The sequence below is a fragment of the Lutra lutra genome, chromosome 9, assembly GCF_902655055.1.
Source record: "Lutra lutra chromosome 9, mLutLut1.2, whole genome shotgun sequence".
Taxonomy (NCBI): Eukaryota; Metazoa; Chordata; class Mammalia; order Carnivora; family Mustelidae; genus Lutra; species Lutra lutra.
In genome coordinates, this window is record NC_062286.1 from 125384956 (window position 1) to 125655495 (window position 270540).

A 270540-nucleotide genomic window follows, 5' to 3' on the forward strand; every position below is an offset into this window, starting at 1 on the left:
GAATCAAGTCCCGCGTAGGGCTCCATGCTCAGCTGGAAGCCTGCTTCTCCCTCTCCCTCTGCTGCTCCCCGCTGCTCATGCTCATTCTCTCTCTCTCTCTCTCTCAAATAAATAAATAAAATCTAAAAAAAAAAGATAATTAGAAAAATCACAAAATGTTTAAAATAAATAAGACCACTGGCTGCCATGTGGAGGGCTAAGAATGGGGGCAGGGAAGCTGGGGAAATGGTTAATGTTGTTGTCAGGGAAAAGGAGGAGTTAGGGATGAGGTCCTGCTTTCCAGCTTGGGTGACTGGGTAGGAAGGGAGTGTAGTGTAGCTCACTGAGATAGGGAAATGAAAAAGGAAGGACGGGTTCGGGAGAAGACCACAAGCTCAGCTTCGGAGCTGCTGTTTTGAGTTCCAAGTGTCTGCTAGATGTCCAAGTAGAAATGGGAAGTGGCCCATTGAACATATGGGTCTAGAGCTCAGACCTCTTTCCTTTTCCTTACCAAACAATCCAGCCAACTGGCCTTAATTCTATTCCTGAAGAGGCCAAGTTTCCTCCAGCTTCACAACCATGGTGTTGCTGTCCCCGCTGCCTGGGACACTTCCCCTGAGATGCTCTACACTTAGCTCCTTCTTAACATCCCTATCTCAGGTCAAGGATCACCTGATCAGAGAATCCTGAGCTCAAGTCAGAGTAAGGAGTGGACTAGGGATCTACATTGTTGTAGGTTTTGCTGCAACAATGCTCTACCAAAAACAACTACCAGAGACTCCACGCTTTCTTTTTTATTTTTTTTTAAGATTTTATGTATTTATTTGACAGAGAGAGAAATCACAAGTAGGCAGAGAGGCAGGCAGAGAGAGAGGGGGAAGCAGGCTCCCCGCTGAGCAGAGAGCCCGATATGGGGCTCGATCCCAAGACCCTGAGATCATGACCTGAGCCGAAGGCAGAGGCTTAACCCACTGAGCCACCCAGGAGCCCTGAGACTCAATGCTTTCTGAGAAACATTCATTTCTCACCCAGATGTCTGTGGGTCGGCCGGGGTTCATCAGGGCTCCCCAAGCTGAGCTGGGCTGGGCTCCAGGCTCCTTCACATGTCTTCTCACTCTGAGTCTGGACTGGAGGAGACCCCACTGCCTGGGGCTCCTGTTTCTCAGGGCCAAAGACAGCTGCTCAAAATGAGTGAATGGAAATCCTCCGTGTCTCGGGGCTGGCCTCTTCCACACATACTCCGTTAGCTAAAATAAGTCATGTGGCCAAGCGCAATATCAACAGAGTGGGGAAGTATATTCTTCCCACACTGAAGAGGGCTGGAGGAAGTAAATATTTGCTGAATAATAACACAATCTATGTAGGGCCCAACTCTTTATCTCCCTAGATGGCCATGTCTACTGAGTAATCCCCTCACACTCCTAGAAAACAAGAGTGTGTATATATGAATGAATGACTGAATGGATGAATGAATGAATGAATGAATGAGGAACTGTACCTTCCAAGGCAGAAGATTCTCCTCACTCAGTGAGGAACCTGAGGCTAGAGAAGGGAAGTGATTTGCCCAAGGTCACAGAAACCACCTGTGGTAAGCCCAGCCTGGCTGGCTCCTTAGGCTCAGTTCCCCATACAGAGGGAGGTGCTATTCTTGGAGTGGGGTGGGGTCAGCCATATTACCGGTTCTGTCCTCTCGCTGAGTCTTGCTTGACAGGCACATAATGAGGGGGCAAATACACCAGAGGGCCTTGCTGATTCAATCTCAATTCTCTCTCTGAAGCCAAGGAGGACCTTGATTTGTCATTTCCGGGTCCCAGAGCCCTGAATGGTAAATGCGTGCTGAGAGAATGAGTCATTGGTACAATGGTGGCGTTAATTGCTGATTAAGTGTTCCGTGAAATTCTGTGTCCCGCCCCAACTGTGCCCGCCCCTAAGGTACAGACAGTCATCTCCATTCTGCGGGGCCCTGTAGTGTCTAACACAGAGTGGGCCCCCCAGCGGAGCTCAAAAACTAGGTGTGGCCATAGGAAAAGTCTGGAAGGCACCTCTTTTGAAGCAGGATTCCTTAGGACTTTCAGCTCTTCTGCCTTATATCTTCATGTAACATTTGGGCAGGTCACAGTGAGAATAAGTTTCTTCTGTAATCAGAGAGAGGGGAAGAAAAGAGTCTGGAAATATTTTAAGTCCACACTGGTGTGCAAAAAGCCATCACTTGGTGGTTGGTTGGGAAACTCCTGAAAACCATCTTCCTTCAGAATCCTAATCCCACACCCTGTCGGAAGCCTGTTTTCAGAAACACTGAGTCAATTCCCAATCCCTTCTCCTGTTGGCAAGCCCGTGGGTGCCTACCACACGTGGAGGGCTGAGTGAGCCCCCAGGGTCACTGGTGACAGCCTGGGGAACAGGTGACAGCCAGAGTCAGCAAGCTCTGTGGCCATGCCTACCGTAGCTGCCACAGACAGAGCTGGCCCGGGGGCCAGACACTGTGCTAAGTGTTCCACATGGATTAGCACGTTTAATCCGAGCAACAAGTCAATGTGGTAGGAGCTATTATTAACCTGTTTTACAGCTGTGGAAAGTAAAGTGCAGAGAGGCAAAGGAACTCGCCCAAGGTCATATAACAAGCAGATGGTGGAACTGACATTTGATTCCAGAGCCTGTGCTCCAAACCACTACCCCACATGGCCTCTCACTAAGAACCTGCCCAAATTCCTTGGGCAGAAGTTGGCAGTCAGAATCCAAACCAATCAGGGTTCAGTCAGCCCCCAAAACATATGCTCTCTTTTTTTATTTTTTGAAGTTTATTTATTTAATTTTGAATTTTAAAGTTTATTGTGTAATCTCTACAGCCAATGTAGGGCTCCAACTCATGACCCTAAGATTAAGAAACCATCCTCCTCCGACTGAGCCAGCCAGGTGCCCCAAAAGATACGCTCTTAATTACTAGGATGGCCTTTCTTCCTTCCACCTTTCCGCATTTCTGGATCCAACGCCAACACGCTGGTGACTTGGGTCACCTCCCTGAGCCTCAGTTTCCATGCCTGGAAATGGGATGAACATTGCTTACCCTGGGGAGCTGGAGAGGTTCGTGCAAGAGGACAGTTCCTCTTGTGGAACGTGGTAGGCACTCAGCTAAGATAAACCTGTGTCCTTCCTGCTTTCTAGGAGTTCTGTGCAGTTGGCCAAGTGAACATGGGAATAAGCCCATCCTATGAGCCCCATGACCAATGGGTGCATAGGTGCTGTGGGGCCAGAGGCTGGGCACTGGATGAAAAGTCAAGGGTTACTGTGTATCCAGAAAACTCAGCTGAGGAAAAACTGGAATAAACAAGCCCCATAAGGAGGGGGAGTTTTTTTCGTCATCCTTCCTGTTTTCCCAGCCTGGCCCAGTCCCAAAGCCTCTTCTTAATCTTGTCAGGATTTTGGCCCTTTGCCCCAGGAAGGAGCTGCCAGGAGGCCCACAGCGAGCCAAGTCTTCAAGGAAGTGATATCTTCTGTGGGTCAAGAGAAGGAAAGAGGCTTTCTGGGAGCAAGAAGGCAGGGACAGAACCAGGGGAGGGTTCAGCTGACAGGCCTCTCCTTGAACACATGAAGAGACTGAGGCTTAGCACAGAGCAAGATTTATTGGTTTGCTGGGCAGGGCCGGGGTCAGGAGGCAGACAGTCTTCATTTCACACTACTGACTGCTCACTCCCTTTCAACTCTAGGGCCACCCAGGGAGGGAGAGACACATTCACTCCCCCTGCCCACAGCTTTTTCCAGCAACATCTCTCCATTGCTGCGTGGGAAACTTCATAAACACAGGTGTGAGCCTGTGGGTACTGGAGAACTAAACAGGAGGGGTGAAGATCTTGGTGGGCTTGATCTCGTAGGAAATGGGCACAATAGACTCTCTGAAACAAAGAATCAGCTCTCTCTGACCACTTCCGGCGAGTCAGGAACGTGCAATGCCCGGCATATTCAACAGGCTACACCCTCTCTGGGAAGTGCATCCCTTCCCCACTTTGCAGATGAGAAACCTGAGGCTCACAGGGGAGATATTCCCTGTCAACCCTCCTTCACCATGGAATTCTCCTCTGAGCTCAGACCTGTATATCCACTTTGCCTTGGACATCCCAAACTTCCCAAACTCAACTGACTCACAGACTTCTGTGTTCCCATCCCAGCCTCACAACTCAGAAACTAGGGTATCATCCTTGACTCCACTCTTTCCCCCAGTCCCATCATGTACCAGCTTGGACCAGTGGTCCCCACTCTGACTCTATCTCCCAGACACTGGGTTTCTGCAATTTCACGGTTTGTGGCATAATCCAGACCCTTTTCATCTCCCTCTTAGATAACTCCAGTAGCATCAGAATCAGCCATTCTGCCTCCAATCTGTCCCTGCACCCATCTATGTCCCCTCCTAACATCAGGGGGATCTTTTTAAATGCAAATCTTCCTTGTCTCACCCAACTGAAAACCTTTCAGTGGCTTCTCAGTGTCCTCAAAAGAAACCCCTTACTACAGCTTCCCAGGCCCCCCCAAATCTTGGCCCTTGCTGCCCTCTCTGGTCTCATGTTGGATCCCTCCCTAGCCTCTGCCCCCATGCCTCAGGCATCCTGGAATACCCACAGTTCCTCTTTCACGTCAAGCTCTTGGCACATGCTATTTTTGCTGCCTTCCCTGGGCTAACTCCCTCTCATCTTTCAGGTCTCGGCTTAGTCACCACTTCCTGACCACCCCCCCCCCTCCAAGTTTCATGAGCTGCCCCTTCAATGAATTCCCACAGTTCCCCTGTACTTCCTCCATGACGCTACCAGCCCCTCCCCCACATGGGCCCCTGGGTAGGCCCAGGAAACCTTCCTGACCCAGCACTCTCCAGCAGAAATATAATCCACACTGCATGAATAACGATGCCGTTTCCAATAGTCACATTTTCAAAAGGAAAAAGAAACAGATTGAATTAATTTTAATAATACATTTCAACCTGATATTTCAAAAACAGTCTCATTCCCCCGTATACTCAATATAAAGTTGTTGATGTTTTTATTTTCTTTTTTGTACGAGGACATTGAAATCTGGTATATATTGGACACTCCCAGCACATGTCAGTTTCGGCTAGCCACACTTTAAGTGCTCAGTATCCCCACGTGCTGGATGGAGGCTGTCAGGTTGGACAGGGCAGTCTTGGAGGAGGCTTAGAGCTCCCTGGCCTGTGTCCTATTCTGGGGGACACTGATCCTCAGAAATAGTCATAGGCATTCTATAGAAAAGGGATTCTAAGTCATGTAAGTCTGAAGACACTGACAAAGTGAAATGGGGTTTTTATTCACCAGGACCTCCCAGAGTCTTATCTGAGCTAAAGTAAGACGTGATGCTAGAAACAGATCAGAGAGCATGTAGCATTTACCCAACTCATTTGAGCTCAGAGCTCCATTTTCATAAAGTATTTCTGGGGATTAGCATCCACAAGAATGTTCCTTGGTAAATGCTAGTTTAGCCACAGCCCTGACTCAGTAAATCCCAGGATCCCCACAGAAAGAACTCGGGGTGCTGGGAGCCCACCTCCTGTGCCCCTGAGCCTGGCACAGAGAAAGCACCCAAAACCTGATTACTGAATTGATTAATTCTGGGAGGCTACAGAAAGCAGAGCTAGAATCCATGACCAAAAACTGCAGTGTATTTGACCTCAAACAAGAAAGTTTTCCAGGGATGTGTGTGTGTGTGTGTGTTTAAACAATTTGAACTAACTTGTCTGATCTGCCTGGAAAATGTAATAGTTAGTCTTTTGGGATCATGATTTCTCCACCACTAGGAGTGATCAAGGCTGGAGTTCTGGAGGACAGAGTGCTTTCTAGAGTCTCTAATTTCCTTCTTTCAGAACTAAACAGAAAAAAAGAAAAAGAGCAACAGTGGGAATGAGAACTTGAACTGGAGAGGAAGTGATCAGATCTGCATGCAGACATATGCAGGGCCTTTGTGGAGAACACACTTGGAGGGGCCCCTGAGTGGCTCAGTCATTAAGCATCTGCCTATGGGTCAGATCATGATCTCCAGAGTCCTGGGATCGAGCCCCACATCAGGCTCAGTGGAGAGTCTGCCTTGGCCTCGGGCCCTCTGCCTATTCATGCTCTGTCTCTCTCTCTCAAGTAAATAAATAAAAATCTTTAAAGAAAAATAAAAAAGAACATACTGAGATTTGGACCCCCTGTAGAGGGTCAGTTTATAGCTAAAGCCCTTTGGAGTCCCTTGGTTCAATTCAGAAGATTATTTTTTTTTTTAAGATTGATTGATTTTTTTAGGCGGGGAGGGGCAGAGCGAGAGGGAGAATCCCAAGCAAACTCCCCACTAAGTGCGGAGTCCAACGTGGGGGCTCCATCTCACGATGCTGAGATCACGCTCTGAGCTGGAATCAAGAGTTGGGTGCTTAACCAACCTAGCCACCCAGGCGCTCCTCAATTCGTAACATTCTTAATCCATTTCATGTACAGTCAACATCTGGTCAGTCACTAACTGAATCCATGGGTCCTCAACCGATCAGAATGTATGCCTGGAGAGTGACCAAGAGGATGGCCCATTTCATTCATTCGTTTGTTTGTTTATTTTTATAGATTATTTATTTATTTATTTATTTGACAGTGAGAGAGAGAGAGAGAGAGAAGGAACAAAAGCAGGGGGAGTGGGAAAGGAGAAACAGGCTTCCTACTGAGCAGGGAGTACGACATGGGGCTCCATCCCAGGACCCTGAGATCATGACCTGAGCCAAAGGCAGATGCTTAACGACTGAGCCACCCAAGCGCCCCAGTCCCTTTCTTTTTTTTTTTTTTTAAGATTTTATTTATTTATTTATTTAACAGAGGGAGAGAGAGATCACAAGTAGGCAGAGAGGCCAGAGGAGAGAGGGGGAAGCAGGCTCCCCGCTGAGCAGAGAGCCCGATGCAGGGCTCGATCCCAGGATCCTGAAACTATGACCTGAGCCAAAGGCAGAGGCTTAACCCACTGAGCCACCCAGGCGCCCCTGCCAGTCCCTTTCTTTTTTAAAAGTGCTTTTGTGTGGGGCAGCTGGGTGGCTCAGTAGGTTAAGTGTCCAACTCTTGATTCTGGCTGAGGTCACGATTTCAGAGTCGTGAGCTCGAGCCCCATGTCTGGCCCAGTGTGGAGTCGGCTTGAGATTCTCTCCTTCTTCCTCTGCCCAACCCCCCAACTCGTGCACGCTCTCACTCTCGAATCAATAAATAAAATCCAAGAAATAAATAATACAATTGCTTTTGTGGACAAAACCAGGCAAGACAAATGTGTGCTGTTAGAAGTCATCAGGATAGTGGTTACCTTGGGGTAATGGCACCGGGAAGGAAGCACTAGGGGCATGTGCGGTGCTGGCCAGCCCAGCTGCTTGATTAGGTGCAGGTTACACAGAGGTTCAGTCAGTGAAATTCATCAAGCTGCATAGTTTTGGATAGTTGTGCTTTTCTGTATGTACACTGGCCTTCGATAAACAGTTTTAGAAATTGCTTTTGTGACAATATACAACTTTATCACACTAAGAACAAAAGTGGGACTATGATTAACACAACTAAAATTATCCAGCTGGTCTGAGATTTGAGCTGAGGAAGAAGATGTTCATCAACAGCCAGGTGTTTCTCGGGTTGGGTCTGAGCCGCACTTTTGCTGGCCCAGCTGGCAGCTGGATGCTAGCCACGCTGGAGAGAGATCCTTAACCGTCCAGAGGCAGGCAGCAGATGGATTGCAACCAATCATCTTAGAGCCTCCAGGTGTCCATGGTAGGATACCTGGCAGGATCTGGAAGCTGGGGCCTTTATAGGTTCAATGTCCCCATGCCAAACATGGGCCTGCTACAAAGTCGTGATCAATCCACGTCCTCTCCCTTCCTCTTACCTGGACTTCAGGTGTGGCAGTCCCAAAATTTCCAAGGCCTTCTGCCAGAGTGGCTATGGTGCCCAATTGAGGGCCAGCAAGGATCACAGAGGCTGGCACAGCTGGGTTGAGAGTGGGAGGGGAAATGAAACCTTTTTCATGGCTCACATGTGCTCAAGCAACTGCAAAGAAAGCCACCTGTGGTCAGTTGAAGCCGTGGATGGGGGAGAGAGAGGGAGCTTCAGAGGGCTAAGGGAGGTGATTAAAAAAGGCACATTTCAGGAGGTTTGAAGATGGGGAGGTTAAAAAACACACACACACAGTAGTTAGCAATAACATGCAAGGCACCATAGGGTCAGGGGTGGAGGCAGGCTTCCCATGGTAGAGATGGGAAGGTCAAGGCAAACAGCAGTTCGTAACAAACAGTCTACACGCCACGGGACAGAGAAAAGTCTGTCACGTAGCAAACCACGTGACCGGTAGTTCTCTCATCTGTAAAGATGGAACAATAATAGTTCCTCTTGGGGTTGTTGAGAGGGTGAAATCAGGTGATGCGTGAAAAATGTTCAAATCTTGTAGCCGCTGTTAATAACAATAACGGCATTGGTAATAATATGGTAGGGAGAAGTTTCTGCTTCCGAAAAGAGGCTAGTTAGATTGATTCGGAAGCCAATGACAACCAGAAATCTAGAGTGGTGGGGACAAGGACAAGAGAGACCGTCTAGAGGAGCTGTTCTCAATTGGGGTGCACTTGGACACCTATACAAAATGCTGCATTTAGGAGTGTATGTATTTTTTTGGAGGGAGAGGGCCCATAGCCCACATCAGGTTCTTAAAGGGGTCTATGACCCCTCCCCCACAGTCGTTTAAGAATTACTGATCTAGAGAAGGTGAAACAGGTGGGGGAAGAGGCCCACAGTCCTCCATGGATAAACAACCCATTTCCGTGAAGCTAAGCCATGGGTCTGGGCAATGGAGAAGAATCTAGAAAGAAGCAAAGGAGAGACTCAGAGAACCTATTGAACTCACAGTGGGGTGGGAGTGGGGTAGGCAGTTGGCTCAGCTATCCACATGGCCTGGAGAAGATTTGCAGAGGCTACTGGCTGAAGGCTAGCTGAGTGGGTGAAGGGGCAGGTAGCCCAACCCAGCAGCTGAAGTTGGGGGAAATAGTGGGGTAGGAGGTGGAACCAAGAGACCCTGACTGTGCATGTGGGGAACTGCAGAGGGATTGAGTGGAGAAATACTTTCTATTTGCTTGGTGTGATGGGGAAAAATGATCAGCCCATGTACAGTGTTCTCCACCTGAAATATTTCCGGTTCTATGGTTTAGGATGTACAAGGCTGGCACTCTGCCACGGGAAAGGAACTTAGCTGTTCTGTAGCTCTCTTAGGGACAATCCAGGGTAGAGTCAGGGTAAACAGAGACCTTGCCATCTAACAGTTGGTGGTTTGTGTCCTGATTTCATTCATGCGTGCAACAAATATTTCTTGAACATCTACTATGTGCCCAGCGCTCTACTAGGTGCTAGAGATGCTAAAATCATTAAGAGATGGTCTTTGACCTCAAAAGTCTTACATCTGCCTGGGGAAATGGCCCATGACAATGCAGAGTGAGAGGTACTGGGGACAAGCACGGGTTGCTATGGGAACAGAGAGGCAGGACACTCATACTTCTCCAAGCTTCTGTCTTCTTATCTGCAAAATGACAATGGTGTTGCTCACTACAAGGAATTTCGTGGCACATTCCAGGCCCCTGTTTGACACACGCCAGGAACTCATTGCAGCCAGGATTAATTAATTGATTCAACAAATATTAATTGGGTACGCTATGTATGCCAGGCACTGCTGTGGATGCTAGAGATTGAGCACTAACCTGAGCAAACAAAAATCCCTGCCTTCGTCAAGATTATATTCTAGAAGGAAGAAAATAAACAATAAAAAAACACAAAATATTTGGTAGGTTAAAGGGTGACGAGTGTCTTGGTGGCAAATAAAGTAGAGATTAAAGGTCAGAAGTGATGAGGGGAGGGGGTTGCAATTCTAAACAGTAGTCAGAAAAAGTCTCACTGGAAAGGAGATTTTTATTAAGGATCTGAAAGAGATGTCTGAGGGAAGGATGTTGCAAACAGATCCTCAAATGCAAAGGTACTGAGATGGGAGGGTGAGCTGTAAGTGATAGGCACTGTAAACAGGCCAGTGTGGCTGGAGAGAGGCGGTCAAGGCGAAGGGCACTACGGGATGACATCAAGGGGTCAGGGAAAAGGGCATGGGGGAGGGTGGATCCTCAGGGGCCAACCTAAGTTTCTCTGGCGTCTACCTAGAGTAAGATGGGAGCCACTGGAGAGGTTTGAGGTGTGCAGAGACAGGCTCTCACATTTTAAGAGGATCACTTGTGCTGAGGATGTCCCATGGAAAGACGATATGGAGACAAGGATATCAGTTAGAAGGCTCCTGACCTAAACCGGTGGAGATGGTGAAGGCTTGGCAGAAGGAACGAGGAGAGATGTGGAGCATCTGGATATTTGAAGGCGGTATCCACTCAATTGGCTAACAGATCGGAGATGGGGGTAGGCGGGCAAGAGGAAGTCGAGGATGACTCTGAAGGCTTGGCCTCAACCATTAACTGTGATGGGGGAGACCCAGGGATGGGCAGGTTTGAGAAGAAAGACAGAAGTTTGGTTTGAGGTATGTGTTTACAAAGCCCATTGGAAATCCAAACAGCGGGGCTGTGTATGTTGCGGGATATACAAGTCCAAGGTGGCCAGGGTGGGGTGGGATCCTACGGGGGAGGTCCTGATTACGGATACTTCTCTGTATATAATTGCTATTTAAAGCCCCATCAATGGGTGAGGAAGTGAATGAAGGGAATGAAGATGTGTGAGGATTGAGCTCAGGGGCCTTCCAACTACCAGCAAGGGTGGCCTCACCTGCTCTTAATGTGGGGGTTCCAAGGCTAGACTTGGACATTCTGAAAGGTTTTGTGCAAATATTTTCCCAATGTTCTGTCTCCCAGGTCTGAAGACACAATGCTCACCAAAAATGAAAAAGTGTGCAGAGGAAAAAAAAATCAATTTGGAAATAGATTGTGTTGCCATTTCTCCCAAAATAGTAGGCGAGGTCAGGGTCAGGGATGGTAGAGGCATTTCAAGTTTTCCCCTTTCTGCCATCAAACCTTTGAGGCTAGGCTCGCGCACAACAGTTTGCCAGGCTTCCCAGCCCCAAGGGCCATCTCATAAAGCTCTCAGAGCACTGTCTTGTGATTGATGCTTTACTTACACATCTTGTCTTCTGGACTGTGGTTCCTACAGTCCATCACAGCACCACCAGGGCCCAGCACCAAACAGGCATTAGGAAATGTTAGTAGAACTTGACAGCATCGGGGTGCCTGGGTAGCTCAGTGGGTTGGGGCTTCTGCTTTTGGCTGAGGTCATGATCCCGGGGTCCTGGGATCCAGCCCCGCATCGGGCTCCCTGCTGAGCGGGGAGCTTGCTTACCCCTCTCTCGCTCTACCTGCCTCTCTGCCTACTTGTGATCTCTGTCTGTCAAATAAATAAATAAAATCTTAAAAAAAAAAAAAAAAAAGAACTTGACAGCATCATCAGAGAATCCGAGGAGGAATGTCCATCCCGTGAACTGTGGGTATATTTCTCTAGCTCATCACCAGAGCAGCTATCTGGCAGACCACTTCCTTAGCACCTGCAGTGGAGTCCTGGAAAGATAGAGACAGAGCCTGCACAACTGGACTTTGGGAGGAGATGATCCCCAGGGGCCTGGGTGAGCCATCCTGAGAAACAAGTTTTCTGAGTCAATCCTCAAGTGAGTTCTGGTAGGAAAGTCTCCAGAATATTGGAGGTGAGGTTTGAAGCAGGTCCCTCCAAAAGGACCTGCCTCCTTATCTCACCCGGAAAGGTAAGGAGGACTATTGGTTCAGTTGTGCTAGTATTTTATCAAAGGGGTTGGGATGATTCAAAAGACCCTGAACTAGAAATCAACAGACTCTTTTGTTAGATATGAGTGTGTCTTGCCCATCGTAAAACAGACAGACAGGGACGCCTGGGTGGCTCATTCAGTTAAGCGTCCAACTCTTGGTTTCAGCTCAGGTCACAATCTCAGGAGCCTGAGATCAGCCCCATGTCAGGCTCTGGCTCCATGCGAAGTTGTCTTGAGATTTCTCTGTTTCTCTGGTCCCCCCACCACCCTCACCCCAATCCCCCCCCGACCCCGTGCTCTCTCAAACAAACAAATAAACAAACAAATAAAAAAACAAACAAAACCCCTCTTAACTCCAGGTTATTCTAATTCCTGCATTATGTTCCTCCTTCTGTTTATAGCTAAATGTCTTGAACAACTTGTCTAAACTTGCTAAGCTCTACTTCCTCACCGGCTATTCATTTCCTAATTCAGGCCCGTCTCTAAAATAAGGCTTTTCTTCCAGGCCCTTCCAGATGATCTCATCTAGTCTGATGACCTCAGGTACCACCCCTATGCTGACATTCCCCTGAACTCCAAACCCATATATCCAAATATATATACATATATATTTATATCTTCAAGATATCTACTAGACATCTTGACTTGGCTAACCTCAGAGTTAATGTACAAAGCTGAACTCATCATCTTTCCCCCGCACCAGGTCACCACCCCCAAGTGCTCCTTGCCTTTGTGAATGACATCTTCATCCCTATCCTTGATCTGCCCTTCTCCCTTTCTCTTACAAGTATAGTCAATTGTTGATACATCAGCCATCTGTCCTGAATATCCCTCAAATGCATACACCTCTCTTTGTCCTCATGGTTTTTCGGATCAGAACCATTCTCACTATCATTTTTGCCTGGATGGCAATATCAACCTTCTTCCTCATGGCTTAATAAGTCTCTAATCTTGACTACTTCAAATCCATTTCTTAATATTGTAGGTAATAGTTCCTAAAATGCATATCGACTATGAATCTCTATTGCCTAAAACTCATCAGTGGTGCCCTATCTCTCTCGGGATAAATTCCAAACTCCTTAACCAACACAAAACACCCTGCATTAGTTAGGCCTTGCTTAACCCTCCAGCGTCATCTCTCACCACCCTGCCTTACTCTGCCCCTCAGCCATCCTGAATTGCTGAAACCTCCCCTAGTGAACCATACTCTGCCCGATGTCCAAGTCTTTGCTCATCTGATGTTCCTCAACCTTCAGTGCTCATTTCCACTTGCCTTCTTTATCCTCCCTAACCTTCACCTGGCCAACTTCTGGTCCCACCTTCAGGCCTCCCTTTAGATGTCATCTCCACTGAGAAGCCTTGCCTGTCTCCTCAATTCTGGGATGACAGCTCTTCTAAAGGGCTCCCACAGCAAACATACTATTTTATCCCCAGTGCATTTGTCACAGTAGATGGCAATTACTTGTCCTCTTGTCTGTCCCACTTACCAGGCCCTTGAGGGCCGAGACCACATCGGTCTAGTTCATGGCTAAATCCCTAGCACTAGACAGAGTACCTGGCTTGTAGTTGGAGTGTGTGTCTGTGGTGTCTGTGAGAGAGAGAGAGAGAGAGAGAAATGCAGTGAAGGGGTAGATGCCAAGAGAATCCTAGGGAGTGAGAAACAAATAATTACAGGTCTTATCCACTCTCAGAGGTTGTGGGATTAATAGGACGTGGAGGACAGGATCAACTCAAGAGGTTCCCAGGCTTTGAGCCTATACAACTGGAAGCAGGTGGAGCTATTTCACCAAGCAGAGACCATTGAAGGGAAAGGTGAGTTCAGGGAAGAGTTGACTGGGGGGGCCATCAAGCAGACATATACAATAGGCAGATGGGTAGATTTTTCTGTAGCTCCAAACAGAAATCAAGATGAGAGACTCCCATTTGAGAGGTTATCTACAGAAGTCAATATGGAATCTGTAAAACTTCTAGGAGGAGGGTAGAGAGAGAGAGAAGAGATTGATGGCAGAAGCCTTGAGGGATGTTTGCAAAGTGCTGGGAGATGAGGAAGAGGGCAGAGAATGGCATTTGCAGAGGTAGGAGGAAAACCAAGAGAGTTCGTGGTCATTGGAGCCAAATGGAATGGGCCCAGAGAATGTGCCCATCCACATCACTGAGTGCTGCAAGGAGGTAGAGGAGAATAAGGGTATTCTATTTTGAAAGTAGGAAGTCTCTGATTAGAATGGAAGTCAGATCAACAGTATTTAAAGGATGGGAAATAAGACAGAAAGCAAATTTGATTTGGGGGCACGCTTGGGTGGCTCAGTCGGTTAAGCATCCCACTCTTGATTTCAGCTCAGGTCATGATCTCAGGGTCGGTCATGGGATTGAACCTTGCATTGGGCTCTGTGCTCAGTGGGGAGTCCGCTCAAGACTCTCTTTCTCTGCCTCTCCCTCTGCCCCTCCCCCCCCACGCACACTCACTCACTCTCTCGCTCATAAATAAATAAATCTTTAAAAAACAAACAAACAAACCATGGGGCACCTGGGTGGCTCAGTTATTAAGCATCTGCCTCTGGCTCAGGTCATGATTCCAGGGTCCTGGGATCGAGCCCCACTCCTGCTCCCTGCTCAGGGAGAAGCCTACTTCTCCCTCTCTCACTCCCTCTGCTTGGGTTCCCTCTCTCGCTGTGTCTCTGTCAAATAAATAAATAAAATCTTAAAAAAAAAAAAGCAAATAAAAAAAACCTGATTTGGGCTAATTATTAAGCCAGCCCACCACTTTTGTTTCTTTTTTTTTTTAGAGAGTCATGCTCTCTAAAAAAGTCAGCTTGGGGTTTCTCTCACTCCCAGAATTTTCCAGTATCTCCTGGAGCCCTGGTTTCTGCCTCTTTGCCTCTCCACACCTGCTATCCTCGGGTTGGAGGCAGCTGAACCTGAGCAGGCACAGGACATCCCAACAGGCACACCCTGTGAGAGGGAACGTCGGATAGAGCCACTGACACAACTTCTCCTTGGGCTGTCCCCTTGTGACAGTCTGCATCTTGACAGTCTTTTCCAGTCACCCGCCATGGTAAATGATGCTTCTGAAACACTTGTTATGGGCTCCACGGGCCTCCTGACTAACTTGCTTGTCTCTAGGGCCAGCTCTGCCAGATGGTCCCCACTCTGCTGCCCCTGGTCATTCTCACATCCACTCACCCTGAAATGGCTCCACAGTCACTGGGAGAGGCCTTGCCACCTTCCCAGCCTCCTCCCCATGTGTGTTTCACCTGTTCCCTTTGCTTCCTTCTGACCACAGCTACTCTCATGCCTATCACTCTCTACCTCCTCATGGCTCATTCTTGCCGCAACACCTTCCCTTCTCTTCCACAGGCCAATCCCTTCTTGTCTTTCAGGAATGGTGTCCAACTGGAGACCTTTCCTCATATTGTCCCCGTGACAGCAACTGGCGGCTGGCCCGTTCTTCCCTGTTCTTTCCTGTATCTTATGGTAACAGTTGGGGAATATGTCTGTCTCATTATCAGACTAGGAAGTCCTCCAAAATGAGGATTAGGTCTTACTCATATCTATACTCTCAAGGTGTAGCGAGTTCCTATCTACCACCTAGTCCCCCCCACTCCTTCATTCCTCATTCCTCAATATTGGTTGAATGCATAAATGTCCTCATCACAGAATGGATGTCTTCTGGCAGGAAGATAAAAGGAAGTACATGAAAGTGAGCTCTCCCCTTCGCCCTGAGCCACACGGCCAGGCTCCTACATTCTTGTTGCTGTCCTATCATTCCATGGCTCAAGGGTTGCCACTTTTCCTGTTCTTTTCTTTTTATTCCACAAATGTCAACTTTGCTGTTTAATTACAGTGGCCAGAGGATGTTTCCGGTTGTTACTGGAATCACTAATCTGCGTCTCCTTTCTGGGGTGTCCAAACCTCAAAAGGGCAGCAGGTCCTTAGACAAGGTGCTACAGGCAGGGAGGACTTCCAGAAGCTACTGCTGCTCCAGAACTGGCAGAATTGAGACTGTGCCAGCATCCAGGGTCAAAATGCTGGGAAGGGCATCCAGGTGCCCTAATATCAGGGGCCCAGAGCTAGGGCCAAAGGGTGACAGGCCTTGAAGAGTACCTAGAAGTCAGGTGTAGATTAGGACTAAGTATTACCCAGAGCTCCTGGTCTCAAGCAACCCATTGGAGTTTAATTGAGTAAAAAGGGGAATTCACTTAAAGGTACAGGAACAGGAGTGAAATAAGGCCTGGGTACATAGTAGGAACCAAAGCCCTGAACTCCATCAAGCCCTTCTCTTCTCCTCCTCCTCCTTCTCTCCCCCTTCCCCAGTTTTCTCTGGCCCACTAGGGCAGCTCCCCAGTGTACATACTGTAGATCCATCCACAGAACTGAAACCAAACCACTCTCTCCTTCCCAGCTCCAAAGTCTCAAGGAAGTTGATCTGAGTGACTCATCTTGAGTCGGCCTGGACCAAATGACTGTAGCCGGAGGGACAGCAGCATATTTGTACATATGTGTACAATGTGCAGAAGGGACAGTTCCCTGAAAAGCAGAGCTTGTTTAGACAACCTTCTCGGTGTTCAGCTCTGGAAGCCAAGAGTTGGGCCAAGGTAATAAGAACAATCCTAACAGACTCAGAAGCAAATGAATGCCAGCTGGCTCTTGGGTGACAACCTAGAGCAGGTGGCATGAGGTCTGGTCCTTCCAAAGAGCCCCATCTCAAAAGGTAGTGTGGAAACAAGGGCTTCTGAGCACACGTACGTTTTGGAGATGTTGCATGCCATGTCCTTCTCTTTAAGATTCATATATGTATTAGCGCGTTCACAAATCTGAGAAGTCCTATGGGAAAAGAACTGTTTTGCTTTAAATCATAACAATATGTGTGTGTATGGAGCCCTTCTTTTACTGGAATATCTATAAATCATCCACCTTTCAGAGTGCATACCTTGGAAACAGGCCTATAACATCAGTTGTCATCTGCTAGTTATTTTTATAGGGGCTGGGACAGTCAATGAGTGAGGCGCCTTGATTTAAAGAGAGTTTTCCCAAGCCTCATTTATTTGCCTATGACCTTCCTGGAGTTTGTCTTATACGTTCCCTCTGTGATATTATTTGATATATTTTTTTTAAAGATTTTATTTATTTATTTGACAGACAGAAATCACAAGTAGGCAGAGAGGCAGGCAGAGAGAGAGAGGGAGAAGCAGGATTCCCGCTGAGCAGAGAGCCCGATGCGGGGCTCGATCCCAGGACCCTGGGATCATGACCTGAGCCAAAGGCAGAGGCTTTAACCCACTGAGCCACCCAGGCGCCCCTTATTTGATATTTTTATTTAAATCAATCAACCAACTTTTAATTTTTTTATTTTTAAAAGATTTTATTTATTTTTTTATTTGAGAGACAGAGCAAGAGCGAGCGAGAGAGAGTGCACAAATGGGGTGAGAGGCAGAAGAAGAAGCAGACTTTCCACTGAGCAGGGAGCCTGATGTAGGGCTTGATGTGGGGCTTGATCCCCGGGCTCCGGGATCATGACCCAAGCTGAAGGCAGATGCTTAGTCAAATGAACCACCCAGGCACCCCTCAATAAACCAATTTTTAAAAAAGATTTTATTTATTTGCCAGAGAGAGAGCGAGCACACACAAAGCAGGGGGAACAGTAGACAGAGGCAGAGGGAGAAGCAGGCTCCCTGCTAAGCGAGGAGCCTGATTCAGGACTTGATCCCAGGACCCTAGGACCATGATCTGAGCTGAAGGCAGATGCTTAACCAACTGAGCCACCCAAGTGTCCCAATTAACCAACTTTTTAAAAGCCTCGTTCTTAACAGTTATATCCTTAAAATCATGGATCTGATGTGGTGGCTAAATATTTTTATCTCATACACATGGAAATATACATATAACAATTAAAGTAAAAGTATTTGTCTATGTACTATTTGTAATTTTCTCAAGTGCTAGGGGACACTGGTATGAGGTGTTAAGGATCAGAGTGGCCACGTGAGCTTGGGTAAGCCAATCAACCTCTGTGTACTGCCAGCCATGCATGCTGGCAGAGAAATTCAACCTATGATAAAATGCCTGTACACCTCCAGGTTTGGGCATGGGACCACACTTGCTATGCCATTTTGGAGTCTGTGATCTGTTTCTATGCCTACCCAGATATTCCTTGGAAGTGACCTGGAAATTAAATGCAGATTCTCCCTGGGCTTTGGGGACTGGCAGTAAAGCAGTCCTAGGAGGCCCTGTTATTCCCTAAGGCACTCCTTGAATTCTCTTGGCTTAACTGCAACAAACAGATAGAATCAAAATGCCCCACCTGTCGGCCTAGGATTGATCCTGAGGTGGGAAGTCTACCTAAAGACACCATTAGCAAGGTGAAACTGGTTCTGGCAGATTGCTTGAGAGAAAGAACAAAGCTTTGGAGTCAGGGAAACCTGAGTTTAAATCCAAAATTCAGTATCTACTAGCTGTGTGTTCTCGAGAAACTTTTTTTTTTTTGATAGTCAAATAAAATTCCACCATTTTCATCATTGTCCAGAAAAGGAAACTGGGGCTCAGAGAAGTTAACCAACCAACCAGAAGCTAATGAACGGCAGAGCAGAATTCACAATCAGACTGGCTTGACTTCCATGTGTGTGCTCCTGACCACTGTATTACCCTGCTTTCATTCATGACTGATGGCCTGTCTCTTCTGTAGAATCTGTTGCTGGACGCCAGAGATGGAGCCTCAACCAAGAGAAACCTTGGTTCAGTAGGGGAGATAGACACAAAATCACTCATCACCCCCTTGAGTAACTAATTAACAATTGTGATAAGTATTACAAAGAAAAAGACACCCTAGGAGGGGCACTTGATGTGGGTGAGGAAAGACCGAGTCAGAGAATGTGGGGGGGGGATCACTTTGAGAAAGTGATATGAAAGTTGAACTTTGAAGCATTCACAAGAATTAACCCCAAAGTGCTCACCACTAGATGTGATAAGAGACGATTTCAATGGTCCATGGATGGACACTTTTTGTATTTATCTGTGAACAATTTCATAGACATTATTAGTTCATAGATATTATTTAGGAGGAAGCTAAGTAGAGAGGGGGATCAATTAAAATAGTAAGTATAACAGTGGAAGTGGTTAATAGATTTGGCAAAATTCACAAAGGTCACACTTGAATGAAGCAGGTTATATAGTAGGCCCCTGGTGGCTACTTTAAGAATTCTGAGCTTTATACCAGCGTGATGGGAAGTATTGTGGGAATGGGATAAGTTAGATCTGCAAGGTGAAAAGTTCACTATTAAAAAAAAAAGAAAGAAAGAAAAAGAAAAGTTCACTTTGGCTACTGTTGCCTAGCAGCTTGTGAGAAGGTCACAGCAGAAGCAGGGACCCTTGTTAGGAGTATATATTATGATAATCCAAGCAAGAGATAATGCAGATTTTGACAGATGTGTGGGCAGAAGAGGTAGATGGGTTTAAGAGATGCAATCAGCTGGACTAATGAGAAAGGAAGGAGGAAGATGTCCAGGGTGGAGCTTTTCTAGCTAGGTGGAAGAAGATGGGGAATTCAGCCCTGGAGAAGCTTGTGAGGTATCCACTTGTAGATGTCAGACAGGAGGTTGTAGGTCACTTACCCCTGACACAGTGTAATAAAATAGCCCCACAGAGCTACCCTGTAGATTCAGAGCAGAGAACACAGTAGGAGCTCTATAAAGGACGGTTCTTTGTCCTATTCATCTCACTTCTGCCCCATAGCGTGCTAAGGATACAGCCATGGGCCGTGTCAGGTTCCGTTTACCCTGAGGTCCTATTCCATTTGGCCTTCTGTATCACCCCCTTTTTCAGCACAATTCCTGGCTCACAGTAGATGCTCAATGTGTGTGGAATGAACGACTGAGGTCAGCACTCCCGTGACCCAGGACTACATGGACCCGGCTGAAAACTGGAGCTAAACCAGACCTTTGGTTGGTTAAAAAATTAAAATAAATTTTAAGAAGTGGAGAGAAACCAGAATGTTGGAAGGCCTGGACAAAGACTAGCAGGGAGCTCCTGCCTCCAGGCGGCCCAAGGGTCCGTTTAGCGAGCGAAAAGGAGCTGGTGAAAGGTCTGGGGTTTCTGCGGCCAAGGTATTTTCAGCTGCAAAGACGTGCAAAAGCGGGACAGCAGCTCAGCCCGGGGCTGCCGCAGTCCCGCCGCGGCCTTTAAAGGCCCACCACGTGGCCGCGCGGCCGGCCAGGGTCCGGGGGCGGTGTCCCGGATGCGCCTGCGCACTGCCTGGCAGAGGAGTACGAGTTCCGAGAAAAGGCGCCGGGAGAGGAAGGCAAGGTTGCTCTGGGTGGGCGGACGTGGGAGGAGTCGGCTCCTTATGCAAATCACAGCGGCTCGCAAGGACTGGGGGGCGGGGCTTGCGATGCAAAGTCGGTCCCCCTTTGGAAGCGCGAGGTGGGCGGGCCCCGCAACCCTCGGCCTCTTTTCCGCGAGTCCCTGACGTCGCCGACGTCTCGTTTAAAGGCGGCCGCGCAGGCGCAGTGAGCCGAAATGCGAACTTAGGCTGTTACACAACTGCTGGGGTCCGCTCTCGCCGCTCGCCCGGCAGTCAGTCAGCGTCGCCGCCGCTGTCGCCGTCTCAGCGGTTCCGGGAGTCTCAGGCCCGCAGCCGCCACCGCTTACCCGCGCCTCCGGAAGCTTCCGGGAGCCTCTGGGAGCCCCCGTCCGCCCGCACAGGCCGGTCCCGACCGTCTGCGCCTCCTCGGGGCCCCTCGCCGCTTGCCGCGCTCGCAGCTCCGGCCGACATGAGTGGGGACCATCTCCACAACGATTCCCAGGTACGGCTCGGCCGAGTCCTCCCGGCGCCCCAGCCCCGCCCCGGCCCTCCGCGACCCCCGGCGCAGGCCCCAGCCCCGGCCCGGCCGCTTTGACAGGCCGGAGCTCCCAGCCAGAGGCGGCCGGCCAGCGGAGCTGAGCGCCCTAGGCCTCGGGCGAAAGCCGCGAAGTTACACACTGGGTGGATGGTTGCCCCTTACGGCCGTTCCAGGGGCCCCCTTATCCCCGGGGTTCAGGGTGGGCTAGGCCCCCGGCCCCGCGCGCTCGCCTCCCGCGGGGTGAAAGGAGCCTGTTTGTTCATAGTCCCTCGTTTTCTCTCTCCAGATTGAAGCGGATTTCCGATTGAATGGTGAGTGTGCCCCCCGCCCCGACCCCGGGTCCCTCAGCTGCCGGCCGCCTACCCCGCACCCGGCCGGAGCCGGGCAGAGGACAGACATGGCGTCCCAGAGACTAAGTCCCGGCTCCTCGCTCACCGGCCCCATTGTTCCCATCGGGCCGCCTCTGGACCCCCTTTCCGGGCACCCCAGCCCCCCCAGATCGCGGCCATCCCAAGAGGGGGCAACGGAGACCCGGCGTCGCCCGCCGCCGGGCTTCGGGCAGCCTTTCCCGGCCCGGATTCCTCCTGGGAAAGTCGCCTTGTCGACAGTCGGGACTTAGTCTCTGCGCCATTTTCTTTTTCTCTCTCCTCTCCTTTCTGTGCCTGTGTCTCTTTCTCTCCCTCCCTCGGCTCCTTCCTTGAGCTGCCCAGAAAGAGCTTTCTGCAGAGCAAAGCCGTATAAATCACAGACCTCACCAGAGAGGGAAGGGTGGGAGACGGGATTGTTACTATTTTTTCCGAGGAGAACTTTATTTGGGGGGTTATTCCCTTTCTGCTTCTTGTTTGTTTCCTTTTCTGTTTTCCAGAATGAAAGATACCCTTCGGCAACTGTTGATTTGTGGGGGGGCGGGGGGGTGGGGAGTGGGGGTGTAAGATGTTTATGAGGGGAATTACGGCTCTGAAACTAAAGCCACCCTTTGTGGAGTTTATCATATTTTGAGGTTGTTTTTCCCAACTTGTGTTCTTTGCAAAGGTGGTAGTAGTACCTCCCTTCAGAAAGTTTGCGAGTTCTCTGGGCCTCCAATGTAAGTGTTTGACTCGGGCATATGGATTTAAAAAAAAAAAAAATTAAAAGTATTCCTGACTAGAACTTTTCATGGGGGCTGAGGTTCCTAATGCACTGTTTTGTTTTTGTTTTTTGGTTTTTTTGTTTGTTTGTTTGTTTGTTTGTTTTTTTAAACCGCGGCTTAGTGTACTTGTCAGGAGGAAAGGTTATTGAGCCTCTCATCTGGACTGGTGTATTGGCCCTTTCTTTTGGGCTGTGGGGAAGAAAAAAAAAAGATTTTATTTATTGAAACAGTAGCCAGCACCCACCCCTGTTTCCTGTTCTTTTTTAGAAGCCGCTGTTTTTCAGGAATCAAGAGCTAGCTTGCTTTTCCCAGATCTCTACGTTTTTGACCCCTTTTCGGCCAAATTAAGGCATTCTTTGAGTATTTCCACTTCAGTTATTCAGTGAAGATTCCCCCAATAAAAAGCCCACCCTGTGGGCTTTTCAGCAGTCTTTTTGAAGGAGAAGGTATCCTCTGTAGTGTGCTGGGAATTCCCACTGATTCTGATGGTACATAATCCTGCTCAATTGAATTCGGTTCCGGGAACCTCTCCAATGGGAGAAGCTGATGAGTAGGTTTTCTGATGTTGTAATCAGCAGTCCATCGCGTTAGCCTCCTCTACTGAGAGCACCCCTGTGTTCAGATTTGTAGTGGGGCATCTAACAAGAGATGTGACTCTGCTAGGAAGAATTGTGGTTAAATTGTAACATTTGTTGAGCACCTAATATGTGCCAAACTGTGATAGTGCTAGAGCTGAACCTTTGGTCACAATGCTTCTCACCCTCAATCTAGTCTATTGGGAGAGACATAAATTAGTTAATTATAAGGTAGGTGCTGAGGTGTATGTACACCCAAAAAGCTTTGAGAAACTAGGGGACTTAATTTTGTCTGCGGGTGGGGAAATTTCTCAGAGGAGGTGACTTCTGAGGTGAGTGTTGTGCAAGGCTAGGTGCTGAGTGTCAGGAGTTGGAGTATTTCTTAACTATGTTTAGCTAACCTGTCAGGATTTTAAAAGGGTGATGAGTCCCCTGCAGTTGAGAAAACTGCAAAAAGTAATAGATGTTTCTTTGGGACGTGGGAGCAAAGAAAGGATGTGGCAGATGAGGATGTAAAGAGTCTTTTTGATCTCTCTTGGAGAAAGGTAGGAGCTTAACCCAGGAAAAGTGTTCTTTTGACTTTAAGATTCAGCTGAGTCGGTCGTGTATTTAGTAAGGAAAAAAGTTTAGTCCTTTCTCTTCAGAAAGTTAATCTCCATGGTTTTCACTTAAATTATACAAAGGAATTATGAATATGTGATGGGCAGATTATTGATCTTTGATGCCATTTTTATAGAAACTGAAGTAAACTGAGTATTTTGACTTTTAGAATGTGATCATTTGTAATTGCAGTAATTGTTAATATTTATTGAATACTTAGTGTCTGCCTGGCCCAATCTCCCAGTCTTTCCATGGGTCGCCTAATTTGATTTAATCCTCGAAGGACCCTATGAGTTAAGTACTGTTAACTCTATTTTATAGATGAGGAAACTGAGGTTTAGGTATGTTTATTAGCTTGCTCACAGGCAGGTGAGTCTGGCATTCCAAAGCTCCCAAGCTTAGCCAGTATGTCATGTCATTCATTCATATATATATATATATATATATATATATATATGATTGCAGTATGAGAAAATTAAAAGCTGCACATCTCTCTACTTTCTTACAAAGCTAATATGAGAAGGAAGGATTTGTTTATTTGCTTACTTTTTAACTAAAGCTACTCCTTCAAGAGGAAAAGCACTTTTAACTGCCTCCCCACCATCCTAAGTGTCTGGAGTAATGATCTTTGCAAATATTGTCTAGAAGAAAGATGTAGTGTTAGTAACTATGTGCTTGCTCTATTAACTAATACCCTGGTAACCAGTGATTAATATATGTAACTATGAAAGACAGTTTTTAAAAAATAAAAATCAGTGTTTAATGATACTCAGACATGTCATTATTGATCTTTGTATTAAGAAGAGTTTGCTTAAGCATGATCTTAAGTGGACTTAACCAAACTTAAAGATTAACTGTGCAAGTTCATATATACATATATATACATATATCCCTCATTCTGCCTGCCCTCATCCCTTAAGATCTAAAAGACTTTTTGCGCTTTGGAGCTCATTCTTTACAGCAATTAAAACTGTTGCTCTTCGTTTGGAATTTAGAACATTCTGACCCCATATTCAACTGCTAGGAAAAATCTGTAACTTGTGAAGCGCGTTTGTATTTAAAGTATTGATGGTGAGCTTGGAGTTTCAGGAGCAGAAACTGTACATAATCTTTTACCTGCCTCTTTCCTTTCTAAATGTTGGTAGCACTAACCATAGTGGGGCTGAGTCATTATTACAGTACTGTGCAGACTGCCGAGCTATCTGTGGAGTTGATATTGGTAACGTCATGTTGGGGTTTAGTGATCCTTCTGCTGTTTCAAGGACTTAAAGTTTTTGCCTCTCTACTGTGGATTTGTGGGGTTCCTCCCTCCCAGGGATGAGCAAAGTATCAGGCTTAAATTAGTGACTAGTTAGTCTAAGTAATGTTATATGGGATCATAGTTTGACATCCTGTTGTTTTGATTCTGGTTAGCTTAATGGATTCAGATTGTGTGAGGAATTAAATATAAATTGTTTCTGATGGTAACAAATAGTTGTATTTCTGTGCGTTAGTTGCAGATTGAGGTGGGAAGATTGATGATGTGGCTATCTAGAAATTCCCATCACATTTTTAAAACTGCAAACTGATGGTACCTTCAAATGAAATCTGGCACATCTTCCTGCCCAATCCAGAAACACTTAAAACATTGGGCTCTGGTGTTTTCTTTCCTTCTACAAACTCCTTGGGGCACCTTTTCAGAACTAGTGACTGCTGTGGACTCTTTATACTACACTTAGACATGAAATAAAATTGCTTGTCAACATGTGCTTTTTAGATTACTAGCATATCAGAGCTCTCAAACAAATTTTAGATTCTGATGTTTCTGGTAAAACTAGAATATCCAGGAGTTATTAAAGAAACAGAAATACTTCATAGTTTGAAAGGTGAAAACTAGGTGATATTGATGTCTCCAGCTCATACTTTTCTTTGGTAAGTAGATAAAATGGAAAGTAGAAATCCAGAGTCAGTCCCCAAATCTCATTTTAACCAATAGCAGCAAAAAAAAAAAAAGAATTGTCTGGCTTTTTTCTTTAACAAACATCAGCATAAAAATGAGGAATTGTGAGAGTTTGAAAGAGTGATTCATTAATTTGTTCTGGATCTTAGTAAATTGGCATCCATTCATACAGTATACAAGAGCCAGGGATTCTTAACATGTCTTAAATCTTATATTCCAAAATTAGGCCATTGGGATTTTTTGATTGTTTCTTTTCAGCATGGGGGACGGATGCAAAAACTGTCAGCCTTTTAAATCTAAATGTTTGAGAAAGGTTTGTGTGTATATTAATTATTAACAGTTATTCTCTACTGGTAAGGGTATGGGAAGCGATTCTTTTGTACTTTATGGATAGGTTTCATTTTAGGAGCCTTTGGATTATAATGAAATTGTGTGTGTTATTTCATATTAGTTGGGTATGAATGCATATATATGGTATGGGTCTTTAACAAAACTTTGCTGTACTTGCAGTGCAAAATAAAACTAATTTTCCTGAAACCCAAAGTTCTTACCACAGAAGTATGTTTTTGTGAGGGGTTTCATACTTACCATGTGAAACTATGTTGAACTCCAGTAAAGTTCTGGCTTTATTTGGAAAAATGGATTAAAATGTAATTGTTGAGTTTTGAATGAGGCTATGGAAATGCTTTAAATGAATATTTGATGTGGGACCCTGAGATTAAAAAAAAAAAGCCCTTTTGAAAGAATGTTAAAATATAGTCAATTCATTGCATTTGTATGGGGGAGAGTCAGTTGAGTGACTTTTCTGTGTCCTGTGGTTTAGGTAATCTCCTTAATTATTTTGAACATTAACTTTGCATATTAAGGGATTTGAGCAAACTATTGAGAATATGGCTTCTTAAGGTAAAAAGGTTGGGATGGGAGAAGTTCCTAACTGGCCTTTAACAAGTGAATGAGGTATTGTGTTTAAAAGGAAGTTTTCAGATTGTGTTTGAACTTTGAGTAGTAAGGGTTAGAACAAGTCTTTTCTCTGTATTTCCATGCCTTTTAAATGAATTTTGAGATACAGCCTTCCTTTCTGTGGCTCCAGGCCAGTTACTGATGTCGGAAATCTAACGACGCAAGGAATAATTAGCATTTCACCAGCCCCTGCCCCCCCCCCCCCCACAACCTGCCTATCTTCGTGTGTGTTGTATGCTCTGAGTTGATAGCACCAATGCCTGGGTACTGTAGAGGGGGATAAAGATTGGGGGGAGGGAGGGCGAGTATCTTGGTAGCCTAGGCTTTATTATTAAGTGGGAAAAAGCTTGTAAAATATGTTAGATATTAATGGTATTTTTGGTAGGGCTATAGGAAATGATAGTTTGCTGAAATTGTTGCAAATGGATATTGTTTAACATGATTTTTATTCTGTATGTTCAAGAAAGAGTTAAGTATTTTTCATACTGGGAGAGAAGTGATTTTACTGATTATCTCAAGTATATCTTTATAGTTTGTAATACCATCAAGCTAGAACCCTATTTATCTACCTTTATCTGTCATTTATTTAGTCTCTAAATTTTAGTAGAGAAAGAAACTAAGGGAGAAAGACAACTTAAGTTTTAAATTTCTTTTTTGGATGGTATTCATTTTCTTTTCTTTCTTTCTTTTTTTTTTTTTAAAGATTTATTTATTTATTTATTTGACGGGGGGGGTGGGGGAGAGAGAGAGAGATCACAAGTAGGCAGAGAGGCAGGCAGAGAGAGAGGGGGATGCAGGCTCCCCGCTGAGCAGAGAGCCCGATATGGGGCTCTATCCCAGGATCCTGAGATCATGACCTGAGCCTAAGGCAGTGGCTTAACCCACTGAGCCACCCAGGTGCCCCCTTGGATGGTATTCATTTTCAATTTGTTGGCTTAAATTTTTATATCTATTCAGTTATCTCCCTGCTGCCTTTACCTTTGTGTACTGTTATTGAGAATTTTCCTGAAATTTATAGTAGATATTTTTATTTACATCTCCCTCATGCCATCTCCTTTAGATTTAGGGTAAAGATGTATCTCTACCAGGCTGTCAATTCCCCCCCTGAGTCTTTGAAGTTAACTTTGTTTCTGTAGACTTAAGGACCCAGAGAACTCCCATTCATTAGCATTCCTGAGATACACCTAGACAGGCTCCAACAAAAGATGTTAAAGCAGTCAGCATTACGGGGGTCTTTAATTCTCTTGGTCTTTCTTTGTTGAGAACAAGTTTCATAGATCCCTGGGTATTCTGACATTTACCTATGTTTTAAGAACAAAAATCTGCCAACTCTTGGACTCAGTATTCTTTGTATTTTTTCTTAGCACAGTCTAGCAAAGATAGATGCCTGGGATCTTTTCTTGGAGGAGATATCCTTGGCTCTTTGGAGTTTATCCACCCCCCCCCACCCCAGATGTTTTAAGTGAAGGTTAGTCCTACCATAGAGTGCACTAGAAAGGTACTCTTTTGCCACTTCCTAAAAGTCCATATTTTAATCTTGCTGCTGTATATGAATGCCCAGATTGATAAAGGTTTATAAGCAGAATACTGGTACATACATACAGAATACAGAATACAGAATACATACATACAGAATAGCAGGTTTCAGGATCAGTGAATTAGGGGATCTCATTGGCTAAGACCTCTTATTTTATCCAGCTCCTATAAGGTAGCCTCTTCATTTGTACTCTGTTACCTGATCTCTTGCTACAGAGTAGAAGGGGAAGTGGGAGGAAAGGAACAAATTTTGAGAGCTTAGTAGACATCACATTTGTGTATTCATTAAATCTAAATTTAATGGGAATAGTACAGATTGCATAGGTTTATGGGCGAACCTGAGACCAAGAAAGGAAAACTTTCCCATTTACACCTTCTCAGCTCCCCTTTTTGGTAGCATCCTGCCTGGTCTAGATTCCAGAAATCCCAGACTATAATTGGTAAGCTTCTAGTGAGAGATGTCACAGCCTGCCCTTAATTATGTGCTGGTAGAGATAGTTAAGACCCCTGGCATCTGGGGAGCTAGGTCTTAAAAGAGATGCTTTGGAGTTAAGGCTGGAACCAGATTGATATTAAAGGGTAAAAGTGATGAAGAGGGAGGCTGTGGGAAGATAATGATCTTGAGCAGCTGTGGTGAGTAGAAAAATCTAAATAAGTCCCTATTCTTAGTATGAAACTTAACCCTGGCTGCTAAAGCTTGTCTTGTCATGTATAGATGGGGATATTTCTATGCTTCACAAACTATTGAAATTTAATTAAGTATATAGAGAGCCTCTTTTTTTTTTTTTTTTTTTTAAAGATTGTATTTATTTGACATCACAAGTAGGCAGAGAGGCAGGCAGAGAGAGAGGAGGAAGCAGGCTCCCCAAAGAGCAGAGAGCCCGATGCAGGCTCCATCCCAGGACCCTGTGACCATGGCCCGAGCCAAAGGCAGAGGCTTAACCCACTGAGCCACCCAGGTGCCTCTATAGAGAGCCTCTTTGCCCACATTTTAAAATTTAAACTTCGGTCAGACAGCTTCTATTCTGAAATGGATCTTTATTTTGAATGTTAGGATTCAGGTATGATGTTGGTGGCTCCTTCCTTCACTAGTATTCCCTGATAACGTTTTAAATCTTCTGACAGTTACGTAGTGAACAGTAGCATATAACTAGGGTTGGTTGAGTCTTTACCTCCATAAACTTCACAACCATACACTGATCTCTTCTGATTATTAAACAACCACTATAAGGGGCGCCTGGGTGGCTCAGTGGGTTAAGCCGCTGCCTTCGGCTCAGGTCATGATCCCAGGTCCTGGGATCGAGCCCCGCATCGGGCTTTCTGCTCAGCGGGGAGCCTGCTTCCTCCTCTCTCTCTGCCTGCCTCTCTGCCTACTTGTGATTTCTCTCTGTCAAATAAATAAATAAAAATCTTAAAAAAAATAATAAAAAAAAAAAAGAGCAATCAGGAGTCTTTAAAAAAAAAAAAATAAAATAAACAACCACTATAAAAGGAAAGGTGGTGTTATCTGTATCTAGGTTGAGGCTAAGGAGGAGCCAAACGTGTACCTGGTTCCTACTTTTCTAAGAATAAGAATAAGACAAGATTGTCATTGCTGAAAGAGCTTTTTCAGAGGGGACGGGCTTAGAAATGGAGAAACTATATTGCTGTGGCTAATTTCTCAGCCTTTTAATAGAACTATGGATTTTCTCTTAAAGATACCCAGAACTTATATGTGAATTATATCTCAATTTTTAAAAAGGTATCCAGAACTTTGTCTTTATTAGATACATTTAGTATGGGAAATGCCAGGTTCATTATTTGTAATTTTTTATTTAAACGACAGAACTCAGTGTGTCACCATGTTTTTTTAAAGGCCACTATTTTCTTCTCCCCCTAAAACATGTTTATTTTTTCCCTCCAAAACATTTTTTTTTCTTTTCAAAGATTTTATTTATTTATTTGACAGAGAGAGATTACAAGTAGGCAGAGAGGCAGGCAGAGAGAGAGGAGAAAGCAGGTCCCCCACGGAGCAGAGGGCCTGACTCGGGGCTCAATCCCAGGACCCCGGGACCACGACCCGAGCCGAAGGCAGAGGCTTTAACCCACTGAGCCACCCAGGCACCCCATCCTCCAAAACATTTTTAAACTGTGAAGACTCAAAGCATCTGAGAGTTACCTTAATTTTTCATTTATTTTTATATTGCTTAAAGGGACCAACTCAATTTCCTGTGAAATAGTAATTCTTGGCAACAAGAATGCCTTAAATAATAAAGCTTAGAAATAAGAACTTAAATGGGAAACTCCATGTTAGTAGTTACGCATGAGTATAGGCATTTGGGAGATTTCTTTCTTTTTTTTTTTTTTTTTTTTTTTAAAGATTTTATTTATTTACTCGACAGAGAGAAATCACAAGTAAGCAGAGAGGCAGGCAGAGAGAGAGGAGGAAGCAGGCTCCCTGGTGAGCAGAAAGCCCGATGTGGGGCTCGAACCCAGGACCTGGGATCATGACCTGAGCCGAAGGCAGTGGCTTAACCCACTGAGCCACCCAGGCGCCCCGGCATTTGGGAGATTTCATGAAAAAATTTGGTAAGCAGAAATTCCAGTAATGGCTCATAAGTCTAGCTAATGGTGAGTGCTGCTTAAAAGAAAAATAAGCCAAAATCATTTGTGGGGTATGTTTACTAATGTCCATTAGATTAAGCGGGTGGATCTTAGTAGATACACCATTGATCAAAAGGATTATCATAGCAGCATCACAACAGGAGCAAACTTCAAACACAGTATTCACTTAAAGGTGGGCTAGTGAAAATAATTTCATAGGAGAGAAATTACAAAATTGGGTCTAATTTTAAAGAGTCTTCAAAGGTAAAGTTTTCAAAAGATAAACATCTCAGGAATAATATGGTTTGTAAAGTATACGGAGAAAAATATCTTGCAGGAAAGTGATGATTTAATACTGCATGGCTATATTGCCCTTATTTTGTGAGAATGTCCAAAATTGAATTTAAAGTCTTCAGAACTTAGGCCTCTTTCTCATCTTTTTTCTCTGATTCAGAATGTGAATGGTCGCATGCGTGTGCGTTTTTGTGTCACTGTATGTGTGTGTCCCTGTCTGTGTGTGTGTCCCAGCCAAATCTACCATGATATAGAGTGGAAGAGACAGATACTGAGTCAAGGGGATTTGAATTGGAGTTCTTGTGCTTCTGCTCAGTATCGAGAAGTTAATCTCCAGGCCTTAGTTCTTTACCTGTAAACTAGGTCTAATACTTAACTCACAAGATTGAGGATTAAAGAGCATGTGAGGATCACTGTCGGAAAGGTGGAGTTTAGTACAGAATTTTGAGTTCCTTGCCAATCCTTAAAAAAAATAAAACAACACCAAAAACCTTTTTCAGAGATTGTTTTTTTTAGCTTTTTTTTTTTTTTTTAATTTATTCATTTGATAGCACATGCAGGGGGAGCAGAGGGAGAGGGAGAAACAGGCTCCCTGCTCAGCAAGGAACCCAACACAGGCTCGATCCCAGGACCCTGGGATCATACCTGAGCTGAAGGCAGATGCTTAACTGACTGAGCCATCCAGGTGCTCTGCTATTTTAGACTTGTACAGAGGGAACAGCTTTAATTTTTGAATTTGTGTATTGTCAGATTTTACCCAAGGGAGAGGGTCACTAGGGAGCTTTGAATGTGATAACTGTTGCTGCGGATTCAGACAGGGGGGAGGCTCAAGAAAGGTAAGACTTTGTGACTGTGTACAAACCACTTTGTTTCTCACAGTTAAATTACAGTTTAAGAGTCTTTGGCAGCCAGTAACTTTTCCCCATTTGCTCTTGGGATGGTGTAATATTTATAGATCTGCTCAGGAAAGTAAAAAATTTCATGTTTAATTGCAAATGGAAAATTTAAGCTGCCATATTTATTCATTCAAACATTGAGAAAGTAAATACCAGTAACGACTAGATATAGATCAACAAGACAACTCCATATGGCTCCCAGAACGAACATTTTGAAGTTAGTACTCGTAGGTCTATAACTCACTTCCTCTGTTGATATTCCATATTTTTCATTGGGCCTCAGTAGAGAGGCTCCTGACAAACCAGGTTTAATAGAGGTGGAAGGTTCTTTCTGGCAGTTAATACTTTAAATCAGTGAAAGAGTGATGTCTCCATTCATTGCCAGTCTAAAAGATTTTTGGCTTGTTTGTTTTTTTTTTTTTTTTCCCCCCTCTCCTTACAAAACTTGGAAGCCCTAGGACCTTATTTTAATTCCAAAGATGTCCAAATTCTTAACTGTTCAAGGAAAAAAAAATTCTTTTAGGATACCTTTAAGCTCATTAAGTTATTTCACCTGGAATAGAATTCAAAGTACTGTGTATTTCCCATATCTTTCTGTATCAGCAGTATTACATAAGATTTAGAAAAGTAGTTTTCAGGTTTTCCTGAATAGGTAGATTTGTCAGTGACTAGAAATGTTCACATTCTGTTTGAGAAATCATGTGACAATAGCTAATTCAAATATTTGCTTGAAATGGTTTTTTTTTTTTTTAAGATTTTATTTATTTATTTGACAGATCACAAGTAGGCAGAGAGGCAGGCAGAAAGAGAGGAGGAAGCAGGCTCCCTGCTGAGCAGAGAGCCGGATGCACTCTACCCCAGGACCCTGAGACCATGACTTGAGCCGAAAGCAGAGGCTTTAACCCACTGAGCCACCCAGGCGCCCCCGCTTGAAATGGTTTAAATCCTTGAACTGAATTGCCTGAAATAGAGTATAAAATCACCATCTTCATAAATTTAAAGAACTAAAATCTTAGAGATTAGACTCAGTACTTAAAGTCCTGGGAAACTAATTTTGTGGAGCAGTTTAAGTATATTAGTATTGTTACTGCTTCCAGTCCATGAAAGTGTCTTGATATGAAAGCTGTTAAACTCCTCAGAGGAAGGTTCAGAGTATGTAGTGTTATTACTTAAAATGATTTGAATATGGAAAAGTAATCGAGACTAATGTTAGACTGAACATGCCTTATTATAATCAGTGCGTTTTCATAAGAATGAATGCAGTGTCGCTAGTTCTTGCTGTTTAACATCAGAAATAAGGAAACAAGAATCAGGGAATTGATCCTACCTCAGGGTCTATTTCATCATTTTTCATGGTTCCAATTAACCAGGAAAGAAAACAAAAGCAGGGACGAAGAACATGTGCTGTCTAGTCTTTGTAACTGCTGGCTTGTTACACGACTTCCAGGCAGAAAGCTCTCTAAGGCCAGACGCCCCCACTCACCCTCCCCCAGCCCTGAGAGGTCTCTGGGTTAGTGCCCTCTGTGCATGTTCAGCTGGTGGTGGTTTGACCATAATTACTACTTTTTTCCCCCCTTAAAAATCAGATCACCTCCCTTCTCCCTTGAATGCAGTGTGATATAAAAATAGGAACTTCAGCAGAACTTTATAGTCCTTTACAAATGTTTACATCTTCCTAATCTCAGAATGTCGGGAATGTTGTCTATTAGCAGAAGTACGCTTGTTTGCTCTGTAGAAAATTGGATTCTAGTTGGGCAAACAAGAAGCCAAACTCTTTCCTCTTTCCTGAAAATACTATAGGACTTCTTTAGGACGGGAGCTAATCTGTGGAATTTATGTCAGATAGTGTTTGTATTGAGCTCAAGTTTTTAGGGCAATAGTTTAAAGTTACAGTTCAATATGATTCATTTGGATCCATAAGTGACTGAAAACAGTAGAAATGTTGGTATAAGACTACCAGAATATTGGGGTGCCTGGGGGGCTCAGTGGGTTAAGCCTCTGCCTTGGGCTCAGGTCATGATCTCAGGGTCCTGGGATCAAGCCCCGAATGGGGCTCTATGCTCAGCGGGGAGCCTGCTTCCCCCTCTCTCTCTGCCTGCCTCTCTGCCTACTTGTGATCTCTCTCTCTCTGTCAAATAAATAAATAAAAATCTTAAAAAAAAATTTTTTTTAACTAAAAAAAAAAAAAAGACTACCAGAATATTAAGCAGGATCCATACTGATGGCACATATGTAAATATGCATGTCAGTAGGTACTATTGTACAAAAGAGAAGATAATTTTGTTAAGTACACATACTGAAAACTTGATTAAGATTTAAAAAAAAGGTCCTGGGGGCGCCTGGGTGGCTCAGTTGTTAAGTGTCTGCATTCAGCTTGGGTCATGATCCCTGGGAGGGCCCCCTCTCGCAATGGGGCTCCCTGCTCAGTGTGAAGCCTGCTTCTCCCTTTCCTCCTCCCCCGCTTGTATTCCCTCTGTTTCTCACTGTGTCTCTCTCTCTGTCAAATAAATAAGTAAAAATCTAAAAAAAAAAAGGTCCTTCTGCAGCAGCTCTATCTTCCAGGAATAAAGTTCAGTGTGTAATTTTCTCCCACAAGTCTGCAGTCCTGTTTTGTTCTGTTCAAGTATCCCTTTTTACTCTGGAGTATCTCTTAGTCTTTAGAATTTGGTACAGTTTGCTTAAGTATGCCTGGCCCTTCTCCATTTTACGATTTATTTAGGAAGGCACTAAGTATTGTAAACTCCTTTAGGATTAGCAACAGCTCAGAGCCTGTTTCCACATTGAAGGCATAGTTATGGATATTCCCCTTCCATTTTCCTGAAATCTGTCTGCAATGACCATTTAATCCCAAGTCAGAAGCAACCACTTTTCTCTGGCTTTGAGCTTCTCTTGTCTCTTCTTCCAATTTTTCATTCTGGACTGGAGAAATTTACATGTTTTGCTTATTTACTGTGTATGAAGTGTACAATAACACTATCTCATCCTGTATGGATAGTACAGATGCTTTCAACAAAATTTTTTTTTTTTTTTAAGATTTTATTTATTTATCAGAGAGAGAGAGACAGGGCATATATGCAGAGGGAGAGGGAGAAGCAGACTCCCTGCCAAGCAGGGAACCTGATATGGGGCTCGATCCCAGGACACTGGGATCGTGACCTGGGCCAAAGGCAGATGCTTAACAACTGAGCCACCCAGGTGCCCCAACAAATGTTTTAATTATGAGGTGGGAACCCCTCTCTCTTCTAGCTCATTAGCTGCTTGAAAATCAAGTGAGAAAAAGTGAGAGCTCTATCCTAAGTTTTCTTTCTTTCTTTTTAAGATTTTATTTTTAAGTAATCGTCAACACCCAGTGTGGGGCTCGAACTCACAACCCTGAGATCAAGAGTCACACACTCCACCGACAGCCAGTCAGGAGTCCCTACACTTTTGTTTGCAAGCTAATATGCTTAAGAATCACCTGGGAGCACTTGATAAAAAGACCTATTCCTAGGACTCTTTTAAGTTGATTCCTTAGTGGCACAGGCTGAGATTTTTTTTTTTTTTTTTTTTTTTTTTAATTAAAAGAGTGAGAGCACTCAGGGATGGGGATGGCCAGAGCCGGACAGAATCTTAAGCAGGTTCCATGCTAGGTGTGGAAGAGCTTGATCTCATACCATGACCCAAAGCCAAAGTCAGAGTCAGACACTCAACTGAGTGAGCCACCCAGCTACCCCAGAAATCTGCGTTTTTAAATACTTATTTAACAATCCTGGCTGATTCTGATTAATACAGCTGACCACAAATTATCTTTTGAGAAATGGAGCCATCTGGACTTCACTATCTTACTTGACAAAGATGTGTGTTTTGCTTTGTTTGGTTAAGGTACTCTGTTGGTTAAGCTTTTCAGTTTATGGTTGGTTTTGTTTTTGTTTTTGAAGGACCAGAACAGTGTTTTTCAGTATATGTTTATAGAAGCTTGATATTCTCAGTATCTTCTGCCTTTCAGTGAGTATTTACCTACATAGTAGAGATAGTTAACTGCTTTTGCCGCTGTTTTACTAGGTATCTCATCAGAATCCTAATCCTTTCTCCTCCTTCATGTTTAACAAGCCATTATTTGATCCTGATGTCATCTTTTAGGATTGGGTGACTAAGCAGAGCACAAAGAGCAAGAGGTTGTTTTCGTACTGATATCCCTAGAATGGCTAAGGCAGAGCATTTACAGGTAAGTGGAGTTATTGGCACAGTTTAGTGGCAGGCTGAAGATCTTATATATGGCGGTCAATACCTTTAGAGATTAAATTAGGGGTCTTTGGCTACTGATGGCACTGATTGACATGGGAGGATTTGAATGGAACAGTAGTTTTTATGTGTTTTCCTGATTAGCATTGTCTGAGAACTTGTTGAAAATGCAAATTCTTGGCCTCGTTCAGACTTACAGGCCCAGACTCTGAATGGGGTCTTAGTGATGTTTTAACAAGTCAGCCAGGTGATGTGATGCACACTAACGTTTCAGAACCAGTGGAATAAAGTAAGTTTTGAAGTTCACCTAATCCTGTTGAGCGTCACATTTTTATTTTATTTTTTTAGTTTTAATTTTTTTTTGAGCCTCACATTTTTAGTAGGAATGAAAGAACGTGGACAAAAAGTCTACTTGCTTACCATTGAAATAGAGACTTCAGAGCTAGATAAACTTGGTTCGCTGGTGGCCCTAAGCAAGTTACAACTCTGATCCTAGTTTCTCATCTATAAAAGTAGAGGGATAATAGCTATCTCGGAGTCCTATAAAAGAGCACCTAATAGTATCTGGTACTACTATATCCCCAACATCAAATAATTGACAAAAATAAGATAAATTTATCAAAATAAGCTTCTGGTCAATTATTTAGTCCTGACATACATATGAAACTTAGAACTAGTTTTGTAGTAATTCAACATCTCAAGCAGTTATTGCTTGTTTTGTTGTGTTTTTTGTTGTTGTTGTTGTTTTATTTTTTAATTTTTTACAAGGCCCATGGCTAGACCTCAGTTCTTGTTCAATTACTTATTCTTCCTTACAGTTTTGAAGTTGGAGTAATTCATAGTTGGAGCATAAAAAGGAGCCTGTTACATGAATAAGATGAGAAAGGCTTCTGAAGAACATATATGTGTTCAGGCTTACTCTTTCTCCACCTAGTTGCCCAGAATATGCCCTGTGGATTTCAAGTACCATCAGTAGTGATAACTCTAGGCAAAGAGGGCCCTTTAGTTGAATTAGTAATAGGATGCATGAGACAGTGCATCAACACCCTTGACTCCTATCTAGCCAAACAAGGTGTAGACTTGGGGGCATTTTGAGGCCCAGGCTCTGTTGAAAACAAAGGCGGCTTAGGTTGAGCTGTGGATGTCTATGTAGCATAGACCGGAGGTTTGTAGTCACTTTCACTATGTCCCAGGTATTAAGGGCTCCCTTAATAGAAGCAAAGGAGGACAAGCCTGCAGGAATGGGCCTGTCCTAATTGAGCTGGCCTGAGAAGGTACATTTTCAGGTTAGACAAGTCTTTTTTTCCTTTTAAGTTCTGCCTCCTGGGAAAGAAGTAGCATTTTCGCTCAGGGTTGTCCTTCTGAAAACATGACTCACTGCTGAAGAGTATACAAATGTAAATGTCCATTTTAAGGGTCTTGTAACAGATTAATTACTCTGAGAGGCAGGAGTAAAACATTCTAACTTTGTTTTGTATTTAGAGAACAAATTGAGTTCGTTGAATAGGATTTGTTTGCCATACTTGTTTTTTTCTTTTTTAAGATTTTATTTGAGAGAGAGCGAGAGACATAGAGAGAATGCATGAGCAACTGGGGAGGAGAGAGAGAAGCGTGCTCCCTGCTGAGCAGGGAGCCCGATTCGGGGCTTGATCCCAGGACCCTGAGATCATGACCTGAGCAGAAAACAGTTGCTTAACTGACTGAGCCACCCAGGCGCCCCTGTTTGCCATACTTTGGATGCTTAAAATAATTGTACTATCTAGGTTTGACTTCTGCCTCAGTGGACTAATACCTTAGTTGAAATGTTCTCTGGGAAGCACTCATTGAGGCTCTGATTCTCCAGGGACTCTGTGCAAAAGTGGCCTGCTTTTGAGATTGCCATTTTAGCCAGGAAAACTTTTGGCCGGCCTTAAGGAATTACACAGCATAGTGCCTTGCCATGTAGGGAAAAGGTCCTTGACTGGCCTCCAGCAGGGGAGTTGGTGGTGGGGTGGAGAGTCAAGACAAGGGAAGTCTTACTCCTCGGTTTGCCAGTTGTGACCAGAATGAATCATATAACATAGTGTCTCATGCCCTCCCTACCAGTGAAAGGAAGATGTTGACTTGGATCCAAGCTTTTCAGTCAGTGCTGTCCTGGTAGAACCTTCTCTCATGAGGAAAATGTTCTGTATCTGTGCTGTCCTATGTGGTAGCTACCAGCCAGATGAGAGTATTGAGCCCTTGAAATGTGGCTAGTGTGACCAAAGAATTTAAAATTTTTATTTTACTTAAAGTAGCTACATGTATAATTGGACAGCATAGCTCTAGATTAAATTTAGATAAGAGCAGAGAGATTTAGGTTTAGATTTTGCTTGGAATATGTGTGGTTGGGGTACTCGGAACTTAAAAAAAAAAATCCAAAAGAGGTGTGAATTTGGTGAGTCTGAATAATAGTCTTCCTTCTGTATAGTCCTATATATTCTACATTGCCTTATCCTGCTAAGAGGACTTAAAACTGGTAGGCATAGTGGTGTTTTTAAGAGCAGGTGGAAGTTTTGACAGTTTTCCATTTTACTTGACCACTTTAGTATTGCACAGAGGTGAGCATTTAAGGTCCTTGGGCTTGAATAAATTCTGATTTCATCTCAGCAGCTCTATGAGATAAATCATGTCTATTTTGTAGTTGACAAAACAGATTAGCTTATATTTATATACACCCTTATGGATTTTTATCCTTTAAAATGGTTGGAATTTGTCTTAATTTGAAATTGCAAATTTTTAGCATGTTGCCATAACAAGATATTAATTTGTATTTGTTAAATAGTAGTCAATAATAAGTGAATATCTGACCGTAAGTGGTAGAAAATCTGAAATTGTATAGGAAGCAGCACCTGGCTGGCGCAGTCAGTAGAGAATGACTCTTGATACTGGGGTTGTAAGTTTGAACCCCACGTTGAGGGTAGAGTTTACTTAAAAAAAAAAAAATTGTGGGGCGCCTGGGTGGCTCAGTGGGTTAGGCCTCTGCCTTCAGCTCAGGTCATGACCTCAGGGTCATGGGATCGAGCCCCGAATCGGGCTCTCTGCTCAGCGGGAAGCCTGCTTCTCCCTATCTCTCAGCCTCCCTCTCTTCCTACTTGTGATCTCTCTCTCTCTCTGTCAAATAAATAAAATCTTTAAAAAAAATTTGTATAGGCAGACAAATAACACCCGAGAGGTTAACTCATCTCAAAGTGTTGCTTACAGTAAAAGCAGATCAGAACTCAATTTCTACAACTTACGTGGGGTTCTCTCATTTGCATATGTGCATGCTCATAGTGAATGTCGACTGCATCTCACTTATAATTACTGTGGTCCACAGTTAGCTAGACAGTATTCGTCTAATGGCCTAAAATGGGACTGTAGCCTTGGCTACTATGAGGACCACTGACATAGTGGACATGTGAAGTTTCAGAGAACAACTTGGGTGAATTGTTTAAAGGCCAGGAACAGATCCATTTTTCTCCAGCTTTAGCTTCAAATTATGGTCATTTATTTTAGAGGTGGTAAGAGGCAGTGGACCAGGGATAAGATAAGGGGCGCCTGGGTAGCTCGGTGGGTTAAGCCTCTGCCTTCGGCTTGGGTCATGGTCTCAGGGTCCTGGGGTCAAGCCCTGCATCGGGCTCTCTGCTCACTGGGGAGCCTGCTTCCCCTCTCTGTCTGCTTGCCTCTCTGCCTGCTTGTGATCTCTCTGTCAAAAAAATAAAATCTTAAAAACGATTTAGGAATAAACAAATAGCAGATATTTGAACATTTACTATTTCCACTTTACTTTTGAAGTAACTGAGACTGAAGGCTGTGTAGTTTGTATGAAAACCACACAGCTGGAAGACTAATCTAGGCCTATCTGATGCAACATCCTAAGTTCTTAAAGGTGACACAGGACAAGGTAAAGGCAAACCTGGGTAACTCAGTTGCCACCTGGGAATTGTGGGCTATAGCAGAGCCACCCATATAGTATCAGAAGAAAGGATGTCAGAGCACTCACCTTCATTTACAGTGGATCTTTACCAGACAAATATCACTGACTAGTAGGCTCCGCTGAAATTTATTTATTTATTTATTCTGAAAGATTTTATTTGTCAGAGAGAGAAGATACAAGCAGGGGGAGCAGCAGGCAGAGGGAGAAGCAGACTCCCTGAAAGAGTAGGCAGCCTGGAGGCGCCTGGGTGGCTCAGTGGGTTAAGCCACTGCCTTCGGCTCAGGTCATGATCTCAGGGTCCTGGGATCGAGTCCCTCATCGGACTCTGCTCAGCGGGGAGCCTGTTTCCCTCTCTCTCTCTCTCTCTCTGCCTGCCTCTCAATCTACTTGTGATCTCTCTCTGTCAAATAAATAAATAAATTCTTTAAAAAAAAAAAAAAAAAAAAAAAAAAAAGAGTAGGCAGCCTGATGGTGGGACTCAGTTCCGGGACTCTGGGATCATGACCTGAGCCAAAGGCAGGCGCTTAACTGACTGAGCCACCCAGGTGTCCCTCTGTTGAAATTTAAACTAGTGTGTAGGGGCGCCTGGGTGGCTCAGTGGGTTAAAGCCTCTGCCTTCGGCTCGGGTCATGGTCCCAGGGTCCTGGGATCGAGCCCCACGTCGGGCTCTCTGCTCAGCAGGGAGCCTGCTTCCTCCTCTCTCTCTCTCTGCCTGCCTCTCTGCCTACTTGTGATCTCTGTCTGTAAAATGAATAAATAAAATCTTAAAAAAAAAATGTTTAAACTAGTGTGTAATCATTTCCCTATTAAGGAAAGTCTGACTGCCTGTGTAAAAAAGACCCCAGAGTAATTTATTTTTTTAGCAGTTCAACTTGTACTTGGAGCCAGTTATTCCTGAAATCAGTAAAACCTCCTTTTATCTGAGTACTCAAGAAAAAGGATCTTCTTATTAACCAGGGATTAACTAGACCCTCCCACCCTCTTGTTTTAGAAGGATCTCTGAAGTCTGCTTGTTTATGAAGGAATTTCATCAGCGTTGTTTAGCAGTATGTGAACAAGTACAATGTTGTTCCCACCTCAAGGGGGATAAATAACAAATTTAGCTAGCTTACTAATTAAAAAACTGAAATAACAGTGCGCTCTGCATTGGCCTCCCCTTCAAAGTTATCATTCATGTGATTTACTTTATCTAGTTAGACAGATTAGGAGTAAATTTTAACTACTTTTAAATTATGTTGATTAATGACCATTCCTGGGCTCTTGAAGGAAGGAAAATGGTGCGAGTTGGACTTAGTGTGAATATCATTTAGGAGAAAGCTATGGAATGAGAGAGGAGCCATAGGAACAGGTAAAGCAGGGGGAATATTCTTCACTAACACACTGAGCTTGAGAACGGCACCTGTCTTCACAGGGTATATTGGGGATAGTTTCAAAAAGAATGTAAGGGGACGCCTGGGTGGCTCAGTTCATTAAGCGGCTGCCTTCGGCTCAGGTCAAGATCCCAGCGTCCTGGGATTGAGTCCCACATCAGGCTCCTTGTTCCGTAGGGAGCCTGCTTCTCCCTCGGGGGCGCCTGGGTGGCTCAGTGGTTAAAGCCTCTGCCTTCAGCTCAGGTCATGATCTCAGGGTCCTGGGATCGAGTCCCGCATCGGGCTCTCTGCTCAGCGGGGAGCCTGCCTCCTCCTCCTCTTTCTCTCTGCCTGCCTCTCTGCCTACTTGTGATCTGTCTGTCAAATTAAAAAAAAAAAAAATCTTTAGAAAAAGAATATTATTGGGGCGCCTGGGTGGCTCAGTGGGTTAAGCCGCTGCCTTCGGCTCAGGTCATGATCTCAGAGTCCTGGGATCGAGCCCCGCATCGGGCTCTCTGCTCAGCAGGGAGCCTGCTTCCTCCTCTCTCTGCCTGCCTCTCTGCCTGCTTGTGATCTCTCTGTCAAATAAATAAATACAATCTTTAAAAAAAAAAAAAAAAAGAATGTTATTAAATATACCAGAAACTAATGTTATATGTCAGTTACACCTTGGTTTTAAAAGGAGGTTATTTCGGGGTTCCTGGGTGGCTCAGTGGGTTAAAGCCTCTGCCTTTGGCTCAGGTCATGATCTCGGGGTCTTGGGATCAAGCCCCTCATCCAGCTCTCTGCTCATTGGGGAGCCTGCCTCCCCCCCGCCTGCCTCTCTACTTGTGATCTCTGTCAAATAAATAAATAAAATCTTAAAAAAAAAAAAAGTTATTTCATGACTAGGGAAAATTGCATGAAATTCAAATTTCAGTGTCCATAATTAAAATTTTATTGTAGTGTAGCCATGCTCATTCCTTTAAATATAATCTGTGGCTGCTTTTCTGCTACAGTGGCCGTTGAGTACCTGCTACAGAAATCGAATGGGCTGTAAAGCCTGAACTACTTAACTACCTGTCCCTTTACAGAAAAATGTTGTTAACCCTTGGATTGGTGAGTAGTGCCGGGTGCTTACTGACTGAGTGGCGCTTGTATCTGTCACAGAAAGCTCAACAAGATTCTCTTCATATTACTTGGTAGCCTGTAGCTCCCAAAGGAATCTGTATAAGAAAAATGCCAAAAGTTTACTCTAAATTTGCAGTTTCATTGAGTCTTTAATCCATTTTTTCTTATTCATTTTCCCAACAGAGTCCTACTGGCTGGACTCAAGTAACCTGTCTCCAAGCATGGCTCTGCCCACTGGATGTGCAAACAACAAAGAAAGTTTATGTTCGAAAGAACTTGACTACCCTACTCCTTACTTAAACTATGTTACCTCTTACGTATGTTACCTCTTAACCTCTTACTTACCTCTTAATATGTTACCTCTTCCTTCTTCCTCTCAAACAGGCTGTGAGAGAGCAGGTGAAAACAACCTCTTTACTTCCTCAATTGTAGAGACTCAGCATTCTCAGCTGTACGAAATAAATAAATATATAAAGTCACCAGGGAACGACTCAGCACCTTGTGCCTGCCTTTTAAAAGAATGGAGACCCAATTGAAATAGAAACTGGAAATAAAATCAGTAGCATGTCCATTATTGCAGGTGGCTGGTATTTGGTATTAATTATTGCTCATAGGATCAAGAAACAACAAGGTGGGGTTTTTCAAAATACGATTCTGGACAATGTAGATTATGGTCACCTGGAGAGTTAAAATACACATATCTAGGGATGATCTAAACCCCAGGTGTCAGGGAAGTTTAAGAACCACTAGTATCAAGGATTTAAATTTTTTCTTTTTACCTTAATCTGTTTTAACTTTGAATTAAAACAAGTTGGTTTTTTTTTTTCCTATAGATTTTATTTGGTTGGGGGGAGGGAAGGGAGAGGAAGACTCCCCACTGAGCCCAGAACCTGAGGCAGGGCTCAAAGCAGGGCTTGATCTCAGGACCCCAAGATCATAACCCTATCTGAAATCAATAATTGTTTGATTTGGGGTTGATTGATGATTGATTAGGGGTGCCTGATTGGTTGATTAGGGGCACCCGAGCCACCCCGGTGCCCCTAAAACAAAATTTTTAAAAAGACTTTATTTAATTATTTGTAAGAATGAAAGCAAGATTGTGAGCAGGGAGAGGGGCCGAGGGGGGAAGGAGAAGGCGAGAGAAGCTGAAGCTATCTCTGTGCTGAGGGTGGAGCCTGATGGAGGGCTGGATCCCACGATGTTGAGATCATGACCTGAGCTGAAACCAAGAGCCAGATGCTTAACCAGCTGAGCCACCCAGGTGTCTCTGAGTAAACAATTTCTTTTTTTTTTTTTTAAGATTTTATTTATTTATTTGATGGAGAGAGAGAGAGAGAGATCACAAGTAGACAGAGTGGCAGACAGAGGGAGAGGGAGAAGCAGGCTCTCCACTGAGCAGGGAACCGGACACAGGGCTCGATCCCAGGACTCTGGGATCACGACCCGAGCTGAAGGCAGAGGCTTAACCCACTGAGCCACCCAGGTGCCCCTGAGTAAACAATTTCTAAGGTCAGAGGATTCTTTTGACTAGAAGTGTAGGTGTCAATAGAGGTCATCTTACAGATTGGAAAAAAACAGACTAGATCAGAGAAATAAATTTTCTGAAATTTAGTTTCCCATCAGGACTCTGCATAAAAGACTTAGTTGCTTTAAGGAATTGACTTAAAATATGTTGTTTAGTTCTGGGATGATAATATAATAGTGAACAGACTGTTCTGGACCCTAATTGTGTCTACAAACTACAGCTCAAAAGACCTTATACTTATATTTAATTAGGTAACATATTTTTTTGAAGACCATTTGGTGGTCCCATCACTGCAATCTGTGTTCTTTTTAAAAATTTCAATGTAATTAATTAGTCCCTGGGAATGAGAACCAGAAGAAGATGAACTTGAGTTTAAGGAGCATAGTGGAAGGAGCAGGATGGGAGAGAAGGTTGTAAAGTAGGTTAACATAGGGTGCATAGACAGGAAGAGACTGAAAAGACAGATTAAGGTAATTGTAGTGTTGTAAAGGCATAAAAGAAGTCCAAGAAATTTAAATGTGGAAGTAGACTGACTGGAAGAGAAAACCCTCTGACCATTTAACCCTTTTTTTGTGTGTGGGACTAAGACCTAAAGCAAACCAGCTGGCTGCTTCATTTGTGTCTTTCATGAAAGGTCCTTAAAGAAAATGTCTGTTCACTCCTTTCATAGAGTTGCTGATGTTTAAGAACCACAGTAAGTTCTTGTAAGGGTTTTTAAGTCAGTTTGTACTCTCTCCTGAACTTGTAGACACTTTGGAAAAATGTGACTGTTTTTAGAAATTTGAAGTTGTGTTGCAAAGTTGATAAAAAAAAAATTTGAAAATCTCGGGCTTCTGTCTTTGAGCAACTCTGTGTTTTTCTAATGCAGCATACTAAAAGTTTCTGATGATGAAGTTTTTACCAAGTATTGAATTGAGGAGAAAGACTCAAGCAATTTGCAGAATAATTGGCAAGTTTCATTTGATTAAAGTTGACCCTTTGTTTTCCTTGGCCTCAATAACTTATTGTGAAGGTCTTCTCCAGCTGCAACACTAAAGTCTGACACTGGAACTTCACAGAGCCGAGTCCAGGGAAACTTGGGCTGTTAGGGAGACCCTTTTACCTCCTCCCTTTCCACAGTTACTCATTTAACAGCTACTGGTGTTGGGTGGAGTTAGGGTGGTTATTATGCCCTTTATGGAACTTTATGAGGGCAGAGACTTGGTATTGTTTGCTGCTCTATTTCCACACCTAGAACAATGTCTGACACAGAGTTGACATTGGATATATATGCAAATGAATGAATACTGTGAACCCCAACTGCCTTAAGGAGGGAAGAAGAGATATACTTCATCTGCCATCTTCTCAGCTGGAGTTGGTTTTTGTTTTATCAGCTTGAGAATACTAGGTTCCTAATGGGAGAACCCCATTAGTTACAGTAATAAATGAGTCTTATTTACATATAGCACACATCTGGGGAGAACAAATGCTAATATTGACTTCAAAAATTAGAAATGTTATTGGTCCCTTCCCTCATTCTGGATTTTCTTTAGAGCTGAATCCGCCCAGCAGTTTTCTTTTAAATTCCAGAGCTCTTTGAGCTTTTAGCCAGAATACCATCTGTCCTGCTTGCTTTGAAAGGCTATTAACTATGACCTGGAATTTTGGAAATACGGTTATTGAGAATCGCTGTAAAATATTGATAAGGACTGTTCTATGGGCTGCAGATTGAAATTGGCCGCCATTAGGATGGATCACAGTTTCTTAGATTGAAACCAGTCACATTTGGTAAAGTCCAAATTTAGACACCTGTGGTAGGGGAGAGGGAAGGGTAGAATTCTTGCATCCCTCAATCAATTTCTCTTCCATTTCCGGGCTTTGAGCCTTCCTAACTACTTTTAGTTTGGCATTGAGTTCCTGGGGAGATTCACACAGCCCTGATACCTACCATACTCCCAGATGCTAGTCTTTATCACCAAAACCAGCTTGTTATCTGTCCTAGACAAAAACAGTCTTAAAGTGTTAGAACCTACGGAGTATAGAGTTTTTTTTTTTGGTTTTTTTTTTTTTTTTTTTTTTTAAGATTTTATTTACTTGACAGAGACAGACACTGCAAGAGAGGGAACAGCAGCCCTCCCACTGAGCAGGGAGCCTGGGCTCGAACCCAGGACCCAGGGATCACGACCTGAGTCGCCCAACGATTGAGCCACGCAGGTGTCCCGGGTATAGAGTATTAAGTGTTGATTCTGTTCAGATTCTAGCTTCTGGGGATTTGGTATCCATGGGTTTGAAAGGGAGCAAGGAGAAGATGCAAGGATTTATCCCAGTAAACTTGATTTAATAAATGAGCAGCAGGTGGTGAATATCTTCTTCAGAAAATTAATTTCTTCACCCAGGGCTTTTACCCAAATGATTCCCATGCCCACCTTCCTAATGCAGTGGTTGTATATTGATGTGTCAGAGATGAGCAGAGGTTATCTTTGACAAAGTTGCCTCCTTGGGCAAGACAGGCAGCTTTTAATGGATAACTGTTCCTCACCCCCATCCTTCATAAACTTGATTATCTTTCGAGGAGGAACCCATCATATCATACAGCTGTTATAAGTCTTAAAACTTGTCATCAGAGGTCACTGTAAATGAGGTCTGGCTCAAAACATGGCACAGAGCTCTTTTATATCAGAAAAATCTCTACTTTTGTTTACACAGAAGCAGAGGATTCTTCTCTTCTGCCCTGATCTGATTAGTCGAATAGTTTAGGAGAGTGATGGAGTGCCAAAATGCTTTAAGATCATGGAATAGTTGATAAAATGATCAGTAATCTTTGCCAGTTCCATAGCCTATTCTCAAAGTGTAAATGTTCATGCCGGGGTTAAATAGCAGTTGCATTAGAGACCCTGAGTAGAATAAGCTTGGCAGTACTGTTAGCCAGCCACCTTGATTGCAGCTAACCTTATGCAAATATTTCTATGGGGATGGTGTTAACTGGTGTTATCAGTGCATCCCTTAAAACTTGTAGGTAGGTTTTTTAGGCTTCTGGGTATAGGATTGTAGAGCAAGCCAGTTTCACTTACTCGTAAGTGCTTTTCTTTCCTGTATCTGTGGACAGGTAAGAAAATCAGATAGCCTTTTATCCATCATTGGCTTGTTGGGCAAGGTGAATTGGCTTGGTTGCGGTCTTAAGTGCATGTATAGAACCTGAACTCTGAGTTATTTGGAGTTATTGGGTAGGCTTGATATAGTTTTATGTAAATTAATCATGAAGAGGGCTCAATAATAGTTGTACTTCATTGACAATTTGTAATTTTGTGGAGATTAGCCAGGAATTCCATTACAATCATACACAAGGATTTTGACTGCGTTTTGAAAGAAAATTCTTTAAGGTCACTTAAATATTCTGAGGCCAGGTTTCTTCATCTGTAAGAGAGGTGAGCTTACTGAGGTCACAGGTATCTAAGATGATGAACAGAGATTTGAAGCTCTGAATCACTGACCTGCACTGCTGCCTTAGAGATCCAGTAGTCAAGTGACTTCTAACCCAGTATCATACAGTAAGTGAACAAGGATTCGAGTCCGGTATTTTTTGCTCTGTTGAGCCAGAGTGAAACTTCCTCCCGCGTCCTTCAGAAGTCTTTTTCAGCATTCTCTGTTACTTTGTAATGTCTGTAATTGGCATTAGGGTTTAGCCATGATATTTTGTGCTAACTGCATCATTCTTTTTTTTTTTTTTAAGATTTTATTTATTTATTTGACAGAGAGAGATCATAAGTAGGCAGAGAGGCAGGCAGAGAGAGAGAGAGATAGAGAAGGAAGCAGGCTCCCTGCCGAGCAGAGAGCCGGATGCGGGACTCAATCCCAGGACCCTGAGATCATGACCTGAGCTGAAGGCAGAGGCTTAACCCACTGAGCCACCCAGGCACCCCTAACTGCGTCATTCTTGAACATAATTTTTTATTTCTGGTTTTTAAAGATTTTATTTATTAGAGCATCCATGCGAGAGAGCGTGAGCAGGGGAGAGGGAAAAGCAGAAGCAGACTCCCAGTTGAGCAGGGAATCCAGTGTGGGGCTCGATCCCAGGACCCCAGGATCACAATCCGAGCCCAAAGGAGCCACATAACTGACTGAGCCACCTAGGCACCCCCATTCTTGAGCATATTTAATAAAGTGTTTGGGTTTCTTTTTCATATCGTGTGTGTGTGTGTGTGTGTGTGTGTGTGTGTATCTGGTTTCTGTAGTGGGGAGTGAATTCTTCATCTTATGCCTGGTTTGCACTGATTTGGCTACTTGGAGCTGACTCTGTAGGTGGTTACCAAACCTGCAGCTTCATTGTGAGCCTGGGATTAGGCCAGCTTTCAGGGACTTGGTAACAGTTGGATTCAGTTTTGTTGGATTTATTTGATACTGGAGTTTCTTATTCCTAGGTGTTTTGTTTCCCTTCTATCTAAGTTGAGATTAAGACTCTAAAACCACAAGAAGTAGGAGTCTCATCTATATCTTTTTAAGAAACTGCTTTTGGGACGCATGGTTTTAGAGAGGCAAATTAAATATAATGCTGGATTTTTTTTTTCTTCTTCTTAGATTTATTTATTTGAGAAAAAGAGAGAGCACAAGCAGGGGAGGCAACAAGGAGAGGGAGAATCAGGCTCCCCGCCCAGCAGGGAGCCTGACATGGGGCTCCATCCCAGGACCCTGAGATCATGATCTGAGCCAAAGGCAGACATTTCAGTTGACTGAGCCACCCACGTGTGCCGGGATCTTATTTTTTAATATGTCCCTTGCAAGAATCAAGTCCACCATTTCCTACCTGGCAGAAAGTGTATCTCAATTCTGCTCAATCATGAGAAGATGAATTTTTCAGCAAAAAAAAAAAAAAAAAAAAAAAAAACAATAAATAATAAGAGTTGACTTTAATTGCTCATCTGCCAGGAACGCCCTCTCCTACTTTGCTAACTCTTTTGCCTTCGGTAAGTCTTAGTTTAAACACTAACTCCTTCAGGGAGCCTGTGTTCACTCCTCACTGCCCTCTTGGACCCAGGCTCTTTATTTCTTCCTGTTCTCTGGTGGAATCGGGCTGTTTCCCCTCATCGTTTTACATTTTACTTTACAAAAGAACTATTAAGCTTAGATTCAGTTATTTTTACTCTTAAGACTCTTTTAAAAAGTAACTGCTTTACTATCCTTTCAGAAAAATAGCAGGAGGGCCGAAAAATAGAAAAGAAAATTCTGCCCCTGTGTAAGAAATGGAAGTCCTAGCACCCGTATGTTTTTTGTGAAGACAGTGGGGGAATATCTGTTACCATTATAAAAAGTGTGTGTAGGGGCGCCTGGGTGGCTCAGTGGGTTAAGCCGCTGCCTTCGGCTCAGGTCATGATCCCAGGTCCTGGGTTCAAGCCCCACATCGGGCTTTCTGCTCAGCAGGGAGCCTGCTTCCTCCTCTCTCTCTGCCTGCCTGCCTACTTGTGATTTCTGTCAAATAAAAAAATAAAATCTTTAAAAAAAAAAAGTGTGTGTAGTTTTCTGAATATAGGAGCATTGTAATGCAATGAAAACCATTACTTTAATGTTAATCATTTGACATTTGAGATTTTGGGGTTAGGAAAGGAATTTTAATACATTTTCAGCAAGTCTCAAATTTAGAAAGGTTTCTTCTCTATTGACTTAATTTTTCTCTGCCTTCACATATGCATGGAGCAGCATAAATTTTCTGCCTTGGAAGTGTATCTTCACACTGAATTCCTACATATGGATTGGTGGGTCATGAAAAGAGATTGTGTTTGTTAGTTTTGTTAGACACTGCTAAAGTCCCTCTCCACAGGGGTTATATGAATTATATGAACTTTTTCAAGGTGTTAAAAGAGGCAGAAATGTGTCTCAGATTTGAAATTGGCACCACCCAGAGTTTTGGAAACCAGAGATGACCCATGAAACATTACTACCTCAGACAGAGTACACACTTAGTAGGAGATAGCTATTACTGTTGTCTTTTGTGAAATGGTGATATTTCCTCATCATAAGAGTAGTAAGAATGTTGACTAAAACAGCATTTCTAGGTACTCTAGCATGGTTCTAGCACATAAATTAGTGCCCCATTTCTCTTGAGTGCCTTGGGCCACGGCTCTTCGCCTTCATATCTTAATTACCTTATTGGATTGTCAGCTCTGTGAGGGTTGAGTTGACATCTGATGAGTCTTTAGCAGGGCAGTTTGGATTTAAGAAGATACTAAAAGTAGTTGTAAACTGAATTAACCCTAAGAATATAATTCTGAATCCCAGTAATAAGAGATTTCCTTTTATTTTGCACGTTAACCATGAAGTCCTCATGTTAAGCTAGCCAGCAGTTTTTCCTGAGAATATGTCCTGAGAGAACACAGATACTTTCCTCTCTTGTCATTTGGAAGTCTCTTTAATTAGAATCTTTATTAACCTAAAAGAATGCCTTGACAATAATAACAAAAGATGTTGATTCCATATATCCTTATGGAGTAACTTCTGTTAAGTTAGAGTGAAAGGAAATTAGTTGTTACATGTCTTCTGTTTTCTCAGGGCTGCCTCATTTCAGGGGTGTTCTCCCATGTCTCCATCTCAGATTCTTTAATGCATACATTTGGAACAGTTGTTGTCGGGTTATTAGGTGACCTGAATTCACAACGAATGAAGTTTTCTGGTGATTTTATATGCAGTGGTTTGCACCTTCCATTTCTAATCTACCTGTCAAGTTCAACACAGTTCTTTTTGCATTAACAGATGCTTGAAATGGCAAGATCCTTTGTCCAAAACATTTTAACAGTCTATTCTTAGATGAATTCCAGTTCAGGGGAAAAGGTACATACTTACTTGAAGTAATCTTTAAGGCCGTTAGTCTACTGTCTATAAATATTTCTACCATGAGGGATATAGATAAGTTTGCTCTTATTGGCTTCCCTCTCTCACTTACTGGCTTCTTTTCTGACCAATATCTTTAGTCAGATATTCTGCTGTTGCCTGAAGTACAATATATGACTTCGGTTAGCTTCATCATTTCTTTAGTCCCTTCCTCCTCCCCTCCCCATCTTTGTTCTGCACAGCTTTCCTGTGTTTGCGAAAGCACCTTTTTCTGCTAATCACTTGGACCCAAAGATTTTGAAACTCTTTGATTCTTCCTCTGAATTTATTTATTATACACAGCCAGTTTATGGAGTTCCTGGTAGACTGCTTAAAAAACCGCTAGCTCATTATTTTGCTTTTACCTTTCTACCCACATTGCCCTTCAATTAATTTTCCTTAAGTATGGGTTTTATTTTGTTCCTTTTCTGCTTGTGTAGTGGCTCCCTGTCATCTTTAGAGTAGGAAACCCTTGCTCTTGGGTTAATGTTATCTGTCCAACTTTACCTTTCTCTTACTGCTCCTTAACACAAATGCTCTCTTGGGCTAAGCTAGTCGTCATCTTGTTGAATCCTTATGTAATAAGAAAAAATAGGCACTGGAAGGGAAGAAGCTTAAAGATCGTGTTTAGCTTTTTGTTATTAAAAGTTTCAAACGTGAACAGCAGTAGAGAGAGAGTAGTATATAATAAACTCCCCGTGTGTCTTGTACCCCCAGTTCTGTAACTGTCAACTTTTTGCCATCTTGTTTTATCTTTCCTCATACCCCCAGAATTTTTTTTTTGGCCTGAGAGTATTTTATTTTATTTTAAATTTTTTATTTTTCTAATTTCTTTTCAGTGTACCAGAATTCATTGTTTATACACCACACCCAGTGTACCATGCAATACGTGCCCTCCATAATACCCATCAACAGGCTCACCCAACTTCCCACCCCCCACCCCCACCCCTTCAAAACCCTCAGATTGTTTCTCAGAGTCCATAGTCTCTCATATCCTCCATGTTATTTCTTATGCTCCACAAATAAGTGAAACCATATGATAATTGACTCTCTCTGCTTGACTTATTTCACTCAGCATAATCTCTTCCAGTCCCGTCCATGTTGCTACAAAAGTTGGGTATTCATCCTTTCTGATGGAGGCATAATACTCCATAGTGTATATGGACCACATCTTCCTTATCCATTCATCTGTTGAAGGGCGTCTTGGTTCATTCCACAGTTTGGCGACTATATTTTAAAGATTTTATTTATTTATTTTGACAGAGAAAGAGAGAGTGCAAGAGTGAGCAACAACAGCAGTGGGAGCAGCAGGCAGAGGGAGGGAGAGGCTGAGGGAGAAGCAGGCTCACCGAGCAGGGAGGTTGCGGGGCTCAGTCCCAGGACTGGGATCATGACCTGAGCGGGAGACAAGGCAGAGTATTCACACAAAATCTCAGGTTACTCATAAATTTACCACCCACAGATAACTACTTTTAACATTTGGGTATCTGTCTTCTAGTCTTTTTCATATTGTTTGTTTATGTGTTTGTTGAATTATGCACAAAGCAATTTTTTTTTAAAGATTTTATTTATTTATTTGTTAGAGAGAGAGAGAGCGCGCGCGAGCACAGGCAGACAGAGTAGTAGGCAGAGGCAGAGGGAGAAGCAGGCTCCCCGCCAAGCAAGGAGCCCGATGTGGGATTCGATCCCAGAACGCTGGGATCATGACCTGAGCCGAAGGCAGCCGCTTAACCAATTGAGCCGCCCAGGCGTCCCACGAAGCAATTTTTAAAAAAAGATATTATGTCCCTGCCATACTCAAGGGCCATAATAGTAGATCCTGATGTTCTCTTTCTTATTTGTTAAATCTAACCTATAAACAAATTCAAATAACACATATTTCATTCCAGGTTGTAGAGCGGGTGGCATGTTTTGTTGTTGTTATGGTTAAGTCCTTAGTTTGGGGTCAGTTGTCATGTGGGTTTTTTTTTTTAGTGTTTTTATATTAATTATTTTTATTAACATATAATGTATTATTTGCCCCACGGGTACAGGTCTGTGAATCATCAGGCTTACACACTTCACAGCACTCACCATAGCACATACTGTCTCTAGTGTCTATAACCCACCCTCTCCACACACCCCCCCCTCCCCTCAGCAACCCTCAGGTTTTTTGGTAAGATTAAGAGTCTCTTATGGTTTGTCTCCCTCCCAATCCCATCTTGTTTCATTTTTTCCTTCCCTACCCCTCAATTCCCCCCAGTCTGCCTCTCAAATTCCTCATATCAGGGAGATCATATGAAAATTGTTTTTCTCTGATTGACTTATTTTCGCTCAGTATAATACCCTCTAGTTCCATCCAAGTCGTTGCAAATGGCAAGATTTCATTTCTTTTGATGGCTGCATAGTATTCCTGTGTGTGTGTGTGTGTGTGTGTGTGTGTGTACACATACGTACACACCACATCTTCTTTATCCATTCATCTGTTGATGGACATCTAGGTTCTTTCCATAGTTTGGCTATTGTGGACACTGCTGCTATAAACATTCGGATGCACATGCCCCTTCAGATCACTACATTTGTATCTTTTTTGTTGTTGTTGTTGTTGTTAAAGATTTTATTTATTTGACAGACAGAGATCACAAGCAGGCAGAGAGGCAGGCAGAGAGAGAGGAAGGGAGGGAAGGAGGCTCCCTGCTGAGCAGAGAGCCCATGTGAGGCTGTATCCCAGGACCCTGGGATCATGACCTGAGCTGAAGGCAGAGGCTTTAACCCACTGAGCCACCCAGGCGCCCCACTACATTTGTATCTTTAGGGTAAATATCCAGTAGTGCGATTGCTGGGTTGTAGGGTAGCTCTATTTTCCACCTTTTTTTTTTTTAAAGATTTTATTTTTATTTATTTGACAGATAGAGATCACAAGTAGGTAGAGAGACAGGCAGAGAGAGAGGAGGAAACAGGCTCCCTGCTGAGCAGAGAGCTTGATGTGGGGCTCGATCCCAGGACCCTGAGACCATGACCTGAGCCGAAGGCAGAGGCTTAACCCACTGAGCCACCCAGGTGCCCCCCCACTTTTTAAAGATTTTATTATTTTCCACTTTTTGAGGAACCTCCATGCTGTTTTCCAGAGTGGCTGCACCAGCTTGCATTTGTGTGGTTTTTACTACTGTCAAGTGAATAGGGGTCACCACCTTTGTGTATTGGATTGACTCAGCATTTTAGAATTGTAGACTTAAGACAAGTTAGAGGGTTCTGTATGCTACATGGAAGATTGGGTTTAAGTCCTGCTTTTTTTTTTGACACCATATGATTTTATTTTTCCCATTTCTGTGGGATGAGAATTTATTATACCTAGGGACATGGTCATCAAATTTTTGTTTCCTTATGGCCTGGCACAGAATAAATGCTTAGTGAATTATATCAAATGTGACTTTTTTGCTGTGAGCCAGGAATTGGATGAGCATTAGTTACCTATTTTTATACAAAACATGTTACTTCAAAGTTTACAGCTTAAAACAACAAACACTTGTTTTCTCATATAGTTTCTGTGAGCCAGGGATCCAGGAGCAGCTTTGCTGGATGATTTTGGCTTAGGGTCTGTCATGAGATTGCAGTTGTCTGAAGACTTACCTGAAACTGGAGGACCTACTTCCAAGACCGTTTACTCATGTGGCAGTTTCTCGCCACATGGGCCTCTCCCTAGGGCTGCTTGAGTGTCCTAACAATATAGCACCTGGCTTCCCCCAGACCAAGGAGAAAGATCCAGTGCCTTTATGACCTGGTGGCAGAAGTCACCTACTGACATTTCCGTCTTACCCTGTTTTTTTTAGGAATGAGTTTCTAAGTCTAGCCTGTACTCAAGGAGCAGGAAATTAGGCCATACCCCTTAAACAGAGAAATACCAAAGAATCTGTTGGACTATTAGTTTTTAAAACCATCACACATGTGTTGGGTACATAAACTTCCAATTGATGCATATTCAACATTGGGGTGACCTGACCTCAGTGAGCCACATTTTTTTTTTTTTTAAAGATTTATGTATTTGACAGACAGAGATCACAAGTAGGCAGAGAGGCAGGCAGAGAGAGAGAGGAGGAAGCAGGCTCCCCGCCCAGCAGAGAGCCAGATATGGGGCTCGATTCCAGGACCCTGGGATCACGACCTGAGCTGAAGGCAGAGGCTTTAACCCACTGAGCCACCCAGGTGCCCCAGGGAGCCAATTTTAAATAGACTCTTGGGATGATTCTTAAACACAATAAAATTTGAGAGTCACTAACATAAATACATGGAGAGAGATACCATGTTCATGGATCAAAAGACACAAAAATGTTTTGATGTCATTTTTCTCCAAATTGTTCTATGAACACAAACTTCCCAGCTGGCTTTTCTTCTTCTTCTCCCTTTTGGAAATTGGCAAACTGAAACTAAAACTTCTATGAAATGCAGAAGACATAGAATAGCCACAACAGTTTTGAAAAAGAATAAGACTTAAGTGCTTTTATAACCTGATTTCAAAACTTGCTGTGAAAAAAAAAAAAAAAAATTACTGTGAAGCTATAGGAATCAAAATAGTGTGTGTTTGTGTAAGGATAGAATAGAGTCCAGAAATAGACTTGGATTATATGGCCACTTCATTTTCAGTAAATAGGCCAAAGCAATTCACTGGGGGAAAAGGGTCATCTTTTCAAAAAATGGTGCTACAACTGGACATCTTTGTAAATTAAAAAATGAACCCTTTTTTTTTTTTAAGATTTTATTTTTATTTATTTGACAGAGAGCACAAGTAGGCAGAGAGGCAGGCAGAGAGAGAGAGGGAAGCAGGCTCCCTGCTGAGCAAAGAGCCCAATGCAGGACTCGATCCCAGGACCCTGAGATCATGACCTGAGCCGAAGGCAGTGGCTTAACCCACTGAGCCACCCAGGCGCCCAGAACCCTGTCTTTTACTTCTGTAAAACTCACAATGTTTTCTGTGAAAAAAAATTCACAATACATATATCTAACAAAAAAATTGTAATCTATAGTGTATAAAGAACTTTTTTTGTATAAAGAACTCTTACGCAACTCAGTCATAAGGCAGATATTTTTAAAATGAGTGAAAGATTCGTGTATCAAAAAATTCATGTATCAAAGAAGATACTTGAGTGGCCAGTAAACAAATGAAAAGGTGCCCATTATTAGGAAACTGGATTAAAACAACATTGAGATACCACTACATACCTGCTAGAATGGCTAAAATTGAAGATTGGTAATACTGAGTGTTAAGAGAATTTATAGCAGTTGGAACTTTTTGGTTGGAATGTATAATAGTACAACCACTTTCGAAAACAGTTTGGCAGTTTTGTATAAAGTTAAAATTACACTTACCAAATGACCCAGTGATTTCATTATTAAGTATATACCCAAAAGAAATGAAAACATGTCTACACAAAGACTTGTATATGAATGTTTATAGCAGATTTATTCGTAATAACTATGCCCGGAAACGACTCAGTTGTATTTCAGCAAGTGAATGGATAAGTATAAATTGCAGGGTATTCATAACAGTGGGATTCCACTTAGCTGTAAAATCTTAACCAACTACTGTTATATCCAGCAACATGGATGAATGTCAAAAAGAACATGTTGGGGCGCCTGGGTGGCTCAGTGGGTTAAAGCCTCTGCCTTCAGCTCAGGTCATGATCCCAGGGTCCTGGGATCGAGCCCCACATCGGGCTCTCTGCTCAACAGGGAGCCTGCTTCCTCCTCTCTCTGACAGTCTCTCTGCCTGCTTGTAATCTCTGTCTGTCAAATAAATAAATAAAATCTTTAAAAAAAAAAAAAAACATGTTAGGAAGGCAGACGTAAGAGTAAATCCTGTATGATTTCATTTATATAAAACTTTAGATATCATCTAATTCATAGTGCTAGCAAATTATTGGTTTGCTTTGGGTGGGGATGAAAGATTGGGATTGACTGGGGATGGGCATAAGGGAAACTTTCTTGGATGATGTATTTTTGAAATGTATATATTTTACTGCATAGAAATAATACTTTATCGTAGTTGGTTTTAAAACATCTCTCTTAGGGCGCCTGGGTGGCTCAGTGGGTTAAGCCGCTGCCTTCGGCTCAGGTCATGATCTCAGGGTCCTGGGATCGAGTTCCGCATCGGGCTCTCTGCTCAGCAGGAAGCCTGCTTCCCTCTCTCTCTCTCTCTGCCTGCCTCTCCGTCTACTTGTGTTCTTTCTCTGTCAAATAAATAAATAAAATCTTTAAAAACAAAAAACAAAAAACATCTCTCTTAAAAAAATATCTCAAGGCTTGGATTTTTTAGAACTTACATAGATAACCATTTGATCTGAGAGTCAGTGTTCAAGATTTATCCTTTTGTATCATTTATTATTTAGTCTCAATAGTACCACATCTGGGAGAAGAATGCCAAACAGTTGCTTCCTTTTACAGTAGAATTAATTCCCTTTTCCCCTTCGTGTTCGTTAACACTTGTCTTGGTTTTAGAGGCAGGGCAATGGGATGTCTTGTCTGTGTGGCTTTGTGAAATCTTTCCTTCCAGTGGAATGTGCTGTTATGACTACCTTGTCATTTGAATCCTGTCATTGTGCTTCTTGACCAGCTTGTCAAGGTAGGTGAGAAGGAGATAGCTTATGACTCTTCTTAACTGACTCATCTTTTATGGTTGCAGATTCTCATAAACACAAAGATAAACACAAAGATCGAGAACACCGGCACAAAGAGCACAAGAAAGATAAGGAGAAGGACCGAGAAAAGTCCAAACATAGCAACAGGTAAGGGTTAACCCAGCAAGTCCCTCATCATTTGGCAGTGGGGTGGCTGGCTTGGCTCACCTGGAATAGGCCTTAACTTGAGCCACAGGTAGGTCACATGAATAGCAGAGTAAACAGAGACTGTATTTGATTCCAGAGTTGCTGAAGAGTATAACCTTGATAATTCATGACTTACTGGGGATGCTATTGTTCGGATCAAGATGTACCATTTTCTTTCAATATATAGCTCATTAAAAATAAAATTGGAGGGGGAGGCACCTGAGTGGCTCAGTTGGTTAAGCATCTACCTTTGGCTCATGATCTTGGGGTCCTGGGATCAAGCCCAGAGTCAGGCTCCTTGCCCAGAAGGGAGTCTGCTTTTCCCTCTCCCTCTCCTCCTCTCCCCACTCATGCTCACTCACTCTCTTGCTCTCTGTCTCTCAAATAAATAACATTTTTAAGAAAGATAAAATTTGGGGGGCACCTGGGTGGCTCATTTGGTTGATGGTCTGACATTTGATTTTGGCTCAGGTCATGATCTCAGGATTGTGTGTTCAAGCCATGCATTGGGCTCTGTGCTGGGCATGGAGCCTGCTTAAGATTCTCACTCTCCTTCTCTCTCTGCCCCTCCCCGTCACCAAAAAATAAATAAGCTATGAGTTGATTGTAACGCATGATATCCAGAGAACCTGCCTTGATAAAAGGTGATTGGATCGGCATTATGTATATATATTTTTATTCTTTCTGTACTTTAACGGGTATAAATCAAAAATTCTTTCCTTGGCTTCTGTGGTATGTGAGCCCTTAAAATCATATGCAAAAGGTTGGGTATGTGAGATTTTCCTGAAGAGAGCATTCTTAGTTTCATCAGATTATCAAGCATTTAGTTCTCACACAAACCAATGACCACCAATATAAATGTAACTCAGTAATGGTGCCTTTGGATTCAAGCCTCAGAAAGATGTTTTCTTTTTGTTTTGCTCCCGTTTTGGGGTATAGGAAACAAGTGGTTAAACCCAAAGACTTGGGGTATCTTTGCATATGTGACCCCTTGTTGAAAATAAGGACTTAACGCTTCCATTTTGAGTTAAAGGCATTTGGGGAGAATGCTATCTGATATTCCCAGAGTAGCCTAAGTTTTGTTAAAAGGGAATGTAGGGGCACCTGGGTGGCTCAGTGGGTTAAGCCTCTGCCTTTGGCTTAGGTCATGATCTCAGGGTCCTGGGATTGAGTCCCGCATTGGGTTCTCTGCCCAGCAGGGAACCTGCTTCCCCTTCTCTGCCTGCCTGTCTACCTACTTGTGATCTCTGTTAGTCAAATAAATAAATAAAATCTTTTAAAAAAGTGGGGGGTGATATAAAGACCACTTGTGCATTGGAATAAGTGCGTCCAGCCTTGAGTCTTTTGGAACTGCTTTAATAGCTCGACTTATTGTCTCCAGACAAGTTAAAAGTGAGAATTGCTTTCTAAGTCTGTTTTTTTTAATGGACCATTACAAACTTTAAGATATTTCTAGTGAATTCTTTTTATGAATAAGTCTTTGTGAATCATTAAAATAACTAGATTTTCTCTAGTGGGGACATTATGTATCATCTACCACTCCTGTGGTCTTTTTTCCTTCACTGCTCACTCATTTCTTACCACTTGATCATTTAGTTTCCATTTTTGTTACTCTGGTGAATTTAACGCCAGTAGTTGATGAATTCAGTCTCAGTTCCCATGTATCTTCTCCATTTTATAGTTGTTTAGCCCATATTGGTATCGACCAAAGTAGATTTGAGAGCAAAGAATATTGCCAAGAATAAAGAAGTTCATTTCATAAAGATAAAAAAGAACCAGTTGGAAGGACATAATAATTATGCAGGTTTATATACTAATATCAGAGCCTTAAAATATATGAAGTAAAAACTGACAGAACTACAAAGAGAAATAGACCATTTATATTTATAGTCAAATATTACTGCCTCTTTCTCAGTTGATAGTATAAGCAGAGAGAAAACCATTACGAGGTAGAAGATTTGAACATCACCAACTAACTTGATTGGATTGAAATTCATAGAGTATTCATGCAACAATAGCAGAATACAGATCTTTGGCACATGGCACATTTGCCTACATACTCCATATTCTGAGTCCAGCCCTCCTTTAAGACCACTTCCCTTGCCTTTCATGCCTCTGTCCTTTTCCACCTTTCTGGCCACCTTTCTCATCTCCTCCTTCCAGTGCATATAGCAATTCTCTGTTTTTGGCTGTCTCTGCTGCCTCTCTTGCCATTTGCCCCTTCTTTCATATTCCATATCCAGTCTGGTGGAACTTCTCAGTTCCTCAAACACAACATGTTTTCTGACACCCGTAGGCCTTTAAATATGCTGGTTCTGGAGTACTCTGTTGCCTACTTACTATCCTTTTTGTTGAAGCTTAGACTTAACTTCTTTCAGGCATCCTTTCAGCCCACCCCTTCATATGGAGTGCCACTTCTGTGTGTTCTCTGGTACCTTGAATATGTTCTTATCATAGTAATTGCCAAGTTGCATTGATGTTGTGATTGTCTCTACTTCTCTGTGTTCCTCATTAGACTTTTAAGGTCTCTGAGAGCAGAGTTGATGTCTGTTTCATTTGTTTTACATTCTCAAGGCTTAATATAGTATCTGGCAGATAGCTGGCACTTAACTCATCTATATGTATTAAATCAGTGAGTGGATGACCGATGGGTACATCAGTTGCCATCTTCTCTCTTCTTTTCACATAGTCTTAATCTTCTACAGGATTGTTCCCCTTGGCCATCCCATTTTTCAAACAAGTTTTTACTTTTTGGTAAAATATGTATAACATGTTTTGCCAGGGGTTTTGTTGTTTTGTTTTGCCGTTTTGAAATGACTTTAAGTATATTCACAATATTGTACAACCATCACCAGTGTCCATTTCCAGAAATTTTTCATCATTCCAAATAGTCTCCAAACCCATTAAATGATCCCGTTCTCCTCTCACGCCCCCATCCCTTGGCACCTTCTAGTCTATTTTCTGTCTCTATGAATTTACCTATCCTAGTACCTCATATAAGTGGAATCACAAAATATTTATCCTTTTTGTGTCTGGCTTATTTCCCTTAATCTAAAATTTTCAAGGTTTATCCATAATTGTCTCATATCTGGATTCCATTCCTCTTTTATGGCTGAATAATACTCCCATTGTGTGTCTACACCACAGTTAAAAATCTCTTCCTGTGTTGATGGATGCTTAGGTCGTTTCCATCTTTCGACTATCATGAATAACGCTGCTGTGAACATGGGTGTGCAAGTATTTGAGTCCCTGCTTTCGATTCTTTGGATAAATACTTTGGAGTGGAATTGTTGGATCATGTCAAACAAGTATTTTTATTCTGTCTGCCATGTTTATGCTGTGCTGGCTGATGTGAAGTACCAAAAAAATGAGGCAGTCTTTGACAATGAAGAACTTCATCACCCGAGGAAAATGCTAATATAAAGAAATGCTGATTTCTGTGTTACCATGAATCCATCCCAAAAAAACTTTTAAAAAATACAGGTTAATATTTAAAACATCAACATTTAAAGATTGATCCCTTTTTTTCTGCCACATCTGATTTCACCATCCAGAATTTATTGTTGGGGGAGAAAAGATTAAGTAGAATAGTGGCATAAAAGACTTTGGTACATCCGTTTGGCCCTCTCTGCTTTACCCAAATCTCCTTTTTTAAAAAATAAAGACTATATGGGATGCCTGGGTGGCTCAGTCAGTTAAGCTGCTGCCTTTGGCTCAAGTCATGATCCCAGAGTTCTGGGATCGAGTCCCGCGTCGGGCTCCTTGCTCGGCGGGGAGCCTGCTTCTTTTCTCCGTCTCTGCCGGCCTCTCTGCCTGCTTGTGCGCGTGCGCGCGCGCGCTCTCTGACAAATACGTAAAATCTTTAAAAAGAAAAAAAAGAATATGGTTTTGGTGTCATTTTTCTTGGAAAGTCCATTGTAGTTTAATCAACTTTGTCTAGAAGAAAGCCTCATGCTGGTGCTTCAGCTTAGGGTCCACGTGACTTTGCTTAGGTTACCTTTCTCAACTTAACTTTTCAGGTCCCGCATATTAATACATGCTTCAGGGGGGATCTAGGGGAGTCAAGAAATACAAACGCTTTTTAACCTTGAGCTGTTTGACAAATATGAGGAGGTGGTATTTTGTACCTCTCTATCAAACATACTTCCCTAAAATGATGGCATAGGCAAATTCAGGAATTTGTTCTAACACAATTTTGTGCCTTTTAATATTTTCTTCATTTCTAATCAAAATACTTAAGAAATAATAGTCTGTTTGCCAAGAGGCATTGGAAAAACCTGGCCTGGGTTGCTGTTTACACATGACTGAGTCTAGCCCTGAATCTTAATTCACATGTAAGTTTAAGACAGTTTAACCAGATGATGTGTTGTAAACAGACTTTTAAATACTTCCTGTTTTGATCTCTGCTGACACACTACCTCTTTGCAACAAAGCTAGTGTATTGGTTACATATCTATATTTCAGTACAATCCTGTACACTGTGTTCCTTTTTTACATGACTTCTGATCTTTCTAGTAGTTTTGGGCTTCTTCATTTTCCTTCTGTAACAGATTAAAGAAACTTGGACGATTGTTTAGATCACCTCTGAGGAGCCCAGGATATTTAAGGTTTAATGTGTTCTCTTCAAAAATGCCTAATTTTAGGGGCACCTGGTTAGCTCAGTCAGTTAAGCATCTGCCATTGACTCAGGGCGTGATGCCAGAGTACCAGAATCAAGCACTGTGCCCGGCTGCCTGCTCAGAGGGAGTCTGCTTCTGCATCTCCCTCTGCTTCTCCCCACACTCATGACACTCTCCCTCTCTCTCAAATAAAATCTTAAAAAAAAAAAAAAAAGCTTCATTTTATTCCAGTATTTGCTAGTAAATTTGGCATGATTTTGTTGCTGTTACAAGAAAACAGGTTTTATACTAATGTGTTTCTGTGTCTTTCCTCTTCTGCTAGATATTAGCATCAATCATTTCTCATTTAGGACCCAGATCTCTCAAGAGATCCCCATCTTATTCATATACTTTCTCCTGTATTGTTCTTACTTAAGGTACAAAATAAGGGAGAGGTTATTAAAAGATCATCCCATCTTATCTCTTTGTGTGGTCAGGAGTCTGAGGTGACATGCCCAAAGTCACATGATGATGTATTAGCAGAGCAAGGATGAGCGACCAGGGCCTCTGTGTTTGTTTTTTTTTTTCTCCACTGCATTATTCCTTTCAGTAAAAGAAAAAGATCTTTCCTAAGGAGGGTTTGTTGTGTAGCTAAACTATGTAAATACAAGCACCTCCTTCTCATATGCATGTAGTTGGCATCTCAGATTTTAAAATGCCAGAACCTTTCAGGCACTGCCTCTTTCTCTTTGGGCCCCAAGTCCCTGAAGATTTTGTCAATAAAGGTATTAATCTCATTAAGTTATGACCCTATGAAAACCCCATCTCCCAGCTATTGCCTTTTTGGCCTATAATATTGCAGGAAGAGTTTATGCTAAAGTTAAATAAAAATAATTTCTTGTATTATTTGTCTCTGACGTTGCTTCTTTCTGGTAGCATTAACATTTAGCACTTCAGGTCCTTTTAAAAAATATATAAATCCTACCAAAAGAAACAAAAGGAATATTCTTTCTAGATGCTTAAGAACCATTGCTTGTAGGATCGCACCAGATACTTTTGTTGAAAGTTGCATCTTTAGTCATAAATTATCTTCAATACTAGACCTTATATAAACAATATTATTAAAAGCAGTTATGGGGGGGTGGTTTTAGAAATAAAGGACTTCATATGTGAAAAGGTTCTTCCTGCTAGGTCCCCCCACCCCCACCCCTCCTGCTAGTTTTTGACTCTGTGTCTCTTGCCAATTGTAAGCCTGGCACTCAGGCTAGAGTGACAAATGTGTGGAAAGCCAGGGAAGACAGAAAAGCACTGCTGTGAAATAGTAAGGGAAGTGCTTTTCCAGCCATGTTGGCACTGCTAATCTGTACAGTAAATGCGGGAAACATCTGAGGATAAGGATGCTTTTGGTTTCTGCTTTCCCTGAGCTCCACATTCTACTTGAATTAGAATTGAGAGAATGTAAGATCCTAGGCACTGGAATTAAGCAACCAGTTCTCAGGGGAAGTTTTTCTTAACAGAATCAAATTTAAAAGACATTTTTGCTCCCTAATCTGTGAACTGTTTGCCAAAGCCCTTCATTTATCTGCACATCCCTATATCAACGTGTCTCGGGGGAGAAGTGGACAGTTAACCTGAGTAGGTAGAGAAGTTTGGTGGTTTAGAAAGAAGGAAACTGAAGTACCATCACCATTCACGGGGGACCCAGTATGATATAGTGAAAAGCACACAAAAATAGAAGTCGAGAGGCCAGGTTCTATCATTTACTAATGGCGTCCTACATTTTACTAGTTGTGTGTCCTAATTGAAGCTGTTTTAACTTCTGGGTCTTGTTTTCCATTTTTGGTCAAGGGTTGATAGCAGTATTGGTCTGGTCAAGCTTTTAAGTTTATTGGGGAGAATTCAGTGGAATTCTGCAGATGAAAGCTCTTTGGAAAGAGTAACATACTAAATAATTGACATGATGGTGTGGTGGTGATTACCATAAATCCTGGTAGAGTATCATCCAGATAATTTTGGTAATCTTGGAATCTAATTTAGTAGTTAACTATTGATAACATCCAGTTTGGAGCTCTAGTTTTCCATTATATCTAGCTGTATTATAATGAACTATAAACTTTTTTTTTTTTTTTTTTTTAAGTTCATGGTAGAAAGGGTATTTGAGCTAGCCACTGAAAAATAGTTAAGATCTTGACAAGGGGGGGCGCCTGGGTGGCTCAGTGGGTTGAGCCTCTGCCTTCAGCTCAGGTCATGAGATGGAGGGTCCTGGGATAGAGCCCCACACCGGGCTCTCTGCTCAGTGGTAAGCCTGCTTCCCCCTCTCTCTGCCTGCCTCTCTGCCTACTTGTGATCTCTCCCTGTCAAAAAAATATATATCTATTTTAAAAAGATCTTGACAAGGGAAGGTGATGGCTAGAAAGATGGCATCCAGACAGTGGGAAACCATTACAAAAACATGGACACTCCGTAATGTACTTTGTTCTGGGAAGAATCCAGTTAGGTGGAACCCGGGTTAACAGAAGGTGGGATAGAAAATAGGGCCCAAAAAAGCAGCTTGAGGCAAAACTATTAAGTGTTATTTCACAAAGTTGGGACTTGAATCTGAAGGGAGCAAGAAGCCATTGAAAATAATTGAGAAAGGGAGGGCGCCTAGATGGCTCAGTTGTTTAAGCCACTGCCTTCGGCTCAGGTTATGATCCTGGAGTCCCGGGATCGAGTCCCACATCGAGCTCCCAGTTCCGCGGGGAGTCTGCTTCTCCCTCAGACCTCTTCTCTCATGCTCTCTCTCACTCTCTTTCTCTCAAATAAATAAAATCTTTAAAAAAATAATTGAGAAGGGGAGATAGAGGACTTAGCCACCAAATGCATGAGGGGTCTATAAATAATTTCTAAAATTCTATAAATAATTTCTAAAAGTCCATTTCACTCAAAGTTTTCATAATTCTTGTGATTTTTTTTTTTTTAAAGATTTTATTTATTTGGGCGCCTGGGTGGCTCAGTGGGTTAAGCCGCTGCCTTCGGCTCAGGTCATGATCTCAGGGTCCTGGGATCGAGTCCCACGTCGGGCTCTCTGCTCAGCGAGAAGCCTGCTTCCCTCTCTCTCTCTCTCTCTCTCTGCCTTCCTCTCCGTCTACTTGTGATCTCTCTCTGTCAAATAAATAAATAAAATCTTTAAAAAAAAAAAAAAAAAAAGATTTTATTTATTTACTTGACAGAGAGATCACAAGCAGGCAGAGAGGCAGGCAGAGAGAGAGGAGGAAGCAGGCTCCCTGCTGAGCAGAGAGCCCGATGCGGGGCTCGATCCCAGGACTCTGAGATCATGACCTGAGCCGAAGGCAGCGGCTTAACCCACTGAGCCACCCAGGCGCCCCAATTCTTGTGATTTTGTTTAGTAACTTGTAATTGATGATGTGCATTAGGAAATCTTCATTTCTTAGAGCCTTTCAGGAGCTGACCGCTGCTTCCCAGAGACAACTTTAGAATTTACCTAGAATTTTTTAATTTAGCAAATGTTACTTAAGCCGTAACTGCCTGGTTTCCTTGAAAGGGCTGTGAATATCTCCTCCCTCCATAGCCTGGAAGCTCTTGAGGCTCTTCCATAGGAATTCCCTATGATTCCACGGGTTTGCACTCCGCTGGGCTCTGCTGCCCTTAGGAGTGGGCCTGTAGCAGGATGTATTTATTCTCTTAGCAATTAGTGGCTAAGTCTTTTTCTCAGAAGATAGGAAGCCATCTCTTATCTCTCTGGCAGTGTTTCATTTTTGTTTTGTTGAGAAGTCATGTAACAGAATGGTCAAGTGCATGATTCTGGAACTGGGTTGCCTGAGTTTAAATCCTTGTTACCTCTCATTAGAGGTGTTTCCTTGGGTGAGTTACTTAACCTTTCTGTCTCAGTTTCCACATCTGTAAAATTGAGTACCAATACTTACCTCAGAGTTTTGTCATGGGGATTTAAACTGTTTAGAAGAGTGTGTGGCCCTTTATCCTCTTCAGATATCTGTTAAATATTTTAATTGGTGATAGAGGACAGACTTTTTTTGTTTTCTTAAATAGATTTAAGTGGCTTCCCACAGCCAAAATCCTAGCTTCCCAGAATGAAACACAGGTATGATGTTGTTGTTGTTGTTGTTGTTGTTCCCCTAGCGGGGTAGCAGGTGCCTTCCTGAGCCAAAAGGAAAATACTTTTTCCTCTTAGCTTCCTACTGCCATCTCCCTACTTCTACACTTCTGTCTCAGTATTACAGGAACCCTGATCAGTCTTCTTTGTTTGCTCAACCTCAGCAGAAGTCACAGACCAGAGGTTTCACTAAACCTATCATTTTAAAATAGGTTACATTTTTCCTTAGTGGAATTTAGCTAATTGAAACATAAGACAAGCATGAACACTCTGAAGATGTGGCTTTGAATCTTTCCATTTGTTCTCTTTGGCATTGACTTTTGTTTGTCCAGGTTTTGCTAGTGTGGTGGATCTTATTCCCAGAGAGACGTGAGTCCTGAGCCAAGGAGTCCGCTTCTGAACCTGGCCAATAATTGGTGTTTTCTCTCCCTGAGTTCTACCAGTGAAATTCATATTTCATCCAAAAATGTGACCATTACAGAGGTTCTAGAATGCTAGCTACTATGTGTATTTTGACCTTCATTGTATCCCAGACTACACTCATTCTTAAAATGTATTTCTTCTTTTTTCTTTTTTTATTTTAAGATTTTATTTGAGCATGAGTGAGAGAGTGGAGGAGGGGAGAGGGAGAAGCCAATTCCCTGCAGAGCCCAGGGAGCGTGATGCAAGGCTTGATCCCAGGACTCTGAGATTATAACCTGAGCTGAAGGCAGATGCTTAACCCACTGAGCCATCCAGGCACCCCAAAATGTATTTTTTCTTCAGATATTTGGGTTTCTTACTGTGGTCAGTAGTAGCCTTTCTTTTGGTTTATTGTCTCCTGTCGCCCCACTGAAGTTTTTCTAGTGCTTCAGTGATCGTGCACTGCCTCTGAACTGGCCGGTATTGTAGCCTTCAGTTGTACTGAAGCTTAGTTTATGACTTTGACATATTGTGTCTATTATGTATGGAAAAGTAGCAGGATCAATATAAGGAAGAGAGTACCATCTCTTAAAACAGTCAGCATGTGAACTCCTCTTCTACATTGGTCAGACCTTCTGTCAACTCATTATCAGTGGAAAAGATAAGGTGTTCTTTAAGTCACCATGAAAGTCAAAACTAGTTTTAAGCCTTTTGGAAAAAGAGATACGTGTTAGGAAATCCTGAATGATGATTAGTCAGTTTAACTGATCCTAGGTTGGCTTTATTTTCTACCACTGGCCAAATCCTGCCTCTAACCTTCCAATGGTGCACAGCCTTAGACATGCTTCGCTATCACAGGACTTGTCCCCCAAATGCATTTGCTACTTACTTCAAGTAGATTTCTTAGGAAAGACTGACACTGGTTCTTGCTCTTTGCCAGCCCTCCTGCCGCAATGGGAATTATGGATGAGGGGGTAGGACTCTCAGTACTCTGTGATCTGTTTCTGGAGGCAGGGACAGGAATACATTTGACAAGTAGACGTGTTAGTACCATGTTCAGGACTCCATAAACCCAAATTTTTAAGTCTATAATGGGATGCCTTGTACCGCAAGATGTCCTCAGTCTTGAATTGTCTGAGCTCACTTAGTATATAGAAATTCATACCTGCTCTCTTATATCTAAACAGTTAGGAATAGAGGAGAGTGGTTTCCTTTGGAAAGACAAATTGATAGTTCCATCTCATTCTGGTTTTTGATTAATTATGACCTATAAAAAGGTTACTACTCTAGCAGGAACTTTGAATTTCCTGAATAGATTTCTCTCTGGTTAGTAGGCAGAGGAAGTATCATTGACTTTTTGCATTTTCCTGGGGGTGGCCTGGGTACCGTCTCATAGGTTTGTCGTTTGCTGACTTCTCCTGATCTCTGTTCCGTGTAATAATGAACTGCAAAACTGAGAACTGGAGAGCTGTGTATACACTTACAGGTGGGTGCCCCGGAAGGCCAGAAAGCCAGTTGCTAGTGAAGCAGACTAATGTTCTGTCTATGAATTGTCCCTAAGAATTGCTTTCATTGAGAAAGAGAGTGGGGGAAGGTAGAACATAGAGGAAGAGCAGGCATTCCTAAACTTAGATTCCTGAATCAACTATGTATAGTTTCATGGGAAGACAAAATAAGGAGCAGCTATCCCAAAGGTTTTATCACTTCAGATATCCGAGATCTCTGTTCTAAAAAGTTTCTAGATGGTAAAATAAAGTTTTGACCTTATATATCAAGTCTCACACTGGCCATGCATTTGTCTCTAACACCAGTCTACTTTAAGTGGTAGGTATCAATTTCACAGACATGTGATGATACTGATTTAGCAGAAAGTACTCTGAACTTAGAGGTGGAAATACCGAGTTAAATCCAAGTTTCAGCTAACCTTCTTTCTAACATTATAACTTTGAATTAGACCTTGAACCATAGTTGTTGTTGTTTTTTTTTTAATTTTTTAAAAAGATTTTATTTATTTATTTGACAGAGATCATAAGTAGGCAGAGAGGCAGGCGGCGGGGGTGGGGGAAGCAGGCCCCCCGCCGAGCAGAGAGCCCAGTGCGGGGGGGCGGGGGGGCAATCCCAGGACCCCGGGATCATAACCTGAGCCAAAGGCAGAGGCCCTAACCCACTGAGCCACCCAGGCGCCCCTGAGCCACTGTTTCTAAATCAGTCTAAGGGGAGAATAAGTCATCCTCACAGGAGTGTTGTGAAGATTGAATTGAATAATGTATGTGAAAGCTCCAAGCAAGGAGGACAGGGGGACTAGAAGAAACAGGACTACAAGTTTAGGAAGATCCAGGAACTTGTCAGATGGAAAGAAAACAATGACCACTTTCTCTTCTTTATGTACTCCTCCCTCTGTGTTGCTGTCATCAGGTTGTTATTTAGATGTGCCACACAGTGAAGCAACAAGTTTCTCCATGAGCAGACTTTGAACTCATGAGGGCTACGCCTAGTTCCAGTGTACATGGAGGCAACATGGTCACCAAGTTTCCCACCAGGCTTCTTGTTCTCAGCACAGTTACGATGTCACTCTCCACTCTGTGTGTTCTTGTAGTCTATTTTTAACCGAAATGCAGTGTTTTACCAAAAAATCCTGTACTTTGTACAAAAATGGCTCCCAACTTGTTAGCACTCTACTTCCAGTTCTCCTTAAGCTCTCCAGCTTCAGAATGGCTGGTGAAACCGCAGAGTTGCCAAGATTGCAATGGATTCTTCAGGAGTTTATATATATGAGGTCATAGCTTACATGTATGAAATCCTATTGCCAGCAAAGTGTGGGAGCTTCCTATTCCATTATATAAGCACTGTAGTTTTAGAGCTTTTAAAACATTAATTATAAGAGGAATTCATGTTCATCTACACAATTTGGAACAATTATATCCACAGTACTTATGGATGCACACCTCCCCCCACGAAAAGTCAGAAAAACTCCCACTTTAATAAGAAAGTATTGTGCTTGGTGTTTTCACATACGTTATTATTATTATACATTATTGTTAGCCCATTCGAAGGCATGTCTTCCTGCTTCTGGTTATTTATTACCCAAATGCCGATCTTGAGTTGAGGCTCTTTGCATGCAAAGATGTGTGTCACAAGATGCTTTTCTGATCTAGGTTCTGTGGCTCTCACCTAACTGGTTGCCATCATTTTATTCTCCCTTTTTGGTCTTCGATGTACCCAAGTGTTCTGGCAAAATCTCTTTAGAACAAACTCCATGGGATAGACATGGTCTTAGGAGCTCATTGCTGGTAATACCTACTTTTTCTGGGCTGAAGGCTAAATGTGACAGATGGGAAATGCAGTCTCTGGTGGCGGGAAAGGCAGGAACCAATGCTTACTATAGGCCTATCTCTGTCAGCTGGGGTTGCTGCCAGCTGTCCTGCGTCTGGGGTGGGCTCCCCAGTTCATAGTACTTGAATTCAAGTCCCTTTTGTTAACTTCTGGATTATATCGGTTGGTGCAGTTAACAGGGTTCCTAAACTGCCTGCCCAGTGCACGGAAGAAAACAGTCCTCCAGTGTGCTGCCACCCTAAACCATAGTTTGTTAAGTGTTGCTCATTGCCTCATGCGGTGTTTTTATATAGTTGCAGTCCCTTTAGATATTCCTGTTCTCCGGGTGTGGCCATAAACGTTGTCTGCATATATTCATAGAGCTCACAAACTGCAGTGTAAGAGCTGTGTAATTTGATACATCACAGGTTCCCCCTTTTGTTCCTTACCACAGTTGTATCTTCTTTCTTGTTGGTTTTCATTGGTTGGTTCTTACTTGGTTTTTGTTATGGAAAATGTCGAACATCATTTATAATGTTATTTTCCAAAGAGAAATTTCCAGGAGCTAGATTCTAGGGTATGAACCCTTTCAATGGCTCTTGCTCTCTGTGTCATATTTCGTTCTCCAGAGGAGCAGTCTCTTTACAGTGTTTACCAGTGTGTCCACAAACCCCTTTAAAAGAGAGGCTTTTAAATGTTTAGTGCAGGACATGTCTTTATTTTTAGGTAGATCTTTTCTTATTGTGAAGGAAGGACCAAGCAGGGTTTTTAAGCCCCATCTAGAAGTGACTAGCTTTTCCTAGTTAAAGCTAGCAGGAAGTATCTACTGTGTTTTGGGGCTGTTCACTGCACAGAGCCACCAAATGCTTTTCTTTCCTTTTCTTTTCTTTTTTTTTTTCTTTTTTTTGGTGAATTGTTTTTACCTTCTCACATCAGATTTGAATGCTCAGTTTGGAGCACTCATCTGTCGTAGTTTTTGCTCGTAGAGTGTAGAAACAGCAGGCTTGCTGTACATTCTTAGTCACTTAAAAAAAAAGTCCTGGTATGTTTAGAATGACTACATTTCTCTATTTGGTTCCTTTGCTCCTTCGAAAAAATAAAAACATCAAACAAGAGAAAGTCCAGTTGCCAAGAGCATCTATTTGAACTTTCTGTCAGAACTGTTGATTTAAGGCATCATAAGTTTCCATGGTTTCATGTTATCTCAGGCTATCTTGTGAGTTGATCTTGTGAAATAAACCCTTGTGATCCCTACTCTGGGCTAACTCTGTGTGTCTTTTTTTTCCTTTCTTTTCTTTCTTTCCTTTTTTTTTTTTTTTTTTTACAGTGAACATAAAGATTCTGAAAAGAAACACAAAGAGAAGGAGAAAACCAAACACAAAGATGGAAGTTCAGAAAAGCATAAAGACAAACACAAAGACAGAGACAAGGAAAAACGAAAGGAGGAAAAGGTACAGAACTTTCCAGTGGGGAAGGAAGAGCTGGGGGTTGTACTTTTCATTTTCTTTATCTTTAAAAGCAGGTAATGAAAGTACCTTCATTGCACAGTAAGATCCCATGGCCTTTGAGTGAAAAGTCTCTTGTCAGGAAACTTAAGCATCAGTCTGAGTCTTAATGAAAACCAAAGCCCTTTACCACTGAATTTCACAGGACCAGATCAATCCACATCATTATCTTACTTTAAATGGCAAATGGATAAATTAAGAATGTAGAGTTTCTGGAAATGCCTGTGTTCTTTCACGGGGAAAATTCTGGTTTTGGGAGAAGGTCTAGGGCCATGTTGTCTTCTGTTGAATGTGGTCCTTCCTGAGTGAAAACAGTGATGCTTTTGTGGCTTTTGGTTCCAGCATAACTAGCATAAGCTTCTCAGAATCTCTAGGCTCATCTGGCTGCAAATAAGGGTTATGGTGTATAGACTTTTATTGCTTTGGGGCACCTGGTTGGCTCAGTCAGAAGAACCTGTGTGATTCTTTTTTTTTTTTTTTTAAGATTTTATTTATTTGTCAGAGAGAGCACAAGCAGGCAAAGTGGCAGGCAGAGGCAGAGAGAGAAGCAGGCTCCCCACTGAGCAAGGAGTCTGATACAGGACTCGATCCCGGGACCCTGAGATCATGACCCGAGCTGAAGGCAGCAGCTTAACTGACTGAGCCACCCAGGCGTCCCAGGCCTGTGTGATTCTTGATCTAAGGTCATGTGTTTGAGCCCCCTGTTGGGTATGGAGATTGCTTACATAAATTAAAAAAAAAAAAAACTTTTTTTTTTTTTTTAAGATTTTATTTTTATTTATTTGACAGAGAGCAAGCAATCATAAGTAGGTAGAGAGGTAGGCTCTGCTGAGCAGAGAACCCGATACCGGGCTCAGTCCCAGGACCCTGAGATCTTGATCTGAGCCAAAGACAGAGGCTTAACCCACTGAGCCACCCAGGTGCCCCAATAAAAAAAAAACTTAAAAAAATTTTTTTCTTTTAAGTAAAAAAAAAATTTAAAAAAATGTTTTTATTTTAGTTTCTGTTTGGAAAAAAGTAATTTTGGTACTTGGTAAATTCAGGCAATATGAAATAGGGAATGTAATGAAAATGACACCTTCCTTGGGGCACCTGGGTGGCTCAGGTTAAGTATCTGACTCTTGATCTCAGCGCAGGTCTTGATCTCAGGGTTGTGAGTTAAAAAAAAGAAAAGAAAAAAAAAATTACACCTTTCTTTCACCCCTTGCTCATTGTCCTTTATCTTTCTCTTTCTGGAGGCAGCTACTATACTGTTTTTTTTTTTAAATTCTTCCAGAGATACCATATTTGTGTGTGCGCGTGTGTACATACATATGTGTGTGTATCCTTTTGTATGTCTGAAGATTTTTGAAAGACCAAGTGTGTCTGGAAAAGGACGGGGAATGTGAATATACTTTGCCTAAATCAGAGAAGGCAGGAAACAGACTGTTGCATTTTGTTTTGTTCTGTTTTTTATTTTCTCTGCACTGCCAAGGACAAATCCTTGAGAGAGTATATTTATTGAGGAAGGGGTACTTGCGATCATTTAAAAGTTAAAAAGCTGCCATTTTGAGGGGAAACATTTCTCAGTAAATTGGGTAATTCACCCTGAACTATTAAAAAAACAGTCTTAGGAAAATGTCAAGACCTTTGCTTCACCTGTTCAGTTTTGCTAATAATAAGAGTGAATCTGCAATCAAAGATGCTTCAAGAATTGAGGCCAAATGTTTTCAAATAAGAAAGAGGCTTTTTCAAATTTAGTCTCTTTAAGGTACTAATCAGTTACTATTATTTTCAGGTTAGAGCCTCTGGGGATGCGAAAATAAAAAAGGAGAAAGAAAATGGCTTCTCTAGGTAAGACTTTTCTGGTTCCTTGGCTGCTCTTTTGGCCAGCTCTTCATGTTGTAGTGTTGTCTGAACTTACCTAAAATGTACTGACCTGGCCACCTCTAGGTTTCCAAGGAGATTGACAGTGAGAGGACCTGGTGTAAGCTAATTTGAGTTCTCTGAAGTGTCATTTAGTGAAATTGACCCCATTTTCCGGAAGGCTGTTTTGAGTGGAGAAGATTAACAGAAAGAAATTTCTAAAAATTTAGATACAATTTACATACCAGAAATTTCACGCTTTAAAAGTATACAGTTTATTGGTTTTTAGTGAATTCACAAGGTTGTACAACCTCCCCCTACCCCACTATCTTAATTTCAGAACATTTTCATCTCCCCCAAATGAAACATCATATTCGGTCAGTAGTAATTATGGAGTTTCCTGAAAAACCCTACTCTGAATTCTTCCTTAGTAATACAGTAGTCCTCCTCCCATCTGCCCTCTGCCCCGGACCTTAATCCACAGTTTTGCTTTCTTTGGTTTCATTTAGCGATGGTCAGCCATGGTCAGGAAGTAGGTGATCCTCATTCTGACATCGTCAGAAGGTCACTAGTACCCTAATCCTATGCCACATTGCCTGTGTCATTCACCTCACTTCATCTTACGACATAGGCATTTATTATATATCATCACAAGAAGAAGGATTAGTACAGTACAATAAGATACTTCGAGTGAGAAAGAGATCATGTTCTCATACATTTTATTATAGTGTATTATAATTGTTCTGTTTTTATTATTAATCTCTTGCTGTGCCTAATTTGTAAATTAAACTTTACCATAAGCATGTATGTATAGGAGTAATTGTGGTGTGTATATATAGGGTTTAGTACTTACCATAGTTTCAGACCTCCACTGGAGTTCTTGGAATATATTCCCTGCGAAAGGAAGTGGACTGCTGTATTCTAAGGCTCATCTCTAGTTTATAGAACTATGCCTACTTGGTCTCCATTTTAAGGATAGGTGTAGAGTTGAGTAGGAATATATTATCTCTTTTCAAGAAGAGGAAAATGCATACAATCTGAGGTTGGTTTTTCTGTACTATTTTTGCCATTTTGATTGTTTTTCCTCATCTGCCTCAACTCCCTAAAAAAAAAAATCTCCAGCTTATAAAAATAAGTTTATAGTCATATATTCTTACTTGCTCCATTGAATGACAGAATGGATTTTCTAGGAGTTGTTGGAAGGGTTTGCATATTGACTCGAACAAAGTGTTGGGGAGTTTTGCTTCCTCGAAACTCTGACCTTTCAGTTTCATCTGGGAACAATATTGAAAATTCTGCCATCTACTCTGAGTTCCTTGACTGGGAGAAGTAGGTGCCCTCTTCAGGCATGTTTTGTAACCGTTCTAGGAATGTGGAATAATACAATTCAAGAAGCATTAGAGCTGAAAACTACCCTAGGTGTTCTGATTTCTGATAAAGTGAGTACAGGGTGGCTATTTTCTGCCAAAAGACCACCTAGGACTTTTATAAACTAACACTAAGGTGTGACTAGACTCTCTGGACTTGGTGTGTAGTCCAGGATTCAGTTTCATACTTCCCATGTTAGATGATCAGGAACACCGTCTTCCAGGCCGTGGTCTCTGTGTTCACCTTGCTGGACTGCTTGCTAGCTTGCATGTTTGTCTTTGTTAGACAGTCCAGATGCTTTACTGGGTGGAGCATAGTTTTCTGATAAATTGTTTTAGAAGTTCTTGCTTTAGGCCTAGTAACCCTTCCCACATGTTGTTAACTTCACCCATGACAGTACTAGGATCTAGCGTTTACTTAACTGGCCGGGTCAGTAGCAGTTTTCTTTCCTTCTGGTGCAAAGCGTTTGGAAATGACTCTTGACTATGTGTGTGATTTCCATGGTGAGGGAAGCAGCTGTAGAGATTGGCATTTGAGGAATGTGCAGAAATAAGGAAGAAAAGCTAATCTCTTTAAACATTCAGATTCTGTCAAGCAGAGGGATCCGGTATGCTTGGGGAGTTTGCTTGGGGAGTTTGCGGGGTGGTAGCACCGAAACCCCATGAATATCTTGACCTTGGCAGCTGAATCTGGATGTTTATCCCTTGGACCCCTTAGAGATGGATGGTTTGTTGGGTGGTGGTCTCTGTACTGAGTTATTTAGCTTCATATATGCTTCTGGCCATCAACAGTGAGGTCTGCCTAGGTGTGTTGGGCCAGGGAACATCTCAAGGCTGTGGTGATTGCTGGCCCCATGGGTTTTTGTTTTTGTCCTTCTCCCTCCTCCAAATTGTTCCTTCCTCTTTCTGGTTCAAAATAGTTGTGTAACAGAATCATCTTTTTACATTCAGAAGGCAAAAAGTCTTTACAAAAATAGGACAAGGCACTCTGCTGTGTATAAAGTAAGTAAACCAAGGGAGGAAGTTGAACAATGACTAGATTTGGTTTGGAATGGCTTCAGTTTGTTCACAGCCTCTTCTCTCATTGAGCACATGCCCTTCTTTTGTTGTAATGTCAGCTTAGTTATTTTCCCATGTAACTAAGATTAGTTTTCATTAGAACTTTAAGGTTCAAGTTTGGGAAATAAATTTTTATTCCCTTCCTTGTAAAAGCTATATTCAGCTTTTGGAGTACTAGAATAATCAGTTTGGATCATTGCAGGATTTAGATACATAGTAGATCCCTCCTGCAAGGTGAGGGAACAATTTAATAACTTTGTTCCTGTTGTGGTTTGGGTCATGCTGGCAAAGGCAGCTAAGATGCAATAGAAAAGAATACTGACTTAGATTCTGATCCCAGAACTTGATATTGCCTGTTCATCTGTAAAGTGAGGACAGTGCTTTCTACTTCACAGGGTTGTAGTGAGATACTAAATGAAAAGAAGTGCTTACAGGAAACCTTTACAACATATACAAATGCATGTTGTTAATCCTTATATTAGCTACTTCTCAGTGAGGTGATTTGTTCCTACTGATTATTTAACATAATGTAGACATTCTCAGACTTACTAGGTTGTTTTTTTTTCTTTAGTCCACCACGAATTAAAGATGAACCTGAAGATGATGGCTATTTTGCTCCTCCTAAAGAGGATATAAAGCCATTAAAGAGACCTCGAGAAGAGGATGAGTGAGTATTTTTTTATTATTTATTTTTTGAAAACAAAAAGAATTTATTTAAAGGAGAAATGTGATATAGGTCTCTCCAGTCACAGAAAAACTATTAATTGACTTTAGTCATTTGGCATTTGTGATTAATGGACTGGGCAACTTATTTATCTTTGAATTATGAGATGCAGGATTTGCTAAGCAAATAAGTAGTGTATCTATGGAAAATACATATTTTTATTATTTTTTCATATTAAAAAGTAATGCTTGTTTAGTATATGAATTTCAAATAATACAGAATTGGGGAAGAATATTTAAATTAAGTTGCCCTTAATTTATTATTACCTGCCATAGATAATTTTTCACTGTTAAAGCAATTTTCCTTAGTATCTGTACCTGTCAGTGAATTCTGAGTGATGTTTCAGTGTATAGAGTTAATAAAATTCCTCTTAAAACAGTTATTTGAGGCTTACGTGTACCTCTTTCTTAGATTCCGTGAGGTTAAGTTCTATTCCTTTTTCCTCTATTTTCCTGTTCTATTTCCTATCCTATTTCCTATTTTCCTCTATTCTGTTCAGTCTTTTACTGCTTATTATGCTTCAGGAATCTACAGAGGATTTGTGGTACAAAGTGGACAGAAAGGGAGGAGAGAAATACTTGGTGAACTCATTTGTATTCATTTAGAATGTATATAGTATTTCTTTCCTCCCCTTTCCAGCCAGATACTGCCTTGTGGTAGCCATTGTTGCCCTGGGCATTTGGTGTCTGTTTCCATAGGTAGCCCTCCACTCCCTTCTCTTTCAGGCCTATGTGTATGTAGTATAAATTGTTTTGTTCTGTGTAGGACCGTAACTCTTGGTCCTTGGTCAGGCCTTCTTTCTTCATTCCTGTTCTGACTGTAGAATGTCCAGCTAAGAATAGTTACACCTGCATTGAAAGCCTCCAAGAGGAGTTTGGAGGTCCTGATGCTGTTGGTGAGAACTACCATGTCAAAGTTGTGTTAATTGCATATTCATGTTCCCCTTTGTAGTGCTGATTATAAACCTAAGAAAATTAAAACAGAAGATATCAAGAAGGAGAAGAAACGAAAACTGGAGGAAGAAGAGGTTAGTAAAAGAGACTGTGGCCCTTGGAGGCTTGGGTTTGGAGTAGGGAGTTTTCCATAAAACAACTTTTGAAGGCAGATGAATTTTAGGGAGTGTATTGGTCTGTGGTAGAGGAAACACTGAGAAAAACTCATATATGTGTAATGGTGGCCGTGGTACTGTGAGTTTTAAGATCTCTCTTAGCCTTTCAAGGTGTCTACCTGTAGTGCTGCTGCCAGCTGATGTTTTTGGAGAAACTGCACTATCTTCATACATGCAGAGGGAGTGTTAACAAATCATACTTGGGCTTTCGATCTCAAAGAGTTTTCCTTAAGATTGTTTTTTAGCACTCTCATATCTAACCTTGCTCATCACTCACTTCGGGTAACTGTGTGTTTAAAGGCCTTTAATTGGGTGCCCCTTGGACATATGATGAAACCCAAGCTCTTTACCACAGCTTCTCCCAATCTGACCCCTGCATCTGGTGCCTGCTTTCATCTTTTTTTGCCTCTTCTCTAATTTAGCTGGTTCCAGCCACACTGGCCTCCTTTGTTTCTTTTCCACACTGGATTCTTTTGTGCTTCAGAGCTTGATGGAGCACATGCTGTTCCCTGTCTGGAACACACATGCTCTTCCTCCCTCCTTCTCCTGCCTTATCACCTTCCTTAAAATCTCAGCTCAACTTAATTACTTTGGCTTGTGGCCAATTTAAAAATACTTTAATATGGTTCCTTTTGACACTTCTTGTTTCTTGTACTGCAGAGTTGTTAGCAAGTAATTCAAGAGAGGGATGTCAGAAGTTCATAGGAGTCTTAATTTTATACTCTCTTAAGAGAAGGGGTTGAGTGAGTTCTTAGCTCTTACACTGCATTTGTGGTTAGCCACGGTCATGGGCAGAATGGGTTCACAAGTATTAAGTCAGTAGCTTATGGAAGTATGAGCAGTAAAGATAGTGATAGTAGGGAGCAGTGAGTTTTAAGAATGTAATCTATATTGTAGTAGTAAGAATGATAATAAAAATAAAAATAAAATGTAATAGATGCTTACCATGAGCCAAACACTATTAATGTTTTATATGAATCATTTCAATTTAATCTTTACAATAGCCATTACGAGGTAAATATTGCTACTATGTATTCTCTGCATTTTACAGATGCAGAAACTGAGGTATAGAGGCTGAGATCATTTGCCTGAAGTCACACAACTACTACGTAGTTAAGTCAGGATTTGATCCCATGCAGTCTGATTCCAGAACCAGTGCACTAACCACCATGTTATTCTGATTCCTGTGTAACTTTGCTGATTCTTTAAAGCCACAGGAATTAAGAAGGGCCTTTAATGAAATCACATTAAGAATATTAACAAAGGGGCACCTGGGTGGCTCAGTCAGTTGAGTGTCTGCCTTCAGCTCAGGTTATGACCCCAGGGTCCTGCGATCAAGCCCCATGTTGGCCTCCCTGCTCAGCAGGGAGCCTGCTTCTCCTCCTCTCTCTGCTGCTCCCACTGCTTGTGCTTTCTCACTCTACTAAATAAATAAAATCTTTAAAAAAATATCAATGAGTAAGTGAGCCATAGAGAGATGATCAGGTGCTAGGTTTAGAGAACTGTGGTTTTTCTAACAACAGGTCTGTTTTGGACGTCAGGTTTATGAGCACCAACTCAAGGAGTGAAGAGTAAAATGTTGAGGGATTATGGTAGTCACTCCACTTTTATGTAGATGATCAGTATAGACTAGTTGTTGAAGAAGTGTAAAACTTTAGCTTTCCATGCTTTCTATATTGCCTTTGGGCCTTCGTTGAGTTGTTGAAGAATAATCTTTCTGTGAATTTGGAAGGAGTTAGTAATAACTATTTTAAACCATTTGGAAAAAAGGACACTTGACCTTTTTTTTTTTTTTTTTTAAATCTTCAGTAGCCTTCTCCCTGCAGGGGGAAAAATACAGGCTGAAAGACTTAGAATTAATACACAGTCTTCTTATGGCTGGGACCCCAGATGGCAGGAACAGTCCTGAAACCTCACTCACTGGCTGTGGTTTTTTTCATTTCTGGGAATTGTTCTGAAGTTTCTCAGTGACTGATTATCCCATTTTGAGGCTTGAAAACATACAATATAGCCAGTAGTTTCCTGATGGGACCATCTGTATGCCTGTTCAGAAGCTGTTCAGAGAATGTCTTTAACTGAAAATCATTTCCCTTTCCTGTGCTGTGTTTCAGGCAAAATAGTAAACATTATCTGAATTAATATGATCCTCTAGTACTTCTCCCCAAAATACTTACATATTGTAATTCTCTATTCCTATTTTAAAATATGTCTAGTGTTTGTAGTCTTTCCCTTCCTTCTGTCCCAAAGATCCATTTGCTTTAAAATCCGGAGTTTATCTTGATTGCTATCCTATCATGTAGTCCTAGAATGTTTTTATATTCCAGTCATTCCCATGAGGCACGATGTGATTTTTCTGGTAAATCTGGGCTCTCATCATGGTCAGTAGCAACTATATGACCTTGAACAGGTGAACAAACTTCCATTCCAGAGTTTTCCTTGATTATAACTGGGTATCAAATCAAATGGTCTATAAAGGTCTTTCAAGTTCTGCCATTCTGTAATTGATTTTAAGGTGACTCAAAACCGCTTTTCATAGCTATATAAAACTTGCTGAATAAAGATCTTAGATAGTTAAGACAAAGGAAAATATCCTTTTAAAGAATTTAGATCCTGTGGAGCAGGACCTCATTTGTCAAATTGCACTTTTTTGTCTGGATGTTTGTGTTTTGAGATTTATTTCCTGTTGTTACCAAATTATATTTTTTTATATTTGTGCTGCAGTGACAGCTCATGTGGGGTCATAGTTCAAAGAAGAGCCATAGAGAAATATTATCATAGGAATTGGTTATTATTTTAGAACCCCTCAACACTTGTTTACTGCTTCCTGACTTTGTGTATGCAAGCAACAGTGATAAGGAGGTGTTCTCTCACAGCCCCTCTCAGATTCAATCAGGAATTTCCTTTCAAATTATATATTATTTAAATACAGTGTCTCCTATTCCCATTATTGGATGGTGTTTGAAGAGGATTTTGAAGATGGTGTTTGAAGATGAGTAGAATTTGAAAACAGGTGGGGATAATACACTGGGATGACTCTCCGTAGCAGTGCTTTCCCAAACATTCCTTGGAGGGTAAAAAAAATAATTTCCCAGGCTTTTGCCATGCAAAATGAGTGTTTTTAACTACTTTCTCAGGTAATCATTTGTCAGGGAGTTTGGGGAAATACTGCCCTAGAGAAAGAGACCAATAAATTTTCACTCTATCAAATTTGAGAGCATTAGATTTTAAGAACTCCAGTTTTAATATTCTGTGATTCCAGTTTTACTTCCTAATGGTTCTTCAAAACTGCTTTTAAAATGTGGTTGGTACTTACTTAAGTGCTTTCTTACCATGTTTCTTTGTAGGATGGTAAATTGAAAAAACCCAAGAATAAAGATAAAGATAAAGATAAAAAAGTTCCTGAACCAGATAGCAAGAAAAAGAAGCCGAAGAAAGAAGAGGAGCAGAAGTGGAAATGGTAACATTGCAGCACTGGTTTACAATGTCAGCTCTCGGATTCCACAGCCTAATTAAGCAAGAGTGTTATTAAAATTTAATAGCCTGATGTTTGGAGGAGGAGGAAAGTACTTAAAAAAACTCTCCAGAATATCAACATTCTGAAATAAGTTTTCCAGATTGTAGTGAGAAGGCTAACTAGCTTTCAGCCTATTGAATCTAAAAACTAGGTTCCACCCTGTTGAACAGAATGAACTATGAAAGTAGACCGTGTATAGGGATTTGGCATATGAAGAAAGTTGCATTTAAAATGATAGGAACAATAGTAGCCAAACTATGGAAAGAACCTAGATGTCCATCAGCGGATGAATGGATAAAGAAGATTGTGGGTGTGTGTGTATGTATATCATCATCATATATATATGTGTAATATATACATATGTGTGTGTGTGTGTATATATGGTGATATATATCATATATATATACACATATATGTATATATTACATACATATGTACATATATATAGTATATACTGCATAGTATTCTATCACATATATATGTGATAGAATACTGTGCAGCCCCAAATCCTGCCATTTGCAATGATGTGGATGGAACTAGATGGTATTGTGCTAAGTGAAATAAGGCATTCAGAGAAAGACAGTTTTCATATGATTACTCTGGTATGAGGAATTTGAGAGGCAGGGAAGGGGGTCTAGGTGGGTAGGGAGGGAGAGAATGAAACAATATGGGACCAGGGAGAGAGACAAACCGTAAGAGACTCTTAATCTCAGGAAACACACTGAAGGTTGCTAGGGGGTGGGGGGTGGGCAGGTGGCGGGGTTATGGACATTGGGGAGGGCATGTGCTATGGTGAGTGCTATGAATTGTGTAAGACTGCTAATTCATCGACCCGGACCCCTGAAGCAAATAATATATTACATGTTAATAAAAAAATAAAATGGGAGGGACAAAATTTTAAAAATGATAGGGAAAAGATGGATTATTTTATAAATCATGTTCAGGAAACTACCTATTCATTAAAAAAAAAAAAAAAAACCTCCAAAGAAAATCTCGATAAATATTTTTAAATTGTAGAGTAATGAAGATCTTTCGAGGAAGGACATGCGACCAGAGCCATAAGGAAAAGGTTTACAACATTGGTAAATCAAAATTAAAATGTTGTAAAAAAAAAAAAAATTAAAATGTTGTATATAGCAAACAAACTCATGCCATTAAAAGGGGAAATATTTGCACTACAAAGGGCTAAGATTCTTAATGTGAAAAAGCTCTTTTAAAAATGAAGGGACCACGGGACGCCTGGATGGCTCAGTTGGTTGAGCGGCTGCCTTCGGCTCAGGTCATGATCCCAGCGTCCTGGGATCGAGTCCCACATCGGGCTCCTTGCTGGGCAGGGAGCCTGCTTCTCCCTCTGCCTGCCTCTCTGTCTGCCTGTGCTCGCTCGCTCTCTCTCCCTCTGTCCCTGACAAATAAATAAATAAAATCTTTAAAAAAGAAAAAAATGAAGGGAACAGTCTTAGAAAAGTGATCAGTAGGGGCGCCTGTGTGGCTCAGTGGGTTAAGCCGCTGCCTTCGGCTCAGGTCGTGATCTCGGAGTCCTGGGATCGAGTCCCGCATCGGGCTCTCTGCTCAGCAGGGAGCCTGCTTCCTCCTGTCTCTCTGCCTGCCTCTCTGCCTGCTTGTGATCTCTGTCTGTCAAATAAATAAATAAAATCTTAAAAAAAAAAAAAAAAGAAAAAGAAAAGTGATCAGTAAACATCTTAAAATATGGGCAAAGAAAAATTCCAAGAAAATGATGAATGATGAATCTTTTTGTGTAATGCCTCTCAAATTAGGAAACATTAATGAATATCAGAATATCTAGGATTGTGTCTGAGAAAATGGGTGTCCTCACTGGGAGTAAAGATTCAGTCTTTTTTAGAGGAGAATAATAATAGCAGGTTACTTTTGAGATGTGTGTTTAGGTGGGAAATTTGATTTTTTATTTAACAAATTTTGGTGTTTGGAATTGTGAGATTAAGTATTTTTAATACTGGTACTTCTTACAACTTTGTATGATTTAACTACTGTACCAATTATACATGATTTGTAGTTGTGTTGAAAAGAGTCAAATGATCCAGAGATTTGTAAGTTAGAAAAAAATAATTTCTTTCCCCAATTCCTATTTTTCCTTTTTCAGCTTTGAGGTAACCACTTTTCATAGTTTGTTATGTAGTGTTCCAGACCCATTTGTATGTGTTTACTCTATGGCTCTTATAATTTAGAATAGTAATCTCCCTAGCACAGCACGCCTAAGGAAAAGGGAGAGATAAGTGTGACCAGGGAGGTGTCTGAGAGCAGCAGAGCTATAGTGGCAGAAATGCCCAGCACAGCTGTGTAAGTGGCATTGTTGGTGTGAACACATATGGGGTTAAAATGAAAGTGTGGAAAAGGGAAATCACAGAGCAAAGGAATTCTGGGCCTTTCCAAAGCCAGAACCAGGAAACAAAAGGATATGTGTGGTTTTTTTTTTAATTCTTCTTTTTTTCCCTCTCATTTTTTCCTTTGGAACTAATCAAAGTTTTTCAGAGATAGATATTCACCTTTATTATTATTTTTTTAAAGATTTTATTTATTTATTTGTCAGAGAGACAGAGCAAGTACCGGCAGTCTGAGTGGCAAGGAGAGGCAGAGGGAGAAGCAGGCTCCCTGTGGAGCAAGGAGCCTGATGCAAGACTCGATCATAGGACGCTGGGATCATGACTGAGCCGAAGGCAGCCACTTAATCAACTGAGCCACCCAGGCATCCCAAATATTCACCTTTACTAAAAACAATTTTTAGGGTGCCTGGGTGGCTCAGTTGGTTAAGCTGCTGCCTTTGGCTCAGGTCATGATCCCGGAGTCCCGGGATCAAGTCCCACATCAGGCTTCTGGCTCCTCAGGGAATCTGCTTCTCCCTCTGACCTTCTCCTCTCTCCTGGTCTCTCTTACTCTCTCTCTCAAATAAATAAAATCTTTAAAAACATTTTTCTTTTAAAAATTTTTTTTATTTGTAGAGAGAGAGCCAGGGGCGAGGGAGGGAGAGAATCTCAAGCAGGCCCCCACTAAGGAGAGCCTGACACGAGGCCCGATCTCACAACCCTGAGATCATGGCCTAAACTGAAATCAAGAAGTCATATGCTCAACCAACTGAGCCACACAGGCACCCCTAAAACAGTTTTTGATGATAAAATGAAATATCCCCCCGACCTTTTTTTTTTTTTTTAAGATTTCATTTATTTATTTGACAGATCACAAGTAGGCAGAGAGGCAGGCAGAGAGAGAGGAGGAAGCAGGCTCCCTACTGAGCAGAGAGCCTGATGTGGGGCTCGATCCCAGGACCCTGGGATCTTGACCTGAGCCGAAGGCAGAGGCTTTAACCCACTGAGCCACCCAGGTGACCCCCTTTTTTTGAGAAATAAAGAGGGGAAGAGCAAAACCAGAAGGTGAGAGAGAATCTTAAGCAGGTTCCATGCCCAGCAAGGAGCCTGTCATGGGGCTCTATCTCATGACCCTGAGATCCTGACCTTAAGCCAAAATTAAGATGCTTAACTGACTGAGCCACCTAGCCACCCTAAGATAAAATGAAACAATTACGTAAATTAGGGGTTATTAGGAGTTACGAGAATGGTGGGTAATTCATTAGTCTTTTATAAGTCTGTCAGAGTTCTATTGTGGGTGCTCAATAAGTGTTCATTGAATGAACAAGATCATTTCCTGATCATCACTAGCTCCCTACTGTCTTCCCCCTTCCTTTGGAGCCTTGGCTCTCCTTGGATTCTGTAGCAGATACACTCTTATCCAGTTCTTGCCTTGTATGGAATTAGATACTCTCAAAGGGCCTGATAACCTAATTTTGCTTCTGTGGTTGAAATCCTTATCAGTGTTGCCACACATTGATTCTGAGAGACCTTAACCTTTGATTTTTATTTTATTTTGGTTTAAGTGGGATTGGTTAGTCTTCAACTAAAGATGATTGGTTTGGGGGTAAGCAGTCTTTTCTTCTACAGCCTCTGGTGCATGCCGTCCTTAAGGCTGATTGTTAAATTTTGTGCTTTCCTTAAGCACATTGCTTGATGGCACACTGTAAGTTTTTGTAAGTAGAAAACAAAAATTATCAGCCTCTTAGCTGATAGCTGGCCCTTTCTTCCCATCATGGCAGGCTGCCTGCTGTACTCTGAAGTCAGTGGTCCAGTTCTCAGTGACTGCCACTGAGCAGATACGGGCTTTTTTTCATCATTCCTCTTGCTCTCCCACTGAAAGACATACTTCATCAGTTTGGCAAACATGCAGACTTCTTGCTTTCTCCAAAGTCTGCAGATTTGTTAATGTTGTCAAAAAGAAACCAGCAAAACTTTGATCTTTATCTCCTCTTTGGTAATTGTGAAGAAGGGAAAATGGTTCAGATCCCCTCTGGGTTTCTTTATTGTATCACATTTTCCCCATAGAGACAATGTTACAAGTGGTGCTGGTATCCTCAGGCCTGTGGGAAAACTTAACTGGGATCCCCTTGTATTTAAGGGTTACCCATTATAGGTGTGATGGGAGGTTCAGGTCTGCCTTGAGTTAAATATACTTTTTTTATCAGGGCTGACTTGTTATAAGTCCCGTGTTTGTTCTTCACAAAAAAAGACCTAGAAATTGGGGAATTCCTTGCTGGTGTTAGGTCACTTAACTAGAGGTTTCAATTTCTTTTAGCAAAGACAAAATGCTGTAAGGAGTTAAGGTTATACTGTAAGCAATTAGTGTTCAAAGACCAGGACTCACAAATAGAGTCAGTTATAGTGACAAGATATTTATGGGATATGGATTGATCCTCTTCTCAAACCAGAGAAACTGTCCTTGATTCCACCTTCCCCTTTTCAAGTCTGTTTTACTGTCAAATGCATAACTGCCTTGAATTCATAAGCCTGTCGTAGAGGAGTCATTTTGATATCTAAGTGTTTGTTTTTCTTAATTTTGTTGGTGAGCCATTGGTACACGCCTGCTGTTTTTATTTGTGTAGTAATAATTGTTGGTCCAGTGGTATTTTCAGCCTCCTGATGGATACTTTCTGTTTAAACTGAGGTTTAGTGTTGAATGATTGACTGAATCAGTTATTTTGCTTAAATGGTAAGTTACTGTGGGTCCTTGGGATGAACATGTTGGAATGAGGAAGAATTATAAAAAGTTTGGAGTCTTAATTAAAAACCACTGAAGTTGATGAGAAGAATGGAACCACGTCCTAATATAAGGGAAATTAGGGTTCTCAGCATCTTCTCACAGTTACTCAGTGACTGCTTCATGTAGACTTCCTGGAGCGCATACATGCCTGCATACATAATATATACATACATGTGAATTTTCTCTTATTTGGAGAGTAATAAGAGATTTGGATGAGTGGGTCCCTGCACTCAGGCCTTTCTATGCCAGTGTCTAGTTGGGAGATCCTGCCAGTTTCATGTGGCAGGTTGGTTACTGAGAATAGTGCTCCTTCTAGGTTTAAGATTTTGTTAAATCTTGACTTGGAGATTTTTAAAAATTATTTCTAATTGTTGTAAAACAAAAACATAATATTTACTATATTAGCCATCTTTAAGTGTGCAAAGTGTATTAAGTACATTCGCATTGTTGTGTAACCCTTACCACTACCATCCATCTTCAGAATTCTCTTCATCTTACAAAACTGAAACTCTCCCTCATTCCCCCTTTCCCCTGGACCCTGGTCACTATCCTGCTGCTTTTTGTGTCTATGAATTTTATTACTTTATGTATCTCATGTAAGTGGAAATACACAATATGTGGCCTTTTGTGACTGGCTTATATTTCACTTAGGAAAATGTCTTCCAGGTTCATCCATGTTGTGGCATGTGTCAGAATTTCCTTCTTTTCTAAGGCTAATTAATATTTCATTGTATGGAAAGACCACATTTTGTTTATCCGTTCATCTACTGATGGACACTTGGGTTGTTTCAACCTTTTGGCAATTGTGAATAGTGCTACTGTGAACATTGGAGAACAAAGTATTTAATACTTGCTTTTAGTTGTTTGGTTGTATTCCTAGGAGTGAGATTGCTAGGTCATATGGTAGTTCTGTGTTGTACTTTCTGGCAGTCGTTCACAGTATACAATTGTGTACTGATTTCTACAGTGGCTGAATGGTTTGCATTCTCACTAGAGGTGCATAAAGGTTCTAATTCCTCCACATTGTCGTCAGCAATTTTTATTTCCTGGTTTGTTCTTATTTTTATAATAGTCATCCTAATAGGTGTGAGTGGTATCTCCTAGCTTTGATTTATATTTCCTATTTATTTATATATTTATATATTTTATATAATGTATTTTTATATATATCCTATTTCTTTATATTTCCTAATAATTGGTGATGTTGAACATTTTTTTTCAGATGCTAACTGGCCATTTGTGTATCTTTGTAGAAATTTATTTGAGTCCTTTGCCAGTTTTTCAGATTGGCTTGGTGGTGGTTTTGTGGCTGAGTTGTATTCTTTATTCTAGATGTTAATCCTTTATCAGATATATGCTTTGCAAATCTTTTCTCTCATCTGTGGGTTGCCTCATCACTCTTGTGTCCTTTGATGTTCAGTTTTTAACTTCGTAGTCCAGCTGATCTTTTTCTTTTGTTGCCTGTGCTTTTGGTGTCTTATCTAAGAAATCATTGCTGAATGCAAAGTCATGAAGCTTTTGCCTTGTGTTTTCTTTTAAGAGTTTTATAGTTTTGGGGCGCCTGGGTGGCTCAGTGGGTTAGGCCTCTGCCTTCGGCTCGGGTCGTGATCCCAGGGAGCCACATCGGGCTCTCTGCTCGGCGGGGAGCCTGCTTCCCTCTCTCTCTCTGTGCCTGCCTCTCTGCCTACTTGTGATCTCTGTCTGTCAAATAAATAAATAAATAAATAAATCTTAAAAAAAAAGAGAGTTTTATAGTTTTAACCTTTGTGTGTGGGTCTCTGATCCATTTTGAGTTTACTTTTTTATATAGTATAAGGTAAGGGGCCAACTTCATTCTTCTGCCAGTTTCTTCTTCATTCATCTGGTTTTCCCCACACCATTTGTTGAAGAGATTTCCTTGCTCCATTGAATGGTCTTGGCACCCTTGTCAAAAATCACTTGACCGTCTGTTTTGACTTTGATTTTATAGTGATGCTCTTATTATAGGAGTTTGATATGTATAATTTTTATTTAATGTTTCTAAACTTTGTTTAAAACATTGGAGTTAGAAAAAAATACTGGAGTTAAAAGATGATCAGAAGTAATAGAATATGCATAATTCTGCAGAACTTTAGGGCTTTTAATTTTAAAGTAGAAATAGTGAAGATTAAAATCTGTGAAGTTTTTTGTTTGTTTTTAAAGAATTTATTTGACAGACAGTGATCACAAGTAGGCAGAGAGAGAGGAGGAAGCAGGCTCCGTGCTAAGCAGAGACCCCGATGTAGGGCTCAATCCCAGGACCCTGGGATCATGACCTGAGCCGAAGGCAGAGGCTTTAACCCGCTGAGCCACCCAGACACCCCCAAAATCTGTGAAGTTTTAAAATATTCCATCTGTTAAGACAGCTGACTGACTCAAACAAAATGGTGGTGATGGTGAGAAGCTATGTCTAATTCCAAAAAAGGACAGACTTAGAGACATCAACCAATTGCAGTGCATGATCCTTAATTGTATCCTGGCCTATAAAACACATTTTGGGGAGGCCTGAGTGGCTCAGTCAGTTAAGCCTCCGCCTTCGGCTCAGGTCCTGATCCAGGGTCCTGGGATCGAGTCCTGGATCGGACTCCCTGCTCAGCGGGGAGCCCGCTTCTCTCTCCATCTCTGCCTGCTGCTCTGCCTGCTTGTGCGTGGGCGTGCATGTGCGCTTTCTCTCTCTCTCTCTCTGACAAATAAATCTTTTTTAAAAAAACACATTTTGAATATAATTGGGAAGTTTTTAGTATGGTCTAGGTATTAGACGCTAATTTTGTTAGATGTGATAATAGTATTATAGTTTTGTGACAGCCTTATTTTTATGGAGGTGTTTAGGGGTAAGGTGTCATGTCTGCGAAGTACATTGCTGAAAATGGTTCAGCAAAAGATAGGAAACTTAGCATAATGTTAACAGTTGTTGAGTGCAAGTGATGGGTATATCGTATTCCTTTTATATTTGTTTTTCTGTATGTCTAACCATTTTTAAAGCAAAAAGGCTTTTTATTTTTTAGTTTTTTGGTAAAAAGGTTTTTTAAAAGCTGTTTCCACTAAACTTTACATTCACTTATCAGGGTCTCCTACACAGCTCTAGCTAACCCATAAATAACCTTGACCTCAGTACACCCCAACCAAACTATTATTTCCCAGTCTTCTGTTGTATTATGTACTTTCTTACAGAGTGTTTTTCCCTCTACCTTCACCTGCCACCTCCTTCCCAGGAGGCCTTTTTCTGTGTTTCAGGAGCTAAGTAATACCTCTGCTATGGGTGCCACTGCAGTAAAACAACTGTTTGCATTTCCATATCCTCCATTTGTTGCCAAGCTCCTTGAGTGGGGATCCCTTGTACCCAGTCTTAAAACTGAACTGTTGAACTGTGTTTTCCTGTGTTCACCTGAGTATTTCACTATATTTGTTGTGAGTGTTGGCTTTTTCAAAGTGAAAATGGTTATTTTGATCCAGGCCTTGAATGTGGGGCCCAAAGTTATCCTCGAGCATCAATCAATTGAGCAGATTAATTATTTGGGCATTGATTAGGTGATAATTTCTGTATTAGGTGATCACTAAACGAGGTTATGCTCTGTCGTTTAAAGGTGGGAAGAAGAGCGCTACCCTGAAGGAATCAAGTGGAAATTCCTGGAACATAAAGGCCCTGTATTTGCTCCACCATATGAGCCTCTTCCAGAGAGTGTCAAGTTTTACTATGATGGTGAGTTTGAAGGTTGTCTAATTCTTGGCCAAGAAAAGAGTCTCCTTCTATATAGGAATAGAAAATGAGAAGGACCTTGTGCTATATAATCCTTTTTGCTTATTTCATTTTGTTTTATTGTCCTTGTGTGGTTTGGGGGAAGGGTCTTACTTAAATCCCAAAGGCCCATTTGGTGATGAAGAAGTGCCTTGAGAAAGAGGCCGTTAATGTCTCAACTACATGGTCCCCAAAATGTCCATCTACATAGGTCACGGCACTTGATCCCCAAAGTTAAATGTTTTTATCTGAACTTTATTTGTGCGGAGCTACTCTTTGTAAGACTTATTAGAAAAGCCTTACTTGTATGGTAGTATTTTACTTTAGTGATACAGTGTAAGCTGACAAGCTCTTCATGATGACAAAATAGTACTAGTATTTGGTTGAAGATTAATTAGCCATCAGCCTCTAGGTAGGGCTGGTAAGTGTCTGTCATTAACTATATATGTAGCACAACACTATGCCGTTATGTGCAGTCAAATTTTATGGGCTGCTGTGAAGAAGCGCCCTGCCTGGTTCTCTTAGAACATTCAGAATTGTCCATTAACTACCATTGGTATTTCTGTCCTTGAGTAGAAGAATTTAAGAGTCTGTTTTTGGGGGGGGGGAAGAGTCTGTCTTTGACACGCCTTCTGTTTGCAGTGTAGCACTATGCAGATGGGAATGCTCAGCTGACTTCCTTCATTCCAAGAGTTCTATCCAGAAAGGGCTAGAACATTTTCCCCTCAAACCCCTATGTGCTTAAGATTCACCAGGTAGATCTGGGCTCATTTAATAGATGTAGAATAATAGTATTGGGTGCTTTTAAACCAAGTGGTCTGCTGACCAAACTTTGAGAAATACTGGGCAGGAAAACTGCTGAGAGGCATCAGTGGTGAACAGTTGAGAGTTCTGGTGCATCTCTTTGTCCACTAGCAGGGACCTTAGGGCCACAGATACTTACAGATAAAGGTGGTAGTTTATACTGGAAGGCTGGGTGTTGCAAGGGGACATGTCAGACTTGCCAAGCTGGAATTCATTTTTTAAAACACAGTTTATTCAGTGTCCCTGTGTTAGACATTAAGACCCAGCAGTGGACAATAATGACTAATCCCTGATCATGTGTCCTCAGTGACAAATGCTTACATCAGATAAACATTCTGACTAATGTTTACCAGAACACACAGGACACAAATCTATTAGCTCTTATAGTTGGTCATTCCTGGAGATGCTCAAATATGACTCCACAGCCAAACTCCGATGAGGAAAAAGAGCCTAGAACCTTGAAGAAGACCATCCTGAAAGTCGGTGTATTCTGTAGCTCAAGTCTGGTCTTACCAAGAGCTTTAGAAAGCTCAACTAGTAAAGCCCCACTTTGAGATTCAGAGTGAGTTGAAAGAAAGCTAGATTCTGTAGTCTCTGGGTTCTCTCTGTCTCCCTTTCTCTATTTTTTTTTTTTTTAAAGATTTTTATTTGCTTTAGAGTGAGAGAAGAGGGAAGGGGCAAAGAGTCCCTGGCAAACTTCACACTGAGTGCAGAGCCTGACGCAAGGCTCAATTCTCATGACTCTGAGACCACGATCTGGGCTGAAACCAAGAGTCAGACACCTAACCAACTGAGCTACCCAGGTGTCCCCGGATTTCTCTCTTCAAGACGAGAAGCCAAGGCCTGAACCAGGCATCACTGGTCACTGTGGTCCCTTCCTCCATTCCTGCCCAGTCTTCCATTATAGGAACTCCAACTATATCATTTTCTCATTTGGATTTCTGGCTGGGATTTCTTCCCTTTGATTGTGTAAACTCCCACTCTGTAATAAGTCAGGATGTTGTATTAGAATTATTAGTCCGAATCAATACTGTAGTCCTGCCTATTCTCTAGGGAAGAGAGTTCTCAGACTCCTTTGGACCTGCCAGGGAGGTAGGGCATAGGCTGGCTGAAGCAGTGACTTGCCTTTGCTGAGAACCTCCAGTTTTCAGCTCTGACTCAGCAGTTTCTTCTTCCTGGAGCTCAGCCTTTTCCACAAAGTGCTCCCACTGCCAGGAACCTTCAAGTCATCCTCCCACCACTCTGCTGCTGGGGGAGCTGTCATTTCCTCTTTTGAAGGCTCATCTAAAACTGGCATCAAAGTTTCTTCCTCTGTCGGTACAGAATTCAGTAACATTGCCCAAAGAGTCTCCATTTTTCTTTTTTTCAGATATGTGTGGATACTAATTTATGCCAAACAGACCCAAGAACAGTTAAATTCTTTCTTGCCTTTTATTTCATTTATTTTAAGTCATTTAAATGTTTTTCTTTATATTAGAAGCATGTTACAACTTTACTGGCAACTTTAGTCCAGACCTGAGTTGGGAAGATCCAAAGAAGTGCAGGAAGCCTTTGAAAGCTAATAACCCTATCCCTCCCCAAAGTGTCTTCTTGGAAAGGCAGGAGCTTATAGGGTGGTTTGAAAGGGGAAAGTGGCGCCACCTGTTGGCCATTTGGGTTACGGATTTCAAGCAGGTTCTTGTCCTGACAATTTCAATTTTGTGCCACAGTTCCTTTCATCCCTGCAATTAGGGATGATACCTTCCCAACCATCATGAAATGAGGTGTCTTCTGAGTGTGGAAATGAGTGGATTTCTGGTTAAGTTTTAGTTTTCTATAATGAAAGTGAAAATCCTTGGTGAATTATTAGTACCTATGTAATAGGCAGTGGAATGGTGTTTAACCTCATTTTAGGAACAAATTATTGTGCCATGGATTAGTTCCATATGGTGTTGCAAAGTTGGAGAGTCAAGAAAAAAAATGGAAATTGGCCCTAAGAGTACTTGTTAAAAATACTGTATTTGAAAAGTAGATTAAACTCCCCAAGTACTTTCCTTTATTGCTTTATTACTTGTTAGGTATACACAAAACCCCTAGGCCTCCTTCAGATTTATTTTACAAGTTAGCAGTTTTTATTGTGTAACATCAGGATTCCTTTAGATCAGCTTTTACTAACACGTCCACACTACTAAGAACCCCAGTCATCCCTTATGCTCTGGATAAGTCTTACTTCCCTGAAAGAGGCAACCTCATAGTGCCTGTGTTCCAGAGCGATCATCTCAAACTCTACTATGCACCCGGGCCACCTGGAGGTCTCTTAAAATGCACTTGCTGAATCTGTAGATCTGGGGTGGGGCCTGAGAGTCTGCATTTCTTTCTTTCTTTCTTTTTTTTTTTTTTTAAGATTTATTTGTTTGTTTATTTATTTGAGAGACTGAGAGCATGGTGGGGAGGTCTTAAGCAGACTTCCCGCTGAGCTTGGAGCCCAAGGCAGGACTCCATCTCATGACCCTGAGTTCACGACCTGAGCTGAAACTGAGAGTCAAATGCAGTATTCAGGTGCTCCAGAGACTCGAATTTCTAACAGAACTCCCACGTGATGCCAGTGCTGCTGGTCTGTGAACCACACTTTGAGTACAAAAGTTTTAGAGGAAGGTCTTACTTAGATTTTCTTATGTGGGATATCTGGGCTTGCCTGCTATGGATATATATTATTTTATTCATATTCCACCCACCTAACTTTAAAGAAGAAAGATGCCTATTTCTTTTCCCCACAATTCCTTTCTTCCACTCCCTGCCCTATCCCTTCCTCCCCTTCTTGAACAGAGGCTGCTTAGCTTAGCAGTGGCAGGAGTCCCTCTGAGGATTTGATTTTTAAAAACCATTGAAGAGGTGTAAAGGACCCTGCTTGCTGAAAGGAAAAGGAAGAGTGGCTGGGCCTCCCCCAGCTCATCCCTGTCCTGAGCAGGCACCTGGGAACAGTTTACTGGCATAGTCTCCAGAGAATGACCCAGGTAAATATCTGCTAAAGAGAAGGAGAATTTATACAACTAGATATAAATCAGTGTATTGTCATTGTTGTTGTTGTTACCATGTGTCACCAGACCTTTGTATACCTTGGGAAGGTATACAGAGGTCTTCAGAGTTCAGTATTTATACACAAAACATGAATTATACATCTCAATGTTTGGAACCGCTTTTTCCTCTAGGTAAAGTCATGAAGCTGAGCCCCAAAGCAGAAGAAGTGGCTACCTTCTTTGCAAAAATGCTCGACCATGAATATACTACTAAGGAAATATTTAGGAAAAATTTCTTTAAAGACTGGAGAAAGGTATTGTAGCCCATGTATTAATATCTTAGCACTTTGTAGAAATATTAATCAAGTACTACATAAACTGTAACTTTACAGAAAATTGTGTGGTATAAAATTTGAGCTTTATGAATTTTATTGTATTTAAATATTTTCTTTTTTCCTTATTCATTCATTATATAGGGTTTCTATCCAACAAGAATACTTAATATTTCTTTCCTCTCATACTCATGGCTGTAGGAGGGAGTTTAATAGGCCAAACAAAAAAACCTCAGGAGAAAGTTTATCTCTGCAGGACTACCTGTCCTCTGTCTGCTATTGCAAAGAAAGATGTTAATGTGATGTTCCATTCCCTTTTGATTCTTTCTTACTTCCTTTTGGTACTTCCTGCTCTTGATACCACATTTCCTACATCTGTCTAGGTGATTTTAAACAATCTCATTCTCAATTTGGATTATGTGGACAGAGGCTGAGCTGAAGCTTACCTTCTGAATAGCTCTGGAAATAACATTTAATAAGTGAGTAGAGCAGGGATAATGTTTCTAAGAGAGAATGAATATGGAAATATTTCTCTCGTTACTAAAGCAAATGATATCTATTCATGTTTCTCCAACTGGGATACATATGCTTGCAGACATAGCAGGGTGTAAGGAGCCCAAGAAATTACATAAGAGTTCTGTAACCTTCTTCAAGGAAAAAATCACGTACAGCATCTTTCTGTTTAATAGAATAGATCAAAGTAATAAGGTTATGTTTCTTTTTTTCAAAACTCATGAAATTAGACTACCTCTCTAGACACCTTCAGCTGAAAAAAATGGTGCTTTGCTGTAATCACAAAGAAACCTATGGGGTAAATGGTGTATTTACCTTCTGCTTCTGTCTCCCACACCTTTTTTTTTTTTTTGACTAGGAAATGACTAATGAAGAGAAAAATATTATCACCAACCTAAGCAAATGTGATTTTACCCAGATGAGCCAGTATTTCAAAGCGCAGTCAGAAGCTCGGAAACAGATGAGCAAGGAAGAGAAACTGGTACTACAGAATTTCTTAAACCTCTGGAGAACTTTGGAATAATATTTAGTTCATCTAATTTTCTTCTTAGTTCTTAAAATACAGATATGACTTTAGTAATTTCAGATGGCTCTGTACTAAAGCTTTAGGACGCTTGGCTTAATGTTTAAATTTTCCTAAGGGTTTTACATAGACTGAAAATTGTGAATAATAGGCACTTTATTTAATGGCTCAATGTAAGAACCTGGTACTTTTGTGACCTAAAATCCACTCAGTTAACTCCAGTAATACTGTATTTAAGGATGGGCAGACCTGCACAGTGGCTCCTGAATTTTAGGGTTTTAAGACAGCTACAGTACTACTGTCTGTGTACGTTCCTGTTCTTGCTCTGTTTTACCCTGGAATCTAGCCATGCTTATCCATCTCCATCCCAGAAGGATCTTTCCACTGTCCGGTGGGATATCATTTTTTTTCTAGAATATCTGTAGGCAAACTGTATAGGCTGCCTATTTTTATTAAAAAGTTTTATTGCAACACGACCGCATCTGCTTGTTTACATATGATCTGTGGCTGCTTTGATGTGACAGTGGCAGGGTTGAGTAGTTTCAAAAAGAGACTGTGTAGCCTTCAAATTTTTCTGTTGAGAAAGATTTTCTTTTTCTGTTGAGAAAAGGTTTACCAACCCTTGATCTAGAGAAATCCAGGCTAGAGTTCCTTTGTCTTGTCTGCCGTTTCTTCCCAAGCTGGAGGTCCAGAAATTACAGATTATAAGGAATTTCAAAACTTTATGGTTTCAGTATTTTAAAGGACTTGCACATTTATACAATGTAGGCATTTATAATTTTTTAAATTTTTTTTAAAGATTTTATTTATTTATTTGACAGAGAGATCACAAGCAGGCAGAGAGGCAGGCAGAGACAGAGAGGGAAGCAGGCTCCCTGCCGAGCAGAGAGCCTGATGTGCGGCTTGATCCCAGGACCCTGAGATCATGACCTGAGTCAAAGGCAGAGGCTTAACCCACTGAGCCGCCCTGGCGCTTATAGGCATTTGTATTTATTATCTAATTCATTGTTTGATAGTGCCTATTTGACCTTTAGTTTAAAAACTAAGAATTACTGTAAGAATGATAATTGCTTCAGACTTTTCAGTCTCAGTTTAGTTTTCTCAATATTCCAGATGAGTGAAACTTGGTTTATTCTTTACTTCAGGGGTGTTTTAAAACTGCTTTCGAGCTTTGTTCTTGCACATAGCGATCCAAAGATAGGGAGGTTTCACAAGTATCACCTTGTCAGAGCCCTGGCCAAGGACACCTGCTGCCAGCAAGTTCTGAATCTTCCCACCCACAAGGCAGCAGGACTTAGTAAGTTGAATTTCTAAGTATAATATGAAGATAGAGTCAGCAGAGGGTTCGGAGGCTCCATGTTCCATTCTCACACTCCTTTTTTGGAGCAAGGATCGTAAAGTATATGATGTATGTCCCCATATACCTAGGAAAGAATCTGTGACAGGTATGTGTGAGCCTGAAAAACCTGAAATGCTGTTCAACTAAATGTGTCTGGAACCTATTAGAAAACATGGAGATGTTCTTTGTGAGGCCTGTCTATCATAGACTCTTCCCGATCTGCCATTTTGACACTGCTCAACAAAATGATGTTAGCTTTTAAAGTTATATTTAAAAATACCTAGGTAACATGTTCTCACACATAAATCCTTTAAAATAAGAAAATCAGTTTTAGGGGCGCCTGGGTAGCTCAGTTGTTAGGCATCTGCCTTCTGCTCAGGTCATGATCCCAGGGTCTTGGAATTGAACCCAGCGTTGGGGTCCCTGCCCGGTGGGGAGCCTGCTTCTCCCTCTCCCGCTGCTTGTGTTCCCTCTCTCACTGTGTCTTTCTTTGTTAAATAAATAAAATCTTGAAAAAAAAATTAAAAAAGAAATCTCTTTTGAATCTGTAGTTGGAATTAGCCCTCAAAGGTAGATATTTTGGGGAATTTTACTGTACTTAAAAGTTTGAAAACTGTATTAGAGTTTATCCTTATTTGTATTCATAACACTTTTTAAAAAATTTTTAAAAAAAAAGTTTTGTTTAATCTCTGCACCCAGTGTGGGGCTCAAACTCATGACCCTGGGATGAAGAGTCATATATGCTCTTCCTACTGAGTCAGCCAGGCAGCCATGTTTGCATTTATTTGTTAGTGATTTTTAGACTTTCTCTACCTCAAACTATTCTCGAATAAGAGATAAAATATGAATAAGGAACAGCAATTTGAGCCCATTTTGATTACTTCCTTGCTGTGTTCCAGAAAATCAAAGAGGAGAATGAAAAATTACTGAAAGAATATGGCTTCTGTATTATGGATAACCATAGAGAGAGGATTGCCAACTTCAAGATAGAACCTCCTGGGCTTTTCCGCGGCCGTGGCAACCACCCCAAGATGGGCATGCTGAAGAGACGGATCATGCCAGAAGATATCATCATCAACTGTAGCAAGTGAGTGCAGTTCATTGTTTGGGCCAGAAATCAAGGTGAGGGGGTCCTTTGTTCTTGGGATTACTTTGCTGGGATTGTTTCCCGCTGCACAGAACTGTTGGGAACAACATGATATATCCATGTACAGATCTCCAAGTACTTCACAGTTACTGACTGGTGATGCGGAGGAAACATGGAAGTAGATGCTCAGCAGAATTGTCCACTTTAGGTTACGAAAGGTCAGACTGTCCCTTCCTTCTCCTCATTTCACGTCCTTCCCGATTTGTTATTTCCACAGAGATGCCAAGGTTCCTTCTCCTCCTACAGGACATAAATGGAAAGAGGTCCGACATGATAACAAGGTTACTTGGCTGGTCTCCTGGACAGAGAACATCCAAGGTTCCATTAAATACATCATGTTAAACCCCAGTTCACGAATCAAGGTAAGGGGTAGCTAGGAGCTACACCAGTTAGTGGGGCTGATCTTTTTTGTTGAAATGTAGTATGCTTGGTCTCCAGAATCACTGTGACAAATTGCAGACTCTCCACAAAATAAGGCAAGTATCTTTGTGCTTAGCATTATCTGGTGACCTTCCTAAGAAGTATCCATTTTCTGCATCACATTATAATCTGATTCATTTATTAATTCACAAATATTTACTGAGATACCAGTATGTGCCTTGCACAGTGAATGCATGATGTTAGGAATTGTGTCGGTGAACAAAACAGATGCAGTCCCTGCCTTTATGTTGCTTACTGGCTGGTGGTTGAAATGTAATAAAGAGTACAATAAATGTGGGGCACCTGGGTGGCACAGTTGAGTGTCCAGCTCTTGGTTTCGGCTTGGTTTGTGTTCTCGGGGTCCTGGGGTGGAGCCCTGTGTCCAGTTCTGCGTGGAATCTGCTTGGGACCCTCTCCCTCTGAAATAAAATCTTTAAAAAGAAAATTTTTTTAAAATTAAATTTATTTATTGTTTTTTAAAGAAAAGAATGCAGTAAATGTAAATTGGCTTCTGTGGCTTTCTTCCTCACCTTTCTTGGCTCTGAGGAAGGGAACATGATTGCTCTGAATCCAGAAAGAAGTTGTAAAATCTACAGTCTTAACATATTTCTGGCTACCTAGGGTTTCATCTGGGTAGGTTCTACTAGGACTAAATGGGATCATGTATGTGAAAGCACATTGTAAACTATTGTATACCCATGTGTTGTTATTTGTTAATACTGTTATTGAAAGGGAAAGGCTGTCTTGCAAGGGCAGTCAAGTTCTTATTAGCCTGCTAGGCATATCCTGCTTGGGAGAGTCCCATGAACTTCTTACCTCCAATGTACTATGGAAATGTGCATAGCAACCTAAAAGAGAAATGAGTTCAAAAGAAAGCAGCCAACAAACTAGTTCTTTGTAGACTATGACTGTTAACATGCAGGGGACTGGGACTTAAAGACCTGCTTAATCATGGTTTATAGGTCATTAAACATCTCTTAAGACATGAAAGCCGTACCTCAAAAGGCTATCTTGTTGACACTACAACACTCCTAGAGTTCTTTGTTCCAGTATGAAAAAGACCATCTCTTTATTTTCTGCCATTCATTCAGAAATGTCACTTTTTCTGATTAGAGTAAGTATAGAATCAGAAAGAAAACCTTTACAAGCAGAAATCATCTAAAGAAATGTTCTCTTCTTCAGAAATAAACAAAGGTAATGAACAATGGTTTTAGCTCTCAAAGAACTTCTAGGCTAGTGGGCAAACTGGGTAAGAATTTAAGTGTATTAGAAGAAAGGTAAGCATTAAGTGTTTTTAGGTAAATAACAACAATTATTCCCAGCACTTACAGACCAGGAATAAATTTGTGAAGGGAATTAGATTACAGTTAGGTCTTAAAAAGAGAGGTATTCCAAATAGCATTGTGTCATTGTGGACAAAGAGGGAGAAGTGTGAAAAGAAGTAACAAAAAGAAGTAGCAAGTGGTGATGTTTTCACAGCATTGTGAATGTGCTATAAATGTCACTAATGGTAACTTTTACATGTATTTTACACACAAAAAACCCCAAAGTAATGGATATTAGATTACTTTTAAGTATTTTCACATAAGTTGACATTAGATTATCTTAGCAACCATATCAAATGTACTATTGCCACTGTTCTATAGAGAAATTTGGTCTCTGGGAAGTCAGAAAACTTGCCCACAATCCAGTAGTTAGTAACTCTGACTTAGAGCTCCTCCTTATGCCTTCGTGTGATACCCTATTGCCAAATTGTGGCCAGCCTTAGCGTCTTGCTAAAGAGACTGGCCCATATTCTGCATCTGGTGGCGAACTGTTGAAGGGCTTTAACAGAGGAGTGGCTTAAACATAACCCCACTTAGGCAGAATTCACAGGCTTCATATGCAGTCATACCAGTAAACATAGACTCTTGTAAATGATGCAAAGGAAAAGTGCAGGGTACCATCTGAGAGTATACCAGGGCATCTGATTTGGCCTTGGGTTCAAGGAAGGCCTTTCTGAGGAAAAAATATTTAAGATAAGACTTACAAGACGAATAGGATTTATCCATGGAAAGGAGGGGAGAATGGGTGTTCCAAAGAAAATAGCCTTTTGAAATCCCTGAGGTGAGAATGAATTTGGTGGTCTTGGACTGAAAGAAGGGCAGCCTAGTTGAGGTACAGTGAGCAAGAAAGGGACACGAGGAAGAGGTTTAGAGGGGGATGCAGGCCAGATCTTCATACTGTTCCTTAAAATTGTTTATATTATCCTAAATCCAGTAGGAAGGTACTGGGTTCTAATAAGGGGAACAATACCAGGTTTGTGTTTTAGAAACCTGTGACATAACTGACCATTCTGAGTGTTAAAACTCTGTGGAGATTGGATTGGACACATACCAGAAGTAGGGGTACCAGAGGATGCCGCTGTCATCCTCCAGGCAATGAATGGTGATGGCTTGGACAGGATGATGCCGGTGTGAGTGGAGAGAGGTGAACAGATTCCAAATACATGTATACTGCATCCTCTTAAACCTGGGATTCAGCCTGATTGTAGGACAGCTTCCAAGGGTTGACATCTTTGTTGTTGATAGACTAGTTGGAGGACCTCCAGGGCTGAGAGCCACAGTTTATTCCTGACGATATCCAGATCACCACCATATACTGTAGGGATTTGTGCAGGTTTCTGAATGATGGTTATGGTAGTGAGTCTAGAAGTCATCCACATGTAGGCCCTGCCTAGAATTTTATACCCAAGACAGAGAACCTGCTCAGTTCAGTTGGGATCTAAGAGTCAGTGAAGATGGTTCAAGGCTTGAGAAGTCATACTTCCTGTTAAGAGAAAAAGAGATGTGATTTCTTCAGCTTTTACCAGTAGTTGTTGGCTGTTTCCCACTCAAAAGAGCAGTAAGAACTTTAGAGGTCGGGATTTGACAGTGCTTTGAATAGTCTTTAAATGCACTGCCAGCAGGAGAAGCATTCTCTCGATAAAAATAGGGAGCTGCAAGCATTAGGGGTTTTATTTTTTATGAAATATTTCAAATATACAAGAATAGATAACAGTACGGTGAAAGCCCATGCCACCCGTCTGGCTGTGTCCAACTTTAACATCATGTCCTATTTGTTCAACTACTTCGTTTTGTAAGAACATTCTGATAAACAGAGCTGAAGTCCCCTGTGTACTGTTTACCTCCTTCTCTGGAGATTACTATAACCAACTTAATGTTTTCATTCTTGTATATATTTTTGTATTTTTACAATATATTTCTCTGTGGGTAAATAATACGTACCATTGTTTTTACAAGGTATAATTTCAAATTAGGTATGTTACTGAGATCGTTCTGTAACTTAGTTATTTTACTTGGCTTTGGTTTTGGTATTTTTACCTTGACATACACTTCTAATTTATCCATTTTATTTGCTAGATGATGTTCTGTTTTATAAAGAATAACTCTTTTCAAGAGACATTTAGGTTTGGGGGGGTGCCTGGGTGGCTTAGTTGTTAAGCCTCTGTCTTCAGCTCAGGTCATGATCCCAGGGTCCTGGGATGAAGTCCCACATTTGGGTTCCCCGTTCCACAGGAAGCCTCCTTCTCCCTCTCGCATTCTCTCTGCTTGTATTCCCTCTCTCACTGTCTGTCAAATAAATAAAATCTTAAAAAAAAAAAAAAAAGACAATTAGGGTTGTATATAATACTTAGAAACAGGTGCTGGAATAAATACATCCTCCTTGTATATATGGATGAAGATTTGCCTTAAGGATTCTCCATTAGATTTCTTTTTAAAGATTTTATTTATTTATTTGACAGATCACAAGCAGGCAGAGAGGCAGGCAGAGAGGTGGGGCGGGGGTGGGGAGCAGACTCCCCACTGAGCAGAGAGCCCCATGTGGGACTCATTCCCAGGACCCTGGGATCATGACCTGCGCCGAAGGCAGAGGCTTTAACCCACCGAGCCACCCAGGCGCCCCTTCATTAGATATTTTTAAATTGTTCTCTAAAGTGCCCAACCAGTTTACACCACCACCATTCCTCTAATAGCGCACACACGTTTCTGTCTTCCATATCTTTGCCAACATTCTGCTTTGCCAAAGTTCTGCTTTTTGCATTTGGATACTTGATCAACTAGAATATATTTTTGTGTATAGTATGAGGTTGAGCTCTAATATATCTTTTTCCAAATGAATAACCAGTTTTTCCAGAACTATTTAGTTATATTACCCTCCCTGTTTATATATCAAATTTCTACATGTATGTCGGTCTGTTTAGGGCCTCTCTGTCCTGTTTATTTCTTCTGTCCTAGCTGTTGTAGCTTTACCGACTGGACAGGCTTCTTTGATCTCACTCTTCGGAATTGTCTTGGCTCTTCTTGGCTCTCTACTGTTTTGCATTCATTTTGAGATAAATTTGTCATGTTCTAATGAAGACTATTGAGATTTTTATTGTATTGAACTTATAGGTTAATGGGGAAATTTTGACATCATTGAGTCTTCCACTCTGTCAATGTGTTACACTTCTCCATTAATTCATGTCTTAAGAGTACACCGTCTAGTATCGCTTTATAATTTTCTCCATAGTTTTACGTATTTTTTTTTAAGATTTTATTTATTTATTTGACAAACAGAGATCACAAGTAGGCAGAGGCAGGCAGAGAGAGAGAGAGAGAGGGAGGCAGGCTCCCTGCTGAGCAGAGAGCCCGATGTGGGCTCAATCCCAGGACCCTGGGATCATAACCTGAGCCGAAGGCAGAGGCTTTAACCCACTGAGCCACCCAGGCACCCCACTTTTACATATTCTTAAAACCTTTTTTTCTTAGAACCATTAATTGTTTTTAGGTTTATATTGAATGTGACTTTTTTTCTACTACATTTCTGTTACAACTAGAGTGGTAATGCTGTTGATTTTCTTAATATTTTGTATCTGACAACATTGCTGAACTCTTATTCTAGAAGTGTCCCTGTCTTTTGGATTTGCCACATAGACGAGTAAATTACTTATAAATCATTTCTAGTACTTATACCTCATACTTTTTTTTTTTTTAAAGGGAGGGAGAGAAATAGGTGGGAAGAGGGGCAGAGGAAGAGGGAGAGAGAAAAATCTCAAGGAGTCTCCTCACTGAGCAAAGAGCCTGACATAGGACTTAGTCTCAGGAATCTGACATCATGACCTGAGCTGAAATCAAGAATTGGATGCTCAACCAACTGAGCCACCCAGGTGTCCCTATCTCATACTTCTTTTGCTTAAAGTGTTACTTTTTATTTTAAACCCACAGTCATCCTTAAAACCCTAATCCTCTCTCCATTTAGCAGTTGTCAGAATGAGATATTGATTAATTTCTATACTCAGTACCTTCCCTCTAGGTTTGCTTTTCTTACTGAAATACACTGTTCACTGTTTAGTGAGGATCTGTAGGTGGCAAATTCCCTTTGTTTCGCTGAAAAATTCATTTTCATCCTCATAATGTATCTTTTCTCCAATAAAGAGTGTATCTTTGGGCACCTGGGTGGCTCAGTGGATTAAGTCTCTGCCTTCAGCTCAGGTCATGATCCTCAGGTCAGGGTCCTGGGATCGAGGCCCATGTTGGACTCTCTGCTCAGCAGGGAGCCTGCTTCCATCTCTCTCTGCCTGCCTCTCTACCTACTTGTGATCTCTGTCAAATCAATAAATAAAATCTTTTAAAAAAAGTATCTTTATTATTCTGTATCTCATTGTGGATGTATTTGTATAGATATTTAGACTATGAGTGAGATAACTAATGTATTTTAACCTGTAAACTTTCGACTGGGAGGTAGTCTTTGTCTATGTATCATTCTGTTTTGCTCTTTGCTCTCCACTTCTCCGCTCCTTCTCCTAGGAGTCTTCTAGCTCAGCTCAGCCCAAGCTGACACAGGCGCCCTTGCTTTAGCTCTCCCGATCTTGCTTGGAGCACTTTCATTGCTATATGTTTGGAACAACTTAAGGATTAAAGCATGATTTCACTTGCCTGATCTGACCCAGAAGTCTACAAAGATAAGTTTTTGTTATAGAGAGGAAAGGGTAGTAATTGGTGGCTTTACTTCCTGGTGAACTTTAGGTCCAAAACATGGGAGATGACCATCATGGGGCTCTGTTCTGTACCTTTCCGCTCAGCCTCCAGAGACTTCTCTTCTTTGCTTGCTTTTCTGTCTGTATTTTTACTTACTCACTTCCCCCATGTAATACTATTGTACCATTGCACCCCATCTCTCCTCCATTAAGAAATTTAACTGAAGCATGATGTGACTTAGAGATTTTTGACAACTTAAAAAAATTGGGTAGTCAAGGGTTTAAAAAAAAAAAAAAAACACAGCTGAAGTGTGTCCCTTTAATATCCCCCCTTCTGGCAACTTGGATTGGTCTACTTGCAGTTGGAGCCGGGGCTATCGTACAAATAGCCTCACAGATCATTGAAAGGATCAGGACCTTTGAGAGCCATAGGAACGTGTGCTCCAGATGAAGACTATCCTGAGCTCATTCACATTTTTCTCTGCTCATCCTGATTTGTTCTGCTTTGTTCAGACATCTTGCAGGTATTTCCATTCCCTTCCTTTTCCACTCTGTGCTGGTACCCACAGAATCTGAAATTGCAGGAAAATGGCAGAGTCAGCCTCTTGAAACCAGTAGTTTCAGCAAAGCTCTCTGATTCCAGATAAACCATAGATCTAGAGGTTACAAAGGGACTGCTTATTAAAGGTACTCAGTGCTAAGTCCAACCCACTGCCAAGGTTGGAAACATTACCTAGTCTCCTAACCTGCAAAGTAACCCTTAGTAAAAGTGAGGTTCTTCAACCAGTCTTAAATTTACAAACAAAATTTGTCATTTTTTTCTTCAAATGAAGTACAACAAACTTCAGAATCAGTTGTTGATGTTACGCTGCATTCAATCCTATTAAAATATTCTTAGGGCAAAATACCCATTTCTGCCTTTTCTCTCTTTAGAGCTTACAATTCTATGAGGTTTCCGAGATGTATGTACCTACAACTTTTTATTAACCATTGGTGTGTTGAAGGGCTAGACTGAAGGAAAATGTCCTTATAAAACCTTATATGCTTAGGAAGCTCTTGATTTTGGTGTTTTCTTAGAGAAAATAAGAGATAGGCTTTTTTTTTTTTTTAAATCCTAACTGACTCCTTTTGTAAAATTCTAAAGTATAAGAAGTAAAACACTAAAACTTCTAGATTATATCATGGGTAGAACATTTTAAGACCTTGGTGTGGATTTCCTAGGACAGAAAATAAACACTAATGATTAAAAAAAAAATTTTGACAGAGTGGACTTCATTAAAATTAAAAACTTGGGTTTAACCGAGGACACTGTTAAACACAGACTGGGATAGAATATTGGCAACATGTATATTTGACAGAAAATTTGTATCCAGCATACACAAAGAATTCTGTAACTCAGTAATAAAAGACAAACATCCCCCATAAAAAAGCGAAAGATTTTAATAGATATTAACAAGATAGAGGAATGGCCAATAAAGCACGTGAAGGAGTTCTCAATATCATTAATTATCAGTGGAATGCAGAATTAAACCACAATGAGATACTAATTCCAGTTCTAGGTATTTTTGCCCCAAATCAAATTGAAAATTTAGGCCCACAAAAAGACATGTACAAGAATGCTTATAGCAGTACTGTATTTGTGCAGGTCTCAAACTGGAACATTATAGGGGTCCATCAACAGAAAAAACACATGGTCTTGTCAGAGACATTAGGGTTAGTTACAGATTACACCGTATATACCAGCAGTTGAAAGCACTGAATATTGATAAATGCAGCAACATGGATGACTTTTTTTTTTTAAGGTTTTATTTCAGAGAGAGTGCTGGGGGAGGGGTAGTGGGTGAGGGAGAGCAAGAATCTCAAGCAGACTCTGCACTGAGTGTGGAGCCCGACATAGGGCTCAGTCTCACAACCGTGAGATCATGACCTGAGCCTAAATCAAGAGTCGGACGCCCAACTAACTGAGCCACCCAGGCACCCCAACATGAACGAATCTAAAAACGTGTTGAGAAGCCCAGACACACGAGTCTATACTGTATGATTCGATTTATATAATACTCTAAATTAGGCAAAACCAATCCATGATGGTAGAAATCAGATTAAAGGACCAGTGGTTGTTTAGTTGGTGATTAACTGGGAAGGGGCATGAGGGAACTTTCTGGAATGATAGAAAATACTCTGCCTTGATGGGGTGTGGGTTACATGGGTTATAAATTGTCAAAACTGATCAAACTATACACTTAAATCTGTATGACATAATCTTTTCTTAAAAGATTTATTCAGAATGGAATAGTGGAATAAAATGCACCGCTTATATCTGGAAAAGAATTTAAATACCTCTGTATATCAGCAATAAAAAGACAAACTTTTTTTAAATGGGCATGTATGAAAAGCTGGTTGGATTTTCTCTTTGAACATGGCATTAATATATACGGCCAGTTTGTTGAGTCTTTTGTTTAAGTGATAGATGTTTGTAGTTCAGAATGCCAGTCACCCTTCTTTGGTGTTCTACAAAATGGCAAACTCATAGGGATCACCAACTACGTGAAAAGAACCACTTTTAAGGGGTGTCTGACTGACTCAGTCAGTGGAGCTTGTGACTTGATCTCAGGGTTGTAAGTTTGAGCCCAGCATTAGGTGTAGAGATTACTTAAAAAAAAAAAAATCTTAATTAAAGAAAATAAGAGCCACCTAAAAATATTGGCAAATGTCATCATTCCCCAAGACAAATCTCTGAGAGAGGGTTAGAGAATGGGATTTAGCTCATCTCCTACTTTGTATCCTGAATCCAGATCCTCACCACATTTACCCACTGTGCTTAATGAGTAAGCAGTTACATTGGAAGCAGAAAATACGGTAAGCCCACCAGTTGAAAGAAAAAAAAAATCACCTAAAGAATGTCCTGTATAACTAAATCAAATTAGATTCTTATCCAAACAGAAGTTTGACTGGCTAGGGGAGGATGGGAGAGGCTTAAAGGCAGTCCCCCTATAGTAGTCTCCTTGTTTTACTGAGATGGTTTTGATGACAGCCTTGTCTGGAAGACCGGAATGGGTATTTTTATCTTCTAGTAGTCTAAGAAAACTTGTTCAGGTGCATTTAACTGTCTGGATTCTGTTTCGAGAAACTGAAGACAGCAGGGATAGGTATGCTTCCTGGAGGCCAGACTTCCCCTAGACCTAGATAAGGTGGCTTCTGCCCCTACCCTCTTCTCTGTATCCTTATTTGTGTCAAGAGCCCAGCCAGCCTATAAAGAAAAGTTGGTCTTGTGGTATCCTCTGTGAATGACTGACTTATTGGGTTTTCCTAAAACTCGTTCCAGTGACATGACTAAGGAATTGTGCAAATGTGAACCTACAGGACTTAGAAGACTTGGAGTCAGGTTTTGGTAGCCCTGTGTTCTTTAGAGTGATGGCCAAGAGCCCACTCCTGAGCTGGAGACTGTACTATTGAAGATTAGTTGTTGTCTAGTTGTATGTGTGTGTGTGAGAGAGAGACATGATTGTCATGGAAATTTATTATTGACTTACACATGAGGACAGCTGATATCACACCTTTTCCTTCACCCTCTTAAATGTCAGTGTGTACTTAGAAAAATCAGTGAGAAATTTTCAGCTTTCCATTGTCAGGAAATAGAAGTTAGATATTTCTTCTTAGATGTTGTATCACCAACTGCTAAATCGCCCACTCACAACAAGTAGTTACTGAACCTCTTGTTTTGTAGCCAAACAAGTACATATGACTTGGCCACACACAGTTGTAGGAGAGTGCTGATGAATCCTTAGCACACCTGGGTAAGCTTGCATTTCTGAGCGTTGTTAGAGCTAGAAGGAGAAGGTATTTCTTGCTGTCACATAGCCCACTTTTCTGCATACCCAGAAGACTAGATACCTTGACCACAGTTCTTATGCTTCAAGAACTACATGTCCCATGTCAGGTGGGAACTAGGCATTTGTCATTAGAAATCACTACCCCCTTTTCTTGTTGTGGTTAGGGCTATTAAGACCTGAGATTCTTGGGTTCTTAAATTCCATCCCTCTATTCATGTCATATAATCTGTTTCAGGCCTTAGAATACTCTCTGCCCCTCTTGGGATTTAATGTTTTGTTTTGGGTTTTTTTTGGTTTTTGAATATTGTATTTATTTATTTGACAGAGCGAGACACAGCAAGAGAGGGAACACAAGCAGGAGGAGTGGGAGAGGGAGAGGCAGGCTCCCTGCTGAGCAGGGAGCCCCATGTAGGGCTCAGTCCTAGGATGCTGGGATCATGACCCAAGCTGAAGGCAGATGCTTAACAACTGAGCCACCCAAACACCCCAAATTTTGGTTTGTTTTTTTTTTTTTTATTTTCCTTTTCTTATCTTTCACACTTGACATTATCAGTCCTTCCTTGCTTATGAATGTTTCCATTCAACATGGTAGCAGAAATAATCATCTGTCACTGTTGATTAGATTCAGTCTTTCTAAAAAAAACTTCATCGGCATTAGATTCAATTTTTAAACCTTGTACCAAAAACACTAATGTTTAAAAAAAAAAAAAACTTCCACTCAATCTAATCAAGAATACCTAAATGCAAAAGTTAGAAAATGGTGAATAATTACCACTGTTCCTGGAAGTCTTTGTGTTCCTTAGTAATTATGTGTTGTCATCTTCGGTTCAGCTTTCCTTGACAGTCCATCAGACTAAATGGTTGTGTTAGATTTAATGAAATTCAGTCGTAGCAGAAAACTGCTGTTGGGTCTTAGACTCGGCAGCAGAGTGGTGATACTGATGTGGGAATGGGGATGTTTCTATCCTTTGTTTTGACAGAAGTCCGTTTTTAGAACATGCCATGGGGGCTTTTCCCAAGAACATAAACATTTTTCAGAATGAAAGCTAGAAGCTTTCTTAGCAGTCAGGAGCCAGCTGGGCTTCACAGCAAAGTGGGACAGTCTGAGTTCTCAGCAGGCTAGATGCTCTACAGTTTCTCTTCAGTACTCTTCTTTTTCTGCCTTGCTTAAGCTCAGGTTCCTTCTCTTTGGTTCAGAGCTCTGAACTTGGATAGTCAGTCTTTTTTTCCTCTGTCATCCCTAAGCAATACACATTTGGAGTTGGGTCTTTGCAGGGTGAGAAAGACTGGCAGAAATATGAGACTGCTCGGCGACTAAAGAAGTGCGTGGACAAGATCCGGAACCAGTATCGAGAAGACTGGAAGTCCAAAGAGATGAAAGTCCGGCAGAGGGCTGTAGCTCTGTACTTCATCGACAAGGTGAGCGTCCTCCTGTCCGATTACCTAATATGTTCAGCTTGTCAAAGATGTGGGGGTTGTTCACTCCTCCAGGCCTTGTGTTAGACATTTTCAAACTCTTTTTGACTATAAACCACCAAAAAATTCTGTTTTTTACATCACGACCCAACACACATAAATATATTTGTATTTGTGTGTAACTGAAACAAAAGTTGCACAAAACAATGTTTAGCCTTTCTGTGAGTGGTGAATTCTGACATTTTAAATTATGTTTATTGTTTTTTGTTTTTTTTTTTTTAAAGATTTTATTTATTTATTTGACAGAGCTCACAAGTAGACAGAGAGGCAGGCAGGGGGGGCGGGAAGCAGGCTCCCTGCTGAGCAGAGAGCCCGACGCGGGACTCGATCCCAGGACCCTGAGATCATGACCTGAGCCGAAGGCAGCGGCTTAACCCACTGAGCCACCCAGGCGCCCCTGTTTATTGTTCTTTTATGAAGGATGGTTATAACCCTTACAATTGGTTAAACAATGCATTAATGTATCACAACTACAGTTTGAAGGACCATTCTCTAGCAGAGATCAGTTTGTCAGTACCTTTTTGAAGATTTGGGTTTTTTCCCAGTTTTGCTCTGCCGAGCACAAAGAGACTCTTGAGTTTGATTACCCAGAATAGGAATACTCTTTCATGTGCTGCTTTATTTAAAACAAAAACGAAAACAAAACAAAAAAAAAAAACCTTCCTTTCCTCCATCCCCATTGGAGAGAACAGAGTAAAGAGAAACTTGATTTTCTGAGAAAGGATAATATCACTATGATTCTCCATATTTCATCTTACAGAGGAAGAAGCAATGGTGTAGAATCCAGAATTCCCATGCCTTGCAGACTGTTGCTCTTTCTCCAAAGAGAGCTAGGAGACTTCTGATTTGGGTTTCCTAGAGACCCAAGAGATACAAGATTTTTCATTTGTTCTCATTTTTCCCTCTCACCCTGGACAGCTTGCTCTGAGAGCAGGCAATGAGAAGGAGGAAGGAGAAACAGCGGACACTGTAGGTTGCTGCTCGCTTCGTGTGGAGCATATCAATCTGCACCCAGAGTTGGATGGTCAGGAATACGTGGTAGAGTTTGACTTCCTTGGAAAGGATTCAATCAGATATTACAACAAAGTCCCTGTTGAGAAACGAGTAAGTTACTGTGGCCTGTGCTCTCTGGCCTTTTTTTCCTTTCATTCATTCATTCATTCTTTCATTCATTCAGGAAGCATTTATTGAGTGCTTTTTGTATGCTCTTCACTTCACTGGCCACTAGGAAAATGGTTTGAGAGGGGAGAGGTGTTGGTGGGTGTCTGTGGTACCTCTTTTTAGTTCCTCTCCCTCACTACCCCCCTGTGCTACACCTTCCTGGGGATGGGGATATTCTGTAGTAATATTCAACAGAGCATGCTGTAGAGAGTTGGCCCTCATGGCAAACTTCAGTTTAAGATTTAAATCACCTTATTGTAATGATGCAGCCACGTTTCAGTACCCCCGGTCAGGTTGCACATCTGTCACGTTTGTAGCTTTACTTCAACCCCTCCCCACCTCTTGACTGAGCAGAACAGTAGCCCGTTAGTCCCCAAATCTCTGAGCCTAGGGCCGAAGAGGGCGCTGCAGCTTCATGTTTTCCCCCAAGTATTGGACTTGAACCAAGACCAGCAGGGTGCTGGGCCTCCATAATCCAGCTCTTTAACAGTCTGATGTTTAATCAGTCGTTAGGCTCTGCTGGCTGTGGCAGTGGTCCATACTAAACAAGGTTAAAGAGACATGACAACTAAATGTAATACCTCACCTTAGATTGGGTTCCATCCTGGGGAGGTAGAGGACATCATTAGGTAACTGACCAAATTGGAATACGAACAGTAGATTATAGTGTATATGCATGTAAATTGATGACGCTGATACATACTGTGCACATGTAAGGGAGTATCTCTAGCCTTAGAAATTTTTAGGAAACACATGGAGCTATTGAGGGGTAAAGGGCTATATATACTATAAGTACCCATAAATGGTTTGAGAGAAATAGGTGTTTACACACACATGTAGAGAGAAGTGAGGCAAACATGTATCGTGTAAATGGTGAATGATGTGTAAAACGTTAATGGTTGGTGAATCTGGTAAAGGATGTTGGTGTGCCTTGGGCTTTTTTATTTTCCAAGTTTTTGTAAGCTTGCAGTTATTTCCAAAGTAAAAGCTTTTTAAATAACAGGTCATACTTATTTCTTTTAGGTTTTTAAGAACTTACAGCTATTTATGGAGAACAAACAACCTGAGGATGATCTTTTTGATAGACTCAATGTGAGTGGACAGAGTGCAGTGGGTTAAAGGAGGGGCCCAGCCAGAGCCTCATTACAGGAGAGGTTTGCCTGGGGGTGACATGGACTCTACCTTCAGTCTGTCCTGTGGCATCCTATACACTCTTCCTCCTGTAGGCACACAGTGAATCCATGAGTAAAGCCCTGAGACAGGTGGACAAACCTGCCTTTTATTCTCTGCTGGCTCTTATGGTCTTCTCTTGGCTGGATGCTCAGCCATCTCTGGTGGAGACTGAAGGCCTATCTCTGATATCTTATCAGGGAAAATCTTAATAGGGAAGGATAACTTTGCTTTTTTGGCCTACTTAAGATTAAAGTACTTCATAGGGAGGTATCATGCAAACCTATATTTTGGAATTCTTTTCTCTCTCTCTCGTGACCTCCCACTGGCAGGGCCATAAACTTGGCAAAATTGAGATTACACTGGCATAAATGTCCTAGAGCTTGCCAGAAGGGGCGGGGTGGTATGGCTTTTGCGTAAATCCCAATATCCTCTTCGTGCTTTGTCTCCTCCAGACTGGTATTCTAAATAAGCATCTTCAGGATCTCATGGAGGGCTTGACAGCCAAGGTATTCCGTACATACAATGCCTCCATCACGCTACAGCAGCAGCTAAAAGAACTCACAGCTCGTAAGTACTGCTTGGTCAGATGGGCCTGCACCCTTCCTGGTAGGTCTGTTGCCCTTGCTCAGCTAAGTCCTAGATCCATTCTGCTTTTTCTCCTTAACTTTATGACTAGAAACTTTTCCTTCTATAGCTCTAATAGCGAGCCAAGGCTTAGTTGTATAAACATAAAATCAGTGCAGTTTTCCCCTTCCTACCCCAACTTCAAGATTAATTTTCATGGAATGCTGACAGGAGGTTTCTGTCTGCTCTGAAAATGAGTGCATTTGATGTTTTGTATGTATGTTATTTGAAAACTCGCAGGGTGCTGTGATGTTTGATTAAATTGGAGAGAATAAGGTTATCATGGTTACTTTTTAAAATAGCACATCCGGGGCGCCTGGGTGGCTCCGTGGGTTAAAGCCTCTGCCTTTAGCTCAGGTCATGATCCCAGGGTCCTGGGATCGAGCCCCCACATTGGGCTCTCTGCTCAGCAGGGAGCCTGCTTCCCCACCCCCCCAACCCCGACTGCCTCTCTGTCTATTTGTGATCTCTGTCAAATAAATAAAATCTTAAAAATAAACAAATAAATAAGTAAAATAAAATAGCACATCCATGGGGTGCCTAGGTGGCTCACTGTGTTAATAAGCCTCTGCCTTTGGCTCAGGTCAGGGTCTTAGGGTCCTGGGATTGAGCCCCATATCGGGCTCTCTGCTTAGCAGGGAGCCTGCTTCCCCCTCTCTCTTTCTGCCTGTCTTTCTGCCTACTTGTGATCTATTTAAAAAGTAAAATAGCACATCCTTCCCCTGAGGTTACTGTCATTTTCCCCCTTAAGATAGTAGGCAGTATTCTCCTAAAAACTAAGTGCAGAAGACACAACCAAGATCCATAAGCTTTCTTTCCTAGATCCCAGTCACTGCTAAATTCCCCTGTCCTCTGTAAGTATGTCAGATGGCCTTAGAATATGAGTTGGAAGATCCAAAGATATTTTGAGGGCTGGTATTTTAGAGTGGGAGAAAGGATGCCATGTGACATTAAGTAAAATAATCCTCATGCTTTTAAGTTTTCTTTGTAAAATAGGTAACTGCTATGTGGTTTTAAAATGTAAAGTTTGTGATCCTTTTGTCTTACTCTCCTCTACAGACCTTTTCTGTCCCAATTTCTGTCCCTTTTCTGTCCATGTTTTCTTCAGGCTATATTGGGTGGTTAGGTGGGGGAGGCAGCCTTTGAGACAAATGGTAGATGACTCTTGACTCTTGGGTTTTGACTTTGTGTCTTGGGAGAACTTGATCATGAGAGCGAGATGAGGGCTGGCAAAGTCATGAGGAAGAAGAGCTGGGGAAGCATGTTGTGTGTTCTCATGTATGCATACTGACTCTTTTACCCTCCTGTTTCTTTCTTCACAGCTGATGAGAACATCCCAGCAAAGATCCTGTCGTATAACCGTGCCAACCGAGCTGTTGCAATTCTTTGTAACCATCAGAGGGCACCACCCAAAACTTTTGAGAAGTCAATGATGAACTTGCAGTCTAAGGTACTGCAGGTCTGGATGGAGGGGTAGCAAAATTACGGGAACCCCATCTGTTGTGGATGGATAGTCTGTAAACAGGAGGCCTTCTGGGCGGGGATATGAGGCCAGTTCTAGGTCTGTTCTGAAAGAGGTCCATGCTAAGGATAAACAAATGGAAATATACTAGGAGTTACCCCTGATCAAGATACTGAGTATCAGGTACCCAGTTTAGGAAGTCTCCATTCTGCAAACAGAAATCCTGCAATAGCCACTTCCTGTTTCGAAAACCTGTTTGATGTACCTTTTAAATACTGCTAATTATTGTCCTTACTATAAATGAAGGTAATGGATATACAGAGAGTCTGTACACTTCCTTGCTGTGGCCCAGAAATAAATTAGATTGTTTCAAATTGAAAAGATGATGAAACAGTGATCTTTAATTGCCCCTTTATCCTAGCACAATTATTTTTATTTTTACACATTCCACATGAATCATATTTTTATGTAGCTCATCATCAAACATCTGTTGAATACTGGCTTTGTGCCAGACTTGCTGCCCTAGAGGGAGAGACTGACATGCAAACAAGTAGATGCTGTTCCTCCTTCGTGTGCCTCTCCTCCCTATGATTCTGCCTGGTACTGTGCTTGTAAGCCACAAGGCACTAAACATTGGGTGGTTGTCATTTCTGTGTTAGCAATGGCTACATAACTAACCTGTTCTAGTGCCCTAACTCGCAAGAGAATTTGCAATATTTCACTCTAGAGCAGACACACAGGGTTACAAAGGACCAATTATCTTGAAATAAATTTACCAAATAAATTTCAATGTCTGTGATGTGCTTCCTTATTAAGATCTTAAGGTGGGTCTGATAATGACTGTAAATTTCAAGCATAGTAATGAATGTGTAAATGATACTTCAAGGTTTCTGCCGCAGTTACAGTAATAGGGAGATGACCATACATACATTGGTGGTGAAGTCCTAGGTATTACTGGTGTTACTGTGGTTTGTTGCCCGCACTGATAATTGAAGAAGAAATGGTGAATTTCAGTAGAGGTTAGTGAATTTAGAGATGCAATTCTTTTCTGTCCACGTTCACAGAATTCTTCACAAGGACAAATGGAGTTAAAAAATGGCTACTATAGTGAGGCTACATACACATTTCCAGGTCCACCATATTTTCCTTCTTCTGAAATTTCTTCTAAGAAAATACCCAGTAGTAGTACATCTGGATCAGAAAATATCCACAACCTACAGTTGATTCTACAGGAGCCATCTGGTTTTCCTGAAGGGATGCACATATGCAGAGTGAATGAATATACATCCCTAGACCTCTCAGAGCCTTCGACCATGTGGTTGGCAGGCCTGGAACCCTATAGATCATCCTTCGTAGCAGCTCCCCTTTGCCTGCCACTCTTTTAAATGATCATCTGGTATCATTTACTCTCCCTGTGTTATTATTCCAAGCCAGAAATTTAAAGCATGAATATTCAGGTGCTGTTAACCCAATTCGGGCTACCCCTCCCTAGAGCATCAGGAGTTATTTTGTCAATCTTACTCTGGAACCACTGTTTGGGCAGCCCAGGCTGCCTGCCAGACGAGCCCTCCAAGCCCAGGAACCCTCTCCTGTGTGCCCACAAAGCAAACACACGCCCCTGTTTGCCAAGTGAATCAATGGAGTCTTTGATGCTTTGAGAGAATTTGAAACAGCCTGCCAATTTAGCATCCACAGAAATGGTTAAAAGATTGTGGTTTGTTACATTTCTAGCCTGAGAAGAATCTGGCTAGTGGTGTCTGTGATGCTTTTGTGTACAGAATCCGTTCCTTAAGCTTGACTTTGGACAACATAGATGTTGGAAGTAAGCCATTTATAGTAAAATGCATTTAATGATTCTCTCACAATGGTGGCCTCTGTTTCTAGTCTTAGGCTGTCTGTGTATACCTAACAGACAGTTCTAGGCTGAGAGTAGCAGCCCAATGCGTGTTGAATCAGACAAGTATTTATTTACTCTTCAGAGGTTCCCTTGACCTCACAGGTTAGCAAGGCAATAGCACGTCTGAGGGTCTACCCCCAGCAGCATGAGCTGAGTAGTTCGGGCTCTGGTTTTGTGGTGGTGTCTACTGCTGTCCTTAAGAAGGAACCGAGAACTTGGGTTTTCCAGAGGTATTTCAAGGGTTCTATAAGCAAGAAAGACTGGAATTGTCCTTGTTTTCTTCCGTTATAGAAAGCTATATATATAGCTAAAAATGTTTTCAGACCTCTGTTTTTGAGTGATAACTACAGTTGCCTTGCCATCTCGGCTCTTTCTTTTTAAAAACAGAATGCCAAAGCCAAGCCATGCATAGGTTTGAACAGACTGGCTGAGCTATTTGCTTCCTGGGTATTTCAGTTGCCATTTTTAAGTCCCTTGGGTATTCCCTTCAGTGCATCCTTTATTGAGAAGCTCGCAGCTCCTTACCAGAATACTGGGAGAATCTGAGGAATGAACTGGGTTCAGCAGGTGCAAGGATCCTGTATCCGCTTCAAAATGAGTTATCTCCTGTAGTATTCTTAGAATGGAGGCTACATCCTAGCACAGGATGTCGACCTCCCAGGTGTCTAAAGCCGAAGTGTCCTAGGAGTGAAAGATTAGCACATGCCCAGTCCTGGCACATTCCTTAACCTGAGCTTCTGGATTAAGGAGGGCCTGGGTCACTGCCTATACTTATTTCTTCACTTACTTCTTGAAGGGTCAGTGAAGAACATAAGTGGCCAAATAGCAGTTGAATTCAGCAGTCACTGTACATGTACTCTATGCCTCAAGAAATCACCGCTGGGGGTTTTACCCGGCACACCATTGACAGCCTGCCTACCTAGGGGAGACAGCTTTCAGGTTTCGTCTCTGGTGGAACCTGTCTTTTTTCTTTTGGGGCTGATTTTCTTAAACCTTCATGTTCTTCCTTACCTAGATTGATGCCAAGAAGGAACAGTTAGCAGATGCCCGGAGAGACTTGAAAAGTGCTAAGGCTGATGCCAAGGTCCTGAAGGATGCAAAGACCAAGAAGTATGTACCTGGTACTGTGCAGAGCTGGGGCTTGGTCAACAGAAAGATGGGGACAATATCAGGCCCCCGGGGCCCCAGCCTTTCTAGGGTTTCTGAGTGCTATCTTTTGGAAATCTCTGTATTTAGGGCTTTCCTTCTTTCGCTGCCCTGAATAGCAGGGTGGGGTTGTAGTGTTCTTCTCCAGAGGCTAGGCCTGGTTGTTGAATGACTTCCATTCTTCCAGGGTGGTAGAGTCAAAGAAGAAGGCTGTGCAGAGACTGGAGGAGCAGTTAATGAAGCTTGAAGTTCAGGCCACAGACCGAGAAGAGAATAAACAAATTGCTTTGGGAACCTCCAAACTCAATTATCTGGACCCGAGGATCACAGTGGCTTGGTAAGCACTGAGCCCTTCCTGAGTTCCTGCTGCTGGCTTGAAAAGGGTAACGGGGTGGTGGAGGGAGAGCAAGGGGGGTTCAAGAGCACTGTAGGCGTTCACACACCATTCCAGCACTTCACACTTTAAGTACTTTGGGAAACCCCTGCCTTTCGACTATGCATACTACAAATGCACTAGAACATCCTAATGGCCCTAAGTGGTCAATAATATTGCTATACTGCCTTGGAATGTATTTATGTCTGTTTTTAAAAGCCAGTTGCAGCCCCTACCTTTATGGAACTTTCGGACAAGAATGGAATTCTTAGCCTTCATTAAAGGAAAACTATAAAAGAGCCAGTCTGTCTACACTTGAACAAAACTTTTCAATAAAATATATTTTTTTACAAGTGAAGGCAGAAAGGAACAAGCAGAAAAAAACAAAAATGAGAATATAGATCTCAGCAACCTACAGAAAGAGAGGAAGCTTATAACAAAGGCAGATAAATTCTCTATTATTTGTGTCCCCTCTTGTCCCACACAGTCATAAAATGACATCCAAAATAACTGGCTTTTATTTTTTTAAAGATGCTTATTGAATTGTTCTAAGCTTAGGTGGAAGAATCCAGCTCTGTGCTCCTCTGGGCCAGGGGTTCCACCCAGCTGTTGCACCCTTTTTGCTCTTTTTGCCCTTTTTGCCCTGTTGGATGCTAGAGGTTCGGTTAGCTTGAGGGACAGTATGCGCAGTGGTTAAGAGCATGGACTCAAGCCAGACAGCTTGGGTTCAGTTTTCAGCTCCATGCTCTCCAGCTGCATGAGGATATAAGCAAATTACTGAATTATCTCTCTCAGTTTTTTTCTCTTCCTTTTTCTCTTTCTCTCTTTTCTTTCTCTTTCTCTCTTTCTCTTTCTCTCTCATTCTCTCTCTCTCTTTCTTTCTTTGACAGAGAGTACAAGCAGGGGGAGCAGCAGGGAAAGGGAGAAGCAGACTCCCTGCTGAGCAAGGAGCCCGATGTGGGACTCGATCCCGGGACCCTGAGATCATGACCTGAGCCAAAGGCAGACGCTCTACCGACTGAGCCACCCAGGCGCCCTTTCTTAGTTTTTTCACATGTACCTTTTTGATTAGTACATCTGTAGTAGCAAGTAGCATCTACCTTAGAGGTCACTGTCATGATTTAAATGAGCTCATGATGCTCTTAGAACGTGTCCGGCACACTTCCTAAAATTCATTCTCACCAGATGGGCATGAAGGAGGTACATTCAAACCCCCTACCCTGGGTCTGGGCTGTTGCTCGCTGAGACACTAATCCCTCTCTTTCTCCTTTGTGTGCAGGTGCAAGAAGTGGGGGGTCCCCATTGAGAAAATTTACAACAAAACCCAGCGGGAGAAGTTTGCTTGGGCTATCGACATGGCTGATGAGGACTACGAGTTCTAGCCAGTCTTGAGGGGAGAGTTCTATGAAAAGGAACAGCGTGGTTTGGGGAAGATGGATAAACTGTGAGCCTTGCTTACCCTCACACCTGAGGGAGAGAGGCAGCAAGTCTTAACAAACCAACATCTTTGAGAAAAGATAAACCTGGAGATATTATAAGGGAGAGCTGAGCCAGTTGTCCTATGGACAACTTATTTAAAAGTATTTCAGATATCAAAATTCTAGCTGTATGATTTGTTTTGAATTTTGTTTTTATTTTCAAGAGAGCAAGTGGATGGGAATTTGTCAGAATTCTGCCAGGCAAATTCACTGTTTCACTGAAGCATTTGGATTCTCTTAGCTACTGTATACGAAGTCCGATTATATTGGTGCGTTTTTACAGTTAGGGTTTTGCAATAACTTCTATATTTTAATAGAAATGAATTCCTAAAACTCCCTCCCCTTTCCCCCATTTCAGGAATTTAAAATTAAGTAGAACAAAAACCCAGCGCACCTGTTAGTGAGAATTGTCACTATCTATTGTCATGGGAATCAATTTTCATTAAACTTGAAGCAGTCGTGACATCGGCAGTGTTTTGGTTCAGACACCTGTTCACAGAAAAGCATGATGGGAAAATATTTCCTGACTTGAGTGTTCCTTTTTAAATGTGAATTTTTATTTCTTTTTAATTATTTTAAAATATTTAAACCTTTTTCTTGATCTTAAAGATCGTGTAGATTGGGGTTGGGGAGGGATGAGGGGTTGAGTGAGTCTAAGGATAATGAAATAATCAGTGACTGAAACCATTTTCCCATCATCCTTTGTTCTGAGCATTCTCTGTACCCTTCAGATATCCATCTTTTTCATTTTAAAGCCTGTCTTTCACTTGAAAGATTTTATTGTGTAAAAAGTTCCACAAGTCAATAATTTAGAGGAAAATGAGTATTTGGTCCAAAAAAGGAAAAATAATCAAGAATTTAGGGCTTTTATTTTTTTCTTTTGTAATTGTGTAAAAAATGGAAAAAAACACATAAAAAGCAGAATTTTAATGTGAAGACATTTTTTGCTATAATCATTAGTTTTAGAGGCATTGTTAGTTTAGTGTGTGTGCAGAGTCCATTTCCCACATCTTTCCTCAAGTATCTTCTATTTTTATCATGAATTCCCTTTTAATCAACTGTAGGTTATTTAAAATAAATTCCTACAACTTAACGGAAACCTAGTGTCTGCCTCTTTGTACCCAGGTCCCTGGCCTGACTGGGGCTACAGGACTGGGACTCCATGTGGGATGTGGTCTCACTGCTCCGCTCAGAAGGGTGCCTCCCTCCTTCCCCAGGAGCTGGGGCTAGGTTGGGCCTGGAAGGGGCTGCACCTGTCCTGTGCTGTGGATGTGGGGAGGGGAGCCCAAGTCCATAGTCCTTCAATAAAAGCAAGCCCAGGAAGTGAGGGATGGTATAGAAAATCTATAAGAACAGGTGGGGTACAACAACTGGAGCCTAGGGTAGATAATATGTATTGAGCAAGATGTAATGAATGTATTTGGGAGGCAGACCTTCTGCTTTCTGTGTGTGCTGGCCACAAGCATCAGGGACCTTGTCTGGGTTTGCTTGTGTGGCTAAGCTTGCAGTCAGGATGGCAGGAATTAAGGGTACCAAGCCAATTTCAATCCAGTACTCAGTGGATCTCAGAGGCCCCAAATGTAGACTCCCTGTGTTGATCGGTTCATTACTCCCCAGAGCTCCTGTCCCTGTGTTGGTAGGGTCCCTACAAAAATGCCTCAGGAAGAAAGATGAATTAATCCTGGCCAAACAGAGCAGGGAGCAGGAAGGCCAGTGGTCAGAATTGGTCACTTGGCCCTACGCCCCCTGGCTTGCTAGCATGTACCAGGTATATTCTGGGAGGAGAGCCATCTCCTTGACAGTCTCAACTCCCTGGGACCAAGGGCTGGGCTGGTGTTGGCCCACTGAAGAGAACCCTGGAAGATCCTTCTTGGCAGTCTGCATTTCACTGGCCAGTGAGGGAGGGAGCATTCGTGCCAGGGAAAAAAGGAGGTTATGTGGCCATCAGTGCTTTGGAGCTGATTACAGCCAAGTTTTGTAAGTTCTGAGGTGTTGAGGTAGCTACACCACTGAACATAAAGAATGGCAACACAGAGGCTCTTGAAATACTCAAATCGATAGACTTCATGGTTGAGGGGTGGGCGATAAGAATTTGGACCTGGGTTTGGGACTTGAGCAGGACTGTCCAAAACCAGGGGACAAACCTTGCTCCAGAACTAGAAATTAGGGACAGGAGGCCTTGCACGCTTAAGATTTTACTGATGAGGATAAACTCGAGCCTACCTTTCCAAATAGGGATCGTCCTACAAGTCCTCTGAGGGCAGGTGCACAGCAACTAGATCTGGTCAAGAACAATTGTGAAGGGCACCCTTGGTGGTAGCAGGCTTGGGAGAGCAAACCAGAGGATGGAAGCTGACCTGGCCAGTGGGGATGAGGGTAGGGGTTGGACATGTAGGTGAGGGCCAGGTGGGACAGGCCCTGAAAAATGCTTGAGTCCAGAGTTGGGAGAAGACCCACCCCCTCGCTTATCCCTCCAGTAGTTGTGTCCCTCCTCACACTTCCAGCCTTGTCCAGAAGCAGAAGCCTGATGTGCAGAGTCTGAAAAACTCCCTTCTAACCGGCTCTTCTGTGATGCTCGAGTCCAGCTCTGGGCAAAGTGGGATGGCTTCCGCATGCCAAGTATCTGCGTGCTTGCTTGGCTTCTCTTTCCCTTACCCCCTGCATCTGCTCAGCAGCTCTTGTCCAGTCTGTCAAGTCCACCTTGGGCCTACGTCACAGTAAAAAAATGAAAAAAATAAAAAGTCTCACTACTCCCAGCTGTTTCCAGCCACCACCCCCTCTGTCTCCCACTTCACACACAAGTGCCTGGAGTGAGTCATCCACTCTGCCGGGTCATTCCTCCACCCACAGCAACCAGCTTCTGTCCCACCTTGACCCCGAATCCCCCCTCCACTCTGACCACAGTCGCCAACGAATGAGTGACCAAACCCATAAATGGGCTCTGCATTGTGTATCTTCTTTGTGGCACTGGACACTTAACCGCTCTTCCATTTAACAGCTCTACTGAAAACATTTTACATATCATAAAATCCACCCATTCCAAGTGTATTTTTAGTAACTACTGAGGGCTATTGCCATCATCATAAATCAGTTTTAGTATATCATCCTCCCAGTAAGTTCCCTCATGCCCACTTAAAGTTAATCCCCACTCCCACCTCCAGCCTCCACTAATCTGCTTTCTCTCTAAATTTGTCTTTTCCGGTGGACATGACAGACAAATGAAATGCCACAACATGTGAGCACTCGCCTCTCCAAGCACTTCTCTCTAGCTTCCACGATGGCATCCTCTCCTGGTTCTACTCCTGTCTCTCTCAGGCTGCTTCATCTTGGTCATCTCCCCTCTCAGGTCCTGGCTGCTGTGGCTCTCTCCACTGCACAGAAGAAATGGGCCTAGTGGATTTCATTTGCATGGAGGGCAACAACTCCCAGACCTCCATCTCTAGCCTAGATCCCTTTCCTGAGCTCCAGACCCATGCTGGAGCTGGAAGGGAGGTCCCCAAGCTACTCACTCTCCAATCTCTGGAACTGAGCTCAGTACCAGCTACTCACTCCATGGCCACTGGGCTGTTTCACATCTCAGAGAGAGGCACCACCATCCACTCTGCCCGTCAACCAGAGTCTAGGGTCACCCCCAGCCTTCACTCCTTTCTTTCTCTTACTTCCACATCCAGTAAATTAGCAACTCTGAAATCACCTCCTAAATGCCACATATACCAAATACAGGTATTTCTCCCACAAAAAGCTTTATAAAATCTTTTTTTTTTTTTAACTCAGAAAAGAGTTTACTTATATTTTGGTCTTTACAAAATCCCTCACATAATGGGATACTCTCTCAACTTGTTTTGAACCAAAAAGCACTTTTCGGAGAAAAGACATTACCCTGAAATGACCTCTCAAGCTAGTTTTGGACGATTATAAGTAGTCCCCTGACAAAATGTGTAAACAAGGAGGCAAAGAAATTTACCACAGACTTAGTAATTATTTCTCACAATCCCAAGTATTACATATAAACAAATCTCTTAAAGGTCACTTTAATAGCAAGACAACATTGATTTTTTTTTTAAGGCTTCGCAATGGTATGCTACATATAGATACACACGTGTGTGTGTGTGTATTTTAACGGTTTCAGAAAAACATACTACGGACTTAAGATTTGTGTCAAAATATGGAAGGGGTTGGTGGAGTCTGACATGAAGCCAGAGTGGCCATCAGCTCAAAATTGAAGCTGGCTGATGGGTACGAGGAAGTTCACTATACACTCCTGTCCACACTTACATACATTTGAAATTCTCCATAAAATTTTTAGTGCAATACAGTAAGTAGTTATTATGCAGATCATTAATATATACCTATGGGAGAAATGAAAAGAAAGCTGTTTTAACGTTACACAAAAGGTCATTCTGCTTAGATTCAAATTTGGCATCAGAAACTGACTCGGTAGGTATTTTCTCTTCAATAACACGGAGGAGTCTCAAAAACATGCTGAATGTAGGCCACGGTTACATACTCCTTGGTTCCATTTTATGTGAAATTCTAGAATAGGCAAAAACTACTCTGTAGTGATGGAAAGTATGTTAGTAATTGCTGGACGGGAGGGCAGGGGAGATTGACTATAAAGGGGCACCGAGAAACTTCAGGGTGATGGAAGTGTTTTGTACCTTGATTGCGTGGAGGTTACATGATGGTATTACATTCTTTTTTTTTTTTTAAGATTTTATTTATTTATCTGACAGAGATCACAGGTAGGCAGAGAGAGGAAGGGAAGCAGGCTCCCTGCTGAGCAGAGAGCCTGATGCGGGGCTCGATCCCAGGACCCCGGGATCATGACCTGAGCCGAAGGCAGAGGCTTTAACCCACTGAGCCACCCAGGTGCCCCGGTATTACATTCTTCAAAGCTCACCAAACCTTACACTTAAAAAGGGGTCCACTTTTTTTTTTTTTTTTGTATGTAAGTTATTCCTCAATCAAGCTGATTTTTCAAAAGTACTCTCAAAACAACTCAGAAAGCACTGAAGGTGATGTGCTTTCAGAAATTTATATTAGATGACTCAAAGTAGTTCTCCTGGGGATAACTACATAGAAATCAAAGATTTGTAGAGAGTTTGACCATAAGTTGATTACTGCAAAGGTGAGAGTGGGAAAAATACATATTCATAAATTAATATGCTGCTTTAAATATGTGATTTAGAATGTGTTCACGTAACTCAATAAGCTGTCATACTGGCCATTTGAATCATGTGTCTCTAAGAATGTTTCTATTTTAGTTGCAAAGAAGCCACAAAACATCTGGAGAGCCCTTACTGCAAAAACAAGTGATCACCTTCTACTGGGTGGGAGCTGCCATATCTCTAGGCATATACATTCTCTCTCGCTTAGCTCTACCCTCACAGCTACCAACACATGTCTCTCCTCAGTGCTCCAGGGGCCCTTATCACAGCCAGTTGTCATCTGTTGACAAATTTCTGTTGGCATTTCTTTACCCACAAGTGGAGTGAGAACTTGGTCTGATTCATCTCCGCTGTTACCACTATAGAGGAGCATCAGGAGAGTTTGTTGGAAGAAAGGAAGAGAAAGGGGTACCTGGGGTGGCTCAGTCGGTTAAGCGGCTGCCGTCAGCTCGGGTCATGATCCCAGGGTCCTGGGATCGACCCCATATTGGGCTCCCTGTTCAGCAGAAAGCCTGCTTCTCCTTCTCCCTTTCCCTCTGCCCCTCCCCATGCTCATGCTCACTCTCTCTTTCTCTCTCTCTTTCAAAAAAATAAGTGAAATCTTAAAAAAAAAAAAAAAAAAAAGGAAGAAGAACAAGAAACATGAGATCCAACAACTAACTTGGAGCCATAGGTAGATATTGGGGCCAGAGGTCAAGAATCTGAACTGCAGGTTGTGGGGTGGAGCTCAAGGTGCACTGGGGTGAGTATTAAGTACCCGCTGTATACACAGGTACAGGTTAGCAGGCTCAAACTCAGAGATGAGCTGGTCAGACACCTAAAATAAACTATCAAGCAAAAATTTTAAAGAACAGCTTTAAAGAAAAAGGATAAAGTTTTATGTGAGGAAACAAGACTGTAAGTCTATAACTCTGCCTACTTTCAATTGTGGAAGGGGCTTCATTGAGCTACACTTTTATATTATCCCTTCTATATTTATGCAAGGTCATTACAAGGAATCAATGAAAACTGCATATCTGTTGGGAATGTTCTCCATGATCTCAATCAAATAAGTGTTCATATGAGAAACTTCTTTTATAATTTCACCCCAGGAAAATGTTTCTCCCCTGGGGAATCAGTTAACAGAATAAAAAGTTTTTGCTTTGGCTACCAGGAAGCTCAGTTACATTTGATTCTCAGTGACAGCAATCGTGTTAACCCTTACTAACCATATTCTATTCCTCCTCCTTATATAGCCTATTCCAATTCTACAGTACAGTATTTTTGTTCTTTGGTTTAAATGCTCTAAACATTTCTAAAGGACTGTAAAGGGATATATTTGAGGTGGGCACAGCCATGTGCCACTGAGATTCTCCTTCAAGGAAGCACTTGTCGCCCCCATTGCTGGGAGACCCGTCAGCCCTCAAAGATCATCTCGGTTCCAGACAGCCATGTGACCGAGGCTGCACTCTTCCTGGAACTGACTGAAGTGGGACTCTGAAGGCCCAGCCATTTCGAGCCAGAACTAGACAACAGAGCTCCCTGGACGTTGGCTGAGGCTGTCACCAGGCCTGTGCCACAGCTTAACTTCTCCCTGTGCTCCCTTCCTCTTTCCTCCTCTCTCTCTCTCACAGTGTTGATCCCAAGAGCCCTCCCTATCAAAGTTTCTGCATGCTAGCCTCTGCCACCCAGAATCTGCTTCCAAAGAGCCTAATCTGTGACATTTAACCAAATACAGATGGTCCCCGATTTATGACAGTTTGACGCACGATTTTTCAGCTTAACGATCGTGCAAAAGTGATATGCACTCAGTAGAGACTGTACTTTGGATTTTGATCTTTTCCCAGCTAGCCATATGCAGCGTGAGCTTCTCTTGCGATGCTGGGCAGCGGCCATGACTCCCAGTCAGCTGTGTAATCAAGAAGGTAAATAACCCCTACGCTTACAACCCTGCACCCATACAACAATTCTGTTTTTCACTTTTACTACAGTATTCAGGAAATTTCATGAGACATTCAACACCTTATTATAGAACAGGCTTTATGTTAGGTGATTTTTATCCAACCAGAGGCTAATGTTAGTGTTCTGAGTACATTTAAGGTAGGCTAGGCACAGTAAGTGCTTTTCAACTTACCATATTTTCAAATTATGACGGGTTTATTGGGATGTAACCCCATCATAAGGCAAGGAAGAGCTATAACTAAAAATAGAAAACACATCAGGTAGGGATATTATGGAAGGGGGTGAGAACACACAGCAAAATAGTTCATACCTACATGGGAGGCAACGTTAGCATTGACACTGGAGCCAGGCTGCCTAGGTTTGAACCCCATCTCTGCCAACTCTCAGCTATGTGTCCATAAACACGTCTCTCAATCTCTCTGTGCCTCAGTTTTTTCATCTATAGGTTGGAAATAGTAAGAGAACTTAGAATGCTGTCATAAGTAAGTGAGCCAACGTGGGTAAAGCAGTTATATAGGACTTACTATATGCCAAGTGCTGTTCTAAGTGTTCGATAAATAAACACCTAAGAGGTCAGGCCCTATGAGGCCAAAGGGGCATCTGAGCTGGGACCCTTACCCAGAACACAGGCACACCCAGGTACGGTGTGGGCTGGGGCATGTTGAAGCACGAGTGCTGACAGAAATAGGCCCAAGTAGGGCTAGCCTGGGTGATGTCAGGGCGTGTATCTTGTGTGGGTTCTGGGCTGCTCCCTCCAAGCCAGCGCAGCTGCACGCATTGCCAGGAACACCCACGTACCCATATATATGCTGAGCTGGGGGAAGCCCAAACCAGCCACACCCCTCTGCATGGCCTGCTTTTCCTGAATCTCTTTTGGTGGAGGGAGGCACCTGAGACCTGAGAAGCTGGCTCAGAAATCCCAGAAGGAAACGGGGCCTTTTTTCTGATGAAGGGCCTGGCAGCAGACTGAAAACATGAGCTCCTGTTGACAGGGCTTTCTGGAGCCCCTGGGGGCCTGTTTGGCCCTGGAGGCAAAAGCAAAGCAAGAAAGCATGGTCTGAGTGCTAGGAAGCTCTCAGAAAATGGAGAAAGAGATTTTAAAAGTGTATCACAGCTACCCAGGTCAACACAAGAAGCTCGACGAGGACTATAACACTTAGGAGGGAATGTCAAGGACAAATGGACGAGAACAGATAAGCCGAGAGAGGCCCCATTCTGTCCCTGGCTTCATCACCTGCGATGCTCCCCCTCACTTAGTATAACTCTAGCCTTTTCATTCCTACACTCATTAAGCTCTCTCTGGCCTTTGTACATGTTGTTACCTCTGCCCGGAAAGTACCTTCGTCCAGCCCACCTCTAATAATTCACCTGACCAGCTACTCACTGGTACCTGTAGACCTCTGCTGAGTTCTAGAGAGGCCTTCTTTTCTACTGAGAGAGAGCTAAAATAGGTGTCCCTCATGTTTTATCTCGTAGCCCTCTGTGTTCTTCCTCCCTACCTGCCATCACAACCGACCCTACATAACACTGTTAATCTGTTTAATGCCTGAATTCCTGGACAGTTAGTGCTGGATTTCTCTTTTTCTTCCAACCCAGGACACCATGGCCCAGCACAGGGCAGCTCAGGGACAGTCCAAGCCATACTCTACGAGCATTCCCTGTGCCTAGAGCCAGCCATGCGCGGGGCCTCCCCTCACTGGTACTGACTAGCGAGCTAGCCTCCTGTGCCTGATGACTGCTGACCACCAGGACCTATTTAAGGCTCTCTTGTGAAGCAAAAAAAATGCATGGACTCAAGACAGATTGGGTTCAAATTCCTACTTGTTACTTATGTGGTCTTGGGGCAAGCTGCAGAAATGATCTGAATCTCAGGTTCCTCATCAGTAAACTGGGGACAATAATCCCTGATTAGATGGTAATTATGAGGATCAGGTGTGACCACACCTGTAAGCCTTGTAGTGCTAGGCCAGGCACTGGGCCGACTTTAGTGCCCTCCCTCCCACTTTAAAGGGTGGGCACTAGGTGGCAGTCCATCTCAGATCACTCCACCATCCAGCTTCGTGCTGGATTCTCAGCTTCCTAGGGGCCACACTAGAGGGACTCCAAATACAACCCCACACGTTACCACTGCAGCAAGACAAAGTCAGAGGCAGCCCTGGACAGGAGTCACCACCCAGCTGGGCAGGGGGTCTAAGCACACACGCGTATACTCACGGATTGCTGAAACCTGGATCTTTCTCTGGCATCAGCTGGGTGCTCTGCCGGGCCTCTGGGCTCTCAAGTTGTTCTGCTTTGCCTGACTCAACATCTGTCAGACCAGCTCCCCTGACCCAGGGTGTCTTCAGTTTGTCTGTGATGGGGGCGGCTACACTTCAGGTGCAAGTCTAGGGAATGGCTTCAGGAAGACAGATTATGAATTATTCAAATAACCACTAAAAGGCCTTGTGGCTGCAGCATGGAGAGTAAAGGGGAGATGGTGAGAGATAAAGTGGGAGAGAGAGAAAGGGGCCCGAGCATACAGGACCAGCTGGGACAGGAGGGCCTGTGGATTTTAAGTGTGGTGGGAAGTCATGGAGGGTTTGAGGCCGAAGTTTGGGGATCACGATTTAATTTCTTTTTAAAGATTAAAGCATGAAGAATAGATGCAGTTCAAATCAGGGAGAATAAATAGTCTGGATGAGAAAAGATGGACGTCAGGCTTGTGGGTGGAGGGGAGGTAGCCAACGGTAGAGCTAAAGGGCCTTGCTAGATTGCTGGGCGGTGGAGGCCGTCAGGGGAATCAAGGATACCTCCAAGGGTCTTGGCCCAGGCGCCTTAGAAGACTTAATGCCACGTTCCGAGAAAGGGAGGACTGTGGGAAGAGCGGTTTGAGGAGGGAGGGGAGAGGCTCGTGTTAAATGGGGGCGTGGAGCAGCGGGATGCAGGGAATACAGATTTGGTGCTACGGCTGAAGCCATGGGAGAGGTCGACTTAGGAACTGACTCAGGACCCAGCCCAGAGGAAGAGAAACTTCTGGGACCCAGAGGCAGAGGCCTGAGACGCAGGAGAAAAGCACGGGGACTTAGGCCACGAAAACCAAAGCTCCGGAAAGCGTTTGCAAGAGGGGCGCGTGGAGGCGGAGCGTGAGGTGGGGCGGGCAGTGGCTGATGAGAAGCAGAGATGGAGGCCACCGGGGGCCACAGGTCTAAAGGCCCTCCAGGGGAGGCTCAGGTCTGGGGCTTCTCCGAATGACGGGTCCGTCGAAGGTCACACTGGCCACGGGGACAGGAGAGACGTGGGTCCGGCCGTCGCAGGAGCGGCCTGAGGGCCAGCTCTGCGCGACCAAAAGGGAGGGGCGGGACAGGCCTGCTGTCCATCAGAGCCCGTCGGCCAATCCGCAGGCTGCTCCGCCCCCGCCCCTCCCGAGGAGGGCGCGCAGAGGACCCGCCGCTGCCGCCGCCGCCGCCGCCGCTGCCGCCGCCGCGGGTGTGAGGCGGACCGGCCTGGCCTGGCTGGCTCGCTGGCTCCCTCCGCCGGGCAGCCCGCCCAGGTAACCGGGTTTGGCCGGCGGGCCTGGGGGCGCTCTGAACCCTCGGCTCTTTTCCCGGACGCCGCGCGGGGAGCGGGGTTGAGGAAACGGCTGCGGCGGGGCCTGTGCGGGACAGTGGGCTGAGCGGCCGCCTGTGCGTGTGCGACTGACTGACGGGCCGGCGCGGGGCTGCCGCGCGTGACGGGGCCAGCCGGGGCAGCGTGAGCTTGAAGCTCTGCGGGACGGAGGGACGGGCTCGTTGACCGCGAGCGGCGCGCGCGCTCCCGCCGCCATTGCGCCCCGCGCCCCCGCCCGGGGCCTGTCCGGGGGTCGCGGGGCGCAGGCGCGGCGGGCGGGGGTCCTCTCCACGGGCGCGCGGGCGCCTTTGTTCCCGGCGCGCGGGCCGGGGCGGGGCCTGCAGAGCCGCCCCGCCCCCCGCTCAGGCCCCGCCCCGTCTCCGCCCGCAGGAGCCGCCGCCGGGCCCGCTCGCCGGCCGCCTCTGCCGCCGCCGCTTGCTCCCGCCGGCCGGGCCTGCGCCGCGGCGCCGCCGCCTGCTGCCACCCTCTCTTCCACCTCCACCCCCAGTGCAGAAGCCATGGCGGGCGCCGCGTCCCCCTGCGCCAATGGCTGCGGGCCCGGCGCGCCCTCGGACGCCGAGGTGCTGCACCTCTGCCGCAGCCTCGAGGTGGGCACCGTCATGACTTTGTTCTACTCCAAGAAGTCGCAGCGGCCGGAGCGGAAGACCTTCCAGGTCAAGCTGGAAACGCGGCAGATCACGTGGAGCCGTGGCGCCGACAAGATCGAGGGGGCCAGTAAGTGCGCCCCCTTCCCCGGGCCCGCTGCGCGCGGGGGCCGCGGGAGTCCGCGCCGGCCTCCCGTGCGCCCCGGCCGCTGCTGGAGTGACTTGGGTAAACTTTCGGGCCCTCCCGCACAGCCTCCGGCCCCGCCCCCGCCTCTGCCCGGGTGGTCACCGGGGGCGGGGGGCATCCGGGTCCTCAGTCACCTGACAGGACACCCCCTCCCCCAGCCTGGGAAGGGGGGAGCGTTCCAGGCGCTTTGCCCAGAGGCCTAAAAATCCTAGCCGGTTGGAGACCGGCGGGGCGGGCATCGGGTCTCCCCTGCCCCGGGAGTGGTGTTGACGGAGGCCAGGGAAGCCCGGGCAGGTCAACCCATCCCGCCCCAGAAGCAGGGGCCGGCCCAGACGGTCACCGCCCGTGATCACCTTTTCTCCCGTGGTGAAACTTTCTGGGCCCCCCGGGTTGGTTTCCATTTGTAAAGGAACCTTTGCGTTCCCTGAGTAGAACTTAGATGTTGGGGTAGGGTTGGTTTTGGATCAAAGCCAGGCCTACTCATCTGTCTCTTGGGGAGTGAGTGAAAGGTGGTCCTGTTTGGTTTGGAAAAGCCGGAGAAAAGGCAGTGGCTTTTTCCCCGCTGCTTTTGTCTTGAAGCTGAATTTTAGAGGTCTGCGTGGGTGGGCAGACACTCAGAGCCAGGACAGGGACTCTTGGTAAAGGGGCCAGGCTCGCCTTGCCCTTGGAAGCACATTCCCAAGAGCTTGGCCCAGAAGAGCCAGCTTCAGTGCCTTAGAGTCAGGTACTTTTTTCAAGAGTGTGCAGCCAGTTTGGGGTCCCAGTCTAGCCCTTTATGTCTTGTGTTCTGTGTTCCATGGCTGCAGGGAGCCGGGAGTAGCTACTTTTGGTTTCCTGCCTCTTTGCCTTCTCAGGCCTGAACTTGGCTGCTTTGGGACAGGTCTCAGTTGGGAGGAGGGAGTTGGGGTATTTTGAAAAATCCCAGATCTTTCAGTGTTATGCCACTTAGTGCAAGCTTGTGCTGTGGCCGGATGGGTACCCAGCTCTGCCCTCCATTCCTCCACATTAGGTGTGAGAGGTAGTGTGTCTGCAACCCTAAGTTGTGGGTTGCTTCCTGCAAGGACTCCCATAGAGACAGGTGTTAGAGCCAGGGTCAGAACCAGGTCCTTGTGGAGGAGGGGCATCAGGAAGTGACACCCCCCCCCTCCAAGGGAGGGTCCAACAGACCTCCTTGGGTATGGTGTACATGTGTGTAGATGGGTTGAGGAGATTGGGAGGAAGGAAAGTCTTGTGGTGAGGCAGCCATCCTTAACTATAAACTCCAGATCTGATACTGCTGCTGAACTTAGAAATGGCAGCTGCCTTCCTCTGTGCCTCCAACAGCCCTGTCAGCTATGGAGAGAAAATTTTAGTGATTTGAAAGCCTGGATTCCAAAGCTGTGGAAGGACAGACACCACAGGGAACCGGATAGTCCTGGGGACATCACCCAGGCATCTAGACTCCAGGCACATCTAGACTCCAGGCACTCGGTTTTGTGGTGCTCCCTGTGCTCTGCTCAGTTGGTGGCACTGGCCAGAGGTTCCCTGCTAGAGATTTCCTGGGTAACTAACAGGTTGCACTTCAAACCATGCATGGGATCAGCAGGCAGTAAGGGCAGCACTGTGTTTGAAGGCAAGCCTGGATTTGAAGCCCATATAGTAGTTGTGGGCCAGTTACGTATCTAGCCAGTTACTTATTTTTTTCTGAGCTTAGTTTCTTTATCTGTAAAGCAGGAGTAGTAATACATACGCTATATATGGTTGCTCTGGAGACTAAATGAGAATTGTTGTAAAACCTCTAGCACAGTGCCTGATACGTTGTAAGCGTTTAATAAACCTAAGCTGTTTTTAATAACAATAGAAATAATAGACTATGACTGCCCTCCATCCTGGACTGTGAATGTTGAGAGAGAGAGAATGTGTGTGTGGCTCTCGGAGAGCCTGAGGGTATAGGAAGGGAGGAGGATGGGAACCAAGTTCACATTTCACTTAGGTCACTACCCAGAAAAAGGGAGGAAATGGTTTTGTTTTGCTTCAACCCATCTCCTCACCCACCCACCTATCATATATGGAACAGCACATGACAGAGTAAAATTTATGGAGTAAATCTATGGAGATTTGCACATCTGACTCCTGGGTGTGGCTATCTTATTTGTAAGTTGGGGCCTGAACAGAAGGGAGGGGTGTGGAGAGGGAAGAGTCTAGTCCATGGTGTGTCACATCTTCAGGAGTTGGTGACAGGAATGCAGAGGTCTCAGCCCCCAGCGGTAGGTCAGCTAGAGAAGTACAGATTCAGGGATCTCATCAGCTGGGAGTATAGGCAAAGAATGTCAGAGTCTTGGCCCTTTGATTTCGGAGGCCCAGATTGAAGGAGTCTGAGTAATGATGCTTGGGTAGAGTTCACACCTTGTAAATGGAGCCTCCCGCTGAAGCTGCCCGACTTCTGCCTGTTTTTGGTCTACCTTGCTGATGATTGCTGGTCCCTGCAGCCCCCTCTGCAGGCTCTGAGGAAGATGGGCAGCCAGCTGTGTCCCCTGCCATCTGGCCTTTTCCTGCTGACTCTGCCAGGGTTCCATGTAGTGCTCGTAGCCTGGCCAAGGAGAGCAGCACTTCTGCTACCCCCAAGGTGTCTGGACCTGAAGGAGGGATACTGTGGTTCAATGAAAATGCATAGCACCCATGCAACAGACCTCATTCGGACCTAACTCCGTGCCTTCTCACTTTGCCGCTTGTGAAATGGGGCTGCCACGTGCTCATTTCTAGGGTGGTAGTTCGGCTCAAAAGAGGGGTGGGAAAGTGCTTTGGTACTAGTTGTCATGGCGATGCGACAGGAACCAGGTTGATGTTTGGCTTTTTTTGTAGCAGATACTGACATAAATGAATACGAAGCCATTACAGACTTCCTGCTGAGTGCTACAAAGACTTTTCATCATATTTTCTTGGGGGTGGGGCTGTGCCTGGGGTCCCACCCCATTTTACAGATGAGGAAATGGAAAATACGGGGAGTGAGTTGTTCCATGGGGTGATAGTGCTACTATGAGACAGTCTCACCTGGACCCAGCTCTCCAGGCACTGACTGCCTGGCCATCCCGAAAGGACTCTCAGCCCCAGGGCTGTGCTGCCAGTGGGCCTGCCCCAGGCCCCATACCCACTGGTCTCTGCTGCTCCTCTAAGGAGAAATTTTTGTGTGTAGCCCTGCATTACAGATCCTCAGCCCCTCTAGGTTCTGGCTCCACATTTGTCTTTCTGATACCTTTCTGGGGTTCAGTCAAGGGTCATCGTGGGCATCGTGGCCTGGGTGGAGGCTCCACGGAGGGCTCTGAATGACAGCCATGCTCATCTGTGGGGACTTTTGGAGCCTAACGCTTTCCACTTGGATTCTTCCCCACTCTTCTAGATGCCAGGCCTTCTTAGGCGGTGAATGAAAACAGGTCCTTGCCCTCAGGGAAACAGTGATAATTCCTGGTTGTACCTTTGATGGGGTGGGGAAGGAGTGGTGCCAGAAGAGAGCAAACCGCTCAGACAAGGCAGTCAGGCTCATAGAGGAGGTATTGGGACCAGTTGTCTGGGGCTTGACCTCTGTGGGTGTCCGGCTGGTGAGGAGACAGTCCATGAGGCTTGCTCTGCCGACTGGGCCCGAGATGTCTGGGGTAGACAGGCCGGGTGTCATGGGGGTTTTCTTCGTACTGGTTGATTACTCCCAGTGGGAGAGGAGCAAGAACACGTGTCCGGATCTCCAGAGCTAGCCGTCCCTGCCTATGTGTTTCCTGTCTGACTATAGTTTTTCCAGGGGAAGTCAGACCTCTTAGTGTTTCCTCAACACCCGACACTTGCCCTGATGTGTAGGTTTCCAAACCAGCTCTGCCAGGCGCCCCTGTCCAGCTGGGGCTCTATTTCCTGTGAACCTAGGAAAGGAGCCTGTTTCACAGATGACTGACGAAGCTGAGCACTCCCAACATTGCCCTCCCTCCCTACATACCTACAGCTGAGGAGAGTCCTAGGAGAAGGAGGGGGGTACCGTTGGAGGAGGGCTGTGTTCTTGTGCACCTTGTGGACTGCTTTGTTCAGGGAAGCATGTCTCCTTGTTTGGGGCGGGGGGTGTCTTTGAGAACAGTGTAGTAACAGGTGACAAAGATTCTAGGCAGAGCCGGGGATAAGGAATGGCCGTGAGCAGCGGTTGATAATTGACCACAGTAACTGGAGATTTGTGGCTTTAGACTTAGTCCGATTTGGGTTCAAGACACTGTGTGTGTGTGTGTGTGTGTGTGTGTGTGTGTGTGTGTGTGTGTGTGTATACATGTGTCTGTGTGTACACACACATAGATGCATAGTCTTGAGTCAGTGGCCAGAGATCTTGGCCACTAACCTTGTTTTGTGTAGCCTTGTGGAATGAGGGGCATTTATTCAATAAATACTGTTTGAACACTTCCTGTTTGCCCAGTGCTAGGCACTAAGGGTGACTAAGACATGGACTGTGCCACTGAGGAACTCCCACATTCTTGGAAGAGACAGAATTGGGAGCGTGTGATTATAACCATGTGTGCTGTGTACCATAATCGAGGTCTATCCCAAGGTCTCTGTGAGTGCAGACTAGCAAGCTCTGCTTAGTGAGCTGGGCTTGATGGGAGAGAGCCAGGGTAGGCTTTTGGGCAGGGGCAGGGGGGTGACCTGTGAGCAGTGCTTCACTGACTGAAGAAGTTACCTGTGCCCAGGTTGAGCACGGGAGATCCCTGTGCAGGGCTCAGGTGTGTATTTAGTGTGGTAGAGATAAGGCTGGGGCTGGTTGGGAGCAGTTTAGGGAGGGCCTCAGGGTGCCATGCTCTTGGGTTTTGCTCCGTGGCTGAAGCAGGGCTGTCTTGCATTTTATCTCAGAGAGGTTGAGGGAAACCAGTAAAGCTACTGCAGTTTGCAGGAGAGAGCTGATGAGCAGGGGCAAGACTTCCTCTAGAGGCCGGCGGGACACAGCCACTGTGGAGAGTCGGGGCTGGGTCTGGAGGGGTGAGCCGGTGGAGCACAGTAGGTTAGCATTTGGGTTGGGAACTCAGACTGCCTCAGTGGTGCCACTTACTTGCTCTGTGACCTTGAGTGTGTGCCTTTCTCTCTGGGCTCTTTGTTTACAGAAGGGGGATAGAGTAACAAACTGCATTTGTCTCACAAGGGTTTTGTGAAGGTTTGAAGATCTTCATAGAGTGGTTCACAGGGAGTGTGGTGAGGCAGGGTCTCTGATGAGGAGGAGGAGGATTAAGTACCTCGGGAGGACCCAGTAGCAGAAGGGAGCCCAGGGACCTGTCATATTGAGGGGCTGGAGCCTGGCCACCAAGCCCTTTGACTGGGAGATGAGGAGGCCCACCCATTCTCTTGCTCCAGGCTCTCAGCAGCCCCGCTGTTGTCGGTGCTCTTTCCTGCCACCGACTTTTACAAGGTGACAGAGCAGCTGGCTGAAAGCAGCTGCTGTGGTATCATACTGGCCTATTTCTGTGAGTCTTGCCCCAGTGAATGCTGCCTGAGCACATTGATTGGAGACCCCTCTCTTCTAAGAAGTGCTTTAATGCTACCCCCTCAGTATGATAGGGCCTGTTTCTGCATCTTCTGTCACCATTCCTATCAGTCTTCATTAACTCATGGCATCTCTTCCCATTCTATACCCTTTCCTCTGATACGGCTTCAAAGAGGTCAGAGATGGATAAGTGAGAGGGGGGAAGTGAGGACTAATATTACAAAGGCCTGATACTAGGGGATAGGAGACTTTTCCCCCCTCTCTATTCCCGTAGAGCTGGAGAAGTCGGGGGGCTTTGAGGAGAGTTGTGGGGGAAATGGAGGTGGGGGTAGGAGGAGGGGACTGTGCTGGTGCTCCGTGCAGAGTGCTTTGTTCAGAGAGGCACGGGGCTGTGCTCCCCTGAGGGAGCTCTCTGAGAGCAACATGGTAACAGATGACCAGACTAGGCAGAGCCAAGGTAACGATGAATGGCTTCGAGCGGCCGTTGATAATTGGGCTCCATATGACTGAAAATTTGTGGTGAGAATCAGATTTGGGTTTGAGTCTCAGCTCTTCCCATGACTTTGGACAAGTAACCTTAACTTACCTGAAACTGATTTTCAGCTATAAGAGGAATTTCTTCCTTACAGAGCTGTATATTAAAATGGTCAACTGAGGTTGTGTATGAGAGTAAGAGATTTTATGTGAACGTGCTCTGCACAGCATTTGGCACTTGTGGGCACTTAATAAGTATTCGTTTCCTTTGCTTTCACCTTAGCTAACTACAGAGCTCTAGCTCTTTCCCCCACCAAGTGTGGCCACTGGTGGCTGCTCTGACAGCCTGGGCTAGAAGTCTGTTTCCTGCTTCGCTTCTTTGTTCCCTCCCTGAGTCTGTACACAGAGGACTGGGGCGTGAGGAGAATCGGTATTTGTCCTAGTGCAGTAGAGTTCGTGGAGCATATTCTCATCCGTGGTATTGTTTGAGAACCGCCACAGCTCCGTGAACTGAGGGAAGGTGAGAATGGTTAGCCCTCTCTTAGAGATGAGAAACCAAGGCCCCAAGGGTAAGGTCACACAGCAAGTTCATGGCAATGCCAGGATCAGAGCCTAGGATCTCTGATTCCCACTACAACATTCAGTTATTTTTCTACACTTGAGAAAATGACAAGAAGATAGATTGTTCTGTAGGACCAGTGTGATTTGTTTTTGTTTTTGTTTTTATATGGACAGAGTGATCTGATCTCCACTCTGCCCTCTGGCCAGATGTGCTCTTTGACCAGCCCAGGCTTCTGTCTGTGGACAAATTGGACCTAGTCCCTCCATCTAGATTATCTGCTGCCTTCATCTTCCTGTGGCAACCCCATCAAGATGCTTTCCCACACTTTTGCTGGGGATGAAGATAGCAGGTGATCTGAGATAGGGGGACCGAAGAGCCCTGCTCTGACCTGTTGTGACGGGCTTATGATGACAACAGCACCTGAGCCTCTGCAGGGAGGTGGGAACCTGGCTCTGTGCTCTAGGTGCTCCATGAAGGGCCTCTCCAGGACCCCTGATGACAAGCTCAGGTGCATGCATTCATCCAGAGTGTTCCTGCATTTGTCCGTGTGTACTGTGGGCAGGCTGCTGTGTGTTATGTCTGCTAAGCTGGATGTGAGAACTGCAAGCTCTGGCTTGTTCCATGGTAGTCGGTTTCTGCCCTGGTGTGCTTTATCACTATAGCTACTTTTTTTCTCCTTAAAACAACAAGGAAAAGCCCCCAAGCCCCAACCTTCTTGGACCTTTTGTGGCACACTGAACAAGCAGGACCCCACTGTGCTACCCTGGCTTTGGACTCCGGCATTTGCTGACGTGCCAAGCACCATGGAATCTGGTAAAAATGTAAAGGTTAAGATAGGTATAGCCAGAAAGGACACCAGCAACCAGACAGAAAAAATAATTACAGGGCCTGGAGTGTGCTGTGGAGGAAACAAACCGGAGGCTGTTCTGGCAGTCGGGAGAGGTGAGGGTGCTCTGACAATGAACGATCCAGATCTCTCCGTTGCAGACAACTGAGGCTCATTTTTCACTTCTGCTACACGTGTGCAGCATGACAAGCCACTCCACTTGTTTCTGGAGAATGGCCTCAGTGGCTCTGGGTCAGCCTCCTGGTGCAGGGCCCAAACGCTGGGCAAACTAGGCTGGAGAGGGCTTTGGATGACAGAGGTTGGGGGGCGGGATTCGTTTCCGCAGCTTGGTGTGGGCAGTGGTGTGGCTGGCTCTGCTGTGGTGGCACATGGACTGCTGCCCGCGTAGCTGGGCTCTGCAACAGGTACCCTTGTGTTCACACTTGAAGTATCCTGTCTGTGCCCCTGCTTCATTGTCCTCTCCTGCTGTGTCCCTTCTTGAGCTGCCCCTGAGCCTCGTCTGTTGCTGCAGTGGCTTTCCTGCTGTCACCCCCAAGGTAAAGCCTCATTGCCTCCTCATGGCTGCTCCCAGAGCTCTTTGGCTGGATATGCTGGTGCCTCCACAGGGAGCCCTTGGGGAGAGAAGGAGGAGCAGTAGAGAAGTGTGGGAGAGGGGTCTTCTGTGCTTCTGTGAATACTTGGTTTGGGGGAAGAGGCACTGGGGACAAAGAGTTTGCTGCTTTCAGGGAGTCTGTGGTCCCAGGAGATGGGGCTTGAGAGGCTCTGCTTGCTGTCCTCACTCAGCTCTTAACATTCTCCCTCCTCTCCTTGTAACACTGGTTCCTTTTGAGGTGGCGCTTGGCTAGCCTTGGAGAGGCTACGGTGGCTGTGTGCCCAGGCACAAGTACTAGCTCTCTCTCCCCCACTCATCACCTCCTAGGAACCGGGCCCATCCTGGGGGAAGCAGGGAGGGCTCCTTTTTATAGCCACATGTAGGCTTTGTGTATAGGCTCTGCTGCTTCCTTCCGGGCCCTTGCCGGTGTTGGCGGGTGGCCCTGGCTTCAGCAGGACTCAGGATGCAGAATAAATGGGCGGGACTTTCTCCTGCAGAAGACTGGCATCTCCTTTTCTGTGCCCATGCCTGGCACAGGGGGGGCTGGGTTAGCAAGCAAGAAAAGAAGGTGGCTTGATCTTCGATCCCGGGAAGCTTGCAATCTAGAACATGCAGAAGAGCATGAAAGCCCAGAGCCAGCAGGAGACAGTTGTGCCTGAAGTACTGTAGGCTGAACCCAAGGGTCCAGACACAACTCTGTTGCAGCCCATCCTGCCCTTGTGGAGTTTCTCCCCCTGCTGGCTGGCAAGCCAGCATTGGTTAGAGAATCTTTACAAAGGCTGTGAGGTGCCTGGGAGCAAGGCGTGGGCACAGTCAGGAGTGGGTGGTCTGACGGAAGCTCCAAGCCCTGGCAGTGAACACTGACTAGACTGGTGAGGGGCTGGGCCACAGCAAGTCTGACCACTTGTTTGTGTGAGATCTAATTCTAACTCAGTAAGGGTGGGCCGTTCACTTTGGGGTTGGCTTCCTGTTTTCTTGGACACCTGGGGATATGGCTGAGCTGAAATGTCCTGAGGGAAGTAGTCGTTTAAGGGGTGCCCCCAGGTCACAGTGTCCTTGGCTTGGCCTTATCCGTGGGGGGAGTAGGGCACTGACCACACTGGACCTCTGGCTGTGAAGCTGTGGGTGTGTGGTGGGTGAATTCTAACCCTGCGGGACTGAATGACATCAGTTTCAGGCCCCAAGAGTACGGGCTGAGTTCATAGAGTGACTAACCCTGGGAAGGAGAGGAGTGGGCCACAGGTCCCAAAGGCCTTCAGCCTACTTGGGTGCAGAAGGTCAGCTGGGAGGTTGGGCAGTGACGGGTGCAGGGGCTCTGCAGACCCCTCTCCCCACCACTCCATTCCACCTGATGGCCCTCCCCTGTCGGGAGGTAGCTCTCCTCTTCTACCCTAGTCACTCTCCCTGAAGTAGGAATTGAGTATAATGTGCCTGTGGCCTTTCTTGGGAACTCTTAGTATATCCACCGAGGAGGTTAAAAAGGGTAGCATATGTCACTTTGTCAAGGATTTTACCCAGGGCCTCTTGAGGCTAGCAGTGAAATACAAAGAACATCCCTTCTAGTGACCATGAATGCTTGGTGCCTGGACCATTTCCACAAGGATGTCCTGGTCCCTGGCCTGAGAATTGGCCCACACTGGAAGGCTGGAGTGGGAGGCAGCAAGAAGCTTTTTAGGGGAGGTGAGGCCAGAAGTTGTCTTAGTATAGAACTAGGAAATGGGGCATCTGGGTGGCTCAGTGGGTTAAAGCCTCTGCGTTCGGCCCAGGTCATAATCCCAGGGTCCTGGGATCGAGCCCCGCATCAGGCTCTCTGCTCAGCAGGGAGCCTGCTTCCCCCCCCCCCCACCTCTGCCTGCCTCTCTGCCTACTTGTGATCTCTCTCTCTCTCTCTCTCTCTGTCAAATAAATAAATAAATAAAATCTAAAAAAAAAAAAAAAAGAGTATAGAACTAGGAAATGAAAATCAGGAGTGGGAAGTCCCAAGGTTGGCATTCCTGTTGACAGGGGAGGCACCCTCTAAGAATCCTAGATGGGCTTCCTGGGGAGTCAGTGAGTTCCCCATGATCTTGGAGTGGGGTCAGGGGCTAGATCTTGCATCAGGGCCTTGCCTCCCCAGGAAGCAAAAGGAGGACAAGGAAAGTGTCTTGGCATGGGTTGGTGTGACCCAGAGGGAGTATGGCCAGATGCTGAGGAGTGGCTGAGCTCTGCAGTTCTAGAACGTGAGAGGCCTAGTGTGGTGCACAGAAGAGGATGTGTGGGCCAACAGACCTTGCCTTCATGACTTCTTCATTGCTTAGCATGTCTCCAACCTCCTGGTCAGGGTTGACTCTGCTGGTGGTTTAAGGGCTGACCCTACACCTTCTTCCCACTCCATGCCTCCAAGAATGAGTAGGATGTGTGGTGGTGGTAACGTGGAAACCAAAGAGGTGGGGAGCCAGGTCAGGCATGGGGCTCCATAAGGAGCTCTGTATAGGAGGCCTCTGCTGTCTCTCTCCACCTGTCTTCCCACTTCAGCCCATCCCTTAGATCTCTAGCCAGAGGTTCCTACTGTTTGCTTGGAGGGGGGCAGATTTTCCTGTCTTCTAATGCATTCCATTTCCTGCTAGTCCTGGGGCCTTAAAACTGACAGGTATGGTCCATGGCCTCAAGGAGCTCGTATTCCATTGAGAAGATTGTCAGTCAGATAGCCTTAAAATGCTCATAGGGTTCCCACTCATTTAAGTGCTCAGTAAATATGGTTGTGACAAATAAAGCCAGTATTAGGGCTTGTCCAAGGATTAGATTAGGGATGGTGAGAGAAAGGTGTTAAGGATGGTTTTAAAGTTTCTAGTTTTTGTACCTGTTGGGAGGTGATGCTGTTAGCTGACCCAAGAGGTGTGGCAAGAGACCTGGGTTTTGGTGAAAGACATGTTGAAGGGAAGAGTGTGTTTGAGGTAATGTGTTTGGTTTGAGGGGTTGACTTTGAGGTGTTTTTGAGGCAAGCAGGTGGAGGTGGCAAGTAGGCAATTGCACCGAAGGACCTGAAGCTTAGAGGTGGGGACTGCATTGTCTGTAAGAGGAGGCCATGGAATCTGTGGGCATTGATGACTGACTGAGAGGAGGTAGAGCATTAGGGGAAGAGAGGACCTTGGCCTTGGCCTTGACAAAGGCCAATGTGTAATGTGGCTAGGCCTGAAGCCCAAGAAGGAGGAAACCAGAAGTCATGAGGGAGAAGCCAAGGGCAGAGCTTCAAGCGGGAGGGAGGGCATGGTGAACCATGTTTATTGCTCTGAAGGTTGGGAAAGAGGAGGATGGAAAAGTGACTTATACTCCGTGTTCTTGTTCTCCAGGGAGCCTGAATATACTGGGGAGGTGGGTGGCGGAGGGGCAGACACAAGACATCTAGAAAAAACTTGGACAGCATCAGCCTTCAGTGGAGGCAGAGTGCAGAGAACCTGTGCCCTGGGGGCTGACCCATGAACTACCTGGGGAGTTATTTCGGCCTGGGCAACAAAGTTGGGGCAAGTCCTTGTCCATACTGCACTATTGTGGGAAAGGCCCGCTGTGGGCCCAGAGTCCTTACCCCTCTACCATGAAACTGAATGCCTCCCCCACCAGCAATAAAACTGCTCCATTGGTGCCTTGGCTTCCACGATCCCCTGTGCCTGACATGACCCTCCAGACCTGCCTTCTGCAGAGCAATCTGAGAAATCCCAAGGAGCACTGCTCACTTTCTCTGTGCTCCCAGCACCACAGACATCTCCCTGTTGTTCCATCTTTGCACGACCTCATGGTTATCTACTTCCCCATCTGTTTCCTCCACCAGCCCGGGGCTTTTCTGAAGGGCAGGCACTCAAGTGCCTTATTGATCTCTGTTTACCCAGGACTCAACCCAGGGCCCGACACTGAGGAGATAGGTGTCCAATACATGTTTGATTAGATGATGGAATGAATGACCTAGCGGTAAGGGTCAACTGCTCAGCTCTCTCCCAGCTTTGAGTTCTGTGGGTGGGGCCTCTTTCCCTTCCTTCCTTTGCGGCCTGAGCATGCTGATCCCACCTCTGAAATGGGTGGGATTGGTCTAGTGTCCTAGGCAGGAGGACTGCCTGCCTGGGTGGTGGGAAGGCTCTGGGGCCATGCAGAGGGGTCCCAGTTCTGCCACGAACCACTGTGTGATCCTGACAAAACCCTCTGGAGCCTCCATTTTCTTTTTCTTTTTTTTTTTTTTTTAAGATTTTATTTATTTATTTGACAGAGAGAAATCACAAGTAGGCAGAGAGGCAGGCAGAGAGAGAGGAGGAAGCAGGCTCCCTGCTGAGCAGAAAGCCCGACGTGGGGCTCGAACCCAGGACCTGGGATCATGACCTGAGCCGAAGGCAGCGGCTTAACCCACTGAGCCACCCAGGCGCCCCTGGAGCCTCCATTTTCTCATTGCTCCGAAGAGGAGAGTCATCTAGAATCTAGATGATTCATGTGCTGGCAACAATCCTTTACAGCTGTAACCTGAAGCAGTTAGTACACACGGGTTCCAGGTCCTGTGTAGGAGGACCCTGCAGACCTCCGTGCAGCTGTCTGAATGGCCTTTTCCTGTTTATCAAGGTGGGAGAGGGCCAGATGCCCAGTCAGGCCTGGCTGCTCTTCTCGGTCAAGGTGTTTAGGGAGCAGTGACTGATGAAACCCCAGCCAGAAGCAGATGCTGAGCTCTGCCCTGGTACACCCCGGACTCCCAGGATTCAGCCAGGACCCTGAGAAGGGGCTGTGGTCTCTCTCCCCTGCCACTACACTGGCATGGGAAGGAGAAAAGCCCCATTCTCACCTTTTCTGTGTTGCATGGCCCTCTGACCCCAGGTCTCCCAGGCTCCAAGCTTGTCTATAAAATGGAGGTAGATAGCTCCCCACCCCTCTGCTTTTGACTTCCTCTCTGGTGAGATCTGGGAGCTGCTTTTGACGGCTTCTGTTGGAAGATAGGAAGGGGGAGTTCATAGTCTCAGAATAGAGAGGGGAATGGAAGGCGGGGGAGGAGAGATCTCTTACTCCTTCCAGAGGTCTTGCACAGCATGGAAACCGCTGGCCGGTCCAGTGCCCCTCATTCCAGCTGCGTTAGGTTCTTTTCCCACCTATGCCCAGGTTCTGTCCTTTCTTCTCCTTGGGTCACCTCCATCTTTCCCTTCAGAGGTCTGACGACTCTTTAAAAGCTCTATCTTCTAGTTGGTACAGCTACTCTGGGGGCAGAGGCCCTTTGTCTTTGGCTCCCTCTGAAGGGGGCTCTGGGGTGCAGTGCCTACCCTACCCTTGGGGCATCGTGCAGGAACCTGTGTGTAAGGGTGGCAGGGGGAGAGGGCCAGGAATTGGCCACAGAGCGTTTCCCTTGTGGCTTCCTTTCTCCGTGTTGGCATCCTTTGAGGGAGAAGGCTCAGCTCCATTCTTGCTCCCTTGCCCTGGGTGTGTAGTCTTTGGAGGGTGATGAAAGGTGGCTGACTTGAGGGGTGGGGGCAGCCGGGAATGGCCCATTTGTTTATTCCCCGCTGTGTTTGGAGCGGGTTATAATGAGAGAGCATTTAGGGGGAAGTTTGTGGGGGGGTTTTTGTTTTTGTTTTTGTTTTTAGTAAGATTTTATTTTTAAGTAATCCCTATACCCAACATGGGGCTCAAACTCATAACCCCCAAATCAGGAGTCACATGATCTACCAGATGAGCCAAGTGCCCCATTTGGGGGAAGATTTGCACACCTCTCTTGATCCCTGGGCCTCGCTTTCTGAATCTCCTGGTGGCCTTGGCTTAGAGCCAAGCAGGGCAGGGTGCTCAGGGAACCCTGCCTTTTCTATTCCTCAAAGTTCCATTAACTTCCCATGGTTCCCACCAGTTGCAGGAACCTTTGTGCAGGGACTTCCCAGTGTTCCCAGATTACCCCGACCCCCAGAGGCCATGCCCCCACCCCCATGCTGCAGCGGTAACTGGTCCTTCTTTTTTCTGTCCCCTTAGTAAACCTCACCAACTTCTGTATTTGCATATTTGTTGTAGCTCCTCAGCCTTTGTCGACTGCAGCACCTTTTCCAGGAAGCCATCCCTGATACCATCTTTGAGCATCTGTGCTTTGTTAGATAATGAACTCTGGAATCTAACTTGTGTGTTCATTCCTGCTCTTTAGCACTCTGTATACATTTTGAGGCCTAACTAGGACCTGAATTTGGGGAATGGATAGAAGAGTTGAATGTAGCTTCTTCCTTCAGGAGCTAGCTCACAGGCCAGTGACCTAGATCCCTGGAAGCACTAGAATGTGACAACAGTGTGGAGCACTGGCTATGCCACCAACCTGGCACGTGCAGAGGCTTGGAGGGAGGGGCATGGCCTGAGAGCTGATGTCCTGGGGTCCTTGCAGCTCATAGCCTTGATTGGACTTGGCCTTCTGGGGAGGGCTGGGCTTTCCCCACCTTCCCCCAGTGCCTTTGCAGGGCTGGACAGCCAGTCCTGGAGGGGATCTGGGGGTTCACATCCCGTGAGTTTGGGGTAATGAAAACCCCCAGAGGGGAAAGACCTGTGCAGGCCAGGTAACATTCACTTACCTCTTTCAAGCTCTCTAGATTAAAAAACACCTTCATGTTTACCATGAGTTGAAATTTTTTTAAGTTGCAAAATGTAGGTGCATGTATTTCTCTTTGGGTAATTTCTACAGTTTACATCAAGTTAGTTTATGTACTTTGTAAAAGGAAGAATGCTCTTTTTTTTTTTTTTAAAGATTTTATTTATTCATTTGACAGATCACAAGTAGGCAGAGAGGCAGAGGGGGAAGCAGGCTCCCTGCTGAGTAGAGAGCCCAATGTGGGGTTTGATCCCAGGACTCCAAGATCATGACCCGAGCTAAAGGCAAAGGCCCAACCCACTGAGCCACCCAGGTGCCCCAGGAAGAATGCTCTTCTTAAGAAAAATAGTTCAGGGGCGCCTGGGTGGCTCAGTGGGTTAAAGCCTCTGCCTTTGGCTCAGGTCATGATCTCAGGGTCCTGGGATTGAGCCCTGCATCGGGCTCTCTGCTCAGCAGAGAGCATCTCTCTTTGCCTGCCTCTCTGCCTACTTGTGATCTCTCTCTGTGTGTCAAATAAATAAATAAAATCTTCTTTAAAAATTTTTTAAAAAGAAAAGAAAAATAGTTCAGTGAAAGCATGTTTCATGTCCAGAAATTTGTGATATATGCCACTTCTGGTTTTTTGTTGTGCTGGTGGTGGTATTCTTGGCTCTGTGTTCATCATTTGCGGGGAGTTTAATTTTCAGTATGTCCTCCTGTCTCTTTCTGATGAGATCACTTCAGTGTCTCTTGACATCTCACAGTCGCTCAATGAAGAAGGGCCAGGAATGGTGATCCTCTTTTGCAGATAAGGGAGATGAGGCTCAGAGGTGGGGCTGTGCCTCCCACCCGCCTTGCTGGTACTTGGTGCTCCTGATTCCTCTCTGTACATCCCCCTTGTCTGATGGGTAGGTAATTGGCCAGTAGGTTTGCAGGACCTCTGTCTGTGTAGGGCTGTTTGGAAGGTGACCTCACTGGCAGCAGGGGATGCTAGGACACTGGTTCCTGACTGAGAAGCTTGGGTCTAATTTAGAATCTTAGATTTGATGGTGGGCTCCCTTCTCTCCCTTCCATGGCCTGCCATGGTCAAAGTGAAGTCTGCTCTGGGGCAGGATTGGCTAGCTCTCATGAGCTGTACTCATCAAGATCCCCTGGAAAAGGCTTGGTGCCCTGCCCCCGCTCCCCCCCTTTCTCTTCCCTGGGGACTCTGCCTGGTGTCCAGGAATGCTGCCTCTCTGCACCTCCCTGCCGTGGCTGTCCTGATGCACTGGGCAGGGGGATGACTGGTGGGGCACTTGTGGCTCAGCTTGATGTCTGGGAGTGGGTAGGGGACAGGATTCTAAGACCAGAAACAGCCCTACCCTCAGAAGGACCTTGCACAGACAAGTCCTCTAGGGTCATTGTCTTCAGTCCCTTCCCAGACTGTAGGCTGGCTGCCTGCTATTGAGCTTGTCCCCTTCGTGGCACCCTCTCCTCACCCAGGGGAGTAGGCGTTGTCCCTGGCTTGGGGACCTACTTTCCTGCAAAGGCAAGTTCTGATCTGGCCCTGCGAGCAGCAGCACTACTTTTTGCTGCTATCTAGCTGCCGGCCTCCCAAAGTGCTTGGGATGAGTTGTGTGACTCAGATAAGGAAACTGAGGCTCTTAAAGGGAAAGCAGCCACCACTGCTCTTACACCCTGAAGGCAGTTGCTTTCCAGGCCTGACTGACCCAGGCACTGTGCTTTAAGTAAGTGCTGATCTCTAGTCTCATGCTCTCTGGCAAGGCATCTGTCCCTGGGCCAAGACAGGAGACAAGGGAGGGTTTCCTTGCCTGGCCCTGCAGGCTCTGGTTTTGCAGACTCGGTCTTGTGGCATTCTGCCTCAGTGCTTAGGGCCGGCCCCTGCCACCAGGCAACGCGCATGTTTTCTTCTGCATAAAAGTCAAAACAGAAACCAATCCAGGTTTGGGGGTGGTCAAGGCAGGCCAGGCTTGACTCTCGCATGTGAATGTTTTTATGTAGTTGGCTATTCACATGTGAACGGTTAATGGTTGTCCCACCCCTAATGAAAACCTTTGCTTTATCCCTAACCTGCCAGCAAGGCCCATCTGTATGCTTGGAAACAGGATTTGAGAATTGATCTTGGTGACTTCAGTCTGTTGGTCTCCCGTTCTGATATGCATCCTGTGTGAGGTGGTGGGGGGCACATGCCACCAGCTCCTGGTGAGTGTGCAGGTTGGGTGCTGTAGGCTCAGGAAGCCGCCTCTGGCTTAGAGCACAGCTGCAGGCACTGATCTGAGCTCTGGCCTCAGGAGCCCCACGCCTCCATGGTGCCCCATCCCTGCAGGACCCCTTTTTGAGCCAGGGCAATGGCTGCTTGGATTCTTTCCCTTGGGCCAAGGCAGCTGCGGCCTAGCTTTACCTCTCCTAGGTTTGGGCCCGACCCCGGCAAAGCCCTGGCAGCTGGCTGCAGTTCCCTCCCCTGCTGCTGGCTTCTCTGGGCCTCGAGCTGGTGCCCTAGGCACACAGGCCAGGCGTCAGTCTACTTCAGATATCAGTGGGATCACTGGTTCCTGACAAGGACCTTACTGTACTAACGGGGAAACAGAGGCCAAAAGAGTGAGGACCTGCCTAGGGCTGCACAGCTAGGATTTAAGACCTGCATGGTTCTCCTCTGCTAGGCATGGGCAGCCTTTAGGAAGGGGGATGGTCAGGGCAGGCTTTCTGAAGGAGCAAGAGGGGGCAGGGTGCCACCAGAACCCCCAGGCTTCTGCCCAGGGCACCAGGCAGTCTGGCCATCAGAAAGTCCTCAGCTCTCAGAGCTGGCCTGTGATGCCAGTCCCTGACCCAGCATGGGTAGTCCCTCATTACCCCAAAGCCCCTCGAGGAAGACTGGTGGTTTCTGTATCTCCATGAGAGTATGTGGGTGATTAAATGCCCAGGCAGTTTATCTTGCCGCTGTCTGCTACAGCCATGTTTGGTGTGGTGGTACACATGCCATTCCTCAAGCATGGGCCTTGGGGACCTGGTCCTTGGAGGAATGAACATACCATACTTGCTGATGGAACCCCAGGCCCTCTCAGGTTGGAGCGAGCTTGAAGACGGACCTTTGTCATTGGTGAAGGCCTGCACTCTTCTGCTACACAGGAGGCTGGCCTGGCCCCCTGGCTATGGGATCCTGGCCTTTCCCTCAGTTCCCCTGTCTCACTTGTGTGTCTTGAACCTAGCAAGGAACTCCCAGTACCCTGGCTTTTCTTTTCCCCAGTGTTCCTTGAATGTTGTTTTCCCATGGTCTGAGTGGGGGATGAGTGCTGGGTCATGGGTCTCTGGGAACAGGGTGCTAGTCTCCTGCTCTTCTAAGCAGTTCTCCTCTCCTTCCAAAGCTCCCAGGTCCTGGGAGGGTGTCTGTCCCTGCCCTTCCTGTCCCACTGCAGTTCTGACCCAGACAGCTGGGGTGGCTCGGCCTCCCCCTTCCCCCAGCTAGGGCAGAGGCCATGCCTGTCCCAGGGAGTCTCCTCCCCTGATGGCAGTCCCTGGGGGACCAGCCCTGGCTCTCTCAGAAAAAAGGACCCTTCTGTGTTTGCCTGCCGGACAAGGAGGATGGGAAGTGGTGTTGGGAGGTGGCACGGAAATGATTTTCAAGACCGTGGGAGGGCGTCTCACGCTGGCGTCCTGTCCTTCAGCCTGATGCGCTTGGAGGGCATCAGCACCAGGCTGGCCCTTCCTTGTGGCGGCGTGGGGTGCAAGGGACCCAGCGTGGCCAAGCCAGAGCTTGGGAAGCTCGGACGCCTGGCCTGGAGCTGCTCCGTGCCTGTGTGGTTCCTGTGTTGGGCAGGAGCCCAGTCAGCCTCCAGCCTGGTCTCCGTGGGAACGCGCCCAGGAGCACAGGGCAGGCCGGAGGTTCTCCTGGGTCCTGGCGGTGGGGAGTGTGGCGGTGGGGGGTGTGCGCGGGGCTACACGTATCGGCCTCAGGCTTTGAACAGACCCTCCAGCTGCCTGCCGAGCAGTAGCCACGTCACGGGCTGCTTCTCAGGGTGGGCGGGCACGGAGCACTCAGACCCTGGCCTACATGCATGTGTGTTTGTGAGGTGGTGTGCCTGCGCGAGGGGTGTGGGAGGGCATGACAGCAGCTCTGCACCGGAAAAGCCTACAGGTTTCTGTTTTCACGGGCAGGGTTTGTGGTTATTCTGCAGTTTCTGATCTGGGCATTTCCCCTGTTCGGCTCCTCCTTCCATCCTTGGAAACTATCTTCTCAGGCTAGGTTTTTGTGAGTCAGTTCCCCCGACCCTCCCTGTTTCTACCTGAGTGTAACTCATTTTTAAAACGCCACTGCCATTTTGTGGCCCCTCCCCCCACCTGTGTGCCTCCTTTTCTCGTTTGCTCCTTCAGTCCTCCAGCAAGTATTGCATAGGCTCTGCCTGGCCTGGGCGGAGATGACGAGTCTCACGAGTCTCACGTGGTGTCATGAGGAGTCACGGGCATGATTACCGCAGGAGGCCGCTTCTGAGTTGGGTCTTTCGTGGGAGAGAATGGAGCCTGGGGGTCAGACAGTCCACCCTAGGGGCCGGGATGAAATGGGGGGGACAGGAAGCACTGACTGTTCTTGCTCTTGGTCCGGCCTATTTTTTTTAAAAGGTTTTATTTATTTATTTGACACAGAGAGATCACAGGTAGGCAGAGAGGCAGGCAGAGAGAGAGAGGGGGAAAGCAGGCTCCCTGCTGAGCAGAGAGCCCGATGTGGGGCTCGATCCCAGGACCCTGGGATCATGACCTGAGCCAAAAGCAGAGGCTCAAAAAAAAAAAAAAAAAAAAAGCAGAGGCTCAACCCACTGAGCCACCCAGGCACCTCTCCAGCTTAGTTTAGATGGGGCAGAGAAGATGTGAGGGAAGAAGCTGGGAATATAGATCACTGAGCCTCATCAGGAAGGGCCTTGAAAAGGCCACAGAAGGAACATGTTCTCCATAGTGAGCAACCACAAGAGGAATCAGAACGGTATTAGAAGGATTCTGAAAACTTAAGAAGAGTGGCTCATTGGTGAGGAGGGTGGGGGCAGGGCTGCTGGCAGGGAAGGCAGGGCTTTTTCAGTGAGAGGCCCAGGCCTGAGGGTTTGATGAAGGCGCAGGGTGCAGGGAGAACAGGGTCCAGTTAAAACCAGTAATGCTGTGGGTGGAGAGCTGGGGTTGGCTAGAAGCAGTGCCTCTCTTTGAGGTGGGACAGATGGGGCACAGCTGTGGCTTGGAAGGGGTAGGAAGAGAGCCTAGGGATTTGGGCCCTTTGGGACAATGTGGCCTGGGTGGTGCACAGTTTGGACTGGGAGGTCTCTGGGACAGACACTAGCTGGCAACATGCTGGGGCTGCTCCTGGCTCCAGATCTTCCGGGCCAGTCTGGGTTGAGAGCATTAGAAGGGGCTCTGGTGCCAAGGGAGTGCTCAGGGAGAGTCCTCTCTGGTTATTCAGCCCGGCTTCTGTTTGAACAGCTCCTCCTAAATCTGTCTCATTATCTGACTTGGAAAGTCCCCCCCCCCCCCCCAGTCAAGGATCCCACCCAGCACGGGGGGATCGTGTGGACGTGTGGCTGGGGTAGCCCTTCCCTGTGCTGTGCACTGCTGGTGCTCTCTCCTAACCTGGGGTCAGAACCTGTGCCCTTAGCGGACTTTGGTGAGGGAGCAGAGGGAGGGAACCTGCATCAAATGAGCTTCCATGTGCCATATATGGGGCTGGGTACTTTTGGCTTTTAGGACTTTGGATCTTACTAGCACCCTCACTGTTACTGTTACCCGCATTCACACATGAAGGAGTGGAATCAGAGCAGTCACTGTGCTGAGGTCACACAGCTAACGGAAGGTAGAGCTGGGATTCTGCTTCAGGCAGTCTGGTCCCAGAGTCCACACGTGTTTTTTTCTACCACCCTGCCTTCTAGAGAAATTCAGTCAAGCCCTTGACTTTATATTTGGTAAAAGTGAGACTAGAAGTTAAATGAGTCACTCAGTGTCATCTCCCATGTTAGAGACCAAGGCAGGTCGTCTGCCTTGGACAGTCAGGGTGGGAAACATCCCTTTGGATAGCCGCTGCCTTGGGAGACCAGGCCTCTTGCTGAGACTTGCTTGGGGATGTCTTTGGGGTGGTGGGCCATTCAGGGATGTGTCAGTTCTCCGAGCTTGACCCCACATTCTTCCCACGGATCCTGAGACACACTTGGGTCTGCCTCACCCTACCCTGGGACTTTACAATTTGGTTTGTGTACTTTGTGTCAGGAAATGGTCCTCACAGAAGAGCCTTCAGCCCTCCCCAGTTCTCTCTCTAGACTCCAGCTTTTCTCCAGGTCAGAGTGACCTGCCTACATTCTCAGCAAGGAAAGGTACAGAGGCTGGGGTTCCCTGCTCCCCCAGACAGCTCCGCTTCTAGCAGAGGTCTGTCCTCAGACTTAGACTCACTCTCTTCTGTCACCCAGTAGGCCTGTGAGTACTCTTGGCTCTGCCCCTTGATGAGGTGTCTCTCTCTGTGGTCCCTCCCTAAGGGGGAGTGAGGAAACCAGGCTGCCTTCATTTCAACACTGACTCAGAGACCCCAGCCTGACCTTGGTCTCTTTACCTTCCTAGTTGACATTCGGGAAATCAAGGAGATCCGCCCAGGGAAGACGTCACGGGATTTTGATCGCTACCAAGAGGACCCTGCTTTCCGACCAGACCAGTCACACTGCTTTGTCATCCTGTACGGGATGGAGTTCCGCCTGAAGACCCTGAGCCTGCAAGGTAGGCATCACGGGGCTGCAGGGGGCTGGGGCTAGCTCTGGGCAGATAGGCACTGGCTCCAGGCTCAGCACGGAGTGCGTGTCTCCAGCTCACCTCCCTGCCCCTTGATCACAGCTACATCTGAGGATGAAGTGAACATGTGGATCAAGGGTTTAACGTGGCTGATGGAGGACACACTGCAGGCGGCCACGCCTCTGCAGATCGAGAGGTAAGGACCCTGCACCCCCACCCCCAGCATAGCTCCCCATGAGCTAGCCAGGGGAAGGAGCAGCTTGTGAGGTAAGAGAAAAGTTTCTAGGGAGCAGCGGCAAGGACACAGGCCTTTGTGTGCACAGACACCGCCTGCTGACCTCCCTGGACCTCGTCTGGCTGGAGAAGTGGCTCTCACTTTAGGCTTCTCTCCCTCCAGGTGGCTGCGGAAGCAGTTCTACTCAGTGGATCGGAACCGTGAGGATCGGTAGGTACCAGGGTGGAGCTCTAGCCCAGCGGGTGGGTTGTGGCAGCCAGAACAGTAGCCACGCCCTGAGCAGCTGTCCGGAGAACCTGAGGACTCAGGGGTCTATGTCTAGGAGGGCTGAGGGGCAGGCAAGCAGTTCTGGCACGGGTAACTTCTGCAGAAAGTCCTCTGAGGGCCTTGGTGCAGACTGGTTCCGGGTGTCCTGCAGAGCAGGCGATGGTGGCCTTAAGTGTGTGAGGGAATGCCTTGAAGCTCACAGCTTTGAGGCCACTGTATGACAGCCGGGGGGCCGGGGAGAGATGGGGGACAAAGATCAGTTCATGGCGAGGCCTTCTGACTGTTGCCATGAAAGAGCTAGAAAACCATGGAGGGTTTTGAAAGGAAGCGTCTCGTGACCTGACTTCAGTTGCACCAGACTGCCAATGCGGCTGGAGAGTCCAGGGCGGGCGGAGCCGGCCAGCTTGGGCAGGGAGCTGCTTCAGCATTCTGGATGCGGGATGAGAGGTCGTGGCTCGGGGTGGAGGGCGGTAGCACATGGTCAGATTTGGACTCTACTTGTTTTGAAGGTAAGAGTCCAGTAAAACTTCCGAACGTTGATTTTAGTGTGCAAGAGAAAGAGAGGAGTCCAAGGTAACAGTTAAGCTTTTTGGCTGGAGAATCTGGAAAGGTGGAGTTGCCATTGACTAAGATGGGGAAGGCCATGGGAAAAGCATATTTAGGGGAGCTTAGGGATACATTTGGGCCATATTCAGTTTTATGATACCCTTAGACGTCCAGGTAGAGATGTTGCATTGGCAGGTGGGTAGAATGAGTTTAAGGGAGAAGTTGGGGCAGATGTTACCGCGGGAGCATGGAGATGTTCCTTCCGTAAGCCATGAGGCTGGAGATCACCTGATAAACGTAGCAAGGAAAGGGAAGAGGGCCATGACCCCAGGCCACTCGGACACTGGGGATCAGGGAGGTGAGGAGGAGCTAGCCAGGGGAAGGAGCAGCTTGTGAGGTAAGAGAAAAACTTGGAGGGTGGAGTTTTGGAAGCTTGGGGAGGAGGAGGTGGTGAGCTGTGCCAGGCCTCGCCAGGTATGGACTTGACAGCACAGAGGTTGTTGGTGACCTTGAGGAGCAGAGAGCGGTGTTCAGGGAAGGAAAGGGAGCACGGATGGTTCCTTCAGGGTGCTGCGCAGGAGAGCAGAGAAGGGAGTGGTGGCTGGAGAGGTCAGCAGGGTCAAGACAGGTGTTTTGGTGGAACGGATAATAGCTTGCTTGTAATGCTGATGGCAGAGAGTTGAGAGAGAGTTTGGTGATGCAGCGTTTCCTAACCTGCAGAGCAAGGACCCTGAGCACCTTGTTTCTGGGCACCTGGGGGTCGGATGAGCTGGCACGGGCAGGAGCAGGCACCTGCTGAAGCATACTTGCCAGTAGCGGCCAGGGCCATGCGGTACGAGACTGAATTCTGGAAGGGAGTGTTGGTGCTGTCTGCCAGGCTCTTGGGCAGGAGGAAGAGGGATGCCAACCCTCCCCTCCCTGACACCAGCCTCCAGGAGAGAAGCTTCCCTTTCCCCCATCTTTTCCATTCTTTTGCCTGACAGTGTCCCCTAGTCCCACATCCTGGGCAGGGCACCCCTCGAGGGCAGGGACACTTCCGTGTCCGATCCCGGGGGAGTTCCCAGTAGCCAGCAGTGATACTGTGTCAAGCAGGACCCCCTCTGGCCACCCCCCCTCCAACCCCCACGCCGGGCTGGGCGCTGAGACACGAACTCCCAGCATTCTAGGGTAGTGGGTCAGGACTCCTCGTGGAGTTGCCCCCAGGGAGTATGTGAGTGAGCTGTGCGGGGCCTGGAGGCTCACAGGGGAAGGCTGCCTCCTGTGTCTGGGTGAGCCAACAGCCCCTAGGATTGCTGGGGGGGCCAGAGGTACAGGCTTGACCACTGAGACCTAAAGATTGGCTCCCCTCCCCCACACCTGACCCACTTCACTGAGCCTGTTCACTCCTTTCTGCCAGAATCATGGCCTTTTTCTTTGCCCACATGAGGAAACTGAGCCCTAGAGAAAGGAGGGGACTTCCTTCGGTCACCCCAAGGGTTCTGATTTAGCCCCCTCAGGACTCCAGGTGCCAGGAGTAGTGTTTATCTGTCTAGCCCTGAGGGACTGAGTCCCAGATGGACTCAGCGGACAAGTCAGAGGTCATGAGAGGTTGGGTGAGGCCACTGGGAATGTCCCTGTTTCCTCAGTATATCAGCCAAGGACCTGAAGAACATGCTGTCCCAGGTCAACTACCGGGTCCCCAACATGCGCTTCCTCCGAGAGCGTCTGACGGTAAGCACATCCTGGGCCATCCGCTGGCAGTCAGGGAGCCTGGCAGCCCCTGGCCGTAGGCCTGACCGGAGTCCCTCCCTGTGCCACGTAGGACCTGGAGCAGCGCAGCAGTGACATCACCTACGGGCAGTTTGCTCAGCTGTACCGCAGCCTCATGTACAGCGCCCAGAAGACGGTGCATGAGCCACCTGCCCTCCGTGGCCCCTGCCCCTGCTCTCCTGCCCCAGCCCTGCTTGCCTCAGCCCTGCTGCCCCGCTGGAGGGCCTTCGGGTGCCATTTCTCCAGCTCTCCTCTTGAGGCCCGCCCACCCCTGTCTGTTGTCCAGCCTTTCTTCCCGAAAGCCCTTTTCCCATGTGGCCTCCCGGGGGCTCTCGCTCTGACCAGCTTCTGTCTCCTGCAGATGGACCTCCCCTTCTTGGAAGCCAGCGCCCTGAGGTTTGGTTTGAAGTGGGGTGGTGGGGTTCTCCCCGGGGCCTCCTTCCTCTCTCCCCTGGCGACTCCTGGTACAGGTGGGAGGCAGTGGGAGGGGGTAAGCCATGCTGGACCCTTTTGGTCATCTGTGATGGCTGGGAGCTGGGCTCTGCCTTCCAGGGGGCCCTCGTTGTCTGGGGGCTGCACCAGCCACCTGGCTGCCAGGTGCTTCCCTTCTCTCCCACAGGGCGGGGGAGCGGCCGGAGCTCTGTCGAGTATCCCTTCCCGAGTTCCAGCAATTCCTCCTCGAGTACCAGGGGGTACGGCTGGGTTGGGCTGGGCCAGGGTTCCTGGCTGCGGGGGGCTGGGCTCGTCGCTGGTAGCCTCTCATGCGCCCCCCCCACCCCACCAGGAGCTGTGGGCTGTTGACCGGCTGCAGGTGCAGGAGTTCATGCTCAGCTTCCTTCGAGACCCCTTGCGGGAAGTTGAAGAGCCATACTTCTTCCTGGATGAGGTGAGCCCTGCCTCTCACACCCCATACATCAGAATGGGGGGCACTGACCAGAACCCCACCTGGGTCCCAGGAGCCAGATTCTCCTTAGGGCTGCCACCTTGTTCCTCCCCGCCGTCCACCTTGTCCACCACCTTGTTCACCTCAGTGACAGACACTGAGCGTCCTCTCCTTCCCACCACAGCCAAGCCAGTGGTCTGGGGTAGTGGCTCACTCTTGTCTTTCCTTCCTGTTCCTGGACAGTTTGTCACCTTCCTGTTCTCCAAAGAGAACAGTGTGTGGAACTCGCAGCTGGATGCCGTGTGCCCGGACACCATGAACAACCCTCTCTCCCACTACTGGATCTCCTCCTCCCACAACACGTGAGTGGCTCCGTTGGCACCCCCCGCCCCGCTGGCCCGGACTTCGGAGGGAGGCACTCACCCAACCACCCCTGCCTTTCCTTCCCTGTGCAGGTACCTGACCGGGGACCAATTCTCCAGCGAGTCCTCCCTAGAAGCCTACGCCCGCTGCCTGCGAATGGGCTGTCGCTGCATTGAGTGTGAGTGGGGGCTGGGGTGGGAGAGTAGGTTGGCGGGACCTGCCCTCTTGACTGTGGTTGTGTTCCTGCCCAGTGGACTGCTGGGATGGCCCAGATGGGATGCCAGTCATTTACCATGGACACACCCTTACCACCAAGATTAAGTTCTCAGATGTTCTGCACACCATCAAGGAGCATGCCTTCGTGGCCTCAGAGTGAGTGGGGGTGGGGGTCAGCTTGGCTACAGCTCTCTCCTATGACAAAGGGTCCCTTCCAGTGCTCTGTCCCCACTCCCCGTTTTTTATCTTTGTCCTTCTTGGCCTCCCCTCCTTTTTTGCCGCTTGCTTGAGCCATCCTTCCTAAGCCCCTCCCTGTTTCCTGCCTCCTCGGCTCGCCCTTCATGGGTTCTTCTCTAGCCTGTGGAACAAACTAAAGCTCCACCCGTACTCACCACGTGCTTCCTTCCAGGGGCTAGGGAGGAGCGCCAGTTCTTCTCTGGCTAGCTGCCCTCTAGACGCGGCCCCCGGGCCCTTGCTTCCCGACACCTCTTCTGAGCAGCTCTTTGGACTGGGTGTTGACCCCTCAGAATTGGAAGGTCTCCGTCACCGCACTGGTCCCCTGCCCTGCAGGTACCCGGTCATCCTATCCATCGAGGACCACTGCAGCATTGCCCAGCAGAGAAACATGGCACAGTACTTCAAGAAGGTGCTTGGGGACACACTCCTTACCAAGCCCGTGGACATCGCTGCAGACGGGCTTCCCTCACCCAACCAGCTCAAGAGGAAGATCCTCATCAAGGTAGCAGTGGGGGCGCCCCACCCTTCCGCGCGCCTCTGCCAGGCCGTGGCTCTAGCTGGCGGTCTCAGCCTGGGTGAGGAGGCGGGGGCTCGGACTGGGCTGGCGCTGCATGTCCTGCCTGCTCCCGCAGCACAAGAAGCTGGCAGAGGGCAGTGCCTATGAAGAGGTGCCTACGTCGGTGATGTACTCCGAGAACGACATCAGCAACTCCATCAAGAACGGCATCCTCTACCTGGAGGACCCTGTGAACCATGTGAGTGCCAGGCCGGGCTGAGCGTGGGGGCCTGCTGGGAGGAGGCCTCCGTTCATGGGCCCCACTTTGCTCTCTCCCAGGAGTGGTACCCGCACTACTTCGTTCTGACCAGCAGCAAGATCTACTACTCCGAGGAGACCAGCAGTGACCAGGGCAATGAGGATGAGGAGGAGCCCAAGGAGGTGAGGGGCCAGCCCAGGGCTAGGGGCCGGGCTGGGGTCAGAGTCACCGAGTGTCTTTGCCCTTGCCCTCCCCCTGCAGGCCAGTGGCAGCACGGAGCTGCACTCCAGTGAGAAGTGGTTCCATGGGAAGCTCGGCGCGGGACGGGATGGACGGCACATTGCCGAGCGCCTGCTCACTGAGTACTGCATCGAGACCGGGGCCCCCGACGGCTCCTTCCTTGTGCGGGAGAGCGAGACCTTCGTGGGCGACTATACCCTCTCCTTCTGGTAACCCAGTCCCAGCACGTGTGCTGCACTCTGTTGTGCCCCCCTGCCGAGACCACCTCTGTCTGGTGTTGGTCTCTGTTACAGGCTCTCACGTGGAGCGTGATCTCCTCACATGCATGCACACGCATACTTTTCTGGGTGCTTTGAAGCCCCTCTGCGGGTCTGCCCAGCCACTGAGCAACCCGGGCGCCTCGCTTGGGCTGGAGCACAGCGTTCTGGGCCACACCTGCTTCTCGCCGCCTCCCTGTCTTCCCGCAGGAGGAACGGGAAAGTCCAGCACTGCCGGATCCACTCCCGCCAGGACGCTGGGGCCCCCAAGTTCTTCTTGACAGACAACTTGGTCTTTGACTCACTCTATGACCTCATCACGCACTACCAGCAGGTGCCCCTGCGCTGCAATGAATTTGAGATGCGCCTCTCAGAGCCTGTCCCGCAGACCAATGCCCACGAGAGCAAAGAGTGAGGGAGGGCCTGGCGGCTGAGGGCTGGTGGGGGACCGAAGTCAGGGAGGCCAGTGATTGACTTGGGCCTGTCCTCAGGTGGTACCATGCCAGCCTGACCAGAGCTCAGGCCGAACACATGCTGATGCGTGTCCCCCGGGACGGGGCCTTCCTGGTGAGAAAACGGAATGAACCCAACTCCTACGCCATCTCCTTCCGGTGAGGGCCGTGGCCTGGGGTGCTCTAGGTGGTGTGGGGCCATGCCCAGATCTGGGCTTCCCTGACCCCATGTGACCGTTCTGTTCAGGGCCGAGGGCAAGATCAAGCATTGCCGTGTCCAGCAGGAGGGCCAGACGGTGATGCTGGGCAACTCGGAGTTTGACAGCCTTGTGGACCTGATCAGCTACTATGAGAAGCACCCACTGTACCGCAAAATGAAGCTGCGCTACCCCATCAATGAGGAGGCGCTGGAGAAGATTGGCACTGCTGTGAGGGCCTGGGGCTGGGGGCATCGTGGCAGGCAGGGACCCTGGGCTAGCTTCTGGGCACTCGTGGGACAGTCTGGGTGTGGGAGCTCCTGGACAGGTCACTCTGCCCAGCTGGGGGCCATAGCATAGGTGCCAGGACAGTGTCCTGGGGCATGTGTCATCTGCGAGGGTGTGTCTGCAAGGAAGGGCATGCGTTAGGGGAAGAGGTTAGGGGCTGTGAGCTGAGTTCTGGGGTGAGGAGGTCCTGGAACTCACACAGGGAGCAGTAGGCCCAAGGCCTGAGGCTTCGCCAGCCGGGCCTGGACTAGACTGTCGCTGGGGCAGAGGGGAGAGGAGGCTACAGAAGGGCGGCTGTGGCGCGAAGAGTCAGGTGGGTAAGACGAGTGAGGTAGAAGCCTGCGCAGATGGCATAGGGGCCGGGAAGGGCTCAGTACTGGGACTGTGGCGCTGGACAGAAGGTCTAGGACGGGAGGTCTCCTTGAGGTTTGTCATCAGTGGGCACAGGTGTCCAGGGAAGGGGCTGCGCCCACTGGGGCCCAGGGCTGGACTGGTGGATTGGCGGGACTGGGGCGGGGACACCCGGAGGGAGGGAGGGAGCCACTGGGCTAGAAAGTTGAGTGCACGGCACCTGCGGGAGCCCGCTGCGGACAACGCCCCAACAGTTTGGGCCTTCAGGAACAGAGACGTCTCAGAATCATGGGGAGGGTTTCAAGGGTAAGAAGGTGGAGAGTAGGGAGGGCCAGGCCACCACCCATTGAGGTCTGAGATGCTGGTGGACCCGACACCAGGGAAGGGGCAGACTTGGCCTTGTGTAGCAGGACACGTGGGCCTGTTGCACTGATCGAGGGGCCTGGAGCAGCCTGTAACCACTGTTCTCTCTGGGTGTTAACCTATCCCATTTGGTCCCGTTTGCAGGAGCCTGACTACGGAGCCCTGTACGAGGGACGTAACCCTGGCTTCTACGTGGAGGCGAATCCTATGCCAACTTTCAAGGTACAGCATCAGGCCTCTGGTACAGGAAGCGTGGAGGTGGGGGGTCCCCAGCGGCTGAGGGCTTGCATTTCTGTGCTCAGGGGCCCATCTGTGGTCGTTGTGGAGAAGTGGTGCTTGTGGTTTTCCGAGGCCTGAGAGGTTGTGAGATGTGTGGTTTGTGTATGACCACAGCTCTCCCTGGGCTGACCCCCTCCCAGACCTTGTCCCTGGGGGTCCACACTGACCCTTCCAGATTGTTCCCCAGGGTAACTCCTGTTTCCTCCTGGGTGGCAGCAGGGCAGGGGCAGGCCACACTGGCCAGAAAACTTTTTTCTTTGCTCCTCAGTCCCTCACCTCATGAAGATCTGTCAGAGAGCATCTTCCTCTTTCTGCTCTTTTCTCTAAGGGGTAAAGGAGTTGTTCCCTATTTCTCAGCCCCTTCCCTCAGCAGCCAGGGAGCCTGGGAAGGAAGTTCTTTTCTTCTATTTCCCAGATGAGGACTGATGGGGTCCTAGCCATGCCCATAGGCTTTCAGGTCCCAGGGGAGGCACTCGAGGCGCCCACACACCCTCTCCCCCTAGACTGCCAGCCCTGATTCCCGGGGACAGATGGAAGGTTCTCCCTGGGGTCCAGGTTGTGGGGCTTGCAGGGGTTCACCTGGACTTCAGGAGTCTCTGTGGCAGAGGCCCTGGGACTGTCCTCTGTCACATCTGTCCTGGAGTCTCCTATAGGTCCAGTGGTGAGGACTGGAGCTGGGCAGGTGGCTCCAGGTCAGGAGGTGGGTGAGGATAGCTTGCTCTCACCGCTGCCCCCCTGCAGTGCGCTGTCAAGGCCCTCTTTGACTACAAGGCCCAGAGGGAGGACGAGCTGACGTTCACGAAGAATGCCATCATCCAGAATGTGGAGAAGCAGGACGGTGGCTGGTGAGCCTGGTGCCCGGAGCCACAGCCGTGGGTTCCGGGGGTGGGAGGGCGGGGCGCACACGCCGGTGGGCTGGCTGTAGCTGGCTCCCGTGGGGGGCCTTGGCAAGGGCTCCCCTCCTGTGGAAGTTGGGGGTGGTTGCTAAGGTCCGTGCCATGTTGCTCCCACAGGTGGCGAGGGGACTACGGGGGGAAGAAGCAGCTGTGGTTCCCGTCGAACTATGTGGAGGAGATGGTCAGCCCCGCAGCCCTGGAGCCCGAGAGGGAGGTGAGTGCAGAGCCATGCGGGGGGAACATATCAGTCACACACAGTGACACAGCCACTGTCACTTGCAGTCCACTCACACCCCTGAGGGGCTGCAGTTGCCAGGACACACGTGCTGTTTGTGTTGTCATGTGTGTGCTGGTGGGGTGTGCTTGTTGTGTGCACACAGGACCCCCCCATCCATGCATGTGTACAGCGGATGTACTGACGCACCTGTGGGCTTTGCTTTCCACAGCACTTGGACGAGAACAGCCCCCTGGGGGACTTGCTCCGGGGGGTCTTGGATGTGCCGGCTTGTCAGATTGGTGAGCCCCTATCCCGTTTTCCAGCCCACCGTTCCTTAGGGTCAGGCTCTCCTTTGTGGCTGTCGTCACATGCCGAGGGAAGAAGCCAGAGGCCGCCCTCCCTCGGAGCTCTCCCTGTGCTTGGAGTCTCCCTTGATGCCCTGGGCTCCTGTCTTCACCTCCAGCTTTGAGCCCTGCGTGTTCACTGGAGCCAGGCACTCTGGGAGACGCAGACGGCTCGTGGACCTCCACTCTCCTCCCGGGCGAGGTCCCGGGGTGGGGCAGGGGACCCAGGGGGAACAGACTGGGGTTTGAGCCCCAGCCCGCCTCTCCCGGCAGGGACTTTGCTCGGAGCCCTGAGGTCCTCTGCTGGCACATGGGCCTGGCCCAGCAGCCTTGTCCGCCTCATGGTGTGTGGGGAGGAGGACAGGTGGTGAGGGCGCTCGGAGCCTAGGGAGCCCAGTGCCTGGGCTGTGGTGCGGGGGACGCAGAACCATCTTGCCGGCTCTGTTCTCTCGCTCTCGCAGCCGTCCGTCCTGAAGGCAAGAACAACCGGCTCTTCGTCTTCTCCATCAGCATGGCTTCCGTGGCGCACTGGTCCCTGGATGTCGCTGCCGACTCGCAGGAGGAGCTGCAGGACTGGGTGAAGAAGATCCGAGAAGTGGCCCAGACGGCAGACGCCAGGGTGAGGCGCGTCTGGGGCGATGCAGGGGTGCGTTGGCAGCCTGCGAGCCTCTTGGGGGGTGAGGCCTGCGGCATCGGGCCCCGCTCTAGGCCAGGAGCCGTGGGAGACACACGGAGCCAGCCCTGCGGCTGTCAGAGCTGGAGATGGCCGTAGGACGCCCCTTGGCTCTGCCTGGCGGGCACTTGCACAAGCTAGCACGGAGGCCAGAGAGGTCCTGGGCTGGAGGCAGGAAGAACGGGCGGTCGGGTATGGGAAAAGGGCTTCGCTGGCACGGGGTGCAGCTAGATGCGGCCGCCGGGGTGGGCGGAGTCCGATGTCTTGGGGGCTGTGGAGGTACCAACAGGCATGATAAGGACCTGAGAGTGCCCCTTGGTTTTGGCAGCAGCAGACGGCCCTAGTGCCACGACAAGGAACCACGGCAGTGTGGTGGCCAGGGTTGGGGGGCCGTGGGCAGTGGGGTGTGGCAAAGGGAGTGCGTCTCCACGGGGCCGGAGCCAGGGCAGGCTCGTGTGCCGACTGCTGGAGGAGCCAGCGGGGAAGAGGAGGCCTCTTCTGAGTCTGGGGCGATGGAGAGGAAAGTGTTGGTCAGGGTTAAGGGGATGGCCGTTCCCCCACTGGTTGGTGTGGGAGAGAAGGCTAGAAGGCCACAGGTCTGTGGCTGCTTTGGAGAATGGGGACCTTTGAGTCCCACAGTGAATGGAAGGTGCTGAGATTTTACTGGCAGACATGCTGGTTGGGGGATGGATTCTGGGGTCTGGGCCAAAAGAGGGAGTAAGACTATGAAAGTAGGAGCCCCTGATGGAAGGAAGTGGGCCTCTGCCGGGGGGTGAGGACAGGATAGGGCGCATTTGCGAGTGGCTCTGTTGTGTAGGTGGCTGCACTGGGGTCGGGGGAGCTGAGGTGGTGAGGTTCTTACGACTGGGAGGTAGGGGGAGTTATCCTCTGGGCACCAGAGACTGAGCCAGAGGCCTGCATCCCCATGGGAGTCAGAGGAGGCTACCTTTTTGCCTAAGGGAGGCAGGGTACCCAAGGCTTACGCAGCATTGCTGGAGTGCACAGCCTGCCCCAGGACCCTGAGCTGTCCCAGAGGCATGGGTGGTGGTGAGGATCCCACCCTCTGAGAGTGTTGGAGGGCAGGTGTGCCCTTTAAGGCAGAGAAGAGGAAGGATGGTTCTGAGGTGGGGCTTGAGGACAGAGGGCCCTTGTTTACTGTCCAGTGGGGTCTGGAAGAGGCAGGGGACAGGGAAGGGCTCGGAGAACACCTGTGCTGTGGGTGCACCCTTATGCCGGGCGGGGGCTACAGGCTGTGTGTGTCACCAGCTCACAGAGGGGAAGATGATGGAGCGCAGGAAGAAGATCGCCCTGGAGCTCTCCGAGCTGGTTGTCTACTGTCGGCCTGTTCCCTTCGATGAAGAGAGTAAGGGCCGCGGCCCCAGCGGGGTGGGTTTGTGTGCCCTCGCTGGCAGGAGGAAGAGGGAGGAGCATTCCATTCCTTTATATGGGGTTTGGGGAGCTGCTTGGGTGGGTGGGCTCTGTCAGCATTCTCCCTGTTTGGCCCAGAGATTGGCACAGAACGTGCCTGCTACCGGGACATGTCGTCCTTTCCGGAAACCAAGGCTGAGAAATACGTGAACAAGGCCAAAGGCAAGAAATTCCTCCAGTACAACCGGCTGCAGCTCTCCCGCATCTACCCCAAGGGCCAGCGGCTGGACTCCTCCAATTACGACCCCTTGCCCATGTGGATCTGCGGCAGTCAGCTCGTGGCCCTCAACTTCCAGACCCCAGGTGAGGCGCTGCTCTGTGGGGCGGGGAGGGGCCCTGTGGGCTGTTGGGCGGGAGTCCGCTGTAACCCGGCTCTTCCAGACAAGCCGATGCAGATGAACCAGGCCCTGTTCATGGCCGGCGGCCGCTGTGGCTACGTGCTGCAGCCGAGCACCATGCGGGATGAAGCCTTCGATCCCTTCGACAAGAGCAGCCTCCGGGGCCTGGAGCCGTATGCCGTCTGCATTGAGGTGCGTGCTGCTCGCCGAGGGGCTTCAGGGTGGCGGGGGTCGCTCTGCTGGGGCTCTTGTCCAGGGTCAAGGTTAGGGGGTCTGCGTGACTGGGGTGGGGAGGGGGGCACAGGATGGTTTTCTGAGCTTGAGGAAGGCTTGACCACCCTCTGAGGTGGGAGGCAACTAGCAGCCTCCACTGTGGGGCTGGGCCCAGAGTGGTAAAGGCCCAAGGCAGGTGGGCTCACTGGGGCCTGTTCTCAGCCCTGAAGAGCCACACTGTCCGGTGAGGCCCAGCCGTGGGTAGCCGCCGCCTGGCAGGACAGGGAGCTAGTGCCAGTGGTGAGCCACCCGCAGGGGCCAGCGAGAATGAGGCTGGGGCGAGAGTGACCCCTGCCCCCAGCTCTGTTGGAGACCCGGCCCTGAGCCACCGAGCTGGTGCCACCTGCCCACTTCACGGTGGGTGGGGCTGAGCCGTCTGGAAGGAGGGCTGGGGAGAGCTTAGGGAGGATGTGCTCCACCCCCAAGAAGAGATTTCTGTTTTCTTTCCCTGTGGCGGAGTCCTTTAAGAGATGTCCGTGTTAGAACAGACATGGATTTAATGAGGTAGATGCAGCAACTCCATTGAACGCTGCGGCTAAAGCGAAGATTTCCGCTCTTTTGGCCTTGACGCTGGGAGCCCTTTAGCGGGCCGCCTCCTTGGGGCCCAGCAGAGGGCGCACTGCCTCCACTGCAGAGTGAGGCCTGGGAAGGAGCAGAAAGGACAGTCCTCGGCCCATCTTGGCCTGCCTTCCAGGTACTGGGGGCCCGGCACCTGCCAAAGAATGGCCGAGGCATCGTGTGTCCTTTTGTGGAGATTGAGGTGGCTGGAGCGGAGTATGACAGCGTCAAGCAGAAGACAGAGTTCGTGGGTAGGTCTGCCTTCCCCATTCGCCTTGCCCTGGAGGCCCCTCCACACTAGCAGCTCTGTCCTCTCGAGCCGGTGGCCTGAGGCCTTTTGCCCTGACTTCTGCAGTGGACAATGGACTGAACCCTGTGTGGCCTGCCAAGCCCTTCCACTTCCAGATCAGTAACCCGGAATTCGCCTTTCTGCGCTTTGTGGTGTATGAGGAAGACATGTTCAGTGATCAGAACTTCCTGGCTCAGGCTACCTTCCCGGTGAAAGGCCTGAAGACAGGTGAGGACCCTTCCTAGGACAGCGCCTGGACCTACGTGGGGGTGCAAGGAGTGCGGGGGGCGGGCCCACTGCCCGGCTCCCTCCCAGGCTGAGAGCCAGGCCTTCTCCTCCAGGGTACAGAGCCGTGCCTTTGAAGAACAACTACAGCGAGGACCTGGAGCTGGCCTCCCTGCTCGTCAAGATCGAGGTTTTCCCTGCCAAGGTAACCGCAGCGTGGCTGGGGGGCTGGCGGGCTGCATCCTCACGAGGCCCCAGGGAGCCACTGACCCCACGTGCACTCCCTGTTGAAGCAGGAGAACGGGGACCTCAGTCCATTCGGGATGTCTCTGCGGGAGCGGGGCTCTGATGCCTCAGGCCAGCTGTTCCATGGCCGGGCCCGGGAAGGTTTCTTTGAAGCCCGCTATCAGCAGCCATTTGAGGACTTTCGTATCTCCCAGGAGCATCTGGCAGACCATTTTGACAGTCGGGAACGGAGGTGAGGGGATGAAGGGTGGGTAGCATACCGCAGAGATGGGAAGGACAACTTGCGGCCCCTTCTGGTCCTTCTCTTGCTCCCGGGTAGAGGTTTTCCATGTCTGGCTTTCTTTGGCTTGGGCTGTTCCATGGGGCTACGAGGCCCCACTGTTGGTAAGGACACTCCCTCCTTCTGTCCAGGGCCCCACGAAGGACTCGGGTCAACGGAGACAACCGCCTCTAGTTGTGCACCAGCCTTGTTGAGAGCAGCAGGTGCCGCGTGCCTCATGGAGTGCTGTGAGCTGGGTTCTTGGGAAGTGGCCTGTCGTGGTGGCCATCCTGGCCCCAAGGCCCGGAGCCTGGATTCCAGCAGTGACTGCTAGACGAAACCAAGCCATTAACGAGATGTATTACTGTTTGGGGCCTCCATGCCCCCGGCTCTGGGTGAAGGCAAAAACTGTCCTGTGTCTCGAATTAATTAAGCACACACATCTGGTCCTGACTTCTGGAGATGGAGCCTTCCATCTGTGGGGCCAGGACCATGGCTGTAGCCCCTTGGAGAGAGGCTGCCTCAGCCCACAGCACGGGAGGCTCTGAGGAACCCCGGACCTTCTCGAGAGAGCAGCAGCCTCGCCAGGCCAGGGAAACAAACCCAAGTTTACATTGTCCTGGAGCTTTAAAAGCGCAGCTGGGCAGGGGTGGGGGTGGTTGGCCCCGAGCCAGGGCGGAGGAGCACAGGACCTGCCTGCAGAGGGGCTCTGCCTGCTTGAGGAAGAGGACACAGCACAAGGGCGCGCTGCCCACGGCCGGGGACACTACCCAGCCTGCAAGATACAGGGGATCGTGTTAGAAATAGCAGCGAGGGGCCCGAGGAGGCAGAGCCCCAGGGCGCCGCCTGGAGGAGGAATAGCAGCACCTCGACCTCAGGAGGAGGAGGAGGACCTGGTCGCCCTGCGTCACCATGGGCCACACTGTCTGCCTGCTGCCGGAAGCCAGGGGCTGCCCAAGGCGGGTGGTCTGAAGGTGAACCTGGAGTACGCAGACCTGCTCCCTGGGGGCCAGAATTTGTGGATGTGCTGGCTGAGCCGTGCAGCCACTCCTGCCACGTGGTGGGCGAGGGTGTGCCACACGCAGAGGCCACGGACAGGTGCCACCAACAAGCAGAAGGTCTAATGGTAAGACTGACTAGAGGCCTTGGTTGGACACGGGTGCCAGGATGGAGGAGGAGGTGGCGGGGATCTTCCCCAGTACATTCAGGAAACTCCTGCACACACGGACCTGCCTCCTTCAGGGCGCCCTTCAGCGGGGGCCCCCCCATCCTGGTTCAGACTGAAGACCACTCTCCCCGTTGCAGCAGCAGACTTGGGATCGGAGCCTGCAGCCAGCACAGCACGAGGATGCTGAGACGGTCCTGGGTGTTCACTAAACCAGTTGAAAGTCCTGTTACTGGGCATCTGTGATGTTGGAGATGGAATTTTAAAGGTTATTTTTTGCACACCCGTTTCTCACTATCTTCATTATTTCACGTAGGTCTATGATTTTCTAGGTCTTCCACTTCTAACCGGAAAGCTGCTTGGAGGGTGGGGGAGCCAAATGAACGAACATGTCTGTGCACTGTGGCAGAACTGTTATTTTTATGGATTTTACAGCTCAACTAACAGTGTTATCTTTTCAAGATTTATATATTTATATACTCTTAAGAAAAACCACTGAGCCGTTAAAGCCTTGTTATTATTCGATCCTAATAGTGATTCCATTTTCTATAGCTTACTTTTAGGGTAGAAGGTAAATTATTTAACATTCTATTAAATTTTCCATATCATGGATTGTAAACCGAAGGAAATTATACTAATTTCTGAGAAAACGTATTGGTTTATTTAAACTAATTCCGAAGTTGTCTCTGCAAGTATGATATCCCAGTCTTGTCCATAGCAAACATCTATATATGGTTGCCAGCATTTGGTTTACAATTTAAATATTAACAAAAATCTTGTTTTACTGGAAAAGCTTTAAAAGGACCTAAAAAACAACAGTATTTTTCTTCTCAGTAGGCTAGTTGCTAAATTCCTTACTCCTGCTCCTCACCTGTGGAGGTATCCTTGGGGCAGAGCCCAGGGGAGGGGAGGAGACAGGCTGGCTATGACCTGCCATGTCCTGTGGGGCCAACTGGATTGCAGATGGTAAGGCTGTTAGGAATGGGGTAGGTAGGGATGGGAGGAGAAGAAATAGCAAAGACCATCCAGAGGGCCAGGTGGTTGGTTGGTTTGAAGGCAAAGAAACCGAGTGTGCTTTCCCTTAGGAATGAAAGAGGGTTAAGGCGTTGTCTGCTCTGTGGGTAGGTGTGGGGGCAGCTGCTATGCCCCTGGCTGCTTCTGTCTAGCTGGTGCAAAGGTCCCAGAAAGGAGATGGAAAAGGTTGGGAAAGCAGCCCCACTGAAGGGCAGAGAGAGGCTGGGGTCCTGACCTGTGGGCACAGAGGCGCCCCACGGCACAGCCGGCAGATGCAAGCCCACCGCCTACCTCTGGGCTCAGGCTCAGCCGCTTGCTGGCCATGTTGGCGCCTTGAGATCTGACTGCCAGCTAAGCCATCCCTGGGTGCCTGTGTGGGCTCCTCTGGGGGAGCTCAGGAGAGCCACTTGTCCGGAGACTGCTTACCTGTGGACCATTTGCTGGGTGGTTATTCGGCAGTGGAGGCGGGGGGAGGTTTTCGGCAACTTCCAGGTCAAGCAGATCTCCCCTCCTCTGGGCTAGGAGGTGGGGTGAGGCCACCCTCTCCTCCTGCTTGACTGCAGACGGTATGTTGGGGTCAAGTGTGGCCACTAGCCCACCTGTGAGCTAGCTCAGCTTTCTGGGGCCTGCCAGCTGTGGTGGTGAGTGGGAAGCAACCCAAGTCCCCTCCCAGCCCGCAGAAGCCTCTCCTTTCAAAACAACGCAGCGCTCAGACATCGGGTGAGAAACCTCATTGGCTTGCAATCCAGTCTCTGTGCCCAGACCTGGTTGAAAAGGCCATGGCCTTACCTTCCCCGTGGTCTGTGCCGGTGTAGATCAGAAATGACGCACATACACAGTTGCCTGCCTGGTGGACGGTGGTGACAGGTCTAAAAAGTCAGCCCAGGGAGCCTGAACAGATATGTCACTGAAAAGATGCAGGTAAGTATAATTAGTTATTTCTTAAAATGGAAATTGGTATACCCCCGTGTGGTAATTCACAAACCACACAAAGTGTGGAGATACCAAGGTTTTTAAGCCAAGTCCAAGGCTGATGAAGAGTTAGAGATTCCAAGCATCCCTTTGCTGTCTGACAAGTCAGACCACAAAGACCTAATAGTTCCCAAGCTCACAGATTGGGGGCCAGTCCTGGTTCACTGTAGGTCCTTCCGAGAACCACCCACTTGGAGAACTGGGATCAGTTTAGAATATTTCTTGCCCACTGAGAAGGTTCGACAATCAGTATCAGGGCTCCTACTGCTCAGGTTCTTGGTGGCCCCCTGGCTTTCTTCTAGAGCTGCTCTGGCCTACTCAGGATGGTCCTTTTCTCATAGACAAGGTGGTGGGTGGGAGTTAACCTGGACTTCCCCGAGCCATGTTTTCCCACTCCGGGTTCTTGTGGCCAGGAGAGAGCTTTAATCTATGAAGAAAGGTTCCGTGCTGGTCTTTCGTTAGGGAAGTCTGTCGTCACAGGACAGGCTTGGCTTGTTGGTACTGACCACTTTTATTTTAATCAGAACATGTTCATTTACTGAACAAGTATCTTTCTAGAGTGTGACTTGGGGAGGAACAGCTCTGAAGTCCTTGCAGTGGCTTCACAGACCTGAGGCATGCCTGTCCCCTGCCACCCACCCACCTTCCCCTGCGACACTGCCTTTGCCTTTCATGGCCAATGTCTTGATCTTTCATCCTGGCAGAAAACATGACAACCCTGTCATGCAGAGACACAGATCAGTTTCACCTCCGTTTCCTCCAGGCAGACCTAACCTCACTGATTGCCCCGGGAGGCCCCCCAAGCAGGTGGGGTGAAGGGAGACACTTGGTGAAACCTGAAGGTCTGGGCCTGTGGTGGGCAGCTGCCTCACCGTGCGTGCAGGCCCTATCCCTGCAGTGGGAAGCTTGGGCTGGCACTGCCTCCCCCGCACTGGGTGAGGCATCACCTGGGAAGCTTCTGAAAATGCCGGTGCCCAGAGCTCAAAGAGCTATTTTCCAAAAGCTGCCCAGGTAAACCAAATGAGCAGAGTTGAGACTCACCAGTTTGTTTTTTGGGGGGTGTCGTCTGCCAAACAAACACACGGCCAGGAGGAGGAAGGCCATGGTACCAGGGGCAAAGACAAGCAGTGGATGGTTCCCTGCAGGGTCCCCTCTCACAGTCTGCAGCAGGAACTACTCCTGGCTGGCTGGCACAGCAGGGACGAAGGGAGGGACTCCGAGTGGCAGGCCTTGACTTCCGGCCGGCAGACATGCGCACACAGCACCACCCAGCTGAGGCCAGGGCCATTCACAAGGATCTGGGGCCATGAGCAGAGGACAAACCCCCCCACCACCACCACCACCACCCGGCACATCCTGAACAACATCTGAAGGCCGGGGCTGGTTCGAAACTCACTCATCTTTCCGTTTGAGCCCGTCATCTCTCACCACTGCTGTTCTTTTGAGGGGAGGAACCAGTTCAAGCAGTATCAGGTTATCCCACCGAACTAGTTCATGGAACAAAATAAGGTCCTGCCTCACATTTCAGTTCAAGAGCTCAAGCTCTGTCTCAGCCTGACAATCCTTGGGTGTTCCTGTGAGAACTCCCAGGGGACTCGTGCCGGGGAGTCAGGAAGGGCTTCGATTTCCTGCCCGGAGCCCACTGCACGGAGGCCCCGCGGAAGCTCACGGCACACAACCCCCCCCCCCGCCCCCGCAGCTCCCCGCAGACTTCTGCTGCCAACTCTGTCCACAGCTGTGTCCCAAGAAGCCACCGCCTGAGCCTGCACGCACCCGGGGGCTTCGGTTGACTGGCTTCAGGACTTCACACCAGGTTGGGTCCGGCTCCCACAGACTTGCTTTACATTCGGCACAAAGCTGCTTTTCAAGGCTTAAGTTGGCCTCCACAGGGCCAAGCCAGGGACAGACCCTCGTGTCCACCTGGGATGGGAACTACCTTTCTATGTCTCTGCTCCCGGGGATATTACTTGTGGACTCCCTTTCTCCTGTCACAGGCCCTCAGAGTCACCCCAAACAAGATGCAATCGCTGACTCCAGGAATGAGGCTTCTAACTTTCCTTCTAGGCCCCTGAGTCCTTACACACGTTCGCCAGCGCCTCCCTAGCAAACACAACGAGCTCTGCTTCTGACTGTTCTCATGGGAAAAGGGGAAAGAAAAGGACTTGCCAGCATCCTCTCACCAGACACCTGAGGACTCCAGGTCTGATTCATCTGCCTTTGTCTATGTGGTGTAATTTCTAAAAACATCACGGTTCCGTCATGGTAGAAGCCCGTCGCGTGGACACAGCAACGTGGGAGACGGCGAGCGGGACTTCTCTGAAGTGGGCCAAGGCGAACGGCCCTGCTCATCCAGCCACGTTTAAGATCAGGCTTGCCTACTAAATAAATCAGCAGATGTCAAGTGTTCTTAGTTTTCCGGGCTCCGCCGCAAAATAAACTCAGCAGATGTGAAATGTATTTAGGTTTTTATTTAGGAACAATCAAAAGATTTGAAGTACCATTTCGGCCCATATCAAATTGTCTAAGCAGTTTGGCCCTGCTCCCTTCATCCAAATCCACAGATACAAAATCTAGGAAATGTGCAATTTGCATCTTAGAAATAGCAGCATCCCCACGGGGGACCTCATGAGGCCTGGAGATTCAGCCCCGAGAGGGCAGCCCACCCCGCCGCCCCGGCACAGCCACGGTCCAAAGGCAAGTTTCGTCTTTCTGTTAAAACGCTTACCCCTGGGTACAGAAGCCCCACTCCACCCAGGCCTGACCCGCAGAGTGTGCCCCTCGGTTTGGTGTCACACCTGGGGCCGCAGGGGGGAGGGACCCTCTTGTACAGTTCGGTGAAGTTTCCATTTGTCTCTGGACAAACAGGGCAGTTGCCTCTTGGCACCAAGATGATCCCGCCTTTCAGGCGTCTCTGGGCGACGGGAGGCGCGCCAGGGCAAACTGCCCACCAGCCACTCCTGGCCTTCCCGTGGCCCCGGACACCAGAGGGAAGTGGGTGGCAGGAGGCCGGCAGGACTCGGGCCGTCGGGAAGGAACTGCAGCCGCGCAACCTCCTGACAAGCCCCAGACTGTGCTCAGCAAACTTCCAATCAACGACGGCCGGCAGGGGACAGGAAGGCTGTGTGTTTTCTTCGTTTGCTGACGAAGAATGACGGCCCGGTCGGCCCTCCTGACAGCCGAGCGGTAAGCATGCCCAGAAGTGCCGCAGGAACGCTTCTGCTCGGGGCACCCCGACCCTGGCGCTCACCCGGGCTCCCTGGGGCTCCCGCCCAGCCAGCATCTCAAGCGAACGGCCAGAAGGAGACCACTGTGTGGGCAGGAACCAAGGACCAGTGACAGTCTTTCTCCTTAAACACAAATAACACAACAGCTACCACGAGGGGCGATTCCCACTCTCCACCAGCAGGTCTACTCCGGGGTCTGACCCTCGGGAACGACCACACGCTTGCAGCCTTCTACGTCCAGTGACTCGGAACAGCCTCTACCTTGGACGATTCCCCTAAGGCTCCACCCGGATACTTGAAATACTTCTAAGTCCCCCACTTAGCGTGGGAACGAAGAGCAGTCCTAGGGCACAGCAGTCCTAGAAACGCCACTAACACGCAAGCGCTCTGGTGCGCGCAGGCGACCGCGGCAGAGCGGGGCTCCGGAGGAAGAGGCGCTAATGGCAGGTCGACTGGCAGACTCTCGTGCGCCCCGGTTTGCCCCCTGCCCCCCGCGGGCCGCGGGCCGAGGGAAGGACACCCAGCAGAAGGGAAGATGACCACCTCTGAAAAGCCCTGCGCGCTGGGCTCGCCCCTCCCTCCGGCTCCAGCCTGAGCAGCCACAAGGGCCAGGCTCTGTGTTTTTGGTGGATCTTGGCAGTCCTGCCAACCAAAAGACAGTGTTTTTACAAATCAAGGTGGCAGGTGCTTGCTGTCACCCATATCCGTGTGATGACCGGGGCCTGCTGGTCCTGCCAGGCCTGGGGGTTTCCGCCCCTGCTCGGGACCTCTGCAGACAGAATGGCTGCTTCCTGCCGGAACCAGGCTGTCCAGTCTCCCGTCTGGGGAAGGCCTGCGGGGGCCCCGTTCAGAGGAGTGGCCAGGTTCGTGGCCAGTCTTGACAAGTCACTCAGGACTGAGAAACAGAAAAGCAGGCTGTGGATCACCCCTAGGACCAAATGCTCTGAGTGCTCTACCTGCCCCGCTGCGCGCCCTTGCTGGGTCCGCTCAGAGAAGCCCCTGCCCGGGGCGACCCGGTGCCAGGAACAGCACACAGGCTGGGACAGAAACCAACTCCCACCGAGGCCTCTCTGTCCCTTCTGGACGCAGAGCTGGCCTGCCTAGCCAGCCAAGGCGCACCTGCAGTCGTCCCTCCTGTGGTCACTTGGCCTAAATCAAAACCCGTCACTTTACCTCCCCGGCCCTGGCGCCGCACCACCTGGCTGTTGTAAACGACCAGAGAAGGAGCGCTGGTTCCCTCAGACCGAAGCCAGGCTGGGAGCGGGGCCCGCTTGGAAGAAGGCTTGGGCTCCCCAGCCACGCAGAGATGGCCCCCCCAGGTCTGGGCAGGAAGGCTGGGTGGGCCTGTGCTCCTCAGGAAAGAGAACAAAGGAAGCACAGTCGGGAGACCTGGACATGGGACTCCAGACGGGAGTGAGGCGAGCCCAGCCTGTCAACGCCCTGGGCCAGCGGCTGCTGGCTCCGGCCTAGAAGCTGGTCCTATAGACACTCAGCCATCTACAGGGTCTTCCCCGGCATTCGACTGAGCCTCGCGTGTCAGTGGGATAAGGGAAAATTAAGGATAATTAAACTTAATACGAAAGGTGGGTCAAACCAATAACCTGCTCCAGATAAACTCTGAGCAAGGAAAGGGGGAGAAAAATTAGAAAAAGCCCAAATTCCAGGTTTGGTTAAAAAAAAAATAAAAATAAAATTCCAGGTTTGGTTGGTTTCACGCTTTCTTGTTGGCCGGTTCTCCTCTCCTACAAAGCACCTTTCTGCACTGGGCCGTGGTGTTTACACGGATGAGGATGCTCCAGTGCAAGGGCTGCAGTTGGGGAAGGGAACAGGAAGACACGAGGCAACGCGGCCGGGGACCAGCAGCCCAGCAGGGAGCGTGTGGAGGAGGTGGGGAGAGCCCGAGCACCCGGCCTCCATGGAAAGCAGCCTGGCACAGATGTCCCAGGGCCAGAGCGGGGAGGAAGGGGACATAGGACCTGTCACTGAGCCAACGACTGAGCAGGATGAAGAGCCACATCTTAGCCTGGAAAACACGCTGGAACTTCCTGGTGGGACAGCCCCCATGGCCAGCTGGAACGCCACCGTCCATGCACAGGGGAGCAGACAAGCTACCAGCCCACACTGCCCGGCTCCCACACCCATGCTTCTGGAGAACAGGGAGCAGGGCCTCTGCTCGGGTGCTTGCTCGGGGCACTGTGGTCCAGCGGGACAGCCGCCAGTCACCCGGCAAGGCCAGGAGCTCCAAGTCACGTGGCGCTACCAAACCCCAAATGCCAACAGGGCCATCTGAGCAGGGCGCTCTGTTTCAGGAACGCGAGACTCCTGAACAGGAGAACTCTCCTCTCAAATCAAAAAGCTCCCTCATAGTCAAGAGTTAAAGTAAGTAACAAAATATGCAAGATCTATGTATCATAAATCCAGATTTCCTTGATCAGATGATGATCCGGTTTCACCTACTACAACTGCATCTACAACCCCAGGTAAAAAATAAAACAAACCAAACATGTGCCAGACACAGGAGACGAGAAACACTGAAATGTTTACTATCTGTGACGAGGCCACGTGCATACAGAGGAGAAAGATGAGTCATCTTATACAACAGGCTTTCTTCAGGGGGGACTAACCCCACGTCTCAACTCTGCAGCCCACAGACCGCCTTCTGCCAGAGGTGACATCACAGACACGCTTTGACGGCGTGCAAAACCACGGTGACCTGTCCTGTGACAGGACACAGGGCTGTCTGCTGCGGCCCACACTCCCCGCAAGCCCCCGCCACTGCCCTCCAGGCCTGTGTGGGTCTCCGTGTCGGGTGAGCAGTATTCCCCGAGCACCCAGAGCCCTGGGCACTGGCTCGCTGACCCAGCCATCTTGCTCGCCATCACCGTGACCGTGATTTTTTGTGACCGTGAGGCTCCAACCCACTATTCGCTCGGGTCCAAGCCCACAGCAAGGGGGTGGGCCTCTCTAGGCTGCTGGGGGCCTTCCCTGGGCCGTCTTGCCATTCGTGGCAGGGCTAAGAGCTGTGAGGAAAACACGCCCAGGCAGGCAAGCCTGCAGCTTCTCCACTGTCTAGAGACAGGCTGGTTCTGAGGCTGGGTCGCTGTGTCCTATGTGAACTTGTCCACCATGAAATTTATTTTTTGTGTTGCTGTTTGGGTTGTAAATGAAATATGAACACAAGCTAAATAACCGAGAAAATTCTCTTTAAAACCCTCTGGCCAATGCGGGGCTCAGAGGGAGGCCGGCAGGCCGGTGTCGCCAACACTCAGATGGTTTCCGGCCAGGCCGCCGCAGTGGCACCTTGGGCCTGGCATTCCCTCTGACGCAGGCTCCTTTCCCCAGCAGCCACGTGCCGGGAGCTTCCTCAAGTGTATACCTCAGGTGGACATTTTACAAGTATCGAATGAGCATCTGTACTATATCTATGCGTATATATAAATTAATCTGCATGTACATAAACCCTAAATGAAAAATTCCAGGTGTCTGTTCTCTGCAGGAAGGCAATCACTCACCATGGGCAATTCTGCCACGAGGTCTTTGGGGCTAAAGGCTTCACACTCAAATGAAAAGGACACAAACACAGGGTGCGGAACTTGCCAAGTACTTGTACATCATGTTTGAAACAACTCAGAGGTGGTCCCTACTGGGCCTGGGAGAGCGGGAGAAGACACTCTAGAAGAGCAGGGGCTCAAGGGCTTCTGCTGTCCGGAGAAAGCCGTCTCCTGGAAGGCAAACCGTGCCACCACCATCTTCGTCCTTGGAGCCAAGACAGCAAGGGGCCGCACCCAGTTCAGTTCTGGGTAGGGTCAGGGAGACAGCGCCTACCCTCCCGCCAGCCTGTCGAGCCTGAAGCCCCCGCCCTCTCTCTCTGGGGCCGCTTTGTGCTGCCCCCCCAGCCCGGGCCCAGGAGGAGCATGTTCACAGGGCCTTGGGGAAGCTCACAGGCTTAGGGAAGCAGGTGGTCTCTGGCAGGCGAGTGGAGCTGCCGGGGACATGACTTCCGCCTGCCCCACCTTCGCCCGCTGCTCTCAGAACAGCCAGTTTTGGGGAAACAGCGATTTACCAAGTCGTACAGCTTTGTAAGCAAGTTGCCCAGTGTTTCAAAAGCACCTTTTCCTGTGATTTTTCTCAATAAAAAAAATGGTATGAGGATTAGGCTAAAGAAGATCTTGTTTCCAAATCTGGGAATATAAAATCCTCACAAGGGCCTGTCCAGTGATGCCCAGCACCCAGCCAGGCCCTCGGCGCGGGGGGGCCACGAGCACCCTGGGTGTCCGGCCAGGACCCCCCATCTGCAGGTGTCCGTGCCGAGGACCACCCCCGCTCTGACAGCTCCTGGCTCCCCAGATCCCAGAGCGTTCGCTCTTACTCCCAGCGGAGCGCGGGTCTTCCTTCCCAGACTGCTGGCGGCCGTGAAGGGAGTGGGGGTCAAGGGCTGCGACAACCACAGCGGCCAGAGCCGCACGCTGGGGCCGTGCACTTCTGCGTTCGGCCCCGCCTGCTCCTTTCCTCAGTTTTCCTCTCACTCTCAGAACATCTAGACTGAAAAACAACAACAAAAACGTGGGCACGGCGGTCAGTACATCGGGCTTGACAACAAATGCCTCAAGAACTTGATCTGATAACTGAAAAGTTCTGGTCCATGATTCAAACTCCCACGAACAAGCAGTGTGGCTGCGACGGCTTCCGAGCCCGGGGAGCGAGCACTAGCAGGTGGCCGGCGCCCGCCGCGGCGCCCCCAGGGCAGGGCCGGGCAAGGCCCCCTCGGGCAGCGGCCTGGGCAGACGCCGCCTTACTGAGGAGCGCGGGGGCGCCCAGGGCTTCGCGAGCTGCAGAGAACAGACACAGGGCGTCTGCAGAGAGGACGCGAGACCCCGCGCTGCTGGCTAACCCAGCTTTCTACGTGACGAAAGCGTTCGTAATCGGATGTTTTATTAAATGTGGATAGGCGGATTTATAGGTTAAAAACTTGATTCCGTGTCTATGAATATGAACTCCGAACTATTTTATCCACTGGAAGGCAAAGGAAAGGTCCTACGTGGTGGGAGGAAGGACTGACAAGCACTCTGCTCTCCCCGGGCGCACTGGGCGGCGGCGGCAGGCTCTGGGCGGGCGGCGAGGCCTCCAGAAGCTCCGGGCGAGCCCGGCGGCGGCGGGCATGGGAGCGGCGTGTGGCCGCGGAGGCGGGGTGAGCCCTTCCCCATGGCAGGCGGCGTCCCAGACGGGCCAGTCCTTCAAAGTGAGCAGTTCCCATTCAGTCTGTTTCTGAGGAGAAAACACAGGCCTGTCACCTCCTCAGCGGCCGCCACCTGGACCGCCCCACCTCCCAGCAGCCGGGACAAGGGCCGCGCCCTCCCGCCCGCCGCCCGCCAGCCCCGCAGCGCCCCCGACCGACCAGCGCCCCCGAAGCCGGGCCGCCACTGGGTGCCTCAGAGGCCCACGGTCCGGGACGCTCGCCGTCGCGGCTCGCGCACAGAGGCCGGCGGTGGAGAAACCAAGCACAGACACACGGACAAGCCCTTCCTGAAGCCAAGGGTTTCGTGCTTCAGACAGAAGAGGAGGCGGCCACAGTGCCACACCTGCTCTGTCCCAACAGGGGACACCACACTTGGCCCAGCGGTGGATTCAGGAGCGGGGGCGGGGGCGGGCAGTCCTTGTGACTCAAACCCACTCATCCCACCTCCCGGTTAGCTTTTCTTTCTAATTGTGATAAAACATACATGACATAAAAGCTACCATTTGAACCATTTTTGGTTTTAGATACATTCACAGGGTTTGTAACCACCACCCTATTTCCAGCTACCCCCAAAATATACTTCAGTGAAATTTTAATTTAAAGAATCTAGATTGTTCTAGTTGCCAGCAATCCCCAAGGGCATGCCCAGTGCTGGAGAAGGTGCCCCAGGCAACCAGCCCCGAAAAGCCAGTCCTGTTTCCTGGAGCCCACCACCGCCTGTGAGGGCCTCATTGACTCATGGGGGCCTGAGGAAGACAAGGCCAAGTCTGGAAATATTGGACCCAGAACCAACTTCTAAAGGTCCCCAAATCGGAGAATCTGAGAATCCAGACACTTGCTCAGTTTCCACGGGCTGCTGGCCATCCTGTGATGAGGCTTCTACGGAGACAAACCCCCAACAATAGGGAGGGGAAGGGGAGGCTGGGACCCCGGGGGGTCAGGACCTGATACTGCCAAAGTGACTTGTCTGGGGCTTTAAAACTATCTTTGGTAACTTATCTTCTAAAGTTTTCTTTCAAGCTAATACCAGGGATACGATCCAGAGAAACGGAGGAACAAAACTCAAGCTTTTGATTCCACAGATGTCTAAGAGGGAAGATGATTTCCCATTTCTCCAAATCAGAAAGAGCAACAAATGCAAATTACAGGGCTTTCACCATTTACATAAAAGCACTTCCCACATCTAAGGGCAATCTGAGCCCCTTTCCTTCTGCTCGCCATCCTGAGTTGAATTTCCTCAACAGTCCTGTTGCTCTCTCCTTACAACCGGGAGCTGTGGTTCCCTCTGACTCTGAGGGTGCTTTGACCTACTCTCCCACTGCTAGGAAATGTCTAGAAAAGCTTGCACACTTACAGGCCCACTGTGTTCCTTTCCCTAACGACACAGGAAACACATCACACTGTAGGTCATATTCCATGGCGCTCTAATGGCTTCTGCTGCCGGCTGCCCCCTGAAGCAGCCGGCCACTTGATCCCACTGCCAGGGAGCTTAGGAACAGCAGTCACCCCCGTGGCCTGTCAGGGGCCCCGCCCTCCCCACAGCGGATGGCCCTGGACCCCGAGGGCTCCTTACCCAGCTGAAGTCCAGCCTGGGGACTCCGGGTGTCAAAGGGCTCCAAGCTGGCCTCAGGGGCGCCGGGCTCCCACGACTCACTGTTTTCCGACACCTCTGCATAGGCGTCCCCAGTCCCTTTGTGCACGGCTGCAGGCTCACGGGCGCCCTGGTCCTCGCCGCCCGTGTCCGCCACAGCCCGGGTGTCCTCGCCCATCTTCTCCGCAAACCACTGCTTGACCTGCTGGGAGCTCATCTGGGTCTGGTCGCAGAGGCTCTGCAGGTCCTCCTCCCGCAGCGTCTTGTGCGTCCCGTAGTAGTCCTGCAGCAGCTCCCGGTTGCCAGGGGCGATGACCAGCAGCCCCGGAGGGAAGTTGCCCCGCTTATAGTCTTCGTACCACTTGAGCTGGCCGTTCTTCAGGGCGTACCTGCTGTCCCCGAACCAGCGCACCACCTCGGGCCGCGGCAGGCCGGTCTGGGCCGTGATGGCGTCATAGTCCTGGGTGCTGGGCCACCGTGTCTGCACGAAGAGCCGGCGCAGCAGGTGCCGCTGCGGGGCCGTCTTCTTGCAGCTTGCCTTGCCTGGGGGCTGCTCCGCAGGCTTGCCGGGCCCCTCCTCTTCGGGCTCGCAGGCGCCCGGCCCCGGGAGCTCGCTCCTGCCGTTGGCCTCGGTGACCCGCAGGTTCTTGAGGTTGATTTTGATGGGGCTGACCTTGCGCTCTGCCAGGGCGTGGCTGCCGAGCCCTTCCAGGGAGCCGTCTTCGCCGGGGACCCTCAGGTCCCCCACCAGCTCCCCTTCTCCCGCCTCGTCCTCGGCAGCCGCCACGGCCTCCTCATCCGGGCCGGGGCCCTCGTCGGCCCTCCTGGGGTCCTCGGCACTCACTCTCTTCCGCCTCTCCGAGAACCAGCTGTCGATCTCTCTCCGGGTCATCTTGGTTTCAGTCCTCAGGCGGTCCAGCTCCTCGTCGGGAGGAAGGGGGTTTTGTGCAAAACTGCTCTCCAGGGCTCTGAGCTGCTCTGGGGCTCGCTCCTTGTACTTGGTTGGGGTGAAATCGGGGGTCTGGTGCCAGGCCTGGCGTCTGGCGGAAGGGGGGGCTGCCAGGGTGGCGGCTGGCGGGACGCAGGGCACCTCGGGGGCCTTGGCCACCGCCGGAGAGCAGGGCGCCTCGGGCCCGGGGTCAATGACGACGGCACCAGGGTCGCCGGGCAGCACGGCCCTGGAGCCCTTCAGGTTCCGGCAGTGGTACCTGCGGTCGCTGAACCACTTGCGCACCTCCCTGGTGCTGAGGCCGGTCACCTTGGTCAGGTGCTCCACCTCGCTCTGCCCTGGGAACTGGTTCCGACAGAAACTTCCCTTCAGGGCGGACAGCTGCTCGTGAGACTTCTTGTTCTTGTAGATGCTGGCGTCCAGGAAGGCTTGCGAGGTGATGCTGGGGCACGCCGTGAGCAGCGACTGGGCCGCGTTGACCACCTTCACCGCCGACGCCGTGTTGGAGCACACCGTGTTAATGGGCGCCGCGGGGGGCTGCTTGGGCACCGACGTGACGGCGGGCGGCAGGGACGAGCCGGGCGCCTGCAGCCCATTGGCCATCAGCGGCTGCGTGACCAGCAAGCCGCCCGCCGTGCCCTCCGGCTGCCCCACCACGTGACCCGGGAGGGCGGCCTGGATGAGGTGCTGGACGCCGCCGGCATTGGCCACCAGGGGCGTGTTGAGGACGGTGATCGTGGGCTGGGGAACGGACTGAATGACCGTGTTGAACATCTTCTTCCGGGCATCCTCAATCTCCTCGGGGGACCAGCTGATGCCCTGCTTCAGCCTCTGGGCTGTGAACCAGATCTTGAGCTGCTCTTCCGGGTACTTGGTGACCACGGTCAGATAGCAGAGCTCCGCTTTGGTTGGGTAGGGGAACTTATGGAACGAGTTCTTCAGAAAGCTGTTGGAGTCCATGGCCGCATTGTAGGTGGGGATGCTGCTCAGGGGGATCATCACCTTGGGGAGGGACTTGGACGTGGGCAGCGGCTGGTGCCCATGGTGCTGGGCGTGCACGGGGGGCGGCTGCTGCAGGGGGAGGAACTGCGCTATGCCGGCCGGCAGGACCGGCACCGCTCCCAGCAGGGGCCCGTTGGCTGCGTGTGGCCCTTTGGCCGAGCTGGCGGCCGGCTGACTGACCGGGACCGCCCCATTGACAAAGGGGTGGTCCCCCTCCTTCGCCTCGGTCTCCCCAGATGGTGGGTTTGGTAAGGCCGTGTCACCCACAGGCTGACTGGGCATGTTCTCCTTGAGCGTATGAATTTTTTTGGCTTCAGCTTTGCCTTTCATTATCTTCATGATTGGAGTTTTGGTAATGATGATTTCGGCCTGTCCGTCAGTCCCTTCAGCATTGGGCTCACTCGGTGTGTCGGGAGCACAGGTGCTCTCGGGGACGCTCTGCTCCACGACCACATGATTGTCTGGCTTGGCCACATTCCATACAAAGCTGGCTTCTCCCGAGTGACACTTGGCATTGTGCAGAGAAAGGCCCTCAGGAGTTTTTGCCAGAAAACTGCATTCAGTGCATACAAAAGTTGGATCCTTATTAAAGTCTGGGTGCTCTGAGTTCATATGTCCCACAAACTGAGTTATGTCCTGGGATCTGAAATCACAGTATTTGCAGGAATACGAATAGCCGTCCAACGTGCCCCGGTGCCCGTTGGCCAGGGCGGGGCCATCAGTACTGCTGGGTGTCGGGGCAGCCTCGCTGCTGCTGGCAGGCGCTTCGGGGGGCAGCTCCTGCTGGGGTCCTTCTGGTAAAGCCTCGGCGGGCTGGGCCTCCGCACTGGCGTCCTGTAGCACCATGGTCTTCACAGGGATCATGCACGGGGTGGTGGACTTCCTCTTGCTAGCCATGGCGACAATCACACTGGCTGACGGGGGGTGAGCGCCTGTCCCGTCAAGGGCCTCACAGTGTAAGTTCCAGCTGCTCCATGTGGACCAAAGAAACAGTTTCCAAGGGCAGTTTTCTCAGTTGTTTGCAGAAAGCAAGTTTTTCCTATTAAACCTAAGGAGGAAGAAAAAAATGCTCATGATCTCTTAGGCTCTGGCCGTGTACTTCCAGACACCCAGACGAACCCTGCAGCTTGCCTTGTATGACAGGGACCTTTTCTCGAGAGGTTCCCCAGCAGCCTGAATGTGGAGCCCCCACACACCAACAAAGTAGGGCCCTGAAGTATGACCTGGGGAGGTTCCAATACCATTTAATAGACTTAAGACATATGTTTTGTTTTGTATTTCCCTCTGTATTCTTGTATTAAGTAACTCAGATTCAAAAACCAAGCAACAATAACAATAAAATAATCCTTTTTTCGATCTCCAAGTTAATTCTGACCATGTCAGAGCGAGAACAAAACATCTAGTGTAATTCTTGTTTAAATGTTTGGGCCAACAAGGGTTTTTCTTTTCATAGCCTTCCCACACATGAGAACAAGACGCCGCCTCTGCCTCTCCCAAGTCAGGCCCAGAGGCCAAAGTCAGCTGCAGTGTGTTAAGTGGCAAGGGGGGGGGGGGTGTCTGGCGGCCCACAGGAGCGGGGCCTCCCTCTGTGGCCTTTCCCTGCCCGGCCACACCCACCAGGATGGCTTTCATCACGATGACAGATAACAATGCGCACAGGCGAGGCCGGGGTGAAATGAGAGCCTTCCTCTGTGGCCGGTGAGATGCCTGTGAATTGGCAGAGCCTCTCTGTAAATCAGCTTGGCAGTTCTTCGAGAAGTGAAATGAAGAGTTACCGTAAGACTCAGTAAGTCCAGTGCTACGTATACACACAGAAGAAGTAACAATAGATTCACACAAACACTGCGCACAGATACGCATGACTTCATAATAATGGCTAAGAGGTAGAAACCACCTCAGTGCGCACCGGCGGGCGGATGCACGGACCAAACCGGGCACGTCTATCTGGCGGAGGACTGAGGTGCCATCGCGTGCTGCAACACGGATGGAAACATGCGAACTGCAAGTAGGTGGCCCCAAACGCCACATGTCATATCACTGCATTTGTAGGAAAGGCCCGGGAGCTGTCCATCCCCAGGGATGGAAAACAGACCAGTGGTTGCCAAGGGCTGAGGGAGGGCGAGCATGGGAGCCACCGCTAATGGTATGAGGTTTCTTCTGGGGTGATGAAATGCTCTGAGTTGTGATGACCAAAAAAACCCGTGAATACGCTGGAAACCATTAAAAGGTCAAACCCGAAAGGGGAGGAGGACAGAGCGCTAAAGCTCTCTGTTTTGTACAAGAGGACTTCCTTCCCCCCTTCTGAGGTCCCTGCACAGGGGACATCATTTATTTCTGCTACTGCCTGACGTAACCTGGTAGGATTTATTTCTGCTCTGGGTGCAGGGGAACGGCTGGTTGTGAACAGGAGGGCGCAGAGGAGAGAGGGAAGAGAGCGCGGAGCTGCCAGCTAACGGCAGCACCAGCACAGACTGAAGAGACCTGAGCTCTCGGGGGTGGGGGTGGGGGAAGTGTAGAACTCAGGAGCAGGAGAGCACAGGGCCCCGCAGACAGGGCACCAATGCCACAGTGCCACCACTGAAGTCTGCGATGGGGTTGGGCTTCACCGAGGAAGCGTTAAATCACGTTCCTTGTATTTTACTCGCGAAGGCTGGGAAAGTGCGCAACACAAAGATGGACTTGATTTGGGGGATAATTCCCACGTCATTCAAAGTCAAGTCTCAAAGGAGCCTCACACTGTTGTTCAAAGCGATGATGAAGGACAGCAGCATTCCCAGTGATTCTCTGAGCAGGTCAGTGGTTGATATGGAAGGCAAGTGAAAGGAGCAGTCACGGGGACAGTGGCCACTCCGCCACCATGCGGCGTTCAGCGCTAGAGGAGGCTCCGCACACACACGGGCTCAGGTCACTCCCACCACGACCGCTGCAGCAGGCGCTATTATCACTCCCACTTTCCAGACAAGAAGGGCAAGGCCCAGAGAAGCAGAGTGTTTGCCTGAAGGGCACACAGCTAGGCCGCCCCCGCCCCCGCTGCTGCACAGGAACTCAGGCGGTCGGGCTCCGGGGCCTGCAGCCTCAGCGGCTCCACCCGCTGAGCTGAGTAACCGCAAGGCTGTTGGAATAAGGGCCACAGGACTTTCCAAAGTGATCTTTCCCCCCTCAATATTTATTAGGAAAATTTTCAAACATTCGACAAAGTTGAAAAAATTCTTCAGGGAACACCCATCTACTTACCACCTGGATGCTTACCATGGGACTGTTTTTAACAACATTACCCATTTCGTTATTTGTCATACACCTTAATTTAGTTTTATTTTATTTAAGATTTTATTTATTTATTTGACAGACAGAGATCACAAGTAGGCAGAGAGGCAGGCAGAGAGAGAGGGGGAAGCAGGCTCCGGCCGAGCAGAGAGCCCGATGTGGGGCTCAATCCCAGGACCCAGGGATCATGACCTGACCTGAAGGCAGAGGCTTTAACCCACTGAGCCACCCAGGCGCCCCTGTCATACACTTTTAAAAGGGTATCCAATAGAATAGGTACTTAAAGGGTTAAGCCCCAATTATCCAGAAAACCATTCATCCAGAAGACATTCGTGGGTCAGCTCTGACTAATGAGATCTTAATGACCATGTGGAAACACAGTTTCCTAAATCAAGCCCTGAGTGACGGGGGCTGATATACATGCAAGGTTTTATGCTGCTGAAGATTTACGGAGAAGGTCCAGATGACAACTGCATGTTCATCATTTTTTTTAAACGGGTTTTTTTTTTTTTTTAAAGATTTTATCTATTTGTCAGAGAGCGAGCACACAAGCAGGGGGAGCAGCAGGCAGAGGGAGAAGCAGGCTCCCCACTGAGCATGGAGCCCGATGTGGGGCTCGATCCCAGACTCTGGGATCATGATCTCAGCTGAAGGCAGACGCTTAACCGACTGAGCCATCCAGGCGTCCGTCATCATTCTTTATACAATCTCTTCTACACACTCATAAAAATTCCTGTCTAGTAATTTTAACGAAATGAGAACAAAAGCATATAACTTTAAAAAAAAAATGTGGGGGCGCCTGGGTGGCTCAGTGGGTTAAAGCCCCTGCCTTCGGCGCAGGTCATGATCCCAGGGTCCTGGGATCGAGCCCCACATCGGGCTCTCTGCTCTGCGGGGAGCCTGCTTCCTCCTCTCTCTGTCTCTGCCTGCCTCTCTGCCTACTTGTCTGTCAAATAAGTAAATTAAAAAAAAATCTTAAAAAAAAAAAAGTGTCTTTGGGAATTGAGAGGCAGTCGATCAATTCACTAACTTACGTGGGGCTTGACAAAGTATGAGTTTATATGTCAAATTCTTAAAGATAAGAACTTTTTTTTTCTTTTTTTAATTCTGAGGAAGGAACTGGGAGGACAGTAAGCTGGACAGGATGACTGAAATATTTAGAGACTCGAGTCTCGGCAGACTCTCACCAGGTCCGGCTGCAGTGCTCCCAAACAGCCCACGACTCATCAGTAAGAACAGGAATCATGGGGGCAGCTGACAGAGTCACAGAAACCTAACCGCAGTGAGAGACTGTGACATGCTGCTGTGGTTTTGAAACAATGGAGGCAGAGAATGTGACTCCTACCGGAGGCTAGTTTGACAGATACAGGAAGAGTTGAATATTCTACGATAATCAACTTCCTATTCTGGGGGTACAGTATAGTTTACTGATGGTGCATGACTGTGGGGGCCCCTAAGGTTTCCTGGGCTACACTGAGGACTGGACTGTCTCCTGCGACTTTAATAGTGACTCTCACAGTCCTCCAACTTCATATTCTTTTTTTTTTTTTAATTTATTTGACAGACAGAGATTACAAGTAGGCAGAGAGGCAGGCAGAGGGAGAGAGAGGAGAAAGCAGGCTCCCCGCTGAGCAGAGAGCCTGATGCGGGGCTAGATCCCAGGACTCTGGGATCATGACCTGAGCCGAAGGCAGAGGCTTTAACCCACTGAGCCACCCAGGCGCCCCACTTCATATTCTTTTAAAAAGCCATGGAACATATTTAGAAGTTGGTCACGCGATGTAATAAACCATATGCAAATCTCAACTCATTCCAACACAAAAACTTGCAGGTAGCATTCCCTTAAAAAAAAAAATGTTAGTAATATAAACTTACATTGAAATTTATCCTTTTTACTTCCTCTTTCAAATTATGCTCTTCCTGTAGAAATTTCTTTCTCTCTCAGAAACAATGAAGAAAAGTGAAATTCTGCCCTACTCACCCCAAAGATAGCTAGTGTCCATTACTTCAAATAATTTCTAGGCACAGATTACTATAACCACTTTTGTGTATGTGTATGTGTACACATTTAGTTTTATTGTAACAAAGCAAGTTGTACACTTTAATGTTTAAACTGAGCATCATCTTTCCAGTGAAACAAAAAGAAAATTTAAAAATAAACAGGAACAAAATTACAATAGAGAATGTCAATTCCAAATAAGATCCTATAGGTTCTGCTGATTCTCCCATCGAGTGGCAGGGCTCAAGTCATCATTAGGAGAGAGTATAACCACTTTTTTAAGACACGAAAAATAGAGTTGTATTTTTACCCTTCATTCTGCTGATTTTCCTCCCACGACAACGGGAAGAGTGATAGAGTCTACAGTATATCTCACTCTTTTAAACAATATTCTAATTTATGGGTGTGTCCTAATTTACTTCACCAAATCTAGCTGTTAATAGACATTTGCATTTCTCTAGTTTTTAAACTATTACAAGCAATGGCTCACTAACTTTCCCTGTATATATTTTTGTGCCTTTGAGAATTTCTAAAATTCTGAATTTCTTATAAGAATTTGTGACCAGGGGGTGCCTGGGTGGTTCAGTTGTTAAAGCATCCAACACTTGATCTCAGCTCAGGTCTTTTTTTTTTTTAATATTTTATTTATTTACTTGACAGACCGAGATCACAAGTAGGCAGAGAGGCAGGCAGAGAGAGAGGAGGAAGCAGGCTCCCTGCTGAGCAGAAAGCCCAATGTGGGGCTCGATCCCAGGACACTGGGATCATGACCTGAGCTGACAGCAGAGGCTTTAACCCACTGAGCCACCCAGGCACCCCAGCTCAGGTCTTAATAGTATCACAAGTCCAGGCCCCGCATTGGGCTTCCGTGGAGCCCACTTAAACAAAAGCAAGACAAAACAAGAATTTCTGACTAGTAAAATATTGTTAGGAAAATACAAATTTCTCTGGGGTTCCTGGGAGGCTTGTCAGTTAAGCATTTGCCTTTCATTTGGGTCATGATCTCAGGGTCCTGTGATGGAGCCCCACACTGGGCTCTCTGCTCAGCCCGGAGTCTGCTTCTCCCTCTCCCTCTGCTGCTCCCCCTGCTTGTATGCGAGCTCACGTGCTCTCGCGCGCTCTTTCTCTGTCTCCCTCCAAACAGATGATGATTTTCACTCTCACCACCGCAGAACAAGAGTGCCCTCACTGCCACTGCGTATTATTACTATTTCTAGTCTTTGCTAATTTGGTACATAAAGAACTGGTCACTATGGTTATAACTTGCATTTCTTTATAGGCATGGTTGAAAATCTTTTCACTTATCACTGACATTTTGTAATAAATTATTTTTTTGTCTACTTTTCTATGGGGTTTTGCAAGTCCACCGTCTATTTTTTTTAGTTCCACTATGGTTAGCATACAGTGCCCTTGATATTAGTTTCAGGTTACAATACAATGATTCAACAATTCCATATGGGACCCAGAGCTCGTCACAAGCGCGCTCCCCATCATTTTCCCCCACCCACCTCCCCTCTGGTAGCCATCACTTTGTTCTCTATAGGTTAAGAGTCCGTTTTTTGGTTTGCCTTTTTTCCCCCCTTTGTTTTGTACCTTACATTCCACATATGAGTGAAATCATATGGCATTTGTCTTTCTCTGATTTATTTTGCTTAGCACTGTAGGGAGTCCTCTCTGTATTAAGGAAAATGGCTCATCTGTCACAGATGAAGTTGTGGTTTATAGTGAGATTGCAAGAGTGTTTTAAATATTAGGAAATTTCTCTCTCCTCCTTTTTTTTTTTTAACTATTTAAAAAGATTTAATTATTTATTTGACAGAAAGAGAGCGCACACACACAAGCAGGATGGGGCGGGGAGAGGGAGAAGCAGGCTCTGGGCCGAGCAGGGAGCCCGACGTGGGGCTCCATTACAGGACCCTGAGATCATGACCCAAGCGAAAGGCAGACACTTAACCAACTAAGCCACCCAGGTGCCCCAATATTAGGAAATTTCTGAAAAAAAAAAAAAAAAATCTTCATTAATAAAGGAGAAAAGCTAAAACAGCATTTATTTATTTTTTTAAAGATTTTATTTATTTATTTGACAGACAGAGATCACAAGTAGGCAGAGAGGCAGGCAGAGAGAGAGGAAGGGAAGCAGGCTCCCTGCTGAGTAGAGAGCCCGATGCGGGCCTCGATCCCAGGACCCTGAGATCATGACCTGAGCCGAAGGCAGCGGCTTAACCCACTGAGCCACCCAGGCGCCCCTAAAACAGCATTTAATAAAATGATACCCTCAATTTTTTCTTGTGGTGAAACCATGTAATATAAAACTTACCATCTCAACTACTTTTAAGTGTATAATACAGTAGAGTTAACTTTATGCACTTTCTTGTGCAACCGATCTCAAAAATTCATCTGCAGAACTGAAACTGTACACCCACGGAACAACAACGGGCGCCCTTTTCGCTCTCCCGGACTCCTGGCAACCACCATTCTACTTTCTGTTTCTGTGAGTCCAACAACTTAGAAGCACGCAGTATCTGTGGTGACTGGCTTATTTCACTTGGTGTAATGTCCTCCACGTTCATCCATGGCATACTAACTGACAGGATTTCCTTCCTTTTTAAGGCTGAGTAACATTCCATCGCACATGTATACCACATTCTCTTTATCCGTTCATCTGCTGAAGATTATTTAGGTCGCTTCCATATTTTGCCTGTTGTGAATAACGCTGCTGTGAACATGGTTATACAAATACCTCTTCAAGCCCATAAATTTGTTACTTTGCAATACATACCCTGAAGGAGGTTTGCTGGACATGCAGTAATTCTGTTTTTGATTTTCTAAGAAGCCTTCATGATACTTTTCATAGCAGTTACACCATTTTACATTCTCACTGCCATGAATTTCTCCACACCTTGACCGACATGTGTTATTTTCTGTTTGTTTGGGAGTTTTTTGATGGTGACCATTTTAACGGGTATGAGGTGATGCCTCACACGGTTTGATCTGCGTCTCCCTACGGATCAGTGATGCTGAGCATCTTTTCATATACTTGGCCATATGTACAGCTTCTTTGAAGAAATACCTATTCAAGTTCTTTGTTCATTTTTCAATCAGTGAACACAATCAAAACCACAATTTTTCAATTGTGTTGTAGGAATTCTTCAGATATTCTAGATACTACTCCTCCTCGGATACATGGTTTACAAATTTTCCTCCTATTGCATAGGTCACTTTATCATTCTGTTGATTGTTTCCTTTGAGGTACAGAAGTTTTTAAGTTTGATGTAGTCCCCTTCGCCTTTTGCTTTTGTTGCCTGTGCTTTTCATGTCATATCCAAGAAATCATCACCAAACCAATGCCATGAAGCTTTTCCCTTGTGTTTTCTTCTTGAAGTTTTATAGTTCCAGCTTGTACATTTAGGTCTTTATATTGAATTAAAATTTTTTTTAAAGATTTTATTTATTTGACAGACAGAGATCACAAGTAGGCAGAGAGGCAGGCAGAGAGAGAGAGAGAGAGAGAAGATGAAGCAGGCTCCCTGCGGAGCAGACAGCCCGATGTGGGGCTTGATCCCAGGACCCTGGGATCATGACCTGGGCTGAAGGCAGAGGCTTTAACCCACTGAGCCACCGAGGCGCCCCATTGAATTAAAATTTTTTTAATTAATTTTTGAATGTGGTGTGACATAATGGTCCAACTTCATTCTTTTGCATATGGAGATCCAGTTTCTCCTATACCATTTGTTGAAGGGACTATTCTTTCTCCATTGTGTAGCCTTGGCACACTTGTTGGGACTCACTCGCCCATATACGCAAGAGTTTACTTCTGGGATCTCTATTCTGTTGCATAGGTCTACGGCCATCTTTATGCCAGTACCATACCATTTTGCTCACTGCAGCTTTCTAATATATTTTAAAGCCAGGAAGCATTAGGCCTCTAGCTTTGCTTTCCTTTCTCAAGATTGTCCTGGCTATTTAGGGTCTTTTGAGATTCCATATGAATTTTAGGATTTTTTTTCCCCCTATTTCTGGAAAAAAAAAAAAACATTAGGATTTTTAACAGAAATTGCGTTGAATCTATAGATGGCTTTGAGTAGTATGGGCATTTTAACAATATTAATTCTTCTAATCCATAAACACGAGATGTGTTCCTTTTCATTGTGTCTTTTTTTTTTTTTTTAAGATTTTATTTATTTATTTGACAGAGAGAGATTACAAGTAGACAGAGAGGCAGGCAGAGAGAGAGAGAGGGAAGCAGGCTCCCCGCTGAGCAGAGCGCCCGATGCGGGCCTCGATCCCAGGACCCTGAGATCATGACCTGAGCCGAAGGCAGCGGCTTAACCCACTGAGCCACCCAGGCGCCCTCATTGTCTCTTTAATCTTGTCAGGCACTGTTTTATAGTTTTTAGTGTACAAGTCTTTTGACTCCTTAATTAAGTTAATTCTATTCTTTTGATGCTGTTGTGAGTGAGACTGTTTTCCTATTTGGATTTTTCGCTGTTAGTACACAGAAAGACAACTGATTTTTGCTTGTTGATTTCATGTCCTGCAACTTTGCTGAATTCTTTTGTTCTGACATTTATTTTTGTGGAATCTTTACATGGTTTTCTACATATATGATCCTGTCATCTGTGAACAGAGATAATGTGACTTCTTCCTTGGATGACTTTTATTTTTTTGACTAATTGCTTTGCTAAGATTTCCAGTAGTATGTTGAAATGGAAGTGGTGAGATGGGCAGCCTTGACTTGCTCCTCATTTTAAAGGAAAAGCTTTCAGTTTTTCATCATTAAGCATGTTAGCTGTGGGCTTTTCATACACAGCCTTTATTCTGTTGAGGTAATTACCTTCCTAATTTGTTGAGTGTTATCATGAAATTATGTCTAATCTTTTTTTAAAAAGATTTTATTTATTTATTTGACAAAGAGAGAGAGCCAGAGAGCACAAGCAGGGGGAATGGCAGAGAGAGGAGGAGAAGCAGGCTCCCCACTGAGCAAACTCAGTCCCAGGACCCTGGGACCATGACCTGAGTCAAAGGTAGATACTTAACCAAGTGAGCCACCCAGGCGCCCCAAAAGGATGTCTAATCTTATCAAGTGCTTTTTCTGCATCGGTTGAAATGACCATATGGTTCTGATCCCTCAATCTGTTAATGTGATGTATTACACTGATTTTCATACGCAGAACCATCCTTGCATTCCAGGAATAATCCCACTTGGTTATGGTACATCATAATCCTTTTAATGTGCTATTGAATTTGATTTACTAATATTTTGTTCAGCACTTTCATATCAATAGTAATCAGGAAGATGATCGGTAGCTTTCATGTAGTATTTTTGGTGTTAGGATCAGGGTAATGCTGACCTCATAAAATGAGTATGAAGTGTTCCCTTCTCTTCAATTTTCGGAAGAGTTTGAAAAGGTTTGGTGTTAATTATTTTTTAAATCTTTGATAGAAATCTCCATTGAAGCTGTCCGATACTGGGCTTTTCTTTGTTGGGAGGTTTTTGTTTTTTTGTTTTTGTTTTTTAAGATTTTATTTATTTATTTGACAGAGAGCGATCACAAGCAGGCAAAGCAGCAGGCAGAGAGAGAGGAGGAAGCAGGCCCCCCGCCGAGCAGAGAGCCCGATGTGGGCCTCGATCCCAGGACCCCGAGATCATGACCCGAGCCAAAGGCAGAGGCCCTAACCCACTGAGCCACCCAGGCGTCCCAAGTTGGGAGGTTTTTTTGTTTTTGTTTTTTGGATTTTATTTATTTAGGGACAGATCACAAGTAGGCAGAGAGGCAGGCAGAGAGAGAGAGAGAGGGAAGCAGGCTCCCCGCTGAGCAGAGTGCCCGATGTGGGACTCGATCCCAGGACCCTGAGATCATGACCTGAGCCGAAGGCAGCGGCTTAACCCACTGAGCCACCCAGGTGTCCCAAGTTGGGAGTTTTTTGATTACTGATTCAATCTCTTTACTAGTTATAAGTCTGACCAGATTTTTAATTTCTTCATGATTTAATCTTGATAGGTCATATGTTTCCTGGAATGTATCCATTTCTTCTAGCCTATCGAATGTGTTGGCATATGATTGTTCACAATGGTCTCCTATGGTCCTTTTTATTTTTGTGGCATCAGTTGTACTCTCTTCTCTTTATTTCTGATTTTTGCTATTGGGTCTCATCACTTTTTTTCTTAGTCTGGCTAAGAGTGTGCCGATTTTTTTAAGGATGTGTGAATTTTGTTGATCTTTTAAAAAAACGAACTCTGTTTCATTGAATTTTTTCTATTGTGTTTCTATTCTGTATTTTATTTTTGCTTTAATCTTTGTTACTCTCTTCCTGCTAACTTTGGGTTTAGTTTGTTCTTCTTTTTCTAGTTCCTTGAAGTGTATGGTTAGGTTGTCAATTTGAGATCTTCCTTTTTTTTTAATGTAGGCATTTATGACTGTAAATGACTCTCTTAATACTGCCTTTGCTGCATCCATAAGCTTGGGTATGTTTTTTTTTTTTCCATTTATTTCAAGATATTTTCTAATTTCCCTTGTGATTTCTTCTTTGATCCATTGGTCATTCAAGAGTGTATTGTTTCATTTCTAACTATTTGTGGAATTCCCAGTTTCTGCTATTGATTTCTTGCTTCATCTCATTGTGTTTGGAAAAGACACTTGGTAAAATCTCAAATCTTCTTGAATTTGCTAAGGCTTTGTTTTGTGTCCTACTATGTGATCTATCCTAGAGAATCTCCCAGGTACTCTTGAGAAGAAGGTGCATATTCTGTTGCTATTGAGTGTTCTGTGTATGCCTCTCAGGTCCAACTGGTCTAAAGTGTCATTGCAGTCTAAACTTGCCTTCTTGAAAAGATTTAGCCAATAAAGGAAATGAGGGAAAAAAGAAGGAAATGTTCCCACATAAAGAATTTCTACCAGAAACCCCCAAAACATTATACCTAATAATGAAATATTCAAGTCAGGAACAAGATAAGAATTCCCAGTACCATTACTTAATTAATATTGTAATGGGATCCTAAACAGTAAAATATGATTTTTTTAAATGTGAGGGACATGCAGTAAAACAAAAGAGAGAGAGAAGACAAATTGGTTTTATTTGCATATGAGGAGACTATCTAGCGAGAAAATCTGAAAAACCATTGTAACTAGTAAAGGATGGGGTAATATGATAAGACACATCTGTAACACAGTTATCACAAAGTTTTCCATATGCCGAAAATAATCAATTAGGGAAGGAAATGGGGGGTAGGGGTGGGGAGAAGAGTCCACTCACGTTAGCAACCATATGTGGAAAAGATGTTAGAATAAACTTTTGTAAGATGTGCAAAATCTATATGTTAATAACTACAAAACTTCAGTAAGAACAAAAAAAGAAGAGCTAAGGGACGCCTGGGTGGCTCAGTTGGTTAAGCGGCTGCCTTGGCTCAGGTCATGACCCAGTGTCCTGGGATCGAGTCCCGCATCGGGCTCCTTGCTTGGCGGGGAGCCTGCTTCTCCCTCTGCCTCTGCCTGCCACTCTGTCTGCCTGTGCTCATGCTCGCTCCCTCTCTCTCTCTGACAAATAAATAAATAAAATCTTTAAAAAAAAAAAAAAGAAGAGCTAAATAAAGGGAGAAGAACAGCATATTCCTAGAGGCAAAGATTAAGAATTATGTAGCTATCAGTCCTCTCTAGGTTAATCTCTAAACTCAGTACAATTACAATCACAATCACAATCAAAATGCTACCAGGTAAAGCAAGCATTGTAAAAAGTTAATGGTAAAATCTAAGTGATGAGGGGCGCCTGGGTGGCTCAGTGGGTTAAGCCGCTGCCTTCGGCTCAGGTCATGATCCCAGGTCCTGGGTTCGAGCCCCGCATCGGGCTTTCTGCTCAGCAGGGAGCCTGCTTCCTCCTCTCTCTCTGCCTGCCTCTCTGCTTACTTGTGATTTCTCTCTGTCAAATAAATAAATAAAATCTTTAAAAAAAAAAATCTAAGTGATGAGTAAATGGATGTTCACTAAAAATTATTTCAGTTTTTCTATATGTTTGAAAAATTTTTTAAAAATGTTTGGGGTGCCTGGGTGGCTCAGTGGGTTAAAGCCTCTGCTTTCGGCTCAGGTCATGATCCCAGGGTCCTGGGATTGAGCCCTGCACTGGGCTCTCTGCTCAGTAGGAGGCCTGCTTCTCTTCCTCCTCTTTCTGCCTGCCTCTGTGCCTACTTGTGATCTCTGTCTGTCAAATAAATAAATAAAATCTTTAAAAAAAAAACTTTTAAAAATGTTTGAGGAATTGCCAATAAAATTTAAAATTTTATTTAAAAATGTGTGAGGATTTTTTAATGCAATTTGACAAGCTAAATCTGAAATTCCTCTGGAAGGGGAAAAAGCAGCTTACAAGTTCTAAAACAGCTATTTAGAAGAACGTGCTTTACCTGACAGGAAAACATATGTTAAAGCTTGAGTAATTAAAATAATGTGTTATCAGCATAAGAAACTAAATGGATGGAAAAAAAAAAAAGAAATTAAATGGATGGATGGCTCATCTAGCTGCACTTTGCATATATGGGATTTTCAGAGTATGAAAGCAGTGCTATTTTTAAAGACGTTGGAAAAGAAAGACAAATTAATAAGTATGACAACTAGCTTCAAGCCTAACTCATGTTTTAAAGAACAATAATTTCCAGGTGAATTTAACAGAGAAATATAACAAGCAAAATTGCAAATATACTTGAAAAAAGGTAGTAAAAAAACTTAAGTTTTGCTGAAAAATTCTTCCTGCGCAAGACTTAAAACCTAAAAAACTGCAAAAGAAAAGGTTGATTGATTTGACTTCATAAATGCTACAGATTTTCAAATACTAAAGGAAACCATCAACAAGGCTTATGCACAAGTCATTGGACTCTTGATTTCAGCTCAGGTCATGATCCCAGGGTTGTGAGATCGAGCCCCTTGTCAGCTCAGCAGAGAGTCTGCTTGGGATTCTCTCTCTCCCCATCCCTCTACCCCTCCCCCTGCCCACACGTTTGCTCGCTCACTCTCTCTCTAAATAAATGAATCTTTTTTTAAAATATGAGGCTCTTCTCCCTTCCTCACAGATTGACAAAAATCAGAAAAACAGACCTTGCCATACTCGTGCACCACTGGTGAGAGTATAAATTGGTGAAATTTTTATGGAGGGCAACTTATTTATTATTATTTTTTTAAAGAGTTTATTTACTTATTTGACAGAGAGAGTGAGAGAGGACAAGCAGGGGAAGCAGCAGAGCGAGAGGAAGACGCAGGCCCCCTGCCAAGCAGGGAGCCCGACGCCGGGCTCGATCCCAGGACCCTGGGATCATGACCTGAGCCGAAGGCAGACACTTAATAGACTGAGCCACCCAGGTACCCTTAGAAAGTCAATTTAGCAACAGATGAAAAGGGCTCTCCTTTCATCTAGCCATTTCCCTTTGAAGAACCCACATTATCTGGTGAAGTACAAAAAAAGAGGCACATGACTACAAAGATGCCAGTCAGGTCACTCACTCCATCAGTTCACAGCACGAACAACATCTGTTAGTTGGGTAGCTGGGTCGTGATAAGACAATGCAACCAGCGCTAGGAAATGAACTGCAGCCGTTCAAAAGGATCAAGACCTATGGGTACTGATGTAAATACATTTCTAAGACTTTTTTAAAAAGATTTTATTTATTTGATTTATTTGAGAGAGACAGTGCACATGCATGCATGAGCTGGGAGAGGGGCAGAGGGAGAAAGGGACTTCCCACTAAGCGGGGAGCCTGACATGGTGGGGGTGGGGAGGAGAGTTCGGGGTGGGGGTCTCAATCCCATGACCCTGGGATCATGACCTCAGCCAAAGGCAGACACTTAAGCAACTATGCCACTCAGGTGCCTTTCCAAGACTTATTTAATAAACTATGTAGTGTCGTGCGTAATAAAATATATTTCATTGTATAAAGAACAATCTGTGTAGACCTAATTTGCTTGAATAGAAACAGCATTTACAAGAATGAAGAACAGGGACGCCTGGATGGCTCACTCAGTTAAGTGACCATCTCGGTTTTGGCTGGGGTCATGATCTCGGGGTCATGAGATTGAGCCCCACATCGGGCTCTGTGCTGAGCACGGAGCCTGCTTAGGATTCTCACTCTTCCTCTCCTCTGCCCTCCCCTTCAGGTGTGCATTCTCTCTCAAATAAACAATAAATAAAAGAACAAAGAATAAATACTGATCCATTAAATCGTGAGTGACTTTATTAGGAAGGAATCTTTTTAAATTTTTTTTAAATTTATGCTTCCTATATCATTTGGATTTGTTATAATCGTGTGTTGATTATCAATAATTAAAGATTATCAGTAGGAATTAAAGAGTATCAATAAGAATTAAAATATATTAAAAGTAACAGTGCCTGTGAGGAGGACGCCCTGCCAAGGCAGTGGCTGTGAGCTGCTCTCATTTAGAGCTGGGAGTTTCACTGTGACGTGAACCACCTTGTGCGCGCAGGACAGGTGCCCAGGCTTTTTCCAAACGGAGCTCCCACCTGGTAGCCTTAGCTTATCATTTGCTTGGCAACCTGGCCTTGTGGAAGTCATTCAACTGGAACAACAAACGACAATCGCCATGGGTTTATCTATACCAGGGAGGTGGAGGGGATGTGACCATTCACTCTTTTCAAATATTAGTTTCAATCCATCAACAGACTTGACCACTTTGTAGAACCACTGACACCCTGAAATCCATAAAGGCACAAAAGGAGGCAGAGTCCTTGAAATGCAGACTTTTGACACTTAAAAATGCCCTACTTACAAGCATCCTAAATATCACACACTTGTGTGAAGTTACACACGGTAGCTGAAAAACATCTGTGAACCACTGCCCTCCCAGCTCCAGCACCCCTTGACCCAATGCACCGGAAGTGTCAAAAAGTGGTTCCGGGCCAGATGTGCAAACAAAACAGAACACCCAGCAGGCTCTCATATGTATGCAGCCGGGGCTGGGAGCATGGAGTGTGGGAACACCTGTCCGAATCATTGTTTGGCACGACTCAAGCAATCCCAGTAGTGGGGACCGGCGGCTGGCACCGGGAACCACTGCCAGAAGTGCCGAATTCAATCAGTGGGTTCAATCTCAAGAGACTTCTGCAGGAGAAGATAACACCACACACAAGAGGACTGACTTGAACCGATGGCGCCATGACTATGCCAGAAAGAAAGGCTGAGAAATTTCCAAGACCAACTAGGAAACCGGATTTACTATAATTTTATCACTCAAAGTGCTTCATAGCCCGCCAAGTGCTTTCGTTTCTTTTGATCCATCCCCACAGCCTTCTGAATTGGTTATTATCACCCCTTCCCCATCTTAGCACCAAGGAGCAGTGAGCAAGGACGGGAGGTGATGTGACCAACATCACACAGCAGGTTTACGGATGAGCCCGATGTCCTGACGCTAGATCCTATGCTGCTTTTTAAGCCACATTCATTCTGAATACGAACTGAATAATAAACCCACTACCTATAATTAGTTTTACATTATTAATTATATTAATTTGAGACTTCTTTTTTTTTTAAGATTTTTTTGTTTATTTGACAGATCACAAGTAGGCAGAGAGACAGGCAGAGGGCTGTGGTGGGGAAGCAGGCTCCCTGCTGAGCAGAGAGCCCGATGCGGGGCTCGATCCGAGGACCCTGAGATCATGACCTGAGCCGAAGGCAGAGGCTTTAACCCACTGAGCCACCCAGACGCCCCTAATTTGAGCCTTCTTACAGAGGGTTCAAAGGTTTTACGAGCTGATTTATTCCAATGTTATTATTGTTGTTTTAAATTAGAATGACTTGACATTGTGAAGGCTACTGTGATCTTTACTATGTGTGACAATCTCTACTGTCAGAAGAGGGGATACTCGGGTATTTACTCATACCTGAGTAAATAGTTCTGTTACTGCAGAGCCAAGTGATTAGACCAAGTCAGTCATCAAGAATCTATAACAAAAAGAGCACAAGGAAACCGTCCATCCTCAGGAATGTGTGTGGGCAGGACCTTGGCAGGCCAGTAGATCTGCTGGCTATAATTACCAGGTTTTGCTGAAACAAAGAAAGGAGTTACAAAGAATTCCAGCCTGTTTCTAAGCCAGAATCCTCAAGTGTCAAAGCCACGCCAAGCCCAGAGCCGGCCTCGTTTTACTCTCTGGATATGTAAGGGTCACAATACTTTCTGCATTTAGTAATCACCCTTCAGCTGAGGGCTTGCGGCCAGAGCTCTCTACTTGTTTTTTCCCCCTCGAACAATTGTTTCTGTCAAGTCACCAACAGAAATAGCCTGCTCCAGTCAGATGTTATCACCTCTTTGGTGAACAATAATTTATTCCTTCTCAAACTCAGAAAGATGATCATAATATAAATACAGAGTAATCAGAATTAGAGGGATTTTTAGAGACCACATATTTCAACCTCTCATCTTTGCTTGAATCATCTCGAAAATATCTCTATGTTAGAATACTTCCAGTTGACAGGAGGGTCAGCCTCTACTGAGGTTGAAATGATGTGGGAATGGATCCTTGTAGTAAGCAGAGAGAGACATCCTACTTGTAGATTTCGCTCTCTAAATTTTTCACTCAAAAATCGTTGAGGACTTACTGTGTACTAAGTACCATGTGCTAGATACTGGGTATACAAAGATTTTTAGAAAGATGTGATCCCTGCCCTCAAGAAGAGAATTGTTTGCTGTGGCCTTGAGGCTCTCTACCAGTATCCTGGGGCTTGCTCTCCTTCTGGACACGCTGGAGTTCCCTGCTCACCTGAAGACAGACATAACCAATGACACGCAGGCAAGTGGGCCATCTCGAGGGGAAAGCTTGACAAGAAAGGACATGCTTTGCTTCACTGTTTACTCTCTGGCCCTCAACTGGCCATGTTGCAGACTTCAAACGCTGACCCACAACGTAAGCAGAGTGTGAGGCAGGAATAACCTTGCTGTTGGAAGCTGCTGCGGTTTTTGGAGTTGCTTGTTACTACAGCGAAATCCAGCCCGTCCTGACTGATACACAGTATAAGCGAAGCCTGACAAGCAATCAAGCAAAAGCAAACAATAAGCCAAGCGCCGCAGTAGAAGCAGGTACAAGATTCAGTGAGGGCAGAGGAAAAGCCGTACCATCAATCTCAGTTATCTGGAGGACTTGGCTAAGGCCTCATGGAAGAGTCAGCCTCTGAATGAGAAGTTCAAGGATGAGCGGTTACTGTTGAGAAACGAGTGTTCCCAGGGAACACTCTGCAGAGCCAGAGAAGGAAAAGAAAACACAGCATGCGTGGAGGGCCACAAGGAGCTTGGTTTTGCTGGCATAGGCAGTGTGAATGGGGTGGGTTTACCACGAAACTGAGGAAGTGGAAGCTTTCAGGACCCTCCCTGGCAGGGGCACCTTCATGACCTCTATATTTTTTTATAAACTTATGCTTCTAGTCTTTATATTTATATATTCTTTATACCTATAGTCTAAGGCCTCCTTCCTAATGTTCAGGTTCTACAAAAGCTAGATGTGCTTTGGATGGGGCAGGGGGGAATACGGAAACGATTACTAGACCTGTTCATCTTGCACGTGGTACCTTGGCAACATCTGACACAAGGAATCCCGTTCCCTAGCAGGCTTTACCCCCAGGCCGACCAGCCCTGTTCCTGCCCTTTGTGTCACAGGTTGGAAAGTCTGCACCAGCCACTGCTTTTCTCTGCATATGCTCTTGTTTGTTTACAGCCTTCTCAGGAGCGGCCCCTGAATCTACATCGAATCCTCCAGACGCCGTCTGCATATATTTATCTTTCTTTAGTGGCATTTTTGTGTCATACTTAACCCTTCCATAAAAGTTGTTACCCAAATGATGCCAGAGTATTCATACTGTGAGCTTCCTCAGAAAAATATGGAGCAGTGCTCCTGGCTTTAATTCACATCACCAGTACCAAAATACACTTGTTTGATTCCGTTCAGGGTTGACAGACTCTGAGGAACAAGTCTGGTGAGGAAAAAGGAGCTAATTCGTTTAACAGAAAAGAGGGGATAGTAAATCCTTTTAACAACTGTTTACTAAGCACCTACCCTGTGTCAGGCACTGTTCTATACATTATAATATGGGTGAGATTAAAAAATATATATATATATGTATATATATATGCATATATATATATAAATTTCTGCCTCCCCAGAGTTCACATTCTAGGGGGAAGAGGGACGACAATAAACCAAATAAATAAATAAAATTGTGTGTTAAAGAGTAACAAGTGCAGGGGTGCCTGGGTGGCTCATTGGGTTAAAACCTCTGCCTTCAGCTCAAGTCATGATCCCAGGGTCCTGGGATCGAGCCCCGCATGGGGCTCTCTGCTCAGTGGGGAGCCTGCTTCCCTCTCTCTCTCTGCCTGCATCTCTGCCTACTTGTGATCTCTGTCAAATAAACAAATAAAATCTTAAAAAAAAAAAAAAGAGTAATCAGTGCAATGGAGAAAAATAAAGCAGGGAAGGGGAGGAGTCTACACTGGGTGGGGAGGGGATGGGGTCGCAATGTTAAACTGGGTGTTTGGGGGCACCTGGGTGGCTCAGTGGGTTAAAGCCTCTGCCTTCGGCTCAGGTCATGATCCCAGGGTCCTGGGATCAAGCCCCGCATTGGGCTCTCTGCTCAGCGGGGAGCCTGCTTCCCCTCCTCTCTCTCTGCCTGCCTCTCTGCCTACTTGTGAGCTCTTTCTCTGTCAAATAAATAAAATCTTAAAAATAAATAAATAAATAAACTGGGTGTTTGGACTGGCCTCCCTGAGAATGTGACATTGGAGCAGGACCTGGAGGTGAGGAAGTGAGCCATCTGGATGTGGGGGAGAGCGTTCTAGGCACACGGACTTGAAGTGGGAATGTGCCCAGCCGGTTAAAGGACAGCAAGGAGGCCAGTTAAGCAGGGTGTGAGCAGTGAAGAAAGCAGGAGGAGGGTCGGAGAGGTGAGGAGGCCCACTGCGCAGGGCCCTGTGACGACCTGGTCTTTCCGGGGCTGCAGAGCCCGGGGGAGTGCCTGGAACAGAGAGGGCGGACGGGGTCCAGCGTGCGTGCTGCGGGTGCCTCTGCTGGCTGCGCTGAGAACAGCCGGCAGCACGAGCAAGTGGAGGAGGAGGAAACCGGTCATGGGGTTACGCCAGCAAACCGGGCAGAAGAGGACAGCAGTAGGGACTGAGATGGCCCAGATGGAGGCAAAGAAACGGGGCTGGATTCTAAATGCACTCGGAAAGTAGCACTGCCAGGACTTCCTAAAGGACTGGATGGCGCTGCCACCAACCACCAAGGTCGGTCTGAACCCGCAAAAACGGGAAGCAAGTGTGCGCTGCTAGGACTGGAAGGTCCCCGTCCGGGCGAAAGCAGATGGAGCTGGTTTGGTCCGAAGCGGTTTAGAGGAGTAATGGGTCCGGCTGCTAAGGAGCGGAGAGGCTGTGCCAGGCCGACGCTCCCAGTGAAAAGATTTTGCTCTGTGCTCAAACCTGCTCTCACACAGAGAAACTACAGAAAGTAGGGGAAGGCGGAAGAAGCGGGGTGGGGCCAGGGGCAAGGTGTTGGGGACAGGAGGTGGCTGGGAACGAACCTAGGATACCTTGAGAGGCGGCTATTCAGAGCCTGCGCCCTTGGAAGTGCGGGACAGCGCCTTCCAAAATTCGACATTATGTTATTTGCGTCCTAAATTTTGTTTCAAGTACAAAAGTAAATTACTTTATTAAATTTAAAACTAAAATTTTTAAAAAACAATATAAATGGTTTGTTCTGGATGTGGTTATACTTCTGAATTACATTTGTTTTGTTTTCATTGAATTTTTCCAGTATGGGCCAGAGAGTTTACAGGCAAAATAGCTTGCAGGGGAGTGAGCCTCTCAAGAACACTGATTGAAAAAAGAACTCTCTGGCTCTCCCCTGTGGATATGATGCTCCCTCCCCTACTGCCAGGCTGGGCCTGCACTGCACTGATAACAACGGCTTACAGCAAGGAAGCCCAGCAAGATGGCACATGGGGAGAGGAGGCCAATCTCACTCACAGTAAAAGAAATACTAATTAAAATCACTTAGGTTCTCTTTTTTTCGTTTACTTTGGAAAAGCTCAGAATGTTGGACAACATACTGAGTGGACAGGGGTTTGAGGAAGTAAGGTACTCACACACTGCCTGCAGGAGTGAAAACTGGTAAATTCTCTACTGAGAAGTACATAACAGTAGCTAATGAAATTACCAGCGCTCATTCCCTTTGATTCAACCAGTCTGCCTCCGGAACGTAGCCTCTGGATACGCCGGTCCGCATGTGCAGTACTGCATGTACAAAGTAACCTGCTGTCAACACTGTAACAGCACAAGTGGAAATAACCTGATTGTCCATGAAAAAGGGAACAGAATAATATGTACCTGTGAAAAAGAATGCGGGAACACTTTTTATACCAGGGCTTAATCTTCAAGATATCTTGATCATGTTGTTTTTTTTAAAAAGCCAAGTGAGGGGGCGCCTGGGTGGCTCAGTGGGTTGAGCCGCTGCCTTCGACTCAGGTCATGATCCCAGGTCCTGGGTTCGAGCCCCATATCGGGCTTTCTGCTCAGCGGGGAGCCTGCTTCCTCCTCTCTCTCTGCCTGCCTCTCTGCTTACTTGTGATTTCTCTCTGTCAAATAAATAAATAAAATCTTTAAAAAAAAAAAAAAAGCCAAGTGAGGAAGAAAAAATAGATGTGCTTATGTGTATGTATACATATGTATGTGTATATGTGTACATATGTATACAGTGTGTGTGTATGTGCACACACTATATACACACATAACCATACATGTGTACACACACACATTATATATATACATACATATACGCATATACAGATAGACACACTTAAAATATCTCTAGACAATACATGAGAAACTAGTACCCCTGGTTGCCTCTGGAAAGGGGAATGAGGAGTCAGTGAAGCTCTTCCTTGTGAAACCTTTCAAATGTTCCACGATGTGCAGGGCACCTGGGTGGCTCAGCTGGTTAAGCGTCTGCCTTCGGCTCAGGTCACAGTCCCAAGGTTCTGGTATGGAGCACAACGTTGGGCTCCCTGATCAGTGTGTGTGTGGGGGGGGGCGTTTGCTTCTCCCCACCCCTGCTTGCTCACTCTCTCAAATAAAATCTTTTTAAAAATGCTCAACAATGTGAATGTGCTATGTACTCAAAACAAAAAAATTAGAATTTGAATTAATATTTAAATGGACAAAATGTTAGCACATTTCCCAAAGCGCGTGTTGTTACAAACAGCAATGAGTGAAAAAGCGAGATGCTAATGGGGTTGGGGCAGAGGATGAGAATCCGTGATGAAGGTCAATGCCGTGCAGAGCTCCTTTACATTTCAAACTTCTAGTAAACACAGATGGGCTTTTGGCCAAACTTCTGTAGCGGGGTATATGGCCGGTTCATCTACAACCAAATATAATACTTCCATTGAAATATATTCTATTGCCTCCAGCTTAAAGCCATAGTTCTAAAGTAACTTAGAAACGGGAATGGAACAATAGATAGGGACACTATATGCCGAGCAACTGCTTTCCTAATTAAAAACTCCTATAGCAACGTGTTATCCAGTCTCCATTTGAGTTTGCCCATGGTGCGGGAGCCCATGACCACTGATAACCATTTATCACAAAGTTCCTTTCTTAATTGGGTCTGATTCCCAGGTTTTTAGATCTGCCTTTTGAAGAAACACAGAACAAGTGAGCACTCTCCACGGTGTGAACAGTCAAACTCTTGGTCCACGCATCAGCCTTCACACCCTGGAGATGGTCATTCCCCACTCTGGCCCTCGCCTCGCAGTGTTGAGCCTCCCAAACTCATTCCACACTTTCTCTAGGGACCTGCTCTTCGGAAGCATTCTAATCCGTCCATAGCGCTCTCAAAATGTGGCAGTCAGAGCTGAACAAGCATTCAAGATGCAGCCCAATCAGAAGAGAAATAAACAGAAGCAGTTTTGTAATTATTCCACTACCACTACTAACTAGTACCACCAGAAATCTATCTAACTAGAGGTTCTTGGTCTTTTTCTCCCCATATAGATGAGGAATTTGAGGACCTGAGAGGTGAAGTGGGCTGGTGGGACAAGGGAACACTGCTGGAATTTGGCAGGACTGGGATTCTTTCATCATAGGCCATTCTACAATCCTGAGATTGTAGGCTTTCTGGGCTTTCTTCCCCTTTGCTTCTTTTAATTTTACTTTCTTTTCCTTTATTTCAGCCATGTTTTCTGGGATCATAGATTTGTGGCCCTTGCAGATTCCAGAGGGCCTTGGTGGTAGTGGCATGCCTCTCTTTCTTCTCTGAGAATCACAGCCCTTGTAAGACCTTCTCTGAACACCCTTTTAAATGTCTAAAACGGTCCGCAACCTCCATGCTGAAGTGTGTCCATAACAGTCCTCTATTTCTTTCGTACCATTTATCAGCATTTGTCACTTTGACAATCTTGGACAACAAAATTTCATCGGACTTTACTTAAAATACCACTTAACAGCATTTGTCACTGCGTCTTTGTTCCCATCGTTTCCTGCTTTACTGTCTCTCACCCCAGCTAGGCTCTGAGTTCTGTGAGGTCAGGGCCTATCTCCACGGCATCCTTAGCATGCAGCACAGGGCCTGGCACACAGTAACCATTTTTGCTGAATGAATGGATGAAGAAACGGGAGATGAGAATGTGGTTAAGAGTCTAATATCAGATAGAACTGGGCTTGCCCCAAACCCCTACCATCAAGACCTGCATATTCCCGGGCAAATGATTTCATTCCTCATGATCTGACTCCTCCCTGGAAAATGGAGACAGTGATGCCTACCTCCCAGGGCTGCTGTGCTGCTCGGTGAACTGACTCGGAGGGTAAGAAAGGTTAGAGCGTGCCTCCTGGTACACAGTGGGCACTCAGCAAGTCACAGAGACTGCGGTGGCAGCTGCTGCTCTAACCCCGCCACCTCCCACACAGAAGCTGGCCACGGGAGGGCGACAATTAAGCGTAATGGCAAAAGGTACATCAGTTGTTTTAGCTGGCTCGGGTTTTTTTTTTTTTTTTTTTTAATTTTGGTAAAAAACATAGCGTAAAATTTACCATCTTAATCATTTTTAAGTGCACTGTATGGTAGTGTCAACTTTATGGACACTGTTGCATGACAGATCTCCAGAATTCTTTTCATCTTGCAAAATTGAAACTCTATAACCACTGAACAACTTCCTTTCCCCCACTCCGCCAGCCCCTGGCAACCACCATTCTACTTTCTGTTTCCAAGAGTCTGACTACTTTAATACCTCTTATAGGTGGAACTATGCAGTATTTGCGTTTCTGTGACTGGCTTATTTAATTTATAATAATGTCCTCAAGGTTTATCATCTTTGTTGTACCATGTGACAGGATGGCCTTCCTTTTTTTGTTGTTGTTTTTTGCTTTTTCTAAAGATTTTATTTACTTATCTGGGGGAAGGGGAATCTCCTTCCTCTTTAAGGCTGAATAATATTCCACTGTATGTAGAGACCACATTTTCTGTATCCAGTCACCTGTCGATGGGCTATTCAGGTGCCTTCTACCTTTTGGGACCCTGCTTTCAATTCTCTTGAATATACACATCATTTTTTTTTTTAAAGCTCTCCACATTCCAATGATGCCAGCAGCACAGCCACCAGTCATAGCAGTCATAGCTGCCTTCACCCAGCAGCTTCTGTCACCAAACTATCTTCTGTTTAAGCTCGTCCCCTAGCCCTTTCTGATGTCCTCCAGATTCCCCTATTTTTTAAGTGAATTTGACAGTCAAACCTCAAATCAATTTCCTTGCCAAAAAGGGAGGGAAGCTAAGTAAACTTTTCCTTCACCCTCTCTGTTGGAAAATCTCCAGGGCCCTTGTCCAGAGTAGGGCAGCCCCCCAAGGCCTGAGCAGAGCAGAGCTGCAGGAGCCTGGGGCCTGGCCCCTGGAATGGGATGGGGCTGTGATGCTGCCTCAGCAGGCCCAGGACGGTTTTAATATGCTCACGTGATGAGTAATGATTTGAAGGTAGTATTTCATCTCGAAGTTACCAGTTTCCTTTGACACATAAGACTGAATAACATTCACTGGGTTTATCAGTCCTGTGACCTAGAACCCAGGGAGTTCCACGTAGATCCACCTCCAATCTTACAATATCCAGCCAGAAGAACCAATAGGATTTGATCAATAAGTTCCACATTTTCCTGGAACTCCTCAGGGTCACAGTCACTTTCAAGCTATTGTCCTGAGGGCTGGCAGCACACTGGTGCTGAAAGTCAGATTGAACACACATTCGGGGCCTTCTGTGGGCTCTTGGAGCTATCTTGAGAAACCTTAGGGTGCTAAGGTCACACAGGAGTAAAGGGGAGAGGTAGGTCCCAGCACTTGAGCCTTCTCTAGTCTATAAAGCAGTAAAGCCCACGACAAATCATGAAAATAAGAGAGGCCGTCACTGTGCAAACTGAAAACTCCAATAATTACTTATTCATGACTATTTTCAGACCAGGAATAACGTACACACATCTCCCTATTCCCACCTCAACCCTCTTCCTATGGTACCTGAGCATACACATAGGCACACTCAACACTGACACACTCAGGAGAGTGTGTGAGGACATGTAACTTCTGATGCAAACTAGTAAGCATATTTATGTTCTTTCCATGAGCTTTCCAGAGCCTAAATCAAAAGTTTCTAAGAACTTCTCTTGGTGGCATATATGAGAACTGATGTGATGTGCCTACCATTATAAATTTGGTAAAAATGATATTCGTTTATCCATTGTTTAAAGGCTATTTTAATATTATATGTTGGTTTGGTGGTGGTGGTGTTTCTATGACAATCTTGGACAACAAAATTTCATCTGACTTTACTTAAAATACCACTTAACTCTCATAAGAATAGAAATCATCCCTTTAATTGGCCCTTTCCCATCCTCCCCTACAGAGCCAGCCTCCACCATCCCGCTTATTCAGCTTCCTTGCTCGGTCAGTCCTTGGCTCACTGCAGGCACCATTCCCTCCTCCCACTCTGCCCAAACTACTTGCACCAGGGTCATCGGTTAAGTGGCTCTTTCCAACTTCTCAGTCTCAGAGTCATTCGGGACCCAAAGGAGGTTACGACCCACGCCTCTACAAGCCCTTCATGAGGCAACGGACCCCCTACCCAGGAATTTGCAATCTCCTGGACCCAAGTGACATCCAGGTCACCCTGCCAGCTCTAAACTACCTGCCAAGCTCCAAATCCATCACTTACAAATGCTACTGGTCCCTGTAGGTCTTTATTTTTTTATTTAAAAAAAAAATTTTTTTTTAATTTTTTTAAAAGATTTTATTTATTTATTTGAGAGAGAGACAGTGAGAGAGAGCATGAGCGAGGAGAAGGTCAGAGGGAGAAGCAGACTCCCCATGGAGCTGGGAGCCCGATGTGGGACTCGATCCCGGGACTCCGGGATCATGACCTGAACCGAAGGCAGTCGTACAACCAACTGAGCCACCCAGGCGTCCCTATTTAAAAAAATTTTTAGGGGCGCCTGGGTGGCTCAGTGGGTTAAAGCCTCTGCCTTCGGCTCAGGTCATGATCCCAGGGTCCTGGGATCAAGCCCCGCATCGGGCTTTCTGCTCGGCGGGGAGCCTGCTTCCTCCTCTCTCTCTCTGCCTGCCTCTCTGCCTACCTGTGATCTATGTCTGTCAAATAAATAAATAAAATCTTAAAAAAAAAATTTTTTTTTAAAGTAGGTCCACGCCCAGCATGGAGCACCGACACAGGGCTTAAACTCACAAGCCTGAGATCAAGACCTCAGCTGGGATCAAGAGTCAGGAGGCTCAGCTGAGCGAGCCACCCAGGAGTCCTGGTCCCTCTGGGTCTTTAAAAACTATACACTTAGTCTCTGCCTCCCCTTACCTTGACATTAATCCCCTCAAAAGAAACAAAACAAAATAAAAAAAAATCAGCCATCATGTTTTACTGCCTAGATCTTCACCTTACTTCTCACCATCTGTCTAGATTTCCAGGCAAGAGACCTGCATCCAAATCCCTCCTGCATCCTTTATGCAGCCCTCTGGCATCTTCCACTCTCCCATCTTCCACTGCTGTCAAATGCTCTACATCTGGGAATGTTTCAGATCAGACCTCTTGTCTACATCCTTGCAAGAAACAGCCCAGTGCTTAAGGGCTTAAGCTCTTGAGCCAGATGGGCCTGGTTTACGTCCTGGTTCTGCTACCTATGAGTTTTGGTAACCTAAGCAAGGTGTTTTGTCTTCTGCGTTTCCATTTTCTTTTCTGTTACTGGAAGCGATAGCCTCAATCTCTTCAAGTTGATGCAGTAATTAAGACAGAGGTGTAAGGGGTGCACATTATGCCTTACACCCAGTGAGAGCACAATGAACAGTGGCTACTGGCATCATCCTTGTGTCTTTTACTATAATTCAGTCCCCTGTCTGCACTGGCTGGGAGTCCAAAACAACCTTCCTAGCTTCTAGCCCTTAGTTGTCCCTCCCCTTCTGTCCAACATCCTTAAAAACAAGTCTATTCAGGTCACTTCTTGGTTTTAAGAATGTCTGCTGGCTTCTTGTGTCCAGTCAGAAGATTCTACACATCTCTGCTGCTTGGTACCATAGTCACTAGCCACATGTGGCTAGTCAGCACATCAGCTGTGGGCTGTCCACATTGAGATGGATTACACATGTAAGACACGCTGGACTTGAAGACTTAGTAAGAAAAGGAATGTAAACTATCTCACTGATAGTTTTTTAAATACAACAGGGTTCTATATTTAAAGCAGTGACAGAACAAATTTAAAGCAGCTGATCTAGTATCTTTTAAATCACCTTTAAACTATCTTTTTGAATCATTATACTTACAGTTTTTGATAGCTTCTTATTTTCCTTAGTCCCTTTACTCATGGCTCTTTTCTTCATCTCTTTTCCCATTTGAAATGTTCATGGATGGTCTCAGAAGTAATTACGTCTTTTTTTGGAAGGCAAGGGAATTTTTAAAAATACTGTGGTAAAGTACACATAATGTGAAATTTACCATCTTAATGATTTTTTAAAAAATTTTATTTATTTATTTGACAGACAGAGATCACAAGTAGGCAGAGAGGCAGGCAGAGAGAGAGGAGGAAGCAGGCTCCCCACCAAGCAGAGAGCCCGACGTGAGGCTCGATCCCAGGACCCTGGGACCATGACCTGAGCTGAAGGCAGAGGCTTTAACCCACTGGGCCACCCAGGCGCCCCCCATCTTAATGATTTTTAAGTGTACAGTGGCATTAATCACATTCCCATCGTGATGTAACCATCACCACCATCCACCTCCAGAACTCTTTTCATCTTACAAAACAGAAATTCTGTTTCCAGTAAAGACTAACTCTCATTCCCCTCCCTGTAACCCCTGGAAGCTGCCTCCTGTTATCTCTAAGAATCTGACTACTGTAGGGACCTCATATAAGTGGAATCACAAAGTATTCGTCCTTTTGTTATTGGCTTATTTTACTTAGCATAACATCTTTGAGATTCATCCATCTGTCAGAATTCCCTTGTAAGGTTGAATAATATTCCCTTGTATATATATTTATCCATTCCATTTATCCATTCATCCGCCCATGGACATTTGAGTTGCTTCCATCTTCTGACTATTGTGACTAGTGCTGCTATGAACATGGGTATACAAAGAGCTCTTTGAGTCCTGGCTTTCAATTCTTTTGGGCATATACCCAGAAGTGGAATTGCTGGGTCATAAGGTAATTCTACGTTCAACTTTTTTAGTAACTACCATACTGTTTTCCACAGCAGCTGCGTGCGTGTGCTCGCGCGCTCTCTCTTCTCTTTCTCTCCATATATAGAGTAGCCATCCTAGTGGGTATAAAGTAGTATCTTGCGTTTTTGATTCGCATTCCTCCAATGATCAGTGATGCTGGGCATCTTTTCATGTGCTTTCTGGCCATGTACATAACTTCTTTGGAGAAATGTCTATTCAAGTCCTTTGCCCATTCTTAACAGGTTTTTGTTGTTGTTGTTGAGTTGTAGGAATTCTTTCTATATTCTGGATATTAACCCCTTGTCAGGGGTTATAATTCGCAAATATTTTCTTCCACTCCAAGGGTTGACTTCCACTCTGTTGAACGTGTCCTTTGAACCGGAGAAGTTTTTCTTTTTCTTTTTTTTTTTTAATTAACATATAATGTATTATTAGCCCCAGAGATACAGGTCTGTGAATCACCAGGAAGTTTTTCATTTTGATGTAGCACAACTTACCTATTTCTTCTTTTATTCTTTGTGCTTTTGGTAATATATCCAAGAAATCACTGCCAAATCCATGTCATAAAGCTTTTCCTCTATGGTTTCTTCTAAGACTTTTACAGTTTCAGCTCTTACCTTTAGGCTTCTGACCCATTTTAAATTAATTTTTGTGTATGCTGTAAGGCAAGGGTCCACCATCATTCTTTTACATGTGGATATTCAATCTTCCCAGCACCGTTTGTTGAAAACACTGTCCCTTTTCCTATTAAATGGCCTTGACATTCTTGTAAAAAATTGTTTGACTGTGCATGAGGGTTTATTTCTGGGCTTTCTATTCTATTCCGTTGGTCTATATGTCATCATCAATAATTTTTAATATTAAGCACATGTTGAAACAATATTTTGGATACACTGGGTTCAATACATTCTTAAAATTAATTTTTATTTCTTTTTTACTTTTCCAATGAGGTTCCTAAAACATTTTAAACCACACACGCTTGTATTATATTTCTATTAGACAGTGCTAATCTCAATGCTCTGAACTTGGGCCACCAGGCAGTGTGGAGAGCAAGAGGTGACACTGTAGGATTAAATGATAGTCTGTGGGGCACCTGGGTGGCTCAGTGGGTTAAAGCCTCTGCCTTCGGCTCAGGTCATGATCTCAGGGTCCTGGGATCGAGCCCCGCATCGGGCTCTCTGCTCAGTGGAGAGCCTGCTTCCTCCTCTCTCTCTCTCTCTCTGCCTGCCTCTCTGCCTACATGTGATCTCTGTCTGTCGAATAAATAAATAAAAAATTAAAAAAAAAAATAAATGATAGCCTGTGAGCTCCCTTCCTTTTGTGTTTATTACTACAGCACTTAGGGAGCAGGAAAGCAGTGTGGTTGAAAATTGAGGTATTTTTTTAATCAGGCAAGCTCAAGTTTCAATCTTCAAGACCCGCTGCTCTGTCCAATACAGCAGCCACTAGCTACATATGCCTATTAAGTACTTGAAATGTGACCAGTGCAAATTAAGATGCACTATTAAGTGTCAAACTCAGACTAGATTTCAAAGGCTTAGTACCAAAAAAAGTGATGTGAAGTATCTCGTTAGTAACCTTTATATTAATTATGTGTTGAACCACTAACATTTTTTAAAAGATTTTATTTGAGAGCGAGCGAGCACAAGTGGGGAGGTGGGGCAGAGAGAGAAGGAGAAGCAGACTCCCTTCTGAGCAGGGACCCTGACAGGGCTTGGTCCCAGGACTCTGAGATCACCACCAGAGCCAAAGGCAGAGGCTTAATCAACTGAGCCACCCAGATACCCCAAACTATTATAGTATTTATTTTAAAAATTGAGTTAAATAAAAATATGCTAAAATTAATTTGACTTGTTTATTTTTTGAGAAAGTTCACACATGTTCAAGTGCACACAAGTGGGGTGCAGGGAGCAGAGGGAGAGGGGGAAGCAGAGCAGCCTCCCTGCTGAGCACAAAGCCTCACGCGGGACTCGATCTCACGACCCTAACATCATGACCTGAGCCAAAAAAGAGCTGGATGTTTACCAACTGAGCCACTCAGACCCCTGTTTTTTATTTTTAAAAGATTTTTTGAGGGGCGCCTGGGTGACTCAGTGGGTTAAAGCCTCTGCCTTTGGCTCAGGTCATGATCTTAGGGTCCTGGGATCGAGCTCTGCATTGGGCTCTCTGCTCGGCAGGGAGCCTGCTTCCCTTCCTCTCTCTCTGCCTGCCTCTCTGCCTACTTGTGATATCTCTGTCAAATAAATAAATAAAAATCTTTATTAAAAAAAAAGATTTTTTGAGAGAAGAGCTTTAGTTGCACAGCAAGATTCAGCAGATTTTTCCAAATCACTCCTACTCTCACGCATGCATAGCCTTTCCCATTAACAACATCCCCCACCAAAGTGGTGTATCTCTTACAACGGATGAACCTGCACAGACCCGTTGCCACCCAGAGTCCAGAGTTCACATTACAATTCCTCCCTGACGCCGGATATTCTACGGGTTTGGACACCCGTATAGTGGCATGTATCTATCTACCATTATAGCATCGCACAATCGTTTTATTGTCCTAAAAACCCTCTGTGCTCCACCTATCTATCTTTCCCTCCCCCTAACTGCTGACAACCACTAACCTTGTTATTGTCTCTGCAGTTTTGCCTTCTTCAGAATATCATATGGTTGGACTAATATAATATTAGCCTTTTTGGAACGGCTTTCACTTAGTAACATGCATTTAAGGTTCCTTCGTGTCTTTTCAAGGCTTGATAGCTCATTTCTTATTTTATTTTTTAATTTTTAATTTTATTTATTTATTTATTTTTTTAAAGATTTTATTTATTTATTTGACAGACAGAGATCACAAGTAGACAGAGAGGCAGGCAGAGAGAGAGAGAGAGAGGGAAGCAGGCTCCCCGCTGAGCAGAGAGCCCGATGTGGGACTCGATCCCAGGACCCTGAGATCATGACCTGAGCCGAAGGCAGCGGCTTAACCCACTGAGCCACCCAGGCGCCCCTATTTTTTAATTTTTTAAAAAAGATTTTATTTATTTACTTGTCAGAGAGAGAGAGCGTGCACAAGCAGGGGGAGCTGCAGGCAGAGGGAAGCAGTCTCCCCGCTGAGCAAGGAGCCCTATAGAGGACTCAATCCCAGGACCCTGGGATCATGACTTGAACCAAAGGCAAATGCTTAACCGACTGAGCCACCTAGGCGTCCCTTACTTTTATTTTAGAATTTTAAAATGACATATGCAGCTCAGATTGTATTTCTGCTGGATACTTGTGGGCTTGGTATGGGCAGTTTTTCAGTTTGGCATCTGCCTGCCTCTTCAGCCACTCAAGTTCATGCATGGGTACCCCTAGGTTCACTGCACCCTGACACTCCAGCCTCCTTGCCTTCACATATACTAAAGCCCCCTCCCTTGAGACTTCTCTGAAGACTAATACATGCTCAGACCCATTTCAAATAGGACATCTTTAGTGAAGCTTTTCTAAATTTTCTAAATTTCTACTGCACTTAAGTGTACTTTTTACTTTATATTCTCTCTTTCTCTTTTTTTAGCATGTGTCTGATATTTCCTCTAGAAAAATCTTTGAGCTATCCTTGAACTTAGGGAAGAGATTTTGTTCATCTTTGGGTCTTCGATCCGTAGCGCAAGGCCTGACACTCTGTGGACATTCACAGATGTTGAGTGAATACATGAATGACACACAACAAAATTCAGATTGTCCTCCAACAAGAGATAACATACCCACTTAATAATCAGACAGCTCAGAAACTATCTTAAATGCAATAAACTAGGCTGGGGGGGACGAAAAGCTAGAATTAGTCACAAGCTGTGTTTTAAGTTAAATCAGCACCTTAATAATATTTATAAAGTGTGTCACAATTAAGAGGTAGTAAACCAGCCCCCTGAGGGTTAGCAGATCCTGAATGGCTTGGAAATGTGGGGACTAGCTACAGAAACTGGATGGTTAAAACCACACATTCTGTATCCATTAGCTGACAGCCCAGATCCCACCAGAACAGAGGCACTGAAACTGAACCTTTGATGTCGTTTCCACAGAAAGCCACCAAAATGATTAAAGGGTTGGAAAATGAGATTTATGGGGAATGGCTACAGGAACAGAGACAATGCTGCCTAGACAAGAGAGAAGGCCGGAGGGTGACTTAAAAGCCATCTTCAATCATTGTTATTACACAGATGATGGTGACCAGATGGTCTCCATTTCCACCAAAAAAAACCCCCCAAAAAACCAAAAAACCAAAACAAAAAAAACCCCCAAAACAACAACAAAAACCCAAAAAAACACCCAACGCTGAAAATGGACTTTAAGCTGCAGCAGAAGAAAAGTCTAATTTTAAAGAAAGAACTTAGCAGCTAAGAACTAGCAGTATACAGCAAAGCCGACCCAGAATGTCTGTGGTGTGGCTACTTCCAACCAAATGCCTTTAATTATCCTAAGAAAGTGGCAAATGGGTGGGGTATGTTTAGGTCTCCAACAATCTTTGGTTGAGGGTAAATCCTCAACTGGTTAATCTTCAAACATACAACCTTAGAATTGAAACACAGCACCCTCTGGTGTACATAACTGTCTCTCTGTCAAGGGGGATTCTTGACATATAACAGTACTTCTCAAAATACAAGGTCCAAACCAGGAAAGAGCCAAGAGAAACTGACACCAGGCGAGAGCTCGTGTTCGTTTCATTGCCACCTCCATTTTTCTCCTGCGCCTACTGTGGAACTGTCCCACTTGGAACCAAGAAGGCTCTGATACAAGCAGCCTCAGCTTCTATGAACATTAATCACGGTTATCTCCCAATCAACTTTTGAACTAATTCAGAATTTTATTTTATTTTATTTTATTTTATTTTATTTTATTTATTTATTTGACAGACAGAGATCATAAGCAGGCAGAGAGAGAGAGAGGAGGAAGCAGGCTCCCTGCGGAGCAGAGAGCCCGACGTAGGGCTCGATCCCAGGACCCCGGGACCACGACCTGAGCCGAAGGCAGAGGCCTTAACCCACTGAGCCACCCAGGTGCCCTGAACTAATTCAGAATTTGATACATCAGCTGGCACATAAGCATTTCGTTATGAGGCACGGCAATGCTTTCTACCAGATCATGTGAACCTTGCCCTGCACTCAAGACGACATGAAATAAAGAAGTTAGGGAACGCTCTTCCAGCATGTGCCCCTGAGTTGTCATGGTGTCCAGGGTCCTGCCTTGCCAATCTCTCTCCGTCTCATGAATGCCAACAGACCACTTTTTACGTCCTCCTATGCTATATGCTCCCAGACTTTCTGCATATCCCTTCCTTAATTTTTAAGTACAAAGCATATTGTACGAGCTCAAAAAGTCTGGAAATCACTCAAGAACGTTTTGAGGTCCTCTACCTAGCTTCAGTCTCCTTGGTGCTGGGTAGGAACTTCATTTACATGACACGCACACTTTATTCATGTGACTCATTTCTGCAAAGCAGCCGGTATATCCTAGATGAAGAAAACACAGGCCTTGTGTCCAAGATTCACAGCCCAGTGGGGGAGACAGAGACACACAGGTGTAAGTAGATACAGGTGTAAAGCAAACCCTCAAAGCTGTAAGTGCTAAGGGAGGTCAGGAGAAAGGCAGTGGAAACACCAGAGAACTATCTGAGTGTTCCTCAGGACATGAGAGTAGAACTTATACCTGTGGGAGCAGGTCTTAAAGGGTGAGAAGACATCTCCCAGGCAAGTCACCACTGGGAGGACAGAGCCATGTAACATGCTCTTCCTCCTATTGCAAAGGTCTCCTAGAGGAGAAATGCTGGAGTGAGAAACACGCCTGAACAAGCTGACCTCTACGAATTATACAAAGCCCACGCCTAAGCAGCAACAAACAAACAAAAATGATGCAGACTGGGCACTGGCCTGATGGAGATGCAAGCGGGCCAGGGTGGAGAGGCCTGGGAGGTGAGGGGCCTGCCTGGCTGGGAAGCTCCTGCCCAACAAGCCAGCAGCCTTGCCCAAGCCCATCTCCCTTGCATCTCCCTTGTGGTACTGGGGACGCTGTGCTATAACTGCGGAACTGGCTCCCTCCCCCATGAGCCTGGGGGCTGAGGCAAGGGCCATATCTTTTTTTTTTAAAGATTTATTTTTTTTTAATTTTATATTTTAAGATTTATTTTTTTAAGATTAAAATAAATAAATTTATTTATTTATTTGACAGAGAGAGCACAAGCAGGGGGAGAGGCAGGCAGAGGGAGCAGCAGGCTCCCTGCTGAGCAAGGACCCCCCCCCCCCGCAATGCGGGACTCCATCCCAGGACTCTGGGACCACGACCCGAGCCGAAGAGAGACGCTCAACCAACTGAGCCACCCACGTGCCCCGCAAGGGCCGTATCTTATCAATGTGCCTCCATCACTCAGCACAGAAGGAGCTGAAGCCAAACTTGATGAGTAAAGTCATTTGTCCATACGCACGATTAGGAGGTAAAGAGCAGAGCCCTGGTCCTATGATCCCAAATACCTTCCCCTATCACTCACCTTGTTCCGTTCTTCCTCATAAGCTACATGGTTTCTATCATTCCACCCTCACAGAGCAACCCCTACCTCCCAGCTAAAAGTGACCTAGTCAAACCGAAAAACAACCAAGGCAAAGAAGTACCAGAGAACTGGCTTTTCGAGCTCTCAAAAGAATGAGCAAGTACTGCGTCACGAGGGAAGAGAGAAACCCAAACCGATTACAGTGTAAAAATAGGTCAGTGCTTGAATACAGCCCTTCAGGTTACTGGCAGCAAGCCCCGTTTGGTTCTGACTCCAGTGTCACAAGAAAGTGGCAGCACAGTCTTAGAATAAGGGCTCCACAGCCAGCTGGTGGTCTCAGCCTGGCCTTCTAGAAGTAGCACACCGGGCGAGGCCAATACTGGGGAGTTCAGCAAGTCTACGTCACTCCTGACATGAAAAACCAGAGTTGGTCAGTTTTGTTTTAAAAATTTTGAACAAATTAAGAGACAGTTCAAGGTTGTCCTTATGTTGTGTCTCTCTCCCTTGCATTCAGCTGTACTTTATTTAATAGGAAAGAAATTAATAGTGTTCAGCTAGCTCACTTCCACCCATGCCGGGCCAATAGCAGCCTCTTTTCCATGAAAGAGTTGTAGTTAGGAATATAACAATGTTCTACTTGCAACAAATTCTCTGTGTGTACCTGTGTGCGCATGGCTGGGAAGGGCGTCAAAATTTTGGTTCCATGTCAAAAAACCATGTTATATTGCTCAAAAAGAAAAAAAAAAAGCTAAGAATTACTGGTCAAGAATCCGTGGCAAAATAAAGAAGGCAAAGAAAAGCACATCTGAGCAAGAGCAAAAAAGGTATTTCATAATAGCAGTGACTGACAGTTACCAAATGCGAGGTTCTGGAGTGCTCTTCTGGTGCGGTGATTCTAAGGAGGATCCAGAATGATTCACTGATATTTTCTTCTATAAAAATAGCCCTGGCTCCTATAGCGTCCAGTGTATATTTGTCTTTTCAAAGAACTGCAAGATCTGAGGTAAGGGCTTTGCACAGGACCACTCAGCCTCAGCAATGGTACGTACACAGTGGGCATCTTTATTAAACACACTGGTTACAGGACTTAACCTGCAGTGTATTGCTTTACTAGCAAAAAAAGGGTGGGGGACATAATTATAAGCATTCCCATCCAAGACCCAATTTGTTGCCTGAGACTGAACTTCAGCTCAGTTCCCTTGATACTAAAGCAGTCCAGTACCCAGCATTTGTTCGCCTGTGTGTAGAGCAGACAGGTGCAGGGCCTGGAAAGCTGAGCTGAAACTTAGTGTAGAAATCTAAATTGGATTAATTAGAATTTATATCTCAACTACTTCTAAGAAAGGTTGAGATAGCAAGACTAGATAGAAGGAGATAAAGGGCGATAAAGGATTCAGAGAAGGAACTGGAGAAAGGAAGGAGGGAAACAGTTAAGCAATGCCTGCTCCGCCAACAAACATTTTTGCAGAAATTTACATGATGCTTAACCTCTGCCCAGTGTGAAAACACGATAGAAACCTAAACATTCAGTAGTTTTCCTAACTTTGTATTTCATTATTCAAAATCTTCAGATAAACTTGAAAAATATTAATATATATGCAAGACATTTTCTTAATTTGCAGAAACACATAAGCAATTCATGCTTTCCCAAAATGGAGCACTCTAACCCTTGCTCCCCTTCCTCCAAGGTAGTGTCTTGGTCCACAGGTTAGAGTCACTAATATATACAAAATTAAAGGAAATTTATCTACCAAGTGCCACTTGGATTAAGATACAAGTAGTGAAATCCACCAACTCAAACAGCTTATATCATGAAGGGGTTTTAATGGCACATGTACTGGAAAGTCTAGAGGTTGGGTTTGGTTCCATTGTTCTCCAATGAAAACAAAGCCCTGTTTTCTTTCTCTCTACTGTGTTAGCTGCGTCCTAGGAGTAGCTTCCCTAATGAGGGCAAGACGGCTATGGCAGTCCCAGGCTTCATGTCCCACACCATCCAGAAGGACACAGAGAGGACTGGCTTTGGGAAGTCCTCTCCAAACACTGAGGAGCCTTTTTACCAAATCCTCAGCAGACATTTTGATGACCTGAACTCGGTCACTTGCCTAGCACTGAGCCTTGGCACTGACTGCCACTGGGCTAATCACTATAGCAACATAGAAGGGGCTACCTGACTGGGTTTACGTGGTCAAAACCTACTCCTGGAGCTAAAAGCGGGACTGACCCCTCTCTGCTGGAAGACAAAAACAAATATTGTCTCTTTGCCACAGAAGGGAGTGGGGAAGTAAAAGAGGTGCTGGGGTGGGGGGGGGAGGACGGGGACGATTACAATGTTCTCCACATCTCACCTGTCACTGTATTTGACCTGGAGATCCCTAGTACCAAGGGCAACACAGAAATGCATTTTGAGCACTTTGTTATTTAACAAAGATGGACATTCACTCTGACACAGACACAAAGTCTCTTGGGGGTAAACTCAAGGAGAAACAGGTTTCAGAATTCTTTGTAAGGGGAAACAGGTAATGGTGAGGAGGCAGGCTACATTTGGAAAGATAACACAAAACACACTCAAACGGCCATTTTTAACATTGGTCCTCTAAAAGGCAGAGGGCATGCCAGTAAATCCTCACCAGGCTAAGGGCCGAGAGGAAATGGTCTAGATGATTTCCATTCAAATGATCTAACTTACTGCAAAGACTAGGGACCAACTTACCTTAGACTCCTCCTCATGTATCAGATTTTTTTAAAATGAGCTAAAAACATTTTAAAACATGACTGCTAGAGCTTTTTTTTAAAAGTTATTGTCATTATCAGATGTCCCCCTTAAGCATGTATTTGTATACAGGTGCATGTTCTGTCACTTTTTTAAAATAAAAAATATTTGAGTGCTATGAGATGTTCAGTTCCATGCTAAGAAATACGGTAAAGATGGGAGAACTCAAATCTTCAATGTCGCTGCCCTCAGGGAGAACCACCACCACCACCACCATCACTACCACCAATGACCAAATAAAATTACTGTCAGGCACTGTGCCAACTGCTTTACGTTTATTTCCTCATTTAACTTAATCCTCACAACAACTATGAGCTGAGTATCATCAATCAGTTTACCAAGTTGAGAAATCAAAGATAGCTAAGTAACTTCGCTCAGGTCACACAAGCAACAGGCAACAGCTGGGATTCCAATCTAGGTCTTCCTGATTCCAAAGCTATGCTCTTACCCACGGCACATCTGGTTGGCAAGAACACAGACACCAACATCCTGTAAGAGTGAACAGTACAAGACAGTATTTTAAAGTGAAGAGCTAAGTTCTGGGATGTAGAGTTAAGTGTCCCAGGATTTGGAGGAAACCAAAGAAAGCATGTTGTGCAAGGATGAGCCATCATGAGCCATCTTAGCTGCATGAGCCCTGCTGATGTTGCTCAGCAGATCACATACCATCCATCCCCCAGCCTCTGACTCGTGACCCACTCAGGTAATATTTCTAGATCATTTAACCACTGATAAATGGCCTCTGGCATTTCTGCAGACCTTACGACATTCATAGCCATTGTTGAGGATGGAATCAGTTCTTTCTTTGACATGCACTGGCTTCTTTCTCTGTTCTAGAGATAAGGCCATACATAAAAGAAGGAAGTTTGAAATCCTCTGGGCAACTACTAGATGGTATTTCTACTGTTTGGGTATTTAGATGGTTTTTACAACCCTAGCCCTAGATTATGAAAACTGCCTTTGCACGTGGGAGCAATTGTCACTAATCTCTTAGTACTGTGGAAAAAGGTAAAAGTAATACAATGTCTGAACAAAATGTACTGCTACTTCCTCTGTGCTGGTCTCCATGTACCAGAAAGCCGTGGGAGTGAATGGATGGATGCAGTGTCCCTCTCATGCCTCAGGAGCCTCCTTACAGGCAGCTGACCTGCTTACCTCAGGTCTGGGTGATCTCCTAACCTTCAGGGTATGGTTCTAGGACCCCAGTGTTCCAAGAGAGAGAAATATTTCCTTATCAAACAGTAGGGAGTCAGAAGCCAGTGACTCAGTGGAAATAGGTAAAAATTTCAACACTTCGATACTTCTATAATGAAAAGGCTGGGCTACTGGCCCAGAGCCAGTAGGGCTTCTCATTCTCATCGGTGTAATGGCAAGGTACCACCTGGAGTTAAGACTGGTGCTATCAGGGCAATGGGAAACAATTCTGTTTTCAGGGTCACACCGGGGACCCTGGATTCATTTTTCAGTTTCAACCCACATTTGACTGACTACTGTGTACCAGGCTCTATACTAACATCTCCTCACAGCCTCAAAAAACCTTAGGAAATGGGCGTTACCTTGATCTTGCCTGTGTGGAAGCTGAAGCTCAGGAAAGTTATGTCCACTGTCGCAGAGCTGGAAGGTTATAGTTGGGTATAAGACTGAATCTCCTAGTGCCAAGTCCAGTGTTCATTCCAGGTTGTGTCATGGACTCTTCTAGGGCAAAGGATTTGGGGCCTTGAAATACTATCATTTTATAAACTGGAGTTTGGATGTTCACCGTCATTATGACCAAGCTCTTACGGCCCTCGAAAGAGAAAGAGTAAGCAACACTGTGGGGGCCTTTCAGAAAAGGGTGGTCACGTGCCGCAATGAACGGACTTAGGTAGTCTGGAAACGTCTAGGCGAGGACCAATTCTGACTGGGGCGGGGATGAAGAAAAACTTCAGAGAGGTAAGGCCACCTACCGGGAAGAAGGGCTCTTGAGGTTAACAGCTGATGCCAGGCACAGACATAGAGGCAGACAAGCACAAGGACTCGTATGGTGGGACACCTGGGTGGCTCAGTCAGTTAAGCATCTGCCTTCGGCTCAAGTCAGGATCCCAGGAGTCCTGGGATGGAGCCCCGCCTCAGGCTCGCTGCTCAGCTCGGAGCCTGCTTCTCCCTCTTGCTCTGCCCTTCCCTCTGCTCATGCTCCTAGGCATGTACACTCTCTCTCTCTCAAATAAATAAATGAATAAATAAATAAATCTATCTTAAAAAAAAAGAAAAGAAACTCGCTGGGAGATCCCTTAGATCAGGGTTTCTCACCTTGGTATTGACATCTTAGACCAGGTCATTGTTTCAGGGGGCTGTCCTGTAAATTGTAGGATAGTTAGCAACGTCTCTGACCTTTACCCACTAGATGCCTACAGCACCTCCCACCTGCCCCCTCACTGTGACAATCACAAAGGTCTGCAGACATTGCCAGCTGTGCCCTGCCGAGAACCTCTGCCTTCGATGAAGCTGGGCAGCCACTAGGGCCTGGATGCACGTGGGGGCTGGAGAGTAGGAAGGGGAGCAGATGTCCCCAGTGTCCTCTCATCAATTCCCCCAGGTACGGACTCTGACAACATTTGGACCAATGGAGCCAAATGTGATCCCATGATGGGGTCCCTTTGAAGAATGCCTAGTAGGACCCTGGCTGGGAGTAGAATGTCTGCAGGAGGAGAGAAAGGATTCTAGATGGAGGCAACTTCGTAAGGGCAAATCCTCACTCTTCTCTCCTTTCAGGAGCCTGGAGCAAGAGGTGAAGACCCACGGAAGAGGACGTGAGAGCACCTGGATGAGGAGAAACGCTGGTGTGTGATGTGGCTACGACCGCAATGTCAGCTGCGCCCTCACCGGCCACCCGCCTCCCACCCCTCGCACTCTCCCCCTTGAGCTGCTGCTGCCCAGACAAGGCAAAAGCAACTGGGCTACCCACTCCTGGGAGACAGGGAGAGGAAGAGGAGAAGGGAGCAGTGCAGATGGGAGAACCTGGAGGAGAGAGGGGGAGAGAGAGAGGTAAAGAGAGACTGACAGAGTTCACGAAGGGGGCAGTGAAGTCGTCGAACTGGTCTGGGGGTCTGTGGAAAGGAAAGAGCCAGAGGAAGGAATGTTCACAAAAGGCCCACAGGGTGCCAGTTCTGGGTCAGGCGTCACATAGGTCAGCACATTCGCTTTTCCCGGCGCCATGGGACACCTGCGAACAGTGTGGGTGTTCTCTTTTCACGGTGGAGGGAAGTGAGATGGCCGGAGGCAATCGATGTGTCTTTGTTCATACACCGTGGGCCTTGCCGTCTGACCAGAGGCCCCAGCCACCGTCGGCGGCTTCCTCCGCCTTGTGCGCGCTCCTGTCTGCTCCAGGGCCCACAGCCTCTCGCTCCGCGTGAGCAGGAGCCGCCCGGCTGTCTGCTGCACAGGCTAGACTGTCAGGGGCTGTGTTTTGGGCTCTGCGTCTCCAGCACTTCCTTACGTGCCGGCCACAGGTCCTAGACGTGTGGAGGAAGCCGGGAGAGCTAACGCGCGGAGACGAAGGAAGCGCCGCCGCCCAGCGGTGTGAATTCACAGCCGGGCCGCGAGCACACCCGCTTACGTAAGCGTCTCTCCCGCTAGGCTCCGCGCCGCAGCCGCTGGAGGAAAGGAGGCTGCTTTTCCTGTGCCGCGTATAAGCCGTTCTGGCAGGGGAGCACGCTACACTGCGACAGCTCCGTCACATTAGATATTGATTTTTTCTTTAAAAAGCCAGCAATTTTCGGGGCACCTGGGTGGCTCAGTGGGTTAAAGCCTCTGCCTTCGGCTCAGGTCATGATCCCGGAGTCCTGGAATCGAGCCCCGCATCGGGCTCTCTGCTCCGCGGGGAGCCTGCTTCCCCCCTCTCTCTCTGCCTGCCTCTCTGCCGGCTTGTGATCTGTCAAATAAATAAATAAAATCTTTAAAAAAAAAAAAAGCCAGCAATTTTCTTTTGCTAGTGATGCCACAAATGCAAGATACAGACGTAGCGTCACATTTAGATACTTTTCCCCACATCTTGAGCGTTTTTCTACCTCAACAGCATTCTTTATTTCTGGTTCCACTTTGAGAAGCAAAAAAAAAAAAAAAAAAAAAAGGGTGAAATGAGATGCTGAAGAGACAGCTTGCGACACTCCGTAATTATCGTCTATGATGTTGGGCTGAGGCTCCAGCCCCAAATGGCACAGTGTTTCCCTCTGGTAACTAACTAGGGGCTGATCCATTAACCAAGAACACTGTTCTGACACGGACTAGGCTAGGTTTGTTTTTTGGTTCTTTCCCATCTGCCTCCCGGGTCTTAACCCTTAGAGCCAGGCCTCATGATTGTAGAATCAGTATCTCACAGCCAGAATCATTCAATCTCCCTGGGACTTGACTGAGGATGGTTTTTACTTAGTAAACCTGTCCTTCAGCTAGAGTGCGGTTCCCTGAAAAAATGTTTTCTGAAACCTTTAAAAGTATACATTTACTAAAAATTACCATATTGGCTTTATGTTAGTCCTAAAAATTTCTCTAATTACTGAAAGCCATAGTTTATTATTCTAATATGAGTTGTTATATATACACACTCAGTTGAACATTATAAAATTACATTTCTTTTAGGATATTCAGTTATTCCTACTTTTTGCCAATTTGGCTGGGCCTTCCCCCATACCAATTCTTCCAAAATGGTGAGATTTTAAGGAATAAAATCATGTATCTGATATTTTCATGGGAGGACAGGTTAAGAAGAAAAAGAAAAGTGGGCTTTCAAAATATGAATTGTATCATTACTACTAAAGTCTGAGTAGAGCTATTATTTCTAGGTATAGCTCTTACAGAGAGGATGTAAGCATTCTGAGACTTAGCTAACATTGGGGGCTCAGTTAGAGCAAAGCTGGCAGGGCAGTATGGTCAGAGTCAGATAAACCAGAATTCCAACCCAGACTCGGCAACTTCCTAGAGCAGGTGACTTGGGTCTTAGTGAAGTATTTAAACTCTTGAACCTCAGTTTTCTCTTTCATAAAATGGGGGTATCAGTGTATACAGGGCAAAGTTCACTAGGGAAACGAGACAAGGTAGTATATGTGAAGGTGTCCTTGCCAGGCATGTAGAGAGTTCAGCAGAAGTCTCGGGGTTCCTGCTTTCTTCTGTGCTCCCCGCACTCCCCAGCCCCCAATGTGGCTCCTCCGCATGGTTTCTAAGCACTGTCCCTCTCCTCTAACACATGGACTATTGCGGTGACAAACATGACCTGTGCATACACACCTCATCCCATATGGGCTGCTGCATCACAACCACACTGGTCTTTCATTTCTTTTCTTTCTTTCGATTTTACTGTTTGTCAGAGAAAGAGCACACAAGCAGGGGTAGTGGTAGGCAGCGGGAGAAGCAGGCACCCTGCCAAGCAAGGAGCCCAGTGTGGGACTCCATCCCAGAACCTCGGGATCATGACCTGAGCTGCAGACAAACACTTCACTGACTGAGCCACCCAGGTGCCCTCACATTTGCCTTTCCAAAACACAGTTCTCATCACCTTCTGTGATGCCCCACAGGCCAGAGTCCACCCACTCAGCCTGGGTCCTGGTCCTTTCTCAGTCTGGTCCAACCCGCTCTTCCTGAGCTCATGCTTCCTTGCAAACACCCAGTTTCCCATTCCAACTCTGCCAGGACCACCCCCGCTTCAAGCCCTGACACGGCCCCCACGGCTTATAGTATAAACCTCCAAGGTGTGTCCGTGGCATTTGAGACACACACTATCTGGTCCCTGTCCCTCTCCAGTTCCACGGTCCACCACTCCTTTCCCTCCTCATACTTTGTATCCAAGCAATTCTACTCACAGTACGTGGACACCCAGGCTGTCTTGTCACTGTTCAACCTCACACGTACTCTCTCTCGTTGCCCACCGTACCCTTCTCCTCTTGTCTACGTGGCAAACTTCTAGACAACCTACAAATGGCACTCAAACGAGGCAAAGTCTGTCAGGTAATGACTTCGTGTCTTGTACAGTTTTGTTACCGCAGCTGCCACGCTGTCTCTGTTTTTCACATTTTCGTGTAACTCGCTAGCTCACTATAAAATGTCTTCCTTGGGCAATGGATTCAGGACGCAGACTGACAAAGCAGTCACTCAGGAAGTGTTTGTGTGGTTAGAAGCAGCTTTCAACCTAGACCTAGTGGAAGATCAACTCAAGTGCAGGGCTTACGTGCTCCAAAGGCAGTCTGCGACTCAGAGAGCAGCCAAAGGGAGAATCCGACATTCCCACTGAAAATGTTCGAATGCTGGTGACTGCCAGAGCTCAGAAAAAGAAGCCCCCCCCCAAAGTTACAACTCTAACATGCCCATGACATTTACCTAGATGTCGTGCAACTCAGAACTACATTTTTCTCCCCAAAGCCTCATTCTTTTACAAAGTTCCCTGCTCTGTGGAATGATCGTGGGCAATCGCTTTTGCAGTTTTTGGCGATGCCAGTTTATAGCTATGTTTTTCTGCTCACTGAACTGGCTCATTTCTTCAGGAGAACAAACTGTTCTAACTGAACCAGGAATTGGCTGGGTTCTAACAAAAAGATTTTTTCCCCCCTGACAGTGTTTTTGCAAAAGACCCAAGTCAATTTATAGCCAAGTAACAAAAGGTCAGCAAAGGTTAGTCAAGCAATGGGCGTAATTCCTGTGTGTCACAGCCAATAAAGGAAATGGGTGGGAATAAATAGTATGCAATTTTAACCTGAAATTATTTGTGCAAAACTATTATGGTAAACTATACAAAGGGACCCATGGCTTGTAATATAAAGGACTTCCCACTCTGATTTTTTTTTTTAAGGCACATTTTGCTGTAAAGAACTGAGATGACCTCAAATTCCACATTCACAAGTGGGAAATGTCAAAAAAATTCTCACACTAATTTATGAAAAAACTTGGCCATTGTTTTGAAGCTCTGAAACAGAAATGTTCACACAAAAATTAAGTATCTCATAGTTAGATCACAATTAGATACAACTGCATGGCTGAATTTAATACAAAATCTTTGCCAAAAGAGAGACAAAAATCAACCAAAATGAGAGGCTAAGGAAAGGCTCCACAAAGGCAATAGTTTATCTGTTTTAATCATGCTAGAAGTGTGACAAACTATTGCATTATTCAGTGAGCATAAGAACAACAACAATAAGAAATGTCTGCTTTTAAAGCAGACAAAAAGAACTGACATCACCAGCCAAGCAAGCGGAAGACAGATGAGTAACAGCCTGTGCTGGGCAGCCAACCAGGCCCAGGCCTGTGGGGCTGTGTGGTAAGGAAGCCTTTCAGATTTCCAGGCTGTTGGAAGCCACCCCCCTCTGTCATGATGTCTGCAGAATTCACTCTTTAAAACCACTGAACAATCCAAAAACAAATGGTTAAATAGAACACCATCACAGTTAAGACAAGACGAAGTAAATGGTTTCTCCCCCAAACTCCTTGCTAAGTACAACTAAAAACCCTGGAAATAACATGAGGGGCAACCAAAGGAGAAGTCTGAAAGATGGGAAAAGGAAGGCCAACAGTGACCCCAGGACCGGAGGATCAAGACAGCAACAAAGCACCTTATGACCGCCGTCCTCCCCCAGTCCAACCAAAGAAGGTAGCCAAGACCCACTGTTTCCCAAGCCCCAGACTAGGAACAGAAGGCAATCCAGGTCAGCTCATCCTGTCCCATTAGAGAATGGGAGTCCTGCTGGCAGCACCAACAAAGATAAATCAGGAGCCCACTGACAATAAAACAGTCTGGGGAGTCACCCTCCCAGCAGGGCCCCAGGAGTTACTGTTCAACCCAGCAGGCTAGAGACTCCCTACCCCCACCTAGAGGCACCAGACAGCATGGCCTGGGGAAACTCCCTCCATCAGCACCAGCAGGGACCAGTGAGATAAACCAAGCAAACCAAAATAGTAAAAAAAAAGAAAAAAGGCTCTAAAAAGAAACTGTCAGTGGGACCAAAACCCACAAAAGTAGATCCCAACCTGTGTGCTAATAAACCTTAACAGCATGACTGGTGAACGAAAAGATTAAATCACATTATATATATATATATATATATATATATATATATATATATATATATATATATCACTTATAAGATCACTTAAAATCACCCATTATACCAAGAATAATATAAATCACAACTTGAATGAGAAAAGATAACCAACTGACACCAATACCAAGATGAATCTGATGTTGGAATTAGCTTACAGAGGACTTTAAAGCAGCCATCATAAAAATGCTTCAATAAGCAAACATAAATTCTCCTGAGACAAATTAAAAAATAGAAAACCTCATCAAAGAAACAGAAGTTATTAAGAATCAAATGAAAATGACAGAACAGCCCAGAAGAGGAAATTCTTCTACTTTAAATTGCCAAGTTGGTCTCAATTTAACACCCCCATTTCCCTGTCTTTTTCAAAGTCTTTTCCTAACTTTATCCAGAAGCCCTTTGATAACCTTCCTACCATAACAGGCCCAATCCTTTCTCTGGTATTTTAAGTAAGAAACCCTCAAAGTAATCTTCAATTCTTCCTTACCCTTTACTTCTACATTCAATCTATTATCATAAAGGAGATTCAACACAGAATGCAGACGGTAGCAGGTATAATGATAAATTATAATTTGTACTATTCAAAATTCTTTTAACAAATCATACCTTTGCTCTTTTGTAGCACAACTAACGAATGAAATTTGTTAAAGTCGAAGTTGAAATCTCTGACCAAGACTCTTTCATGTAGAAGACACCTGCTTGCATCCTAAATCCCAACTCAACCACTTTGTTGCTTTGGTCAAAATTCTTAAGATTTTGTGCCCCAGTTTCCTCATTTGTTAAAAAAAAAAAAAAAGTGGGGGCATCTAGTATCTCTCTCAAAATAATGTCATAGGAAGATCAAAGGTGGCTTCATGGTGAGGGGGGGCAGGAACTGGATGATCTGGGACTTGAAGGCAGAAAAGGGCAGAGAAAGCTTGTGTACGAGGTACACATAGCTTACCAGGGCATAATAGAAGTTATGTAGCGGTGGGTTGGAAAATTTATGGCTGGAAAGGGATCAGGATCAGATGGTAGAAAGCTCTGCTGATGAATGTAGACTTTGTTCTGCAAAAAGTACTTTGAAAAAAAAAATGACCATTTATGTACTCTACCAGGTTAGTGGAGGTGAGCCTTCCAAATTAATTGTCAACCAATAGCTTATCCTTGATTTCTCTGGTAAGTGAGAAATGCTATTTATCACTTATCTACTGCACTTTTTAAATAGAATAACTAAAAATTCATAATTAAAAAAAATAAAAAAAATAAAAATAAAAATTCATAATCATTAGTATTTTACCAACTCAGATAATGAGGACAAGTCTCTACTCAATAAGAAAGCCCAGAGCCTCTGGAAGGAGCACCAGGCAAGACATTACTAATAGTGTTGTGGAATCAAGTTAGTTAGCATCACTCTAGCTGGTTCATTGCTTTGAGGTTCAACTTGGAATCTGATCTGAGCAATTAAATTCAGGAAGGGAGAAATGTCTATGCTGCAGAGAAGAGCTGGCTCCCTCTGGACACTGCCAGGTGGCCAAGCTGCCCCTCTCCGAGCTCATGATGCCTTGGTAAACATATTTCTGACTGCCATAAGCACTGAGCAAACCCACAAAGCCTTCCCAAAGCGTCTTCAACATCAGAACCTGGGAGGAGTGGTCCAGAGAAGGGAAATGGTGTTTTCTGATTAAAGTCACCAAATACTAATTCAAAGTTATATAAGTGAAATGTTGAAGTATACATGAAAACACCTTTTAAGCACTGTTGGAAGGAAATTAAAATAATAAAGTATGCATAAAGAGGTTTTTAAATTCTAGGATTATATAAGGGCAAGCGTTTGTCTTGGTATAAACCAAGCCACGTGAATGAGGGAGGTGGGTGGGTTGGTTCAGACTCAGAGGTGCAGTCTCCTGGTCTGTGAGCTCCATGGGGGCAGGAACCATGACTCTCTCGATCATCACTATATTCTCAGGGCCGAACTCAGTGCCTGGTACACAATGGCATGCTCACAAAATACTTGCTGACTGAAAATGGTCTAGTCTCCAACTTTCTAAGTTCAGAAATACAATGTTTTTTGTTTTGGGGGGTTTTTTTTAGTTCATTGAGATTATGAGATTCTTAATCAGGTAGGCCAGAACTGGTTTAATAGCAACCAACCCCAATGGAGACACACTAGATCTTCCCCCTCATTTTTAGAGGGGGCACAGCTTTTCAGGAGCCTTTCTGTTCTGTCACTTACGGGAAGCTGTCCTTCCACTACATCTGGGCATCTGGGAAACAGAATCCCTAAATCAGGCTATCCCTAATCAGGTAAAAATGTAGAGCTTCTAAAGAAGGTTTTCAACCCGCATAGGTATAGCAAGCCCAGCTCTGCAACAACCAAAATGTCTGTGCCAGGCCAGCGGGGCATCTTCCATCCTGTGGATGGACCAATCTGGACTCTGACAGAGTCCAAATCCTCCTAGACTCCATGCAGACTCCCAGTCTGCTACCGTTTGCAACATTCTTCATTTGAACACGTTATAAACCTCTAGCTTTTATGACTTTTCTATTTACAAGCTATTTACAAGCTTTAAAGCTTGGCTGCTTCCTCATGACCGAAGAGAGACTTTCATCTACATATGCCTCCAGGGGACCCCGTGGGTCTGGTCACCAATTTTCAAGCCCATTTTGATCTTAACAAACAGTGAGGCAATACCCTCAGAGAATGCCAGGGTAATGATTGATAGCTTTGGGCCCATTAATCTGTGTAAGTCTGGTTTGGATTTTTGTTTTTCCTTAAATGCAGTATCTTGCACTAATTTTCTGCCCACCTGGTCTCATAAAAATTTCAGAAAAATCTCTGATCAGCATAGCTTTAGAAAGGTCTGGGAAATTCAACACGTCACAAAATGACCCCAAGGCAACATTGTGGCAAGCCACCATTCTCATTTTCCCAGAAAGGGGGGCTGAACTCCAAGCTTGCTGCCTATTCTTAACCCAGTTTCTACCCAGGACCAAATTGTTTCTCTAACCTGCGATGGCTTTTTACTGAAAAGAAAATGAGATAGGGAGGACATAGAAAAATTTGGTGGCGAATCTTGTCAAAGTTTTCTTTTTTGAGTTTCAGCTAATTTTAGACTTATAGAAAAGTTGCAAGAAGAGTTGTTTCTATATGCCCTCACCCAGCTTCCCCTGACGTTAACATCTTATATCAGCCTAGTACACTGGACGGAACCAGGACACTAACACTGGGTACGATACTATAAACCAAAAATCTCTTTCAAATTGAACAAGTTTTTTTCTACTAATGTCCTTTTTTTGCCCCAGGATCCTATCCAGAATGCCTACTGTATGTAGTCATTTCTTAGTCTACTGCAGCCTGTGACAGAACCTTGATCTTTCCTTGTCATTTGTGTCCCTGACACTTCTTCAGAATATTTACCAGTTATTTTAGGGACGACTGGGTGGCTCAGTCAGTTAGGCATCTGACTTTGGCTCAGGTCATGATCTCAGGATCCTGGGATCCCTCCCGCATCTGACTCCGAGCTTACTGGGGAGTCTGCTTCTCCCTCTCCTTCTGGCCCTCCCCCAGCTTGTGTGTGCTCTCCCCCCGCCCCCGGCCAAATGAATAAAATCTTTAAAAAAGAATATTTATCAGTTATTTTGTTGAACGTTTCTTGATTTGGTCTTGCCTGATGTTTTCTCCTGATTACACTGAAAAGTTATGCATTTTTTTAGAAGTTTTTATTTTAATTCCCATGAGTTAACACAATGTTATATTAGTGTCAGGTGTACAAGATGTAATCTGACACTTCCACACACCACCCTGTGCTCATCATGACAAGTGTACTGCTTAATTCCCCTCACCTATTTCACGCCCCCCCAGGTTATGCATTTCTGACAATAATACCACAGAAAATCATATCATAGGGTTCATGATATCAATATGTCTTATTACTGGTGATTGTTGACCTTGATCATTTGGTTAAGGTGGTTTCTCTGCTACAAAGTTACTACCTTTTCTTTCTTTTAAAGTTAATAAACATTTTTAGAGTTTGAGAAGATGCAAATTCTGTCTTAAGGGACTGTCTCCCTCACTTTCCCTAAAAACTCTAAGAAATTAGTTGATACGATTTCACTTTATTATTTCTGTCATACGAACACTTAGCTATTACTCTTTTGTTTAAGGAGTTATAATTTTCTTCTGCTTATAAAAATAGCATACTGTCGGGGTGCCTGGGTGGCTCAGTGGGTTGAGCCTCTGCCTTCGGCTCAGGTCGTGATCTCAGGGTCCTGGGATCGAGCCCCGCATCGGGCTCTCTGCTCAGTGGGGAACCTGCTTCCCCCTTTCTCTCTGCCTGCCTCTCTGCCTATTTGTGATCTCTGTCAAATAAATAATTTTTAAAAATCTAAAAAAAAATAGCATAATGTCATTGTAAACAAATAATCATCGTGGACAGCTCACAACCGTACTTTTAGAGATTAGCATTTGCTATGGACTAAATATTTGTGTCCACCACAAAATTCATGCTGAAATTCTGAGAACTCCTGATATAAGAGTATCAGGAGGCAGGGCCTTGGGAGATGATTAGGTCAAGATGGTGGAGCTCTCCTGAGGAGGATTAGTGTCCTCACAGAGGGGACCTCTAAGAGCTCTCTCTCCTCCCCACCATATGAGGATACAACAAGAAAAAGGCCACCTGCAACCCAAGAGGGCTCGCACCAGAACTTGACCATGCTGGTACCTGATCTCAACTTCTGCCCACGAGAACTGTGAGGAATAAATTCCTATTGTTTATAAGCCACCAAGTCTGTGGTATTTTGTTATAGCAGCCTGAACTAAGACAGCATTACAGTCTGATATATATATATACACACATATATATATGTGTGTGTGTGTGTGTATATTGTGTGTGTATATATATACACACACACACATATATCAAAGTGAAATTTTTCCATTTTAATACCACTGAAGTCAGATAGCATGGACTAAAATCCCAACCCCACCAGGGACTTCAGGCAAGTCACTCGCTCTTAGGCGCTGGTTGGCCAGCATCTGTTATTTGCAGCTGGGGTAAGGAAAATTAAATAACAATTTGTTTGGAAGAACTCTTCAGTAAGGTAGAAATAAAAATTTTATAGCCTGTATTTAAGTGAGAGCAATCCAACACTGCCATGGGGAGGGTGAGGTCACACAGTGGACATCTGCAACTCCAGGACCAAGGTTAAAGTTGTTCATTGCTGAATTCCTTAAAAACTTGGGGAAACGCTACCTAGCTCCCAGAATTTACCTCTTTCTAGTTTTTCAAGTAAGGCTCCAATAGTGTATAAATTTATCATTTATTTGTGTGGTCCAAATGACAATCAGGAAAAGGTCATCTGTCCTGTCCTCCCCAAGGACAGCAGCAGCAGTAATGAGAGCAGCTAACAAGCAGAGAACACACGACCTGCTGCGGACACTGTCCATCCGGGCACTGCAGACGCTCTAGCTCATTTACTCCTCCTCACGACCCGTGGCAGAAGCTATTATTATTGCCTCCAGTTATGGGGAAGAAACTAAGGCACAAAAAGTCTAAGTAACTCCCAAGGGCACTCAGCTAGCTAGTAGCTGGTAGAGCCTAGTTCCGGAGCACATGCTCTTAGCACTAGGTGCTCCTGTCGTCAAAGAGTACAAGAACAAATGATCACCCAGGAGAGAGGCACAGGCCATGAATTAGAGTTCGGGACAAAGATGAATTGAACAAAAGATTCAAATGACAGGAGGAAGCCACTTCCAGACTGGAGAGACCTCAGAGAAGAAACAAGGAGGAATTCCCAGGATCTCACATAATTAGTGATCAAAGAGGGTCACTAAGACACAGCCTGGAAATATCTGAGAGCAATGTGCAGAAGGAAAGAGGAAAAAAAGAACTCCAAGAAAATGACAAGCAGATTATATGACAGGGAATCTAGCAGAGTCTTGATTTTTTTTTTTTTTTTTTGGTAGCAGAAGCCCAGAAACAAGGCGATGTAAGATATAACACCTCAAAGGCGGCGGGGGGGGGGGGGGGGGGGGAGATGAGCAAATCAAAATACTTCAAGCTGTCACCCGTAAACAAACAAAATGGTGCCACCCTGCAGACCAGGTGTCCTGTCAATCCTGTGCCACTGAGCCATCTCCAAAAACTGTAGTCAACAGCCACCTGCATCTCCTCAGCCCCTCCTGACTCCAGTGTGAGCTGACTTAGGAACTCTGTGGGAACTGGGCCGGCTCACATTGCTACCAGTTTTCTAATTGAGAAAACCAGTGGCGTGGCTTCTTCTTCTCCTGCTGGACCTCTGGGTGGCCATTGCTGGCCACTGCCTTTGTAGAAAATCATCTCTTCCTCATGGCTCTTTTCTACTTCTCCTCTACCTCTTCCTCTAGCATAAATTTGGCATTCTGGTCTATCTGCAATCCCATTTACTAGCTTAGTAATGATGCCATGGAGTCTTAGTTTTCTGGCCAAGTAGAGTAGCAACAATTTCCATATACAAGCTATAGAGAAGATAAAGGAAGTCACCTGAAAAAGCTCTTGGCACCCTGTGTGGGACATGTACTAGAGTGCTTAGTACGTCTCAATGTCCTGCACCTAAAGAACCAGTCTTTGCCCAGAGACCATGTTAAGCCCTTCTACTTTCCGTTTACATGTTCTACCTGTGGCTTTATGTCTATTCTCATGACTCTGACATCCTTGGAGCAAGCATGTCCCACCCCTTTATCTCTAGCCCTCACAACCTACCCCTGACTTTCTGACCCATGTTTCCAACTGCCCCTAGATATGTTTCCCTAGATCTCTTCAGGGTTTCTTGAGTTCAACAAATCCCAAAACAGACTCTTTTTTGTCTGTTTCCAAATGAGTCTCTGCAATCCCCTCGGCGCCCTTTACCCGCTCCAGAAGTTGGTCAATATTTCCACCATCTGCTATCACCTTCCCTAAAACAAACCAAAAAACCCCTCTCGGTCAGCCTCTCATTCCCAGTCTCACCTGAGCGAGACACTAGCATTTTTAGACACTGCTTCAAAACACGTCATGTTCTCTTCTCCATCACCACTGCAACCACCTTGCTCGAGTTCCCGCCACCGCTTACCTGGACGGCTGCCAGAGCAGCTTCACTGACTTCCTGCCGTCCGCACTTCACACCACAGCCAGTTATCTTCCTGAACACAAACCTGAGCATGGCGCTCCCCTGCTTTAAAGCCTCTGGGACACGGCCCACAGGATCCAAATGGAAACTTGTTGGTCAAACACTTGAGGCGCTTCACAATGTGGCCCGACATCCCTTTTTTTAGTCTCATCTCCAGCCAGGCTTTGACGAACTTGGGCAACAAACGTGGGCACCTTCAGGCCCAAGCCCTTTTGCTTTATCCTCTATCTCACAAAGCTCTACTGGTACAGTAACAGCAGCTCCCAGGATGCCTTTGCTGATTCACCAAACATGACTCCCTCCATCCATGTCTCCCTCCCTCCCTCCCTCCCTCTGTGTCTCCAGGACACCTGACACATCACATCTTTTGCCATTGTTAGTCTGCGTGCGTGCTACGTCCTCAACCAGAATGGGGACCCTGATGGCAGGGTCAGAACCACCTTTATCTTCGTATCTCCTGCACCTACCTCAGCAACCATCCAGCTCCGAGTGACACCTCAGTGGTCATTAACTAAATGAATGCGGGAATAGCAAAATACTTCTGAGTACCAGGCTGAAGCCCAGAAGAATGAGTACACCTCACAGAACAAATGCAAAGTGTGCAAGAAAAAAACAAGGGGGTAGATAAGGAATAGGGAGAGGGGATGCCAAAACAGGGAGAAACTGAGTTCCCTTATATGGAAAGAAAGGAAAGTTCCTGCTTTTGCTTTGATCATAGTAAATAAATATAGAAACAAATGTTATTTCTGGCACTAAGAAAACTCGAAAGATTGTTCACCTTTAAAATTTGTTCAAAAGTTGAAAGGAAAGAAAAACATTTCCCCAAAACTGAAGGTGTAACAGAAAAGAGACAACTAAGAAATATAAAAATCAAGAAACAAGTTACATACAGAAAATAGAACAAATGCAACAGCAACCATGAATTAAAGAGGATGAATTTAGATGCAAGTCATAGAATCTTCAAGATTGGTTGAACAGAAGACAAAATCCAACAATATTCTGCTTGGAAGAGATAAGCTCTGAAATGACAATAAAGAAGTTAGAAATAGTTACAAAATCACCACATAAAGTATCCATGGATAATGAAAAGAACAGAAGACAAACATTGCTTTGAGTTTTGTCAAGAAAAAAAAGTAAAAACTAAGCACACAACTAGTAACATTGAGAAACAAACAAAAAAACCAAGAGAAACTTTTTTTTTTTTTTTTAAAGAAAGGAGTTAGTTATTTTGAAAGCAAAAAACAAATACTTTGGAAGGAACCTCAAGAAACAGATAGGAGTTGCTGCTTAGGAGAGGTAAGTGCCTGCTTGTGGAACAGGAGCAGGAAACTTATTTTTCACTGCCTCTTCCTCTTTAAAAGTTTTATGTTTCTATTACAAGTTTCTGTGAAGAGACTAAAAGTGATACTATGGTAAATTTAATTAAAAAAAAAAAAAAAGAAATGCATGAAGTTGGAACAACTGAAAATAAAGAAAGGCAGTAAAATTGTAGGGGAGGTAGCTTGTGTTAATTAAATTTGGACGGGCACCTGGGTGGCTCAGTCAGTTAAGCATCTGACCCTTGATATCAGAGTCGTGGGTTCAAGCCCCATGTTGGGCTCCACATAGCGCATAGTGCCAACTTTAAAAAAAACACCTAAATAAATGGATTTTCTATTTAAAATGTAAAATTCTAGAGGTGCCATTTGCAACAACATGGACAGATCGAGAGGGTATGATGCTAAGTGAAGTAAGTCAGAGAAAGGCCAATACCATATGATTTCACCCATATATGCAATTTAAGAAAGAAAACAAATGGACAAAATAAAAGAGAGACAAAAAACAGACTCTTAACTATAAAAGAACAGATGGTTACCAGAGGGGAGGCGGGGAGGGGGATGGGTGAGGGGGATTAAGAGCACTTATCATGATCGTCACTGAGTAATGTACAGAAATGCTGAATCACTGTAGCATACACCGGAAACTAATACTGCAAGTTAATTATACCAGAATTTTAAAAAATTATTAAAAAAATAAAAAACAAATAAAATCCTAATGCTGTGCCTCACCCTAGACAAACTGTCTCAGAATCTCTGGGGGTGTGACCAGGCATTATTATTTTATAAAGCTTCTGAGATTATTCTAGTGTGCAGCCAAGTAGAGTTACCACCAGCACATGTGTATATGTTTAGTTATCTAAATATCTAAAAAATACAATGCAAAAGTGTAACCGTTTGAGATATTCGCGAATGGGAAGACAAAGACTGGTGTAAGGGAACAGGAGTTCAAAGGAAGAAACCTGCAGGGGGATATAATTAGCTATTGTGCAAATGTCTCCAATACACTGCAATTTAGGCAAAGAAGCGGGCAGTTGCCTAAGTTTTATTGGAAAGGGACATGACCCCTGGCAACAGTGAAATAATGGCAGTAAGAGGTAGTCAGTCTCTGCTCAAGGGCTACTGAGGACAGGAAGCATGTATGGGGATTCAAGAGAGGCTGAGGCGGAACAGCGTTACCGGCGTAACTGTATGAGGTTAGATGTGAGATAAATTCCTAGAAATGCAATTGCGGAGTCAAATGTATGTGCCTTTAAAAGTGAAAGGTCAATTTTAAAAGATCTTTTTTTTTTTTTAAAGATTTTATTTATTTATTTGACAGAGAGAAATCACAAGTAAGCAGAGAGGCAGGCAGAGAGAGAGGAGGAAGCAGGCTCTCTGCTGAGCAGAAAGCCCGATGTGGGGCTCGAACCCAGGACCTGGGATCATGACCTGAGCCGAAGGCAGCGGCTTAACCCACTGAGCCACCCAGGCGCCCCAAAAGATCTTAAAGGTGAACTAGAAAAAGCATGATGTGTAGAATAAAGAAAATATTGTACTTGATAGGTAGGAGAGGAGTGGGACAGATGAGCTCAGCTGGAGCGAGACAAGATGGCTCAGTGTTACCAGGTAGTAAGCGCAGAGACTAACAGAGAATTCTGGTGATTCCAATTTGGCTTTGCCCTTCCTATTAACTTTGTCCCCTCAGCAGAAACCTAAAGGAGAAAGAGGGCAGGAGCCATGCAGCTATCTGAGAGGAAAAGATTTTTTTTTTTTTAAGATTTTATGTATTTATTTGGCAGAGAGAGAAAAAGAGAGGGAGAGTGCGCGCAAGCATGCGCAGGGGGAGCAGGTGAAGGAGAAGCAGGCTCCCCACTGAGCAGAGAGCCTATGCAGGCCTTGATCCCAGGACCCTGAGATCATGACCCGAGCCGAAGCCAGATATTTAACTGAGTGAGCCACCCAGGCTCCAGAAAAGATTTTTTTAAAGATTTTATTTATTATTTTAGAGAGAGAGCAAGTGCAAAGAGCGGGGAGAGGCAGAAGGAGAGGGAGAGAGAGAATGTCAAGCAGACTCCACATGGAGCCCAACGCGGGGCCTGATCCCACAACCCCAAGATCATGACCTGAGCTGAAATCAAGAGTGAGACACTTAAACGACTGAGCCACCCAGGTGCCCCCCTGAGAAGAGAAGATTTGGGGCAGGAGCACTTCTGGACTGACTGGGAGAGCAAGGCGACCGGTGTGACGAGAACAGCTGGCGTGAAGGTGAGCACTAGAAAATGTGCATAAAGTTCACTTGTGAATAAGCTTGTGTTATGCCACTTCTAGTTTAGAGGACTCAGATACAAGGCCACTCAACGGTTTTTATTCCGTCTACAACTCAAAGTTAAAGAATGAGCATACTGGAAGGTATATATCTAACAGTAGCCCTGAGGCAATTCACCATAAGGTAGGAAGTTCCAGAAGCTATAACAGTAGAAACATATCTGCGGACTGCATGGCCCCAGACTTGTGGAGGAGTGGTTGCTGCCACGGAGTTGTCTAAGTCAGGGTGACGCGCACAGAACTTCCAGCATGATGCACTGTCAACGGCTCTGACTCCATTTCTTCCCCCTCTCTTTCCAAAAATTTCTAGCCAGCACATTGAAGAAAAACTTTTAACTTTATATGAAAAATAATGCAATAGATTTCCTTTACTTAAAAAGCTTTAACAGCAGCAGCAACAACAACAAAACCCCGAAGTCTGAGCACAAGCTGAGTGGCTTAATAACAGAACGTATTCTAAACTCAGTGTACTGAGTTCACAACTCAAATAAATAAATGACCCCCAAAACCCTTAAGTAGGGCACATGTACTTCAGCAAGTGAAGGCCAGGTCTACTTACACTGATTATTTGCCGGTCTGCTTTGTCTTTAGTTATTACATTAGCATTGAAAAATGTTTCCTATTCCAGAGGGCGGCCTGAGTGCATGGCTTGGATAACTGGTATTCAAAGTAGTGTTCTAGTTTTTCAAGTCAGTCATTTAATGAAATGGAAGTTTAAGTCTCGCACCCAGACTAAAAGCTGGCCTCGGACTAAACCGCACATTACAAAGACACGATACACAACTCAACTTTTGTATAGCCAGCAGTCAGCCTAAGATATAAGAAGTTCCTATCAAGTGATCTAAGAAATCACCTAAATTGTATATTCAATGCAGATTTTTGGATTCATCAATAAAGAGAAGAATCATTTGACCAAAGAGCTCAGCAATGAAAATGGAGGGAGGAGAAAATAAAGAATGTTTAACAACTATGCAAAGACTAAATATAGCTCCAGAGACTTAGGTCTTGCAAAGTCTGGTAACCGATATGGCAAGAAACTTGTTAAAATCCAGAAGCATACTATTTACCCAGGAAACATGCTTCTTCCTCCCTTCGTTGGTCTCTCCAGTGTCTACCTTCATTTCTCGCAGCCCTGTATGCATCTTGAAAGGTCCACTTGTTGCTTCTGTAGCCGCAGTTCAGTCCTGAGAAAGCAGCAGCAAACCATTACTTTATGAGAAGAGATAAAGCACCTTCTAGGAAGTGAAGTTATCCATGCTCATCAATCTCCTTTCCTAATTCATTTCCACCACAACTACACACAAACAGGGAAACCAAGGCCGGGGGCGGAGAGGAAGGAGAGTAAAAAGGGACTGCACAAACACAAACTAGCAATGAAACTATAAAAACGCTAGTAGAAACTGAAAAAATAATGAGTGGAAATAAGACAAACTCAATTCTCTCTGATAATAGATCAGAACAAGATGACTCGTAAAATGAGTAATTTTAACACTCTTTACACCAGTGAGTTTCCCTGTCCCTCTTTCTAGCTGCATATGAGATGGCTTAACAGAGATGAGAAAAGTGACCTATGTGTGGCCTTACAACTCCAAGAAGCACACCATTAAAAATGGGTTGCTTTCTGATATTCTTCCATTCAAAGCCCTGGGGCTTTCTTGGCATGGATTCTAGTGGTACAAAAAATGGTCTGGACTGTGAGTTCCAGGCCGAGGACCCATGTTATCACCATCTTTGTCTCTCTTACCCTGATGTCGTCCCACTCTTCCCAGCGTCAACGATGGGTAAACAGTAATTCTCGGCAAATGCATGAGAAAATGACTATGTGTTTTCAACAAACCACGAGAGACGCTGCATGCAATGTTAAAATTTCTTGGGAAACAGTTGAAAAACCACTGCTTTTGAGTTACTTCTTTTTTTCCCCAAAGCATTCTCTTTGGTTGCGATGCCCATTAGCAGGAAGGTGGCCCTAAAGTGAGTGTACCAGAGGCTCTCAGAACTTCGGACAGAGCAGTCCACTGGCACACAAGAAAGGGTCAGAACTAGAAGTGTCTGTGCATGTAAACAAGTCCGCCCTCACCAAAGCAGCTCCCGTTCATCCTTCACCATTATTCTTCCGTCTTTAACGTTCACATCTCAAGCTTCTACTCTGTGTCAGGTACTGTTCTAAGAGCTCTGACTATATTAACTCATTCATTCTTTATAACATCCATATGCAATAGATTCCATTATTCTAATCCCCAAGGTAAGGAAACTAAGGCACGGAAAGGTTAAGTAAATTTGCAAGGAAATGCACTAGGCTGCTGCTCAAAGGCGGGGTCCCTGGGCAAACAGAAACCCACAGTAAGCATAAGAAAACTAAGCATAACTCGTTTTCTTCTACTGCTGTCATGGGAGAACAACACCATGTCCAGTTAAATTCACTCTTGTGGGAAAATTTTCCTAATTAATAACTGACTGAAAAACTTAACTTTGAATTCTACACAACTAAAAAACTGATCTTTTATTTTAAAACATTATCCATGGCACCTGGGTGGCTAGGTTGGTTAAGCGACTGCCTTTGGCTCAGGTTATGATCCTGGAGTCCCGGGATCGAGTCTCGCATCAGGCTCCCAGCTCCACAGGGAGTCTGCTTCTTCCTCTGACCTTCTCCCCTCTCGTGCTCTCACTTACTCTCTCCCTCAAATAAATAAACAAAATCTTTTTTTTAAAAATTAAGCATTATCCAGTGACCATAACAAAAAGGAGATCTTCCTAATTTTGTGGAAGTCAAAAGCAATAATTATTATAAGCCGAACACTCACATTTACCCACACCTTCAGCATATTATATTTACTCCAGGTACTTTGCTGTGCTTACCAGATCCCTTTCTCATTTTGAAATTGTGAAGCCTTGGCTCAGCCAAAGCATTTTTTCTCTCACACTCTAGTTCAGCTGAGTGGGACACGATGCTAATGATGCCAAAAGCCCTGGATTCAATCTACTACAAATCAGTTCGCTTTGTTTGCTTCATGTCTACAAACTCTTAGCTGGACGGCACACTCTGGATCTTATAAGGAATCAGGTGCGAGTGTGCAAGACAACGAGCATAAATACATCTGTCGGAGAAACAACCCACAGACAACACTGGGGCAGAAGCAGAACTATGGGACAGAAGCACCGATTTCATTATAAAGAAAAACATCACGATCATTGACAAAGCACTTCTATGTTTCTGAGAACTCTTCTCAATGCCGGATATTTCGCCAAAATCTAACCTAAATTCCTTCATTCAAAAAACAAAGAAGTTACAAAATAAGAAACTCAGATTTTTAGTTTTTGCACAAGCTCCGCTTGATCTGAAAACAGAACTTTCTTATGCCCGACACCAATTCCACTGACAATAAAGCATTATGTGATGGTTGATGGTTTCAGAAATTGTCACAAAAATCTCTAGCAGTGCAGTGTGGCAAACCACTAGAAAAATCTTATTGCAATTGCATGTATATAGCTTAGATTCTTTTTTTTTATTATTATTCATTTGAGAGGGAAGAGAGATTAAGCAAGCGCAGGAGCAGGGGAGAGGATCAAAGAGAGAGGGCGAAGCAGAATCCCCCCCGAGCAGGGAGCCAGAGCAGAGCTCAGGACCCTGGGATCATGACCCAAGCTGGAAGGAGACAACCGACTGAGCTGCCCAGGTGCTCCTCTTTTAAAATTGCTCTTGGGGCGCCTGGGTGGCTCAGTGGGTTAAGCCGCTGCCTTCGGCTCAGGTCATGATCTCGGGGTCCTGGGATCGAGTCCCGCATCGGGCTCTCTGCTCAGCAGGGAGCCTGCTTCCCTCTCTCTCTCTCTCTCTCTGCCTGCCTCTCCATCTACTTGTGATCTCTCTCTGTCAAATAAATAAATAAAATCTTAAAATTGCTCTTAATCTTCATAAAACCAAAAGCTGTTCCATATCCAAATAGCTATTTTAAACACAATTTTTCAAGTTAAATGAAGAAACTAACCAACATTAGTCCATATCACATTTTAAAACCACCCAGGGCCCATTCTAGGAGTTTTACCAGCTTCCACAAATAAAAATGGAAAAGCAAAACTGTATTTCTTAATTGTTATTTTAGAAAGAAACCCACTTGGGATCATCCATCTTCAAGTTTTCCTGCTCACAGCTGGAAAGAACTTCCCTAGTGGACAAACGCCATAAAGCACATGGGTTCCAACAGTCACCAGGTAACTATGACAGCAAAGCCACCGTTATTTATGAGATCATAAAAATGATATGACGTCATTTAAAAAATTCACATAACATAAAATCAACGATTTTAAAGTGAGCAATTCACTGGTATTTAGTATATTCACAATATTGTGCAACTATCACCTCTACCTAGTTCCAAAACATTTCAGTCACCCTAAATGAAACCTCGTACTCATTAAGTAGCCACTGCCACCCCCTGCTCCAGCCCCGGCAACCACTACTATGCTTTATGTCCCTATGGATTTACCTATAATGGGTATTTCAGAAAAACATAAATCATATGAAAGGTGACCTTTTATATCCATCTTTTACTTAGCATGATTAAAAAAATTTTTTTTAAGATTTTATTTGTCAGAGAAAGAGAGAGAGGGAGAGAGAGAGAGAGTACAAGCAGGGGGAGCAGCAAAGGCAGAGGGAGAAGCAGGCTCCCTGCCAAGCAGGGAGCCCAAAAGGGGACTCGATCCCTGGACTCTGGGATGGTGACCTGAGCCAAAGGCAGATACTTAACCAAATGAGCCACCCAGGTGTCCCTAGCATGATATTTTGAGGTTCTTCTGTATTGTAGCATGTATCAGTACTTCATTCCTTTTTAAGACTGAAAAATATCCCATTGTATGGATATATCACATTTTGTTCATTCATCCACTGATGGACATTTGGGTTGTTTTCACCTTTCCCTTCTGTGGATAGTGCGACTATGAACATTTGTGTACAAGTATTTGTTTGAATATAGATCTTCAACTACTTGGTATCTATACCTAGAAGCAGAATTGCTGGGTCACATAGTAATTCTATGTTGAACTTTTTGAGGAATTGCCAAACTGTTTTTCATAGTGACTACATCATTTTCCCTTCTCACCAACAAAGCCTGAGGGTTCCAATTCTTTCACACCCTCACCAACACTTATTTTCTGTTTATCACAGCCATCCTTGTAGGCATGGAGTGGTACCACACTGTAGTTTTTTATTTGCATTTCTCTACTGTCCAATGATTTTGAACATCTTTTCATAGGTATGTTGGCCATTTTTCTATCTTCTTTGGAGAACTGTCCAATCAAGTCTTTGTCCATATTTTAATTGGGTTGTTTTTATTGCTGAATTGTAAGAGTTTTTAATATATTAAGAATACTAGAGCCCTCATCGATTTGCAAATGTCCTCTCCAATTCTTTAGATTTTCTTGCCACTTTCTTAATAGTGTCCTTTGATGCACAAAAGTTTTAAATTTTGGTGGAGTCCAATTTAGCTATTTTTTTTCCCTTTTGCTGCTTGTGCTTTTCGTGCCTTTCTAAGAATCCATTACCAAATCCAAAGTCATGAAGACTTACCCTTATGTCTTCTTCTAAGAGTTTTGGCCGTTACAATTGGGTCTTTGATCCATTTTCAGTTACTTGTAGTATACAGTGTGAGGCTGGGATCCAATTTCATTATTTAGCATGTCAATGTCCAAGTGTCCCAGCACTATTAGTTGAAGAGATTGTCCCTTCCCCCATTGATGGTCTTAGTACCCTCATCAAAATGCAATTGATGATAGATGTATGGGTTCATTTATAGTTCAATGCCATTAATCGATAGGTCTATCCCTATGCCAGCACACCCCCATTTTGATTACTGTAGCTTTTTAAAAATTTAACATTTGAAGTTTATTCCTCGATCATCTTTCTTTTTTAAGACTATTTTGACTATTCAGAGTCCCTTGAAATTTCATCTGAATTTTAGGATCAACTTCTCCATTTCTGTAAAAAAGGCTATCAGGATTTTGGCAGAGATTGCACTGAATCTGTAGATCACTTTGGGTAGTACCACCATCTTTATACTATCAAGTCTTCCAATCCATGAACATGGACTATCTTTCTGTTCTATGATGTAATTTTAACTTGTCTTAAAATGTCCCTGATAAAGTAATGCAGTAATTTTCTTTAGTTGTATCTTAATGGTAATCTACAAACACCCTGGAGTAATTAAAAAATATGAAGTTTATACTTGCCATGGAGAGCCCAATATTCGTATCCCAGAGAAGGAGTGTCAATTACTCAGGGTCTTACTGCTTACTTTTGCCTACAGAAAAGGCAAGAACTCAAGGATTTTCATTTCCCTCATTTAAAATTAATTTTCATCATTTTCAGTTCCCAGTAGAGGAATTTATACACAGGAATCTTGTATGTTCACTGATAAGCCCCATGTGGGGCTCAATCCCAGGACCCTGGGATCATGACCTGAGCCGAAGGCAGAGGCTTTAACCCACTGAGCCACCCAAGTGCCCCAAGAATAAGTTGTTTAATAGGCTTCATTAGAATGGTATCATTAACTTTCTTCCATATAGATCATATCCCCCAAAAAAATGATTATGAAATATTAACTACTTTGTCAAAGAATGTGTTCAAACATAGTTGGTTTCTTAGAGCTTAAAGACTGGCAGGGAGAGAAGAAAGATTCTGAAGGTCTTTTCTCTAAATTTTTTTTTTTTTGCTAAAGTCTGTGAGAATACAGTTTTTGAAGTTATAAATGTAACGTGGCATGGACACAATCTGTTCTTTCCTTTTTTTTTTTTAAGATTTTATTTATTTGAGAGAGAGAATGAGCCAGGGGAGGGGCAAACAGAGAGGGAGAAGCAGACTCCCCACTGAGCAGGGAGCCTGATGTGGGGCTTGATCCCAGAATCCCAAGATCAAGACCTGAGCCAAAGGCAGATGCTTAACCAACTGAGGTGCCCCTGTTCTTTGCTCTTACTTCAAAATTGTAGCCGAAGATAACAAAGTAACCCATGAAAAATTACAGTGGCTTTTTCTAAGACTACTAAATTCAAGTAAATGATATATACCCCACAAGTAAAAGTCATCTTAAGACCAGATTATTAGTCTGACCAGCATTGGCTGCTTCAATTCCCACGTTTAATGTCAACTTTTCAAAGCTTCAATTTACACCTCCTCTCAACATATGGGTCACACAGGGCGCATGGTCCATGGTGATCTCAGTAATATCAAAAAGAGTCTTGGGGCGCCTGGGTGGCTCAGTGGGTTAAAGCCTCTGCCTTAAGCTCGGGTCATGATTCCGGGATTCTGGGATCGAGCCCCGCATTGGGCTCTCTGCTCAGTGGAGAGCCTGCTTCATCCTCTCTCTCTGCCTGCCTCTCTGCCTACTTGTGATCTTTGTCTGTCAAATAAATAAATAAAATCTTTAAAAAAAAGAGTCTTAAGAATCAAATTGCTTATAAATAACTTCAATCAGAAAATTCTGTTTTTTTTTTTTTTTAAGATTTTATTTATTTATTTGAGAGAGAGACAGTGAGAGAGAGCATGAGCGAGGAGAAGGTCAGAGGGAGAAGCAGACTCCCCATGGAGCTGGGAGCCCGATGTGGGACTCGATCCCGGGACTCTGGGATCATGACCTGAGCCAAAGGCAGTCGTCCAACCAACTGAGCCACCCAGGCGTCCCAGAAAATTCTGGTTTTTTTAAAAAATATTTTACTTATTCATTTGAGAGACTGAGCAGCAGACTGAGCACTGAACCAGCAGGAGAGCACAAGTGGCAGAGGGAGAAGCTCCCTGCCAAGCAGGGAGCCCAAATGCAGGGCTCAATCCCAGGACCCTGGGATCATGACCTGGGCTGAAGGCAGATGCTTAACTACGTGAGCCAGATAGAAGGTGTTCCTTCTATCTGGTTTTTATGATTTTTTTTTTTTAAATTTGACAGAGAGAGATCACAAGCAGGCAGAGAGGCAGGCAGAGAGAGAGGAGGAGGCAGGCTCCCTGCTGAGCAGAAAGCCCGATGTGGGGCTCGATCCCAGGACTCCGAGATCATGACCTGAGCCGAAGGCAGCGGCTTAACCCACTGAGCCACCCAGGCGCCCCTGGTTTTTAAATAAACAACTAGAAACCAAATTCTGGGGGAAAAGACACCCAATTCCATGCACTTTGAGATCTATAATGAAACCAAAGGCAATAAAATTATCTTCTGGCAGGTGCTCAGGGTCAGTGCCTTGGCAGGGAATGTTAGCTAATGCAAAGTTAGAAAGTCTGATATTTGTTATGTTTTGCTTTTTAACCAGAAAGTTTAAGTTGAAGAGGGCAAGGAAAAAGGAGGCAAGGAAAAAAAAAAAAATAGACCAGAACAAGAAGTGAGGGCCAGAAGATAATCAGGTTAAGAACCTGACACAGTGAAATAGCAGACAGACAACAGCCCAGGGAGGCGGAAAGCCGGCCCAGGGTGTACAGGGAGTGGACTCCTTGCTGGCTGAGTCCACTGCCAAGTATCAGAGGACCCTTTCAGCTCAGTTACCAACAAAGTTGGTCAGTATAACATCTGTGATCAACTTACTCTTCATGGCAAGAGTTTTGCCATAAATTCTTCTATAACATGGCAGGTGAAGGGTACCCTCTCCTTTGGTCTTGCCACTGCCTAATGAGGGCTGCCATAATATCCCATCCTCTAAGAGTGTCTCAACAAGCTAACTGAATAACTGTACTTCTCCCCCCACATTTCCTTAGCTCTGTTTGCACTCTGTTAACCTGAACTCTGTGTCAAGATTCAGGAGACAGATGGGATAAAAGGGCAGTGCCTGAGGAAATGGGGCAAAGGCCATATTCCCCTTGGTTGGTGATGGCACAGATGGAAATGAACTCTACAAGGAATGAGATTAGGGGAGGAGGTGCTGTGCCCTATTCTGTCACAGCGATGTATCGATGTATTGATGTATCCTGGATCTCTCAAACCTAGAACTCACAATCCTTGCTCTTGGGTAACACTGAATATCTGCATGTGTGATGGCCACTTGAGTCGGGGGGCGGGGAGGTTCTTCTAGTTATCAGACCATGTGCCCCCAAGGTCGTGGGTTTCTTACACAGCTCACACTGGAAGAGCAGTCACAGGCTGCACAGCAAGTGCTTCATGCCCTGCAGGAGCTCCTTACCCCAGAAGCCCCAGAAGAAGGGAGGCTAGGTGGGCACTCAGGCGGGCAACACTTGCTGCGGGGCCAGCTGGGGTGAGGAAGCACCCCACCCCACTCTCACGGTCAATGGTCAGCATTCTGAGTAACCTCAAACAGCTGCTCCAATTTGGTCTCCATGTGGTAGGGGCTCTCTTGGTCCCTGATTGGATGCCCTGAGCTCGTTCACTGCTTAGATTTCTCTTTTTGCTCCCTCCCTTTCTTCTTTCCTTCCTTCCTTCCCTCCCTCCCTCCTTCCCTCCTTCCTCCCTTCCTCTCTTTCTTCCTTCCTTCCTTTTTCCCTCCCTCCCTTGCTTCTTTCTCTAAAAGGAGCTTTCAGTTAATCTTCAGCCTTGCCATTCTGTGCCCAGGAGCTGAACTCCTGAGGCATCTGCCCTGGACCTGTCTGGCCAGTTTAGTTTTGTTCTCTGCTCTCTCTGTGGTGGTCTTAGTTACAAGCTCCTAGAAACAAGCCCTTAACTTCAGGGCAAGCATGGCCAGACAGAAAAAGAGAAGCAGGGTGGCATGCTGGCGTTTATAAGACAGCTACAAACTAACCATCCCTGATTTTAAACTAACCCAGGCCTGGACACATCCTACATGCCTGTCAACATGAGCATGGATAAACAAATTGTGGGATTTATACAACAGAATACTGCTCAGCAATTAAAAAGAAAAAAAGCCATTGCACAATATGGATGAATCTCAAAATCATGTTAAGCAAAAGCAGCCAGAGATTAAAAAAAATATATGATTTTATTTATATGGAGTTCTAGAAAAAGTGAAATTAATCTATGATGGTAAAAATCAGAATAAAGATTACCTTTGGATGGTGAAGACTGACAACAAGGGAGCATGACAGAACTTTTCTGTAGTGACAAAAAGGATCTACATATTGATTGGGTGGTATTTATATGGGTATAAACATTTGTCAAAATTGGACTATACACTTAAAATCTGCACATTTTGCTGTATGTCAATGATATCTCAGTTTTTAGAAATAAAAAAGCTAAAAGTCTTCACAAAAAATGCCAAGGGCGCCTGGGTGGCTCAGTGGGTTAAAGCCTCTGCCTTCGGCTCAGGTCATGATCTCAGGGTCCTGGGATCCAGCCCTGCATCAGGCTCTCTGCTCGGCAGCGAGTCTGCTTCCCCATCTCTCTTTGCCTGCCTCTCTGCCTACTTGTGATCTCTGTCAAATAAATAAATAAAAATCTTCAAAAAAATGCAAAAAGACAGTTTTTCATTATGTTGCACCTATGTGACTAACCGTATAAGAAAATATTTGAAGGACTCAAATATACTTTAGACAAAACAAAGACAAATCTCTTTAAAGTAGTACAGAGGGACCCCTGGGTGACTTAGTTGATTAAGCATCTATCTACAGCTCAGGTCATGATCCCAGAGCCCCACACTGGGCTCTTTCCAGGGAGCCTGCTTGTGCATGTTCTCTCTCTCTGACAAATGAATAAAATCTTTTTTAAAAATTTAAAAAAGTAGGGGCATCTGTGTGGCTCAGTGTATTAAAGCCTCTGCTTTCTGCTCAGGTCATGAGCCCACCATAACTACCCCCCCAAACATACCTTGCTAATGTGATATGTGAAAATGATATCTTATGACTTTAAATGCATTTTTCACTAATGGAATGAAGTCATTTTTCATTTGGATAAACCATTATAGCTCCCCATCTCTGAAGAGTCTGCTTAATCCTTTGTATATGTGACACTTTTCAGAGGTAACCAAAAAGTGTTTGGGGATTTCTGGTTCATGACAAATAATGTAGCATTAGAATGTAATTCTCCCCTTCCTTAAAATGACAAATACAAAAGTCTATGTAATTATTTATTTTAACAGTAAGAATATACATTATAGAAATATAAGAGGAAGAGTAAGTCCACAGCAGCACAGGATAAACTGGAAACATGCCACCAGGAGGACAGTGCAGAATTCTGCTCCCCACTCCCCAAGCCATCAGAACTAAATGGTGACAAGTGCTAACCACTAAAGGAGCCTTCAACTTGAACCAAGCAAAAGACTTCCCAAAATGTCAGTGTGCCCAAGAGAATCGTGGAGGGAAAACAAACCCAAATTCAGAAACAGTGGAAGCTGGATGTAGAGAAGTTGAAGTGGACCAGGGATTGTCAGGGAAGTAATTAAAGATCTGTAGAACAGCTTCAGCCCCCAACGTTCTCAGGAATGTTGAGCTATGCTATGAGAACAGCTCTGCTATGAGAATGCTATGAGAACTGCTATGAGAACGTTCTATGAGAACGCTAAGCTATGAGAACAGCTCTCTACAGTAAAGATGGGATCAGCAGTAGGGGACCACCCACCTAAAGCCTAGGACTGGAGACTGAAGAGATAGCACCACAAATGACAAGACATACATGCACCCGGAACAATGCACCCGGGGCAATACCCCAGCCACTGAGCAGTACCAGGGTTCCTGTACTCCGAGTTTACTCCTGGAAGAACAACTCCCACCTACAGTGAGGGAAGCTGTGACAGGCGCCACTCTGATCACACAGCCAGGGTTCCCAACAAAGCTGCACATCAGAATCATCTGGGGGAGCTTTTAAAAAATACCAGTTGAGGTGCACCTGGGTGCACCTTAAGTCAGTTAAGCATCTGACTTTGGCTCAGGTCACGGTCTCAGGGTCCTGAGATGGAGCCACGCATCACATTGGCCTTCCAGGTCAGCAGGCAGTCTGCTGGTCTCTCTTCCTCTGCCCCTTCCTCTGCTTTGGTGCACACACACTCTCTCTCTCTCTCTCTCTCTCAAATAAATAAATAAACTCTTTTAAAAAATGCTAATTGACATGCACATGGCCAATAGGTTTGTGAAAAGATACTCAGTACCAATCATTATTGGGAAAAGGCAAACCAAAGCGACAATGAGGTACCACCTTACATCTGTTATAATGGTTATTATCAAAAAGGCAAAAAAGAATGAGTGTTTGTGATGTGAAGAAAGGGAACCCTGTGTACCACAGGTGGAAATGTAATTTGGTGTAGCCACTATGGAAATTGTATGGAGGCTCCTCAAAAAATTAAAAATGAACTATCATATAATCCAGCAATTGGAGTTCATATTATTTGAAGAAAAAGAAAACACTAATTCAGAAAGGTATCTGCCCAGCCATGTTCACTGCAGCATTATTCACAATAGCCAACATATGAGAACAACCTCAGTATTCACCAATGGCTGAAAGGATAAAGAAAATTTAGTATATATATACACAATGGAATATTTTTCAACCATACAAAAGAATGAAATCCTGCCATTTGAGAAAACATAAATGGACTTTGAAGGACTTTGCTAAGTGAAATAACTCAGAGAGGAAAAGACACTTAGATGTGACAGGAATCCCATTTGTATGTGGAATCTTAAAAAAAAAAATGCACTCATAGATACAGAGAACATATTGGTGGTTGCCAGAGACAGGGGGGTGGTGAGTAGGAGGGGTAGAGGATGGGAGAAATGGGTGTAAAATGAAATTGGAGAGAAGCTGAAAGAGAAGGCACAAAGTGACTGCAGAAGTCTTGGGTGACAGCGGCCTGTATTTGGGTACTGGCACTGGAGACGGGTTTTATATGTTGGAGGTAGGATCAGCAGGCCTTCCGGTAGAGTGGGCATGAAGAACAGAGTTGTAAGGATGACTCCCAGGTTTAGGACTTTAATAGCTAAGTTCTTCAAGGTACCATTTTACCAAGATGAGGAAGACTAGAGATCAGCAAGTTGCCCAAAAATACGAAGTGCCCTTTTGGTGCTTTTCCTCTGGAGTAATTTTTCATTTAAATTCTGGATTCTGTGATATGCTGCAAACACCAAGGGCAATTACACAATTTCTCTCACCTTCTCTGCCAAGTAACAGTCTTCCTCAAGTACACATTTTTATGCATTATTTAACACTGTAGGATCAATGCCTCAGAGGTCAGTAGACACAAGTAGGTAGGTTCTCCATGCTTCTAATGCGGTCCACCTCTAAATGACAGCCAAACATCAACTCTAGAAACCTAGGTCCATTACACTCAGCAAAACCAGGGAAACAAGAAACCTAATAAAATGTATAGTGTCTTGTGACTACTTTTCACAATTATTTTGACGAACCCCTGAATAGTACAGGTAATAACACTCAAAATTCAGGGCCTCACCAAAGATAATTCACAACTCTTTAAGTGTCCCATCTTTGTGTGTATGTGATTTTCTAATATCCTGGAAATGAGATCTTCCCCCAACCTGCATCTGTCCAGCTGTTCTTCCCAAAGTCCGTAATGCAGAGCTTCAGCTATCCACTACCTATGCCGTTGAAGGACTTCCTATAAAAGTCTGCCCACCACTAAGGGCAAAGGCAAATACATCCCCTGGGGAGGCCATCATGGAATATTACTTTATCTTATCTATGGTCTCCATGAATCAAAAACATAAGTAATTGCATGCTTCAATCTCCAAGATAAACTCTGTTCAGAACATAGCTTCTCTAAGAACAGTATACAGAAAGTCATAAAAAAAGGTCTTAGGTGAGAAAAGGGTAAGGAGAGAGGGAGAAGGACAAACTTTACCCTCTGTACTTGTAAATATTTTGGCTGTTACAAGTGTGTATGTGTGTATGCTTGTGTATTACATAATTCTAAAAAGAAAAAAGGAGAAAGATTACCTAAAACCTCTACTTCTCAAACCTTCGTAATAAAAGAGTTTCTCCAGGGGTGCCTGCGTGGCTCAGTCGGTTGAGCGTCAGCCTTCGGCTCTGGTCATGGTCCTGGGGTCCTGGGATTGAGGCCCGAGTTGGGCTCCCTGCTTGGCGGGGGGCCTGCTTCTCCCTCTCCCCTGGCTTGTGTTCCCTCTCTCACTGTCTCTCTCTCTCTCTCAAATAAATGAATGACATCTTTAAGAAAAATAAAAATAAAAATAAAGACTTTATATTAAAAAGAGAGTTTCTCCAAAGTAATGAGAAATCTGTACTTGCTTCATGTTACAATTACCGAATAAGTAATGCTTATTACATAATTACTTTAAAAGGATTACAGTTGTTGATCAAATAAGTGACTTCTAAAACATTTGGTACTTACAAGGCACCAAGGACAGTATCACCCTAGACTATCTCTTGCTCTCAGACCACTCACTTCCCTTGCCCTCTTCCTGTGCTCCAAGTGCTTCAAATCCCACCCTGCCAGCAATCCCCAAAGCGAGCTTTCTCTCAAGCACAGAGTGGGTTGCCTACCAGGTATCTGCTCTTGAATGGCCCACGGCCTCCCAAGCTCAACATGTCCCAAACCTGAATCATCATCTCCTTCAGACCTGATCCATTTCCTTTATTTCATGTTTGACAGCAACTTTTGAGCTACTTATTCATGAACTTAAAATCTCCATAATGGTAGTGACTTTTTGCTCAATGCTATCATCCCTTTTGCCTAGAACAGTGACTGGCACACAAAAGACAATAACTATTCACTGCACAAATAAATACTTAAAAATTTATGCTATAATGTTAATCATAAACTCAGAAAACTAAAAAGATCTTGGGATGTTTCCCTAGCCAATACCAAAGTTTACCAAAAAGGTGATACCTGGAGGTCCATAGGCAGAAACTGGAGTGCAGAAGTTACAGCTGACCAGAATGTTACCTGGAAAAAAATAAAACCAGCCAACCAACCTGTACTTACAGAGAGGGCCCAAAAGTTTCCCATAGGCAACTACCACTCCTATCTTATAACAGACAAATTCCTACTTTATATTATATCCCTTTGACCCGAGTCTATATCCATCATCAGAGGTGTTGGGCATAGGCTAAGGGCATTTTTGCACTGTAAGAGTGACTATCCCAAATTATCCTTAAAGTCCCTTTTAAATTTCAGGACTCTATAATTGTATTTAACTATATGTGCTTAGTAATTACTTAATATTAAGGCATTAAATTGAATAAATACAAATATTTGGAAAGTTATAAGAAGAAATCAAGGCATTTTTTAGACATACTAAATAATGGAACCTAACCAATATTCCTGAATATATAACCATTTTCAATTACCCAGTCACTGGTGAATAACTTAGTTTCAATTGTGTTGTTTAATGTAACTGTGCTTCCTATTTCAAGTTCATGAGTGAGTGGCTCCAAAGTCACAGTCAAACAGAGAGGAAATAAAGGAGCTCCTTGTTTTATTTCAAATTTGAATTTAAAGGGCTGCTTATATCATTGCACTGTTACAGATCAGAGTGTCTCAGTACGTATCGTTTTATTCATGAAGAAGACAACATCTGTCTTCCTTTGGGTAACATATCAAGGATAAGATTTTGTTGTACCGGGCGCCTGGGTGGCTCAGTGGGTTGGGCTGCTGCCTTCGGCTCAGGTCATGATCTCAGGGTCCTGGGATCGAGTCCCGCATCCGGCTCTCTGCTCGGCAGGGAGCCTGCTTCCCTCTCTCTCTGCCTGCCTCTCTGCCTACTTGTGATCTCTCTCTGTCAAATAAATAAATAAAATCTTTAAAAAAAAAAAAGAATATTTAAAGATTTTGTTGTACCAATAAAAGTATTGGATATATCTACAAAACATCCAAAGTTTTGCATTCTCCTTTCAGCAGTTTTTAAAAACGTTACTTAGTAGTCACATTGTTGACATGATCCAAGGTACTGGTGAAAGCATTTTGCCCCCTAAACTGCAAATCCCATAGAGAAATGACCCTGTCTTACTTGTTCACTGCTATTTTTCTGGTGCCTCGCAGTATGTCTAACAAATGCTAGGTGGTCAGTAAAAGTTTGGTGAACTAATAATGAAATTTCATTATGTAAATATTCACCTCTGTCCTCTACTTGTAATGGTAGCAAAAACAAACACCTATAGACTAAAAACTAGTAACAAGAAGTCCAAACACATTTTGAGCAAAGGCAACATCTGAACAAAGAAAAGGGTTTCAAGATGACCCAATTGAAAGAAGAGTACTCATGTGTTTGACAAAGTTCTGTTACGGTTATTGGAAAATCTGCGAAATCCGTAGTCACAACTTTGAATGCTACAAAGCTACTAAAACTCCACAGCCTGCCTTTAAAAAGACTGTAAGCCTAAAAAGAAGCAGGGGATGAAAACAGTTTGCTTGGCTGAGTGCTGAGTACGTGCCAGGTACCGCACTCCACAGCTTACAGACTTACTCCAGCTAATCCTCACGAGTCCCAGACCAAGCAGACGTCGTTATCTCCGTGTTACTGATAAAAAATCAGATACAAAGAGGCAAAGGGACCTGCCTTAGGTCACACAGTGGCAAGGCAGAGGTTTCAACCAAGAGTATTGTTGTTTTGGGTTTTTGTTGTTTTGTTTTGTTTTTTAAGATCTATTTATATGAGAACGAGTGTGTGCAGGCCTGGGGGCATGTACACGAACAGCGAGAAGGGCTGAGGGAGAGGGGAGAGAGAATCTCAAGCAGACTCCCCACTGTGCACAGGGCCAGATACGGGGCTGATCCCATGACCTTGAGATCATGACCTGAGCTGAAATCAAGAGTTAACCGCTTAACCCACGGAGCCGCCCAGGCGCCCCCAACCCAGAGTATGCTCTTAACCAGTTGGCTATGCTGACAAAGCCTAAGCTTCTCCTCTAATCATAAAATTGCCAGGGCAGCTGTGAGGTCCAAATGAGCACGTGGAAAAGTGGTTACAGACACTCAGTAAATATTAATTACCACCTCCTTCCCTATGTCTCCTCTCTCCCTTTTTTCATCTAGAGGCCTCCCAACCTGACTCCTTAGGCAATGCTCCCTAAGTTGTAATAAAGATAAGCCATGACACAATAATTTGCCTCCTCCCTGCCTACAAGTTTGGGGAACTTTAGGATAATTTAAAGAATTTATGGTATTGTTTGATGGAAGCCACTGAAGAGAAATTAAACGTATTACTCATAAGTGGGGATGTTAAATACACTGCCTCAGATCATACAGTTAGTAAGAGGTAGAACTGAGATTTGAACCCAGGCTTTTCCCGCCCCCCCATGTAGTACTCCTTCCACTACCAAAAGGGGAGTCACATAACCACAAGGTGGGTTACCACAAGAAAAAAGGGAAGATCAGAGAATAAAATTCACATTAAAATTTAATAATATGTGGAAATGGATAAGAAATTCTGCCAAAGAAAGGCAAAACTAGAATACAAATGACTTTGCAGAAGGAGGGTTATGGCAGAATCTGTAAGTAGGTATTATACTAAACCAAGTTAGTATAGGTTTGGAAAGGCTGGATGAATCAATTTTTAAAATATTTTCTCTTCTGGGATGCCTGGGTGGCTCAGTCAGCTAAGCGTCTGCTTTCAGCTCAGTTCATGATCCCAGGATCCTGGGATTGAGTCCTGCGTTGGGCTCCTTGCACTGCAGGGAGCCTGCTTCTCCCTCTGCCTTCTTCTCCCTCTGCCTGTCGCTCCCCCTGCTTGTGTTCTCCCTCTCCAACAAATAAATAAATATTTTTTAAAAGATCTTCTCTTCTAACCAAAGATACAATAATTATGATAGAAAGGACTACATTTTTCTTTTTTAATAACTTCACAAGCACAGAGCCTAAGTACCACATAAAACTGTGGTTATATAAAAACAATAAGAGATTTAAAATACATGTTCTGGGACACCTGGGTGGCTCAGTTGGTTAAGCGGCTGCCTTTGGCTCAGGTCATGATCCCAGCGTCCTGGGATGGAGTCCCACATCGGGCTCCTTGCTTGGCAGGGAGCCTGCTTCTCCCTCTGCCTCTGGCTGCCACTCTGCCTGTGCTTGCTCACTCTCTCTCCCTCTCTCTTTGACAAATAAATAAAATCTTAAAAAAAAATTTTTTTTTAATAAAATATATGTTCTGAACAATTTTTATATGGACCATCAATTAAAAGTAAAGCATGAGTCTTAAAAGACATTTTTGAGCAATCAGGAAATTTTTAATATACTGAGTATTTAGATGATATTATTGCTATTTTTAGGTTAATGGCACAATAGTTGTGGGTTTAATTTCTACTATTCAATCCTCATCATTACTTTTCAAGCTGGACTGAATATGGGCATCATTGCTTATTTTTCACTGAAAAGCCCACTTATTTTCAGTATCAAGGCTTAATTTCTGTTACTGTTGTCTTTCTCCTCTGATTGGGATTTTCCTAATTTAATGTCTAGTAACGGTACTCAACTTTCATGACATATTTGGAAGACATGGTATTTACTATTTAGGAGTCAGAATTATCTAAACATATTAACCAACAGTGGCCAAGTAGTCAACTCATTGAGACTAGCAACACTTGTTTTTTTATTTTAACAGAGCTAGAGTCAAATTGTGTTTCATATGTTTGGAATGAAAGTTTATTTATATTTGCCTAGTTAAATTGTGGGCATACCATAAAAGCTTCAATTATGCACCAGACTAGGTTCAGAATATTCAGTAATGGACAAATTGAAGATTAACATTAAATTCACCCAGACAGTCCACAGCTTAGTGCTGGTAATGTTCTGCTGCTGCTTGCTTCTGCTTCTGCTTCTTCTTCTTCTTCTTCTCCTTCTTCTTCTTCTTCTTCTTTTTTTAAAGATTTTATTTATTTACTTGACAGATAGAGATCACAAGTAGGCAGAGAGGCAGGCCCAGAGAGAGGGGGGAAGCAGGCTCCCTACTGAGCAGAGAGCCCGATGCAGGCGCCCCAATGTTCTGCTTCTTGATCTGGGTGCTGGTTATATAGGTTCATTCAGCTTGTGAAAATTCACCAGCTTCTACATTTATGTACATTTTCCCCTATGTATATTATACTTCAATAAAAAGGTGGTAAAAGGGGGCCCTGGGTGGCTCAGTGGGTTAAGCCTCTGCCTTCGTCTCAGGTCATGATCTCAGGGTCCTGGGGTGGAGCCCCGCATCATCGCATCGGGCTCTCTGCTCAGCAGGGAGCCTGCTTACCCACTCCCCCCACCCCCACTGCCTGCCTCTCTGCCTACTTGTGATCTGTCAAATAAATAAATAAAATCTTTAAAAAAAAAAGTTGTAAAAAAAATTTCTCTGTTAAGTTACATACTGAAGTGTCATAGATAAAATGATAAGATATCTGGGATTTGCTCTAAAAGACCAGGAAGACGGGGGCTGGTGTATGGTGGTGGAGAGAGAAGAGGATGAAGAAGGATGGGGAATAAGTGAAACCAGATTATAAAAATGTTGATAGTGTTGAAATTACATGATGGGTTCATAGAGGTTTATAATACATCTTTGAAAATTACCACAATGAAAAAAATTGTTAAAGGGAAGGCATGATTGCTGCTGCAACTGTGTTTGCGTGTGAGCAGGTGAAAGAACAAGGAAACTGGTTGACCTTGAAAAACCATCATCGTGGAAAGGGAGGAAATTAATGGGTGAACTACAGCAGCAATGTGACTCCTAACCTGTCCCCCATATACTCAAATGATGAACTTGGGGCTTCAGGGCTTTGAGGGTGTAGGGAGAGAGGTTTTTTTAATATTCAGTGGGCAGAATGCTTTCCAGGGTGGAGGCCACACCTACTATACTCAAAACAAAAAGAAAAGATGGTCTACACAGATAAAATTTAAGTGTGTGTGTGTGTGTTGTGATAACTGGGACAATCAAGCTCTAAAATTGCCCTGATGAGGGCACTGGGTAGAATGCACTTTGAAAGTGACTCCGATATCCTCTCTCCTCAAGAACACTGCATCCCAAAGGTCTGCTGGGGAAAGGAGGATGCTAGTCAGTTTCTAACCACAGTATCTGAGCTCAGAAGGTGCTTAACCTGCGGAATGATTCAAAGCAAAACTTTCCTTTCAAGAACTTTAGCAGAATACTTCTTTCTATTCATCCTACAGCTTTGAGGAAATAAGAGCTTATCTCACAAAGAGGCAGGGAATCTCTAACATAGAAACACACCCTACTGAGCAGATCACACTGAGCTCCACAAAATAAGCAAGTGTAAATGCCTCTGTCATTCAAATTCTGACATAATAATCATCTCTTAAAATGTCCCCCAAAAGTCTTGGACATAGTATTCTCTGCTTTTTACAAAAGGCAAAAGAAAAGCACCTGTCCCCCAAGCTAAAAGATTAAAACCTCAGCGAAAAGGGGGATCATCAGATGCTCATGACCTCCACAACCTGGGTTCTACAGAACTCATTTGCTAATCTATTACTGAAAGGCTGCCAGCTGCATGAGTACCTTTCAGTTCAGGAATTTTAGTTCAGTAATTTCAACAATGCGTCCATTTTCTCTAAATTCCAATAGAGTAAAAAAAAAAAAAAAAAAAAAAAAGAACTGGATGCTCCAAAACATTTCTTATAAAAGAATTTTATCAGTAACACTATACTTTCTAACCCATGTTTAAAAACCTATTTAGTTTCTCTTTGGGTAACTTTCTGGTATACTAAAGTATGCCAGATAAATAACTTTAAAAAGCCTTCAGTATACATGATCACTTTATCAAATGTCCAGATAGCAAGAAACCTGAAAAGATACTAAATATGTCGGATATGCTAGAACAAAGTGTCCAATTAAACATGCATGGACAGGTACACAACCACCTAGAAGCTGGTGAAATAGAACCACTTTTGTTTTCCTCACTTACCCAGTGAGGTAAGAGACAAACCTCTGGGTATGGGGTCAAGTAACTGCATCAGAGAGTATCTGTTGCGGGCTTTGGCGGGTACAGTACAGCTATCCAGACACCAGAGGATTTGTTTTCATGACCAACTTCAAAAATCTTGCCTCACTACTTAAGTATGACCTGACAGACCCACAGCATCAGCATCACCTTGGAACTTATTAGAAAAATAGAATCTCTGGTTGCACAAAGACCTACTGAATCAGAAACTGCATTTTAACCAAATTCCCAGATAATCTGTATGCACACCCCAGTTTGAAAAGCCTGGAATTAGGGGATTACTGTCAATTTGAAGGGAGTTTTCCAAAGAGCCCTTCCATGGGCCACCCGTTTCCCATTTTTACTGATGACTCACATGAGGATATTGAACAGCCCTCATCAAATCCCAAGTGACACTAATCTAGAAGGAAACACTCAACTGCACAAGCACCTCTTAGAAGAAAACAGGCTTGACAGCAGATCACATGAAAAGATATAAAAAAGCAGGGATTTGCTAGAGAGGGGAAAAAAATTAATGCCCACTTGATTGTTATTACTGCAAATCAGACCGCTTCTGGAGAAATGGCTGGCAATCTGGCCACATATTCTAACAGAATGACTGACAGCAAACTGTGACCACAGACAATGGCGAGAAACTGACAGAGGGAAAAGGCTCTGGAAAATTCTATCATGGGGAATGGCCGAACTGGACAATATTAAACCTGAAGAAGAGGTGACTAGGTGGGGACATCATGATTATATCCGTATATTCGAAAGACTGTCTTGAGACATTTCATTCTACAAATGTGTTTTTGAGCATCTGCTATGTGCCAGGAACTATGCCAGAAGTTAAGGACGCAGAGAGGAAAAACCAGAACTGATCTCTGATTTTCTCAAGTTTCCTGGCCAGTGGAAGAAATGTGACTATTGCTCGAGAAAGCAGAACTATGGTTCGGGGAAAGCAAGTAGAAGGGCAATGGCACCATACAAGGAAGCCCTTCTGGCCAGAGGGCTCCAGCTTTGCAAAGGAGTGGACATGCAGAAGTGGCTGAGCAGAATGGGTTAGGGAGGGGATGACAACCTCCCAGGAAGAGCCCAGGAGGCTGCCAGGCCAATGCTAATATTCCAAGGCTTTGGATAACTGGGGCCAATATCATTAATCAAATACAGGAGCTGTTCAGAATTACACTGCATTCAATTTAGTCACGAACAAAATTTTTTTAAAGCTTAATCACAACTTAGGGTTTCAGCTAAATTTTGTATGTAAATGTCAATGATATCTCATTTCTCCTTTAATAATAATTTTTAAAACACAGGACTTAATAAAAAATCCACATTAACATTTTACGTGACAACCTTGTTTAATGAGTCATTTTAATTATAATCTTGATTCGGTAACTCCTAAAACTACCATATTTAATGTTCTTTGACATACCTTTGGAGTTGCTCATTTCACTTCTGAGAAAGTATCCTAAAAACATAACAATTACTTTCCCTCTGCCAGAAAGAACAAAAGAAGGAGGGGCGGGAAACTAGTGCATGAAGGTGCAAATGAACATGCAATGTTTATAAAGAAAAATAATAAATAAACCAACGTTCAACAGCACTGCCAATCTGTTTCATGACATGAAGCAGGGTAAATAAATAATATCCAACAAGTAGGAGAATTTTTAAGGTAAATTGATAAACGATTACAAACAGTTAAGAAGGTTACACAGCAATATGGAAACATACTCATAATGACAAGAAAACAATGTAAACTTGTATAATTCCAGCCATATAAAATTCACGCATGCGTGCAACAAAACTAGGGGAAAAAAGAAAAATTTTAAATTGATTTTCTAGAGTGTTAGGATTCCTCTTTTATTTAAAATTTCTACTTCAGAGTTCTCCCAGGGCGCCTGAGTGGCGCAGTCTGTTAAGCATCCAACTCTTGGTTTCGGCCCAGGTCATGATCTCAGGGTCATGAGATGGAGCCCCGTGTGGGGCTCTGTGCTCATCACAGAGTACTTGAGACTTTCTCTCCCTCTGCCTCTCCTCTCCCTCCCTCTCTCTCAAATAATAAAACAAAGAGAAGAAAAATAAAATGTCTACTTCCTGTTGACTATTCAAAAAATACTTTTACAATGAATGTATTAGGAATTAAAATAATTTTACTCATAAGCGTACTAATTTATTCATCGGGGGCACCTGGGTGGCACAGTCAGTTAAGCAACGACTCCTGGTTTTGGCACAGGTCTGATCTCAGGGTCCTGAAATCGAGCCCCACATGGGTTTCCATGCTCAGAGCAGAGTCTGCTTTGGTTTCTCTCACTCCCTGCCCCTCCCCCACCGTGTTCACTCTCCCTCACTGAAATAATCTTTAAAAAAATAATTTATACATTAGCAAGAAATGAAATAATAAAGGTGACAGTTTGTTTTCAATTGGTCCTTTGCCTTTTATAAAGCTATTTAAGTTCATAAATAAACAAAAGTGAAAGATAATGAGGTTTGTGTTATGAAAAGGGCTCAACAGTTGTGACAAGTAAAAAGGACTTTGTACAGCAGACACCAATGAACTCTGGGTAAGAGCAAAACTAAATTTCTGGATTCTGTTTTGCTTTTCACCTTATTTGATCTCACTTAAAATCATTCATGCCAAGTTGAATTCTTTCCCTCCTTCTTCCCCTTCTCTTCAAGTTCACAGATGTGAAGAAAAAATATACAGCCCTTCTTTTACAGTCCTCTCCTGTTCTCCCAGCAATACCACGAACTGCAGCTTTCTGGAGTGGCTGCTGGCAGTCAGATGTGTAGGATATCTGGCTCCCATCTGTCACCACAGTGATGCCACGACTGGGCTGAATTAGGGCCAAGAGATTTGGGTTCAAATTTTCCACATCTTTAACACAGAGATAATACAACTTACCCCCAAAAGGTGATGTGTCATAAGAAAGTCCCTAGCACAGGGTGATGCTCAAGAAATGCTTACCACGTACTTTTTTTCTCCACCTTCCACTACACATTCATACAGACCAGAGACACAGACCATCAGTCTCTAAACCCCTGGGACCCTGGGAACTGGAGGAGAAGTTCTAGGCAGAGCCATACTTCAATTCCTCAGTACAAGCAATTAATGAGTCCAGTTTTATCCTAAGCTAATAATGGTGTCCAAGTCACCAATCTCTTGGGGCCTGGGAGAAAGACTAGCCTCCCAAAGTCCCATCCTTCCAACTGTGCCACTGTTTCAAGTGTGGAGTTGGGAAACAGGCCACAAGAACTGAATCTCCAATACCAAAAGAGCTATTTTAACCTCTGAAAGAGTGGGGAAAGAACGTGGATTAACAAACTCTCCCCTCACCCACCCACTCCTCATGCCTTCTCTCCCTCCCAACTCCCAGGAAATGAGGACACTGAGGTCCACTGAGGGTGTGTAAGGCAGAGCCAGGACTGCATGCAAGTATCTGCCTTCCTGCCTAATTTACACTACCACAGTCATACTCTGTCCCATTTAGTCTGTGCTAGTCAGTTGCCCAAAGGCAAATCAAGGGTTTAGTTCAAGCTCACCATGATAGCATTTGACTTTTATTGGTTTAAGATGGTCATGGGGCGCCTGGGTGGCTCAGTGGGTTAAGCCGCTGTCTTCGGCTCAGGTCATGATCTCAGGGTCCTGGGATCGAGTCCCACATCGGGCTCTCTGCTCAGCAAGAAGCCTGCTTCCCTCTCTCTCTCTCTCTGCCTGCCTCTCCGTCTACTTGTGATCTCTCTCTGTCAAATAAATAAATAAAATCTTTAAAAAAAAAAAAAAGATGGTCATATGTGTCTGGAGGGGAACCAGAGACCACTCAAGACCAAAGAATTCATAGAGGTTTAATCTCTTTTTATTGGGTCTGGAGACCTACAACTAAGGACCTCAGGTTTACTGTAAGCACCCACCAGGTAACAGAGCACTCTTCTAAGTGCCCTGAGTTGCAAAGAACAATCCAATTCTTTCTTTTCAAAATTTACACTTTAGGTAAGAAAACCAGAAAGCTAAATATGAAGCATAGGAGAAGAGCTTTACCTAGTAAAAAAAAAAAAAAAAAAAAAAACCTGCTAGAGAAGGAGTATAGTAGTGTATTAAGAGCTCAAGTTCTGGCTCACGCTGAAACATGGGACAACTGGGCAAGTCTTGACTCTTCTAAGCCCCAGTTTCTTCAACATTAAAATGAGGTCAGTAACAGCATCTAGTATCAGTGATATCTTTATCAACAGGTGTTGTTATATTAAACTAAATGATATGCATAGCAGTCCCGGGCACAGTCCTTGGCTGGCAGGCTACGAGGGCTCAGCCGGTGCTCACTTTTATTATCAGACACAAATGTAGTCGCTTGCTTCTTCTGTGGCTAGAAATCAACTTCGGTGGGTTTACTTGCATTGTAAGGGCACTCCAGGACTTAAAAGCCTTTCTTTTCTTTGGGGGAAACATATTACAATATTACCAAATGTAACAAAATGCTTTAAGGTTAAGACCTTAATCACTGAGATAAAAGGAGTCCATTAAATAGACATTTTAAAAAAACTTCCACTTAGAGGTAAGTTTTGGCTGAGAGCACATCCAACAAGAGACTGAGCCACCAGAAAAAAACTAACAAAACCCTGGGATGATCTATTAGAATCAAAGTATGTATAAGTATAATAAGGAACATCCCAAGAAATGAGCAATCACAGTCTAGAAGGCAAAGGCCTGGGGGATGAAAGTGATGATATCTGTCTTCACATACTTGAAGGGTTGTATATGTTTGCATATGGTGGGAAAAACTAAATAAATCCAATGGGTCAAAGGTCACAAAACAGATTATAGCTTCTTGTGAGGGAGAATTTTCTTGGGCTAACTAACAGAGAAGCCCCCCTCCCCCCCCCGCAACCCCGCAATGAGAAGGGGAGTTGGCATCTCACCAGTGGGCATATTGGAAAATTCTATGTCACTTCCCATCTGAGAGTCCACAATCCTAATGTCTTGTTTGGACACCAGAAGTAAACATGCCCAGAATCAATAGAGCGCAGCTCGTGCGTAAGCATTGCTTACCCTAATAACAAGAAACTCTTGAGAGAGTAAGATGGGGGCTCAAATTCAGTCCACTATTAAGTATACTTAGGCAGTCTTATTTCTTTTGAGATGTCTACAGTTAAAAACAGATGAAAACCCCGTAGTGTTCTTTCTTAAAAACTAACCCACTCCACAGCACATCAACAAGGCACGAGTACAACCTGTAGCATTAGAGTAATCAAAGAGTCGCAATCAAAGGCATCTCTGCCTTTTGCTCAAGTCAGGCTCAGAAAACTGAACACTGAAAAAAATCCAGGAAGATCCTAAAAATCAATCCACTTGGAAAAAAGTGATTCAACATTTTATTTTCTTTGTTCCACCTACCAAAGAAAAAAAAAGGATAAGGTGGGTTCGGAACCAAGAGAAAGACAAAAGAACGCAAAGGGTAGACGACATTTGGAGGAAATGAGGGTTTCAAGGCCTTAACTATCCTGCTGAACTGCAGGGCTGGGACTTGCATGCCTGAGTGTACACCACTGTCTCTGCCCATCTCTCCTTTCTCTCCCACGGTGAGCTGGTTAGCAGGAGGGAGGGGATCAAGGCAGAAGCTGGTCTTTCATTCACCCTGGCTGCTGCCTTCAAGGCTATCACAATTCAGCCAGGGAGACTTAGTGCTCATTACTGCAAGAGGCAACAGTAACATCGAACCCAGAACTGTGAAATCACAAAATATGAGGCACATAATGACAATTTCTGAAGTGGGAGCGAGGGTGTGGGGAACCAAACTGCCAGGCAGTGCAGGTTTTTAGAGGCTCTTCTGAAGCAATTCGTATTCTTAAATTCTCAGATTTCTTTTCCTTTCAGAAGATGGAGACAATTACTAATTCTTCTAAGTTAATTCCTTCTGTTCAAAGAAGATATCATACTAGAATTCACAGCCCTGGGACCCAGTGAGAAATGACAACTCTACTAAAGGACATACAATCAGGTGTAGATACCTTCATTACAAAGTGCGGCTTTCTCCTAAACTGCAGAAAGCAATCTTTGTCCTAGATCACAGGTCCTTTAGTTGTAAACCTAGCCTTCGAGCACAATTAGACTGGGGAGACAAGTAAATAAGCAGGGTGCTAAGTACTATCACATCTATTTTATGCTCCAGGAGAAATGGAAAAGGAGGAGAAGCAGCACCTAACCCAGCCTGAGGGGTCAGGGAAGGCTTCCTGGAGGAGGGGGCACCTGAGATGAAGCTGGAAAGGCAAGTAGGTATTGGTGTAATGAAAGGGGTCGGGACTCTCTCTATTCAGAAGGGCACAGAGGAAACTCAGAGGACCAAGATCAGAAGCCTAGAGAATGCTATCATTTCTGGGCTGGGCTGAGGAGTTGGGAGACAACACAGGGGCCACAGGATGAGGAACCGGAGAGACAAGGGGCTAAGGAGAAGAGCATTCCAAAGCAGGAACAGTGTGACTGGGTGCAAATCAAGCCAGGCAAGAGCTAAAGTCTTGGACCTGGCTAACCACAGAGGGCCACGCCCTTTGCCCAAGACATTTCAGGGAAGCGGCATTGACAGAGGCCAGAGCACAGAGGTTGAGTTGAGGAGGTAAGCAAGTGGACACTGTGGATAAGGCTACTGGCAGGAAACCTGGCTAAGAACAGGGAGTGAGCTAACAGGAAATACATGATCCAATTTTCTTTACTAGTCTGAACCTCTGCTTGGAGCTCCAGACTCACTTCTACTAAATTCCTCCTCTTCCCTCACCCACTATGTTCAATATGTACCATGGCCTCCCCTCCACCCATTCTCCACTACAGCCAGAGCAGTCTTTTTTAAACTCTAAATTGGACCATGCTACCCACTACGCAAAATGTACAATGGTTTCCCACTGCCCTTAGAATAAAACCTTAACTCCTTGTCATAGCCTGACATTCTTATGTGATGCGGGCCCCGCTTCCCTCTGCAGCATCTTTGTAGGCAAATCGCCCTCCTGCTCGCTATGCACCTACTTGGCCTCCTTTTAGTCCCCAAACCCTGCAAGCACAGGGCAACCTCAGGACCTTTGCTCAGGCTGCTTCCTCTGCCTGGAATGCTCCTGTCTCACCTGCCCTCCTCCAACTAAGTAGCCAGAAAGCGAATTGCTCGTAAAAGGAGTGGCCACACAGAGGTCCTCCTCTGCCCTGTGCCTAGGGCTTCACCACCAACCAGCTGCAGAGTCCAGCTTTCCCAGCTCCCCACCAGGGGCTCTGATGTCGGGGACTCGAGTCCGAGCTCTTTTCTCTGCTGCTGGTTGTGCTGCTTCCGTCACGGCGCCACCTCATCAGTTTTCTCATCTTGAAGAAGGGAAACAGTGCCTGCCTCCCCAGCTGTTAGGAAACTCATCTCAGAAGGGGTGTAAACACCAGTTCTCACCTGCCTATGTCCCCTGACCTGAGGACATCTCCCACCTTTGCAGCGCTGGCCTTCCCCAGGAAACAGTTCCAGACCCTTGGCCCTTCCCACGCTCTGTCCATCACGGCAGGAGAGGCAGCCTGTCTGTTCTGTCCTAGCACTCACAGGGCCTGCCTCTCGCTCCTCAGAGCCCCTGCCACCATTTGGCACACGTGAAAACCCACACACTCCAAATTCACCCACCGAGATTCCAGCAGGGTTTACCTTACAGGAGCTAGCATGTCTCTATGTAATAGAGGCTGAACTTACACAGCTGGACAGAACAGGGAGGGCTCTAGTGGTAAAGAACATTTATACTAAAGCCTGGAGCTAGGGTTACTCCTGGCCTCATGACGCCAGCTCTGTTTATATAGTACTTACCCTCTCCATAGTACTTTAAAATACATGTTCTCCTCTGACACAATCATCACCACCATCACTTACTACTCTTGTTATAGCGGATGGGTAAGAATGAAGAAACAGACCTAGAGAAGGTAAGCTGTGTCTAAGGCCCCATAGCTAGCAAATGGAGGCGCCGAGACTGGACCAAAGGACTCCTGACTCCAAATCCATTGGCATCTTCCCTATAGCATCCAGTCTTTCCAAGCCTCATTCAAGGGAGTGCTATGGCAGTAACACTTGGGGCGGGGTGCCTAGGTGGCTCAGTGGGTTAAGCCTCTGCCTTTAGCTCAGGTCGTGATCTCAGGGTCCTGGGATCCAGCCCTATATCGGGCTCTCTGCTGGGCGGGGAGCCTGCTTCCCCCTCCCTCTCTGCCTGCCTCTCGGCCTACTTGTGATTTCTCTCTCTGTTAAATAAATAAATAAAATCTTAAAAAAAAAAAAAAGAAAGAAAGAAAAAAAGAAACACTTGGGGCTGAAGTACAGGGGCTCTGGAATGACCCAGAAAAGACAGGCAGCCTGGCAGAAGTGGTTAAAGGCAGACTGTGGAGGTCTTCTGTACAAACATCAGACTGCGGAGCTTAACTTTCATTCAACAGTGGGGAGCCATAGTCAGCCTCTACCTCAAGCCCCACAGCAATCACGCTACACCCTTGGAGACCTCGCTGCACAGCTCATCCAGGCCATCAGTTGTTGCCAAATGTCCACGTCGCAAAGAACACAGAAGCCTTGATGAGGGCAAAACTTCTGGTCTCCTACTTTCTGTAGCCATCTCTGTATCCCCAAATAGTCTCACCTCTTTGCATACGAAGTGAAAGAGGGGCTCCCCCTCTGGCAATATTACTGACCATCCCCTATGCACACCTTCCTACCCCTGGAGGAGCATTTGAGCAAGAATATGACCTTTCTCTCCCTGGAATCTCTGCCATCTTCCTTTCTTCCAGTTCTATCTCTTTAGCCTCTGAACACGCTAGAGCCCCTCTCATCCTAAAATCATCCCTTCCCACAGCCCCTTCTAGTCCGCACGCTTCAGAAGTGATCTCCCTGAAGAAACAGGAGCAGCAAACATGCATCTCCACTTCACAGCCACGGATTCTCCGTTCCACCCACTGTCATGTCTTAGGACACTGAAAAAATCACCTCTAATGATACCTCCTCAGAGCTAAGTTCAGTGGACATATACCAACATTTCTCTTGACCTTGAGGCTCTTGATAATGCTGCACTCCCTCCTTGAAATTCTCCCCCTGCCTTGATTTCCAGAACCCCGCTCTCTCCTGGTTATCCTCCTGTTCACTCCTTCCTGGCATCCTACCCTGGTTCCTCTGCCTCTGCCTTTCCTCCAAATGCTGGTGTTTCCTGACTTCATCTTGATCCTGGTCCCCCCCTGGTCCATCCTGGTTCCATCATGACACCTCCTCTAACCTTACACACTCTGTGATTGAAATCAACAACAAACATAGCTTCAACAGACAGACCCAAGCCAGTAACTTCCAAACTCCTACATCGGCAGTCCAGATCAGTCATGTGAGCTCTTCTCGACCTCACTGCATCTGCCTGCGCATGTCTCCAGGTAGATTCCACGGGCACCTCAAACTCCACATGGCTAAAACCACACTAAGCCTTTTGTTTACCCCACGTGTTCTTCCTCTTTCTGCATCAATAATGAGAGCATTTGTCAAGTCCTGCATCAGTCCGGGGTCTCCAGGGAAACAGAACCAGTAAGATACATGTGTGTATGTGTGTTAAGTATACACACACATGCACAGATTAAGAGATTTAAGAACTGGCTCACACAACTGTAGGAACTGGCAAGTCTGAAATATGTAGGGAAGGCCCAGAGGCTGGACATTCAGACGAGAACTGATGCTGTAGACTTGGGCTCATTCCCCACTCAAACAGGCAAGAAGAAGGTTTGGCCCTCTCGCCTCTACCCAGCACCCTACACATAGCAGAAGCTCAGTAATTGTTGGTGAATGGCTAACGAGGCATAAAGTGAAATGCTATTAAGTGAGAATGGGACCAGACCAAAAGACGTGGATGGCTGTGCATTTTAATGAGAAGGAATCAGGAAACTTGAATAAGGCTGTATTATAAATCAAAATACAGTCCTTCTGAGACATTCATTTGCCAGAATTACCCGACCACTACACCTATGCCTGAATGAGAACCATCGCACAGACAGAAGCACATCTATTCCAGTCCTTTGCCTGAATGTCTCAACAACTCTGTGAAGTAGATAGGGAAAAGAAAAGGCACAATTTATGGTTAAACCGAGGTTTCAAAAGACTAAAGTCTTGTCTAGGTTACTACCAAAAATATCCACAATGAAAGGTCTTAGATCTTCAGGGATATGCAGGACGAGTGACCATAAAACAACAGAAGGTCAGACAAAAAGGAACCAGATAGTCCAAAATGGATGATTTGGGATTTAGGATGTTTATCTACCTAAATCTGTAAAAACTAAAGATATCTTCTACAATTTACAAATGACACTTTTATTCTATTTTAATTATTGTTCAGAAAAACTTTTGTCTTTCTACTCTGTAAGTCCATGTTATGTATTACAATCTTAGTATTATCACAAAGCCATTGTTGGAGCAATAAATTTCTTGTTAGATAGTAAATATCTAGGAGCACTGTTTTCTGAAATAATGCCAGTAAGTATTAAATCTATAGTTCATTAGGGATGACTAAATAGCCTATATTAACCCCAGACACCAAAAAATTGTTCGTTTTCTAATTATTTAAAAGCATTAAAAATTAATGAAATATTAATAATATTTAGTTTCAGTATTACATCTGGGGATTCTCTGAAGTACACAGTGTTCCCTGAAGCCACAGAGTAATGGAAACCCTCCATGAGCCATTCCTATTAGTCAAAGCAGGGACTGATTACCCCCACTATATTTGTATATATAGTTAACTGACCTTCTCAAAGCTCTTTTCTAGGTAGTGTCATTTATTATAAAACTCTTATAAACCTTGTTAAAAGATTATTTTACTACAGTTGACAGAAAAGAGAGTCAAATGCCTAAGGTCATGTCATTGGTGAATGGCACAAGCAGGACTACCCCCCAAGCCTTTCTGCCTCCTGGCCTACTTATGTATAAATCTATCGTGGCTTCCCAGCCATGGATCCACCAGACTTGTAAGCAGCATGAGGCCAGAGAAAGACCATGTCTAACTGCTACCCACTGGTGTCTAGGATAGAACCTGATACACAGGAGGCACAAAATAAGGACATTATTGGGGAGTGACTAGATTCATTTTCTTAGAGTTGCTTTAGTTACCTGCATGGTAAAATGGGGGTGTACAGTATTGCCAAATAGCTATTAAAATGCTACTGGCATTATCAGGAATAAACAAAGAAAATACTATTTTTATTCAAAACTGTATATGCTGATTCCCAAAAAGATCAGAATTCTGAGCCAGGGTCCCATTTCAACACAAAAGGTAGCAAATGGTATGTTTTCAGCTTCCTAGAAAATTAAGTGTTGAATTGACAGGGCAAGGAGAAGAGGGGAAAATTCAGTCTTATATGGGAAAGGAAAAACTGACCACAAGGTCTCAGACCTAACAATGACCATGTGCAAGGGTGGCACAGTGGTCCAGTTGTAGCTAACCTATCATGGCAAGAAATGAGCTTGCCAAAGAAGGATTCACCCAAATGGACATATGTCAGCCAAAGAGCCTTCACTCTGGCACAAACATGTAGCTTTGAGGCAGGCCAACCCCAGAAACAAGGCACGCAGAGGCCCAGAACAGGTAGACCCACTCTGTAAAACCCTCTGTGATTACCCATGCTAGAACAAGGGAGAATGAGAAGAAGATGGCCTCCTTCCGTTTATCATGGCCCCAGCCCATAGGGCTCTCCTGCCCTCACTGCCAACCACTCCCAAGAAAGACACTCAGAAATGAGATGGTGAGTATTCAAGAGGTCTCCTAACATGGCTGACTATTCCTTTCCTATAAAGGCCTCACCAGCCTCATTTAGAGTTCCTTCTTCCCTCAAATCCTAAACCGTAGACCTAAACATATACCTTCCATTATCACTGGTTATCTGGTTTTCTGTTCACCATAACACTGGATTTCCAATTCTTTGGGAATTTGAGACATCCACTATGATCCCAAGATTATTTTTTTTAAAGATTTTATTTATTTATTTGGCAGACAGAGATCACAAGTAGGCAGAGAGGCAGGTAGAGAGAAAGAGGGGAAGCAGGCTCCCCGCTGAGCAGAGAGCCCGATGCGGGGCTTGATCCCAGGACCCTGGAATCATGACCTGAGCCAAAGGCAGAGGCTTTAACCCACTGAGCCACCCAGGTGCCCTTTTTTTTTTTTTTTAAGATTTTATTTATTTATTTGACAGAGAGAGATCACAAGTAGGCAGAGAGGCAGGCAGAGAGAGAGAGAGGAGGAAACAGGCTCCCCGCTGAGCAGAGAGCCCGATGCGGGGCTTGATCCCAGGACCCTGGAATCATGACCTGAGCTGAAGGCAGAGGCTTTAACCTACTGAGCCACCCAGGCACCCCATGCCCCTTAAGGGCTTCCATAAAAGCCCTTCTCCATCATACATTCCTAAATACTTTATACTTAATTACAAAGACCAGTTACCCAAAATAATTAAGGAGTGAGGCATTCTGGATGAGTACAAGTTAATTCAGTAAGCACCAACGTATCTCTGTAGTCTAGCTAAAATAAATGATGTCTTAGTAAACAGGGACTATCACATAAAACAGTTCCAAATGTTACCAAATCTTCAAGATCCTGTGTGAATAAAATACTCTCTGAAAGCGCCCTGCCGTCCCCTCTCTCCACTTCTACTCACCGCCGGAAATAGCCTCTCTTTAGTCTGCGAGCCTACATTTTGATTCTACCTCCTTGCAGCATGCAGCAGAGTCTGCTTCAGGTCAGAGATGTAAATGCGTCCTGTCTAACTCTTACAAAATGTTTGAAAACAAAGACCTTTTTTAACCCTTTGCTGCCTAGTTCACAGTAGGCATACAAACACTTCATGAACCGAGTACATTTAGTGGTTGAAAATTATAAAGAGCACCAAAATACAGCAGAGCCTTCGTAATACAGCATAATACAACAGAATCCAGGGGTTCCTGAGCTGTGTAGGGCAGTTAAGTATGATATTAAAATACTATCATGAAAATATTCATTGGCATCTGTTCAGTATTTCTCAGCTTTAGAAGATGTTTTCCTAACAGGGCAAAATATTCTGAATTTCTGTGTTCTTTTTTAAAGTGGAATTACTTTTTTTTAAAAAAATCTCAACTTGCAAAAGGAAAGTTCTGGTTGAACTGGCATTACTAAACTTCCATTGCCACGTTTTCTGGGTTTCAAGATGTGCATTCAGGTGGTGCCCTGCAGTTCACCAAGGAGATGAGGCAGTAAGTGGAAGGATGTAGTAAGTGCCAGGAGTATAACCAAGATGCTGTGCCACGTTTGGCGCCCAGCTCAGCGGTTTGAGAGCCAGGCTCGTCAGCACCAGCCGTGCTCAAAGGAAATAAGAAATGGAACACATGATAGAGCAAATCGAGTTTTAGGCTTGAGGTCCATAGCAACCACTTCTAGCAAGGCTGACAGCATTCTTTTCCTTCAGCTTTAGTGTTTGGGTATG

At 45.4% G+C, this 270540-nt stretch overlaps 3 protein-coding genes and 1 long non-coding RNA gene across 8 annotated transcripts; 2 read left to right on the forward strand and 2 right to left on the reverse strand.

The window, feature by feature from the left end:
* Positions 1-20103: 20103 nt before the first annotated feature.
* Positions 20104-119093, forward strand: TOP1 (DNA topoisomerase I). Of its 2 annotated transcripts, XM_047747035.1 has the most exons (21): positions 20104-20555; positions 20878-20902; positions 56738-56840; positions 70633-70756; positions 72588-72643; positions 75653-75748; positions 76757-76832; positions 80258-80370; positions 89151-89266; positions 93295-93416; positions 94306-94428; positions 96709-96896; positions 97174-97318; positions 108480-108623; positions 109599-109784; positions 110865-110933; positions 111467-111581; positions 112961-113088; positions 116013-116107; positions 116331-116480; positions 117796-119093. In XM_047747035.1, the coding sequence occupies exons 1-21, from the start codon at positions 20523-20525 to the stop codon at positions 117896-117898; spliced, it is 2310 nt and encodes a 769-aa protein (XP_047602991.1). In that variant the 5' UTR covers positions 20104-20522; the 3' UTR covers positions 117899-119093. The 2 variants fall into 2 exon arrangements, with proteins under 2 accessions (XP_047602991.1, XP_047602992.1); XM_047747036.1 differs by lacking the exons at positions 20104-20555; positions 20878-20902; positions 56738-56840; ... (3 more) ...; positions 76757-76832; positions 80258-80370 and adding an exon at positions 89000-89004.
* Positions 119094-121245: 2152 nt separating this feature from the next.
* Positions 121246-128383, reverse strand: LOC125109933 (uncharacterized). 2 transcript variants are annotated; one of them, XR_007130374.1, is made up of 3 exons: positions 127331-128383; positions 125414-125542; positions 121246-121365 (listed from the first exon to the last, which is right to left on the reverse strand). It is a non-coding gene; the product is annotated as an uncharacterized LOC125109933 (long non-coding RNA). The 2 variants fall into 2 exon arrangements; XR_007130373.1 differs by having other exon boundaries at positions 127318-128383.
* Positions 128384-128516: 133 nt separating this feature from the next.
* PLCG1 (phospholipase C gamma 1) lies at positions 128517-165797 on the forward strand. Of its 2 annotated transcripts, none has more exons than XM_047747022.1 (33): positions 128517-128632; positions 129079-129423; positions 150549-150701; positions 150816-150909; positions 151111-151158; positions 153387-153471; positions 153563-153646; positions 153872-153906; positions 154130-154202; positions 154295-154396; positions 154637-154755; positions 154849-154934; positions 155008-155128; positions 155543-155711; positions 155842-155964; positions 156045-156146; positions 156226-156413; positions 156672-156872; positions 156953-157072; positions 157161-157341; positions 158257-158334; positions 159133-159236; positions 159405-159501; positions 159734-159803; positions 160310-160467; positions 161788-161884; positions 162028-162252; positions 162331-162479; positions 163255-163369; positions 163474-163635; positions 163749-163837; positions 163929-164110; positions 164290-165797. In XM_047747022.1, exons 2-33 carry the CDS (start codon positions 129207-129209, stop codon positions 164330-164332), a joined length of 3870 nt encoding a protein of 1289 aa, XP_047602978.1. In that variant the 5' UTR covers positions 128517-128632; positions 129079-129206; the 3' UTR covers positions 164333-165797. The 2 variants fall into 2 exon arrangements, with proteins under 2 accessions (XP_047602978.1, XP_047602977.1); XM_047747021.1 differs by having other exon boundaries at positions 128518-128632; positions 163926-164110.
* A 7235-nt stretch (positions 165798-173032) lies between these two features.
* ZHX3 (zinc fingers and homeoboxes 3) lies at positions 173033-237572 on the reverse strand. Of its 2 annotated transcripts, XR_007130370.1 has the most exons (4): positions 237423-237572; positions 177322-180338; positions 175353-175777; positions 174348-174358 (listed from the first exon to the last, which is right to left on the reverse strand). XR_007130370.1 is itself a non-coding variant. In XM_047747023.1 (3 exons), exons 2-3 carry the CDS (start codon positions 180185-180187, stop codon positions 175767-175769), a joined length of 2877 nt encoding a protein of 958 aa, XP_047602979.1. In that variant the 5' UTR covers positions 180188-180338; positions 237423-237539; the 3' UTR covers positions 173033-175766. The 2 variants fall into 2 exon arrangements, 1 of the variants encoding a protein (XP_047602979.1); XM_047747023.1 differs by having other exon boundaries at positions 173033-175777; positions 237423-237539.
* Between the last annotated feature and the right edge of the window lie 32968 nt (positions 237573-270540).

Coding starts and splice junctions, on each gene's coding strand:
- TOP1 (XM_047747035.1), top strand. CDS start 20,523: ATGAGTGGGGACCATCTCCACAACGATTCCCAG. Junction 109,785..110,864: donor AAGTCCCTGTTGAGAAACGA/GTAAGTTACTGT, acceptor TATTTCTTTTAG/GTTTTTAAGAACTTACAGCT. Junction 111,582..112,960: donor GCTAAAAGAACTCACAGCTC/GTAAGTACTGCT, acceptor CTTTCTTCACAG/CTGATGAGAACATCCCAGCA.
- ZHX3 (XM_047747023.1), bottom strand. CDS start 180,187: ATGGCTAGCAAGAGGAAGTCCACCACCCCGTGCATGATCCCTGTGAAG.
- PLCG1 (XM_047747021.1), top strand. CDS start 129,207: ATGGCGGGCGCCGCGTCCCCCTGCGCCAATGGCTGCGGGCCCGGCGCG. Junction 155,712..155,841: donor AGAGGAAGATCCTCATCAAG/GTAGCAGTGGGG, acceptor CTGCTCCCGCAG/CACAAGAAGCTGGCAGAGGG. Junction 157,073..157,160: donor TCCTACGCCATCTCCTTCCG/GTGAGGGCCGTG, acceptor CGTTCTGTTCAG/GGCCGAGGGCAAGATCAAGC.